Genomic DNA, 288,358 nt, shown 5'->3' on the forward strand with positions numbered 1-288,358 from the left:
TTTCTATTCTTTTTCTGTTTCTGTTTCTGTTTCAACATGATAGCTCTGCGATTAGCACGAGCGTTTTTGTGGGAATTTGAATTCCTATTATCCGATCTGTTATTTGCTCTGTTATCTACTCTGTTTAATTATAATCTATGTGAAAGTAGGAGAGTATGCTCTTGTCTATATAGACAATCAGAAATCCAAATCTTTCACTTTTCTATTCTGTTTAGCATGATTGTATGCTCTGACTGCAAGAAAGTGTGAAAATAGGAGTATGCTCTTGTCTATCTAGACAATCAGAAATCCGGACCTTTGACATTTTTCTATCTGTTTAGTGCTACTATCTACTTTGTTAATCTATCTGAAATTTTTAGGCGCTAACTATAGTCTGCATTTCTTTTTTTTTTCATTTCCTGTTATCTGCTCTGTTTAAAGATAATGTCTAACCGCAGGAAAGTGTGAAAGTAGGAGATTATGCTCTTGTCTATCTAGACAATCAGAAATCTGGACCTTTGACATTTTTTTTATTCTGTTAAATTTAGAGTTTCTGCTCTGTTAAATCTAGGGTTTCTGTCTGCTCTGTTAAATCTAAGGTTACACTTCACTCTATTTTTTTGCCATATCTTCTTTATCTTGACTCCATTTTCCTCCAAACTCCACCAGATTCTCCGCATTGCCATTTTCCACATTTTCTTCCTTGGGGGCCTTATCCCAAAAATCCACTTTTTGAAGCCTAAATCCCATATTTCTCTATTTTTAGGGTTTGCCATAACTTCTTCCCCTTTTATCCAATCACCTCCAAATTTTTCTCATATTATCCATCTCCAACTTTTGCTTCTTTGCCCCTCTTTGAAAAATTTTCTCATTCCTTCATCTCTCCTCCAAAATCCCCATTTTTCGCTTGTCTGTCCCTTGGAAAGTGGCAAAAACCTAGTCAACCCCATTTACCCATCAAAGCTTTCTTCAAATCCACATTTGTCATTAGTAAAAAAGTTTTTATTCATGTTTTTCTATTCATTCCCAAAAATTCAAAAAAATTAATATTTTTGTCATTTTGTTGTTTTTTGCAGGACGCTTGTTGAAGACTCTATTTTTCCAAACTAATCAAATTGTTTTGCAGGACGCTTGTTGAAGACTCCATTTTTTTCAAACTACTAATCAAGTTATTTTGTAGGATGTTTGTTGAAGACTCCATTTTTCAAAACTACTAATCAAGTTGTTTTGCAGGTTGCCTAGCTGATTCAAACAAATCTTGTGCATTTATTTAAACTAGGCACCTAGATATTAATTAAAATGGAATGAACCATTGCCTTATGTGTCTTTAAGAAAAGCTTAAAGGTAGGAAAGTATGCTCTCATCTTACTAGATGATTAGAAATCCAGACCCTACAACCTTTTCTTGTTTGATTGTGTGTTTACCTCTAGCGGGCCTACCCTCCCAACTTGCTCTTTGAGAAGGTAAGAGTGGAACGACCCAAGTGAGTACACCCGAACCTGGGGTTCCCAACTCACTATAATAAATAGGCCATTGACTACGAAAGGGTTAATGGTTGGGGCTATATGAGAGTTCACTCTCACATTGGGTGCTTAGTAGGATCCTAGAGATCTCAATCACGCTTGCGTGACTACTAAGTTCTTGGTACTTCATTGGGCTATAGGCCTCAATTGCGCTTGTGCAACTTCGAAGGGTAGCTCCTAACGGGAAGACTTACTAAACACCTTGTTCATAGTGGCCAAAAACCTTCTAGTCATTGGTGTAGGAGGTCGGACCTCTGAAGCAGCCCATATTCTTACGGCCCTTAGTAGAGACACAAAGTTCGCCATGAGGAGTTTTCATGGGAATTGATGCTTGGCTGCCCCGAGAAGTGAGTGTCATGGAGGGGAGCCAGTGGGGTCAAGCATCTAAGTGTCTGCTCTAGGTAAGCGTAGATGGCAAACCAATTGGGATTCAATGACTATTGTCCTTGCCAGCCTCAAGAATGTTGTATATGAGCGTGAGTGTCTTTGAGATAATATGCATTTGATCACTGTGTTTTCTTTGTTTGATACATACTTGCCAAGAGAAGACTAAAAACACATCACTATCTCCAAACACTTTGCAAAAACACTTGTCAAGACACAAATAATTGTCCAAGTCATTACCCACACCAAGTCCAAAATTGTGTCAAAGCTCTGTCCATCCCATATTTCATAAGCCTAAGAAAGAAGCTAAGAGTCCGTCCTCTCCATCAATATTCAAGTTTGTCATTTGAAACACCAACTATCATCCAAATCAGGGTGGTCGTATCCCTTCATACAACTTGTCATTCGAATTGATCCTTCATGTTCATACCAAAGACAACCTAGTCATCAAATTTCTTCTAAACCATCACTACTATACCTCCTCCATCAATCATCCTCAAATTTCTTAAGCCCTTTCATCACAAATATCGTGTATGGTCGCAACTCGATCCCAAAAGAAAAAGATGGTTGAACAACAATATGGCATGTCGGACATTGATGTCCTATATGAATATCCCACACAAGATCATACACAAAGTGGGCAACCTAGCGATCAAGATCAAAGTCAAAATCTTGACATGGTTAACCAAGATGAACTTTGTCTGGAAGTGCAAACTTTCCTAGCGAATTATTATAACCAAGAGATGATGGAAAAGTTCATTAAACACAATCCTACTGCACTTCTGAAAACTCTCCTTGAACATGGAGCTCAACTTCCACCTGAATTTAATAGATCCGCTCTCACCCAACAACCACAAGGAGACCTCGCTCCCACACAAAGTGTTGCACCTACTATTCAAACTCAATCAATTGCAGCCCCATCAATCATCTAGTCTCAATCAATGCCACCCGTGGTACCTCCCACCATGGTCTCCATCCCACCTTCTTCCTCCTTACCATCCATACCACTATCAAATCTGATCTCATCCATTCTCCAACAAACTTCTATACCACCTCCTATTCAACCACAAATTTCTATTCCACAAATTTTCCTTCCTCCCAACAATGTCGCAAATTTTATCCGAGTTGTATTCAATCCCCTCACAATAGTTGGTGGACTGCAACCAAATGTCCCTCAAACCCCAGTGACATTGGTCATCACATCCCACGTTCCCACCTCCTCATCATATCAATATATTGGTGGTGGTGCACCTTCTTTGGCTCATCCAATGCTTGGGGCAAATACAATTCATCAATATCAAAGCCCACAACAAGACCTCATCAAGGAAATTCAAGACATGAAAAATATCATCAAGGACATGAAGCAAAGGACTAATAAAAGGAAAACTTACTCATTCAAAGAGTTTTGCCCTTGTCCTTATGATCCATCTATATCAGTTGCACCATATCCCCCGGGATTTGAGATTTCTAAATTCACCAAGTATGAAGGCAAAGGAGACCCCCGCGATCATGTTCGAGAATTCCACATCTTATGCCAGGAAGTCTCCTATAGTGACCTTTATCTTCGTAGACTCTTTCCCAAAATTCTCACAGGAGATGCCCTGGCATGGTTCTCAAATTTACCATGAGGTTCCATTGTCTCTTTTCGAGACTTGGGTGAAAAATTTGTGGCCCACTATGCATACAACATGGGTAATGATGTTTCTATGATGGACCTATGTAATACAAAACAAATACCCGAAGAAACCTTCGCCAATTTCCTACAAAGATGGCGACATCTTATCAAGAAATTCTAGTGGGACATGCCAGAACAACATCAAATTGAACTATTCCAAAAGAACTTGGTGCCTGAACTTTCAAGACCCTTAATATCCCAATGCATCAAATCCTTTCAAAAATTGACCAATAAGGGCCTCGCCCTCGAACGTGTCTTGTTGGAAGAAGGAACCTTGAAACATTACCAGAAGTTGACACAAAGTTCTTCCTCTTATCATAACGACAAGCCAAAATTCTAGTCCAAGAACCAAAACATGGTCAATGATGGTGTAACTGATGCAAAGCAAGTCCAAACCGTGGTCGCTCCCCCAAAATCCACCACCAATAATCATCAATTCAATAATCAAAATAATCAAAATCAATCCCAAAAACCTCACAACAATGTCTCAATCTAGGGACGACCACCCCAATCGAATAACAGGACTCCAAGAGATTTCACTCCTTTGGCTGAGCCTATTGAAATGGTGTTTCAGAAACTTGTCCAAGCAAGTGCAGTGGTTTTTCCAATCACTCACCCGTTTGACCCCAATCAACCTAAACCAAGATGGTATAATGAAAATGAGTATTGTGAATACCATTGTATCAAGGGACATGATACACGCAAGTGTATGAAACTGAAGATCTACATACATGATCTCATTGATAGAGGTGAGATTGAAGTAGCAAATGCAAAACCTGGTAATAATAATGACAAACTCAAAATGTACCAAGAACCCTTCCCGAATCATAATAAAGGAAGAGGCTCATCATCTAACGCAATGGGTTATGACTACGCTAATCACATAACCAGTTTTGATTTTTTGGTAGGTCGCATTGAACCTGCAAACAATAATGTCAATGTCATAACTATCCAAGGAGTTAATCCTCCTTCTTCCCAAAGCAGACCAAATCCTACTCGGATAGTCATTCAAGGCGCCATGCCTTCCACCTCCCATTTCCAGAATGACTGCAATGCAACTACACGCCAAGGAAGAGTTACCATCCAAGGAGTTCCTCCCCCACCAAACACCCCACCCATGTCTTCCACCCGCCGATATGACCTCCTTGATCAACTTGGGAAGACACCTGTGCAGATCTCCATTTTGGAAATTCTCAAGACCTCCTCGGTCCATAAAGAAATTTTGGAACAAGCCCTTCTCCAATCACGCGTTCTAGATAACATCAACACCGCCCAATTATAAGCCCTCATTGGAAACCTTACTACCCAGCAACACATTGTATTTAACTCCAAAGATGCTCCTACAGATAAAGACCATAACAAACCTTTACACATCAAAGCTCTTATCCACAAGCACAAGGTCAAACGTATCCTAATAGATGGTGGGTTCGGGCTCAATCTGTGTACATACAAATTAATAAAACAATTGGGAATTTCTGAGGATCTGATAGACACATCAGGAAGGATCACAATAAAGGCATATGATGATGCAAAAAGAATTTCAAAGGGCGTGATCACCTTACCTCTTCAAGTGGGCCCCATTACAATTCAAACCCCTTGCCAAGTACTAGATCTTGACCTCCCCTACAACATTCTCCTCGGGAGGCCATGGATTCATTCCTTGCAGTTCGTACCCTCCACCTATCACCAATGCATCAAATTCCCCTATAATGGAAGAGAGATCACTATCAAAGGTGACCCCCAACCTTTTCAATATTGCAAACTATTAGAGGGGAAGCATCTGTATCATTGCCCACTAAATAGACCCTTGCCAACGCCTCCATCTGACACATCAAATGTTGCCTCCACATCATCCCAACCAGATAATCAAATCAAGATCTTGGACAATGGCTGTGGAGAATACAAATTGGAGGACGTCTTATTAATAGGAAACCTCCCTCTCTCTCCTAAGTCATTTGGCAAACCAAAAGAGATAAAAAAGGACCCAAAACCAATCATGCAATGCCAAAACACCACCTTCCAGCAATGGGGCCCACTTGATAATGAGAGCCTCAAAACAGATATCTCTTCATGCTGTACAAAGAAGAGGATGAAGATCTAGCAAGAATATCCAAAAAAATGTACCCAAAAGCATCTGCCATAGTTGAAAAAAATGGGTTACAAAGGACACGGCCTGGGACCAAAGGAGAAAGGAAGAAAAGTACCCATAAATCCTATCTCCTACAGATACAACAGAGGCTTGGGGTACACCCCGGTGCCTAAGATTACTATTGCTAGTGCCCCTTCTAGTCCTTCTTCGGATATCGAAATCGCTGACAAAGAGGAAGTCCATGAAATGCCTTATGAATATGAGAAAGATATCTTCTTGGATGCTTACATCAATACCATCACCCCCGTAACCCCTCCCACTTTACATGAGCTACATCTTGTCCATCCTGAACTCATTGATTGGGGCCAACGAGACAAACCCACTTTAGATATCTGCACCGATGATAATGCTCTCATTGCTCTCCTAACAGTGCAAAATATGGAAGATTGTAGCAGAATCGAGGGTATTCAACTACACAAAAAGGGATACTTTGGTAGTCAAGTCAATGCCCTTAGCCACAAAAAAGATAATAAAAAAAAAAGATATGATTCCCTAGGTGAAAACCTCCCTAAGGCACCTTTGGATGAACAAGAAATAAAAACAAAGGGCATATCTAAAAGTGAAAACCTGGAAAAGGCACTTGACGATGAGGGATTTGACCTCCCTACCATTGGTTACCTTCCATAAGACAAATCAAATTTGTTGATAGAAGAAATAGACAGCATCAACATGGGCACCGAGGTCATTCTAAAAAATGTGCTCATTGCTAAATCCCTCACAAAAATTGAGAAATGAGACTTCATCAACTTCCTTACAGAGGTAAAAATCAATTTTGCATGGTCCTATTCCGATATGCTAGGGTTGGACCATGAGTTGGTGGTTCACAATCTCATCGTCCACCTAGATGCAAAACCTGTAAAATAGAAATTGTGCAAAATGCACCCACATATTGCACTCTTGGTCAAGGCGGAACTCCAAAAGTTGTTAGATGTAGAATTTATCAAACCAATAGATTATGCTGAATGAGTCTCCAACATTGTACCTATCGGCAAACCTGCTGGGGGCATCCGCATCTGCACAGATTTTTGAGATCTAAATATAGCTTGTCCTAAAGATGATTTCCCGCTCCCCAATATAGACATGATTGTGGATCTTACAGCAGGACATGAAATGTTATCACTAATGGATAGGTTTTCTGGATACAACCAAATCAAGATAGCAGATGAGGATTAGCATAAAACTGCATTCACAACACCATGGGGTACCTTCTGTTACCGGGTCATGCCTTTTGGCCTTAAAAATGTTGGAGCTACATATCAACAGGCAATGACAACAATTTTTCATGACCTCTTGCACAAAATTATGGAGGACTACGTGGATGATTTGCTAGGAAAATCCAAGACAAGACAAGAACACATCCCCATTCTAAAACAGATCTTCGAAAGATTGAAAAAATACAAGCTGCGCCTAAATCCCAAAAAGTGTGTGTTTGGCGTCACATCGGGAAAACTACTAGGATTCATTGTTTCCCACAGAGCCATCCAGGTTGATCCCACAAAGGTAAAAGCTATTATGGAAATGCCTCCAGCAAAAAACTCTTAGACAACTGCACAGTCTCCAGGGAAAACTCCAGTCTATCAGGCGTTTCATTTCACAGCTAGCAGACAAGTGACATCCATTTGCACACCTGTTGCGTAAAGACACAAAATTTAAATGGGATTGCCTATGTCAAAAGACCTTTGAGAAATTAAAAGAATATCTAGCATCACCTTCCGTATTGATGCCTCTTGCTCCTGGAAAACCCCTTATTTTGTATATATGTGCTACTGCAGTGGCATTGGGGACATTATTAGTGCAAATAGATGATCAAGGGAAGGAACACGTCATTTACTACATCAGTCGGATGTTGGTAGGATATGAACTCAATTACACCCCCATTGAAAGAGCATGTTTGGCATTAGTGTTCAGAACACAGAAACTACGACACTATATGCTAAATAATAAGACAAAATTAATTGCTAAAATTGATCCACTTAAATATCTCTTGTCCAAAGCTGCTCTCACTGGCAGAACCGCCAAATGGGTCATGCTCTTAAGCGAGTTTAATATTGAATATGTGGACAGAAAGGCAATCAAGGGACAAGTCATTACAGATCAGTTGGCTGAAGCTCCACTTTCAGGTGACCATCCTCTTCTCACAGAATTACCAAATGAGTTCATTATGACTGTTACCACATCCTCCACATGGAAATTGTATTTTGATAGCTCCTACACTCAAAATGGATCGGGGGTAGGAATATTATTGGTCACACCTCAAGGAGATGGCATCCCCAAATCATACAAGATAGCCTTTGCATGTACCAATAACATAGCAGAATACGAGGCCCTCATCATAGGTTTACGCTTGGCTATCCACTAAAAAATAAAGGAATTACAAGTCTATGGTGATTCCCAACTCATCATAAAATAAGTCAATGATGAATACCAGACAAAAGATGATAAACTCCTTCCCTACCATAACATGGTTGAAGATCTTAAGCAACATTTCATGGCAATCAAGTTTGACCAAATCCCACGAACAAATAATAGGGTTGCAGATACAATGGCCACCATTGGCTCCCTCCTTCAAATGTCAGCACACAGTCAGAAGTGCGAGTTCTTGTTCGAGAAATTGTTTATACCGGCATACGACCTACCAGAGTCTGAAATGGTGTGTGTTCTCATTGGTCCTGAGTCCCCTTGGTACCAAGAAACCTTCACTTTCCTCAAAGACAACACCATTCCCCCACACCTCACCAAAAACCAATAGCAAACCTTCATCCACCGATGTGCCCGTTACACCATCCTTGCATACACCTTGTGTAGAAGGCATTTTGATGGTTCCCTCTTAAGGTGTTTAGATAAAGCATTACGCGAAGTACATGAGGGTATCTGTGGGGCACACTCAAGTGGACTCATATTGGCTAAAAAACTTTTGAGAACGGGATACTATTGGCCTAAAATGGAAGAAGATGCATACAATTATGTGAAGAAATGCATCCCTTGCCAACAATATGGCGACAAGATTCATGCACCGTCATAAGAATTGTAGCCATTCATTACACCATGGCCCTTCTCACAGTGGGGGCTCGATCTCATTGGGAAAATCCACCCTTCATCTTCCAACAGACATAATTCATTATCACCGCCACTGAATACTTCACCAAGTGGGTAGAGGCTATCCCTCTTACTTTCACCACCGGCAAGCAAATATCCAAATTCATCCTGAACTAACTAATCTGCCGATATGGCATCCCAAAAGTTATCATCACAGATAATGGTAAACAATTTAAGAACCAGGATGTCAAAGAACTCTGCCAAAAATTCAACATCTAACACTGCTTCTCCACTCCATATTACCCCCAAGGCAATGGCCAAGCTGAGGCTTCTAATAAAACCCTAATAAAAATCCTCAAAAAGACAGTCAATGAAGCGGGCCGTGATTGGCACCTCCAAATCCATCCTGTATTGTGGTTCTATTGCACCTCCATCCGCACTCCCACAGGCGCCACTCCTTATTCCCTATTATTTGGTTCCAAAGCCATCCTTCCCCTTGAGATCGAGATCCCCTCTCTAAGGGTATCGCTACAAAACATCCTACCAGAGGAAGAATACAGACTTGCCTGCTTACAAGAGCTATAATTGTTAGATGAAAGGCACCTCAAGGCCTTGAATCATCTTCGGGTATATCAAAACCAGTTGCGCATGAGTTATCATAAAAAAGTTAGAACCCGAGAATTCCAAGTTGGTGATCTTGTCCTCATGGAAAATCAGAAAAATCTACAAGAAAGAGAAAAGAAAGGCAAGTTCGAGCCTAATTGGCTTGGACCATATGTAATCATAGCGAAATATGGATTAGGAGCTTATCAGTTGGCTACTCCTGAAAGCGATCCTTTGGATGATCCAATGAATATCATGCACCTCAAAAGATTTTATGCTTAGTCCTTAGAAAGTCTTAAATTGTCAAAAAAAAAAAAATCAAGAAATTTTTTTTTAAAAATGAGAAAAAGATCCTGAAAAAATCATCACTTTGGTGAAAACCTAGCAAACAAGCACCTTATGACACAAAAAAATTAAAAAATTAAAAAAATAAAAAAATAAAAAAAATTTGTCCATTAGTGAAAACCACTTGGTGGCGCTATGGACAAGTACCTTGGTGAAAACCTCTGTGCAGACGCCAAGGTAAATAACCGAATCCACTGCCTATCATGTTGATACTACAAATCATCTACCATCTAGCCCACCCATGCGCAACATTCTTTATTTTCCACCTCCCAATAAAACATGCATATGATGATGAAGTCTTCGCCTGAGTCATGAATAAGGAATGTCCCATTGAAACTGAGTTTTTATGCCTCTGTGTAAGCTTCAAGAAGTCTTGAGAAACAATCCCAAGTCCCTCCTAGTTCTACTCTTGGCAAGAGGTATCATGTGGTCGCAAGGAAGAGACTTGTTAGATTTTATTAGATCTTTTCATATAAGCTTGCATCTTTTGCCCTACAACTGCCACTATTTATGACTGCTTGGGTTCTTCCATATCCAGGTATGTTATGATAGGTGCATACTGGGGCATATTTCATAGTATGGCATGTTTTGGATCCTTCTTGTATAAATAGGCGACCTGGTACTAGTGTTTATCAACACTTACCTTCTCATGTACAAGAGGTATCGGTGTGTTTGAGGGTTTCCTTGCACGAACCCACAACTCTGTATTAATGTTTCTTAACACTCGCATTGTTGTGTGCAAGAAATTCTCGTTATCTACAGAGTCAGTCCACACCCTGCATTTCTCATGGCATCCTAATTTCTATAATCAATGGTGCAAGTCACTCAGGGCAACATCAAACTAGGTTGGCTCTTCACATTTGTTGTGCACAAAATCTCACCATCATTCCATCAAATCCTAAACTCAATAATCCCATGGAGTTCTCAATTGCCCCCATTTTCCTCCACGGTCTCGCATCTTGTATTCTTCTTTCCAAATACCTCACGACTACTTCATATTTGTTCCTCATCTATCCCTTCCACCTTAATTTTTCTTCCTCTATTTTTTTTCCTCACATAATCAATTTTGATCCTGATTCATGTCTTATACAGAATGTATACTTCTTGAAACCAAACGCTCTGATCATGTCTTATATAGGATAAATCCTTCTTGAAACTAGACGTTGTGATCTGATCATGTCTTATACAGGTTGAATCCTTCCTGAAACCAGATGTTGTGATCTGATCATGTCTTATATAGGATGTATCCTTCCTGAAACCAGACACTCCGATCATGTCTTATACAAGATGAATCCTTCCTGAAACCAGACGTTGTGATCAATCATGTCTTATATAGGATAAATCCTTCCTAAAACCAGACGTTGTGATCTGATCATATCTTATATAGGATGAATCCTTCCTGAAACCAGACATTGTGATCAGTCATGTCTTATACAGGATGTATCCTTCCTGAAATCAGACACTCTGATCATGTCTTATACAAGATGAATCCTTCCTGAAACCAAACATTGTGATCAATCATGTCTTATATAGGATGAATCCTTCCTGAAACTAGACGTTGTGATCTGATCATGTCTTATACAGGATGAATCCTTCCTGAAACCAGACGTTGTGATCAGTCATGTCTTATACAGGATGTATCCTTCCTGAAATCAGACAGTCCGATCATGTCTTATACAGGATGAATCCTTCCTTAAATCAAACGTTGTATCCTTCCTGAAACCAGACACTTTGATCATCTTTGTCTTATACAGGATGAATTCTTCTTGAAACCAGACTAAATCTAGATCTTATCAATTGAATCAAATCAAATCTATCAGGATATCAATTTCGCAAAACTCCAAAGATCAAATACCTCAATTGATCTCCCGAGGGGGAATCACCATACCATAATCTATCAATCAAGAGCCAGGGCATCCTATCAAACCAATATCAGCATCAAAACAAGATTATTCTTTGAATCAATTTTTCATCACACCTCGCTTCAAAGAGGGGCAAAATTTAGACACTTCAAAATAATTATTTTAATTATTTCTTGCATAATTAATTAATTAATTATGTTAATTCAAATTCCTCTCAATATTAATTAAATATAATTAATATTGTCACTATAGCATATGATTGATTTATTTAATAAATCAATCCCTTTCTTTATTCTTCTAAAAAAATCAAATCCTCACAAATCTTTCTCTTAGCTAATTAATTTCAATTAATTAGTTAACCTACATGATTCCTACAAATCATCTTCTTAATTCATTTTTCTAGAAACTCCCTAAACTCACTTAACATTATTCTTCTAATTTTTTATTCCCTCCACTCATTCTCTCTCCTAGTCAAATTCTCCTACAAATATTAATCCCACCTAACATTTCCTCTAATCCCCCTCCTAATCAGTCGTTAATGGTTAATCATCATGATTAGCCACAAAGTCAACTCTTTGTCCTTTTCATCTAGCCACTAGCTTTAAATGCTCTTTTCCTAGGTGAATGTAAGATTTTTGAAATCACACATTCCTTTAGGCATCCCCTCTCCCAAGGAATTTTTAATTCCTTTTTATTCCTCCAATCCCCATGATATCTTTTTTGGAGAATTTTTAATTCCTCCAATGCATCTTGTGGAGTGTGGAGATACGAAATGCCTTTAAGGCATATTTCTTGGTCTCCACACCCTCTCTTGGACCTTGTGTGAGCTCACAAGTAAATCTTATCCCTTCATCTCGAATTCATCCTAGCCATTCATTTCCCTCTCCTCTTCCTATAAAATAGGGCTCCATCCCTTCATTCAAAACATCTCGAAATCTAGTAAGCTTATGCTGCCCTTTTGAGCCCAGGAAATCATCTTGGCAACTTGATCATCTCATCCTTATCATTTTTCAAATCCATTCCATTTGTGCACAACATTGGAGAGCCATCCACATCCAGCAATCAAAGGAGCACATCATGTGGAGCATTATCAAGGGGTGCCTTCACTTCATCAAGCTCAATCTGAAGGAGAAGGTAAAATAGCAAGGTGAAATTGTCTTTTAATGATATTTTAGCATTCTGCATGTTTATTTTATTATGTTTTGATCATTTGACCTTCAAATCTATTTTCCCCTCTTCAAATGTATTGGTGATTTTTATCCACCGCTTGAAAATTATTTAAATGTATTGGCGAATATTTTGTTATTTATAGAAAAATATATAATTTATTGGCGATTTCATGAATTCATTGCCATTAATAAACAAGGCACATCACATCACATCAATACATCATATCACATAAATTCATAATACAATGAGTCCGGACTCTGCATGATGTATCAATAAGTGCAACCTCTTTGACACGTGAAGGGTGACACATACCTAAAATCTATCAATGATTTTAAACCGTTCGATGATCGTAGATCAATGGCTGAAGTTTTATTTCGGCCCAATTTTCTGAAGAGAACATAGCTCACCAGAAAGTGCCCGGAATAGAATTGGATTCAATAGACATGTATCAAATGTCACGAATCACGATCAATAATTTCATTCATTTAATATATATCTATTCACTTACGGCAATCCACTCTGTCCCCACGACTTCCAATGTGATACTTGCCAATTTGGTATTGGTTCATAGCTATTTCCATTTTCGCACAATAGTACATTTATGGGAAAGATTTGCAGAGATACGAAAGATTTAAAAAATTTATAGCAGTTAATACGGTTAAAGAAGTAATTATTACAATCAAGAGCTTCAACAATTTATAAACGATCTCTGCTTCTTTCATCTTCAATTAGCCTTTGCCATTTGGTAGATAAATCGTCGAAGCTTCAGCTCATGGTATTTTAGGTTTATAGGCTCAGTTTGTTTAATTTGTTAATCTATTTTCTCAAGATGGACACTCTCATCCGCTTGAGAAGCATTTCTGTAGAGGACCAAAGGGCCTTTCTAGGCTCCGTTAGAGACCCAACCCTCGGATCAGTCTGCAATGAGGTTGGGTTGTTCACCAATGAGGTTGTGCAGATGGTATTGGGCAGAGAGTTTCTGCAAAATGAAAATAGGTACCGTGTTAACATGAACATTACATCCCACTTCTTAGCGTCTCTTTTGGACCCAGGAGGAGACAAGGTGGATATGCTGATGCTGTTGAGGAAGGTTTTTAAGGAAGACTTCCTTGGAGATGAAATTACTCTTGTAATCCTTGCAGAAGTAGCGGTGGGGATCCCTTGGGCGAGTGAATTATCCAAGCTTCTCCTCCCTAACCAAGCAGTGCCAGTGGCCAGGCAACCGTTTCTCCTAAACCTAAATGCGAAGCAGCTGACGCATCATAGAAAATGGGCACGGATTGGCAGGGACTTCCTCCAGAAATGGTTCCTCCTGGACCACTTTCCAAACTACATGTGGCTTGAAGAATTCTCTCAGCTTATGCTATCTAAAGAATTCTACATGGAAGGAGGGCCAAATTCTTAGGGCAAAATTGTAAACAATTCCACTACCTGTGCCCTAGCCTTGCCCCCCTGTAGTTTTTTTTTCCTATGTCCTCGAACCCTAACATGCTGAGTGACAGTGGCTCACTCATTTTGGCTTTTAAGTTTTGGGGGGACTCAAGTCTCAAATGAAAAAATTGTAAATTTCAAAAGCATAAATATTAATGATAATTTTTCAAATTCCAGTTTGTTTCAGTTTGCCTCTTACAGTCTTATGGATATAAAAATGCTTTCTATGATTCTATTTCATTTTTATTAATTAATTTCTTTCAAATTCTTTTTGTATATGAGCTACGTTATTTCAATTATTTGTTAAACAATGGAAATAAATTTAATACTGTGATCTTTTTTATGTAATTCTATAAAAAATTAATTCAATTCATTCCATTAGTTATTTGTACATTGAATATGGTTGATTATAATTTTATAAATATATAGTCATTCAAAATACAAAATTTCAAAAGTTTCAAGATACAAAAGTTTATCGGTAAAGGTTTTTTCATTCTATTAATTCAAAAGTTTCAAGATACAAAATTTGCAGTCATTCATGCATAAACGCAGACAGAGAGAAAACCATACTGCCCACAGCTTATAACAAGGAGACAAAAAAACCATTTCATTCCCGATAGGCCGCTCACTCAGTCTCACTATCCCCCTAGGTCGCCTCCTCCCAGTCCCTTCCCTCCTCGGAGGTCAATGCTTTGGCTTTCCCTTTTGCCGCTTCAGCTTTCATTTTTGGAATGCAGTTTAGGCACCCGAAGTCAGGGTCACCCTCCAAGCTTGCCAGTAGCTGTATGGCCCTTCCTTCTTGAGCCCTATCTCTCAATTCCCTACCAACCTCCATCCTTTCTGCCACATGCAAAACCTTCAGGATTTCATCCAACCTGGTTAATTTCACAAAGAGTTTCATCGCTTCCCACCCCACTCAGGCACATTCACGGCACTGGTATTTGGTTTCATCCTCTGGGCTACGAATAAAAGGAAGTAATTCATCCTAGCCATCCCCTTCCTTAATTTGAATACCAACTCCCGGCACCACCCACTCCAAGATTGAATCCAGGTTAATGAAAAAATCCCCATCAATCAATTTGACCAATGTGAGTTTTACCTTTTCCACCTCCGATTCAAATTCACAGGCCCACACCAGAATCAGAGAGTAAACCTTCATGTTAGTTCGATACTGGTGACTGATATGTGCCACCTCCTCCGCAAGCATCAGTCGAGTTGTCGCCCACAACTTCTCCTCCTTAAACTTGAACAATCCTTGCATTCGTTTATCAGATACTTTACCCAAAAAGGGCAACAACTTCTTGTTTGTTCGAAGTGTGAAATTGGCCTCCATGGTCACCTGCAATTTCAAAAGAACTTCCTGCAAAAAAATGTCTTACAGAAGCCACGATTCTACGAACTACAGATTTGTTCTGCTTCAAAGCAAAACCTGATACACAGATCATAAGGTAATAAATTCTGCCTCCGTCTTAACTCTTATAGGTCGGGTAATGAATGTGCATGATAAGGTAGTAATGTCATGAGATCAAGAAAAAGATTTCCTACCATCCTCCCCTTCCTCTGTTCATGCGACATGCCACAAACAACTCCTTCTGCAACAATTAATCGCCACCTTGGCATTTGTACTTTCCAAATTTGCTCGCCTTAACAGGTTGAGGACTGCACATTTTTTTAAATTAATACACTAAATTTGTGTTGAACTTTTATATATATTTTTAAACTATTTTTTGAAATTATATATCGTAAAAATATTTTCAAAGAATTTTGTTAAAATTTAAATTAATATTTTAGATTTATTATTGAATGTTTTCTTTTTTATATTAAACTTTTACCTTTCAAATTGTATATCAAAATTTATATTTTTATTTAGTTATTTGTTTTATTCTAGAATCTAAGTTTCATGTTTTATACTATTTTTGAATTTCAAATTTTTACAAATAATATTAACATTGTATTTAATAGTTATCTCAAACTATTGCAGTTTACACATCTTTAAAATTTAAATGTCTCTTATTATGGGACCGACGACATCTGACAACACTCAAGTTCTCAACAGGTATCATCGGTCGTCGGATGAGCAAAGATCAATGACTTAGGGTGGATTTTGGCCCAAATGTGGGCATTGAACACATTTGTGAGAACTTTGCCCAGAATTGAACATTATAAATTTAATTAAATATAATTAAGTCTATAGTCTATAGACTAAAATCTCTTTTTCGGGTTGAATTTTAAAATGATTAAATTGACTTTAAAAACAGAGCCGAAAAGTGACACGAGTATGGTGACGTGCCAGAAAAATGGCCAAATTCGTAGGACCCACTTCATCTAAAAACGGGTACCATCGACCCGACGACCGTTGGATGAACAAAGATCAATGGCTTAGGGTGGATTTTGGCCCAAATGTGGGAAGTGAACACCTTTCTGAGAACTTCACCCGAAATTGGACATTTTAAATTTAATTAAATATAATTAAGTCTATAAATCTTTTTTTCGGGTGGACATTTAAAATGATTAAATAGACTTAAAAATCAAACCCAAAAAGTGACACGTGTCCAAGTATGGTGACGTGCTAGAAAAATGGCAGAAGTCGTGGGACCCACTACATCTGAAAATAGGTACTGTAAAGCGGAAAATCGATCGAACCCTAGTTGCTCTCCCCTCTTCCAACTCCAAGGAGAGAGAAGGGAGGTTGCTAGGGTTGATGGTTTTCACTTAGGGAGACTTTACATTCAAAAGAGGGGTTGAAACCCACAAGATCCAATCCCACACAATGCAAGATTGGATGCTAAATGAGTTTCAAGGGTTAAGACAGCAAGGCTACCCTCTTTTGTAAAGAATGTTGATAAGAGAATTAAGCTAGGAATGCATAGAAAGTGAGAAAGATTTGCTTATAAACTGAGATAGGGATATAGGATGAAGCTGCGGACCTGGAATTAGTAGTAAAATGTCGATACGGCACTGTCTTGCAAATTTGAGCAAAAGTTGATGGGACGATGGCGCCTGGCATGCACACGGTCCTCCGAAAAATCCGCAAAATGAAGGGGGATCTGTTCGTCTCTGCACAAGGATTTCAGATCTTTAATTTCAGCCACGTACCTGCAACCTACACACAGAAAAGCGAAGACGATTGGGGGGTTAGGGATTAGGGGTTTGCCTTTAGGTCAAACCCCGGTTTTGGAATTAACCAAGAAATGAGAAATGTTGTAAATGTAAATGACTGTAATGTAAAACAAGTACTAATACCTTGTTGTAAGGATGTTTGTATCCTTATATGCGAAGGTATAGATGTTGTTGTTTGTTGTATGTTGTATGTTGTAGTAGTATGTAGTAAGTGATCTCCTCTTCAATGGTTGAATCCTTGTCTTGAATGCAACACTTAGCCTTGAATGGAGACTTAGAATGATCAATTGCTTGAAGGAATGCTTGAATGCTTGAATGCTTGAATGCTTGAGTATCGTTTCCACGCTTTTTCCCGTCTTTTCCTCTCTATCTCAATGAGAGAGGAAAATGTAGTTTATATACTTGTCAATTAGGGTTAATAGACCGATTTTCTCGACCTTAGGCCGACCAGGAAATGATAATTTCCATTTTGCAAACAAAAAGACCCGAAGTCCCATAGGAGACCGGGCCCAAAATAGGGCCAGGGACCAGGGCGCTGGGCGCCATGGTCCTGGGGGACCAGGGCGCTGGGCACCATGGTCCTGGGGGACCAGGGCGCTGGGCGCCATGGTCCTGAAGGACCAGGGCGTTGGGCGCTCTGGTCCCACCTCTCCGGACAGTAGGGTGCAAAGGAGGTTCAGGCCAGGGTGCAAGAAAATGCAGTTTTTGGTGTCATGGACAAGTTTCGGGGTCTCCATTCAGGTTCCGTGTTGCGTCGCCATCGTGAAGACCGAAATGCAGTCAAAATTGCAAGTGTCGCAATTTTAGGACGCTACAGGTACCATCGACCGTTGGATGAATAAAGATCAATGGCTTAGGGTGGATTTTAGGGCAAATGTGGGAAGTGAACAACTTTCTTAGAACTTTGCCCGGAAAAGTGACACGTGTATGGTGACGTGCCCGAAAACTTGCAGAAATCATGGGACCCATGACAACTAACAATAGGTACCATCGTACGTTGGATGAGCAAAGATCAATGGCTTAGGGTGGATTTCGGCCCGAATGTAGGAAGTGAACACATTTGGGAGAACTTCGCTTCGAATTGAAACGTTTTAAATTTAATTAAATATAATTAAGTCTATAAAGCACTTTTTCGGGCGGAAGTTTAAAATTATTAAATAGACTTAAAAAATAGACCCATAAAGTTACAACAGGTACCTTGGGGTCCCTCGTCCATTGGATGAGCAAAGATCAATGGCTTAGGGTGGATTTCGGCCCGAATGTGGGATGTGAACAAATTTGGGAGAACTTCACCCAGAATTGAATGTATTACATTTAATGTCCTCTGAATTTATACAACATGATTCATAATATCCTCAGAATTTATACTAAAGTAATGAATGTTTTGTCCTTTGGCATCGAATAGTTATTAATAGTAATTAATAAAAATACAACATGATTCTAGATATTTTGCCCCTTTAGGTTTTACTTTTCTACCTTTCAGATTTTTCAAAATAAGAAACTCGTAAATCATAACCGTCTTTCATTTCATGGACAAACCTATAAATTGAGGGAGATTCAGAAACAGCTACTAGATTGAGGAATGCAAGTTGCAACAGAGACTGTCTGTGCCAATCTAGTGAAATAGAAATTCCAATTTCTGGGTAAAATCTAGAACACCTACATCCCGCCTTTTTTGCTTTTGGTAATCTTGTGGTCCAATTTGAGGGTTAGCATTTTTAGGTTTTTATCTAGCATTATTTTGAATTATTAACAATAATAGTGATGGGGAAAATGGGAAGCAGTAGTTCAACAAGAAGCCAAGTGAAAAATAAAATGTACCTAACCGAACTGGTTAAAACACCAAGTTTCACTGATGAATACCATGATATTTATGACCCTGCTATCCATGGTGAAAAGCGTATCATAGATATTAGATATGCATTGTCTAGTAAGGCGGGAGATGCATCCAGGGCAAAATTTATTGTTTTCAACCCAATGTTACAACAAATAACAAATAAAATCGCATCATGGGATGTTGGATTGGGAAGCATGGTATTACCTGAAGTATTCCCTTGCCCTGATTTTGTCATGGTCTGTGCCAAAAATTATGATGAAGATAAAAAAGCAATTGTCAATAAAAATACAAAAGAGGAAATTCTATCCATAAACGAGGGAGAATTTGCTTGTTTGTTGAACCTAGGATTTGAAGCCCAAAACTCAAATGTCCAAATTGACCTTGAAAAGCTGGCAGGGAATTATGAGAGTCTCGATCCAAGTCATAGAGATTCATTTATCAAAGCTCTAATAAAGAGTGGTACTAGTATTGTGTTGGATCATAATCATAAGCCTCCTTATGATTCTAACATTTTTATTCCATGGGTTGGGGATACTATTTCTTTGCTAACGTTTTGCCTAGGATTGGAAAATGATAGGGAAGTGGGTGCAAGCCTTTTTGAAATGATTTATAATATCCATTGTGCATGTGAGCCAGTAAGATATAATTTTATTGAGCACATTGTAAAATCCATGCAAAAACAATTACTAATGATCAAAACAGGTTCCTGTAAGACATTTAGGTTCTCATCCTACTTGTGTTATCTCCTTCTATCCAAGTATCGTACAATATTCGAGACCAACAAGCTTCAAATTGTGAGCTATAAGATTGATGAGAATACTGGGAAGAGAACAGAGTGTCCAATATATGATTGGGCACCAAAGATAAGGATGCATGATAACAGAAAGAGCTACAACCATTTTGTAGACTTCTTTTTCGCACCAAAATTATAAGCACTCCAATGCCTAGGTTGCCTGTGTCTTGTAGAGATTGCATTCAACTCGGAAGTCAAATAGAATTGGTTGACTGGTTCTTCATGGAAGAATTCACTGTGTTAAGGTTTTACGGATCGGCAGTAAAACCATACAGACTTCCAATACATGTGACAGAGAGGGTATTTGCATTAGAGTATGTATGGCAATTGGAGAGCACAGATAGGCACTTCCATGGTCAGCAAAAGAAGAGCATATTTCCTTCCTTTCCTTTCTCATGTGGAGGGTTCAAATTTGAGAGAAAAGCATTCAATATGGCACATGATTTTTTGATAGTTTTTAACTTGGGTGATGAGGGTCTCTAGCAGTATGATCCAATCGGTGTAGTTCAAGCAAGGCTTAATAAAAATGGGAACCCTTCAACATTATGTCAACATGAAAGTAAACCATTGCTAGAAAATCTTAGAAACATGGACTCCTGGGATGAGGTTAAAAAAGAGATGGAGAAAATTGTAGCTGACAATAACATTTCAACAGAAGAAATTTCATCACAAATTATGGCATTGCAAATGCACACACAGAGGACAATAGAGGAGGGTCAGGGCATCCAAAATAGGAGGTCCTACAATTTCTACCTTAAATCTACTAATCCATCTAAGAAATCTATTCCCAAATCAATTTTGCATGAATGTAAAGAGAATTATTGGACTTAAACCAAAATAAATGATTTTTGGACTATGAGGAAGAATCTCGGTGAACCAAAGACAAGTGCAGAATTTGAGAGCATCGACGAGGATGCAGAGTTTAGCAAATTGTGGGATATGGAGCATGGCCAGACTGAAGATGTTGAGCATGAGTTTGTCGTTGATCCCCCTCCAAAACAACTATAGTCCCAAAAAATTAGGTGGAGTCAATGAGTCCATGAAAGGAAAATATAGCAAAGGGGCAGACCTTGTGGAAAAAATGGGTTTTGAAGGTGGTGGTCTAGGTCCCAGAGGAGAGGGCATTTGGTATCCACTTCTGGTACAACTTCCATCAGGGTCAAAATCAAAAGGTCCTTATAAACCAGTCATTGGACTTGATTCTTCAAATTCATCATGGATAGGTACTACTCATTACCCTCAGGGTCCACCTACATTTGTTTCAGGTTCAAATCCATAACCACCACCACATAATGGTATTCACATTGGTGGTGAATCAAGTGCCACTGCCACTGGTGGGGAATCTGGGGATAGTATTCCTATTATTGTTCAATCAAGTGTCATTGTGATTGGTGGGGTTGGCATGGTTACTACTACTGATACTAGTTGTCTTGGTGTTGGGCAAGGGCAACAACAAAATATCTCTCGCAAGAAGCCACTAGAGGTAGATACTCAATCTCATACTATTGAGAATCCTATATCAAGTGCCACTGACACTACAAATCTATCATTTGCAGCTTCAAATCACACACCTCAAAATACTATGAAAACTACTCATGAAAGTGTCAGTGGGAGTGGGACAACATCAGGAACTGTTGTTGGTAATCCTAGTCAAGCATTAGTTAAAACCATAGGAATAAGTGGAACTGGAGCCTATGGTATTCCTATGTCACCTTTCAAACATTCAATTGCTTCAGCAAGCCCAGATTTTCAATTTTGTGATTACTATGAAAAATATGAACACACAACAAAAGAAAATAAAGAAAAAAACAAAGCATTTCATAGGGTTTTTGTATCTAAAGTTTTAAACGAATAGCCTGCAAGGAACAAGGTATTTCCAACATATGACCCACAGAAAGATATGATGGAGTTCATGGTTGTTATGCTCTCGGCCCCATCTAAAGATAAAAATCCACCATATAGTCAGATAGATCCCAGTCAATTTCAAGTTAGCACCCTCCAAATGGATTTTTCCAAAGTACATAATGTGGACAAAATTAGTGTGTCAAAAAGGACTAACGAAGTGGTCTACACTTCACTGCTAAAGGTGGAGAGAGAAAAAAATAAACTGGAGAAACAAATAGAAAAGTTACAAGCGGACCTAGAAAACGAAAAATCAAAGAGGAAAGCAGCAGATAGTAAGTGCAATGATTTACAGAAAATGATAAAAAATTTGGGCTCTACAGTAGAAATTGCAGAGCAAGAGAAGAAGGATGCAGAATTGAAGGACCTAATAGAAAAACCGGCTAAAAGCAGGTAAAAAAATTGCTAAGGAAAAAGCCAGTTTTCAAAAATTATACAAAAGTTATGAGTCTGCTGCCACCGAAATGAAAAAATTACAGGACCTATTGGATCATGGGAAGGAAAAAGAAAAACATTTTCAAGAGGAAGTAGAGGAAGAAAGAAAAAAATGTGCACAAATGAAAGAAGACCTACACAATGCAAATGATAAAATAAAAACTTTGGAGGATAGATTGAAAGATAATATGAAAAATACAATGAAGTATATACAAGAAGACATTTGGCAGAAAATAATGCAGAGGAGTGAGAAGTTGTGTGAATGGTTTCAGTTGACTGAAAGTATGAGACTATTTTTTATAAAAATCAAAGGGCACTATGAGAAGAGCACACATTTTTATTCAAAAGAGGAAATGGCAAAAAAGATTCTGAAAGTAGTCTACAGTTCCAGTGACAGCTACTTGGCATCCAAGGGAATTAAGAGCCGCATTGATGCCACAGTTAAGACATCATGTATCATTGAAAAATTCTAGAAGCTAAGGGAAACAACAAAAGTTATGGAAAGTTGTGGAAAAAGGATATTGAAGCTGCAAGAAAAGAAAAATAATTTGATTAAACTTGGTTTGCCTAAGCTTGTTGACACATCAAATAAATTCATTGGAGAAGAAGCTTACAAAAAAAAGCATGGAGATAAAAATGAAGTCTGATTTAGACTTGCTTCCAAAGGACACAACTCCCAAAAGCTTTATGGAATTCATCCAACCATTTACAACTCTAAATTCGGTATTGGATGAAACAATGATGTCAAGTAAATCTTCTAAATATGGAATGTTGATGAATTTGGAGTTGACTTTCCATAGTTTACAGAATATTGACTTTCCATAAGATGAAGAGTGGAGCACCCTACAAAAACTGGCACAGAATTCTTAAGAATCATAGTATGTATTGCACAATTTTCTTCTTTTATTCTTAATTTCAAGGTTTTATGTTTTTTCTATTTGCTATTTTGCTAATCCAACCTATGAATCTATGATGCACTCGCTATTGCTATTTTGCTAATCCAGCCTATGAATCTATGATGCACAGTGCAAAACTTCAACCAGTAAATTTGTATTCTCAAATTCTCCATTGCTTTAACATTTATGCATTTCTCTATTTTTGATTAGTAGGTTTTAGGCATTACTATTATCTATGTTTAATTTGTCATGGCGTGAATTAATATTTAATTTTGAACTCTATTTTTTGAACAGGAGACATCAAACATGTAGCAGATGTTAAATTGCTAATATGGCCTGTGATGGCCATATAAATCTGTGTTGAGTTTGTGATTTTGATGTTTAGTCTTCACATGTTGCAAACTTGCAATTCAACCTAAAGTTGTTGTTGCTCCCTTGTTTCTATAAAAAGGAATGCAGAGTCATTTGCAAATGGTTCTGAAACTTTGTATTCACTTTTGCAATTGGCATGGAGAATCACACAGATTGGTGTATTACTATTGAATGAATTGTATCATATGGCTATATTTTGAAAGAATTAATGAAAATCTAAGTTCTCGACATGTGTATTACTATTGAATGAATTGTATCATATGGTTATGAAATATATCACATAGATTTGAGACTCAAACATGTATAAATAAACAATAAACATCTATGTATCAATAAACACATTATGGTTTTTTTTATTATTCTTTTTTAAATCTGGAAATAGAAGGGGGATGGACTATAGAGAAAGAAAGTTTTGTATGGTCCAAAGTATAAATTGATATGATCTCCCTATTCTTATAAAGATTGAAAGGAGGGTGAAGGAATTAGAAGGGATTTCAAATGATGGGGGACATGGATATAATGGATAAGTAGATGGGAGGAAGGAGATAGGTAGGATGACAATGGTTAAAGATAGGTAAGATGGAGTGGATAAAATTTGTCCCCAAGTTTAGGATTCCAAGGGCTAGAGGATTATAGAAGATGTAGATTGGTTATGTTTTCATTGTGGTACTTGACTAAGGTACAAGTTTTTGTTAGGGTTTCACCATTGAAAAAATATTGTTCATTACTAAAGACAATATATTTTATTTGAATAACACAACTATCCCCCTAGAATGAATGAAAATTATTAAAGAATAGTAAGGTCTCATTACTAAATGCATGATGTTTATTATGAAATGATCATATTGGGATGCTACTTAAATGCTCAAACTAGAGAATAATATGGATCGTGGCATGGAAATATAATTTTTTTGAGTATATTCATAGTGTGCGCATACTACCACTAACTCATTTGGGTGCATTTTCTAATGAACATTTATGAAGAACTATGGGATTTCTTTCATTTTGTCGGATCTTACAAGACAATTTGTGTCAAATTTGTTTTGTTTTTTAAATATTGCCCGACTTTCATCGGAATTCTGACGAACCCAGTTGTCGTCAGAATCTTGCCTGACGTTTGTCAGAATTCCAACAACAAACAAAAAAGTAAAAAAGTGAAAAAAAGTGCGCATGAACAATGTTTTTTGTACTTGCGACATCATTTTTCTTGGATTGTGAAGGTTATAGACCGAATTTTCCATAGCCCGATTTTTTTTCCTGTGAATAAAAATCATGTCAGATAATATCAACGAAGAACAAAATTTGGAGACAATTGCTAGATTGTGATCTAGCTTCAAAAGAAAAGGTGATGGGAAATGTTATTGTCCCTACAAAAATTGTAAGGGCTTAAAGACTAGAAAACTTTTAATCACAACAGCTGAGAAACATTGTAGGCAGCATGGTCACATTGAAGGGGGGCATGATTATCGTCCATTGATAAGTTGTTCATTATATGTGTTTATATTGATTGCATTGTAAATGTTTATATCGTTTTAACAATTTATATACATAAAAAATCACTTGTTAATGAGATCATGATCATGGTTTATTTATGTTGATCATTTTTATATAGTTGGGGCACCATAAGGCACATGATATGGACTACCATGACCCAGAGAATGTGGTTTTTCCAAGTGGAGGAACATGGAGGTGTGAATATCGAAGCTGAAGATAATGATCCTATGGAAGAAGATGATCATGCGCTAGAAAACACAGTTGAAGATGATGGTACAAATACATTGATCCATGACACATTTAGTACTGGAACAGTTGATCATGATGATCAAGATGACTTTGATGTTGTTCATGATTTACCTATACTTGAGAAGGCATACGAGCCCCTTTACGAAGGCTCCCAAACAACTCTTCTCTATGTTGTATTGATGTTGGTGAACTTGAAGGTTATGAATGGTTTATCCAACATAACAATCTCTTGTATGTTAAGGTATGTCATATATGTCATCTTCTTTCATCTATTTTTGTTATTTCATCACTAGTAAATAAAATGTGAAATATGTACCATTAATATTCTTTATATTAACAAAAAAAAATTATTCTAAATTCATAGGTGATTTTTTGTTACCACCATCAAATATTCTACCTCGCTCATATCAAGAATTATATGCCATTATGAAAGATATTGGAATGGAGTATCAAGCAATAGATGCATGTCCCAATGATCATATTATATATCATAAACAACATGAATTTGCAACAGAATGCCTTGAATGTCATATCAGTAGATATCGAATAGATCAACTAAGAAAAGAGGTGCCTCGCAAGGTTCTTCATTATATTCCCATTATTCCATGTTTCCAACAATTATTTAGGTGTGAAAGCTTGGCGTAGTTTATGGGTTACCATGCACGCAATAGAAGTTGAGAGGACATTCTTCAAATGCTTGTGGATGGTTTTGCATTTACGGATATAGAGGAAAAACAGCCACACTTTAAAGAAGAACCTCGTAATCTTAGGTTTTCATTGGCAACGGATGGTGTCAATCCATTTGGAGAGCTAAGATCTATTTACTCGGTGTGGCCTGTTTTTGTTATCAACAATAACATTCCTCCATGGATGTCAATAAAGAGGGAACACATGATGTTGGCAATGATTTTTCTAGGTATTTTTTTCATTTTATAAACATGTACATTAAATTATATATATTGCAGTAAAATATTTATAATGATTATGTAATGTTTTTGTTCATTCAACTAGGTAAGTACCAAGTTCAAGATATGAATGTATATATTGAGCCTCTTATCGACGAGTTGCTAGAGTTATGGAATGGTGTCACTATGTATGACATCTCTAGACCAATAGGACAAAGACAATTTCAATTTCATGCAATGCTTGTATGGACAATTCATGATGCCCCAAGGCTAACACATTTTTGTGGTATGTTATAATGTTCAACTTGCACACTTTAATAATGTTTACTTTTTTAAAGTATAAATCATGGATTTTTTTAAAAAATCCATTCAATATATATAATTATAAAAATTAACATATTAAATCTAATTATACATGATCTTGCAAGTCTTCAAACAAAGGGAAAATTTACATGTCCAGTTTGTGGTTCAAAGATGAAATCTCCTCATTCAACAAGTTTAGGAAAGCAGGTGTTTGATGAGTATAGGCACTTCCTCCACAAAAAACATAAGTATCGAACTACTAAAAAACATCTTTTCAATGGGAAAGCAGAGACTACATCAAAACCACGAAGAATGACACCTCGCCTATGGAAGTTGGAATATAATAGAATTAATCATCAAGGTAATGTCATTAAATCTAATTGTTTATCTATCATATATGATATGTTTGGAATTTATATTGTTATAATGTGTTTTGTTTACTCATGTTGTAATTGACGATGATTGTCGTTGTTAACTTTTTAAACTTATATGCTTCATGAAGGTCGTCAAGGCATTAATTACCACCTTCCAAAGGGACTAAAAAGTTATCCTAGACAATTTAGTAGGCTGCCCTACTATGAGCAGCTACAAATTGTGCATTTGTTTGATACCATGCATATTGGAAAGAATATAACAGAGATGTTATGGAAAATATTGGATGGAAGGTGTGACAAAGAAAAAATTGTCAAAATTTGTAGTGACATTCAAGAATCCAATCATGCAATGAAAAATTTCATTCAATTAAATAGCGATGGAGACCAAATTAATATAAGTGCCCTTCCTTGGTTATTAACGGAGTAGCAAAGCAATGCTATAAAAGAGGTCATACGAAAAAATCATTATCCCGCAAGATTTACTGTGAACATAAACAATCTCATAACAAAGAAAAGTGAATTTGGGCCAGGGATGAAAACGCATGATTGGAATACCTTCATTAAGGTAATTCATGTTCATGTATATTTTCTATATATTTGTATACTCCATGTACTTTTCTCCATGTACTTTTCAATGTATTATGTTTAATACTAGTTTTGGAAAAACAATGAAAGGATCATTTTATAATTGTTGTAGTACGTTCTACCTCTATCTCTCCCAGACCACTTCGACAATAATGTCAAGCAAGTTATATATGATCTTGGAAAATACATGAGGTAAGTAGTGTTATTTTTTCAATTTGTTGTATAGGTATTATATTTGCCATTTGTTTTACTTGTTATGTAATATATTGTATATTATTTTGTTAATTATCGTTAATATATTTGTGTCTTGAATCACTTGTAGATGGTTGTCATCTAAAGAAATCCATAAAGAAGATATAAAATATTGGAAGACAAAAATTCCTTATCTAATGTGTGAAATGCAAAAGTGTAATGCACAAGAACACTACCTCATACACCAAGTTGAGCAGATTGAATTGTGTGGACCTGTACACACAAGGTTAATGTGGATGGTTGAGAGGCACTTGAAATTTTAGAAGGCTTTGGTTGGAAAAAGAGAACATCTTGAGGGTTCTATGGTGGAGGGATATATGGTATACTAGAATATGGTGTACATTATTTAATATCTTCCTAAGTTTGCAGCAAAGATCCATGTAGATCGCATTTGTGATCCCAACTCCATTAACAAATTCGAAGGGGAGTACCTAATGGGGAAAGGTAGATTGAGGAAAGTGACAGGTAATTATTGGATGTTCATGGAAATTAATATGAATACATTTTACATTTTGGTTGTTATATATTGTAGTTAATTAATTCTTAATCTTCAATATACATCAGCTGTAAATTTCTAGTTATTTTTTTACAGTTGCTCGAGAGTGGGATGCACTATATTTGTATGTCGCAAACAATCTTGATTGGATGACGGTATGGATTGAACAATGTCAACAATCTGGTCATGCATTAACATGGGAAGGTGTGGCTTCATTGGTTAAAGAAGCTCATCGTAATGGAGATTCCAATGTTACACCAAGGGAAATTGATTTGGCATATGGTTTAAGAGATAAACAGGTATGTATAAATATATTAATCACCCATATTATTTAAATTTTTTTCAATTGCAATGATGTGTGTATATATATATGTGTGTGTGTGTGTGTTGTTTTTTGCATACATTTGACCAAGAATAAATATGTTTATCAACTAGCGATGCAATAATTTTTACATGTTTGACATATTGCAAGTGAAACACTACAAGGCTATGTGGTGCAATGGTCATAAATTTCACATCAAAAAGTTGGATGACACGAAGAAAACTTGTGATTCTAGGATAACTGTAGTATTTTAGGTGACTAATGTTTCATCTAGAAGCGGCATACATCCTCAAGTCTCAGAAAATTGATACTATGAGATTTTGGATGATATACTTGTGACTTTGGGTCCTTCAAATTAGTTCTTTTCATCGTCTAATGGTACAGGCTACGATTGAATGAAAATGATCCTGACAGAACTGTTATTGAACATGATAATGGATTTACAATGGTCAATACAAGGTCGTTTGAGCAAGCTAGAAATGATCCCTATGTTCTTCCAAGCCAATGTGAGCGGGTATTTTACTCAGAGGCTCCACATAAACCGGGTTGGTCATTTGTTGTTAGACATGATCCTAGAGGAAGGTCGGTAAAGTATAACGTCATGGAAGAAGAAGATACAAAAGAACTAGAAGATGATGTACATGATGATCAGGATCAATGATTAGTTGATGATGTGCTAGACCAAGATGTCAAAGAAGAGGAACAAGATCACGATGATGTAGGAGTTAATGTTCATGATGATGATGATGATGATGATATGACCAATAATCCTTACAATGTCGATTCTGGATCAGAAGATACAGACAAAGAGTTGGATGAAGAAGAAGATCAATGACATGATTTAAATGTATGATGTCTGTGATTAGTATATTATCTATTTGATATTGATTTCTTGATATTTTTTGGTGAAATCTAAATGTTGTGATTATGTGGGAGGACTTGTACTTTATGATTATATTTACATGTCAAGTCATTTATACTTTTACATTACAAATATTTGCATCATGTTGTATTCCCTGCTGAGATATTTATGGAAAATTTAGAGGATGAATCATTTTAATGGTTTGTTATGAAATAACACAATGATTCCTATTATGATGTATGATGCACCTGATACTATTTAGTTCATTTAGCTTGAAATGAAACCCATCCAAAAATACACATTCCCCCTTGAAGAAGACAAATTGCATATGTCATTAACACAACAATTCATACAACATAGCACAAAAGATATGAGCCAAAAATGAATGTTCTTTTTATTGATTTTCAATATAAAATTGATACATTCATGAAAATATTACAGTGAGTCACCAAAACTGCTAGAAGACTCTTTGTTGTTATATTAAGGTTTCTCTAATGCATACAAATCAAGAGTCTGGAATCCTTCTTCTTGGCCTTGAATTCCCTTTTATAACACAAGGGAGAGAAAAAAACCTTGGGACAAAGAAGACACGTGTCAAAATCTAATTGCATTACAAAAAAGACCTAAAGCCTAAGATCTTGACCTCTATGTGCAACCTGCATTGAATGATGGCAATTGATAAGGCATCATCCTGGAAGCTCAAGTTGTGGGTTTGCAAAAGATGTTCTCACGCCAGAAATGAATGTTCTCTTTATTGATTTTCAATATAAAATTGATACATTCATGAAAATATTATAGTGAGTCACCAAAATTGCTAGAAGACTCTTTGATGTTATATTAAGGTTTCTCTAATGCATACAAATCAAGAGTTTGGAATCCTTCTTCTTGGCCTTGAATTTCCTTTTATAACACAAGGGAGAGAAAAAATCCTTGGGTCGAAGAAGACACATGTCAAAATCTAATTGCATTACAAAAAACACCTAAATCCTAAGACCTTGACTTCTGTGTGCAACCTGCATTGAATGATCGCGACTAGAAAGGCATCATCCTGGAAGCTCAAGTTGTGGGTCTACAAAAGATGTTCTCACATCTGTACTTCATATCTGCTTCTGTCAAGATCAAAAAATGCAATCTAGCATGCAATGGTAGGTCTCTTGGAGACTAATCCTTTCCAGTTGCTCTCATCATTTTCCCAAAATGAACATCTTGTGCAGAACTTTTAGGAGTAGAAAAAATGGAAAGACTATGACTATTCCTCCTCTTCAGGTTTCTCTTCTTCCAAGGAGCAGTACTTTTTATCTAGCGCCTCAATCTCATCAACTGGCCAATAAAAACCCTTCAAGCTATGTAATTTATTCATAGCTTCCCTTGTTTTGTGGGTAGGCACAACTACAACTCCTAGGGCAAAGATATGATACATTTTCTCTACTTCCATAATTGTATCAACAATATTAAGAAATGTATCTCCTTGGTTTGGATCACCTTCCAAGGATGTCAAGACAACATTTATTGTTTCCTAGAAACCTTGTTTCCATTCTTCTAAGCTCTTAATTTGTCTGTCATCTATCAAAATTGTAGGGACATGCCACTTTTTGAGTCCCTAGAAAGAATCAATCATTCCCATCAATGCTTTTCTTTCCTCCTTTATGTTGGGTAACTCTTTATTCAATAAATTATGATTTTTCCAAGTTACCCCTATAATTTGAAGTGGTTGAGCCACATTTTTCACTGCTAACATAACCTCCTTCAAGGTTTGACCCTTTGGCAGCCACGTAGCTCTGATTGGTTGAAAGAATGCAATGAATTCGTCAAGCTGACTCGGGAGTTTGGATGTCAAAGAATATGAAGTGTGGAATTCATCCAATTTATCAATGATTTTATTTGAAATTCTCAAAATTGAATCTTTCCTAATTTTAAAATAATTGCTTACAGCTTCATTTTTGACCCTTTGCATTTCTTTGTTTATCTTCTCAAGCTCCTCAGATCTATTTCCTCCAGAAGAGTCATCTGCCATCTTCTTAATTTGCTCTTTCAATGCAATGTTCTCAACAAAAAATTCATTGTACTTGGTATTCAAAACAACATGCATATCCTTTAGCTTTATATGCTTTTGATCTAAATCCTCTACTGCCAACTAAGAAAATTGGACTGCATGCTTGGAAATTGCTACAGCTTCTAAAGCAGTAGTGTCATGTAAGGTCCTTACAACAACATCCCATGTTTTATGTTGCACCCCTTACAAAACCATGGCCTTTTTAGTGTTAGGGGCCTTTGACCATAAATCAAAAGCTTTTGAACTTATATTTACACCAAATCCATGATCTCCAAACACTCTAGCAAAATTGGGGTCCTTCTGCCGCATGATCTGATCTAACAATAAAATTCTCTCAAAATTCCACCCTAGGACAAGGAGCACTCTGCTTTTCAATACCATTTCTCTGGCCTCTTAAGGAGTGCAATCAAAATTGTTCCTGTCAAAATTGTTGATTTCTTCATCAGACATGTTCTTCAATTTCTCCCTTAGCCAAAATGATATAAACTCAAGGATATTAACAAAATTGTCATCCACCATAAATTTCTTTGAAGCAATAATCCTCTCATCATCTGCTTCTTCTATAGGGACTATTCTTTGGATGAGAGCCTTGTCTAGATCATTGAAAACTTTGGCATTTGCATCATCTTGGAATGTTTCCCTTGGAGGAGAAGGTGGCGGCACCGAAGTATCAAAATCCTCCAGGATATCTACAAAGTCTGATATTTTAGCCTTTCCTCTTTCAATCTTCCTAACCTGATCTATTGTTACCCCCTCATCCTTTGTACACCTCCTTTGGAGGACTGTGCAGGTGCTTCCTCAGTCTGAGCCTTGAGAGCTGGATCAATTGGTTTTCCTTTGTATTCCACTCCATTTTCCTTGGCCTCTCTTCTCTACAACTCCTCTTTTATTATATCGTTTGCCTTTCTTAACATGAAAGACATTCTAGCAAAATCATCCTTGAAGTGCTGGAAGGAACCTACAAAAAATTGGGATCCTCTTGTTTCCTTTCCCTTTCAAATTTATTCATGAGGTCCCACTTCTTCCTCCTTTTCTTTGCCTCACATGGAAGAGCATTCCTAATCAAATCTTCTCTTTCTACAAAAGAATGAAAATACCCCTTTTCCTTCAAATATTTACTCTAATGTCATTTATACAGCCTTCAAGGTCAAAATGTCTGGCTAGGGCAACCCTCAACCTGTAATTCTTCACCAAAAAATCTTGTACCTTCTCCAAGGTCTCACAACCTACACTGAATTCATTGAAAACTATTTTCTTTTGGAGAAATTTTCCATTTCTATCAGATTTGATTTTCTCCCTCTCCATCCACATCAATTGCCAGATGAATTAGAGGAATGCTAACCTTGGAGAGACAACAATAGGAAATACATGGGGTCCCTGATCACATCCATAAATTCTTATTATTGTACAATTGCCATAAAAGAAGAAATCCCCAAAATTGTGGGTGAATGCACCCTCGGGGTAGACAAGTCCATAAACCCCGCAACTCCTTATTCTCAATATTTTGATTATCTCTTTAGGCAGCCTCGACACTACTACCCCAAGTCTTGTCAAAATGTTCATCACAAAATGATCAAAGAATACACAATAATCACCAAACTTAGATCGCTTGTCCCAAACCTGGGCCCATCTTTGCACCAGCCAAGGGATACCTATGTAGGGATCATTTGTCTTTATTCTCAACTATGGGCCCCAATATGCTCTATTTTGATAAAGAATTAAGTGGCACACCAAAGAATATTGCAAGAATACCAATTTTCATCCTTATTTTTAGCTCTCACCAATTCCTCATGAATCTTCTCATGAATAGCACTTGCAAAATCATACAATTCATTTATTGAGGGGTGTTGAATGTTGATGGCCATCATTAAAAAATCAATGGGCAATCTGGTGATCCCGCAATCAACTCCAAGAACCTGCCCTAGTGCATAATAGGTTTTAACAAAATAGGGCTCAAAACAGTCAAGCTTGAAGGGCTCCCTTTCAAATGGAATGACATAATTTCGTGAATCTTTGTAAAGTTTCCTCATGAAATGAGGAACAAGATCCATCTTGTACCTGTCCTTTTTGTTCTCATAGTCCCTCTTCAAAGTATTCCTGTTTATAATTGTGAGGGCATACTTATCTAAATCAAAACATTGAATGATAGCCCCGAGAGAGATGTCTAGTGGGACATATCCTTCACTAGTCCTAACCATCCAGCTTGGAACTTCATATGCCTTTGCCAGCTCCCTTATGAGCATAGGCTCTACAAAAACATTGGGCACCACCAATTTGCCAAGGTTCAGTGTCCAGGGGTTGCACACTAGGATGGCCTTGTCTTTGTTGCCATAGAATGAATGAAAAATGTCTCTGCCCCTTTCCTTGGTGAAGGCATCCCTACACCTTGCCTCTTTGTCATTGAAGACAGTCCTCAAATGATCCTGCATTGTGGATCCCTCAAATAATTCCAGCAGGTCTTGGGATAGGCTCCTAGTCTATCTGGTTGCCCTCCTACGATTTCTTCTGATCTCTATTCAACCTCTTGTTGCAACTCTTCAAAGGTCATGGCAGGAGCAAGAGGAGTAGTAGGTTGCACTAGTGGCTTCTCCACTTGAGCTGATGACTCCTCTTTGGACAACTTCCTAAAGTGCTTTGCAGGCTTGGGGGTCTTTTATTTTGTTTGAGTAGCCTCTTTGGCTAGCTCCTGAGGGTTTTCTCCTTGTGGGATTGTCTTTTGAGGAATTGGGGCTTCCTCAGTAGATGGATTAACTAGAGTAGGAGCATCATGTGCAGGGGATGGGGTTTTAGTAGAGGCGGCTTTGGCTGAAGCCTTCATGGTGCCCTTCCTCTTCTTTGGAGTGGGCTTCCTTGTTTTAGGAGCGAGAGAGGGCTCATCTAAAGATTCACTATCAAAAATGATAGTGACGGTCTTTCGGACGGTTTTTCTTTTTCTCTTTGTGGCCTTCTCTTTCAAAGGGGATCTTGCTTTGGACTCCTCTGATACTTGCAGGGCAGTTCTAAGGCTTGGTTGCATAGAAGGGGCACCTTCAATTTCTTGCACATGGGGAACCATATCTAGAGGTGTAGCCTCAATGATGGTAATTGAGGAGCTTGCCTCAGTTATGTGGGCTTTCTTGGCAGCAAGGGTAGCAGATTGCTCAGCAGGGGATGCCATCTTAACAATTTGGACTAATTAAAAACTTGGAAAACAAATGCAAGAGTAAAAGCTACCACTTCTAGGACACACACACAGGCAACTCAAGATATTACTGTAACAATCTGCTAATGCACACACGTGGGAAAAAAAACACTTACTGGTTTTCTCTTCAACTGAAAATGCTTAGAAGCATGCTAGAATGCTGAAATTTGCCTTTTTCTCGCTCTATGTTGCTCTGAAATCTCTCTGGATGTAAGGTAAGAAATAATTCCATTGAATTTTCAATTTATTGGGATGCCATTAATTCATTCGTGTTGGACAGAGGTAATCGTTGGTGCCAATTTTAAATTTCATCCATTGATCTAGCAGTTGATGATCAGGATTGCTCGTTGGCCTTCCCTGAATAATGACGTGGTGTTCTCTTAAAGTTCCTCAAGTCAAATTAGAATTTTATACTCCATGGAGCCTCCTCAGCTATCTTAACTTTCTCTGTGGGATAAGCTTATGTTGTAATTTTCCTTTGTTTTACTTATCCCATGGTGTCACTAGCCATTCCTTCTATCTTCATGGGATAGGCTTCTATTTGCTTTCTTTGGAGATCTTATCCCATGTTGATCTTAACCCTTCTTTTCGCCTTTCACCTGCAAGCCCCTTTCTTTGTGTTTTTATCATCCGTAGGATAAGCTTTTGAACTAGCCTTTTCTTATCCAGGAGCATATTTCTTATCCCCGTGAGGACGTACGGGATAAGGCTTTCTCTTATTTCCCCTTCACAATTCTTCTCCCGCGACACACCTTTGAGTTTCACCGTTGTTCTAGATCTTTTTTGCCCTGCGGGATAATCCCTTTTACCTTTTGCTTAAGTATTTTGTTATCCCGGGACTCTTTTCTTATTCCCACAGCGACGCACGGGATAAGAAAAGAATTGCATCCTTCATTGTTGACTTATCCTGCATTGCCTTGTAATGTTATTATAGTGGCATGGAAGTCCTATGGGATAAGACTCCCTTTATATTTAAGTCAGCCCTTATCCTGCGGCCATTTTGCAATGTTCCCGGTTCATTACGGGATAAGCTTTTACCGCCTGTTTTCTTCGAACGCTCCTTATCCCGTGTTGCTCCTTGCTCGCTTTGTAGTTGTCGCAGGATAAGGACTCCTTTGTAATTATTTCTTTCTTCTTATCTCAAGGAGTTGAAATTCACATTGAACCCACTTGCGGGATAAGCAATAGGGGGCGCTTCCTTTTGAAATCTTATCCCGCACGACTAAGTTATTTGGGGTCAGCACTTAAGTGATCATTTAGAACACCTAGAAAACTTCATGGGTTAAGTGGTCGTGCAAGGGGCCTTCCTAGGAAATAAAGGACTTAAGACCCGAGGTTTTTTAGCAATACTTAAGTCCCCTTTGTCACTTTAGAAATTCATATTCTCTTAAGCTCTGTCAGCCATCTCAGCTATCTCTGCGAGATAATCCTCTATTGTATATTTCCCTTGTCTTATTTATCCCATGATGTCATTTACCCCTTCTTCTATCCTTGCCGGATAAACTTTTGTGTGTTTTACCTTGAAAGCCTTATCCCGCATTGCTCCTAGCCTTCCACCTGCAATCTATTTTCCTTAATGTTCTTATCATCTGTGGGATAAGCCTTTGAACTAGCTTTGTCTTATCCTGTAGTACTCCTTTATCCCTGCTGGAATGCGTGGGATAAACTTTTCCTTATTTCCAGCTTATAACTCTTATCCTGCAGCCATCTCCGAATGAGAGGAACACATCGCGAGATAAGACTTCCTCTTCTTTCCTTTAACACTCTTATCCTTCGGTGCACCTTTGAGTCTTACCCATTGATCTTTCATTCATCTTTGTTGTGGATCTCTACTCGCCGCAAGATAAGCCCTTTTACCCTTTTCTTAGTTATTTTCTTATCCTGTGACTCTTTTCTTATCCCTGGGGGAACGCGCAAGATAAGAAAAGCATATCATCCTTCTTTGTTGACTTGTCCTATGTTGCTGTGTAATGCTATTATGATAACTTGGAGACCCTACGAGATAAGATTTCCCCTTTGTGCCTAAGATAACCCTTATCCTGTGGGCCTCTCACAATGCTCCTGGATCATTGCGGAATAGGCCTCTACTGCTTGTTTCTTTTAGTTGCTCCTTATCCCACGTTGCTTCTTTGCTCACCTTGCAGTTGTCACGGGATAACCATTCCTTTGTAATTCTTTCATTCTTCTTATCTTGCGGTGCCAGATCATTGATACAAATGTCTAGTGGGATAAGATGCACTCTTTGGAAACTATCATTTCCTTATCCCGTGAGTTTGAAAATCACATTGAAACACCCATCAGGAAAATGGACAAGGGACGCTTTCTTTGTAAATATTATCCTGTGTGACCGAGTCACTTGGGGTCAGCACTTAGGTGATCAATTTGAATTTTTACATATAACTATAATATCCCGTAGGTCGATTTGAATTTGAAATTACTCTACAAAGCAAAAGACTTCAAAAAACTTCATTCCCGCAAGGCAAACCAAAAGACTTCAAAAAGCTCCATTCCTGCCAAGCAGGAGAGGATCGAATTCATAGACAGTGGTGAATGAAGAGTTCATTCGCACGTAGGAGAGGAGATTCGCAGGTAGAGGAAATTAGTTTACAGGTGAGCAATCACTTAGCTTCATCTTATGTGCATTTCAAACATAATCAGAATTACTTGTTTCCCTTTTCAATGATCTTCTAGGGTTTTTTAGGGACTTGTTCTTGGTATTGCAAGGGTTTGTATGCTTTATGAAGGCTTTGAAGGATGTTCTTTGAATGTTGGGATCATTTATATGCATGCTTCCTTGGAATCAAGGATGTCAGTCATTGGGTACATAATCGCCTCATAGACAAAACCATCACACCAGTGCCTATCCCCACCCAAAATAGCCCTGGCCAGATGCCACATCGCATCCCAAGTGAGCTCATCACAGTCAAAAAGTCTCTTGCATTGCTATTGAAATGTCTCCTCTGCACATAGGCAGATCAACCCAAAGTGATGGACCATTTTCCCTCAATTCTCCTCCTACATTAATTGCTTGATATGCCTTTCTATTTAACCTCAACCTTATGATTTCTTGTTCTTATCGAACATCAAGCTCTATCTAAAAGAGAAATAAATCTAATATCCCATGAGAACCAAATCCATCTTTGGATTTGAAGCGTCCTAATCTCTTGCCACCTTCTCCCAATGTCCCTTCATTCACGATAATCAAAGCCTTATTTTCGTCTATCATGATCACCTCTGTCACTTTATATCTAAATTTGTGGTTTGGAATCCAGATCAATACCCTCCCTTAGTCGTGCCTATCCAATGCCTTCTTTTTTCTGCCTCTATGAGGCTTCATAGTTGTCCACTAGAATCTATTACAAATCCTCACTTGGGATTTCCTCAAAAACCTGGTCATCCTTTGTCCTTAAATTTATTCCCACATTTGCCATGTAATTTGTAGCCATGTTCGCCTTCCTGAAAAACATGTTCGACCTTGTAGTCAGGAACTTTATTTAAAGCATCCATAATGTCCCTCAGAGTCCTATGTATTTTCCAATTTGGTGTGGCACCATTCTTAATAGCATTGATAAGTATCTATGCATCACCTTCTATCGGTATAGAGTTCAAACCCTTCTCTACACATTGTCTGAGTCCTCTAGCAATATAGTAGCTATAGATGTTGCTAGGCAAAGGTATATACGGGCCTATAAGATTCCTACAAAGCTAGGGTCAAGTGTTGAAACAAACAAAGCCAATATAGACTCGATTAGTTTCTATGATGGTGATGGAATGCAATGATGGTGATGGAATGCCATGACAATCAAATTACTATGGATTGTCATGGCATTCCATCACCATGAGAACACATTTCTTTGAGACATTTTTTTCAAACAGTTTGTTGCCTTGTCTATTCAAGGTAGTGAACCATTTGATTGACCTTCATATAAGATGTAAGCTAACATAAGATAAATGAATTACATATACAGGAACCTTAACCCCTTTGACTAGGATCCTGCACGGTCTACATAACAGCAAGGTGATGATTCTTCTCATGGATCGGCAGGTATAAGTCAATACACACTATAGAAACCATTTATTATTTGCTTTCTTTCTCTTTACACCCATCTTGGAGTGGTTTAATAATAAGCTAGGTTTTAGCCACTATATTTTGTCAAAACTTTGATTTTTTTTCTCACCTAAACCACCTTGACATCCAAATGATATAGCTCATTCCAAGTAATCTCATATGCGGGCTCAACAATAGGGAGAATTCTCAAGAATGGAAAATTATTCAGTGATCCTTGACCTTATCTGGAGCATTAGATAGTAGGACACCTCAAACATGCATAAAAACTTGGAAATATGTCTTGATTTTAATGATTTATGAAAAACCATAAGTGAAATAGACAAGAAATTGATAACCTAATGACATTTGCTAGCATATACCAGTGTCTTACTCCATTGGGCTCTGAGTTTCTGAAATATCACTGAAACTTGACAGAAATTTATCTAATAGCTAGTTAAATCCTAAGCAATACCGCCTTATAGTAGCATTTTATTTGCAATTTCTTACCCGAACTACTTATCAAATCTTAGTACAAGCTTTATCCCTCTATAATCTCATTCAAGCATTTTAACCCCTTGGGCTAAAGCATGAAATGAAAAATTATATACATCATAACAATGCAATAAGAAAATGAAACCCTTGATTCCATTAACTCAAAAGAAGATAAAATCATACATAGGAGAGTAAGGATTTTGAAATTATATTTGTATTAACTTCAAAAGCTATCTTCTATCAAATAACCAAATACATTTCATTTACAGAAGAACCCATTTGAAATTTAAAACTGATGATTATCTTCTATTTTGCTCTGCAAAATGACATTATAATTCTTTGCTATTTACTCATGACTTCTCAAAACTGGAACCAAATCCTACAAAACGGACCTACACAAGAGACCCTATTCAGAGATTTTGGAACCCTTTCTAATGGTCTTGATTTCCCTTTTATAGAAAATAAGGGAGCAAAAAGCTTGAGGCTAAGAGACACATGTCATCAAGAATAAACAAGCCAAGAAAGCCATATGCAATTCTGTTACAAAATATTCCTTAAAACTACCCATACACTGGCACCCGTGATAAAACAAAATCACAATTTGTAACTGAACATTGGTAGAAACAAAAGTGCTTGAGCCGTGCCATTATCATCCCGATGTCTTCAATCGGACTATGAGATGCTTTGTTCTGTCCTACATAGCATTTCCCTTCTTGGAAGGGAAACTGGATCCTGGCCAGAAGTTAAATAACCACCAAACTAGAGGAAGATCTCCAACCTTTATGCCCAGAATCAAAGAAAGTGGAAGGAGAAGCTTATAGGGAAACATAATATGTTGGGGAAGGGTTGCAGCTTCCATGTCATCACAGAGATAATTGGTTGTCTCCCCCCACTCAAACAAATTCTTCTTTCATTCCCCTGTGGGCTCCTTCCTCAAACCCCTTGCCAGCTAGTGGCAGAGTAGAAGCAGGGGATGTATCATGAGTGGCTTTTTCTAATAAGAAATGGCTTTCACACCCCCTCTGACAATCCTTCAAACTTTCACAACCCCTCTAACAATAAGAAAACTCACACAAGAGAAAGAACATCCATCCGGTATCAACAAGTACACAACAACTCCATGCACAATACTTCTCAAACATCATCTTCTTCAGTGATGAAAACCCGCTCTTCAGAAATAAAAGAGGCTTCTTGTCTCTTCTACCAACTGAACTACCACCTTATTATATTTATAATCAAAATCACTTCACTTGGCAGTGTCTGTTCATGCAAAAACAATCTTCCTAAATTCTTGCTTCTATCTATTCACCATGCCAGTTGTGAACTAGGGAAATCATGCATGTCAGACCCAGGACACCGACGAATTCCATCTTTTTCACAAGGAAAATCAATCCACTACTTTTCTGTCAAGATTCACCTTACATGGATGATTTTGTTTTGATCTTCTTGTCCTGGGACTGTGCAACTTTGCTTCAGAATTCTTTTAAAACACCAGATTATCCTCTTTTAGATCTTCTCAAAGTTTGAAGGATTGTCAGAGGGGGCGTGAAGGCTTTTTTGACTTTATCCCTCCGTGAGAATCCCTGACAACAAGAAACCTCTGATTTTACCGAGAAATTTGTGATCTTTCATTTCCAACTTAGAGGTTATCCAGATTCTCTTATGCCTCTGAAACTATTGTCTTTGCTTGTCAAGTCAATTTCAACTCAATACAAACCTTCAGAAAACTAGCCTTCTGAAATGAGTCGGCATCCAATTGTCCTACCTTGTCACTATTTTCTCCAAGTTGACAAGCTTGCACTCTGTCCATTCTACCTTTCCTGCACAAATAACATACCATACCTTTACAACGCCCTTATAAAAATTGTTTGAAACTCCATCATAGATCCTATCCATCTCGGCAAATCAAACTTTCATCATCGGTCAATCTGACACTGACCTTCCATGTGGCAAACGGGTCCAATCCAAAGTAGGACTTGGCATAGCTAACTCACCGCTTACTTCACCTTGGTCAACAACCCCACCATCGGCTTTTCCTCTCTCAATAATAATCGACCCTCTCCCAACTATCTCTCTCATTTGATGGAGTGCAAGTACCACCAAATAGGTATTTGTCAAATGTGTCTTCCTCGACCGAGGGAAATTCAGGAAGAGAAGAGGAAAGCGAGACATGTAGTAGGTCTAAAAGAGGGAGATCAACTAGAGGTCAAAAGATTATAAGAAAATTCCATAAACGCATGGAATTGTTTCTTGCTCAAGGGGGGTCATGTTCTTATGATGACAAGAGCATAGGCAACATCGAGGTGCCCTTGAGGTACAAACATTTATAGAAACAATGGATACCCAAGGAACTTCTTCCAATAAACACTGATTTTTGTGTTAACAGGAGGATATATCACATAGCACCATCATCATTACATGGTTTGGGCCTATTTTCCATGGATGGCATAAAGGTCTATTACAACAAAGTTGTTGAATTGATGGAGTATAGCGGACCCTATTACAATTACAAAATTTAGATGCAGCTGGTTCTATATACATGAAGTATGCGTAAGTATGCACTGTCAGCAAATTATATACAACTAAAATATAATGATCAAAGTAAAAGAGTGGCTATGTACATTGACAGAAGGCCAAAAGCAACAGGGAATATTGCAGGTTTTATAAACAGTACACGACCTATGTCAACTTATAGGCAATCCAATTGCATATTCAAGGCGCGCGAGGGAAACCGTGTATTCGTATGTGCAATAAAATCAATGTGCAGGGGAAGAGATACTAATCAATTACAATTTGAATCGCATAGATACAAACAAAGTTACTATCGTGGGGGTGGTGCATACTTATATATACCATTTAAACTAACCTCCAATTAATGACTCCAATATATCATTTTATTATTGAAGCAGTCACCGATGAGGAGGGACCTCAAGAAGATCAATCCAAACCGGTCAGCAAGAGTAAACACATCAAAAACACACAGACATGATGGAGGCAATGCAGAACAAATAATTTTCTTGCTTGAAATTTGATTACATCCTACCGGTAACAACTGGGTTACAACATACCGGCATGCAAGTCTAGTAGAATAGGTCACACTGGGACCTTGAATCGAAAGATCTATCTTCTAGGCATAGTCTATCTATCTAATACTTCTTCAATTTCCAATTGATTGCAATCTAAAGCATGATTACAAATATATATATCGATCCAAAGGATCTGGTCAACCCAAAAAGGATCAAAACCCGAAGAACAAGACCTAACGTGCAAAATGAACAAGGTCGGCTTCTACCAAGAGATTCCTCCAGAAAATCCAAAGGATGAAATGTAGAAGGTCGACCACATGCCAAGAAACATCGAGATCAACATCCAAGGCTCTGCAAGCTTCGGAATAGGTTTCGGTAGATCACCAGAATAGGTCTCAAGCAACCGGTAACAAGAAACTATCATGGAAACCAGTAGCGATATCTTGCTGGAAAGAGATCCAAATGAGATGCGGCTTGAAAGCAAAAAAACATGATCAATTCTTCAAGTAGAATCCAACTCCACAGGATCCGGTGAGTCGAAATCAGGACACAGAAAGGAAAACTAAAAATGCAAATAGGAAACAAAACAGAAAAGAAAATGTTTTGGGTTGATGCAAGATTGTTGTGAACCGGGGATGCTTCTGCATCAATTATTAAGTTTTTTTGGTAAGTCTATTGGTTTCATTTCGGTAATGTTTTTTTATATTTATTTTTTGTCATAGCACGACATTGATCCGACACATAGCACAGACTGGGATGTCGCTCTGGGCACTTCTACCGAGCAAGTAAACCTCATTGTAATTGTAAAAACTAGATACAAGCAAAATGTTATATTATTATGTTCTTTTCTTTAGGGTCTTGGATTAATTTTGATAATGTTACTAATATTCTTCTCACAAATGGATGTTCGAGGAAAGGCACTTGTAGTAGCTGAAAACATCGATACAGAGGTGGACTCACTATTATGCGACGATGACATTGCATATTCCACAAACCTTGCTGAAATGATAAGAAAGACGCAAAAAAAAAATTAATAAATAAATTCTTAAATTGTCATTCATAGTCCCTCAAACTTATGAGATATAAGAGAGGGTGAAACAGTTGACATAGAGAGCACAAAACTTGCAAGTAAGCAGTAATGAAATCTTTAATTATAATATAAGTCCATTCATGGTTTATATTTTATACTCTTTTATGTCATGAACTAAAATACGTACATGTTATTTTTACAGGAATTTTTGTGTCCTCATGACACTAGTGGCCATGATCAGGGTACTCCAGGTAGTTCAGGTGATGACCATGTTCTGTGCATACACCAGCTCATATTTTTACATGATCATGTCCTTCTATTAATGTGTTATTGCTCTTATATTTATTGTATTGTATATTTAATGTATTAATCTTTAGGTGTTGTCCATGTGCCTTTGCATTCACCACGTCATTCAACCTCATCCTCGGCACCTATATTGCCGACTGCAATGTCGGCAACATGCAACATGCAGTCATCAGGTATTGCACCAACCTGTGCAACAAGACATGCACCCGAGGATGTAGAGGCCACTAGTGGTGATATTTTAGTAACATTTCCTGTATCTTCTCATATTACTAGTACGGGAACGTTGTCAGTCACATTTGTGGTGACCGGTGATCTTGTTCCCATAAAGATAGAGAAGGTTTTAGGTACTTTAAATAATTATTATATATAGTCCAATTGTAATTTACTTATTGATCACTCATTTTGGACTAATGATCCCATGATTTTTTTGCAGGCGGTGATTTGTTTTTATAAACATCTAAATGATATTACATTGGACATCTTCGGGCCCACCATACATACATGGTGGAATGCCCAAAATCAATAGTTAAAAGATGAACTCATAAACCGTTTGGTTGTGTTGTTCGGAAATGACACATTTTGGACTAATGATCCCATGATTTTTTTGCAGGCGGTGATTTGTTTTTATAAACATCTAAATGATATTACATTGGACATCTTCGGGCCCACCATACATACATGGTGGAATGCCCAAAATCAATAGTTAAAAGATGAACTCATAAACCGTTTGGTTGTGTTGTTCGGAAATGACACATTCAACAAAAGCAATGTCCTTCAGAAAGTTGGCACATATCTAAAGTATGTGAGGGACCAATATAGGACACATTTAGAGAAGAATAGAAAGTACGAGCATCCCCCCATGATTCTAGAGAGGGAGTGGAAGGACCTGGTTTCAAATGGAAAGGAGAAAGATGAAAAGAGAAAAGGACATACACCACCCGGCAAAGGAAGGTATGTGATACTATTAACAATGTAATTATGTACTAATTACTCTTTATATTTATATAATCTAACATAATTCAAACTTTTCATAGGTTTCCCGACACATCGAAGGCAACTAAGGCTAGAATAGAAAGTCACAGGCAACACAAACTTGGCTCTGGTGGTTATATGAAAGTTGTCACACGAATTGTAAGTATCAATAAATGAAATATTGCATCAAAATAATAAATTGCAAACAATTATTTTTAATCAAACAATAGAAGCAAAATTCATGATATTAAGCAAAAATGCAGGGCTCTGAATTCAATAGAGCGCCCACAGAAGATGACATGAAAATTGCCTTCCAGCAAGGCTATGGAGCCATGGCTTAACGCCTAGGAGAATTGAGTGGGAAAACAAAAGACTCTAATGCATCTGTCACATAAGTAAATAGCCTAAATGAAAATTATTTAAAATTGTATACTTGAGCAATAATCTATTCGATGTTAATTTCCAACATAAAGTGACTATATTTATTTTAAATAAGCAAGCAATGATAACAATGCACATGGCATTGGAATGTAGCTTGCTAAGGGTGGAACACAACTTGCTCATGATGAAGGTTGTGGTGTGCATCCCGGTACTGGAGGTATTCATGTGCTATACAAAAAAATTTATGTAATTATTAATACAATTAAACATCTTTAATTTAAATTGGTGTAGTAATTAATGTAACCTTTTTTTTTTAAATTTTCGAGCATGTAGAGCGTGGTGAACAAGTGGAGCATGATCGGGGTAGACAACATCAGGAATGTGATGTGACCCCATCACATAGAGAGGACCATTGTTATTCCTTTAAACGAATTTAATTGCAATTGGTGTATTGATTAATGTAACCTTCAATATGTTTCAACTCCTGAGGATTTAGAGGGTGTTCAGCATGTTGAGGATGAGGCTAGACAAAATGACCACGAAGATGATGTGGCCCCATCAAGTAAAGAGCACCGCTGTAATGTTCTTTACATTAATGAAATACTTGTAACAATAATAAAAAAATATTATGAATTTAACCCATTTCTTTTTTATTGCAGCGGAGACCCCTTTGCCTAGGCATCCTCGTCATGAGTACAGGACTAAGCATACATTAAGATCACGAGCAGAGGGCACAACTGAAGAGGGGAAAAATGATGAAGAAAACGATGCTCCACTTAGTGTTTACTTAGCTTCAAAAAAAATGATTGTAATCGTATTATTTGTTAATGAATGAATTTTATGTGTTAATGCATGTAATTATTTGTCAATGAATGTTAATGAATGTTGATGAATGTTACGTGTTAATGAATGTTATGTGTTAATGAATGTTATGTGATAATGAATGAATGTTATATTTTATTAATGGATGAAACAATGAATGAATGTTATATGTTAACGGGGAATTTAGAGTAGGGGGAAGGGTCAAATGAGCTTCCACCTTCACATGGTTGGACCTATTAAGTAGAGAATATTAAACTATTCTTGAAACAAAGAGAAGCTCAATAAGGTAATGCACTTTTCATTATTTCATTATGCTCCACTATTAATCTTATTGAATAATATGTATTGAATCTTAATTGCAGGGTCCAATAGAGCCAACACGAACAACAACACAAGAAGTTACTTAGTGGAGACCATCAAAGGTAAGGTCCTTGATTAAGATTTTGTTGTTTATATTCATATTGTTGATTACAGAAAATAGATTTTGTTGTTTATATTCATATTGTTGATTACATAGGCAAATATTCATTTAACTTTTTAAAAGGGCAGTCACCAAATACACCAAATAGTTGTGTAAGTCTGAGATCAAAGATTAGCAATTAGGAGTCACCAAATACACCAAATAGTTGTCTAAACAAGGGCTAGAACCCACTATGAAATATAGTTTATACGTGTCCTTGAACTGGGAACTTCAACATTTTAATGGACTAAATAGGGCACTGCCTTAAAAAATGAGTCGCCTTCACATGAAATTGGTCTAAGGTAGAAATAATGGTAAAAGGAACATCTAAGCTTTTAAATTCAACTTTAACTTGAGGGTGATGGAACCAATGGTGGGACAAGTGAAACCATCATGCACCTTAATCAAGACTTCGGATTTATCGTAATTGTCTTGGTTCTATGTTGAGGCTTTGAACTATCAATGTAGCTTGATCTTTGACATTTTGTGACAATGGTGACCGATACTCTTGATAGTCTATATAACTGTGAATTGTCCTTTTGTTTAAATGATGTTACTATTTTGACTGTGTATTGTAGGTCTATCAAACTTTGGGACTATCAAATATTTATTCATATTGCTGCTACGACACTATCATGTTCTCATTCATCTAAACCTTGTACCCCTTTAACCCTTAATCATTGTAACTACCTTTGGCCCTTTTGGCATTGGATCAAATCCTTACTTGGGTAAAGTTGTTAACTGCTTCTACTCTTTGTCATTAACTTGCTACAATTTTTTCTTATCCAATCCTTGTATATGAACATCTTTGCTTATGGACTATGAGAGGTCACTTTGTGGTTTGAGATCTTTATAATCTTAGTGTGTTACTATGATTGTAATCTCTGCATCCTTTAACCCTTCATGACCTTGTACGTCATCTCTGACCTATAACTAGTCATTTTACTTTAGTAGAATGCATAATGGCTACCTATCTTCATCAGGGCTTTGCATGTTACTTCTGTCATTTTCCTCACTCTCATATCCATGCTTTATCAAGGTCTTTATTACCCAAATAGTCTCTCTTGGTTGTGTTTGTATATTGTTAGACTATATGGGATTGTTGATTTTGTATATTATTAGAATGTATAGTTTACCATAATTATTTAGTCATTGAGGTAAGGAGTTATATAGGGGTAGTTCAATATTTGAGAAAGCTTATCAAATCATATTCCATATTTTCAATGCTCTATATTCGTTGATGGCAACTTCTTCTTTTTTTTAAATATAGCTTGTTCATCAAAATTCCGACGGACATGCCCAACATAGGCTCCGACAAGAGTGTTGTATTTGCAATGAAATATTACATCGTAGACACAGCACTCTTGTCGGAGCTTCTTTGCATTTGTTGTCAAAATTTCAACAAAAAAGGACACTATATTTTGACAGGAATGTTGTATTTGCGACAAAAAATTTCGTTGCAGGTGCACCATTCCCGTCGAAGCTTCCTTGCATTTGTTGTTGGAATTCTGAGAAAAAAGGGCACTATGCTCTAGCAGGAATGTTGTACCTGCGACAAAAAAATTTGTTACAGGAGCACCATTCTTGTCAGAGCATAATGCCCTTTTTTGTCGGAATTCCGACGAAAAACCTAATGCATGGTTCATCGAAAGATTGGCTACTTCATCGGAATTCCAACAAATTAGACCACCACATTATGTATCAACTTTCGACAAAGAAGGCATTCGAATTCTGTCGAGCATTTATCCGTCGAATAACCCGACAAAATTTTAGTGACGAAAAAATTTTCGCCGTTTCGTCAGATCTACGACAATAATATGTCGGAATTACGATGATAGTTCGTCGGAAAATGACCTCAAATGTGTTAGTGTACCTCAAGAGTTTGGCCAAAGATCCCATAGACTTGTTATTTTATGGAAACATATATTTATTATTATTTGTTGTAGAAATGACACTTAATTGTATATATTTTGTTTTGTATGTATTTTGTCTTTGTGTAATTGTGACACTTGCTAGTTATAATTAAGTTTCATTATCTTGGTACCCTCTTTATGTCCTTTTTACAATATGCTTCTAGAGATCTAAATTCTCACTATGCCCAACTAAACCCATATTAGGATTCAATTTGATAATGTTAAAATTTTCTCGAGTCCCAACTCTTTTGTAACTTTAGGCCTCATTTTCACCATTATAGGTAATCAATCTGATAGATCTTCAAGTCATTCCCTGTTTATCACAATTACCTAAGTGTTGTTGTTCTTCACCCTCAATGTATCTAAGTCTAGGTGTTTTTAGTCATTTTTTGATCTTCTACAAAATTGTTGACTTTTAGTGGAATTTTTTACATTCCCTACCAGGTATATCAATTATATCTTTTTATTTCTCTTCCTATTTTTCATTAACAATATTTTGATATGTCCGGACATGTTTTTCCTCCCATACCCTCATCCACTTCTAGATCATTTCCCAATATGTTCCCTTATCCCTACTTCAAATGTTTGTATGACCTCAATGTTTATCTAGATAGAATTCCTTTCACTCCTCACCCTGACATCCCATCCTTCTTTTCTTTCATTTCCTAGATTCATTCTAATTATCCTTTTTCGAACTTCTTCACATTGTCAAACATTCAAACTTAATCCACTTCTCTTGTTAACTTTTCATTATTTTCCCTATTGTATTTTCTTTTTTTGTTTTGGATCTTAACCAAACTTCTATACCTTTTTCATCATATTCAATTCTCACCTCTAATTTCACATTAAAATTCCAAAAGCTTACATCATTTCACTTTTCCCAACATGTCTTAATTCTCTCCTTGTGGAATTTTATTGGACACTTAGTCTTCCACCAAATGTATAGTGTAAATGTGCACTTTTGTATCAAATCCTAATAAAATCTTCTAGTTCTTGTTGTTATCATTTATTCTTGTGCAACGTCCAACAAAAATTCTAGGCATCTAGTTCTCCCCCTAGACATCCCATCTTAATGTCCATTCCCACAAGTTTTTTCAACAATTCCCCATATTGGCTCCTTTCTTTATTTCACCTTCTATAGAGTTTTGATGGAATTTTGGAAATAAAATTTAAAATATATGTTTCCATTTCAACACCCACTTCCCATGTTCATCTTGCATTAAAATCTCATACCTCCTATTCCTCCAACCTAGTGTTCTTCAATTCCAATAGTGTCAAGATCACGTCTACCACTCCCCTACACTTGCAAAAATAATGACATGTAATCCTTGTCTTATCTATCACACTTTTGAAAGGTTTTGAAACTAGCTAATGTGCCAAAAAGTAAGGTAGAAAAGACATTTAAGATTTGTGAACCTCCAAAAATACTAACAAGCTTTGTGACGAGTCCAAAGTTTTGGCTAAGAGATCACCAAGTAAAAAAGTCGTGAGTTTATGAGTTCATAAAATCATTTAAGCCCTACCAAGTTTTAGGATGCTTAAAAGTAACATTTTAAATGGTTTTTAGACCTTTTAAAATGCTATTAGAGTTTGGTGTGGCTCTAAAGTACTAAATTCCCTCCTTTAACCTGTTTTGCCATATTTCAAGTGTCTAGTTCTAATGTCAAAATTTGAAACGAAATCCCAAATTTTCCTTTCTAACCTCCATTACCTTATTAGGAGTTTAGATGGTGCCCTAAACTTGCTAGATCTTTCTAGAAGTGACATTAATTTTTGGCATAGCTCCTATAACCACCAGATTGGTCATTCCTACATGTAAATACGTATGTATCCCAATGTTGTGGATTTGAGTTCAAAAACAATGGTGGGTGATGAAAAACGTCACAATTCCATGAACATGGTAGTTAAAGTTCCTAACCATTTTACTAGATTTAATGGGACGTAAAATTGGCTTATACACCATATTAATGACATCTAGTTATTAGTGAATTACCACAAGGATTCAATGAACAAACCAATCATTGTGAATAGTAGTTCATTTTCCTAATGATGATCATTTTTCCATTCACATTCAATTGCAAGCATCAAACAATTTGTAGGGTTGCAAATCTTGTACATCCAATAGCTTGTTGAGTTGGTCATTTTGTAAATCACAAAAGAGAGAGCTTATTTGTAGCATATATTTGTAACTCAATGCCTCATTAGTGGAAAAATTCCAAATGGTGAATTATGATAACATTTCAGCTTAGGAGTTTGCCTTACCATATTTTACTAGCATTAATGTAATGAGAATTTGGTGTCACGATATTTTAAAATTCATTGTAAATATTATTTGTAATAGTATTTTCCTTACTACAAGTTTGGACTCAATCATGCAATGTCATTTCTTTATTCCTTTCCCTTTTCTCTTAATCCTATTTGACCTATTATTAATAATTGATTTGAGAAATCTTTGTGTGGATCCTCAATTATGAAAATTTCCCAACTATTATCTTCTATTACTATTTGTGTCCCTATAATGTCTTTTAGTTGATAAAATACTAGATTAAGTCTAAGTCATTAGGTTGTGTGTTCAAATGTACAAGTGTGTGCAAATTGTTGGAGTTGTCAAAGTTACAATGCTTGCATACAAATCTTCCCACATCTACTTTCATTTCTTTATTATTAAACTGGTGGACTTCCTCTATGCATATTAGACTTTTGGACTTCCTTCTCCCATCATGTCATCCTTCTGAAGTCTAATTTTCTTTTATGCTTATCATCCCATTGAACTTTTCCCTTCATGAGTATATTCTTCTCGATCCCCTCGATTCCAACTCCCTAACCATTTATACTAAAATTTCCTTTTATTGAAGTTGGTCCTTTGAACTTCTCTTTCCTTGTATACCTATCATAGGGTATGCTTGATGCCTAACTCCTAACCCACAATTCCCAACAAGTCTTAAACTCCCACATTTTTTGTAGTTTCACCTCACCTACCTCCTCATACACCTACAAGACTAGTTGTTTACGAGGTTTGACATCATAATACTTCAAATTAGGTTTATCTCACCCAAAATTATTGTTCAACAAAAGGGCACATATTCGCATGCCACTCACAATAATAGATAAAAAGGTTACCAAAAATGCTAAAATAAACCTCATGGATCTTTACAATTGCTAGATCAAATCTAATAGCACCCAAAAATTATTTTTAATTCAAACACATGTAGATTTGAAGAAAATAAAATATATTAATTTCCTTGAATTACATTTAATACAGTTGTTAAGAGTTTTTTAGAGCACATCTTCTTCATGTCATCCCTTGGCTATGTATGTAGTACATTCATAGGATTTCCCACACTATTTATATATAGATCTTTAGGCACCATTAATGTCATAATAATATATCTTTGAATAAGTTCATCCATGATGCCCATGTGGATTTTCAACATGATTTCAAATGAAAATAGAAATGCATGAGCAATAGTGGGTAGGGGATGATAGGTTTTCACATGCCATACAAGTTATACTTGTGCTCTCTAACACACATTATGTATCCTATATAACACATCCTAGTGTGAAGAAGATGCATTTTGACCTTTGGAAATCGTATTATTGGGAAATTACGAGGTACAACATTATTGATTTTTTCTTGTTGCCTTGAGTTTCAAAGAGTGGAGGAAAATCCCTATTATATTGCAAGATTACTATATTTATATTATTTTTGAGTTAAGGTGGGACATTATATTAATGAATTTTATAATTTATTTCTCATATCTTCCATCATAGTAATGGTTAACATAATTACAAAATTCACCCATGGGAACATTGTGTATAATGCTAGATTAGTGGTCTACATGGAGGGTTTCTCCCATTTGCAAGGAGTTCCTCATAATGTTATTATAGATCATAATAACATGTTAATTTTTTTTTAGAGATGTCATTACAACATTTATTGGGCATTGAGCTCAAATTTAGATTCACCTACTAACAATAGTTAGACTAAGTGATTGAATAAAATATTAGAAGATGTGCTTTAAATGTATGTGATGGACCAACAATCAGGTGGGAGGACTATTTATATCTTGTTAACTTTGTATTTAATAATAAACACCATAGCTCCATAGGAAACACACCATCTTAAGTCCTATATAGTCAACCATGCATGAGTCCCTCAAGTTGAAATAGGATCAAGGATGTAGTTTACATTCAAGAATATTTGTTAGTTTCGTAGGGTCACTAAAAGTACATTTGACTCTTAAGAGATTGAATTTGCACTTATCTATTATTGATTTAAAAAATGAGTGGAACTTTATAAGAGCCTACTTTCTATAGAAAAGGTGCTAAGTTTGCACTTTGTTTATTGAATCATTTGATATTGTGAAGTAGATATGTTTAGTTGCTTATCAATTTGGTTTTCTCCCTAGCATATCATGTATCCATGATGTTTTCATATTTGTATTTTGAGATAGAACATCCTATATGTCAAACATGATTTATTGGGGTGAATTATAGACATAGTTAGGTAGACATTTATGCTTGGAACCCATGCATAATTTATAACATTAGAGCTCTAGCCTTTATGGTCGAGACTTTTTCAACTTATGGTATTGTAGGATAGACAAAATAAATGGCACCCGTTATTTATAATATCACATAATAGTATATAGTAGGATAAACTTTATGGTCAAGACTTGTTTCAAGTTAGGTTCAAGATATTATTTATCATTTATAATTAAAAAATAGGACTTTGAGATTGCTAGGAGAATGGCATCTATTATCCTAAAAAGTCATACAAGTTTTCCACCTCCTTAAGAAACTCCTTGTTGACGATAGTAAAATATTGCCCCTTGTGTGCGGATGATTCTTCTTCCTCCATGGAAAACATCTCAAGCTTCCTCTCATCCTTCCTAATGGTGAAGGTATTCTTATGCCCATCACACACTTCAACCTACACAACATGCACATCATTCTCTAGGTGGCATTGCTCTTGTGTGACATCTAGGGACTCAGACATGGTAACCTACTTTCACATATCTAAAGAGAATCCCAATGAAGCCTTTTCCATGGCCCTATCTTTTTCCTCCACCTCAATTAAATATTTTATCATGATTCACACTCTATGTGGCTCCATTGGCTACTTCACACAAAAGTATGCCTTCCTACAATCAATTTGATCCTTTCATCCTTTCTTGTATTATTCTTGTGTATGATCATTTATTTGTAAAACAACTTGTCATTTTTCTTGAGTGATAACTAGAAGGCTTCCTTAATTATCCAAAGAATAAGTAAGCACATCTTATCTTGGATTCAGATGCACATCTATTCACATACCTAGACACTTTATATTTTTTCCCACATGATCAACACATAGTCAACAAAAGCTTCCACTTGATTTTAGCCAAAATGTGATCCCACTACAAAAAATTGCACTTATCCTTCCAAAAATAACTCTTCTATATCAAGTCCCACCACCTATATGCATTTTCAAACTTGTACTAGAATTCTTGATTCTTTGCAAGCCATCAACTTCATCAAACTTTGAAAACCTCTTCAAATTGTTAATCAAATCAATCAACTCTTATCAATCTAAGTTATTTAAGCTTTTTGAGTGGCTTAGGAGATCAAACCTCAACTTGCTTCTAACCTTTCGGAAGATGAAAGTAAATATTTTCTTTGTTATGATGTTCTCAACATGGTCTCCATCCATGACACATCATGAGCTCTATTATTATCATTGATGTCCTTAGTCACCACAATACCTCTTATTTATGTAGTTTCAATGACCTCATGCTAAGCTTAAATAAATATACCAAATATATAGCATGAGCCACTTACTAGTCTCTTTAGCCTGCTCTTCTTACTTTATAAGCAATCTTCTATTCTCATACAATGTGAAAACTTCACACAAATGCTTAGCTTAATAAAACTCTTGCAAGCTCATCTCTAAGACTCAACAACTTACTTCAATACCAAACTAGTGCAATAGCATTCATGGGTTGAATGAATCATTGAATTGGCATGCAAAGAACAAATTAGAAGCAAAATAAGAAGAACAATGCAAATTAAACAAGAAAGCATTGAAAATTATATACTAGATGCCAAAATGTGAAACCCTAACACATTATACTAATCGATCCCTTTGAGAGATATGTTTGCAAATATAATCAACCATAAGCTCTATCCAAAACATAATTTTCTTGCCAAAAGAATCTTAACCCTGAAATGATCAAGGCATCTCCTAATATAGCAGCATAAACAACTCGATTTGCCATGTAGCATTGAATAAGGTCATAATCATAAGTGCTCAGTCAAGAGGAAATCCAATCAACAAGGTGTTGTCTACAATAAGAATTTTTCATTTCTTAATAAAATTGAATATATATCCATTCGACCTTCCACAACTAATAGGCCATCAAAAACTCTAATTGATGACATCTAACAAATGCATTATGACAAAATGACTACCTTTAAAAATCTAACAAGTGCCTTGGTACCTCATGAAGCACAAGGCTCTTTGTTGATATAGGTGTATAAAAAGGAACCCTATTCCAATGAGCATAGGTTATGTGAGACACCACAACTACTCAACATAAACAATATAAGAGTTTGATTTAAGCTTGTGCACAAACAAAGTACCACAACACAAAACATGTTTAAGATAAACTCACACTAAGAACTACAGACAGTTTTTTTGGGTGATGCAAGGTTATTCAAACCCAACAATTTACCTAAATCAAATTTCAAATTTTGAGATCTTTTAAAGTGTATATATGGTTGACCACTTTGATTTGTTCATTTGTCTATTATTAGAAAAATACTTAATACCAAAATTTGATGTACAATCTATTCCAAAACCATTCCCAAAAAAAATTTTAAAATAATGTTTTAATGACTTTCTATCTTGACATTGTCCTCCTAAAAAGAATTGACATCTCAAATCAATTGACACCTTAATTGTACCTTTTATGTTTGAAATAAATATAACTCAAATGTTGAGACTAAAGTATGGTACTCTTCTATGGTTTAAATCCTAATACTCACACCATGCACTTCTTTGTCCTTTGTGCACACCCTCCTTTTAAAAATAATAATTAAAAAAATGTACTACCTTTCTTTTACAAGAAAAAATGTTATTGTATTTCAAAAACTGATAGGTACTAATTACTTAATTTATTTTAATCATTAAAGATTTCAGTAAAATATTGACATTTGTTTACTGTTCTTTATTTAACAATAAATTTAATTGTTGTAAGATCAAAGAAATTCAATTATTGTAAGTGATAAGACAATCAATATTGGGGTTCTACATACTATAATTAATCATAATATATAAATTATGAAATCCCTTCTCAATAAATGTTGATATCATTTTCATACATCTGAAACTTGGTTTAATGGCAACGTTCATGTTGTAGTCATTCATTCAGATGATGCTGAGTTCAAATCTACAAAAAAAAAAAACCTTTTAATCACAAGTGAAATAATTCGACACTTACCAATTAAACATTACTCTAGATAATATATTTAAACCTTGAACCTTAGTTACAACTTAGGTAGTAATTCTTATTCGCTGTAATTACAACTAGAACCTCACTTACAACTTAGGTAGTAATTCTTATTCGCTTTAATTACAACTAGCTAAAGTTTACACCTAACATTATTGTTTGACATTAAGACATATTCTGAAGTCCAAGAGTAATAACTATGATTTGTGTAAATACAAACAAAACTAGAAAACTCTATTTATCACACTTGGTAAGATGCAAGTGTACATTAAAAAAATTAATAAATAAATAACCTATTAATTAGTGATGCCTTAGGCCACGGTACCATGCAGCTGCTAATATTGTTTTACCTCCACCGCTGAAATTTTTGAAGTGTCCTTTGTGGAGTTAGTTGTCACATAACTATTTTATTTTACTGTTTATTTTAAACTTATATTTTGAATATAAAAAATGAACCATATGAATAGCATTAATAACGAAAACTTTGAAGGTAAGAATTAGAAAGGAAAAATTGGAGGACATTTTCATAATGCAATTGCCACATAACTTTAGGCCTTGTCAATCCCCTGACCACGCCCCTCTCATTTCCCTCAAAAATTGGGGAGAAAAATAAAAGCAATAAGCTACCTCCAAAAAACTCAGGAAAGAACCTAAGACCCTATTAATTGAGTGTGACACGGAGGACAATGTGACCCCTCGAAGGTCCAACAAATTTGTTGGTAAACCTCGTATGAAACAAATTGTTGAGGAAGAACTATACCAATGAGGGTGAGGAAGATTCTGAGAAGGCAGAAAGTGATAAGGCTGAAGATGATATGGAGGTCACGAAGGGCTCGGAGTCTTCCAAGCTGGATACCAACGCCCCTGACTCAGAGATTGTTAAGGATGATAATAAGAACATCTCCCCTTCTTCTGCCACTCCCCACTCCCCACCCCCCCACCCCCCCACCCCCCGCATAATCAGATCTCTGAGGAGGACGGAAGGAAGTCTGAGGGCGGTCAGACTGTTGTTGAAGGTGGAGAGAAGGAGGAGGTGGTGCATTGTGCAGGATGTAATGTTATCTCCGAGGACCTAAACAGTGTGAAGAAGCTGGACTATCTGGATTCCCATGTTAGCAAAATTGCGAAATTTGCCATTAAAGTCATGCACTCCTCGGCCACTTCAATGTGCCTGTTGCACCAAGAAAAAGCGAAACAAGGTGGGCTCGAAGGTGACACTACAAATGAACTGTTTGAATTCCTGGCTGAAGATTGGACCAGACTTCTGCTCTCCCAACACATGGGAGTTGGAAAAAATGACTAATGGTTGATGCTTTCCTTTTTTGTTATAGTTTTAGTTGTTGGATCAACTGGATCCCTATTAAATTTAATTTATTTATCGGCCATATGAGGCTTATCAAGACTCTTTCTACTTTCTTTAGTTTTTATAGTCTGAACAATATGCTTAACTCTATGGATAGATGGTTTAAGGTTAGTTTTTTTTTAATTATCTGTTGTTTAAGTTGCTATATGGACGAGATTGTTATCAATCTTGGGTTATCCTATAGCTGCAGTTGGTTTTTGTTTTTGATGATTAAGTTAGGGATTAGCTGACTGCCGTTTGGCAGCTGTGTGTGTTGGTTATGCTCTCTCTGAGACTTACTGTGTATTCCAAGTCAGCCCCCTTGTTTCAGCTGCTTTATTATCAAAAACTTTAGGCCTGCCATTTTTCACGGCATAATTTCAATCTTGAAATGTAACTGCTCTATGATGATAGGAAATGATTCTCAATTATCCTTCACACTAATTTGCATGAAACCAACCATGCTGCTCAAATTCACACAACAAATCTACTTTGTGTAGTCGCATGAGATCATGGCATTAGTGAACGCCAAGGTACTCAATATCTCTGTAACATCAAATCAAAGTCTCTGCTTGTACTAAACCCATTGTCTTGTGGTTGAACACATGAAAATATTAACATGCGATTAGCTCGTTATACACACTCATTTTGTGCAAGAGCAATGGCACTGGAATCAAACCTAACAAAAGAAAACAAAAGTATGAATATGATGCGATTGAAAATAACCTTCAGAATAAAAACGATTTAAATGTTTTACCTGTAAGGAATTTTGACTCCCAAGGCTATTCTTGCATCGCTCACAATTAAAAGGATCTTAAATTGTGATGTTATTTGAGTTTATAAGCTCTATAGACAAAAGAACAGTGAAAGCAACTGGTATTTCATGTGTTTCAGCTTTAGGTCATTCAAATTAATGTGTTAGTTGCAAGCTCTGCTAATGATGCACCAGAATACATTTCCAAGTAGATTTGAAATTAATGTGGAAGCATCGGACACCTGATTTTAAAAAAGCTCTCAGAAAACTCTATTAACTGATATAACCCGGGGGTGAGGATGGATAAGCTGCCTCCCTCCCTCGTTAATAACGGTCAGTGGGGCTGTAGTTAAGGAACTATAAAGGGTGGGTAGTGCCTTCCTTCCGAACAATCCAATGAGGGGGTGTGGGTAGGAGAAGGAGATGGGAAGCTCTTCTCACTGGGGGAGATCTCGCTAATGAAGGAGATGGTAACAGCCGGGTAACTGGATAGAAACGAAGGATGGCTCCTCCCCAGGCCTTAGTTAGGACAGCCAATCAATCAATTGTGTGGGCCTTCCTTTCTCAACAATCAATCGAGGGTGAATGAAGGAAGGAGGTTCAACGAACAATCCAACCCTGGGGTGAAGCCTCTACCTCTGATAGAGTATTTTGAAAACATAAGACTGAAATTTCTAACGAGACCAGAATGACATTTAAAGGAATACTGCTGTTGAATCGTATCATTCATTTTAAAAGGAAACGTTTCTTTTTCATCCTTGTTCAGTAGAATAGAACTCAACCCGGGGGTGAAGCATCTACCTCTGATAGAGTATATTGAAATATAGTTTGAAAACATAAGACTGGAATTTCTAACGAGAACAGAATAACATTTAAAGGAATACTGCTGTCGAATCGTATAATTTCATTTTAAAAGGAAACGTTTCTTTTTAATCCTTGTTCAGTAGAATAGAATTCAATCATCGCTGTTAAAATAAAGGGCAAATACAATTTTCCCTAAACCAATGTATCTGTATGCTACAATGTTATTTAAATCAACCCTAAATGACAACAAACTATCGCATACTGCCAAGATCAGACTTTTAGCCTTTCACTAAATCAAAAGGTGCATTCCTCACATTAGGAGCATGGCAGATGACAAACAGAAACAATATTACAAATGTTCTAAGCAGAAATAATTTTCACACACTCCCCATCAAGAGGATGCACAAGAAACTGATATTCTTGTACAAAATGCCTTTTCACAAAGAATTTTGATAAAAGAAATTACTGCCAATGAGATTAAAAATTTATCCACATTGTTCTTTGTAGGGAGTCCAGATGAGCTTAGAAACATCAACTTCCAAACCAGCAACACCAGCAGCTTTCAAGTGACGATCTAAAACCTTGGGATCGGCACAAATAACATGTTGTCCTTTTCGATACTGAATAAGATCTAGAACCTGCAGCGTACTGATAACATCTTCTACCTTGATAGCTGTCATATCACTTAGTTCCTAGAATAAGATTATACGGATCAAGGATGAATCAATGCAGAGCTCCTGAAATGCATTTGCATTACTTAATAATAGTTAAAACATAAGAATATCACAATTCATACCTTGATTGATATATTACCCCTATGTTTCTTCAAAATATCAAGAAGAACCCTTGTCCAATATCCTCTGTAACTCAAAAACCCAAGATCAGACAAAGGTCGCTCAGGGGTTCCAACCTTCCCTTCCTTCTTAGATAATTCATAAGCTGTTCAATGTCAAAACGATAAGGCTGAATTAGGCACCCACATTAAACACAATAAGTATATATTTTTTTTAAAATTCAAAGATGATAGTATGACTGCAAATTATAGGAATAATGTTACTTGTAGAATCATATTGTAGTTGTCAGGAAAACCGTAAATACTGAGGTTCTAGCAGACACTTTAATGCTTTTAATTATTGTTAGGAATACAATTAAAACAAAGTACTCTATCGTATACACAATTAGTTAACAACTACAATCACTGCACTTATAAACGATTGTTAAAAGCTTGAATAAGAGCAACAGCATATGTAATTTTTGCCTCTCACAATCCAAAAAAAAAGAGATCTTATTTGCATATGCCAAACTTGACATCAATGGACCAACGATAGTATTTACTCGAAGGCAGATACCCTAAATATCCCTTACAAACAAAAAGCATTTTGAAGCACACAGCTCCACATTAGTTCCAAGGGCTATATATATATATAGAAAGATATAAAGAAATAATTATGAGCAGCTATAACTGTCTCAGCTTTGGAAAGTGATCTTGAAAGATCAGCTGTCTCTCATCTATCAGATCCTACTGTATCGTCCAAAAATAGCAAGAGAAAAACTAACAGGCTACCAATAGAACATATGGGACTGAAGATATGAAAGATACTAAGAAACTTACAAAAAGCCCTGTTGTCTTTTTGTGCAAAATCTGTGTAGTCGTAGAGATTTTACTTCGTAGAAACTCCTGAGCACGAATGTTATTCTTGTGTCCCACAGGGCCCTATTTCTTTGGATCAGATCCCTCACCAACCTCCATAGGATCCCATGTATTTGTGTGATATGTCAGTAGGTTGGAGCATTCCAATCAGTGGTCAGGCATTTGGTGGTGCTAAAACTGCCTGCTTGAGGGTGCCGATGCTTATGAGGCCTATTTTGTGCTACTTCCATTGTATGACCTCCTAAAACAAGTGTTCGATTGGATCTTACAACAAATGCATCAGTTGTTGAATACACTCCCTGTTTCTTGGCATAGGAATTCGACTGCACAATGCAGTCTCTCCTAAGAGAGGTATTTGGTTTTCATGATTCCCCAATTTCTTGACATCCAAATGCTGGAGGCTTTTCACATAACATTGGGGGCTGTATCTTCCTCCTGTAAAGCATCCCCCTGGGTTTCAACATCATTGGTGGATTGATCAAGCATACTGGAACTAGTCCCATATTAATGGCTCTTGTAAGGACAGGTTCATGCTTATGAATCTCCTGAGATCAAGCAATGCAATGAGAACCAAATATGGCCTGAGTATTGGAATTACACTCATTTCTGGTTGTGGCTAGGTGTAAAAAAGGGCATGAACATTTTATCTGTATGAAGGAAAGTCATGCTATTATCTCTTAAAGTATACCTCGGATACAAAGGTAAACACTGCCAGTAAGATAGGTAAGGCAAATATGTATTAATTAAAAGATGGGTTACCAAACTTCCACATGAGAGCCTCACTGGACACATAGAGTAGAGAATTTATTGAGCATAGAGGAAGAAAAACAGCAGCAGACAGATGTTACACACATGCTAGCTGTCTTAAGCAAGACAGAGAGAAAAAATTGTTATGTCGTAGATAATTAAAACAACACTAAACAAAATAAAGGCTGGTTTCTAAATCCAACTTTATGAGTAGGTTGAAAGATCCTCAGATTCGCTGCAGAATCCCAAAACGGTGAACCTGATAAATTTGCGATGCAGGATGCAGATGGTTGATGTGAGGTGGAGTGCCATCTGTAGATTGAGCTTGCAGAGGTGTACTATGTACTTTAATTGGGGAATGAGTAGTACCCAAATTCCTGGCTAGGCTGTGCATACCTCCTATTAGCAGGATCTCTGCAGATAATATCTTCTAGAATGTTAACACAGTGCTGTTGGAACTGGTTGCAACCCACAACAATCTGGTTACTCAAAGCCATGTTGAATGCCTTCATTCTTTTGTCACTAACTTCTGTGAAAAAACCAACAATGGAAGCTTTAAAGATTGGTGAGGATCTTGGGAGTGTGGGGAATTGTGCATAAGGTTATAAAAAAAATTAAATATGAAGGGAATCCAAGAACCCAATAAACTGTGGGGTACCATAATGAGTTTGTTGTTTAACAAAGTCAGGACTCCCTTCAAGGGTAATTAGGTGGAAGGTGCTATTGTAGCATGGAATTGAAGAGTAGACATAACTCCTCAAGGGTATAAACCCTTGTAATTTGGGATCTGTGAAGCATGGGGGTGAGGAGTAGGTTTTGTATTAAAATGTTGAGAGGAGTTGAATAGTTTTTTTTAGTATACCATTACATCTGGATGAGTGCTATATTTCTGTGTTCATCTGCCTTTATATCCTTGGCAAGGATCCTGAGGCTCATCATAAGACCAAATGCCATCATATCAGGAGGTGCTTGACGAGAATTCTAGGCAAGAAATTATGATCTTTGAGTCTTTATAGGGTCTTTGGTTTAATGATTATTACAGAGACTTCCAATATTATCGTCATAAGATGATGTGAGGTAGAAGATTGTTTGCTGATATGTCTGATATAAGAATCCTACAGCTTAGCTACATTTGAAAGGCACACCTTCAAGGGACAAATATTCATAAGCAAACAGCCATCATTCATCATCACTGTAGTAGTCAATATTGTCACTGTTTTCCATTCTCAGTCTCATTAATTTGGGCGTTAATGACTTTGCAAAGAGTTGTCATGGGAGTTCGCACAAAGAACAGAAGCACAATGAGCATTAGCCAGGGCTAACAAGGTGTTGGGCTGTGAGAGTTTTTAGTGTGAGCTTATATGAGTGTGATAATTCTCCATGTGTTGTTTTAATCATAGATGAAAAACTCGGCGAGCAATTCAAAAACTCGCGAGTAATCGCGATCCATAATCCCGCGCGAGTTAATCGCGGAAATACTCGGGGCGATTTTTTTATATACTCGCCGCGATTTTTTTGGCAAATAATCGCCGTTAATGGCCAAAACCCGCCCGAAACGTGGCACAAAATGCGAGAAAAACGCGACTTAAGTCGCAGGCAAAAAAAAAACCGAAGTCTTTATTCCATTTCGCGGCTCGCGCGACTCCGGAAGGCAAAAAACGCCACGCGATTTGCATAGGGTTTGCATTTGCACGCACGACCAGGTATCTTTTTGTATTGTTTCATTTCGAATACACAGTCATTTTGACTGTGTAATACACAGTCATTTGAAATGACTGTGTATTACACAGTCAAAATGACTGTATTGTTTGCATTTGCACGCACGACCAGGTATCTTTTTGTATTGTTTTATTTCGAATACACAGTCAAAATGACTGTATTGTTTGCATTTGCACGCACGACCAGGTATCTTTTTGTATTGTTTTATTTCGAATACACAGTCATTTTGACTGTGTAATACACAGTCATTTGAAATGACTGTGTATTACACAATCAAAATGACTGTATTGTTTGCATTTGCACGCACAACCAGGTATCTTTTTGTATTGTTTTATTTCGAATGACTAAGACTGTGTAATACACAGTCATTTGAAAATGACTGTGTATTACACAGTCTTAGTCATTTCAAATGACTGTGTATTACACAGTCACAGTCATTTCAAATGACTGTGTAATACACAATCATTAGTAATTAGTAATTACAATTTACAGTCATTTCAAATGACTGTGTATTACACAGTCATCAGTCATTTGAAATGACTGTGTAATACACAGTCATTTGAAAATGACTGTGTATTACACAGTCACAGTCATTTCAAATGACTGTAATACACAGTCATTTCAAATTTTCAAATGACTGTGTATTACACAGTCATCATTACACAATCACAGTCATTTCAATTTTCAAATGACTGTGTAATACACAGTCATTTCAAATTTTCAAATGACTGTGTATTACACAGTCATCATTACACAGTCACAGTCATTTCAAATGACTGTGTATTACACAGTCACAGTCATTTCAATTTTCAAATGACTGTGTAATACACAGTCATTTCAAATTTTCAAATGACTGTGTGTTACACAGTCATCATTACACAGTCACAGTCATTTCAAATGACTGTGTATTACACAGTCATCATTACACAGTCACAGTCATTTCAAATGACTGTGTAATACACATTCATTTTCAAATGACTGTGTATTACACAGTCATCAGTCATTTGAAATGACTGTGTAATACACAGTCATTTCCAAATGACTGTGTATTACACAGTCATTTTCAAATGACTGTGTAATACACAGTCATTACAGTCATTTCAAATGAGAAATGACTGTGTATTACACAGTCATTTTCAAATGACTGTGTAATACACAGTCATTACAGTCATTTCAAAATTTCAAATGACTGATGACTGTGTAATACACAGTCATTTTCAAATGACTGATGACTGTGTAATACACGGTCATTTGAAATTTTGAAATGACTGTGTAATACATAGTCATTTTCAAATGACTGATGACTGTGTAATACATTAATCATTAATGTACATTGTAATTAATGACTGTGTATTACACAGTCAATTGTGAAATACTCATAGTCATTTGAAATGACTGTCAACTGTGTAATGTCAATGTGTATTAAAGTATTTCATTTAAATTTAAATTTGAAGTTAAAAACTTAAAAAAATACACAACCAATTAAAAATTTTAATTTTAGAGAGTCATCTAATTTGACTGTAAATAAATACAGTTATACAGTCATTGTAATTTTTGGATGTTTGTGATTTTTTTTGGTAACAATGTTATTTATCTCTAAATGTTGCCTCTCTTTTGCTAGGTTCTTTTCCACATCTTTTTGAAAGAAAATGGATTCAACTTCTACAGTTAAAGTTGGTGGCAAAAAGAGAGACCCTTGTTGGAAACATGGGAGACCAGGTCCAAAACGAGGAGATGTTTTTTGCAACCATTGCAAAAAAATTGTAAAAGGTGGCATTAATAGGTTCAAATATCACCTTGCAAAAATTCAATGCCGAGATACCACAAGCTGTACGGAATGTACTGAAGAGGCTACGAGAGATGCAATAGCAACACTTGAAGCATATGATCAAAGGAAGGCAACAAAAAAGAGAACAGCAGAGGCAATGGCAGCCCCAAGGGCAGATTTGAGTTCCATGGGGTCACATACAGATGTGGGGACATCTGGTTCTTCCCTTGGGCCACGGATACGAGCAAAGGGAACTTTGGACAGCAACATGGAAAACTTCTTTATTCCACGTAACACTCCTAGTGCACAACCTGGATTGCTTGGCACTGCATGGAATAAAGAGGCTCACCAACAAGCCAAGGTGGCGTGTGCTAGATTTTTTATCTACAACGATGTTCCGTTCAATGCTATTTCTAGTCCATCTTGGGACCAATTGGTCACCGCGTTGACTGTGGCAGGTAAGGGGTTCAAATCCCCAAGCCGTTACGAGGTAAGTGGACCGTTATTGCAGGATGAGGTCCAAAACACTCATGCATTAGTGGAAGAGCAAAGGACTATTTGGGAAAAGAATGGCTGCACCATTCTTTCTAATGGATGGACAGATGGTAGGAACAGGACACTCATCAACTTTCTAGTTGCTTCAGGAGGACAGTTAGTATTTTTAAAATCAATTGATGCCTCCAATGAAGTGAAGAATGCGGAGACCTTGTGCAACATGTTGGATGAAGTGGTGATGGATGTGGGAGTGCAGAATGTCATCCAAGTTGTGACTGATAATGCAGCTGCATATGTGGCAGCCGGCAAACTTCTAATGGCTAGACATCCGACATTATTTTGGAGCCCTTGTGCTGCCCATTGTCTTGACTTGCTCCTTGAGGACATAGGGAAACTAAGTTGGGTAAAGAAAGTGGTTGAAGATGGAAGGAATATCACCAAATACATCTACAATCACACATGGGTCCTGAATCTTATGAGAGAACACACTGAAGGTAAGGATCTTGTGCGGTCGGGGGTCACACGCTTTGCTACCAATTTCCTCACCTTGCAGAGCATACTTGCTACATTGCCCAACCTGAAGCGGATGTTCGTGAGTGAAAGATGGTTGGGGAGTCCTTATGCTACAAAGCCTGAAGCAGAGAAGGTTGTGATTGCCATTTTTGATACTAATTTTGCCAAGATGGTGGAGGAGATCATCAATGTAAGTTTTGAAACTTTAATTGATGATTTATTATTTAATTTTCTAATATTTCAATCTGCTGATTTTGTTAGATTTTTTATATCTAGGTGTCGGAACCGTTGGTGAGGGTGCTACGAATGGTGGATGGGGATCATAACTCCATGGGGTATCTATATGAGGCCATGGATAAGGCCAAAGAGGCGATTCAACACTTGTATGGGTCAAACAAGACCAAGTATGAACCCATATGGCACATAATTGATCGGAGGTGGAACCATCAACTCCACCAACATATTCATGCTGCTGCCTACTTCTTGAATCCCAAGTTTTTTTACTCTCCGAGTTTCAAAGCAGATGCAGAGGTTAGAATTGGCCTTGACACATGCATTCGGAGATTAGTTGATGATGAGATCCTTCGAGACCTGATACTTGATGAGTTGCAGAGTTATAAGAAGGCCTTAGGGGAATTGTTTTCTTCACCTGATTGCAAACGTAGGAGAGCCACCTTACGACCAGGTAAAAAAAAACATATGTTTAATTTTTACCATTTATTTCTCTCTTTAAGATTATTGAAATCTTTACAAGTTATAAATCACATTTTGTATCCTTGCAGATTTGTGGTGGGAAGATTATGGTGCCACAACGCCTAATCTTCAAAAGCTTGCCATCCGCATATTATCACAGCCTTGTAGTGCTTCTGGTTGTGAGCGCAACTGGAGTGTTTTTGAGAACATCCACACAAAAAAGCGCAATAGGTTGACTCAACAACGCTTGAATGATCTTGTCTATGTGCGGTACAACATTCGATTACATGAGAAGAAGGTGCTAGGGCAAGATTCACATGAAGCACTTGACTTGGATGACATTGATCCATATGCAGCAGAATGGGTTGCTTCTCCTGATGATGTTGATAATGATTTGGATCCATTCCTTACTAATGAGCAGCTGAGTGAGTTGGAGAGGGCAGGAGAGGAATGGGATGCGGAAGTGGCAGCACGTGAGGAGGAGCAGGAGGTTGATCATGCAGAAGAGGCACCTGTTAGTGTTGAGGATGTTGCCACTACTTCAGCACCACCCACCCAGCGGCCACAATCTATTTTGAGCTTTAGTCGTAGACGCAATTTATGATTTCTTATTTTCATAATTTCATTGATACCAAACTTTGAACTTGATATGTAATCAGAATTTCAGAGGTTCTTGTTTTGTGGTCTATGACTCTATAACTCTATGAGACTGTCACTATGAAACGTTGATATGTATTGAACTCTTATACATATGTTGCACTTGGTTTTTGGTTTATGCTATGATACTTGCATTTGTTGCTATGTATTACCAAAAAAATTTGATTTATATATCATGGAAATCATATATGTTATACAAATTTGGTGTAAATGTGTGTTTTTGAATTATATATTAAAAAAAAATGTATTTTCAAATGTTCGATAAAGTTGCCGAGTTTTGCCGAGTTTTTTGCCGAGTTTTGGCGAGTCCCGAGTTTTTAAATTTTTTTGGCCTCGCCGAGTTATTGCAAAATCCGAGTTTTTCATCTATGGTTTTAATGATAAAGGTGGTACTATGGATTAATAAAAGATCATGATGGATCCCTTTTTGAGTTAAAATGTATGAATGGTGCATGATAACCATTTATATGAGTTAATTAACAAAAAATTTGATGGGTTCCTTGAATCCTTTACCTTGCTTGTACATTAACATGGAGTGCAAATTCCTTTAGAATTCCTTCAGAAACCCAATAGATCATTGTCAGTCACTGACTTAAATATCATTATGATTCTTCAGTTTTTGTATGAGAAAATAGGAGAAAAAAGTGCCCAAGATGATGTGGGAGCATTGGCATTGTGAGCAAGGGAGAAAGATCTGTTAAGATTCACTGACCAGAGAAAATCGCTGAATTGACTCATGCAAGAGCTTAAAGACCGTTTAAAAGAGTCAATTAGAGTAACATGGCCACATCTCATGGTTGAAGGTAAAAATGTGAAAGAAATGTGTCGGGTAAGAAGAAAGGAAAACAAATGCGAGGGAAGGGTGGATATGAAGTAAACAAGAGGATGAACATACAAAAGGGTGTGGATGCTAAGAGGCAGACAGGAAACAGAAGGTGAAACAGAGTTGTGTTGAATAAATAGTGTTTAGAAGAGGATAAGGGATGATGAGGGATGAGGGAGGTGTTGACTAGGAAAGGATCATGAAAGCTAAAGTAGAGACATGAGGCCATTTTAAAGAGATGTAGAGGTCAAAGGAGTGAAGTGGAAGGAGGAGAAGAAACCATAAGGAAAAACTTAAGTTATTAGTAGGTCTTGTTGGAACTATTAAAGAAAGCTTGACATATTATCTAAGTTGTCGGTTTCAGCTATATAGGGTCCTGGACACATATCCAAGCAAGCCAGAAGTGGGATCGGCAACAGGAGTTTGTCTGGAGTGACTGGACACTCCCTAGCTGCTCCAAAGTGCTCTTGCAGGCATGCCAATAGAAACGACCACCAAAACCAAATCAAAAAACATTTTTTAAACCAAAAAATATTGAAAAAAAAACTAAAAGCTATTTTACCTAAAACTCACCCCTCATTTTACAAAAACAACTCCATTTCACAAAATCTCATTCTTGTTAAAGTCATTTTTGCATTTTTAAAGGCAGGCTGGTTTCTTCTAAAGGAGAACAATCACAAAGTGCCAGGGGAGTGAATATAGCTTGCACAAAGGAGATCTATTCATTTAAGGTAAGTTTTTTTAACTAATTATTTTAGTTTTTTAATGAATTTTTCAAGTTAAAAATAAACAAGTTTTCTGGGAAAAATAAAATTTCAACAGCTTTTTACAATGTTTTTTGGTGTTTGTTTTGAACTTTAATCACTTTATACATATTGTAGGGTTGCATTTTTATTTTTATTTTATTTAAAATTTTATAATTTCTTATAACAGCAAATTGCAATTTATTTGGAAAAGCCACTAGTACAAGTTCAGTGAGCATTGTGACAAACAAACATTTTAAATATGATCAAGCATCTACTCTATGGCAACATGTTACGATATTCAATCATCTCCTAGGAGGTGGGGCTTTTACTTGGAGTTGTAACGAGTGCAGAGTCCAATTTAAGAGCTTATATAGTCAAGTGAAAGCTGAAAAATAATTGAATAAGCCGATTAACTAATTACGAACATACAACTGTATATAAAGGAATTACAAGACGGTGTTCTAAAAAGAACGAACCGTTAATATAAAGCTTCAACATGAAGCTAAAACGCTAAATAAAGCTAAAAAGCAAACTATGTGTTCTTATAAAAGAAGCAATAGTTTCACTTAAAAGACTAAATGAACTAAAAAGCTAAATAAGTCAACAACTAAGATGACGAACTAAAAAGCTAAATGACTAATTGTTGTGACCTTTTCACACATCGCCCCATTGCAAACAGGTACCCCCTCTTTTCCTGCTTTCCGCGTTGGTTAGTTTAGGGTTTTGGCAACATAGTGGGCAATTTTGAGTTCCCGTGCCTGAGTCTCGGATTTTTGATCATGCCTAATTGTCGTTTAGGGTTTTTGAAGTTATAGGATCAAGCACGTAAAGTTGAAATTTTAAATGATCCTAATTTTGTCTAAGTGTAGACCTTTTGAGCATTAATGTGTTTTTGAACGTCCCCGTCAGTGATTTTAAAGTGCTAAGGTGTTTTAGGACCTTTTGGAGTTGTTTTTTCGCTCCTAGGAAATTATTCAAGTTGATTTTGCACTTTATCCCGATAGGTTCCCTTGTGTTTTGACCAAATTTTGGTGAATTTGCCTATGTCCAGATGAGTTTTATTAAGTTTTGAAGTTTCCTAGTGGTTTTGAGTTAAAAAATCATCATATTCCGGATGAAAATCGATATTCTAAGGGTCAAAAGGTCAAAATTCCAGATTAGAGGTGCTTTTCCCCTCATATTCCTGACTACCCATGATTTTCCCCACTCAAAATTTAGACTGGACATGGATTTCCCTTGGAATCTAGACATGCCTTGTTTTTCCCCCACTCAAAATCCAGACTAGGGGCAATTTTCCACCAAGATGATTAAATTTTGTCCAAGTGTTGGGAATTTTCATGACTACCTTCGAATTTCCCCTAAGGCAGTGTGGATGAAGTTGCGGATGATTTCAATGAGAATTCTTGATGACTATTGATTTTCCAACAGAGCTTTTCATGACGACTTTTTGTGGATTTTAGTGCGGACAAGTGCAAATTGAAGATTTTTGAGTCCGAATTGTTATCCAAACCGGGGTCGATTTTCCCCCGAAGCTGTTTTTTTTTTCGCCAACTCCAGACATGAATCAATTTTCCCCTGGACCCATTTTGTGCAAAGTTGATGAATTTTTTATAGGGATTTTTATCCCTACATGATGCGATTTTCCCTTGAAGGGTATATTTTAATAATTTTTAATGATTTTTATTGGGATTTTTGTCCCAACTAAAATCGATTTTCCCTTTGTTGGCCATTTTGATTCGAATTTTGAAATATTTTAAATAAATCGCCCGCAAATTTAATTGTTTTTACAAAGTGTGACGATTATTTAAAATAATAATAAAAACAATTAATAAATGATTTGCAATAAACGTTAAATGAATTTTGCCTTCTAGAAGCAAATTGACTTTTGCCAGGCAAGTATAAATACAAATGTTTTATCCCAAATTGCCTATGTGGTGAAAGTTCAAGGTGAAAGCAAGTTTAAAAGAGAGAGTCCAGCATTATAATATTATTATATTTGCCAAGTGTGAGCTTACTTTGGCAATTTTTCCTCCAACTAGCGAATTTTTTATGTGTCAAGTTGACACATTGAAGGCTGAAGTTGTTTCCATTGATCATTTCCTTCATTTCCAGCCTTAGGCGATTTGTGTTGGCTGCCATTGGAGGGAAATTCTTGCATAATTTTTCAGACTTGGCGATTTTTGCTAGGGTGGCGCCATTTTTGGAGAAGGTGATTTTTTTGTTTAGAGAGGTTTTCACCTCCATTTTTGGCGATTTTCCTCCTTGGGTGGTGGCGCCATTGCTAGAAACTTGCTGATAATTGTTCTCAGACCTGAAACACATCATTTTTTTTCAGACTTGTGTGACCTCCGTTGTTGGCTGGAAAATCGATTTTCAGACATATATTTTATGTCTACCTCAATTCTACATAAGGCGATTTTGTCTGGAGGCTGATTGGGGATGCTTTTAGCACATTTTCAGGGCTATCCGTCATTGTTGCAGGTTTGAAACTTTGTTGTGGGGGGCTGTCCTCAAAAAACTATCATTTCCAGCCACCTACCTAACTTGGCGAATTCATTTAGGAAGCATTTTTGTTTCATTCCGGGGCCATTTTCTGAGTTTGCTATCATTCCTAGAGGTGCTGGTAAGTCTGAAAACTCGTCTTCAAACTAAGTTTTCATTTCCAATCCTACATACATACTCACATTTTCCCATGTTTGCCTTGGAAAATCGATTTGCATCGAGTTTGTGCACATTCGGGTAATTGCAACATGTATTTTAGAGATTAATTTGTGAAGTTGCAGGTTGTCTTCAGACTTGTTGGCAGCCATTGTTGACCTCGGAAGGGTGTCCTCAGACATTTTTTGTGTGAAAATACTCCTTTTCACACCTTTCCGTAGTCATTTCTTGATCCGGTATAGTCCTTTGCACTCTAATTTGGATAAAATTTCTAAGTATAAGGAGGTGTCTTCAGACTTTGGTCTAAAAATTATTGATTTTAATGAATTTCATGAGGGTTTTATACCCTAACCTTGTCACATTTTGCATTCTATTGTTGAAATCTATTGAGAATGTGGATTAGTTTTCTGATTTCCATACCCAAATTTGTCTAAATCATTAGGAAATTAGAATTTTTATGTTAGGATTGATTTTCCGAAGTTCTAACTTCTATCTTCGTACAGGTACGATGTTGAAGTCAGGAATTCGCATGCGGAGGGAACAACAGAAGATAGTTGAGACGGGATTCTATCCAGAATCAAAGATGTCGTCCAGATGAAAGGAGATTACAGACACAAACATGCATTTCCTGAACATTGGCCAGATGCGGCAGCGAATATTCGGAATTGGAAGCCAGATTCCTTCTCCAGCTTATGTGAACATTATGAAGAGTGGCATTTATCAGACCGTTGGATTTCCGCAGTCCATACAGTGCAGTGATGCATTTATCAGGCCGCTGGATTTTCTCAGTCCATACAGTGCAGTGATGCATTTATCAGGCCGTTGGATTTCCGCAGTCCATACAGTGCAGTGATCTTATCCTCGAGTGTGCACGATGTTATGATCCTCACTCCTGAATGATCAACACTCCTAAGGGTGCCATCATTGCCTACCTTGCTAAGAATGCGATTGCTGAGGTGTTTGGAATTCCACGTGGAGCGAACATGAAAAATATAACTAAGGATGAACATGAAGAAAGATATAAGAAGAAGAGGATGCGTGCAAGACCGTAGTGAACAAGGAGTGGATGATCGAGCCTAGGACTCATCATTCCAAGGCTCCCAAGACACTCATGTGCACAAACTTCAAAGATGAATATAGTGATTTAGTATTCTTGCTTAACCGAGTGATGGGGATGCCGCAGGATGCAATATACGATGGATGGATGTTCTATTTCATCCAGGATTGTCTAAAAGGAACGTTGATCAATTGGTCTAAAATCATAAGTGACAATCTAGATTTTCAATTGAGGAATGTGGAGCGGTCCAAGTCACTCGCCATGACTTCTTATTTGGTGTACCTGCTTGCACGATTTGTTACCTACAAGGGATTGATATGCAAAGATGAAGTCGGGAATGGACAAGGACAATTCAGGAGTTCTAAGTGCTATCCATAGCTGAACATGTATCGAATTGAAGATTATAAGAGAGTGAATGATACATTCACTATGTACATAACACGAATGTTGCAAGGCAGAATCCACAAAAGGTTGTCCAAGGAGGCAACGGAGCTAATAGAGAAATATGGATCATGTTACATACAGTTTCCCACTTTCACATACCTGAGGATTAATGGATTTCAATCTAAACCTTACAGGCTTCCTAGGTATCCTTCTGACAGGATGATCTTGTTGGAAGTGGTGAGACAGCTTCTGGAGTTTGATTCTATCCAAAAGGAGAAGCATAGAACGGGCATGTCATTTCCTATTTCAGTGGGGAAGACATTAGAGGTTTGTCGATCCGCCGCAACAGCTAGCACAGCAAGTGAGGAACTTACATTCTATCAATTTGCAACATATAAGAAAAGAGAAAGATTTGATCCGAATAGGAAAGTTGGAAGGATCAGGGGAGATAAGTTCATCCACAAGGTAGACATAGAAGATTATTGGGCCAACCTGATGGACGAGCAAGTAGTGAAAAGAAGAATGTGGTCCAGAATGTCAATGGATTTCATGAGGAAGTGTGGACTTTTCCTCATTCCTAATCAAGTATTAGATGATAAGGATCATACGCATCCACAATATGAGAATGAAATGAAGAGGGCAATTCTATTGCCTAATTGGTCAGAACAAGAAGTGTCAAATTTGAATGTGCTGATGAGAAAGTCTTGAATTTATCCCGAGGATGGGTAGACCATCAAATGAACAAGTTAGTTGACATGGGTGTTACCTTCACTTATGAAAAGATGAAACCGGAAGAATCCTCTTCCGAGGATGATCAGAGGACTATCAGTGATATTAGGATTCATGCAAATGAGGAGAGTCAAGCTCCCAAGAGAAGGAAGAACACACCAGGAGAAGTCAAGGCTAGAGGGAAGAGGATTGAGGAGGTTAAGAAGAAAAAACAAAAGACTATCATTCCTTCACTACCCCTCAGTGTCTCATCAATCAAGGAAGTTGAAGTGCTAGAACAGAACAAAGAGACCGAGCAATGTTCCAACAAAGTGATATTACCAGAGAATATTCAGGATTTACATGCCACGGCGACATTTGCTCCACCTAATGAGGATGATGATCAGTCGGGATCCCCTATTGTCCTTCTGGAGGTTAGTTTGGGAAAGAATGTATATGATTTGACCAGGGATAATCCTGATGATGATGATGATGTTATCTCGACATTGAGAGAGCTTGATCGAGAGATATGTCTCGATGATGGTATGGAGATGGCCACCATTCCTGATTGGCTAATGAGGAGTATGGAGAAAAGTAAGAAGATGATAGAGGCACGGCCTATTGATGACATTGATGACAACTTAGCTAGGAGTAATAAGGAGAAAGAACCTAAGAAAGCTGAGATTTTGTCACACATAGCTAGAGATGAGACAAGAATGCGGATTGCGCAGGTGGTTGTTCCTATTGGAAATGTGATGACGGACATTGCTACTCCTATGGATTTCCAGATTACTTCAGTTGCCCTTGGCCATACTACAAAAGAGCAGGAATTCCAGGAAGTTGATGACACCCTTAAGGCAATCAATGCGAGATTGGATAGAGAAATAGAGAAAAGAGAGAAGTACGAAGAAGAGAATATCAGACTTAGAGAGTATATTGCAGGGATAAGGCGTGAGAATCCCACCCTTATTTCCCCTATTGCAATTGATCGTGGACTACATTCACATTATGAGGGAGTGAGAGATACACTCTCGAAGGTGGAGAAATGGATTGAAAATACAAAGAGACAGGTGGACGATTTCCTTACTCAGTTTGTCCAAGCTTCTGACAGGACAACAGGGCTCATATTCAGGATACAGTATTTGGAGGGAGTTTGGAAATAATTCCAACCTATTCAGGAGAAGACTATTCCACGCCTCAGAGCTTTGAAGAAGATTCCTAAGTCCACATTGATCAAGAAGAATGTTGTGCACAATGGAGATAGATACAATTTCCATGGCTGGTATTGTTCATTAGCCATGAAGAAATCAACTTATGAGAACGCACAAATAAGTTGTGCAGAGATGGAAGGATCTATTCATGATATTCAGTTGAAGATCCTTGCCTCAATTGAGGAACTATTGAGAGTTGATGTCAGTGAAGCCAGTGGGTTACACTTTAGCAGAATTGAGAGACAAAATGAAATTCATGTATTTCAATCAGTTTGACTCTTTGAAGAAGAGTCAGATAGATGATTTGGTCTCTTTGTTGATTCATGTTCATAATTCGCAAAAGCTCATGCCAGATTGGGAGAACACTTTGGATGCTTGCTCGGATGCATTGGACGTGATTGATTTACATCAAGATACCTTAACCAGCAGTTCCATGGAGGAATTAGATTCTATATTGGCTAGATTTTTGTAGTATGCTAGAAGAGAAAGAGATGCAGGGAGGAATCTTCTAGAAGATTCCCTATTTGATGACTAGGTGTCTTTCTATTGAGCCATATGTTGGTGGCTCCATTTTTTATGTAAACCCTAATTAGGGCAACTCTAGGGTTTCGTTGGCATGATCTTGGCCCTTGATTTTGATATAATCTTGGCCATCCATTTTGTATGAGACTCTATATATACCTCATTGCCTCTCATTTGTAAGAGAGAGATTTTGTAGAATTATTGGTATATGATGCAGCTTTTGAATATAAATCATTGTTGGACTTGATGGTGATTTTGTTTTACAAGTGTTGTTTTGCATTCAAGCTTCTCAATTCCTCCAAGTTAGATTAGAATTTTCTTTCATGTTTGTTAGATTGAATGAAAGAATTGCTGAGTGTATTTGTGTGGAATCTATGAGTCCATACCACTAGCCTCTTGCTGATTATAAGTGTGCCTTGCGTGGTCAACTGGAAATTTATGCAGACTTAACTTTGATTATTATACATCAATTGTTATGCATCAACTTGGATGGTTTCAATGTTAGATGGTAGTAATTTGAATATCTATGAGATACCCCTTAGATGATTGCACTAAGCTCGCGTCAAAATCTATTCGATTTGATGGTGAGACCTTGCCTAGTTTGATTCCATTAAATTTGTTCATCATTTCCTACATTCCTAGGCTTAGAATAGATTTCTTGAACCCTATTCCCTTTTGCCATTTTTTAGAAAGTCTTGTTAGAATTGAGTCCAGAACTACATTGCCAAATCCTAAGTTATCAGCACACCCATTCCATATTCATGATAAATGAAGCTAATTCGAACAATTTTTAAGTCCCCAAGTGAAAATGGCAATTCACATTGACCATTGAGTTACCCACTCGTCAAGACCTGACTGTAGAAACCTTGGAATCGTTTTAGTTGATCTTATCCTTGGCATCTGAGGTAATTTTGTTCAAGAGAGGGTAAAGTACTTTGGTATTTTATTCTGAATGTTATGTGCATAAAACACACATCAACACTAACTAAATGACCATTAATAGAACAACTAAAAAGGTAGCTAACTAAAAGAATTAATTATTCTAATACCCTCCCTTAATGGTCATTGTATCAACTAAGTACCTGACAAAAAACACTGCAGGTCTTTTGATCACAAACGCAAGAACACTCTGCTGCTATGGAGACCCTCCCAGGATCTGCAAAGTGTTAATGACAAAGAATAGTTGATTTCGTCCGACTGATGTAACCCTCACGCGAATTATAGAACCATCACATGAATTACTAAGCCTGAAACCATGATTTTGAGGAAAAATCGACAAACCCTCCAAAGAGCAACAAACACGATTTTGACAAAAAAACTGCAAAAACGTTTGCAAGAAAAGTATTGAGCACTGTTTGCTCCAACGACTCCAAAATAGATTGCAAGATACCACAGTTGCAGATGTTTGCCCCAACAACTCTAGGTATGACCCAAACCTAACTACAACAAAACACGATTTTTGTGGAAAAAACCGTCGAACCCTGAAAACTGGATTTCACAAATCATCGTTTTTTCGGAAAAAAATGATAAAAACCCAAAGATAGGAACACCCATCATAACCAAAATAACCAAAATCTCACATGAACCTCACGAGTTACAAATGATTTTTGAAGACAAAATCAAAAAAAGCCAACAGACAATTTTTCAAGAAAAAATCGTGAAAACCCAAAAAGACAATTTTTCAAAAAAAAAAATCGTGAAAACCCTCGGACAATTTTTCAAGAAAAAATCGTGAAAACCTTGGAAGAGGCCTTGCCCAAAACAATGTGATCAAGGCAACAATATTCAAATATCGTCATCATGTGTTGTTTCCAGGTGTTGTAGTTGTGACCATTGAACTCCTAACTATGTTCCAACATGATGTTGGTCAAATATAACATCATGGAAACCGAGGTTGAACAACGTCAACCTTGTGAAGGCATGAAAAACTAGACACAAGAATCTGATTAAAAAATCAGAATAGAAATATCTACATACAGAACCTAAAACCTTGGAGCAGAATTCGAGGCACGAATCCCAATGCATGAATTTTGAGGTTTGCTAAAAAACCCAAAAATTAAAATTTCCTGCAAATTTAGAACCTGTAATTTTTTTGAAAAAAAACTAGAAAAATAATAATTTGCAAAAAATAATATTGATTTTTAAAAAAAAAAAGCGATTTTTTGTTAAAAGAAACATAAAAAAACAAGGCAATGCCCTAAGCCGCACAATACCACAACCTATAAAATCGTGAGATTCGTGAAAAGGAAAAAAAACACTAAAAATCGCAGGTATCATAAAACCTTCGCAAAAAAAACTTCACCAAAAAACACACAGGATTCGAACCTGCCACCGCCACGTAGAAAGACACCCAAAAAACGGAAAATGCGTTGTGAAAAATCCCATCGGAAGAAGAAAACCCAAGCGCCGAAAAATGCAAGAGGTGCAGATGTGGAGGAAAATCCGCTACACGAAAATGTAGCACGATCAGAATACAGGCCCAGAGAAACAAAGGAAACGTCACTATCTAAACTAGAAACCTTGCAGAAGTCAACGCAGCATTTGCAAAAAAAAATCACGTCCGGGAAAGATGAATGGTCCCGAAACACAACACGCCCAGCAAAAAAAACTCATAATTCTTCAGACCCACGAATGAAATAGAGGCAACCCACAAAAAATCCGCCCAATAAATTTTCAGAAGAAAACCCTATTCGATTTTTTTGAAAAGAAAATTTTGGAAAAACCCTTCAAAAATTCTGCAATTTTTTCATTAAAAAATTAATTTAAAAAAAAAATTCTGGAAAAAAAATTTCCAAGTTGAGGCCTCAAATTTTTATTAAAAAATTCGCCTAACTCTAAAATCGACCTGCTCTGATACCATGAAAAATAATTTGAATGATTATTGAATAATCCGATTAATTAATTATGAATATACAACCGTATATAAAGGAATTACAAGAAGGTGTTATAAAAAGAATGAACTGTTAATCTAAAGCTTGAACATGAAGCTAAAATGCTTAAAACACTAAATAAAGCTAAAAAGCTAAACACTAAAAAGCAAACTATGCGATCTTATAAAAGAAGCAATAGTTTCACTTAAACGACTAAACGAACTAAAAACCTAAATAAGTCGACAACTAAAATGACGAACTAAAAAATAGAACCCCATTAAAAAGGTAACTGACTAAAAGATTTAATTATTCTAATAAAAGCTCTATTGTACCATAAATGGGCATGGAATTAGATTATGTGGAGAGCAAAATAAGAAGGGGTTGACAAAAAAAATATGGCATTCATTAAAGAAAAAGAAAAAATTGATGCAATGAGAGAGAAAAACTAAAATCTCATCCTCTAGCAGCGAAAACATCAATGAAGGAACTGTTGTGATGTCTTCACACATCGCCCCATTGCAAATGGGGACCCCCACTTTTCGCTTTTTAGAGTAGAAGTTTTGCCTAATTTCCTAGTGTTTGCCTTTGCCGATGAGAAGGTTTTTGAATTTTGAATAGGATCATGTGTTTAAAATGTCAAAATGTGCTCCTGAGTTTTGCCTAAGTCTAGAGGTTGCCTTAGGGTTTTGATTTATTCTTGCTAAGTGTTGAGTTTTAATGTTGCCTTGACATTTGAGAGTAAATGCGTCTGTGTGGTAAGTCTGTGATATTTTTGTGCCTAAGCATCAAGAGGTCCTTCAGGGGTTATTTTCTCCCTCCTAGGAATCTATTCAAGTCGAATTTGCACTTTATCCCGATGGAATCCCTATTTTCTTGCTCAAATTTTGATAAATTTGGCTAAGTCCCAATGTGTAATGATGAAATTCTAAGTGTCTAGATGATTTTGAGTGGTTAAATCATTTAATTCCTAAAGAAAATCCATATTCTAAGGGTCAAAATGTCAAAATTCCAGATGGGAGGTGCTTTTCCCCCACATTTCCGATGACCCATGATTTTCCCCCACTCAAAATCCTGACTGGTGGTGAATTTCCATTGGATTCCTGATGGACCCAATTTTTCCCCCACTCATTATCTAGACATGGGGCGATTTTCCACCAGAAAGATGAAAATTTGGCAGTGTGGGGATTCCTCCCGATGACCCATGATTTTCCACCAAGACTACGGATGACTTTAATGATGACTAAAATCATGATTCCTAATGCCTGCTGATTTTCCACCAGGACTTTTATGACAAGATTTTGAGGATTTTAATGCGGATTGTGATTCCAGACATAAGGTGAATTTCCACCAATGATGAATTTAACAATTTTGAATCCAGATAACTGTCCAGACAAGGGTCGATTTTTCCCAAGACATTTTAATGATTTTTAATAAGTTTTCACTGGGATTTTTATCCCAACATGAGGCGATTTTCCCTCCAAGGGTCAATTTTGATCTAAATTTTAAAATATTTTAAATAAATTGACCCAAAATTAATTGTTTTTACTAGTGTTGACGATTATTTAAAAAATTAAAACAATTATTTAATGATTTGCAATGATCATTTAATAATTCGTATGGCTAAGTGGCTGATTGAAGGCAGATTGAAGGTCCCAGTTGGGCAATTTTTACCCAAGTGTCCATTGGACACCATTTTTGGAACCTAAGTTGCAGATTTGAAGAGTTTGTTTGCCCAATCAGACCTGGGCGCCATTTTTGGAGACCATTACAGCAAGCTTGGAGGGCGATTTTCATGCCTTGGGCGATTTTTATGAAGTGGCGCCATAGCTGAATTTGGGCGATTTTATTTGGGAGGCTGATTCCTCCATATCTTGATGAATTTTGGTGATATTTTTGAGTGTTAAGGGGCTGCCATTCCTTTCAGACCTTGGTGGGTGCCATTGCTAGTAGTGGTTTGACCTCCATTATTGGCTGGAAACTTCGTTTTCAGAATTATTTCTTCGCTCCCAGCCACTTCATACCTAGGCGATTTGTTGGAAAGTCATTTTCGAGGAACACCATTGCTGGTGCAAGTCTGAAACTCCATTTGCAGGTTGTCTTCAGAGTGATTTTCATTTCCAGCCACCTCTACATTTGGGAAATCTCACTTGCGGATCATCCTTATGAGTTTTTTTTGGGCATTTGGTGGAGCTTCCATTGCTGATCTAAGTCTGAAACTTCACTTCCAAATTTGTCTTCAGACTTAGATATTTTTTACCAGCCTTTTTGTTTGTGCCCAAATTTGACAAACTTCACTTTGAGAAGGTGAAATCCATCAAATACAGGTGTTTCCTATGACTACGACAAGTTTAAATGACTGATTTATTGAAGTTGCAGGTTGTCTTCAGACATTGGGCAGCCATTGTTGGACCTTGCAAGGGTGTCTTCAGACTTACCAGACTATTCCACACCCTTTTCCAAGCATTGTGGTATACTTCCGGGCACCAATTTTGACATTTTCTGAGTTATCTTCAGACTGAAACTTCATTTCCAGCCACCTAGTTGTGCCCAGATGTGACCATTTTTGAATTTTGAAGGGCAAAATAATTCAAATGCAAGCATGTGACATGGCTGTGACTACTTCCAGCCACTGATTTTCATCATTTTCAGTGTTTTCAGACTTTTGGAGCTATTTTCAAACTTTCGGAGGGTGTATTCAGACTTGAGAATCAGAAAATCAAACTTCAATACACGATTTTATGGGTATTTTCAGACATTGGAGGGCGTATTCAGACTCGGTCCTCAGAAAATCGAACTTTTATTACAATTTTGATATCAAAATCAGTCACTTTCTGAGTGTTTTCAGACCTCCAAGTGATATTTCCAGACCTGGACATTCATTTTTGGGCACCAAATCATACATTTTCTAAGTTTACAGAGGTGTCTTCAGACTTATTTATTGTGATCAAACTCATTCTAAGTCTGAAAGTCGGGTTTTCTTGAGGAGAATTTTCCAAATTTCAATCCGGACCTTCATATTTTCCAGAATTGGTGTTGCAATTTCCTAAGATTACCTATCACATGTTGGGACAAATGTCAGGAACAAAGTCCTAATGGTGTCCGGATGTCCACTCCATCAAATGATGATCCAATCGGACAAGGATTTTCAAGGACAATGAGTCTGGATGGGAGTCGAATTTCCACTTAAGGGCAGAATTACAAAGGAAGGGACGAATCAATAACAAAGTTATCCAAATTGGCATCAAATTTCCACCAAGTGAAAGAATGGACAAGGATAATGCGGATGTTTTGAGGACTGAACCGTCCCTATGTGGATGGATTTCCCACCAAGGTTGAAATCATGTTTATGACATGGGTGTTTGATTCAATGTTTGTTTGTTTTGTAGGATTGTTACAAGAAAGGGAAGCATGATGATCAAGGCCTGAAGTGAAGGAGGATGCACGCGATGCGGATGAGGAAGATCAACACTTCAAATATTGGAAGAGGATTTTTGGACAAGAGGTTCCAGAAGGTGAAGATGAGGACTAGATCAATCATGAAGAGGACTTCACCTTGATGATAAACAAATGAAGGAAAGCAAGTTCAAGATATGAGCACAAAGGGATTTCACATCAAGAAATCCGGAACTACATCAAGGAATTTCAATATCAAAGAAGCGCCAAGGAAGGAAATGTTTCAGGATTCCAAGATTGGGAAATTTTTCAAACATGAGGAAATAGTTCATGGGGAATTCCTGAACATAAGGATGAAATGCAAAGTATCATAAGGAATTCCAAACATTATGAAGAAGAGTGTACAAGGCAAATTGATAGAGTGTAGAAGGCAAGTTGAGGTGGCATCCTAGTCACCATTTGTTCAATCAAAGGGTACCAAGTCAACATTCATTCAAGGAGGGAATAAGTGACACATGGCACTCCATGAAATATTATTTATCTTATTTACCCTCGTTTCTCATTGGCCAATGTAATGGTGGTTGTAGCAAACCCTAATTAGGGTTTTATCTTGTAATCTTGGTCGTTGATCTTGAATCAATCTAAGCCATTCATTTCTTTTGAGGCTCTATATAAACCCCATTGCCTCTCATTTGTAAGCAAGAGATTTTTGAGAATTGTTGGTAGATACTGCAGATTTGAATATAAAATCATTGTTCGACTTGATGGTGATTTTTGTTTAAGTGTTGTCTTGCATTCAATATTCTTAATTCCTCCAAGTTAGATTAGAATTTGCTTTCAAGTTTGTTAGATTGAATGAAAGAATTTGTTGAATATATTTGTGTGGAATTTATTTATCCATACCACTAGCCTCTTAATGATTGTGTGTCATGTGTGGTCAACTAGAAGATTATGCAAGCTTAACTTCGATTATTATGCGTCCATTGTTATGCATCAACTTGGATAATATCAATGTTTGATGGTAGTAATTTGAAATCTATGAAGTACACCTTAGATGATTGCACTAAGCTTGTGTCAAAATCTATTCGACATGATGGTGAGACTTTGCCTAGTTCGATTCCACTGAATTTGTTCACTACTTCTTGCATTCTAGGCTTTAGAATAGAATTCCTAAACCCTATTCCTTTTGTCCTTTTTTTTAGAAATTCTTGTTAGAATTGAATCAAGAACTTCATTGTTAAATCCTAAGTTATCGACATACCCATCCTAATCCATGATAAGATTGAGCATTCATGTACAACATAAGTCCCCTTGTCATTCCAGCATTATCACATCAAACAACTGAACTTATCCACACGTCAAGACCTGACATTTCGTAACCTTGGAGTTGTCTCATTTGATCGCAAAGCATAGCATATGAGAGACTTTGTTCAAGAGAGGATAAGATACCTTGGTATTTTATTCTATGTTGGCATGTGCATAAAAACACATCAACAGGCACCTACCATTTCAATAATCGCCTCCCAACATCCTTTTTTGGAGACACCCTATATACAAGAAGAAGATCCCTCTCCTTCCCACAAAAAAGGCTTATTGGTTAAAACATTTCAAAATGAAACAAGAGCCATTGCAGAGTAAAAAAGTGCAGGTTGCATTTATGCCAAGGGTGACATCACCATTTTGGCTGGAAATGATGACAACAATCAATAATGCACCTTTTGCTTTCACAAGTCCTAGGTATGAAAAAGTGTGCACCACCTTATTGGCAAAAGAAAATAAAATTGTAGAGACGTCACTCAAGCCAATTAGGGGCTCTTGGATTGAACAAGTGTATCTATTATTTATGATGGATGAAACGATTGCAAAAACCAACCTTTAATAAAATTATTCAATGTTTTGAAAGGGGAAATGACTTTTTGAAGGGGTTTTAAAAAGGGAAATGTTTTTTAAGTGGGTTTATTGTAAAGGGCAAATCAAGGATGCAAAATATTGTCCATAGATATGATGGTTCCTAAATATATTGTCCATTTCATTATGAACAATGTGCGAAATTGCAAGGAAGCAAATGCTTTGGTTGAGGAAAGGTATGCACACATTTTTGGACACCATACACTCCCTTAACTTGATGATGCAAGCAATTGGCACTCAAATAAAGTGGGTGAAAGCTATATGACTGAGGGTGAGGAGATCCAAATGATTGTAACAAACCATCATATGTCACAAGTCATTTTCAAAACTCTTGAATTTGGAACTGTTAAGGTAAATTTAATTTTTACTTAACTTTTAAATTTAATTTGTGTATGTTTACATAAATTTAAATGTGTAAAAAACTTATTTTTTACACAACATTAGGTTGCTAAAGACCCGATTCACATCACACATGATCATTTTGAGACAACTTGTGAAGGTGCGAGAGGCATTGGCTGTCATTAGCCACCTATGGAATATTTGGAAGCAATCAATATCAAGGAGAGCCTAGAAGGCCAAGTCATTGATCCTAGATGACACAATTGATGGGCTCATGTGGACAATGTTTGGGGGAAATCTATGATGACACTGACTTCATAATAGAGACAATAAAGGTCATAATAGCACAAAAAAAGAATGATCGCAAAGAAACATTTTTCTACAGTGTGAAAAAAATCACTCATCACCATTGGAATAAGATGTGCACACCATCGTATCTCCTTGTATATACATTATTCCCCAAATACTATAGTACAAATATACTTTCTTTTCTACGAAGAGGTGCACCATATAGAGATGTTAAAGTTGTTGATGGGTACAAGTTGCAATTCTAAAGAATCTTCTCCAATTCAAAAGTGGTGGATAATTTTAGGAAAGAGTTTGGCAAGTTCATCTCAAGACAAGGTCATAGTATTTGTGCCCTTTGAGACCAATACAAGGAAGATGCTTGTATATGATGGCACCTCCACAGGCAAGATTATTTGTTCCTCCAACCTCTTGCAATCAAGATTCCTCATAGGTAAGCATTTTTGCATTTTTATTTTTATGTTGTGTTGGTTTTCTCTCCAATTCCAGTCGGTTGATAGTTCTTTAGCTGAATGGAATTGAAGAGCATACTCCTTTATTCACTTAGTGAAGCATAACCGGTTGGCTGCAAAAAAAGTAGAAGATTTGGTTTATATCCATTCCAACTTTCATCTCCTAACACAAAAGCAAGATGACTACAAGGAAGGGGTAACAAAGAATTGGCATATAGCCTTCGAGCATACCAGCTTGGATGAATCTATTCTAGAGCTTGCTAGAGTCAATATAGCTGATGATGAGGCTGTTAACATGATATAGCTAGTGGGAGTGGCACTCCATTTGCTTGTGGTTCAAATGATGTTGAACCAAATGATAACCTTGATCTAGATCATTTTCATAAAGATTGAAGACCAATATAAAAAATAACTATTTGTATTTATTTCAAATTTTGCAATTATAATGATTTTCATTTGAGTCACCCTAGACATATAAGATATATGACATAATATTGAAATTTCGAACTATCAATTGACATTTATCTTAGCACTACCATTGATCAATGATGAAGTATCATACTATCAAATGTATTTACAATTTTGTATATTTTTATTTAAAAAATTGCACATACACACACACAATACAACCGTACCCAAGAAAAAATTATCACCATGTCAGCATACCAAACCCATACATGTACCCAACCTGTACCAAAACCAGCAACTTAGGGTATTTCTTATACATTTTTCAATAATTAATTCTTCAAGTAGTATATCATATTTGCACCACTGTCCCCCTACTGTCTCCAAATTTAGATCCATTGTCCCCCCATCCCCAAAACCTATCCTCTCATTCCAAAACTCTGTGGAACTATGCTATATACACAACTTTCCATTTAGAGGAGGCGATGTTGAATCTTTCTATCTCATCTTTGGTGTGGCCTTCACCATACCCAAGCAGATGAAAGTAAAATACATCAATAATTCAATTTTGGAAATGGTCCATCATATTACTGGTGATCTTACAGATTATGTTAACAGTCAGTTAACAAATTTAGTATTGCATAATCATGGGTCACATAATTGGGAAGTTTTTCTAGTTCCAAAACAGCATGTGGGACGTGATTCCTTTCCATGCAGTTGTTATTCCCTGACTTCATGAGTGATGGTACACTGAAATTCTTTTTGATTGACAGTTTCTTTTTTAGTTGCCATTCTTCTTCTGGTGTGATCTTATCATATAGTTTATATGACTATGCATCTTTGTATTTGCAGAGTTGATCATTGGATGTGGGTCTTAGGATAGCCTCTATGTTTTAGTACTCTGCAGGCGCTTGCATGAAGTTGAATACTCCTACTCGATGAATTTAAGACAGGCACCAATTGACTTTTATTTATTTTTTAATCTCATTTCCTAGCCTTTAACCTGCTTTATCAAAAAAGGTAAAGCAATAGGGAGCTTACACAGTATAGTAAGGTTCAGATGTTTGTTATTCTGTGAGATTTTTTACTCCAAGCAAAAGAGCATTGTTCAGATATTTTTAATGAGTGAGCCTTTTCTTTTGACCTCTGTATAGCGTATAATGGGGAATAATCAAGGCAAGGGAACCCACAAAGCACAAAAGAACTCTAAGCTCTTGATAGTAATGAGAAGGAACAGTGGCTTTTACAAAAACCACCACTTTGGGCTCTTTTACAATTGGCAAATCTTTGGTGAATGTATGCTTTATGAGACTTCATTTTTCTTAAGAAAGAATTTCCACAAAATTTACCGTGTAGAAGCATACAAAGAAGAATCATAGTTCATATGGTACTATAGTTCCAAGAGAGAATAAGAAAAAGAAAATGACTTACAAAAGGCTATGAGAAATTTTCCATATCCTTTCCTCTGATATGGTGGAAGAGTAAGAATGCAGGCCAAATTATATGCTTCATCAGAATGTTTCTCCTGTCAGCAACAAATGTGACATGAAAACAGCAAACTGAGATGTATTTCATCAAACAGATGTCAGACAGGAAATCAAAATTCATGTAAATCAGAAAAAGTCTGCCAATATAGTTTAAATAAAAAACTGAAAATAAATAGATAAAATCATGCCTGACCAACTATTAAGAGACAAAATAAAATTTAGCAAAGCCAACTGGCATTACAAATAAAATTTAGTTGTGTAGATCTGAAATGCAACTAAATGAATGATTTTAAAATTCAAAAAGATTAAGAAATTTTCCAAACATATAAATTTTAGTTATATAATGACATTGATTAAATTGTATTTTTTCAATTGCATTACACTTCATGGGCAGCTACAACTAACGTCCTTGTGAAAACATTAGAAGCACACTTTTACCACTTGCAGCAACGCAATATGGCTCCCACTGCAGTGCAGACTAAAGGAAGATATACGGATCACCTTATTTGGTAATCCATTATTTATGATTCCAAGAAAAATATCTCCCCAAGCTAATCATTTTAATAAGAACAAGATATTTCTTCATGTCACAATTACAACAATATCGTGAGCATTTGGACCAAATCACAAATAACATACTTTTATGAAAACATTCTTTTATAGCCTCATTTTTTTAAAGACAAGCTTGGCTTCCTTGTAGTTCTTTTTGGTGGTCAAAGCTTCTCAAAAAACTATCTTTGTGTTTATCTAACTAGTTGGCCCAAAATAAACTTATTTCCGGTTGCAAACATGCACACACCAAAACAGTGAAGACAAGGTTTGTGTTAATCAAGTTGGGACCAAGAGCCCTGCTATTCCCTCATGTTTTCAAACGATGTGCAAGGGTGCTATCCCTCCTTCTCAATAAGTGCATTAGTATCCCTTTCTTGTTTTGATGAATATTATAGGCTGGAATGCAAGGGAACGTGAAGCCCTTGATAAAAAACATTTGGTGAAGGCCTTGTGTAAGTCTAGACCAAGGTTGACGTGTCTTCTATTGCAATAAGTGAAGTCTACAAGCTTCAATCTATATTCTGCCTATAAAGCAATATGGCCTAAAGACTGCCCCCAGGGTCTAGATCAATTGCTAAGTCATTGAAAGATGCAAATATAGGTTATGTTCAAACCCCAGGAATAGCACTCAGAGTGGGATTAGCCTCCACCTCGAGAGTTATAGTGGTTGAATAGCTCATGTGATAGTAAGTCTATGAGACTGATTCTCTTGGTAACCAAAAACAAATATCAACTCTTCAAATTAGATTAAGGAATTAGAGTCGTAAAGCAAGAGTACCACTCCCAAAAGACTCAATCAAGAAAGCCTGCAACATTTAAACCCCAGGAATTACAAAGTCTTGGCACTTTATCCCAATGTAAGTACAATGCATCTAAGCAAAAGAGACATTAAAATACAAATTACAGTATATTGGATCAAATAAATCATATCAAATTTTGAGGCTTCCAAAAAGTTTCTGATGCCTATAAGAAGTCAAAATCCCAATAATCTGAGCAAAAGTTGTGCCAATAAAAGTTGCTAAAAGAGGAATTAAACCAACACAACCATATTCTTCTAACCTGACAGATTTGGCAAAATTTGCCAAGTTCAGTACCTATCAGATTTTGAGGAACTACCAAAATAGCAGCTAAATTTACAACTAGAAGCTAAACATTGTTGGAAATTGACAGATATGGTGGAGCCACCAAATTAGGAGGAACAACAGTGAATATGCAATGCAGAGATGGTTTAACAGAATGACGATATGGTCATATTGATTTGTAATTTTGAATAGTGCCAAACTCCAAAACAAAACTGTCTCCAATTACCCAACTCCAAATTCAATGAATTTACAATTAATTTATAAATTTCGACACCTTCCAAATGCAATGGTGAGGTCCATTTTGCACCAATGGTAGGCCCTAATTTGACCCACGAAGCAGTAAAATCTGATCTCTCCACCAAAGATTTAATTTGAAGCCCATGCTCCTCAAAAGACATGAACAAACACCTACCTTCCTCTGATACCATGAAGAATTCACTGAGGATCTGAAAAGAAGCCTACATCTAGACGACTGTACAAGATTACAAAGTTGCAAGCAAATATACAGACGGTTCAAAATGCAAATAACAACAAAATCCAACATTGGGAATGTGAAAAGATTAAAATGAAATTAATTAATTAACAAAGGAAATTAAATACAATATATAGACTTTGGGAGAACAAGTTGGAAAGGTAAGTTTCCCAAATGAGTTAAGTTAAGACCACAAGTGAACAAGTGGTGGACTCAACATAAATAGCAATTGACTGAACCCAGCTTGAAGATCACGTGAGTTCAACTTGATAAAAAGTGCTCATTATTGTTAAATCTACCTGAATAAATAAAACTAATTACTAAGTTACCGGTTCGGGTTCGGGTACCGGTTCGGGTTCAAAGAACCCGGTTCGCCGGTACGGCAAAATTTTGAAAAGGGGTTTGGGTTCGTTTGGGTTCGTTAGTACAAAAACATGTAAATTATATATGTATGCAACCTATAAGCATGAATTAAGATTAGCATGTCACATAGCATCATATAAACAACAAAACCAACATAAACTTGTAATCGTAGCATCATGATCATACCATAACAGCATCATATACATCAAGTCTAATATCAAAATGATAAAATATTCAAGTATCATTGTTTCAACTTTCAACAATTTAAAGTTTGATCATTAAATGGATTCAAACTAAGAACATCCAAGTTTAATTTTTCAAACTGAGGACCTGGATTTTGCCGGCAACACCCCCAACGGGGTCAAGGGGCAGCACCCCTTGCGGGGGTCTGGGGGCAGCGCCCCCAACGGGGTCAAGGGGCAGCGCCCCTTGCGGGGGTCTGGGGGCAGCGCCCCCAGCGGGGTCAAGGGGCAGCGCCCCTTGCGGGGTCGAGGGGCAGCGCCCCTCGCAGGGTCCCAGGGCAGCGCCAAATCACAACCTTCAAACCCACACGGAACTCCATGGCGTGCATCAGTTTTCTGTTTTTTTAAGACGTCTAATTTTCTGCTTTTAAGGTTATAACTTTCACTTTTTACAAGGCGGAATTGAAAAAAAAATTAAATTTGCATTGTTTTTTAACTTTACAGGCCGCCCAGCCGCCCAGGTTCGACTGGGTCCGCCCAGGTTTGACTGGGTTCGACCCCGGGTTCGACTGGGTTCGACTAGGGTCGAACCCACTCTAGGTTTTTCGAACCCAGGTCGAACCGGACCCGTACCACGGACCCGGTCGAACCCAGACCCGTACCAAGGGGGCCCAGAGGCGAACCCGGTAACTTAGACTAATTACCTAGTAAATTTAATATAAAAGGTGCACTTTAATAATTACACCAACTCTATGGCCTCCTTTGCAAGCCACCAAATTTGTATGATTACTGATCAATGATCAACTATATCATATCAAACAACCATTGTGAGATAACAACATGCTTCTACAATGCCCTTTACACTTCGTCTGCAATGAATTCAGCATTCTGACTGAAATTTACACTACCTGCAACCTGGTGCGCCCTAGTGACTACTGAAGTGAAAGTAATGGGGAGTAGTAGTGAAAATGTTTTCAGTCATTTGTAAAGCACTGATCTTGAATGGAAAGAGAGCATCTCATTAGTAACTGACATCTAATATCCCCCATAGGTATTCTGAGAGATTATGTGATATATTTTTCTATTAACTTCTACCTACAAGCATTATTTTGATATTTAACCACCATTAAGTTTGAAACAGAGTAGCTAACTTCGTCGTTTATCATACTAGCAAAACCATTGGCTGACTCAGGGCAGACCCAAGTTGGAGATAAATAACCAATGTCAGTACAGGTAAGTCCAGCATGATCATTACCCAAGTGAAGTATAAAACTCACATTGAAACAGTGCCCCCAAATTTTAAATGGAAATTGCAGCATGCACAAAATGGATAAGGGAAAAAACTAAAGAATAACACACAATTTATGATCATATGCTTAACTTATTTAAAATTTAAAACCAATGCATGACCCTAACAAAATTGATCATCAAATTGTTTTACTATTAATAATGGGCTTGGTATTACATTATAACAGGCTAAACATATTATACATGCTAAATTCAGGTAAGATAATCCCATTATTGGTACACAGAATATACTAGACAGAGAATATGTGCTGAATCTCGTATTGTCACCCAGGGCCTAGTTGTAAATAAGTGAAACTACACAAAAGAGGAGACATGGAGTTAAATGAAGTTACTATTTGATACATTTACCAGACTCTGAAGTAGCATAACATAAAATGGACTGTGAAGATGCCACAATAATTATTAATATTTCAAAAAAGCATTTCAAGAAAATCCCTAACAAGCAGGCCCCACTCTCGTAGTATAGCAGTACAAAAGAGTGCAATTTAATGAGACTGGCGATACATATTTGATCATTGTTAAAACAAAGATTCAAAAAATTAGGCTCCCCATTCAAACCAAACAAAATATTTCAATTGAATGGATCCACTTACCACATATTTGATAAAAAAAGGATTTATGCATCTTTAGGCTCGTTCATTCAAACCAAACAAATAGTTTGATAATGTCCAATAGCAGACTCCCATAGAATTTTAAATGGCACAATGATTAGCTTGAAAAACATATGATTCGTGTGCTTACCTTTGAAAAATACCCAACCATATGGCAACCTCGATCATCACATTCACAAAGAATATAGAATAGAAACAAGTCAACATCATAATAAAGTGTCTTGTGATCTAGGAACAACTTTGCCAGATAGCAAAGGTTCTGCCCATATATCTTGTTCTTCTTCCCATCAACCTGAAAAGAAAGCAAGAGTTTTTCAAACTCACTAAAGGAAAAGGCCAAAATAATTCTGACCAGAAGTTTGTTTCTATCACTAACACAAGAAATGTGTCCACATCTTTCAAATTGCCTGGTTGACTAATGTTTAACACTCAAACATACAACATATACAGGAATAAACTTGACCTTAACCCAATTAGTAGTTTGCAACTTTGCATAGATCATGACCCCAGCGTAGAAGTTGATTAGCTTAAATTTAATACTGAATAAAGGGAAAATGCATACCTCAAACATGGAGAGAGTCCCACTGCGATAAATTTCATCTCCAGGTGGATGTTTCAGGTCGCATTTTCTCTACACAATAATAAGGTCCAAAAGGTGTGAGATTAATAAAGCTACGAAATTAAAACTATGAAATGTTGTAAACAACACATGGTATTTTGGATGTCAAATAATCTTAAGCGGAATGAAAACATAAATATCTACAACAATACGACGAGCAAAGATATCAGACTTCTCCACTGGAACTTTAAAAACAGATATTTCATACTGTAATCTTTAAATTAGACAACCATACGGATTTGGGTGAGTGTTTCTAGCCTTTTTGCATTTAAATTTAGCATTGTGGAGAGTCATACTCCAACCCCTGAAACTCATTTCCCATATCAGAAATGCATCCATGTTTTGAAGACACATCTGGGAATATCTCCAAATGTCAAGAGACCTTAGATTAAATTTATCCATGTCTCTAGAGTCTATATGCCTCATGGAAATTTCCCTTTAGATTTAAGAGACTTCCAATAGATGTTTCTTAACGTATAACATATCACTCAAGTGCTGATAATTGGCTGATAACAGCTAAACGAAATAAAGAAATACACTATGAACTGTTATATATTTTCTTACAAGAAACTGAAAAAAAATCCTTGCACAGAATTTTCTTATCAACCTCCAAAGAGGTAATAATTATTAGAATATTTAATTATATTTTAGTCACCTATATTTAGTTCCTTGTTTAATGGTCATTTAGCTTTTTAGTTAATTAGCTTTTAAGCTTTATTTAGCATTTAGCTTTTTCTTTTTAATTAATTAGCTTTTAAGCTTAATTTAGCTTTTAGCTCTTTAATCTTTTACTTTAACGTTATGTTCTAATTATAGAACATCATCTTGTAACCTCTATATATACGTGTGTATATCATTCAATGTAATCATCCGATTATTGAATCATTCATTCAATTTATTTTTCATGGTATCGGAGCATGGAAATTAAAAATTTCAAAAATTTTTGTTATTAAAATTTTTCGAAGTTTTCATTGAAGAGATTTTTTTTTAAAAAGTAGATTTTTTTCTCTTCCTAGGCAGTTTTTTTTTTTGCAGGTTGAAAATTTTCCTAATTTTCCTAGGGTTTCTGCAATTTTCGACTAGGGTTTTGACCCTTCTGTTCAAATCGACATTTTATTTTGGTTGCAGATTCTTGGTGGGTTTTTCGAGAGCTCAACTGGGTCGTTGTCAGTTTTTTCTGGTTGCATCGTTTTCCGTGCCTCAATTTTTGAGCCGTCGGTTCTGCATTCTGTTTTTCAGATTCTTGGTGGGTTTTTCGAGAGCTTTTTTGGGTTGGTCTCAGATCTTTCTCCGTGCCTCGTTTTCCGTGCCTCGTTTTCATGCCAACAAATTTGCCTTGGAATTTAAATAGTTCACAATTTCTGCTATTTCTGTGGACGTTGGGATTTTTGCTGTTTTTTTGGCACCATTTATGCTGTTTTAAGTGTGCAGAAAATTTTAATTTTTGGGTTTCTTCCAAACCTCGAAATTCATGCCTTGGAATTCATGCCAAAATTCTCCTATAGGGTTTCAGTTTTTTTCAGCAGCTGTTTCTATTCTAATTTTTTTTTTAAATCAGATTCTTCTGTCTCTTTCTTTCACTTAGTTGACCTCGATCAACCTCGATTTCCGTGATGGCATCGTTAACCAACATCATGTTGGAACATAGTCAGAAGTTCCACGACCGCAACTACAACACCTAGAAACAGCGTATGCTTACCATCTTTGAGTATCATTGCCTTGATCAACTTGTTTTGGGCAAGGAATCTCGTCCTACAACAGCAGGTGATGATCAAGACAAACATGATGTGAAGAATCGAGAGGCTGTCATGCTTATCAAACTCTCCGTCACAGATGATCAACTCCCACAGGTGCCTTCAGATAAAACAGCAAAAGAGATATGGGATCTTTTGAAGGATCTTCATGAAACGTCCGACAAGAGCCGAGCTTTCTTTCTGAAGAATATGTTGTTTTCTATCATGATGGATGAGAAGTCATCTATCCAGGCACATCTTACGAAGATCAAGGACATCTGTGATCAATTAGAAGCTATAGGCCGAACCATGGTGGAAGAGAATATGGTAGTGATCACGCTGAAAAGCCTTCCTAGATCCTACGAGCATTTCATTGATACGCCCAATATCTCCTCTACTAGTGTTGATTTGAAGTTTCCTGATCTTTGCAACAAGCTGCTACAACAGGATCGATGGAAGCAGCAGTTTGGAAGCAGCACTAGTTCATCCACTGAACAAGCTTTCACAGCCTCAGCTTCGCATAAGTACAAGGGTAAAGCTCCGTCCTTCAAGCAGAAAGGACAAGGACAAGGTCAAGGTCAACCTCAGCAGTCTTCCAAAAAGAAGAGCTTACAGTGTTCCTACTGTCATATATATGGCCATTTGGTGAAAGATTGTCGGAAATTGATAGCATCCCAGCAATCCAAACAGGGAGGGTCCAAGCAAAAAGCCAATTCTACCATGCATCCTGATCAGAAGGAATCTGCCTTCTATGCGTTCATGGCCCAAACCTCCTCTGATGATGTTCAATCATCAGCCTGGTACATTGACTCTGGAGCCTCTCAACATTTCACACATCATCGGGATTGGTTTACTGAGTACATGCCTTTCACTGATTCAGTGATCTTTGGTGGAGGTGAAGAGTATCCTGTTCTCGGCAAGGGCAACGTTCAGATTTCATCTAGTGGGAGGGATTTAATATTCCTCAATGTATACTTTGTACCTAGTATGAAGCTCAATCTACTGTCAGTTAGTCAGATTATGCAGCATTCACCACAGCTGGATGTCGTCTTCGGGTTGCACAAGTGCAACATTGTTGACAGGGAGACTCGCACTACAGTTGCAGTTGGTATTGAGGATCATGGTCTTTATAGACTTGTTGATTCTACTAGTTCTCAGGAGCTCGCCATGGCAGCTAGGAGTACTTCCATCAGCACTCTTTGGCATCAACGATATGGGCATCTCAATGTCCACTATCTCTCTCAGTTGGTTCAAGAGGATCTAGTCGTAGGATTACCTGAGATTCAAACTCAGAATCATGGAGTTTGCGGAGCGTGTCAAGCTGGAAAGCAGCATAGGACTCCGTTTTCAGATGGAGACGCTTGGAGAGCATCCAAGGTCTTGCAACTCGTTCATGCAGACATCTGTGGTCCCATGAACACTCCATCAGTCACTGGATGCAGGTATTTTCTATTATTTGTTGATGATTTCAGTAGATGCATGTGGGTTTATTTTCTTAAGCAAAAATCAGAGGTGTTCACCATGTTTCAAACGTTTAAGACCTTAGTGGAAAAAGAGTCTAGCTGTCAGATAGTCACTCTTCGGTCCGACAATAGAGGGGAATTTTGTTCTACAGAGTTCACCAACTTTTGTGCATCACATGGCATTAAGCATCAGCTTACCACACCTTACACCCCACAGCAGAACGGTGTTGTTGAGCGCAGGAACCGTACAGTCACTGAGATGGCTCGGTCTATGTTGGAGCATAGAAATGTTCCAAAACACTTTTGGGCGGAAGCGGTCTTCACTGCAGTCTACCTTCTGAACCGATCTCCCACAAAGGTCGTTAAGAAGATGACTCCAGAGGAAGCTTGGTCTGGCAGGAAGCCCAAAATCAGTCATTTGAAAGTTTTTGGCTCTACAGCTTATGTTTGGATTCCAGATGCCATGCGCACCAAACTGGATCCAAAGAGTCAGAAATTGATGTTCATCGGCTACAGTGACAACCACAAGGCATATCGGCTAGTTGATATAGACACTAATCACCTCATATTCAATCGAGATGTAGTATTTGATGAAGAAAGAGGGCCTTTTCAGCCTTCCTCTCCTGATTTGAGCACTGAGGATCACCCTCCAAAGGCTGTAAGTATGGGTGTTCGTCTTCCCTTAGCTACACTTGATGGGAGGGATTTAGTTGAATCTGAAGTTGTGGGGTCTTCCAGGCATGACATTGCACCCCCTGACTTTCCTCAAGATCTTCTCGATCCACATCCAGAGGAGCTTGCTCCAGATATTCCAGGCACTCTTCATCCTGCAACAGATGTTGGTACTTCTACTCTCCGGCCTAAGTGATGGGCCAAGACCATTGGTGATCTTCATGATGATGAGCTCATTGAGGGTAGATCCGTTAGAGGTAGGAGACAACAACACACAGTTAATTTTGCTCTTATGGCCAACATTCACAGTATTTGTGAGCCTCAAACATATACAGAGGCTAAAGGTGTACCTGAATGGGAAAAGGCTATGGCAGCAGAGCAACATAGTCTTCTGAAAAACAACACTTGGGTATTGTCTGATCTTCCTCCAGGAAAGAAGCCCAATGGCTGCAAATGGGTGTTTAAAGTCAAGTATAACGCTGATGGAAGTCTTGATAAGTACAAGGCTCGGTTGGTGGCAAAAGAGTTTTCACAGAAGGAGGGCATCGACTATGAAGAGACATTTGCTCCCACAGCCAAGATGAGTACCATTAGGCTTGTCCTCGCTCTCTCAGCTCAATTTGGATGGAAAGTCCATCAAATGGATGTCAAGAGTGCCTTTCTCAATGATGATTTGCAGGAAGAAGTCTACATGACGCAGCCTCCAGGTTTTAAGGTTGCTGGTAAGGAACACCAGGTATGTAGACTAGTCAAAGCACTCTATGGCATCAAACAGGCTCCTCGTGCATGGTACATCAAAATTGATAAGTACTTGATTGATCAAGGCTTTCAGAGGAGTCCTTCAGATCCCAATTTGTATGTCAAACATACAAGTGATGATATTCTATTTCTAGTAGTCTATGTTGATGATCTCGTCATTACTGGTAATGCAGCACATCTGATCATGTAGGTCAAACAAAATTTGTGTCAGCATTTTAATATGACAGATTTGGGACTTCTCCACTATTGTCTCGGTGTAGAGGTTTGGCAGATTGATAGCCACATATTCATTTCTTAGTCAAAGTATGCCAAGAGCCTACTAGATAAGTTTCGAATGCAAGATTGTAAACTTGCATCTACACCTATGGAGATAGGGCTCAAATTATCAGCCAAATCAGATTCACCTGTAGTGGATGAATCTTCATTTAGGCAACTAGTGGGCAGCCTCATCTATCTCACCACCACTAGACCTGACATCAGTTATGCTGTGAGCTATATTTCTCGCTTCATGTCAGCCCCAAAAGTTGAACATTGGGTTGCAGCGAAGCGTGTGCTTAGGTATGTGAAGGGCACTCCTGATTTTGGCATTCTGTACAGTAGAAGCAAAGATCCTAGGCTGGTTGGTTTTACAGACTCAGATTGGGCAGGTTGTGTTGATGACAGAAAGTCAACTTCTGGGTATGTTTTCAGCTTGGGTACAGGTGCAGTCACATGGACCAGCAAGAAGCAACAGGCAATAGCTCTTTCCTCGACCGAAGCAAAGTATCGGGGAACTGTTAAGGCAGCATGTGAGGCAATTTGGCTACGTAGGATGCTTGCAAACATGCAAATGTCTCAACCAGGACCTACTCCCTTGTTTTGTGATAATCAAGGGGTTCTAAAATTAGCCAAAAATCCAGTCTTCCATGAGCGGACAAAGCATGTGGAGCTTCATTGTCATTTCATCCGCCAGCATGTTGAAGATGGATAAGTGATACTGCAGTACATTCCTACAGAAGATCAGACTACAGATATCCTCACCAAGTCCTTGAGCCCGGCAAAGTTTCTCAAATTTAGAGGGCAGCTTGGTGTGATAGATAGCATGACCATTAAGGGAGGGTATTAGAATATTTAATTATATTTTAGTCACCTATATTTAGTTCCTTAATGGTCATTTAGCTTTTTAGTTAATTAGCTTTTAAGCTTTATTTAGCATTTAGCTTTTTCTTTTTAATTAATTAGCTTTTAAGCTTAATTTAGCTTTTAGCTCTTTAATCTTTTACTTTAACATCATGTTCTAATTATAGAACATCGTCTTGTAACCTCTATATATACGTGTGTATATCGTTCAATGTAATCATCCGATTATTGAATCATTCATTCAATTTATTTTTCAATAATAAGAAATAAACAATAAAAAGGATTAAGATGTCTATGTGCACTTAAGTGCACTTAAGCTATATCAGCAGATAAAAACTATTGTATCTCCAAGTTCACCTTGTACAATGTTTTTTAATAATGGCATTCCCATCCAGATTCCCATCCACTGTCTCTAGGTGATTATGGTTTAAATTTAACCATTTATGTCATGATGATGATTATCAAATATCAATATAATTAATCATTGCTTTCAATAACATATTTCTGTACTTTAAAATGTTAGTAGTTTAATTTCAGGCATTTTACATTTATAAAGTTGTTCAACAAGTTTTCTTATTTTATGTCTCCAAGTGTGCATCTTCCATTTTTTTCAATGGCACGGTAATATCCATCAGATCTCTCGTAACAGTACCAGTCCCTGTCTGCTAGTATCTACGGAATTTGTTGTGTCTTTGCGCCCTCACGTCAGTTTTTTGTTGGGCACACATTTTATATTTTTTATATTATGTCTGCATGTATATCTTTCTTACTTTCTTCTTTTGTTAGAACTTAGAGGTGTCAGTTTTTTGAGTTGTCCAATTGGTTAAACTTGTTATCCATGTTAATGTACTGCAGATGGATCAACCTACACTGCTTGTGTTTAGGCATTCATTATAGTATCAAGTCCTATTTGTAAATTTGTTACCCATGACAATGTATTCTGGTTGCACTAATTTGCTTTGGTCATATTTAATGCTAAGTTCAATTTTGATTTTGATTTGTATAAAGATGGAACGGGTTCTCCACAAAACATTGTGAATCATTCACAACGCTCAAAAAATTAGAAAATCAGCTAACATAATGGAACAAGCTCCAATCTTCAAATTAGCAACACAAAAAAAGCATTTGTGATACTTGATAATATACTTCCAAGTTGATCATTCCATAAGAAATTTAGCTGTAAAGGAAGTGGAAGTAGACAGACATGATCCACTAAGGATGATCAAAAATAGAAGCAGAATAATGCAGAACTAAAGATATAAATAGTACCTCATTGAATCAAGAAACTAACTAATTGAAGCCATTCCAGGATACGCAAAGAAGTAGAAGCAGCAAAACATGATCTCCTAAGGGAACTCAAAAATAGAAGCAGAAAATGGAGAATTAAATAAATGAAGAGTATCTTTTTGAATAGACAAACAAAATAATTGAAGCCATTCCACAATAAAAGACCTTTGCAAGACAAATGAAACTCATGGAGGCAATGATTCTGCCCAATGACAAGAGATATAGAACCAAGCAATAAAAATACGTGCTGACCAAATACTCACTTGTATCTTCCAAATCACACAAGAAAGTCTCAGCTCATCATTAAAGAAGAGAAATACCATAACATATAGGCAAAGAACCACCTTAAATCCTAAAAGCATAGTTCTGACCACTAAGACCATAAGATTAACCACCAAGCTGGCCACCATAAAGAAGAATACACACCAACCAAAAGACATGAAAGCCACCAAGATTATCTAGACCAGTTCTTATGAGGAAAATGACATCATTTTCAACACCAAAGATGAATCCTTTTAAGCTACCCTAGAAAGAAAAAATTGCTCCTTCCATGTATGATTTTAAAACAGCCCCATATGTGATCTCACTTTACATCCACTGACTCTGACTTTTCTCATTGATCCCACAATAATGAAGAATTTAGCGACCGATGTCAACTTTTTCTGTTTCCATTTGTCATACATTTACATTTCACTCTTCTTTTATCGCATAGGTACAACCATAGTTTGCAAACTCTACAATAACTCTCCGAGTCGCTGAGTACCGTACAACATTCTCCACTACAACTCTCCTTTACCATTCATGCAATTTACATACATTATTTATCTGAATTTTGGTAAGGGACAACACAGTTTTAGGATGGAAACAGTTTTCCTCAATTTTTGGGACAGTAAAGAGAAGGCTAATAAAACAATAAATATTAAATTTGAATTTTGAATTTGTTAAAATATAAAATAGAGAAAAAATTAAATATAACTATAACAAACTCAATTTCAAATAATCAAATAATAAATGCCCTATTTTTCAGTCACAGTCAATGAATAACTTCTCTTCACACCAGAGTGTTAATATGAGACTCTATATACTCTAGCTTCAGAAGAGTGAACTAAAAAACAGTCATATTCAATCACCATATCACCATCAACAGAAAAACTGAAGGCAAACCTGTCAGTTACAACGAAATGGTTCACAAGTTATTTGGTGGCAAGTTAATAAAAACTCATCAATAACTTGCAAAAATCAGTCCATTAAAAACTCACCCGCACCTGCATCAATCCATTCCACTCGGGAAAGAGTTCATTTTGCACATTGTAGAGTCTGTTTTTTCGCAGGGGTATTGAAGAAATTGACAATTGTATGCAGGCATTTGGAAACACGATTAGACTGTTATTAGTGAACTTATTCTGCTGCATTTCAAAGATAAGTGACATTTAACAATAACACCTTTCCAATTCTCTTTCAATAGATTTTGTGCCTTCAGTCCAAATGTCCAAATGTCTTGAGCTGGGGTTTAGTAACTAGTTATTTAGGGTTTTCTTCAAATTTTCTGTTTTTTTTCATTTTGCTAGAATTTATGTCCACTTATCTGAAAATAAAACGGCATCAACAAGTAGGAGAGGTGGCAGCATGCCTAGGGACCTTGCTTGGAAACATGGGACCTCCTAGCATCCTAAAGCCAACTGATAAACATCAGGCTGCCAAGTCATTTCTATGGCATATTGGTGGGACACCCCCCCAAACTAAGGAGATTTCCTCACTTTTAACATATTGGAGGGGCAAATAGAGAATGTTTAGTGCCGAAGTATGATGCCACCTTTGCTGATACCTTTGTTGTACACATCGTATCAAGACATTGTAGTATGATCTTATATTAATTCATTTTGATGATACTTTATATGTGAGACCGTATAATATTTTACATTATAAATTTTATATGTTTCAGGTTCATTACTTCCGTATTATATATATTATGTTAGATGTTAGCCATAGATATATTATGTTATATCCTAATTGACAATTTGAGCTAATGTCATATTAACGTTGTAGATAGTATATGAGCTTACTTGGGATGTGTATGCATCGCATGTATTGTTTATTGTAAAAAATTTGAGAATCTATTTCTATGATGTGATTTATGAGATGGATGGTATTGAGATAGATTCATTGCATATTTAAAACCCTAAAGATTTGGTGTGTATGGCACATATGATTATTGCTATTTAGTTTTGATTATTGCTGCTTCAACTATTATTATCCAATATGGCCTGATATGTGCAATAAGTGTACAAGAAACAGGTATAAGCCAAGAAGAATTAATCTGAAAAGAGTAATATGGATGTGGATAAACCACCTTAATCCACTCATAGGATAATTAAGATATGTCTATGTGCATATTAGTATATGTCTAATCTTGCGAGACCCTGATACCCCAATTAGCACCCCATAAATGTTATGCATGATGTCTAAGCTTTTAATTAGGATGTCTTGAGATGTTCCAAGTATTTAGAAATGCTTTATATTCTTATATGCATTTGTTTGAATGTTTAAAATTAATTTGAAAAGTGCTTGGATGGATTTGTATGAAAATGACATCTTTCAGTCATCTTTATAGGTAAGTTCCTGTCATATAGGTGTTATTTGGTCTTTGGTTTGGCATATATGAAAATGGCATTTTCTAGAAGTCTCCAGAAGGCCATAAGTGGAAGTTTGCATATGATTAGTTACGTATTTTATTATAAAAAAAGTGTTTTGTGGACTCCTTGGCATGCCTTGAAAAACAATGGACACATGTCAACAATCCATTGGATGGGGCCTTGCAAACTAGAATCAAGTTATTTAACCAAAATGAAGGGTAAGGGGAGAGGTTGCCTCTTTTGGAATTCATTATTTTAATTTTAAAGAACGATTTAGGAGCTTGAGAAAAGAGAAGTGAAATTGAAATATCCCAAACCAAGGATACTAGATATATATAACCAATTTTCCCTTAAATAGTAATATCAATGATGATTGGAAACCCAAAATCAATTAATTCTCAAAACTTAGAGTCACAACTTCAGACATACAACTTCAATATCAGAAATATAAACTGTTGGTGTCTGTTTTATCATCTACCAAACATTAGAATAAGATACCCGAAGGTATTCTATTATCTCCTAAAAAACCACTATTGATTCCAAGGTCTATATGTGCGAACAAGCGACTTTAGTGAAATAGCTACTTGGGTAGTGTATGCTGAAAATCTCAAGGGGGAATTACGTTAACAAGTGTCTTTCAAGCTTCTGGACTTAGATAGATTTATCAATTTCAGGCTCTCTCTGTTTTTTTTTCCAGGATTTAGACTTTAAAAAAGGGAAGAAGGGATAGGGTTTAAGAAAGCTGATCTAACCCTACGAATTCTAGAGACAGTATTAACTAGGTGTTCTCGGGAAACCACACTTTGCTTCGCCACACTAAGGACAACTACACAAAGCGGGTGCAATCTTCAACGAGTTGTGCTTATGATCGAAATGTTGGCATGCATAGGGGATAGGCTCAGACTAACTTTGCACAATGAAATGGAAATCATCCATTCACCAAAAGTATGAGCGGAGATACACCGTTAATTAATACTTATCAGATCCTTCATTCAGCTTCAACAACATGAAAGCAAATCTAAATTATCTTTAACTAATGTGTTGAGGAAATTGAAACCATGCTAATCACTCAAACAACAGAGATTACAAAGCCTTAAGAGAAAGCGCACATGCAATATATTATTTGAAAATATGACCTTCACGCAACAATATATCAAAAATCTCACTCTCCAAATGAGAGGAGGTAGCCTTATATAGTTTTCAAAAAATAAATGAACGGCCGAGATCAAACAGTGATCAAGGGCCCAGATTGAAAGTTACAAACCCTAATTAGGGTTTCCCAGAACTCTATCAGTTTGAATGAATGAGAACATTACATGTGGCACAGATGCCATTCTCACTAAAGTATGTGTCTAGTTTCCTTTTTGGATAAATCGGGTTCATTGAATCTGGGCATGTTGACTTGGAGCAATCTGAATGGTCGAAAGATGACGAGGCGCCACCGCAACGTGAGTCACTCCTAATCTTGCTAAAGCGGTGCAGGAGCAGGTACGGGAGCTGGCTCTTGTTCTCTTCTTATCTCAGCATTGATGCGTGCGGCAATTTCTAGTTCCTCGTCAAGGATAAAACACATGCGATGCCAATCAAGAGTGTTTCTTTTCACTTCCCACGCCAAGTTGTACAATTTTGTGATAACGTGCTCTTGTTCGTCGCTAAAAGCCAAGTCTCGTTGAAGTACTGGACGAGATTCTCTGCCTGGTTCAGGAGGCATGATTGGCAGGCCCATGAAGCTCGGAAGGAAAATTGTTGAATTTCTTAGAATAATTTCTTGTTGACGACTCTATGCTTGCTTCTTTGTGGCTCCAATTTATGTTGCGTGACAGGAGGGTGAAAGCTCTAGATAACCCCTTGCAAATGTGAAATGATAGGATCAAGTTGTTCAAACATTCGCTGTGATCATGCCCTCCTTCTTGATACCCTGAAATTTGGAGAATAATTTCTCCATGCCTTCATCATAATTGAGGAAATTGGAATTTTCTTTGTGAAACATTTCCCATTCTTAGCCAAATTTTGGCTATCTTCACGCTCGGATGAACCTTGCTCGTGAACTTGTCCTCAATCCTTCATTTGGCTTGAAACTCCAGCTGCGATCTCTACGATGATCCCGCTTCTACTACCATCTGCGACTTGCAAAACCAAAGGAAATTAAGTTAGAAATCTATCTTTTAGTGCAAAGTTTCGAAGGTTAGATGGCAGAATGCTTTGATCTTCCGACTTCTCAATACTTTTAGCTTTGAAACAAGCTGCGAATACTTAGAAGGTCACGCTTGAAAGAAAGAACGTTCAATCCAAAATGATCCTCTTATCAAAATTTTGAAAAACCCGATAAAGACACCTCCAATACACTCAGAAAATTTGAGAAAATTGATAAGTCTACCCACCAATCAACTTCACCTTTGACAGAAATGAGAATATAGAAGAAACAAAACTCTGAAAACTTGAAAGTTCTGCCTTCTACTAGTTGATTGGACTCCAAAATCTGCAGATACTTGATAAGAATGAGGTTGAAAAATTAAAACTCCTTCAAAAGTTCACTCAATCTGCAAGAGATCACCCTGCAACACCTCCAATCTGCAAAATCTTCTTTGAAATAACTCTCAACCTGCAAAATAACTCTCGATATTACTCTTAACTTGCTCAGAAAGTTTGAACCTTATGTGTGAGAATGAAGAAGTGAAGAAGGTATTTGTAATGAAGTTTGAATTTGCAATTAGAAACACGCAGATCTTTTCCAATTCATGTTTCTAATTTGATTTCAACCTTGAGAAAGTTTCCAATTTGATTTTGAGTTGCAATGTCATCTTCCTTAAGTTCGAATCCTTCATTTTACAACTTTCTAATTTGATTTTCCACTTCATATTTGATCTTCAAATATCTCTTTTTAAAACTTTCTAATTTGGAACTTAGTTCGAATCTTATGAAGATTTGGATGACATCACCAAGGAATATTCTCCTTTCATCAATACTTAGCAAGTATTTTTGGCTTCACCTTTGACTTAGGCGAACTTCATGAAGTTTGTTTCTCATTGTGTTGCAAGGCAAAGTCGGACTTTTCTAGAGTGGGAACTTTCCTTATGTTTATGTGCACTTCATGTCTTAACTTTTTCACATTTCCCTCAAGGCGGACTTTGTTGGTCATGTTTCTAACTTGCTGCAATGTTGGGCGAACTTCCATCAATATGAAGGATAAGAGCCATGTAGCATAAGGCGGACTTCATACATCATACTTTTCAAGGCGGACTTCATACATCATACTTTTCAAGGCGGACTTTTGAAGTATCACCAAGGGCGGAGTTTAAGTGTTGCTTTGAAACCATCTTCTAGGCGGAGTTTGGAGAGATAGGGATCTTCCTTCATCGCCTTAGGCGGACTTTTGAGAGATAGGCATCTTCCTTCATCACCTCAGGCGGGCTTTTGAGAGGCTTGCACACCACTCGACCATCATCTTGTAGGGCAGACTTTTCTTGTTTGCAAGCATTACCAAGGTGAACTTTGTAGGCTTGGCATCATGGGCGGACTTTTCTTCACTTTGAAATCATCTTCTAAGGCGTACTTTGGAGAGACCAAGAAGGCAGGGTTTTGGAAGCTCAAGACCATCACCAAGGCAAACTTTGATGAGTGCTCCTTTAGGGCGGAATTTTTAGGCATCTCCATGGGGCGGAGTTTTGAAGCTACTTCACTTGCTATCATCCCACAACGCGGACTTTGAGAAACATGCTTCAAGGGCGGACTTTCATAGACATCCATTCATCATCACCTTGGGCCGAGTTTGGAGAGATCATTCGAGGCGGACTTTGAAGACTACCTCCAAGGCGGACTTTGAAGTGTAAACTCTGAGGATGGAACAACTCTCGACACCAAGTCTATTTTGTCTGTATATGAAATATAACATTTAAGTATAAGTGGCATTTCAATATGTCTTTTCTCTTTCTTATACTTTAAAATATATTTCATATATATTGTCAGGATGTTTGAGAGTGGTTTCAAATCTCTAGGACTTATAATGCAAATTCTAGTTTCTAGGAGATCTTTCAAAATTTCAAACTTAGTCAAATTTTAGGCCAAATCAGGATGACATATGCGAATTTACAGACATGATTTTTCGAGCTAATTATCCTTTGAATGTGTCATGACCCCCTAAAATATAGGAACTTAGCTTTTTGGGTCAAAACTTGAAAAATTTCGATCACGATCAAAGCAGGTCAGTTGTACCAACGCAAACCCTAGGTCCCCACTCCGAGAAAGCAAAAAGCAGGCATCCCTAAAAAATAGGGAAAACTTTCTAAAAATAGCCATTCCATGGATTGGGCTAAAAATGCCAAAAACAAAACTTCCTAAAAAATAGGAAAAAGCAAAAAAACAAACTTTCTAAAAATAGAAAGTTGTTCAAATTCGTTCAAATCAATTGCGTTCTTCATCCTTTGGCCATTATGGGCACTTTGACGATATCCGGACTACGTTATCACTTGGCTTGCACAAACTGACTTTCAATCTTTAGGACTCAAACTGTTCAAAACTTGACAGAACCGAGCAGAACTGAAGCGGAATGCCGGCCATCAGGCACTAACAAAAAACCCTAGAAAGCAGGAAAAGGGAGGGTCCCCATTTGCAATGGGGCGATGTGTGAAAAAGGTCACGACATAAACTTCAATGCTTCTGTCATAAATTCTGCTTCAAAAGAACTCAGGCAATAAAACAATATTCTGTAGGAATAATAATTTGTATCAGATTTCGGGAATAACTTCAGAACCTGTCCTTAATATACAGGGATAGAGCGCACCAGTGGCCCGGGATTACAAACGATTTGCTACACCTCAGCACCCAATGTTGCAAGTCGCTAACTTCATTTTAATTTAGTCTCCGCACTCTTAAGGAACTCCTCAACCAAGCCAATGACCTGGACTTTGGTGCACTTCATGCACAAAAACCTCCAAACAAATATTTGAATCTATGTTTCTTCACAACAGGGAGCCACTTCAAGGAATACGATCTGCCTCACAATAGATGGCGCGCCAAGAATCACGATTCTGGAAATTACATCAGAATATCATGCGCCAATTATTACAGAGCTCTGCAGAAATAATCCTTTGGCTACAATGTTTGAAGACCACAAATATTTACTTCCCCGACTATAGTCAGGCCTCCATATATTGCGATATTATTATTATTCCCTACTATAGTTGATGCGCTTCAACGGATAAGTCCCACTCCCGATAATTTAATCTTCGGCTTTGCTGGGCAAATAGAATAAAATATTCAGCTAATATTTTAATATCGCTTTAGCTCAAATCATTATTCACGGCCATACCAAGCTTATGAAAACAAATATAACTCGGTCCATACAAAGTATTAAAGAGGACTTCAATAAATGCAATGATTTATATCAATAGGGCACGATGACAATATCAATCGCTGGAGATAATGTTATCCTTTTCCCTCGAACAACAGACTGGCAATGTATCTAACTTTATTTCGGGACCAACCATAAACCTCTGTAAATTTGTCTTCGTCGTCTTCGAATGAAGACTTCACAAATTTGGTTCAGTTGTGAACTCCGTTGCGAATCCATCCCTCAAAAGAACTAGGTTTTCGTCTAGCCCTTCTTCAAACTCCTGAAGGTTTCCGTCTCCAGAAATCATAAACATTTATCAATTCCAAAAGCATGCATTACAACTCCCAGCAAGCCTCCTTATAAAGACCTCCATGAACTTTCTAGAAGATAAGGCCGGCTTGAAAAATGGAAACTTTATTTAATAAAGTGACAATATAATATTTTACTATTTAATTAAATTAATTAATATTAAGTCATCAATGAATATTTTATTTATATTTTGATAACTTAATAAGAATCAATTTAACTAAATTTCACCTTAATAAAAATTGGGGACATTACAGAAACAGATACCAAGAGGGTTTGGCTTCAGAATTATTTGCGAAGGAAATTTTGAGAGTGCTCTTGAATTTGAAAGGAGTGGAGCTTGGTACAGCTTGTGAGAGCTTAGAAAGAGTGTGGGCATCACTATGTTTCAACTCCATGGATTTTAAAGCCTACAAGAGGTACGATTCTTGTGCTATTTTATTTCTTCTTAGTAAAAAAAATGTAATGTCCCCTTTTTGAGCAATCAAAATAATTTAACATTCAGTTGCTTGAAAAAGCTTTATTTTAGAAATAAAGTGCAACTAACATTTTATAATTAAACTAAAAAGCTTCTCAAAGTGATATTTAATATCATGTTCAAAGAGGCAACTAAAGTGCAAAAAGAAATATTGAAATAAAGAAAAAGGGAAATTATTTTAGTTTTCCTATAAGTGTCATTGAAAGAAAAAATTTTGGTCAAGGGAAAGCCTTCTTAATATTTTCATTTTACAAAACCCTTGTGTGGACTGGTGAGCAACAATTCATCTTTTTCACTAGGACAAAACCCTACAGTAAAATTGTTTTTGGGGATGAAAAGCCCCCTAGCCAATCCTTGGTGAATTCATACAAAATTCACAAGTGCACTTAATTCGATGATTTCAGAGTTTTAGCAGCAGGATCTATAGGGTAAAAGCTATTTTGATATTGAAAACTTTTCCATTTCCAGTAAAAAAATTCTGAAATATACAGATAAAAAATTATAAGATTACCCAGAAAAAGGCCATAGCATTATAAGATTACCTCAGTCACTATTGTTAAAAATGTCGTACAAATGGGAATAAGGTGTGGAATGGTTCAAGTTATCGCTGGTCTCTTTTGAGGGAGTACTGATGTATCTAGGACTGTAATAAACTTACCATACAGCAGTAGGTGATGTTTGAAGGCTCATAAAGGTAATTGTTTAATTTTTGGAAGAGTCCTACAGCAGATAGGATTTTATTTAAAATTCAGCTGCCGGGATATCTTATTGGTGTATAAACCTTTAAAAGGCATTGCAGACTTTGGAGGATTGAGAGGGGAGTCATTAGTGTTGATGATATAGCGTCGGTAGAAATCCTACAGGCCGACTCAGCAAGATCAAATGTGTGAATGGCCTATTGGCCTTACACATTTGATGAATCTATCAACTTATATTAATCCTTTAATATCTTTATTAAGTCACATATGCATTATCAGGTTTAATGATTAAACATACATTATCGAGTTTGACTTATCGGATTTATTTCAAAGGGGCCGACTTTTGGTTAAAGTCTGCCACCCATCATTTGAAGGCATGTGATGCTTCATGAAGGTCGTACCTCCTTGATGAGAGCCGACTCTTGGATATCTCCTTTCGACGGATATATATGGACGTGGTCTTCCCTCTTTGGAACAGAGATCAGACAACAAGTTCGATCATAATCAGGCAGATCGAATTCATGTACAAGCAGATCAATTGATGGTGAGAAATTTATGTAGCGTGCTCGGGGGTGACGATAAGAGCTTATCGTCTATGGTTGGGAAGGCAACGGATCTAATGTTTGCCTGTGGTTAATGAGCACTACCTTAAAATCAACATAGTATCAAAGCAGGTTCCTTCTATAAACCTAATCGCTTGAAGGTAGATCTTGTGCTCTCAAGGGAAATTCAATCAGAAACAATTGCAGATTTAAGAGCTCTTCCAAATCGAAAGTCAACTATAGAGGATAATGCAGCAATTACACTCGCCGACCTCCGCCCTTCACAGTGGTGTCGATCAGGCGTCTAAACAAATCAGGTGGCAATTAGGGGATCGAGTCTCCCCTGGCCTCGAGAACAAGTATGATGGCCCAAAATCCTTTGCGTCTAAAGTTCTGTGGGGAAACGCAGACAACAACCTGTGCAAAAAGTTGCATGCTGCCCAGTCACAGGATTTCGCCCAAGATTTCAAAGCTCGTCATAGTCAGCATTGAAAGATGTCGGCTTGTGACTCGAAGTTGGGTTGTTGTTGCTGGAGAGGTTTCTGTGCTCAATACAAATTCTTTGAAGAAAAAGAAAGGGCTAGAGACGGAGCCCGCAGCCCTATGGAATCGGTACTTGGATTGGCTTTATCCACACAAGGAGCTCGGATTGTATATTGATGTCAGCCGAATTGGGTTTACGGATGAATTCGTGGAGGCGATGGAACCCAAGTTTGAAAGCGCTTTTAAGGCCTTGGAAGAGCTTGAGGCTGGTTTGAATGCCAATCGGACGAGGGCTGCATGGTCGGGCATTATTGGCTTAGTAAGTCTAGTATTGCTCCCAATCCTAAATTGCGGCAGCAGATTGATAGAACGCTTGATGCTATCTACAAGTTTGTTGACAATGTAATCAACGTCAAGGACGGCCTCTCTGCTTAGAGCATCGCCCGATTCTTGTTGGCACCTTCCCAGTGTGAATTCACTTTGAATTTGGTTTTGGAAGAGTTGCAGAAGGATTCGTGGGCGGCGCAGACGAAGGCAAGAGTTGCACGTTGCACTAGCTTTTCTCTCAACGTGGCCGCGAGGCTGGTTGGGGCTTGTGTGCCTAGCATTGCTGCCATAATTATGCTTTTCATTGGTGGTCCCTCTACCCAAGGTTCAGGCACCAACAAATCTCTATTCAAGGAAGGAAGATTGCTTGCATTTCTTCACAGAGAAAGAATCAGCATTCAGAGGGAGTTTGACATATCATCAAAAGTAACCTTGAACGAAGAGGTCAGAAGGTTGATATTTGCTTCAGAGGGAGCTTGTTTTTCAGCTTCAAAGGGAGCCTAACATTTCAGCTTCAAAGGGAGCCACACCATCATGAAGATTTGTTAATGAGTTCTTCTCCGTGAGGGAGAAGTTCAAGGTTCAATCCCTTGTTTAATGCATTCTTCTCTATGAGAGAAGTTTGAGGTGCAAGCCCTTGTTATGCATTCTTCTCTGTCAGAGAAGTTTGAGGTATCAACCCTTGTTATGCATTCTTCTTTGTGAGAGAAGTTTGAGGTTTCAGCCCTTGTTATGCATTCTTCTCTATGAAAGAAGTTTGAGGTATCAACCCTTGTTATGCATTCTTCCCTGTGAGAGAAGTTTGAGGTTTCAGCCCTTGTTATGCATTCTTCTCTGTGAGAGAAGTTTGAGGTATCAGCCCTTGTTGTGCATTCTTCTCTGTGAGAGAAGTTTGAGGTGCAAGCCCTTGTTTAATGCATTCTTCTCTGAGAGAGAAGTTTGAGGTGCAAGCACTTGTTATGCATTCTTCTCTGTGAGAGAAGTTTGAGGTATCAGCCCTTGTTATGCATTCTTCTCTATGAGAGAAGTTTGAGGTATTAGCCCTTGTTATGCATTCTTCTCTGTGAGAGAAGCTTGAGGTATCGGCCCTTGTTATGCACAGAGAAGCTTGAGGTATCAGCCCTTGTTATGCATTCTTCTCTATGAGAGAAGCTTGAGGTATCAACCCTTGTTATGCATTCTTCTCTGTGAGAGAAGTTTGAGGTACCAGCCCTTGCTTTGCATTCTTCTCTGTGAGAGAAGTTTGAGGTTCTAGCCCTTGTTCCACCCTCTGCGAGTAGGTATGGTGGATGTCATGTGAGAGACTCCATGACTTAGCATTTGTGTGTATTCACCCTCTAGGAGTAGCCATTGTGGTCAAACATCACGATGAGGTGATAAGCTTCTTTCATTCACATGAGTGTAGTCATTATGTTAGTCATCACGATGAGGTGATGTGACTTGTAGAGATTAAGAAGGATTCCTCCCTAGCTAAGAGGGAGTGTTGATGATATAGCGTCGGTAGAAATCCTATAGGCCGACTCAGCAAGATCAAATGTATGAATGGCCTATTGGCCTTACACATTTGATGAAATTATCAACTTATATTAATCCTTTAATATCTTTATTAAGTCACATATGCATTATCAGGTTTAATGATTAAACATACATTATCGAGTACAAGCAGATCAATTGATGGTGAGAAATTTATGTAGCTTGCTTGGGGATGACGATAAGAGCTTATCATCTATGGTTGGGAAGGCAACGGATCTGATGTTTGCCTATTGTTAACGAGCACTACCTTAAAATCAACAATTAGATGCTAGGAGAGTGGTGTATGGGTTTTGAGGTGTTGATTAGAGAATGAAATCCTCACAATGAGTATCACAGCTATAAAAGGAGCAGAGTTTGATTTTTGTGGGGCTCTATTTTAATTGCTATCCAAACTACACATTACAAAAATAACAAAATAGAAAGTTTCTAACAAGAAACTTATGATACAATATATTACATGATTGAGCATTAATAATTAACTTAGAAAAATATTATTCTAATACCCTTCCTTAATGCTCAATCTATCAATTACACCAAGCTGCCCCCTGAATTTAGCAAACTTATTTGGGCCGAGAGACTTGGTGAGGATGTTTGCAGTCTGATCCGCAGCTGGAACATACTGCAACTGAACTAAACCGTCTTCAACAAGCTTTCTGATGAAGAGACGGTGAGTTTCCATGTGCTTGGTTCTTTCATGGAAAATGGGATTCTTGGCAAGTTTGAGCACTCCCTGATTATCACAGAACAAGGGAGTAGGACCTACTTGAGATATTTGCATATCCGCAAGCTTCCGACGAAGCCAAACTGCCTGACATGCTGCCTTAACTACTCCTCGATACTTTGCTTTTGTCGAGGAGAGGGCCACTGCCTACTACTTTTTACTAGTCCATGTGACTGCACCAGATCCCAAACTAAACACATATCCAAATGTTGATTTCCTGTCATCAACCGAACCTGCCCAATTTGAATCTAGGTAACCACTAAGTCTAGGATCGTAACTCTGAGTGTAAAGAAGTCCATAATCAGAAGTGCCCTTCACAACACACACTTCGCTGCTACCCAATGATCAGCCTTGCAAGCTGTCATGAAGCGTGAAATGTAGCTCACTGCAAAACTAAGATCAGGTTTAGTAGCAATAAGATAGATCAGACTGCCCACTAGTTGCTTGAATTGTGTTTCATCTACAAGAGGAGAATTAGACTTGGCTGACAACTTCAGTCCTGTCTCCATAGGCGTGGAAGCAGGTTTGCAATCCTACATTCGAAACTTGTCAAGCAAGTTCTTGGTATACTTAGACTGAGAAATAAAAATGCTACCATCAATCTGCCAAACCTCAAAACCTAAACAATAATGGAGAAGCCCCAAATCTGTCATATCAAATGCCTTGCACAGGTCCTGTTTGATTTCTGCAATCAAATGTGTTGAACTATCAGTAATGATCAAGTCATCCACATAGACAACAAGAAAAGTGATATCATCACCAGAGTGTTTGATATACAGATTACTGTCAGAAGGGCAACGCTGAAAACCATGAGCAACCAAGTATTGATCAATCTTGATGTACCATGCTCGAGGAGCTTGTTTGAGTCCATAGAGTGCTTTAACGAGTCTACATACTTGATGTTCTTTGCCAACAACCTTGAAACCAAGAGGTTGCGTCATGTAGACTTCTTCCTGCAACTCACCGTTGAGGAAGGCAATCTTAACATCCATCTGGTGGATTTTCCATCCAAACTGAGCTGCAATAGCAAGAAGAAGACGAATTGTACTCATCTTGGCAGTAGGAGCAAAAGTCTCCTCATAGTAAATGCCCTCCCGCTGTGTGAATCCTCGAGAAACTAATCTGGCCTTTTATTTATCTAAGGTTCCATCTACATGATACTTGACCTTATTTACCCATTTGCAGCTAATGGGCTTCTTCCCTGGAGGAAGAACAAAGAGAACCCAAGTATTATTCTTCAGAAGGCTCTGGTATTCTACATCCATTGCCTGTTCCCACTCTGGAATTCCCTTTTGCCTCTGTATAGGTATGAGGCTCATAAATACTATAAATGTTGGCCATGAGAGCAAAGCTATCTGTATTTTGCTGCTTGCCCTTATTTCTGGAAGATCTACCCTCCATGAGCTCATCAAGACGAAGATCACTGATGGTCTTAGCCCACCATTTAGACCAGAGAGTAGAAGTGCCATCATCTAATGCAAGAGGAATAACGGGAACTGGAGGTGGAACAAGTACAAGTGGAAGATTAGCATCATCCGAAGGAAATTCAAGTAGTGCATCAGCAAATTCAAAATCTGCATCATCCCTCCTATCAAATGAACCAAATGGAAGACGGACACCCAAATCAAAAGCCTTCAAAGGCTGATTCTCAAAATTTTGCTCAGATGAGGAAAGCTGAAATGGTCCTCGTTCTTCATCAAAGACAATATCACGACTGAAGATAAGACAATCCGTGTCTACATCAATCAACCGGTAAGCCTTATGGTTGTCACTATACCTTGTAAACATAAGCTTCTGACTCTTGGAATCCAACTTGGAGTGCTTGGCATTTGGAATCCATAAATATGCAAGAGAGCCAAAAACTTTCAGATGACTGATCCTGGGTTTGCGACCAGTCCAGGCTTCCTCAAGAGTCTTCCCCTTATCAGCATGAGTGGGAGACCTATTGAGGAGATAGACTGCAGTAAACACTGCATCTGCCCAATATTTCTTAGGAACATTTCTATGTTCCAACATAGACCTAGCCATTTCTGTAATGGTGTGGTTGCGATGTTCTACAACATCGTTTCACTGAGGGGTGTATGGTGTGGTTAACTGACGTTTTATGCCATGTGTATCACAAAAAGTGGAGAAAGCAGTAGAACAGAACTCCCCCCCCATTATCAGACCTAAGAGTAATAATAGAACAACCAGACTTTACAACTGAAATCATCAACAAAAAGCAAGAAAGACCTGCACCCAATAACAGGAGTATTCATTGGACCACAGACATCAGCATGGACCAACTGTAGTACCTTAGAGGCTCGCCATGAGTCACCATCCTTAAACGGTGTCCTATGCTGCTTCCCAACCTAACAAGCTTCACAAACCCGCTGATGCTAAGTTTGAATTTCATGTAGGCCTTGTACTAAATCTTCCTGAACAAGCTAAGCAAGGTAATGAATGTTCAGGTGATCATATTGTTGATGCCATAGACTGGTGATAGAGGAGGATTTAGCCGTGAAAGCATGCTCAAGAGAATCACCCATATCCACAAGTCTGTATAGACCATGATCCTCAACGCCAATAGCTACAGTAGTGCGTGTCGCACGATCAACAATCGAGCACTTGCGAGCACTAAATATCACATCAAGCTAAGGAGAATGCCGCATAATCTGACTCACAGAGAGAAGGTTCATTTCCATGCTAGGAACGTAGTATACATTGAGGAATATGAGATTCCTCCCACCAGACTATATCTGAACGTTGCCCTTGCCGACAACAGTATACTCTTCACCTCCTCCAAAAATAACTGAATCAGTATAGGGAGAGAATTTTGTAGCCTGTGAGTGAAATGTCGAGAAGCACCAGGATCTATATACCAGGCAGAAGATTTCACGTGGTATGCAGGTCTTTTAGCCATGAAGGCGTAAAAGGCGGACTCTTTCTCCTCTGTGTGCTTAGCAACATTGGCATTAGGTTGAGACCCTCCTTGCTTCCACTGTTTGGAAGCTATCCGATTGTGACAATCCTTGATCATTTGACCATATTTGTGACAATAATTGCATTGAGCCTCCTTCTTCGAACCTTCCTAAGACTAGTCGGAGCCCTTTTGCTGAGATGACTGAGACGACTAAGCTTTGCCTTTATCCTTGTGAAAGGATTTGGCTGCAAAGGCTTGTTCTAAGGAGGATAAAGTGGCACCGCTACCAAACTGTTGTTTCCAAAAGTCTTGCTGCAGAAGTTTGGTGCACAACTCTGGAAATTTCAAATCAACATTCGTAGACGTAATGTTGAGAGTCTCTACGAAGTGCTCGTAGGATTTTGGTAGACTCTTTAGGTTATTACTACCATGTCCTCTTCCTCCATTTTCCGACCAATAGCTTCGAGCTGATCTCGAATGTCCTTAATCTTCGTGAGATGCTCTTGTAAGGACATGCGTTCATCCATCATGATGGAGAACAACTGGTTCTTCAAGAAGAACGCTCGGCTTGTGTCGGATGCCTCATGCAACTCCTTCAAATGCTTCCAAATTCCTGAGGCTAACTTGCTAGAAGGAATCTACAGTAACTGGTCATTTGCGACAAACATCTTAAGAAGCATGACAGCTTCTCAATTGCGGTCATCAAACTTGTCCTGATCTGCTCCAACTGCGGAAGGACGAGATTCTTTTCCCAAAACAAGGTCATCAAGGCGGCAATATTCGAAGATTGTCAGCATGCGCTACTTCCAAGAGTTACAATTCTTGCCATTAAATCGTTGACTGCCTTCCAACATTAAGTTGGTCAATGACACCATCTTGCATGTTTCCCAATGCATGGAAAAAACGAGAAATCTGAAAAAGCGTGAATCTAAACAGAGGCAAATGCAAGTACAGACTTCAAAAAAGATGAAGGGTTGGCACAAATTTCGAGAAAAATTCCGGCTGACCCAAAAAAATCCAACAAATACCCAAAAGAGCTCTCAAAAAAACTACAAGAAATTTGCGATCAAAAAAACAATTTCGGCAAAAAACTGAGGATTTTGTGCAAAACCCTAGCCAAAATTCTCACAGGTCGAAAGAGGCAAAAAAGACCACAAATCAGGTGCCACAAAAAAGAGGGTTTAAAACCCTAGTCGTCGCCCAAATAAGTTGTTTCAGAAAAATATCCTGCACAAACAGAAAACAAACTGCGGGTCAGAGCCAAACTGAATGCAGAAGACAGGTCACGCACAGGTGCACGAAATCTACAAAACAAAATGTCATCGCAAAGAAATCACGGGTGCAGAAGAAAATCCAGGTCGTGGAAGAAATTCGCGAGCAAAAAATCGCAGAAAAAACCCGTCGCGAGTTGCAAAAAATCACGAAAATGAAGATTGCGTCGCACGCAGGCAAAATGAGGGCAAAAATAAAAAACACAATTTAATGAAAAAATTGCAGGAAAAACTGCCCAGAAATCCGACAAGTCATAGAAGGCAAGTCACGATAGATAGAAGTCGTGCGAGCAGAGACGCGGGCTGCAGAAAATCGCAAGCAAGAAAACACAAAACCCTCGTCGCACCACAATATGACGAAAAAAAATCATGTGTCCAAAAATCGCGTGGGAGGTCATGATAGGCACAGAACTAATGGCAGAAGTTGCAGAGAATTTCGTCGCACAAAAGGAGCCGCAATTTTCAAAAAAAAAAATTAAACAAAGATTGTTTTTCAAATTTGTTAAAAAATTCTTTTCAAATTTTTCGAAAAACAAAACTATTAACGAGCCCGCTCTGATACCCTATTACGCTAAGTAATTGGTAAAATTAGATTGTATTTACAATCAGCAAGAACACTCAATAAATAACATACAAGGAATTTAAAAATTAGAAAGTTTCTAACAAGAAACTTATGATACAATATATTACTTGATTGAGCATTAATAATTAGCTTAGGAAAATATTATTCTAATATAGAATTCTTGGCAATTGTTTCATGAAATGATGAGTCATGAAATGTTGAGGTGTCTAAATTAAATGACCATCATTTGTGAGTATTTTTGTATTATTCAAAGAAATTTTGAAGCAATTCTTAACTATCGAATGGTTCAATGATTAATCAACTGAACGACAAAATGCCCGAGTTTAAGTTGGAATAGAAGCCAATTATTAGAAAAAATTAATTTGGTAGGGACATTACAAAGAAATGGTATTAATGTTTACTTAAGCATGTAAAACGGTTAAAAGTGCTTCTACCCTAATGTTATTTGTTTTGGTTGGAATACAATGTGCTTGGCATCCATTAATGGATTCTTAAGCTTTATGGTAGTTTCCCCCTTTGTGCATATTTGATGAAAAGAATGGATGATTCTTCTAGTATGTTCAAATGGTGTTCTCTGCCTTGCTAAGGGTTTTGACATTTGGATTTAGATTTGTCTTATCATGTATGCGAGGGGCAAAGGTTCTATTGATTCTACCCATGACAAGCATGAACTTGCCTAAGAGTTTTGATGTTGCCTACATGTTTGCTATAATTTTCATCTTTGAGGGAGTAAGGTTTAATAGGATACATCTGAGCTTTTAATTCATTCTCATGGGGGATATACTGTTTGAGGAGGAATTCCAATAAGGAACTCGCTAAGGTGTACTATGTGGAATCGATGTCCCTAATGCTAGACACACTCTTGACTTGACTAATAATGACTCTTCCTTTTTATGGTTTAAGAGTTTCATATTGTTCTCGAGATAAGGCTCATGCATTTGATGTGTTCTTCAATGTTGCCATAAGCCTTTCCTAAAAATGTATGAATGTCAATCTATCGATCAATGTAGTCTCTCTTAGCAAGGAGAAGTGATGCTTGAGAGCATCACATTGATTGGAAGGTAGCCATACTCCCATTGGCTTTGGAGCTTGGAAGCTCTAGAAACTTCAAGGCCCTTTTCCTACCTCTTTTTGAGAAAAACGTGATGTCCCCTTTTTGGAATAGTATTTAATAATAAATAATAATAATAATAATTTAATATATAAAAGAAAAATATTATATAATATAATTAAAATTTAATTAAGTTTAATGAATGCTGAAAAGTCACGAATGAAGAATTGTGATTCCCTCAAATATGAGATATAAAAGGGAAAAGGGTTCACTTGAAAGGGGATATAGAGGAAGGAAGAATTAATGAAAGAAGAAAGGAATGGGAAGGAAAAGAGGAAGTAACTCTTTCAAAGGGCAGAAATTATGAAGGTTTGCACTCTTTCAAAGGGTGGTAATTGTAAAAGGTTGCGACTCTTTCAAAGGGCAGAAATTATGAAGGGTTGTACTCTTTCAAAGGGTGATAATTGTGAAAGGTTGTGACTCTTGCAAAGGGTAGACGTGATGAAGAGGTATGACTTCTCTCTCACATTGCAAAATATAAAGGGGAGAAGGTTTTGCTAGAGGAAGACATCCAAGGGAGTTCAATTTGGAAAATAATTTATTATTCTCTTAAGGCAGCATAGGAGGGTGGTCACTTATCAATCATCACTCACCAATACATTAGATCCGCACTCACTCAATCATCACTCATCACTCATCACTCTATGAATTCAACAATCGTCCAATCATCAATCAAGAATTAAGGATTCAAGCACACAAACCAACAATCAATTCTTCCATCAATTCAATTACTCTAATATCAAACATTCAAACATCCAACATGCGAACATCCATCATTCACACATCAACAACTCAAGCATCAACCATTCTGTCATCAAATCATTCAAATATCAATCATTCAAGCATCAATTCATTATGTATCATTTAAGCATCCACTCATCAATCATTCAAGCAGCAATTCATTAACTCGTTTAGGCATCCACTCATCAATCCTTCAAGAAATGATGATAAAGAGAAATCAAGCAATTAAGGATACTCTAGAAAAATCCTTGGGCAATCCATTTTGAATTTAAGGAAGTGTCTTGCAACTAGGAAGGACGGCCAGCCTTCCAAGTTCACAAGAGTTGAAGTACAAACCATTCTTCATCAAGTATGCCACGCCGAGATGGATGGATTGGAGGTCCTACTCCTAATGCTTGTGGGCTAGGAGGCGAATGAGTGTTCCTAGATTTGTTGAAGAAGGTAGACTTCATACGTCTTATCAAGCACGCCACCCCGAGATGGATGGATTGGAGGTACTACAATGCTTGTGGGTTGGGAGGCAAATGAGTGCTCCTTGGCATGATCGATGAGGATGGACAGCCTCCAAGGTGGACTGAGGGATGGAACAGATATAAAATCCTTCCTTCCTTCCATGCTCCTTAATACAAGGACGACCATCCTTGAGATTGCGGTTTGCAAATATTTCCAACTAATTCCTAATATGGTTGACTATAAGGATTACGCTATGATGTATTGATCCTAATATTAACGATGCTATGATTTATTGATCTGAGTTTTTTTTTTTGGGTCGGTAATAATATTTGTTATTTCATTATAGAATATAGTTATTACATTTTCAAAAGTCAGGCTTTCATAGCTTTCATACATCCAGTTAGCTCGATCATAGAACTTACAAACCTCCAATTGCCTCACACTCCAGGCATTTGCATCCAAACCACCAACACAATTACAAATAAACCACCCAACTTTCTAGCTCCCTCGATACCCACAGGATGATATATATTCCTATTACTGTTAAAACTTTCCTATACTATTCAAACCCATATCGGGCTTACATAGATAATTAAATTCATAAAACACCTATTTGAATTTCCCAAAAAGGGCTGACATTACTATCAAAACACACCCGCCAATCCCCACACCTGCATCTACACCAACTTCCAAGCGGAAATCCGAAGGGTTTTTACTGCTGCTGCCGATTGACTTTGGAATTTCCTTCGCTTCCTCATCCCTCTGCGCTTGCCTTTGGGATGTTCCTTCGGCCACGCTTTTACCAGGTCATTCACTTCCCTCTCGTGCTGTTGAATCAACCTCTTCAGATTCTCCCATGCTCCTGCCCTTTCCAACACATAAGCTTCCTTGTCTACTTTCCCTATCCAACGAACAAAGGAGACCAAGCCAAATTCGTCTGCATCCTTAGCATCTGCAAATCCTTCTGAGTAGTCGAAACCAACTCTTGGCACTGCCCATTCCAGAATGGAATCGAGCCCTTCCAGCATTGCTTCATCAAAGATTGACGTTGCTGCCCACTTCACCGTGTCAATATCTTCGCCAATTTCTAAACCCCAGGCTATCACCATTGAGATGATGTCTAAATTGACCTTCCAACGAGCCACATTCTCCATAAAAAATGGACCAACCACCTTCAAAACAGTGTTGATCATTTCCTCCTCCTTGAATCTGAGAAGCCCTGACATTCTGCCTCTGCTCACGGCCCCCTTGAAGCCTTTTTGTTGTTTTTTGGTTGTGACTGTAAAATTCGCCTCTATGTTAGCAGCTCCTTAACTTTCTTCCCTCTCGGTTGTCTCTTCTCGTTTCTCTCTGGAACTTGTTTACGTCTCCACACTCACTGAAAAACACTGCAGCCCTTGGATTTATAACACCCTGCACATACCCTATTTATGAGCGTTGCACGCCTTCCCTCTGGTTATGCCTTTGCACATTTGCCACCTAAAAAATCCTTACAACTGCATTTAATATCCACTTGATCTATCAATCTAATGATGTCTTTTCGTGCATGTCGAGGAGTCGAGAATCATTGCTAGTTACTCTCCCATTTAGCCACCTTTATGAACCTTACTTGCACTGTTTTTATAAAACTGCAAAACTTCCCCCGTGCGAGCTTTCACTTCGTCCTTTCTGCACAAGGAGTCACACTTGAAAATGGCACCATCCAACTAGCGTCACTCCTCCCAAACCTTCTCACCAATCATTATCCTGTCACCTCGCCCACATGTGATAATCCCTGATTGTCATCCACTTTTAAAACACCTTTAGAATCAAAAGACAGGGCCCATTTGGATAAACTATCCACAGTTTGATTACCTACCCTTCTAATTTGGCTAATTTTAAAGTTTTCAAAAAAATTTAGTTCTTCTATGATTACTGCTAAGAGGCCTTGAAGATGCCATGCACTTATCTCTCCATTCAAAATTGCTTGAATTATAATTAAGGAATCCCCTTCTAGATGGAGGCTTCTAACCCCTTCTTTTTTTGCTAATCCTATCCCCAATAGCGCTGCTTGGGCTTCAGCCTCATTGTTGGTGCTCTTCCGAAGCCTTTTAGCTCCATATTTTATAAGATCCCCATTGTCGTCCCATATTGCAAATCCAACCCCTGCTAGCTGACCAGATTGTTGCGCTGCTCCATCAAAATTTACTTTAAACCATCCCTTCTCTGGCGGTTTCCATTGGACCTTCTCTGTTTTATTCCTTTTACCCTTACTCATTGATGCGGACCCATGTCTAATTTTGATTCCTGGCCAAGCTTTTTGTATATTTCTATCCATTGAAGTAAAGGAGATGGATAATGAGGAAGATTGTGACGCTGCTGAGCCGACCACCTCTTCAATAGCTTTGTTGATTCTTGATAACAATCTCCTCTCATCCTCCATCTTGTATTGAAATATTCTTTTGTTTCGTTCCTTCCATATCTCCCATACAACTATGGAAGGGCTGATTTTCCAAACACAAGAGAGGGTTGACCTCCTTGGTTGTCTTGGCCATCTCTCAAAAACCTCTTTTAGGGAGCATGGTAACGGTCCCTGCCAATTTAGGTTCCTCTGGAGTTCAGACCAGCACTTATGTGTCACTTCACATGTTAAGAGCAAATGGTCCGCAGATTCTTACGACTGATTGCACATTACACACTTTGAAGGGCCCACAAAGCCGAGCCTCTTCCTTCTTTCTCCTATTAGAATTCTGCCTTTCACAGCTAACCAAGCAAAAGCACCAGCTTTTGGGAGACATTCTTTACTCCAGAAGAGGGCCCATGTTTTTGATCGAGTCTCCTCCCTACCTTCCATTAGCTGGTAACCCAGTTTGACTGAATACTTACCATCCTTGGCCCCACACCAGATCACCTTATCTTCTTTTACCTGTGAGGAAAATCTTTCTCTGTTCCAACACATTTCTAAGTCTCTGCTGCTCCCGAACAGACATTCCTGTTGTTGACAAATCTTTCCAGTGCCATTCTTTTCCTAAGTCTCCCTCTGAGTTGTGCATGTAATCCTTAACTTTTTCTCCCCATAACTGCACTAACAATTCCTTTGCCTCTGTTCCATCTCTCTCAGAGCTGGTAGGCCTGCCCAAGAGTCCTCCCAGAACTTGGCCTTTGCCCCATTCCCAATCTGCCATGTTAGATGGTCTGTTACTACCTTGCGACATTCCAAGATGAAGTTCCATATTGCTAACACTTTGGGAGGGTTGCAAATCGTGAAGATTCTGTGATCCTCTGCTGAATCTAGATACTTTGCTCTTAACACTTTTACCCACATCTGATTTAAGTTAGAGTAGATATTCCAGACCAATTTGGCTCCTAGAGCGCTGTTAATTTTTTGCCAATCCCTCAAACCAGCACCTCCTCTTACCTTGGCTTGACAAATTTTGTCCCATGCCAAAAGTGGGATTTTTTCTTGATCATTTGCCCCATTCCAAAAAAGATTCCTCATCTTTTGTTGGATTGAATTGATGACCTTTTTGGGGATTTTAAGGCACATCATTGAATAAATTGGGATGGCCGACACTACTGTTTTCAGCATTAAAATTCTGCCAGCTGAAGTTAGCCATCTACTTTTCCAACCCTCCATTTTATTAATGCAACTATCGATTAGCTATCGATTAGCTATCTCAGACTTATGCCAATTAACTTTTTGTCCTGAGGTTGTTTCGTAGATATCAAGGGTTTCTTTCATTACCCTTCCTTCCCTTGCAGAAGCATCTCTTGCTAGGAAGGTGTCATCTGCAAATTGTAAATGTGTTATGGGGTTTACACCTACTGCTATTTCGACGCCCTTCCAAACGCCTAACTCCCATTTTTTGGATATAAGACGCTCGAGCACTTCTGCCATGATAATGAATAAAAACGGTGAGAGAGGGTCACCTTGCCTAATACCTTTTGTAGATTCAAAAAAACCCTAGGGGCTACCGTTAACAAGGACTGCGAATCTAGGGGAGCTAATGCAACTTCTGATCCAAGCGATCCATTCTTCGCTGAAACCAAACCTCTGAAGGACTTTTATAAGGAAGTCCCGATTTACCTCATCATATGCTTCCCTAATGTCAACCTTAATCATCATCTTCTTTGACCTTGTTGTCCGAATGGAATGAACAGCTTCATGGGCTAGAATAATACCTTCAAAGATAGACCTGACTGGAGCGAAACCACTTTGTTTGCTTGAAATAACTTTAGCAATGATTTTATAAATGGAATTGCAAAGCGATATTGGGCGAAAGTCATTGAAAGAGTTGATTTCCGCCTTCTTTGGGATCAAAGCTATGAAAGCGTTGTTGAAATCTTTTAAAATGAAGCCTCCCTCCCTAAATTCCTCTACAACTTCATGGATGTCTTCTGCCATTATGTCCCAAAACTTTTGAAAGAAAAGAGCTAGGAAGCCATCCGGTCCAGGTGATTTTTCTGCACCTAAACTAAAGACAGCCTTTTTAACCTCTTCCATAGAAACCTGCTCCATTAACCTTCTGTTGTGGTCTTCCATTATACATGGAGGGATGACCTCTAAAATGTGAGGCATGTTTGCTTCCTAATTTTCCATCCTGTTAAAGATTTCTGAGAAATGCTCGATTGCTGCCCGGTTAATTTGTTTTAGGTCTGTGATTGTGATTCCTTCTTTGTTTTTGATTGAGAAGATCTTGTTGTGTGCTCTTTTAACTTTGACGAAGGTGTCGAAAAATTGTGTTCCTGTCACCATCCTTTAACCAGGTTTCTCTGGATTTTTGTCTCCAGTAAATTTCCTCTCTAGCTAATACCTCCGAGTATTTAGTGCTAAGAATTTTCTCCTTTTTAAATAGATCTTCATCCATCCCATTGCTGATAATTTGCTCATGTAAAAATTTAAGGCCTTTTTCTAAATCAATCTTATCTTTAAAGATATTTCTAAAAGATTCTCTATTCCACTGCTTTAATTGTTCCTTTACAAATTGGAGTTTTTTGAAAAAAGTGAAAGCTTTATTACCTGGATTAACCGGCTTGTGTTTCCACCATTGGTCAATAAGGTTTCTGATGCTACCATCCCGAAGCCACATTGCCTCAAATTTGAAGGGACGTCTCTCTAGAGCACTGTCATCTTAAATCCTTAGGCATATGGGATAATGGTCTGATCCCGTGATAGGTAGAATCTTTGCTTCGCTGGTCCAATGGCTCTCTATCCAATCTCCAGCTATAAAAAACCTATCTAACTTTTCAGCGATATTTAGGAAGCCACTCCTCCTGTTGGTCCATGTGAAGTCCCCCGTTTTGAAAGGGATTTCAATCAAACCTGAGCTTATAACAAAGGAGCTAAAATCTCTTTGGCTCTGCTTGTTCCAGCCCCCCCCCCACATTTTGTCCGAAGGCCGAAGTAGGGCGTTGAAATCACCTCCCAGGATGAATACATTCTCCTTGTCATTACTCAAAATTTCAGATATCTCACTCCACACTTGATTTTTCAAATTTGTGTTGGTAGGCCCATATATGTTTAAGAGGAAGAAACTTGTCTGAAGTTGCAATGATTTAATCTTCAGCCATTGCCACCAACGAGTGGCCCTAACAACAACCACTTCTACAACTGATTCCTTCCAAAGAGCTGCTAGGCCTTCTGAAGCGCCTTGTGCTCCCACCAAGCTACATTTCCATGATTGAAATTTCCTTGTAAACAAACTAACATCCTCTTCTTTGATCTTTGTTTCTTGTATGAGAAAGATGTCCGGTCTCACTTGATCAATGCATCGCTTGATCAAGCGAATCTTGTCAGGGGCTGTTCCACGAGAGGGTCCTCATTGCCCTCGGAAAAAGGCATAGCCTTTTCCCGATCTCAATTTGCTTTGGCCTGCTGTGTTGCCCGCCAATTCCAATTTGAACTTATTTGACTTTGCACCTCTTTTCTTTTTCTCCCCAACTTTGGCTTTGGTTTGGAGGGATAGAGTAGTTTCTAAAGATCGCCTCTCTTGCACTCCTTCTGCTGCTGCCAATCCCATTTCATCCTCTTCGTCCTGGAATCCTGAAGATTCATAGTCATAATTAGACCCAAAAAAGTTCCCTCTGTTGTCTTCTACCCCTGCAAAGGAGCTATTTAGATTTCTGATTGGGGTGATTTGGATATCCTTGTATATTGGGTCCTCCCCTGGTGTGACTGTGTTTTTTCTCGATTTCTTTGAGTTGCACGGAGAGTGCATTTGTTCCAAATTTATCTCAGTCTCCTGATTGGATCGGACGATGTTGTCCTCCATAAAAATCATTGCATTGGGAGAGGGAGTAGTCATCTTGTTCCCCTGCTGTAGTGCCTTATCATTTAACTTACATATTTGGGAGGCTGAGGTATTTTCCTCTTGTGGAGGGAACCTGTTTTCCAGGGGAAAAGATTTGCTACCCTCCTCTCCTAAAGCCTTCTCCCTCCTGTCACCTTCCAGAATTCCATTCCCTAACAAACTCCCTGCATTCCCAGTGGTAATGAGGAAGCGACCTACGCTGCTTTCCTCTGGTCCCATTTTCTTATTGATATGAACGAGAGATTGAGCCTCTACCATAAAAGTCTCATCAATGATTGTCTTCTGATAGTCAACTATGACCATCTGGGTTCCCTCTGAACAGCTTCCACTATATTTTGAAATTGAGTTAATCTCCCAATCTTTTTCATTCCACTGACATTCTCCATGATAACCTTCAGTCAATCTAATAATCTCCTTCTCCAGATGTTGTTGCATTATTTCTTTGCCTTTTGTTTCTTTTTTGCAGAAACCTAGTGGATGAATTTTGTTGGAGCATTTAGCACATGATTCCATGTCTTCCTCTAGCATAATTTTTTGTTTCCAAATCTCCATCCCTGTTTTAATTTCTAATGTATCTAGCAGGTTGTGAACTGTCTGCCAGTTTACACATAGTCTTGAAATCATGGTGAAGTCAGATGGGTCTACAAGCTCTTCCGACATTACAAACTCCCCCAAGTGGTTACCTATTTGTTTCAAAGTTTCTGCATCCTTATACTCCTGGGGCATGCTCGGTAATTTAATCCAAATGAGGGTTTTTTCTATTGAGGCTTCAAACGGATTAAAATTTGGGGTCCAAGCTGATATGTTTAATCCTTTTCCTTCAATAAAAAAAGGGCCATTTTCTAAAATCCAATCTCTATCCTGAGTTGTTGGGCAGATTACTAAATAATAACCATTGCCCAATGTTTTTAGGTCCATGCCTTCCCCCCAGTTTTTATCACACCAGTTCCTAAATTTGGTGAAGGTTGGCCATATTCCTCCCCATTTAACGAAAAGGCCTTTGTCTGTCAGAAAGCTGAGAGAGTCTTTCCATGCATCATTTGAAAGCTCAACTATCATAACTCTACTTATTTCAGCATTAGGGTTTACCTCTAGGACCTTCGCTGCTTCTGAAGATATCTTTGGCCACCAGAACTTCTCCTGCACCATCCTAAAGTCCACTTTAGGGCCGGTTCCGAAATCACGATATCCCCAAAAGAAACCTACCTTTTGTTTCCAAGGTGATTTGGGACCCTCTTCTCTCCTTCTGTTCCAGGGCTTAACATTCCCCGGAGCCTTCCATGACCAAGAGCCTTGTCGCGATGTTTGCCGGCCACTCGCCTTCCATCCGTGGCTGTGTTTTCTCCTTAAGGGCCATCTCCTCTCAGCGTCGTCTCTGTAATTAAAACCCTCGTGTCTCCTGAAGCCAGCGAACCTGCTCCACTCCGCCATCACCAACAAAATAACTTGATTGTTGTTGTTTTATTGATCTGAGTTTATTGATCTTCAACAAGATAGTCTAAAGGAGAGTTATTGCAGAAAATCAAGAAAATTTCTATCTTCTGAATTATTCTGAGAAATTTAAGTTCAATATTATAATGAAATGTCTTTAGTTTTGATAAAATTATATCTATAAATATATTGCAATTCTCATCTTAAGTTGGAATTGTTGTTTTAGGGCAAAAAGCAGGAATATCCCAAGAAGGGACACTACAAAAAATCTACTTCCTTTTTGTAATGAATATTTCTCCATTCGCTTATGAAACTTGTGTCAAATGATGGTTTATTAAATCCAATGAGGGGAATGTATATTGATCTTATTGTATTCACTTTCAATTCAAGAAATTAATTATAAGGACTTTTATGAACTTGTAGCATGAAGTGAGCAAAAAACTTGAAAAATCGAAATTGTATATTTTGGAATTTTGAAATATTTGTGCCATGTCATTATCAACCTATGTTGGGCCCTAGCTCTACAAACTATCAAGTTAATGGAATTTCATTGTAGGTAAGCAAGTTGTGGTCAGTGAGACAAGGGGTTACGTATAGGAAAGCATCACCACCCCCTAGAGGTAAGCTTGTTCCTTTTAATAGAGTGGATGAAGCTATAAGTGACCAGTTCCTCTTGTTGAGTAAATTTGTGAATCAACGGACTATAGTGCAGGTTCGTCTGTATTCTAAATCAAAACATATGCTTAATTGTAGGTTTTCTAAGTTTCCTTACCTATTTGCATTGGTGGTTGTTGGAAATGGATATGTGCTTGTATTTCTTTGCACTATTCATGAGATGGTTTAGTAACGTAAAGTATTTATAATGATCATTTTTCAATATGGAATGATATCCATATCATAGGACTTATATGTGAATTCCATTTATTCTGAGTTATTTCACTTTTGCAATCACATCTGACTATCACAGTCAAGTCTCTATATGAGAATTTTATATCTTTTGTATATGGTTTTATGTAATTTGTTGTGTTGTCAAAGTCGTGATCTGTTCTTCCCAGAGCTTTTTGATGCAATTCCCACTTGAAAAAGTATGTTGGACTTCCTTCAATACATGATTCAATAGGGTTTTATATGCTCTTACACTGTGTTTTCAAGCATATAGACAATTTGATTAGTTTTGATATTGATTTGGGATCAATACGTGTAAGTTGGTCATTCTTACTTTTGGGCTATTACAATGCTTACTAACTAACAACTATTTTGGTAGTCAATAAATGAACAGTAGATTAGACATTGTTTATGATGTTAGGAATGCAGTGTATATTCTCTAACCTTATCTAATATCAATTATTCGTCTGATTAAAGAGAAAAGGACAATTGATGTTTTTTGTCACTATTTGATATTCATACAGTTCATTATGCTTAAATGAAGGAGAATACTTATCGTAATGAATCTAATTCATTTAATAAATGAATAAAGGGAAGTATATGGGTTTAATTGTAACTCTTTTATTAGCTTACTTGTGTGTGGTAGAAGTGCATTGAGCTGTGTGTCACCCTTTGCAGATTGAAAAAATGTCATCTCTCTACCTCTGAGTTACCTGCGAATGTTGAAAGTTTGTGTTTGGTGTTGTTATGGGCAAGGGCAACATTAGCGTGCTAGAGTGCATTGCAAACTGTATTACAAATGTTTGATGCAGAAAATTTCTTAGCCTTGTTTTGCAGGTTTAATTCTTAGTAAAGTTTGGGCATTACACAAACCCCACTTCGAAGGATGTGTCCCAAACTGAGTTACTGGGTTTGACCCCCTAGACCCCTGGTATTGGTCCGGTCCTGTCCTGGTTCGGGGTTCTGGTCTGGTTCGCCTGTGGTCGGGACAGGGTTCGTGATTCACAGGCCTGGTTCGGACCAGATCGAACCCAAGGGTCTGACAGCCCAAAAATGGTTTTTTTTTTTTGCAAAATTTAATTTTTTTTTAATTCCACCGCATAAAAAATTAAAATATAACCCTAAAAGCGAGTTTTAAAACATTAGCTTGGCTCATTTCACACAAGAAACATGACTACAAGCAAGAGGAAACGAAGATGTTGGATATAGAGCCAGAACATACTGATTTGGATGCTTTCACTTCTCAGCTTGTTGCATTTGATAACTCAGATAGCAAGCAAACTTAGGTGCAAATGCAAGTGCAAGTGTAAGTGGCATTGGCATAGGCATTGATTCTTCTAATGTCAATGTCAATGATGAGGAGGAGGAGAATGAGGAAGATGAATTAGAGAATCCATTTGATGATCAAACTTTAAATTGTTGAAAGTTGAAACAATGATACTATGATACTTGAATATTTTATGATTTTGCTATTAAACTTGACGTATATGATGCTGTTATGGTATGATCATGATGCTATGATTACAAGTTTATGTTGGTTTTGTTGTTTGTATGATGCTATGTGACATGCTAATCTTAATTCGTGCTTATAGGCTGCACACACACACACACACACACACACACATATATAATTTACATGTTATTGTACTAAAGAACCCAAACGAACCCAAACCCCTTCTCAAAATTTTGCCGTACCGGTTCTTCGAACCCAAACGAACCCAAACCCCTTCTCAAAATTTTGCCGTACCGGTTCTTCGAACCCAAACCGGCACACTAGGTCCCCAAATGTATGCTGCTTACATTCTAACTGAATTTTGATATGTTTAATGCAATTTTCCTATTATATTATAAACAAGTTATACTTTTATGATTTATCATAGAAATAATCACATGTGAGCTAGAAATTCATAATGCATACTTGATTAAATTAGAGAAAAAACTGGTAACTAGGCCATTGTCTTGCAATCCAAAAATTTGTCAGCCCACTTGTCCTCAAGAACTGAACAATGGTGCCTGGCAGTTCAGGGCACCTCAAGGCCCATCCAAATCTCTTGGACAAGGATGTTGTGCAGCCCCTCTCTAAAAAGAAAGAACAAAAAATGTTTCTCACCAGTCCCCATCAAATAGGAAGGATGGAACAAAGATTTTTATGGACCAACAAATAACCCAATTCCCACAATAGCATCAGCATAAGCATTAAATGGTGGCTACCAAGGACTGCTAGAATGGGTTTTGGTGGTGACCATCCTCCAGTCCTCAACTTGAACATTCAGAAGAAATGCTTGTATCAATAGTGTTTTACCCTTTCCTAGAGCTTGAGTTGTCAGATTTTGTGTCAAACCATCTATTCCTCCAATTTTTTTTCCCCATGATTACAAGGACAAGGAGACCAATCTGTAATCACTTAATACTTTTCAAAATATATAGTTTTGTTTTCGTAACCCTTATTTATCGTACTAAGCATCAGGCACATTTACAGTATTATGTTCTTGAGGGTTTCTTACATATCCAAGGGTTACATGCCTGTGTAGAAAGCGTAATCTACAAACGATCAAAAAGAATTTCTTACACATTTGAGGATATAACAGCTCGCTCATACATTTGCTAATAATTAAATGATGGTCATAGTGTTCATTCAATGATTTCAAAAAAACAGCTGGAAGAGGGGAAAACTTTCATTTTCTCACATATTTAGAATTCATTAAATAAAATTAGATATAGCATGTAACAAATTTAACTAAGAGCTATAGCCAACACTTTGAAAAGGGCTTGCACACTAGAAAAAGATGAAAATCATTTCTTTCCTTGAGTTTCATATTTCGTAGTATCGTACATACCCTTATCTTAGTAAATTCCATCTAATTTACCAACTCCTCCAAGACTACTATCATGCACAATTCCACTGGGTTACACTTGTTCAACATACATGAAAATTATTCATGAAATAGTAACAGAGTTTAGGACATGAGGTGCATGTCTTGATTTAGGTAATTCTAAAAATGAAAGAGGTTAGTACACTAGAAATAGATGAAAACTATTGCTTTCCTTGAATTTCATTATATTGAGGCAAAAAGTGCCTACTTTGCAAATTCTCTTCTATGCTGTGCACTCAATTTAGCATCCACCCACATAGTGATTTCTATTACTCATTTACCCTGTGCCTTGGACTTTTTACCCTTAACAAATTGCCAAAATGCATGTTTTATTTGCCTTAAACATCTACCCTATCTCATATTCAGTCCCTCCTACTTACACACTAATGCAACTGAGTTAGAGTACTAGATTACACTATGATTGCACTAGTGTCTCCAACATTCAAATATGTGTTGTACAACAGACAAATCACAATTTTTGTACCTTCCAATGTGAAAAATTCAATCTCCATTGATTTTTTTGTGAGTTCCTCACGACTCATTCATATCTCTTATAAAAATACCACCCTTCAAGGATTTTTTTGTGCTTTCCTAATGACTCATTCAAATATTTTATGAAAACATCACCCTTAGTTGTTAACAATAAAAGACAACTGTCACACATGAAGAGCACATTCTAATACTGAGAGGGGGGGCGGGCCAGGGTGGGGGAGGGGGTGAATCAGTATTAGGACAAATTTTCACACTTATCTCAAATCTGCAAATATAACTTCAAAACCATCAAGCAAACAACACATGCAAGAACACAGAAATTATGTGGAAAACCCCTAAGGGAAAAAAACCACGGCAAAATATTGCTTTTCTTAACTTCTTACAAACTGTAAACAGCAACCCTCATAAGACACTGATCTTACAAACGTAAGCTCCAACTCACTAGAAGCACCAACTCCCTCTGAACACCGCCTCAGTATGAAGCACCGACTCAGTATGAGGCACCGACCTCCAATAAACTTTGTTTGAAAAACATCTTTGTACTTCATCCTCTGCTCATCACACAATCTCTGATTTTCAATCACAAAAACAACACACTCCTCAAAACTGCATTTCCCTTTTTTTATAATCTCACAAATAAAAAAAAGAAAAAAAAAATCAATCATATCCTTAAAACTCTTCAAGAATAAAACCTACTAAAAATGACACTGCTGTTTGAATTCTCAAAATGAAAGATTTCAAAATATCTTGGATTCCCAATCTGACCATTAAACCTTATCAAATCTGCATTAAATCTTTCTTTTTATGTCACGTTAGATCTTTCTTTTTATGACATATTAAATCTTTCTTTTTATGACAAAATCTTTCTTTTTATGTCACATTAAATCTTTCTTTTAATGTCACATCGAATCTTTCTTTTCTTTTTCTTTTTTTGACATAAATCAGATTTGGTTTTAATCTATCATAACCTCAAACATTCTTTTCTTGTTTCCTTCTAAAAGAGGCAGCCATCTTTATGTGATTTGCTTTCGTTTCTTGGCAGCTCATATCTTGCTTTTTGACAACTCATGCCCAGATCACCTTATCTTCTTTACTTGCTATTTAAAACTGTTTTTCTTATCTTAAACAATCTTAAGGTAGCCTCCACTTCCTCAACTCTCTTCTGTTTTTCCTTTAAAACTGCTTTATGACTGCTGTCCTCTTCCTTATCTGGGCACTAATATATCTTATAAAACTGCAGTTTGTTCTTCAAATAGGCATGCATTACATGCAGATTTCTTTCTTTCTAACTCTTATATACAGAAGCAAACAATTTCATAGGCACCACTTTCTTTTACATGTCTTGCAGATTTCAATCATAGTCTCATGTTCTGCAGGTTTGCAGGTTTTAACACTCAACATCAATGACAATAATCTAACAACACATTCCATTTTTCTTCTACTAACTTATTCCCATAGACATCTTCCATGACAACTTTTTCTGATTTCTCTATGCAAGCTCTGTCCCTATAACCTTTCTTAGCTCATTTTTTAGAGTCTTGAAACCTCTCTTGCTTCCTATATCCCTTTGGCAACCTGATGACTTCTCACTTAAATTCTCTACGCACAACATAGAACACAGTTTAGAAATCCTTGTAGGTTTTACAGCTTTTGAAATATATTCCTTATTTTCAAAGCAAAAAGCTCCCTAGGCTATGCTCAGACACATTCAAGCTTCTATTGACTACGGTAAAATTGAAACAAACAATGTAGAGGCCTAATTGAGGCAAACTCTCATGAAAACCCAACAATTTTCTCTGTCCCATCTACAAGTTTGAGTTGATATTATCATCACAAAAGCATCAAATTTTAGATCTACGACCACCATGGGCATCTACAGAGCACTATGCAACAACTCCTGAAATCTGATGGTCATACAGTGAAACGACGCGATGGCATTGTTAATACCACCACCACAATCCACATGCCACCATAATTGTTCCAAAATCAAGTCATTCTATCTTGCTCTGCGTTTTGAGCACTTTGTATTTTCTGAACTTGGACAATGCAGAAACTCTAAATTTTCAGTGGTAGAACCAAACCATAGACACCTACAGCTTTCTATGCCAAAGTCTGCATCCAGCTCTGCAGTTTCATTAACGTTTGAAATCATGGACAATTTATTTTCTTTTTGTTTTTCATTTCATATACAAAACTAGTCTATGTCGAAAACTCAGATCTTTAGTAAGTTGCCTAGGGAATGAACATAGCATTTTCTAAGGTCAATGTACACGTAGTTAAGATAAGAAATCATTCTTTTCTATGCATTACTAGACTAGTTAGAATACTGCTTTTATTGTATTCCTTGTAAACTTAGAAGTAAGCAATCCTCTTTTCCTACCTACAAATACATATCCTTATCTTACTAATTCCAGTAACCAACCCCCTCTTCCAGTCCTACCATCATGCAAAACTACAAATGAGATATACATCTTCTGTAGGTATACCTTTAAAAGAAAACTATATTTTCCTTGTCCCACTATAGAAATGTTTTTCTCCAGATATTGTTCCAAAGTGTCTAATTTAAACTAGCTAAATTGGCCAAGTTTATGCATACCTCCATAAGATTTTCTTAAATCTGAACCCAATTCTTCAAACCAAGCATAAGTTATTAAGCACATTCATAAAATCAAAGGAAACACTACAAGATGAAATACAATAAAAAGTTTAGCGTGCTTGAAAGCAGAATAAGTATATAGGAGGCTATTTTATTATATAAGTCAGTCAGGTGATTTATTTTAAGAAAAGATTCAAATATTATTTCATAAAAGGAATATAAATTGGAGTGACTAGAATCACAACTCATAATAACACAAACAGAAAAATTTATTCAAAATATATGAATAGTTATAGAAAAGTATTGCATAAATATGACTTTCAGATTCCAAAACCAAACTCAGCCTAGAAAGATTCTGAAATTCCAAATGTTACTAATGAATGCAAGACCAGCTAAAGAATGTCCTCAGAAATAAAAAGTAACTACTTACCATATGTCTTTGAAGTTGTTCTTTCCGCTTCATAAAGTTGAGACAAAATTCGCAGAAGAACAATTTATCACAGTGATTGTATTCAGGAGGGAAGGGTGAAAAGTACCACGTCTCAATCTCGTACCTCCCAAGCTCAATCTTTGCTATGTTCTTCACTTTTGTAAACTCTTCATGCTCTCGAAGGCTAGCAGGATCAAAATCCTCATGACCCTGACCCTGGGAATCGAGATAGAAAAAACCTGTTCCATATTACGTTTCTGTTACAAAGAAATCATCCAACACCACATATTTCTATAAGTTAAATATCTATTCAATAATAATGTGATACCCTTAAAGCTTTTCATTTGTAATTATTTGTCTTTACAGTTTTAATTTACCAGAAAAGGCAATTGTTAGACATGGAGGAGCCCATTACTTCAAATATGAAACAATGGACATGACATATATAGGCCAGTCAATTATAGCAATCAACCCTCCAAGAAAGATTTCAACATCCTAATCAAAGTTTTTTTTTCGGGGTAAAAGGCCATAGGCCTCAATATATATATTAATATTAAGTATGTACATGATAAAGGGGAAAAGTATGGAGAAAAAATGCATAGCCTACACCAAGATTCACAGCAATATTCTGGGTTTAAACAAAAAGAATAGCTTGTGCAGTCAAAAACCCCAACCAGAGATCTACAGGAATAAACTAGGCATATACAAAAGTATAACTATGTAGTCAAAAATGCCCTAACAGAAATTTACAAGAATAACCTGGGAAACCAAAAAAGACCATTTATTTTTCACATGCTGGGCTTAAACAAAAAGAATAGCTTATGCAGTCAAAAACCCCAACCAGAGATTTACAGGAATAAACTAGGCATATACAAAAGTATAACTATGTAGTCAAAAATGCCCTAACAGAAATTTACAGGAATAACCTGGGCAACCAAAAAAGACCATTTATTTTTCACATGCTGGGGTTATTCTCCCCCATTTGTCCAATCTCCATAATTACATTATCTTCTTTCACATCCTAATCCAAGTTGTCAGTAGCAAAGTGTAGCCTTTTCAAGGAAGATGCTAATCAAACTTGTGAACACCAAAGTCTAACCTTTTTGTTTCTGAAGATATATTGGACAGAGACTATATAAATATACATACCATACATACATACATAATAAAACTGTAATGAGCAACAGAATTGGACAGAGACTACAAATGCCAATTCCCACAAAGATATGAAAAAAAAGGAAAGATTAGCTTCTGTTTTGGACACTTTGGTTTTCATTTTGTTCTTATCTTGGTGGGTGTGGATCCTGTCAAAACAGCCTATAATTTTCTAATGTACCAGGCAAACTTGACATTTGTTAGATGCCCTTAACACTTCCAACAACTATTATGGGGCCCATAATATTAATTCACCCTTAGAGCTTTATACTCTATTTCTAACTTTAATGTACAGTTCTCAATTCATTAAGTGTATGCATGTCCATAGATGCTAAGTTGAACAAACTATTAGAGTGGTCTAATTATCTATATAAAACTAAACTATAACATCCTTCATGATCCAATTCTACACTAGTCCTTGTCTATTATAACTGGAAGTAATTTTGAATTCCAGTGACTACTTTGGTAATTCATCGACATTAATATATGTGAAAGTCCTTATATGAGATCTTCTCTGACAAAGGGCCTCATTCTCCAATTGTTATAAACTTATATGTAATATTACAAATACATAGTATTATCTAAACTGACATATTTGTGGTTTACCCTTTTTTTAGTTCCTAACCATACTAAATATTTTTAAAAATTGTCGTACTCTTTGTTTGCATGTTGTATTCTTCTGTCTCCATTTCAATGTGAGATTGTTTTGTCTTAGAAATGCAATTGTTATTGGTTGTAATTTTAACGAGTCCTATGACATTCATATGAATTTCTAACCCGCTGCCTCAGAAACGGATCATTATAACTTATAGGGGAAGAAAAATTCCATCTTTGCTTTAATGATTAGTATTTAGTATGATAAGACTCGAGAGAAAAGACAAACATTAGAATATAAAGAGGCAGCATTATAAATAACACAATATCCATTAACACCTTCTACAGTGATGACAGCATTATTATACAGAAAAAAAAGGAAGACATAAATAAATTAAAAAAAAAAATCCTTACCAAACACTGAAAAAACATTGTTACCACGGTAAAAATTATTCCATCTACTAGCATGTATGTTTGTTCATTTTATGGATTACTTTAATCATTTCATTACATTATGATTATTAAAAAGATTATTATAATTCCCAAATTAATATTAAAGAGTTATCCACAATTCATTTACAAAGTTATCCACAATCAATATTAAAAGAGTTATCTACAATTCATTTACAAAGTTATCCACAATCCATATTAAAAGAGTTATCTACAATTTACAATTAACTACATATTGTGTTACTTACAATTGATAAAATTATTGTCCATTTTATTATTATTATTAATATCCTTATTATGTGCATTACATAAACCAAAAGAAATCTTTTATTATGCTGACCGATTCATAAATAAACAAGCACAATTTGTATAAAATAACAAATGTTATGAATAATAGAAGTGTGCGATTAAGAAAGAATAATGATGTGTCCATTTACTAAGAGATGCAACTAATCAGCCTAAAGGCCTATTAAAGAGGCAGCAGTAATCACTTCCAAGGGGAACACGGGAAAGTAAGAAGAGGAGAATACGGACAGAAAAGTAAGAAGGAAATAAGGCAAGACCAAAAATAGAAACATCAGCAGTCACAAGCGAAATCCTTACGGGTATGGACATAAGGATATAGGATTGCTAACATCGTATGGTGCTGCTAATACAATTTACTATTGTTAATACAATTTAATATTGTTAATATAATTTAATATGGTTAATATAATTCAGTATTGTTAATACAAATTAATGCTACTAATACAACTTAATAATGTTAATACAATTTAATATTGTTAACACAACTCAATTCTGTTAGTACATAATAATACTATTAATATAGCATAACATTAAGGTGACAAAATAACATAATAATGTTACTGTAATCTGAAGTTAATGTTATCAATAAAATCTGGTATAATATTGCTAATATAGTATGACACTGTCAATGTAATACTATACTCATAATGTAATATAATATAAAGTGGGTAACATAAATATTTATGATAACATTTCTCAACATGATGAAGGGAAGTGTGAGAATACTGTGAGAGGGGTATAGCGTATGAGCATCCTTCTCGATATGCCACCTCAAAGTGGGACAAGATAACCCATAGAGGCCAAAGGAGTACAAAGGGTACGGTCTTTGGGTCTAGGAAGAGATGGTTTCTAGGACACTCTCCACAATCTTTCCCCTCTTCTCCACCATGGCTCACAAATACAAGAAGTTAAATCGTTAAGGTATTAGGATGATGACTAGATGAGGGTCAATGGCACCTTATTGCTAAAGTGAATCAATCATAAGAGGTGAGAGGTTGATATGATGGAGGGAAACGGTGTAAAGCCTTCACTAGGTACGCTACCACATGATGATGGTTGAGGACCATCGGTTAAGGACCACATGAGGCCACAGAGGATAAGGTCTTGCTGTTGGACCTAAGGTAGAGGATACTTGGGGCACCCCATCATGTCTTCCAATTCAACCCTCTTTATGATTGAGTTTCCATATAGTTGTTGATATGGGTTGTATAGATCAATATATACATATCCTCACCCTAGGAATTTGAAAAATAATTGAATGATAATTAGATAATCCGATGAATTATTTATGAATATACAACGTATATAAAGGAATTACAAGATGGTGTTCTAAAAAGAACGAACAGTTAAACTAAAGCTTCAACATGAAGCTAAAAAGCTTAAAATGCTAAATAAAGCTAAAAACTAAAAAGCTAACTATGCGTTCTTATAAAAGAAGCAATAGTTGAAATTAAAACACTAAACAAACTAAAGAGCTAACTAAGTCGACAACTAAGATGACGAATTAAAAAGCTAAATGCTAAATGGCTTACTAAATGACCATTAATAGAACAACTAAAAAAGGTAACTAACTAAAAGAATTAATTATTCTAATAGAATTGGATGTATTTCATGAGTTATATCTACCAAGGATGAAAAACTCTTACTCGGCAATAAATATTTTGGCCCAAAATTTTTTAAAACTTGGAACTTGGCAAAAATTCAGGACTCAGCAAAAAATCGAGAAAAAATCGGCAATAAATCGGCAAAATAATCAAACCATTGAAAATATATAAGCTCTTAAAATATTCTTAAAAAAACACACATATACACTAAATTGATAGAACATAATAACAAGTAGTATTTGTTTTGAATTATAGAACTCAGATATCAAATTCCGCATTATAAATATTATAATAAATATATAAAAAACATGAAATAATACATATTATAGAACTCAAAACGAATAATATCTTTATTGTGAATTATAGAACTTTGATATAAAAACATATAAAAACATGAAATAATAAAAATATTATATATTAATATAATATATTTTCTGCATTATGTCTTCGGACATGTAGTGTCGTGGTTTAAACACTTCGTTGGTGAAGCGGCCACCAAGGTTCAAATCTCTACTGGGCCATTGTGCTCGTAAGGCCTTGTGCCTTCGCTAGGCCATTGTGCTCGCGGATTTGAACAAGTGAAGTGTGGGGATGAGGTCCCCCGTTTGTGGCCTCACCGGTTCATAGCTCCAGGTCAAAAGCGTTCACATGGAGCCGAAGGGCGTGCCGTGCCAGCGTCACCGGTCACGTTAAAAAGTTTACCAGGCATAGTTTTAAAAAATATATATATTTTCTGCATTATAACTATGTAATTTTATTTATATATATTTATATTGATAAAATAATAACTAATAAATATAAATAAAATTAATATATTACTTAAATCACAATATTAACAAAATATAAAAACATGATATAAATTAATAATATAAAAACATAATAATAAAGAAACGATATTAAGCACGTAATAAAAACAAAACATCGAGGACGAGAAGGGTTATCGAAGGCCCTGAAGCGTCAATCAAAGACTTGCAAACAAAACGACATTGGCAAGTGGCAAACACTTCAAGGAGCCCTACAAACAGACGAAAAAACAACACTTGTGCAGAATGAAGCCTTAGAAAAAAGTTTTAAACTTACAAGTTAAAAAGTTGAAAAATGCGGAAAATGCTTCAATTGATTTTGCCCGCCATCGCCGTCTCTCCCACACGAAAATGTCCAAGTCATTTCCACGAGTCGAAAGTATTAACCATTTAGGGTTTTTTTTGCACTTTTCACTTAAACATTTTTCGTATTTTTTAATGCCGACGAGTTAATGCCGTTTTAATCACGATTTTCAACAATTTTTTCAGTTAAATCGTGTGATTTTTTTCAAAAAATTGTGTTCAATTTTTTCTGCGATAAAATCTTTTACGGTTTTGAATCGTGAGAAATCACGATTTAAATGATTTTTTCCCATTTTTTTCATCTATGATATCTACATTGTTGTCTAATCTCATTGCGGGTTTCAAAAAATAGGCTTATCTCATCTTATTCTTAAAAGAAAACTATTTTCCTAATTATGCTTGCCCTTGTTTCATTTTGGATTTGTGAATTTAGGGTAAAGTAGAAGGTGATCCCAAAAAGGGGACATTATAGATGGTATCAGAGCATGATCATGCCATCCTACAGGGTAAACATGAATCAATGAATCGTTCTAGTCAATAGGAAGGAATCTAACAATATGAGTATTTGAGTGTATGCTCTGTGTCTTTATACATTCATGTGTATACTTCGTGTTTTCAAGTGTATGCTCCGTGTTTGGCTCTATGTTTCTAAGTTAATCTAGAATATGTGAATAACAAGAAGAAAGATATGAATTTATCTAGAGAACATTGCATTCGAGGTCATAGATGTGTGACATGTTTCTAATCCTCGTGCATAAGTTCTTGCCTTAATGTAAGAGATATCTACAATGAGAGGAAACTTGTCTTAAAATAAACTTCGCCAAGTTTCTATTATCAAATCATAATTCACATTCAAAATAAGGGAGAATAGATACTTGCCCATTCTAATATGGAGTTGCTTGAGGACAAGCAATCTTGAGTGTGTGTGTGTGTGTGTGTGTGTCTATATATATATATATATATTCATTTTATGGATTACTTTAAACATTTCATTTTTATGGATTACTTTAAACATTTCATTACATTATTATTATTAAAAAGTTTATCATAATTCCCAAATTAATATTAAAGAGTTATCTACAATTTATTATTAACTAAATATATATTATTCATTTATAAAGTTATCCACAATTAATATTACTAGCAATTGCACTTTGGTGTGCAATGGGTACGCCGAAGAAGTTTGGAAGGTCTACTAGAAAAAAAAAATGGTCTAATTTTGTTATACAATTGTGTAATTAATGAGATCAATTGGTATATTATTTAGAAAATAATGTTATTTGTGCAACAAATGTGTCAATGGATGAATGATAGATTCAAATCAAATGTGTCCACTTATAGGGATCCAAACATGATTGAAACAAAAACTTTTGAATCTTTCAATGTTGGTAGAGTATCCATAGTTTCCCTTTCAAAAACATGTCAAGGTCGTGGCTTGCATATATTATCACTCTATGTACCTATGTAAGGGTTTAGTGTTGAAATATATTGTTTGAGTTGAAGTTTATCATTTTAGATGTTGTTGTTTGAGGTAGAGAGATACGGGGAGAACGAGAGTAGGAGAGATTGGATGAATAAGAGAGAGGGAGGGCGGGGGGCGGAGGGGTTGTAGGAGAGATGGAGTAAATAAGAGAGACGTGGAGATAATGAGATGTCTCTCACACTCTATAGCTTTAAATTTAGATTTAAGTTTGAAATTTATTTTATTATATATATTGAAATAAAAATTCAAATAAATTTTTATTATTTGTAATAAACAAATAATTAATACATTACAAACAATATTAACATTAATTGAAAGATAAACTCAATATCAACTAATTAAATAAATTATCATAAAATTGAGCATAAATATAATTAAATTTATTCATAAATTAAATTTTAAAAATTAAATGAAACTTATAAGAAATGCAAAAAGTCAAATCATAATAAATTAAAAGTAACAAAATAAAATAAGATCCATTAAAAAGATAAAAGTCAATTTGTACTCTCACATTTAAGACGTTAATAGACACCTAGGAAAAAATATCTCCATATACTTTATATCAATTATTTGTAAGATATATATATTACCTTATATAGATTTTATTTAAAATATTTATGCTAGTCTCTCCCTTCACATCCACTTAAAATTTCATTATTAGGAATTAAGAATATTATATAAAAATTATGCATGTGTATTCTTCAAATAAAAGTGAAAATGTGAAGGTACACGCAGCATGGTTTTGTTGCTTTAACAGGCAACTAAGAGTAATTAAAAATTATTTGAAATTCAATAAATAAATGTTTTGGAACTTTATTATTTAACCATCTTTGGTATGTGAATAAACAACTAAAATCAAGTGAAGACAACCCTGGTGGAATTATTAGATCTATAAAATTTGCATTATTGGGATTATTAAATTTGTTTGGAAAAACAGGCATCGTCAAATTCAATAACTAATTGAACTACCTAATATATAGATGCAAATGTTTTTGAGCTTAAGCCCATAGGAAAGTATTAATCACTCTTAAATAAAATAAATAAATATAACCAATGAGATTCGGTTAGCTAATATTTTTTCTTGTTGATTTGATATATAGTGCTTAAATTAGCAATGAGAAGGCCATTCTAATAATAAACTAATAATATATTTTTGAAAGCCACACAAAAAGACTAAAATAAGAAAGCTACTTATTTTAAATATTTTATATATAAAATAATTATAACTAAATAATAAATATATATATTTTATATTCTACTTTGTAAGGGAATCATTTTAGCATTGAAAAAGGAAACAAGTTTTACGTTGAATATAAATATTTTTAATATTATTATTATAAAGTGCAAGTAAATGAATTCCGAGCACTTGGTTTATAAGGTGGTAATAGATTCTTTTCCTATAATGTAATAGGACAAAATCAAGAGTATTTTGTGAAACCATGTGGAATGAAAGTTTATTATTTCTATCAAAAATCTCTACCACTGTGGTTGCCTTACATAACATTAATTCTTTCAGGTCACAATGTTTAAAAGCTAGCTAAACAGTAACTAATGTCAAATCAAAAAATAAGGACTGATAATCATTTATTGGTAATGTACTGCGTGCAAGCCATGAAATATGTAATTAAGTTCGTTGTGATATTCATTTAAGTTCGCCATTTACATAAACAACAGTGGTGAGAAGCAAGACATGGCAAGTACTCTCAAATTAAATTCTTGAACAGTGGACGACGAAAGGACCAAACGAATGAACAAGATGATTTTGATCACCTTGCATGATTTAAGGAACATTTTGAATCATTGATTGTTTAAAATAGGTAGTCCCTCTCAAATAAGGAAATGCCTTCAACGAAAAAAGAGTTATCTACAATTTATTATTAACTAAATATTGTGGGACTTAAAATTGATAAAATTATTATCCATTTTATTATTATTATTAATATCCTTATTACATGCATTACAAAAACCAAAAGAAATAGTTTATTATGCTTACCAATTCATAAATAAACAAGCACAATTTGTATAAAGTAACAAATGTTATGAAAAATAAAGTGTGCGATTAAGAAAGAATAATGATGTGTCCATTTACTAAGAGATGTAAATTTTCAGCCTTAAGGCCTATTAAAGAGGCAGCAGTAATCACTTCCAAGGGGAACACAGGAAAGTAAGAAGAGGAGAAAACAGACAGAAAGGTAAGAAGGAAAGAAGGCAATGTTGGTGTATGTATAGGTGCGGGAGAATCCTTGAGGAGCCAACTTCACCAAATGTGAAATTAGCCTTCGGCTTTGCACATTTGGGGGTTGGCCAACTAATAAAGAAGGGTGATTGTATTTGATTAAAATAAAATATAAAATCATATTAGATAGCTTTGAGGGCCAACCCTTTGTGAAAGGGTGCCTCTCCCTCATATACATATGAGGAGCAATCTCATTCCTTGGACAATCAATTAGTTAGTAGAAACATATGTAGTGTGCTCGGGGGTGACTGTTGAACACAAGATGCCACTAAGAGGGGGGGTGAATCAGTGGTTTCTAGATCTTTTCCCTTTTCTATCCTATGTGTATATACCGATTAACAGATCTAACATAAAGCAGACATACCGGTTAGATGGGAGAATAACACAAATGCAACCACAGATAAAAGGGACATCACATAACATCAAATGTACGAGGAAAACCCAAGATGGGAAAAACCTCGGTGAGAAATTTTGTTGGAGACTACTGCTCCAATCCAGCCTCACAATGAAAACCTCGGTTACAACATTTAGGGCACCAACCCAAGGAGTACCACTCCTGCTTTAGGGCACCAACCCAAGGAGCACCAACCCCTGCACCGAGCTCCAACTCAATGATTACAAAATCATATATCAAATACAAAAGTAATCTCCTTGTTACAAAAGAACTTTGTCTCTCTCATGCAAATCTCTCCACCGGTTCTCCTCTCTCCAATTCTCTGTCGGTTCTCTACTCACCTTCTCACTGCTGCAACCTTATCTACTGCTGCAACTCACTCTCTGCTGCAACATACCGGTTCAGCCTCTGCTTCTTCTTTGTCGGTGCACTACTCTCTGTCGGTTCACTTTTCTCTCTCACACTGCTGCTAGCCACCACCGGTCTTCTTCACTCTGCCAGTTGTCTCCTATTTGATTACAATCGGTTCTCATCTTACCGGTTCTTCATTGACTCTCACTATGCTCTTCTCTTTTCTGCAATCTTCTCTAGCTCTTTTTGGCCGGTTCAATCACCACCACTGCACTCCTCTGTCAAACTTAATGGCAGACTCCCAGTTACTTCACTCTTGCCGGTTGAACTCGTCTAACCGGTTCTCTCTTTCTGTAATGTCCCCTACTTGGTTCAAGACAGTTTTAACCGTAATTAATCGATTTCCAATATATTTATAACTTAACTAAATCGATTAAGAGACAAAACTATCTTAACATGAATCCAACCTAGGATGTTCTACCTTTTCTTTAGTCTATCAAGTACTAGCTATCTTACCATACTAAATAATTAATCCTATTTTTTATTTATAAATCATTTACGCATTTATTAATTTAATTAATAAATACTTATTATTATCAATTAATTAATAAATACTTTGTTTTGGTGATTTAATAAATATTTATTAATTTACTAATTAATAATTACTTTTATTGTATTAATATTAACTATAATTATTATATTAATATTTATTATTATCCATCTTTATGTTATCCCTCATTGATCATTCTAATTATATAGATACATAAATAAGTAAATATAGTAATGTGGCAAACAGATCTGACACATTACAGATCTAGTCTGCCATTCTTATGTTCTTATATATTGGCTTTACTTATATTTCACTCTTATGCTAATATTATGTAATTTGCCTATCTAGGAATTTCCTTTATAAGTCTGCTGAAGATCAATCTAAAAGAATAATTTCTGAGTTATATTCCCACATAATATCATTAACACTATATAATAATTATAATTACAGCTTTTATTATTATTATTATTATTAAGTTTATTAAATCCTACATAAGGATGATATCAGGCTCCATATATTATGCATATATATATTAAGCACATTCCCGTGCATACCACAAAGAACAAAGATGCTACTGCCTGTAACTAAATAACAGTTCTGTTCTGATCCAATCCATTATTAATATCTCCTTGCAAATCTGTTAACAATCCTCTTAATACTTACTCTTTATTTACTGGCGTATATGATATTTTTAATCTCTTTAACTCCGTCGCACACCTTTTCATCCCCTAACCCCCATATGAATAAGAAAAAGGAAGAAATAATCCCATAACTAGACTTGTCAATAACTAAATGTTCGATCCTCAGAAGAACTAATATCCGACACAGATAAGAGACCCTTCTTTCCCCCGACCCTTCTTCCCATTGAAGTGATTTCAAATGTCTTCTTATATGTTGCAATTGGAATAACGAGTCGTGTCCATTCATCATCATGTCCCTTCCTCATACTAATCGCACCTCTTGAAGATGATTATGGTTATATGTAATAGACTATCTTATGCATCTTTGTTCTTTGTGGGATTATGTAATAGACTATCTGATTGTTATTGTTGTATGTAATCGAGTGTCACTGTATATCTCATAATTAATTTTCTTAATAGTCGGTGCTTGCTAATAGTTTTGGTAATCACGGATTGGTCAGTACCATGTTTCTTCATATGATATCAATCGCTAGGTATAGATGATAATCAATTTTTAATACTATTTAATTATCCAGCTTTGCATGGGTTTTGGGATATCGATTAGCTCTGAGATGCCGTGCTGACTGTAATATGTAATAGACTATCTTTATGAAGTCAATTATCATATTTTGTGTGAGGAATCGTTCCTTGATTATTGTCCACTTCCACCTTGTTGTATTATCACACTGCTTCTAATACCCTAATCCGTTATTCATTTAATAATCTTGGACAATCTTGGGTATGATATTGTATTAAAATAATATTTGGTATTATTATAATATTAATATTATTTTTATATTAATGAATGATGAATATTACTATTAACATCAATAATTAATTACATAATAAATGATAATTTATTATTATGATGAAGAATCACAAAATCTATTACTAATTACATCACCAGGATGTTGGGTTATGACAACCCTCTCACTTTAGAGGAAAATCGTGAAGACTTATAAATGAGACAATTTTCCAATATCATTAAATGTTAATTAATTATCGTATTTATTTAATCACAATAATCCAATGTCCAAAGAGGGGTTATGACACTTTCCCACTCAGTCTCTTATGTGATTATCGTTTAACACTAGACTGGTTAACTCTCTGAATTTTTCTCCCTTCACTGTCTTTTCTCTCTCATTCAGCAGCCCTCTTTACATCTCTGGTTCGCACTCTTATATCCAATCTTTCCCGCCTAAACGTGAGTTTGAACATTGGCACGCTAGGGTTTCCACCATACCCTAAATCTACATCCAATCTGATCTCTGATCATCGTGGAACATCATATCCGATCAGATCTCATGTCCTTGATTGATGACTTACAGCTCATCAATCAGCATCGCCATACACTTTACCTTTGAACGCACGTCTTCTATCTTCAGCCATCTGTAGCATGATTTTCGGCCTTGTGTGTAGTCAATCACGTGCATGATGCAGTTTCCTTCACCCACTTCGATTTGCTAGATCAGTCTGTCCTAGATCTCTATTGTTTCCTTGATCTTGAGCCGCAATCTTCTGCCATCCTTCCTCGAGCATGATGCGGTTTCCTTCACCCACTTCGATCTGCTAGATCAGTCTGTCCTAGATCTCTATTGTTTCCTTGATCTCGAGCCGCAATCTTCTACCATCCTTCCTCGAGCTTCGCAATCACCATTAAATGTTGGACCAACCGCCAACGACCTCACCGACACACCACAGCGACTTGTGCATGCATGCCACTTCAACCCCACATGGCCCCTTTGTCGGCATCCACCTTGGCTCACTATGTCAATCCGACTTGGTCACCAACCAGTAGCACACAACCGGGTTCATCTACTGGTTATACCCTAACCGGTCTGTCTTCAACCTTGCACTTTGCTTCTCTTCGGGTGGAGCACCCAGACTGGTCAACACACTTGCCAACCTACCTCATGCACATCTTCAACAGATGGGAGCCTTTTGCCTCTACACTTTGTCAGCTTTACCGGTGGACATACTTACCGGCAACCACCTTGATGACACCATGTCATCATCCTTCAACAAACTCCATCTTCAATCCGGTTGCACTCTCTATCTGCAACTGCTCAACCTTGCCTTATTCATCATTTGACCGGGTCTGCTATCAACTAGTTTGTCAAAGTGACAAACATATCCTTCCTTCTCTATACCGGCAACTCATCATGTCTACCCGGCTGATCCGGTGCATATCTTTGATCTCATGCACCTAAGGCAACTTAGTGTTTCACCGGTTGATCCGGTGTGAGCCTTCAATCACCTGCCATCTACTCTTTTGTCTTATCTCGGAGAACTATGATGCATTCCATGCATAATAGGAGAAAAGCTCCCCTTACCGGTAGGAGTGGATCCTTGTCATCTACATCTTGCAATGCACCAATATGGCTTCCCTGTTTGAGCAAGCATATCGTCAAACAGGCACATGTGATACGGTTGAGCACACTCACTGTCAGTCATCTCTTCATTTGGTGACTGAATCTTTATCCGGTGGGAGTCCTACTGTTTCACATCCAACCATCATACCGGTTGGCACTTCTGCATTAGCTCACCTTGTAGATCCACTTGTCGGTTGGCAATAATGCACTGCCAACAAACCACTTACCAATTGTTATACCATACCGGTCTCCAGCCCATGTCTTCAACACAAGTCAACACTAACTTGTGTACCAGTGACTCCAATGATCATCATGCTAGATGACATTAATGACACCATTTCTGATAGGCATCAATGACAACATTGCTCATCAATCTCCCATATTGGTTGCCACCTTATACCGGTTGACCTCAATGACAACACAAGTTTATCGACTATGGTTGGGAAGACAATAGATCTGATGGTTTGCATGTGGTTAATCGAGCACTACCATTCAACATGGTATCAGAATACAATTCTTTTTTTTAATGCAGCGATCAAATAAATGAGCTTTGTTGGGGTCCATGTGACCAACGCCATGAGCAAATGGAGCCAAATCTGTGCCCGAATCCACATCTTTCAGAGTTTTTTTCCCATGTTGTCAACACTGTAAACCATGGTCATGATATGTGAACTTGACTCTGCGCATATCCATCTCTAGACTCAACAGTCCCAAGGTAGGCTAGTGGCAGGATACATAGGTTCTTGTTATTTATTCAATGTTCCAAAGGAAGAAGGATGATACGATCGGTGCATGATATGTTGTTCTTATACATGCGATACCTGTGAATGATCTGTTGTGAATTCAGGTGTGGTTGTTCGTGGAATATATATACTGTACATATACTCCCAGCAAACTTAAACTCAGGTTTGGAACCTTAGCAAAATGAAGCTTAGCAGAATCTTTTATTTAATAATCAGAGAATCTCTGTGTTGAAAATTGAACGACCACAAAAGAGAAAGGGAGATCTTAAGAGGAACCATGGACAAAGGGGAAGTGATAGTAATTACGCAATTACAATGTCAACTCTCATTCGCCATAGTTGAGGACTTGGCTCATACTGTATCAAGCATTTCAATTCATCTCTGGTGAAGGTTCGCTGGGTCTGGTGAAGACCAAAGCGCTTAAATGCAGCACTTGAAGAGATTCTGATTTAAATGAGATAACTATTTCATGCTATAACTTTGATAATGAATCATTCAATGAACTATTATTAATCTCTTTGAAATGCTTTCAAGACGGACCAAGAAGCATACGAGATTGCATTCAAGGAAGCATGCTAAATCAGAACATGGTGGAGCATGCTACAAATAGAAATGACAAATCAAGTACAAGTTAAGGTATGACTCAACCCAACACAATCGTTCTACAAGGAGCCCACATGTTTACTTCTGAGAGAAGAAACATTAATTGGAGGCAGAAGCTTGCATGTATTTAGAACCCAAAATGTCATTGGATCTGCTATAATATCATCAAGAGGACAATAGAATATATTTAAACTTTAAACACAGGTAGAAAGGACAAGCACACCATTCAGATCAAATATAAACAGATGAAAGCATGCTTTCAAAATGCAATGGAAAAAAACATTGTAATATCGTCCATCATAGCCTGTTCCAAAGCCTTTCTAAACTCGCAATGAAAGAATGCCAATTCTGGAACATTGCCATCAAGCAAACAAATTTATGCTGACAATAGAGAATTGCCAACCCTTTATTACCAGGCCAATCGAAAAAATTTAGAGTAAAGAAAACAGATGAAGTACAACCAGCAAAAATGTTACTATAGGTCTTCTTCCTAATACCAATTAATTTCATTACTTCAGCACAGCACTATACACACTCATTGATGAGCAACAACACAGACTTAAAGCATGAGACTCTTGTTCTATCAGTAGAGAATTCTGCCCTTCACAAAAATTGAATATTATGCAATGCAATCTTTTCAATCCAAGAATTTGAAAGAATTTCTTAAATAAATCCCCAAATCAATTTTAAGTGGCTATTTAAATTGCAAATATGTATATCCCTCCTTCCTACCTCTTCAACATGTGTTTCATCAATTTTGCGTTTTTGGTGACGAGTCATTTTCAAGCTTCCACCCTGTTAAAAAGAAGCAAGATTCAATGTATTATGAAAACGAATTAGAATTACAGCATGAGCCTGTAAATTGAAAAGGAAACTCATGATGACAAATAAATAATATAGAATCTTATGCTGGATGCTTGAGAAATTAGTCCATATCAACTAAACTTCAGATGAATCTAGCAACTGACATACTTTGTCCTCGATTTTTTCATCTGCATCAGTCTCTACAGACTCAAGTTCAAGTTGCTCAATCTTCACCCACTCATCAAGCCTTCTATTGACTGCAGCCACAGTATTTTTAGGTCAAATACTTTACGCACTATATTACCTGCAATATTATTTTATTATACATTGAAATATAAGAGAGAAGTATTTATATCACATTCAACTGTCAAACTCTTGTTGACGGGATGACTAATTCATTATCAAAATAGTGAAATACCATAAAAAATTTATGACCATCAATTCTTATGCCTGACCACTATATTCACATTAAATATGCTTAAAACAATGCACGAATACTGATGCTATTGCTTCATGTGCAAATACAAGCGGTAAAAATAGAGCCAACCTAAAAGTTTTAGCTAGCTTATTTTTGCGTAGCAGACCTCCTCTAGCTGAATCTGTGCCATGAACGGAAAGCAAACTGTTTTAGAATTCCTCAACTATTTGTGTTTACATTGAGTGTGATGATAAGACAGATTATGCACAAAAGGTTCTAACTTCTAATATTGTGTAATAACTGCAACCAGATCTGGAGGTCTATCTAAAAATGTTTAGATGCAATTTTTTTTAAGATGTGGCTGTGCCTACCTTAGACATGATTATAAAATGTGGTAGGATGCAGAATGCTAGTGAATTGTATGACAATATACTTGCTCATGTTGGAGTACTAAACGCAGTTGTTTCTGGTTATGCCAAAATGTTGTTGCCTTATACTTTTCTAGAAATAGAAACTAACGGCCAACTTCAGACTCTTCATCCTTTTCCAGCTTGTGCCAAAATTATACTTTTACAACAGGGTATGAAGATCCATCATATTAATTGAAAAGCATAACTCGGTTGGATATGATTTTAACTGCCTTAATAGGTATGTACAAAACTAAAAAACATAGCTCATGAATTAGTTGAAAAAAGTGAATCTTTTGGGCAAGGCCTGATGGGATGTATATGACTGAAAGATGTGCTGCATGCTGTTTTTGCCATGTCATTACACTTTGTTTGATTTGCAAAGGCCAAAAGGAAATAAAGAAAAATCCCATTCTTCAAACTTTCAAACAACGTATTTATGGGCTTATGTGTTGCTGGGATAAGTGTTCTTCATTCTCAGCTTTATTGAGCTTCTTTTTAGTTATCTATAGTTAGAAGGGTACGGTACCCACAATTAACCCCCACTGAGTCTAACCAATCAAAAGAATAATAAATATTTAAATGGGTAAAATTGAAATTTGCAGAGTAGTTGGTCACTCGATATCCTTGTAAGTTATGAATGCAAACACTAATGGAGGGGCCACAAAATGATGTTCTCAAAAGGCAATTCAAAGAGTAGAACAAAATTACAGACACTGAAGACCACCAACAAAATCTTGAACCTAGCTTTTAAAGACAGAAATGAATAAAATCTTCTGGTATGATCTTCCAAGTCTTAAGATACAAGAGCAAATAAAATTATGGGGAAATAATACTGTAGCTTACATATTCCCTCTATAGCTACATTATGGTAAGTGAAACAGCTGCCATGCCAGTGAACTTAACTTAAGACTCTTTCATATCCAATTCCATAATTACACACTAAAGGCAGTTGGAAATAAAAGTAACTGTGTGATAAGATGAAACTCTGGTAAACTAGTATTCCTGTTGCAGTACAATATTAAAAACCATTTGGTATCTTTTAATTCATACTATAAGCTTTCTGATAAGATAATCCTTTAATCGGTTTAAAGAGAAATAACATGGTCATATTTATATCATTTTAACTTTTGAACATGATCCAGGTGCCGGTTCGGGCACCTCTCCTAAAGTAGATCACCCAGCCTAGGGTCACAGTTTCTTTACTGTTGCTCAGAATCTGAAAACATAAGAAATGTTGAAAATACAAGAATCTTCTATACGTCATTCCACTTTATGTTGGGACCTCAAATTTTTCAAAATATGATCCAAGGACCCCAAAAATCAAAATACAAAACAAAAAAAATATCAAAACAGTGTTTAAAGAGCTTCATGTTGCAACAAATCCTATCAAGTTCTTGAGAGAATGTGTGTTGCATGGCTTTTCAGATTCAAAGACAAATTACTTCATATTCGATTTTTAGAATTTTCACGAAGGATCCAGGGTAAATGAATACAAACTCTTGATTGCCAATGTTGAAATTCAAAATGATAGAAAAATGTTGCCAACTGTTGTATCTAACTTCTCATAAAATCTTGACATCGATGGCATTCAACTGTTGGATACTTTTAACACTAACAAACCAGTCTGTACGCTCTTGCAGTCTGAATAGAAGTATGGATGTCACCTGTGAAAGATTTGATTGAATGATGGCACTGATGTTATCAGGTGGTCTGATATTTAGGCTATGATTTGATAAGTTATTTCTGTATATCAATAATCTTGACACTCGGCCATTGAAGCAGTATCAACTTGGTGTATTTGGGTCTTTTGATTAGTTGTTGTAACCTTTACAAATTGTTTGACATGACTGAACTTATTTGATTATATGTGATGGACTTCACTACTGAGCACTATATAAAGCTGCCTTGCAGAATTGTTTGACCATTGAGATCCAAAATGTTAGGGACATACAACTTGGGATATGAAATTTAGGATGAAGCAAGCCCGAACAGTGAAAGGAACCTACATGATAATCTGATCTTGATTTTGAAATGTCAAATACTTTCAGTGAGCTTGCTCGTCTGAGTTGATCATCATCCAAATCTTGGAATATTAAGAATGGTACTAGTACTAATACTATAAAATTTATCCTCCAGCAAAAGTCGGCAAGTGACATATATGTTAATATATTATAATTATTTGTTCCGTAGCCCTTTTTCCTTAACTAAACTTAAAAATGTGAAATCTATGTTGTTGCATGAGTGCAGTCTGTGTTGTGATATGTATATGTGTCCATGTATCCATTGTGTATAAATGGTTTAGGTCATGTTATTTCTTCATGGTTAAGACATTCAGGTAATTGGATAGAATAGTGGGGCATATGGGAGTTTCATCTGATTTATTTGGTCTGTAATTCTTCGATGCAGGCAGTGCTTATTTCCAGAGAAGTATTTTCTTTTGATATTCTATGGGGAATTGCATGCTGCAATCTGATCAGAATTATAGACCTTGTCATGCATGCCAATTTTCATATCATAGTCATCAACATTGGCATTGTTCCAAGTTATCGGTTATTATATCACTGGTAAGTTGTTATTTTTCATCATCCTGAAGTTTATATTTTTTTTTCCCGCAGGCTGGCAGGGTCAGTGCTTCATACCAATTGTAATGTCCCTTTTTGGGATATTCCTGATTTTTGCTTTAAAAAAATAATTCTCTCTCAAAATGGCTTTTTCAAAAATTATGAATTTACAATAGTATTTCAATCAATAAATCATGACATAATTCTGAAAATCAATCATATCTTGAATTCTTTGGAAATGCTTTCAAAACTGCTGAATCAGAAGCTATTGTCCCTAACTCAACAATAACAATATCAAGGGTTTTCGTCCTCAAATTGCCAAGAGTATTTAAGGGTTTTCGTCCTTAAAACTCTTAGCTCACCTTGGAAGGTTTTCGTCCTCCTTGATCAAGATTTAGGTTTTCCTCCAAACTTGATAAGAGAAATAAGGTTTTGTCCTTAATCTCTAGTGAACCTGGAAGGGTTTTTGTCATCCCTATTTGCAAGTCATTTCCTCAAATTCAAGAGTGACTTCTTGAATGCTTGATTGATTTAATGCCGATTGCTTGGTTGATATTTGCTGATTGATTTTCCTAATGGATTGGTGAGTGAATGCTTGAATGATTTGATGGATTGCTTCCTTCCTTGATTGCTTGACGGCTTGTCAATGAACTGATTTGCCCTTTAAATACGTTCCTTGAAGAGTCACCAACCTTTATTGCTGCCCTTTGTAGAATAATAATTTGTTTCCAAATTGATTACTAGAATTTATTCCTTTATTCCTGATTAATTATTCCCCCCTTCTTCTCAAGGACATGATCTCCCTTTTATATCTTATTATTGAGGGAGTCACAACCTTTCACAACTACTGCCCTTTGAAGGAGTCACAAACTTTTATAGCTTTAGTTTAATTTTAATTAATTATTTGTTAGCCCCTCATGACTAGCGCTGCCTTTTTTTAATATTTTACCAATTGCCTGGCAATAAATTGGCTGCAATCTGGCCCTTTTTGGCAAGGACATGACAATATCTTTGCAAAAGATTCCATGGCTGCCCTAGGGTTTGTTCATGGGGTGCTGGGGGAGCTAGACTTAAATTTGGAAACAAGCCAAATGCTGCAAGAAGGTGAATTTGTTGCCAATCTAGGTACGGTAGTGTTGGATGCTAACCTCTATCTATGGCTAATATAGCTATTTTTGCCTAAAGATATCATGCACATGGAAGAGGCCAAGGACATGAATGAGGTGTGGAATAGTGGGCAAAGTGATGGAAGGTGGGTCCTCATCATCTCCCATCAGGCAGCCAAAACATCGCAAGGAGATGAAGCAACGAAACGAGAAATAGGTTTACTAAAGGCTTACTACAGTGATGTCAACAAAGTTCTAGCAAGGCTGCATGTTTCTCATGATCAAGGGAAGCTAGAGGTGGCAAGCAATCACACAATTCTTGTGCTTTGTCATTGTTTGATACACCACTCAAGGCATTCTCAGGGGCTTCATCAAAGCATTCGATTTCCTTCACTAGCAAGACTTGTTGAATTTTGGAATGGACAGGTGGCACCAAACAACGCTAGGGGTGCTAGGGGTGCAGTGGAAGAGGTGGTGGAAATGTAGCAGAGGTGTCAATAAGTAGGGAGATGTGGTTTGTGGTTTAACCCCATCGGTTCTTTTTTGCTGGTTTCCTTTTGCGAACTTGATTTTTTCGATTGGAGTTGTAACTCTGACTATATCATTTGCTGGTGGTTACAATTTTTACAAGCCTCAACACTAATATGCTATAGAAGAACTTTGTTCTATTTGTTTAGTCTTATGTTAGTTTACTTTTCTATTAGTTTTGTGATCTAGACTGTCAACATTGTTGTTACATGGGTGAGGACCCTAATGAGACCCCTAGTAATAATCTAAAAAAAATTGTGACCTTTGCTTTTTAATCTTCTGATTCTTCAACAGAAAGAAGTTGGAGAACATAGAGCTTCATCAAATTTGTGAAATGTAATATGTTGATTGCAAGTAGAGAGGAAGACCTTGTTACTCCAAACTTAATATCTTGTCACATTCCTTCCTAAATATAAGAAGGTACCTAATAGGCTTTGGAATGTGCAACCTGAAATAAGTTACATCAATGTGTCTGTAAATAAATTTACACATCTCAATCACGTTGTTGAGGATTCTGACACAACAAGAGGTTTCCTCTAGCACATCTTCATCTAGTTTTTGTAGTGTGGTTGTTCGAGATGACATTCTTGATGATGTGCAACTCCAATTTCAAAAGAATAGTGATTAAAGTTCGATATTATGTGATTCTATCAATGTAGTTGTTTTGATGCTATAATTATGTCTATATACATTTTGGAATGAAGTAGCAATGAGTATATCTTTCTTCTCATTTAATAAAAATCTCCTCTTCGAGCATATATTTTGTTTAAAATCTATATGAGAAGTAAAAAGAATTATAGTAAATTGGAATGGAATGGGGAAAGTGACAAGTGGAAGCCTCCTCAAGAGAGGTTCTCCAAGTTAAAACTTTGACGGTACCTCTAGAGGCAATCTTGGTCTAGCACAGGAAGGTATGGTACTTCAACATGCCAAAGTAAAATTAAGAGATCTTTAAATAGTCATTAATGCACCCAAAGCTCAAAGGAATCAAAATATAAAGATATATACATAAACATATATATGCAAAAGAGGTGGAAGGGTTAATATCTTATTTTAAAGAGATCAATTTCATCCATTGCATAAGAAATTTAAATGCAGTAACAGATCCACTAGCTAATGGGGGAGTAAATCAAGGGCCTAAAACAAGAATTGACAAGCAAAATCTAATAAATCATGTAAGATGCCATCAAAGTTACCTTGGTGCTAAAAGTGGCATTGTTGTAGAGAGGAATAAGTACTAGTGGTGTAACTGATAGGCATGCAAGTCTGCTTAAATTCAAAGTACATGGTTGTAAATGGCAAAGGTAGCATTGTCATATGCAGGCGCCTAAAAATGGCATGGAGGATTTTGGCAACAGTTTAAGCCTAGGAGGTATAATTATCCACGCATGTATATGCCTTTTTAACTAGCATTTAGGCATTTGCTAGGATGTGCAATGTGGTATACTGTGGCTGCATTACAGTGTGCTCTTTTTGCTAAGGTGGGTCACATGGAGGAGAGAAGCATTTATGGCTAGCACCAGCAAGGTAGGCAAAAGAAGGGAGAAGAAGGGCAACTCTATGGCTGCACTAGGGTCTGTTTATGAGGTGTTCGGGGAGCATGGACTTGAATTCAGAAACAAGCCAAATGAGGCAATATTATGACTTTTTCCCTAAAGGAAGATAAAGTTCTAAATAACCCTTTATAATTAAAAAGGGAGATAAAAAAATAAGAAAGGATAATGTGACCCTTTGATTAGAAGAATGATTAATAAAAAACTCTTTTAAAAAAGAGAGAGAATTATATTTATTAAAGGATAATTAATGGTGACATTTTTGGAAGGGTGTGATGGTTTGGAGATCACTCGTAGAAGAAGAAGAAGGTGGTGGCTTGGTGGGGGGCTATGAGGCATTTGGAGAAGGGGCAAATAGCATGTCTCCAATTCAAGGTACAGTGTACACCCGAGAGTGTCCTGGCCAAAGCTGTGTTATTTAAGCTGTGAAGGCAGTTTGGGTTCTGTGGAAGAACCGGTTTCTTCTGAAGGTGCTATAGCCATAAAGGACCCAAGGCCACTGGAATCCTCTTAAAGTGAGAATGACCATTCTAAGTGCTCAAGATTAAAGTAAGTATTCAAAACCTTGATGCTTTAAGATATTGAGAAAGTTTTATATATGATTTGATGATAATATGGTTGAATTATGTGGCTATGTTATTCAATTTATTGTGCTAACAATTGACACTATAGTTCTTGTCAAATTATTACATGTCATAGTTACTTTGGCTATTTACATCTAATTTAATCTTATCACATCTTATCATTTATCTTAATATTAATATTTAATCTATTAATTCCGCTGCAATTACTTAATTAAGTCTTGGGGAATAGTGCCATTACATTCGGTATTAGAACCAAAATTAAGCCTTACAAACTATATTTACAAATTATATTAGAAAATGTGTAAAACGTGATAGAAAACCTCTTTATGTTCAATCTATACATATGCAATGCTTTATTATTAAAGCTAAACTTTATTATAATTTTAATCATCTCATCTTGTGTGAGAATAAACTTTCACCATGTCAAACTGTGTTGTGCCTCTATCTAGTTGGTATTATTGCTACCTCACCTATGATGGATGCCATTTTTTTCAATTGAATATACCACACCAGCAATAGATTGAAATAATTCCATTAAATAATTTGTACTAAATTTGATCCGTAATAGGATCTTTTCAGAATGTAGATTCATTTGGATCTCCACACATCTCATAGTTTCTGATCCAATAACCATGTGGGACATTAATGCATACTCAAAGGGCCACATTGTGATATAAACATAGCAACAATTAATCATGTGACATGGTGATTCTTGTCAAATCACCTTAAGACCTCTAGAATCCTTTTTGGAGATCAAAGGGAAAATACACTGTATAGCCACTTACCTCATAAGTATGTGAATATTCATTGGCCTATAATCAATCATATATGATAAAATTGAAAAGATATTCCTACATAATGCTCAATGACAAGAAAATCCTCATAGGGATAGAATCCAAGGACATGTAGCTATGATGCAAATAGATGGTAGTATCTTAAAAAATAACTTGGAAAACTTAATAATTTGTGTGTCTTTCCAATTTAGATATTAATACCTAAGCTGCATATTTTTTAAGCTTCATATTTGGATTTGTTACTCAAGTCTACCATTGGTTATATTGTGGGCCCATAACCCACAGGTCCTAGGGTCATTTTTTTGTCTTAAAATTGATAAAATATAAGCTATTAGAATACATTGGTTAACATTATACAACATAAGGAACTAATATATATCTCTTAGCCTTAGACATGGGGAAATGTAGAACTTTACAAGGGGAGAGACATCCTTTAATTTTTCTTATTATGTTTGAATAGAGAAAAATCATTGAATTCGAATTCAATTATCTTGGTTACCCAAAAAAAAGAAAGGCTATTTAACTATCTTCTATGAGTGCTTTGTGAGTGTGTTCATAACATTACTGGACTTGATCAACCCAATAATTCTATACATGTGCTTTACCATATAGGACTAAAATCCTTAAAATGTTATATAATTGTTGATAACCAATAGGAAAAGAGATGCTCATGTAGTCTGGAATGCATGATTATCGTTTTTGACTATATTTTGAAGATATTGTCATTCTATGATGAGTGACTACATAGTACGGGATGTGCATGCCATTCACTAGATAAATATTATGTTAACACATATTAATGTTGAAGTTACATGTAAATGATTGAAACATATATATTAAAGAAAAGGTGTTACATGAGAGGAAGTTGACAGAGTTGAAATATTGGGAATAAAAAAACACATGTATATGTAGTTATCATAATTTTGATTCGCAAAGTGTTTTTCATTGAAATTAATTGTGAATTCAAATTCAATGGAGATCTATGAATTAAATGCAGATAAGAATATAGATAAAGTGAAATAAAATAGAAACATTATTAAGTATGAAAATACCTTATGTTGGCATATCCAATTATCGATTATGTACATATTTGAGTTGTGATGTAGATGCATCTCATGCTGACAACAGCAGCTAAATTATAGGGATATAAATGTTATGTGACTTTTTCCCTAAGAGAAGATAAAATTCTAAATAACACCTTTATAATTAAGGGGAGATCAAAAAGAAGAAAGGATAATGTGATCCTTTGGTTAAAAGAATGATTAATGAATAACTCTCTTAAAAGATAAAGATAATTGTATTTATTAAAAGATAATTAATGGTGACCCTTTAGAAAGAGTGTGATGATTTGGAAACCACCCCTTGAAACGATATATGTCATTTATGTGAGACTTGGAAGGGAGCATGAAGATCACTTATGGAAGAAGAAGAAGGTGGTGGCTTGGTGAGCTATGAGGCATTTGGGAAGGGTCAAATAGAGTGTGTCCAACTCAAGGTACAGTGTACACCTAAGAGTGTCCTGGCCAAGGCTGTGTTATTTATGTTGTGAAGGCATGTTGGGTTTTGTGTAAGAACCAGTTTCCTTCAAAGGTGCTATAGCCATAAAGGACCCAAGGCCACTAGAATCTTCTTAGAGTGAGAATGACCATTCTAAGTGCTCAAGATTAAGATAAGTATTTGAAACCTTAATGTTTTAAGATATTGAGAAGGTTCTATATATGATTTGATGATAATATGGTTGAATTATGTGGCTTTGTTATTCACTTTATTGTGCTAACAATTGACTTTATAATTCTTGTCAATTTTTTTACATGTCATAGTTACTTTGGCTATTTACATCTAATTAAATATTATCACATTTTATAATTTATCTTAACATTAATATTTAATCTATTAATTCCGCTGCAATTACTTAATTAAGTCTTGGAGAATAGTGCCATTACATGCAATAAAGGTGAATTTGTTGCCAATCAGGTATGGTGGTGTCGAATGCTAACCTCTATGGCTACTATAGCTAGTTTTCCCTAAAGATTTGATGGACATTGAAGAGGCCAAAGACATGAATGACGTGTGGACTGGTGGGCAAGGTGATGAAAGGTAGGGCCTCTTCATCTCCCATTAGTCAGCCAAAACATGGCAGGGAGAATGAAGCGACGAAACTGGAAATAGGTTTACTGAAGGTTTACAGTAGTGATGTCAACAAAATGCTAGTAAGTCTACAAGTTTCTCACAATCAAGGGATGCTAGAGGTGTCAAGTGATTCTTGTTTTTTGTCATGGTTTGATACATGACTCAAGGAATCCTTGGGAGCTTCATAAGGCGTTCAATTTCCCTCAGTCATAAGTGGAAGATGTTGAAGAAAATAGCTGCGATAGAGATCTATTATTACCATCTCCGTTTCTATTTGCACTTCGTGTTTCCTTGTTTGCTGCTGGGTAATTGTGCTCGAAGTATACTGCACTTCTATGTCCGTGTTGGTGTATCTCACCTTGGTTATACGATTGTGATGACTGGGATTATGTGACCTGGCATCTTCTTGTCGCTACCGTTACTATTATTCATCTTGTTCCACCTTGGTGACTACCGTTTTCTTTTGTATTTCCTCCGTCATATTTTCTAATGCTATGTTGGCTGTTCGTCTATGCTTATGTGACTGTCGGTGATGTAACAGTGCCTATGTGGCTGTCGGTGACTTCTCATCTCTCATCGTGGAGACTATTTCGTATGCCATTTGATATATTATTTATATCGCACTCCTATCTTGGCAGTTCTTCTTCTTTTGGCAGATTGATTATTATATGCAGGTCTTCGAGCAAGTTAATAATCTGAGGGGTTCGATAATCACATTGATGTTCTGAGTATTCATTTGTGCTTTTCATAACTTCTGGGAGATTATCTGTTCTACATCTGTAGTATTGTTCTGAGATTATATCTCTCTGAGTTATATAATATTTGTAAGCAATCTTCTTAAAATGTTGTGAAGTCTGAGTATCAATTTATATTCTGAGAAGTCTAAATACTCAGTATTGTATAAGGATTAAAGGCATATTGTTGAAGTGTGTTGTAGAAGTGAAATGTATTCATTTTGATGTATCTCAGACTGTTTGATAACAAGCAGTAGCTATCAGTATTTGTACTGGTGATGAAATCTAAATAAAGGTTTTTATTTTGTGGGCTGGGTTTTTCACCCTCAGGTGGAGGGTTTTCCCAGGATAAAGGCTTCTGTTTTTGTGTTTCATTTTTAGTTTCAGTTCTAAGTTTATTTTTATATTCTGGTTCAAATTTTAACAGAAGAGGTGGTGGAAGTTGTAGCAGGGATGTCACTATGTAAGGAGGTGCGGAGTGTGGTTTAACTCATGGGTTCGTTTGTTTTTTGCTGGTTGTCTTTTTGTCTATTTGGTATTTTTATTAAATTTGTAATTCTGACTATATCTATAGATGGTGGTTATAATTTTTACAAGTCTGCACACCAATATGCTCTAGTAGTATTTAGTTCTATTTCTTTAGTTTTAAGTTAGAGCCTTATTTTACTTTTCTATTGTTTTTGTCATCCAGATTGTAAACATTTTTTTGCATGGGTGAGAGCCCTAATGGAACCTCTACTAATAAAATTTAACAAAATTGTGACCTTTGCTTTTTAATCAACTTCTAGTTCTTCAACTGAAAAAAGTTGAACAACTAACAGTTTCATCAATTTTGTAAAATGTAATAGAGGTTGACAGTAAGTAAATAGGAGGACCTTGATACTCAAATCTTCATATCTCGTCACATTCCTTTCCAAACTATTAAAAGGTACCTAGTAGAATTTGGAATCTGCAACCTAAAATAAGTTGTGTCATTGTGTTTATAAATGAATTTATACATCTCAATTGCATTGTTGAGCATTCTCACACAACAAGAGGTTTTCTCTAGTGCATCTTCATCCAGTTCTTGTAGTGTGATTGTTGGTGATGACATTCTTGATGGTTATATCAATATATTTGCTTTAATGGTAAAGTTATATCTATATAAATTTTGGAATGAAGTAGCAATTAGTATATCTTTCTTCTCAACTAACGAAAATATCCTCTTACAGCATATATTTGGTATAAAATCTATATATGGAAGGGCATGGGCCTCCACTGGGATTTGCAAAAACATCACTCTTTTTCTTCTTCCTATGGTCCTATACATATAAACAAAGGCCTGTACAGGCCATGTTGTGATTACAGTTTATAATTCTAATAGGAAAGCTGGAGCATGATTTTAATTGCAGCAGGTTGTTATCTGTTAATATTTTCAGCAAAATTATTAAAAACTTAAGCTTACTGGAGAATTCAGATTTGCTTCAATTTGTGTCTGCGTATTTTGAATTGGCTGCAGGGTTCATTGTTTTCAATTTGACCCGCAACCATGTAATTACAATTATGGTTCGTCCATCCTTATATGCAACTTTTCTCATAAGCATCTATTTCTAAATATTATGAATGTATCCATGATATAGCTCGTAAAGTCAAGGTGCAAGTTTATTTGTTTTCCTAACTTTTGAAAAGGGTAAGTTTGGAGATCCCCGTCCAAAGAGACATCAATTGAGTATAAGTAGTTCGAAGTCTGCATCCATCCATATATATGTACAAAAAGCTCAGACTTCACATAAACCACGCATTCGCCCTTTTCTGAGACTCTAATTGTTATGGATTGGCTAAGTATGAATTATGGTTAAAAACGGAATTAAAACCCTGAAAATTGAAAAACCGAAACGTAACAGATCTGGACCATATAAAAATGTAAATATGTAGGATATTAAAGAACTTACACTCAGTGTAATGAACATAATATTCATAATCATTAGGTCCGCCAAATGGAATCCTGCGACGTTCAATAACTTTGACAGGGTGGAGCTTGGAATCCCTCCATCTGCATTGGGCACGAGTGCCAACTTCAAGAGGCAGAGGGCACACTCTTCTCCTCTTTGAATTGTCATTGCCTCCGTTATTTAGAGTATTTTCAGTTTTAATCTTGTATCTCATTAAATCCTTGCCATTATCATGCCTTACATCGGCGTTACCGATAGAATCATTCAGGGATCCCATGTCCAACTAAAACCCGGCAAGCGTGAAAACCAGATATTTATTAGGGTTTAGTTGCTATGAGGTACCTGAAATTGATTTTCTTCGGAAGGAGGGTCCACCTTCGGTAGAACGCTTTCTTATTTGAATATATGTACAGACAAACAGTTGACGAAAGAATTACAGGCAAAACAAAAATACCCAGAATAGGAATGTCTTCAACAGCGTTTTAAAACCCTAAATTATACAGGAGCCTAGGGAAAATGAGCCCTCCGTTAAAACTTCCCGACGTTTGGGCGAAAGCGGAACAAACTTCTAGATGTGTATATTCTAATGAGGCGGAACAGACTTCTAAACGTGTGTATATTCTAATGAGTATTAAGGGATATTATTAGTAGCGCTTGCATTAAATGAAGGTGAAATGGTTTAGTCGATAGTAATATATATTGAATTTTTAAAATTATATAAGTATATTTGTAAAAGTTTTATAATATTTTTTTTTACAAATCTATTTTTATTAATTAGTATATTTATATATGTATTATATTAAATTGATATAAATTATAATTTAATAAATAGATTTATTTTATAATACATTATGAATAAACCATGTATAAATTATAATTTAGTAAACAGATTTATTTTTTAATACATTATGAATAAACCAAGTAGATGTTAAAATAAAACAAAAAATGATTTAAATTATAACAACAAAAGAATGACAACAATATCTTAGCCGTCCAAGACAATTACCTTATAATTTAGTAAACAGATTTATTTTTTAATACATTATGAATAAACCAGGTAGATGTTAAAATAAAATAAAAAATGATTTAAATTATAACAACAAAAGAATGACAACAATATCTTAGCCGTCCAAGACAATTACCTTCACTATTAAAATCTTCGGAGTTTAAACTAAAATACCTTAGGTTCTATGAAAAAACACCCCCACTTAAAAAAAAATCTACACCTTTCATTATTGGAAAGCAGCACAACTTGTAAAGGTAAGGAGCTTAATGTTTAACTATTTTGTCAAAGGTGCATATGTATTTATTAGTAAGTCAGACCATCCTATTGCCTAAAATTTGAACATTCTTTGTAGTGTGTTTAAGTTGATATGTCAAGGGGCGAATTATCATCTGAATTTAGTGTGGTAGGATCTGCTTAAAAATGGATTTTATAAATTATTAATAAATCTTAACCAAAAACATACAAATAAACATGTAGAAAGACACGTGACCAAAGGTTCTATATAAGTCTTAATTTTTAGTTCACTTTTAACACAAATTTTTAACTATATTTTATCATTAAAATTTGCTTACATATTCTGATTGAACTTCATTTTTTATTGAATGTGCCCTCGATTTTGTTAATAGATTGCAGCTGCTTTAGTAGGGTTTCTTAATTTTTTCTGCAAATTTTGTCCATCAATTTGTGCAAAATCATGAAGTAAGTCAATAAAAATTTAAAAATCATGTTGAAAGCACCCCATTTTAAATTTTAAAAGCACAAAATTCAGTTCAACGGCTTGGGTGTAATTGAAAATTAAAATAGATGGTACTGGCAAGACCGTGATCGGAGCTCAAATGCCCCTCACTGCAGTGAGACTACCCACTAATGTAGTGGACATGAGGCATTCGATATTATCTTTTGCATATGGAAATTTTGGTTGGAAGAGTTTTTTTTAATATTCAATTGAAGAAGAATACAAGAATTTATTTGCAATAACTTAACAAGACTTGAGGGATATAATGGAAATCAATTCCAAATTTTAGGATGTCATCTGCTTAAGCTAGTCCAATAGAAAAGAGGCTGAAACATTCAGACAACATAGAGGAACAAATAGGTTTTTCCATGAGACACAGTAATAATGATAAATGATTTCAGTGCATTGAAATGAATTTTCCACCTCCAACAAATATATTAATAGCAAATATTGAAAAAATCTATTATTTATATGCATCAGTGCTTCATGCATTTAATTTGAATAAATTATGTTGTGCGTACTAAAAAAGGCCAGACATAGGGCCATTGAAGGGGCAAAAATGTATTTAGCATTTTCTCCAAAGAAAACTATCTCTTCAAAGAACAATAGTACACAAAATATTTATGTACTTCCTTCTAAAAAACCAGTAAAACATTTTAGACTTCATGTCAAATTATAAGTATAATGTAAATGCACGATACCTTTTTCAAAAAGAGGCGATTATTGGCTGCAAGTTTGGGTGTGGGAAGTAGTTGGGAACATACTAGCTTGAGGCGCCCAGATTGGCTTCATAGAGACACACAAGTAAGATAATAAATATTGCACATTAAAACAATATCATTTCATGGTATATCACTGGTTAAAAACATTAGAAAAGAGGGCACAAATGCTTTAAAATTCACACAAAGAAACAGGAGTTGAATTTAATCAAATAGTTAAATAAATTAATAGCAAAAGAATAATGAATGAACTCACAACAAAATTTGGTATGAAAGGAAATTTGCAGTATGAATTTAGATAAGTCTGCCTCCTTTCCCTCCCTATACTTGTTAAATAGGCCTCGGGATTGGAAAGAAAGAATTTCTCCCAAAAGATCCGCCCTCCAGGTGCACTTTCTCTCCTTTGTTTTATATCCCCAATTCTATTCTCACGTCTAGTTTTGTATATTATGTCACTGCTTCAATGGTGCTGATGAGATCAAAATAGGGGGGTTCCCATCCTTTTCTTCATATATCCCTTTGCCTATCACTTGGCTCTCTTCATTGTCATTTTTTATTCATGCTCCCACTATTTTATGTTGGCATTATAACAGACAATAAGAGATTGTTGGCATTTCAATTAGGATATTGAGAAGGTTGTTATGGATATAACTGATTAAGGATGTTTACTGTCTTCACAATATTATTTTGTCATTGATGTCAAGAAATTGATTTTCTGATTTAGTATGTTCTTTCCATATCTTAAGAAGTATGTTTTGAAGAGAATTAAGATGTCGGTAAAAGACACAGAAAGAATGTGATGAATAAGGGGAGGAATAAGTTATTCAATGGGCAACTATTACCGAGTTAGACAATGATGAGATCATGTTGTTTAGATTGTTCTGATATCCTACATATGCTATTGTTTGTAAGGTTAATACTATATTATGTTACCGAGCAAGGAACCTAGTCGGTAAACCCTAAGGTTATCGCTATCGGTTAATGAAGGCAGAATGTCTACCGAGTGAAGTTTAGTATTTACCGAGTAATAATAGAATGCATTAGATGAATACATGCATTATTTAATGATGGAAGCTGATGAGCTGGTTATGATTAAATGATTGATACAATGTGCATGAAGTTTGTTAAGGATCTATGGCAATGAAAGATCAACAGGAAGATCTACAGCTCAGATTGAACCGCAATACCCTAGCACAAGTTCCAAGAAATGTATGCAAGTTCCAAGGTGAGGTAAAACGTTTTCAGATCGAAGGATACATTGAACCTGGTCGAGATTGAAGATCTAATGGCTATGATTGATCATGGGAAATGTGATCAAAGAGATTAAGTGGTTAGCAAATTGTTTATAAATAAGGAACTGTTGATAAACAATGTATGTGGGCAAGTGTAAGCATAGGGATGCTACATAGTGATTACCGAGCATAGAAGCTTGAAGACCTATTTGAATAACAGAGTAAGGAGCCCAGTAGAGGGACAAGATAAGTCCTATGACTAGATTGTATTGAGCAAATAAGAATCTACTTTAGCATTTTAGATGCAAAGTTGCAGACATACTCATTACTGTTATTTATTTGTAAGTGACAGAAAATCTCTTAACTGAGTGGACTTAACAGTCTTATTTGTAAATCCTCTAGCAAGGTGACATTCTGATTGAGTGTTTGAAACCCTTTAACAAGGTCACCTTTGACAAGGTGAAGATCCTAACAGATCTGAGGGAAATCCCTTAACCAGGTCACATCTAGCAATGTGTTTGTAATCTTTAATAGGATTTGCTTTTAACCGAGCATACTCTAGAAGAGTATATTTCTTAGTGGGTCCGAAATCCCATAGTGGTTTTTCCCTATTTGGGTTTCCACGTTAAATCTAGTGTTATGAGTGTTGTTATGATTATATGTTCTTAAGTTTGCATGTTTTACAGTTTTGGTTACATACATCTGTTAAAGCTACCGAGGTTGAATCTATTGAATATGTTGAAGATTAAGTTTGTATGATTCACCACCACCCACCCTTCCCTCATCTTATTAACAATTGGCAACAGAGCTAACAATTGGTATCAGAGCTTTGGACTCCAGAAGAAAAGTTTAAAGGTACTTGAGGAAAAGATCCAAAGATGTATAAGAGGGATGCACCGAAGCTGAACAAGTCAAGTTTCTCTACATGGCAGAAAAGGATGAAGTTGCACCTATCAGGAATTGGAGAATATGTTGTATATTAACTGGAGAATGATTTCATTACACCTAGCACCTATCCGTTGACAATGGAAGAGATAAAGGCAAAGCAAGAACATATTCAAGCAATGATTGAAATAACATCTGCATTGACTAACTCAGAGTTTAATGATCTAGAAGGCTGCAATGATGCCAAGGCAATGTGAGACAAGCTCATATCTATGTATGGTGGTGATGAACATGTTCAAAGAGCAAAAGTGGACAGTCTAAGAGGACAACTTGAATCTATGAGAATGAATGAAGGTGAGAACATGACCCAGTACAGTACAAGGTTAAAGGAGATTGTCAATCAAATCAAAGGAGCAAGAGGAACCATTGAAGAGAAGGATGTCACAAGTAAGTTATTAAGAACCCTTCTACCTACTTATGCAATCTGAGTCCTGCAATCAATGAATTGAGGTCTGTACTCAATATGTCAGTTTCTTTAGATGCTACTATTGGTAAGCTACATGCATTTGAGTTAAGTAACTTTGATAACAGTGGGTCTTCGGTAAATAAAGTTGAGTCTGCATTTAGTTCTTTTCATCTTGATGAATCTGATGATTACAATGATAGAAAGTATAAGTACTCTAAAGGGAATCACAGTGGAGCAAGTGAAAGATTTCGCAAAAACATGGAGGAGGTACACAAACTTTATGAAGAAATCAAAAAGTAAGAAGAGTTTGAAGCACTATTAGCCAGAAGGCTACCGAGAGGAAAAGGTAAGTACAAAGGAAAGTTGCCTTTGAAATATTTTAACTATGATAGAATAGGACATATGGCTTCTAATTGTCCTGACAAAGAATCCAGTGAAAAGAGAGATTACCGAGATGACAGACAAAAAGATAATCATTACAGAGGACACCGAGACTTCAGAAGAAGAGATAAAAAGACATGTCCAATAGCTGATGAGGAATCTAATGATGGTAAATCAGATGAAACTGATACAGAGGAAGTTGTTTATGTGGCTATCAAAGATGGATCAGATGAAGAAAGGTACAAAGAAAAAGCTTTAATATCTCACATAAATACTAATGATTCTTGGATCATAGATAGTGGATGCTCACATCACATGATAGGTGATAAACACAAGTTTGTTATATTAGAAGATTATTATGGAGGTTATGTAAGATTTGGTAATGATGCACCATGTCCAGTGAGAGGTAAAGGATCTATAACACTTCTTGACAATGCTAAATATAATGATGTTTATTGGGTTGAAGGTTTGAAATACAATTTGTTGAGTGTAGCACAGCTAAACAATACAGGATACCGAATAGAGTTTCAGAAAGGAATTGTCAAAGTTCATGACAAGCATGGAAAGTTAGCAGCTACCGGGACACAAACAAAAGGTAACACATTTCACCTTGACTCAACTCGGAATAAGTGTCTATATGCAAAGATAGATGATACCTGGTTATGGCATAAAAGGTTTTGTCATGTAAATTTTGATAATCTGATCAAAATAAGCAAGAAGCACCGAGTAAGAGGTCTATCAAGTCTTGAGAAACCTGAGAATGCTATGTGCCGAGGATGCCAGATGGGTAAGATGACAAGATCAAGCTTTACAAGTAAGTCCTACACTTCTAAGGGAATTTTAGATCTTGTGCATACTGATCTTTGTGGTCCTATGAAAGTTCAGAGTTATTATGGTGATAAGTATTTCATATTATTTGTGGATGATTACTCAAGGATGATGTCAATAATGTTTTTAAAAGAAAAAACATAAGCTTTTCAAATGTTTAAATGGTACAAGGCAAGAGTTTAAAATGAAACAGGAAGACAACTGACATGTCTTAGATCTTATAGAGGAGGAGAGCTCACTTCTGATGAATTTAACTTATACTGCAATGATCATGGTATAAAGAGGCAAGTATCTGCACCGAGAACACCCCAGCAAAATGGGATAGCCGAGAGAAGAAACAAATCAATTGTGGATTGTGCAAAAACCTTGATGATAGAAAAGAAGGTACCTCAAACATTTTGGAGAGAAGCAATCAGCACTGCAGTTTACACCCTGAACCGAGTACAACTGAAGAAAGGAACTTTGAAGACACCATATGAAATCTAGTATGACAAGAAACCTAATGTAAGTTATTTTAAAATCTTTGGAAGTAGATGCTATGTTCACAAAGATGACAGAAACGGTAAGTTTGATCAGAAAAGTGAAGAAGGAACATTTCTTGGTTATTCTTCTAGAAGCAAAGCATTTAAATGTCTGATCAAATCATCTAACAAAATAGTAGAAAGTGCAAATGTGAAAATTGATGAATTTGCTAAAAGAAATGATGAAGGAAACTCCAAAGAACTAGAATATTATGAAGGATTTATATATGTTCAACCGAGAAGTCCTACCGAGAAAACTGCTGAAGGAAATGAAGAGAATATCCAGTTACCAAGTGATGAAGAAGATCATACAGAATCTACCGAGCCTATATTAGCCAAGTATGTCAGAAGGAATCATGCATCAAGTCAAATTATAGGAGATAAGAATGATCCAGTGATGACAAGGAATAAACTGAGACAGAACACATGTCTGATATCTGAATTTGAACCAAGGATAGTGAAAGAGGCATTTAATAGTGAAGATTGGATAAATGCTTTGACAGAAGAGATTGATCAAATCAAGAAGAATGACACATGGACACTGGTCCCAAGACCGAAGGACAAAAATGTAATCGGTACAAAGTGGATTTTCAGAAACAAGCTGAATGAAAAAGGTGAGGTCATTTGAAATAAAGCAAGACTAGTTTGCAAAGGTTATGCTCAAGAAGAAGGAATTGATTATGGTGAGACTTTTGCACCTGTGGCAAGACTTGAAGGAGTAAGAACATTGTTGGCATACGCTGCTTACAAGAATTTCAAAGTATATCAAATGGATGTCAAATCTGCATTTCTGAATGGTATATTAGAAGAAGAAGTTTTTATTGAACAACCTGAAGGATTTGTTGAAGGAGAGAATAAAGATCAGGTATGTAAACTGAACAAAGCTTTATATGGTCTGAAACAAGTACCTAGAGCATGGTATGAAAGATTGCACTCTTATTTAATCAAGATTGGTTTTATAAGGACAAGTGAAAACAACAATAAGTACATGAAGAATGATGAAGACAATGGAATACTGATCTTAGCCATATTTGTTGATGATATTATCTTTTGTGGAAATGATTCTTTATGCAAGAACTTTGGAAATGAAATGAGCAAAGAATTTGAGATGTCATTAATCGGTGAGATAAAGTATTTTATAGGTCTACAGATACTGCAAATGAAAGATGAGATTTTCATTATTCAATCCAAGTACATAAAGGAAATCTTGAAGAAATTTGGAATGGAGGATTCAAAACCAGTAAGTACTCCTATGACTACCAATTGTAAACTATCAAAGAATGATGAATCTACATATGTTGATGAGACACTTTACCGATCTATGATTGGAAAGTTGCAATATGTTGTTCACAACCGGCCAGATATAGCACATGCAGTAGGTATAGTTGCAAGATTTTCTACAGATCCCAAGGAAACACATATGACAGCAATCAAGAGAATCTTCAGATACTTGAAAGGCACTGAGGATTATGGCTTAGCATATTAGAAAGGAAATGACTTTGATTTAAAAGTTTATACTGATGCTGATTGGGCAGGCAACATAGATGACAGGAAAAGCACAAGTGGTGGAGCTTTCTTTTTAGGAGAAAGACTAGTGAGTTGGCTTAGCAAGAAACAAGGATGTATTTCACAGTCAACAGTAGAAGCTAAATATGTTGTTGTAGCATTGAATTGTACCAATATAGCATGGATCAAACAACTGTTGGAAGGCATAAATGAGAAAGTTACTAAGCCAGTAACTATATTCTGTGATAATACTAGTGCCATTAACATTTCAAAGAATCTTGTTATGCACTCTAAGACAAAGCACATCTCTATCAAATATCATTATCTTAGAGAAGAAGCTCAAGAGAAGAAAGTGGTGTTGGAGTATGTTAGCTCAAAGGAACAAATAGCAGATATTTTCACCAAGCCACTACCAAGGGACACTTTTGAGTATCTCAGAAGTAAGTTAGGGGTCCTACCCCTATCTTCTACTCACTGATCGAGTTCGGTGAAAGCATCAATTCGATGACTCTAAAGAATACCTTTTAGGAGTTGATGCTAATTTACACACTTTAGGATGTTTTCTAAAGGTGTGCAGGAAACAAAAAAAAAATAGGGAACAGGAATTGAAGACAAAATGCTCTAACCGAGACTAAGTTGATACTGAATAGCAAAGGAATTACTTCACACAGGAAGAAATTATGTATTAGTTTTTTCTTTTGGCATTGTTGTCAAAGGGGGAGAAGACTAATGTATGGGGGAGAAGACTAATGATAGGTGGAGAGCATTTCAGCAATCTGAGCAATCACAATCACATCAATCTGAATTCGAATCTTTTAGGTCAAATCAATTGGTTTTGCCATCAATGCCAAAGGGGGAGATTGTTGGCATTATAACATACAATAAGAGATTGTTGGCATTTCAATTAGGATATTGAGAAGGTTGTTATGGATATAATTGATTAAGGATGTTTACTGTCTTCACAATATTATTCTATCATTGATGTCAAGAAATTGATTTTCTGATTTAGTATGATGTTGCCATATCTTAAGAAGTGTGTTTTGAAGAGAATTAAGATGTCGGTAAAAGACACAGAAAGAATGTGATGAATAAGGGGAGGAATAAGTTGTTGAATGGGCAACTATTACCAAGTTAGACAATGATGAGATCATGTTGTTTAGATTGTTCTGATATCCTACATATGCTATTGTTTGTAAGGTTAATACTATACTATGTTACCGAGCAAGGAACCTAGTCGGTAAACCCTAAGGTTATCGCTATCGGTTAATGAAGGCGGAATGTCTACCAAGTGAAGTTTAGTATTTATCAAGTTGCAATCAAGTAATAACAGAATGCATTGGATGAATACATGCATTATTTAATGATGGAAGTTGATGAGCTGGTTATGATTAAATGATTGATACAACGTGCATGAAGTTTGTTAAGGATCTATGGCAATGGAAGATCGGTAGGAAGATATACAGCTCAGATTGAACCGCAATACCCTAGCACAAGTTCCAAGAAATGTATGCAAGTTCCAAGGTGAGGTAAAACGTTTTCAGATCGAATGATACATTGAACTTGGTCAAGATTGAAGATCTGATGGCTATGATTGATCATGGGAAATGTGATCAAAGAGATTAAGTGGTTAGCAAATTGTTTATAAATAAGGAACTGTTGATAAACAATGTATGTAGGTAAGTGTAAGCATAGGGATGCTACATAGTGATTATCGAGCACAGAAGCTTGAAGACCTGTTTGAATAACAAAGTAAGGAACCCAGCAGAGGGACAAGATAAGTCCTATGACTAGATTGTATTGAGCAAATAAGAATCTACTTTAGCATTTTAGATGCAAAGTTGCAGACATACTCATTACTGTTATTTATTTGTAAGTGACAGAAAATCTCTTAACTGAGTGGACTTAACAGTCTTATTTGTAAATCCTCTAGCAAGGTGACATTCTAATTGAGTGTTTGAAACCCTTTAACAAGGTCACCTCTGACAAGGTGAAGATCCTAACAGATCTGAGGGAAATCCCTTAACTAGGTCACATCCAGCAATGTGTTTGTAATCTTTAACAGGATTTGCTTTTAACCGAGCATACTCCAGAAGAGTATATTTCTTAGTGGGTCCGAAATCCCATAGTGGTTTTTCCCTATTTGGGTTTCCACGTTAAATCTGGTGTTATGAGTGTTGTTATGATTATGTGTTCTTAAGTTTGCATGTTTTACAATTTTAGTTACATGTATCTGTTAAAGCTACCGAGGTTGAATTTGTTGAATATGTTGAAGATTAAGTTTGTATGATTCACCCCCCCCCTCTCATCTTATTAACAATTGGCATCAAAGCTAACATTTTAGTTCCCCAAAGCTAATGGCAACAACGAGAAGTGGCGGTGAAGGAATGGGAGGTATGACGGTAGAGTTCCTAGCAAAGACACGTAGAATTCAAATCTGATATGCTTAACAATAATATAGCCACCTCAAGACCAAACATGATCTCATTGAAACAAATATGGCCACATACAGTAATACGGTGGCCTTGTTTGAGATTATAATCTTTAGTCACGAAAATTTACTTCCTGTCAGAAATTTAAGGAAACAGACTCAGTGTGAAACTTTTGCCGGGTGCGTGAGACACTTCTGGTGGGCTATGCCCACGTTAAATAGCCTATCGTCTTATTATTATTATTATTATTATTATTATTATTATTATTATTATTATTATTATTATTACTTGTTGTAGGAATGAAGTGCACCAATCAAAAGTGATCATTATTTTTGTTTTAAAAAGAAATTTGGATTTTGTAAAGTTGAAATTTATATTTTTAAATTTAAAATATTATAAAAATTATTTATCTTGAGTGTGATTAGTTTAAAAAATTTGGTGTTATAGGAGCAAAGTTTTAGGAATAATAGATTTTTTTGGTTTTTTTTGGATTTATTTTAATTTTAAAAATCGAAATGTTGAATAATAAAATGACTCACTTTGAATTTGGTATGAAAAAGATGAGGAGCTCTGCACATCGACACCCACACCTCGGTGACCATCATCCACACCAGGGCAGCAACTGCAACATGGTTGGCAGGGCTCCATCCAACAGGGAAGCATCTTCACAAAACCACTAGTGGCAATTGGTAAAGGGCAAAAGAGTTGCTAGGGAAGAGAAGAGGGAGGCTAGGGTTTCTCTTGAACAATCAAGTATGTGGGTGATCCCCATCACCTCTTGAATCCATGGCTGCGCCACCAATGCAAATAGCATACCATTAGGTTTTCGAGCAAATACTTCAGGCACCAGACATCCCCTTCAAAAGCCACAACATTCTTCTCGCCCACATACCTATAGAGCGGAGGGTTACAGAAGACCTGTCGTGGATGGAGGAAGGGAAATGCCATATCATGGCCCCAAATTAGCCAATTCAATGTCAGTTTTGAAGCTGGGGAACTCTCTCCATCATGAAAGCAAAAATGTTACAAGGAGCGAGGGTGCCCTAGCAGTGATAAACCCCGACTCGGATTTCATCAAAATTTTGAACCCCATGGAAGCCATGGATTTAAGTAAATATTGCAGAGGGCACAGGCTCTTTGCAAAATAGGGAGGGAATAATCAACCACTCACCGGAATAGTGGAATGGTGGAAAACAACATTCCACGACTAGGTAAGTATCACTGCCCTAGCAAATAATTTTTTGTACATTGAATGCTACAAAAAATCTTTGAAAGCCAAGCTATTGCATGAAGAATATGTTTTTTGCAAAGGTGCAAATTTCAATTCCATTGATTGGCAACCTAAATTTGATGCTAATGGATATGAATTAAAAATGGGTAAAAATCCACAATGTTCTTGTTGAATTAATGCATGCTAAAATTCTTATAGAAATTGGGGATAAATTGGGCAAATTCATAGCTGTAAAGAAAATTTGGTCAAATAAATCTGACATAAAACTGCTAATAGAAGTAAACAAGGGCATGGAAGACCTAAAAAACATAATTCTAGAAACAATAGACGGTATCTACATCCTAAAACCAGTATGGTATATTGGCCTGGTAGCAGAAGATTTAGCTTTCTTCAAAAGGTCGAACCCTAATCTGCAGAAGCCTCAGGAAATAGCAAGAGACAACCATAGAGCTCCAAAAGACAAAATAAACATCCAATTTAATAATGACAGGGGCAACTTCATTATAAACACTGGTAAGCAAGAGAATGATAATATCCCAACCCCGCCTCCTTCCCCGGTCTTAAGTAACAGTCCAGATAGAGCCGATAACAACAAAGAAACTTAGGTTTATGATAATGAGGACCGAATCCAAGCAGAACTAAACAATGTTATAGAAAACTTAATGGGGAAACTAGCTGGAGAATTTGTCGAGGAGGTACTCATTGACACTCCGACAAATAGGGCAAATAAGGTCAACATCTCCAATACAAAACAGGTTCAGACCCCCCTCAAAACCCCCTCACTAAACACCAACCCAACTGAGGTGGCTCAAGAGGATAACACCACATCCTCTCCCACTTTGGAGGAATCCCCTGTTGTGGAAGGATTGAATGTGAATGAGGAAAGAGAATTCATTATCAATAAACTGATCAATATGCAGGAAAAGGAAAATAACATAGTATTAGACAATAGCTCAATCAACCCACAAAACAGAGGTATCCTCCAGATGGGAGGTCAAAAATTAACTACTGACTGTGGCAAATCCATGAGAAACAAAAGACATCGGAAGTATTTTTTAGACAAAAGAAAGATGGACGGGGATGCGGAGGGGTAGGCCAAAATCACAACACTGTTGGGGCAAGGAAAATATCCCCTTCCCCTCGTAGAGGTATAAACATACTTACATGGAATGTTAGGGGTTTGGGGGCCCCTAACAAACAAAGACTGATTAAGCGAAGCATACTGAAATCTACTATGGACCTAGTTATGATACAAGAAATTAAACTAGGCAAGACTAATATGAACAATTTTAGTAGAAAATTCACCCAATGGCAGATGGAAGCGATGGAGTCTACAAGGGCATCAGGTGGACTGGGTATAATGTGGAGAAAAATTGCAGTTGCATTCACATGTCAAACCAAGATGCAAAATTGGATGGCTGGCAAAGTAAGAGCCCTTAGTCTAAATCTTGAGTTTATTATCATTAATGTATATGGCCCAATTCCAATAGATAAAAAGAGATTAGTTTGGCAGGAAATTGAACACTACTTAAATACTCAGGATGAAAAACACATCATCATAGGTGGTGACTTCAACACCATCTTGTACTCATCTAATAAAAGTGGTGGTATAAAAACCATTAGAAAACCACAAAGAGACTTCGCAAATTGGATAAATAACAATTATTTACTGGAAATCGGGACTGAGACGGGTTTTCACACATGGAATAACAAAAGAAAAGATTTATCCAACATTGCAAAAACACTTGATCGATTCTTCTTCAAAGGAGATCTAACCGACCTCAAAATAGAATTAAAAACTACAGTATTACCATGGTCAGGCTTTGATCATTACCCAGTGCTTTTAGAACTTATAGGGGAAACAAAGCAAACTGGGTGTCCCTTCAAGTTCGAAAGGATGTGGTTTACACATGAAGACTTCCTCCCCAACATTCAGAAATGGTGGAAGGATAGTGTCTTTGTAGGATCTAAAATTTATTGTTTTGTCTCTAAGCTAAAAGAGATTAAGCATAAATTGCTAGATTGTAACAAAAAGAAATTCAAAAACATCTTCGGGAAGAAGTCAAGAATTGAGAAAGAGCTGGAGACAATAAATACTGTTGTGATGCAAAACGGGATGACCTCTGAAACATACGAGGTTGAAAAAATGCTTTTATTTGAATATGAAGGAATTTTGGCCAGAGAAGAGATATACTGGAAATAGAAATCTCGAGAGACATGGTTAGAAGATGGAGATAGAAACACTAAATTTTTTCACAATAGTGTCAAAATGAAAAGGGCAGAAAATAAGATTACTCAAATCACCAATGACAGTGATCAGATCATTATGGATCAAGATCTAATTGCAAAAGGTGCAGCCAAGTACTTTGAAAATACTCTCAACAACTGGGAACACTCGGACCTCCCTAACAATAGAATCTTATTAAATAACATGTCCAAACCGACAACAGAGGGTGATAATAAAATGTTAAACTCCAAAATCACCCATGAAGAAGTCAAAATGACTTTGGCACAATTTCAAGGAGACAAAGCCCCTGGACTGGATGGCTTCCCTGCTAGTTTTTTTCAGAAATGCTGGCACATCTTAGGGGAGGAGGTTACTAATGCCTTGGAATCCACCCACAATGCAGGGAAGTTCCTAAAAGAGATCAATAACACCTTTTTGGCCTTAATTCCAAAGAAGGAGAAACCCTCAAAGTGGGAAGAATTCAAACCCATTTCTCTATGCAACATGACTTATAAACTACTAGCTAAAGTCATGGCCAATAGACTAAAAAAATTAATGCCTGCCATAATATCAGAAGAACAAACAGGCTTTGTACCCAATAGATCAATTTTGGATGGAATTATCATCGTATAGGAAGCCATCCACTCCTATCAGTTCCAAGCGCAACCTAATATGCTGATAAAATTAGATATCAAAAAGGCTTATGACAAAGTGGATTGGTATTTCCTTTGTAGCTGCATGAAGGCCTTTGGCTTTAACAAACAATGGGTCAATCGGGTTTACTTTTGCATATCAAACCCCAGGTTCTCTATCTTACTAAATGGGAAACTGGAAGGCTTCTTTGAAGTATCTAGGGGACTCAGATAGGGTGACCCCTTATCCCCATTCTTATTTATAATTATGTGTGAAGCCTTAGGCAGAAGCCTGGATACATCATGGAGGATTGGCAGACTGACGAGGATTCAGATCACCGGAGGGGTAGATCCATGTACTCATCAACAGTTTGCTGACGACACAATGATTCTGGGGAAAGGGCAGCTGAAGGAAGCTAAGGAAATCAAGAAAATATTACAATCTTATGGGTTGGCTTCCAAAGAGATGTAAACAAGGGGAAATCGAAAATATTCTTCTTTAATATGGAGGCACGGGAGGAATACAGGATAGCTTTGTGTCTAGGGTACCAAATAGGTCATCTACCATTCTCGTATTTAGGGATGCCTCTGGACAAAGGTATCAAAACCAACAAACTCTAGGATCCCCTAATTGAAAGCATGAGGAAGAAGCTATCATCTTGGAAAGCCTTATGGCTGACAGGGGTAGGAAGATTAACCCTCATAAAAATAGTATTAGCAGCAATGCCTATTTATCTTATATCATGTAAACCACTTCCAAAAGGGGCCTATAAAAAACTAACTCAAATAATTGGATATTTCTATTAGAATGGTGCAGAGGATAATAACAAAATGAAACTGATATCATGGGAAAAGATATGTCGAGAAAAGAGTGATGGAGGCATGGGAATAAGAAAATTACTATGGCAAAATAAGGCTTTAGTGGAAAATTTGGCATGGAGAATGTACACATCCTCAGAAGCCAAATGGGCCAGAATCCTTAGGAGCAAATACATATCACAAAACCAGAGAGAGGCAGTATATAGGGAAACAAACCCACCCAAGGGATCTAGAATCTGGAACTTTATGAAAGAAAGTTGATCACTCATAGCGAACCACCTATCCTAGGATATTCACGATAGTAAATCCGCCTTGTTCAGGGAAGATTCCTGGGGGGGTTACCCCTCGATAGACAATCTGATGAATATGACCGGTATAAAGGACCAAATGAAATCTTTATGGGGTAATCATGTAAGGGATTATACAACATTGGCACCAGAATCAACAATGGGATGGAAACGGAAGAACATGCTCCCATTCTTGGTGGACAACAAAGACCAAGAATTGTTGCAAATTCTTGAGGGTAGAATAATAACACTCAAACCTGGGCCAGATGACCTTATATGGTCAAGATCAAAGGATGGACAATACAACTGCAAAGATGGTTTTAGAACCATATATGACAAGGAAAACAATGTCAAGGACTATATCCCTAATACAATATGTTGGGACAAATTCTCTCCCAAAAACTAGCTTCTTTGCCTGGGCGGCGTTTCAAAGGAAGGTCCTAAACTGCGAAGCAATTTAAACTCAGAGGCTACGAAGGACCCTCAATTTGTTTCTTATGCAAAAAAGATGAGGAAACAAATGATCACATATTCACAATCTGCAACTACACACATAAATGTTGGTATTGGTTGATGGCACAACTAGGTTGGTCAGGTGCCCTTATCCCTTACCTAAAGGATTGGCTCAGAAGTTGGCCAATTATCAAAAGGAATAACATCTTCCATAATTTATGGATATGCAGCCCAATAATAGTAATCTGGGAGGTTTGGAAGGAGAGGAACATGAGAATTTTCCAAGAAACAGAAATGAAGGTAGATAATATGATAGCAAAAATAGAAGTCTCCATCACAGAAACCTCCAATAGTAGGAATGTGACCATTCCCCAACATGATAAGACATTTACAGACCGAGATAACTGCATCAGAAGGCAGTGGAAGGGGAATAGAGACAAGACTGAAGTTAGGAAAGCATGCAAATGGGTGCTCCCAGAGGCTGGATGGTGCAAACTCAATTTTGATGGAGCATCTAGAGGCAATCCAGGCGAGGTAGAGGCGGGATGTATAATCCACTCATATGAAGGGATTTGTATTGGATCGAGATCCTGATATCTAGGTCACTGCACTAATAATAAGGCAGAATTGTTGAGCCTAATAGAGGGTTTAAACCTATGCAAACAATTAAAAATATCCAAATTGGAAATAGAAGTGGACTCGAACATCATAGTTAATGCAATGAGGACCATGACAATGCCAAACTGTGAACTCAAAAGTTTATTGGATAGAGCCCTTTCTCTAATGGAAAGCTTCTCTGATTACACGCTCAATCACATATATAGGGAGGCTAATACATTGGCAGATAATCTAGCCAATTTAGGGGCATATGGAACAAATAGAACCACATCATTAACATATAGGCAATTAGACTAGGATACTCATAGGCAGGCAGGGGTTTAGACATAATCCTAAACAACACATTCACACACATATTGGAAGGTATACATATGTATATGCACAGATAGTAGTATACATGTATGTATATATTTGTACTTATATACTTATATGTGTACACATGCATATATATGGTAGCAGATACATGTATAGAAGTGCGTATACATATATAATTATATATATAGATACATACTCATACATATACAAATATATGTGTATATAATCATATATATATACCTATCAATAGTATTCTTAGAGCATAGCTCACTCCTTTGGTTCTGAATAGACTTTTATAGATGCATACGATCATTTGTATACATAAAGTATGTTGGTTTACATATATGGTTATATACATACAAATATATGCATATATATACAAACACACACACACACACACACACACACACACACACACATATATATATATATATATATATACAGTTATATATGTATACACACACACACATATACACATTTAAAATTTATATATTTACATAGATATATAGAGAGAGAGACCGAAATATGTATATATACATATAGATATATATGCATAGGTATCATCATATGTCAAGACAATATCATTTAGGCACGGTTCGAACCCTTAGCAAGCTGGAGATGCTAGGGTGTAAGACAAACAAAGAATAAAGGAAAAAACAATCAACAACCCTATAGTCGATATGACAAGACAAAATAGGGATGGAACTCTCTCGGATGTGACAGAGTTACACATGCTCATCTGTACACACATAACGAGATTATATACTCAAATCTATATATACATACATAGATATACATATGCACGCACGCACGCACACACACACACACATATATACACACACAAAATATATATATATCACACACACACACACGCACACACACACACACACACATATATATGTATGTATGTATGTATGTATGTATACATGTATATACATATATATATGTATATGTATATATATATATATATATATATACATACACGTACATGGGCAGAAATATAATTAAGCATATATACTTACACAAAGATATAGATATATATGTCCACACACACACACACACACACACACACATATATATGATTAAACATCATATGCTAGAAATCATCATAAAGACATTGCTCGACTGCTTGAGCAATCATGTATTGGAAAGGCTACGGAGTAAGGTTAACCGACAATTATGAAAAAGTAATCAACACTCCCATAGTCGTTACAATGGGGCAATATGGGGATGGGAATATGTCAAAGTTATCAAAAAATAATCATAATATATACCGAGAGGCAGATAGGAAACCATCATGAGATTAACTTGGCATAATCGGGGTTACAACTCGTATTACTGATAATACTGGTTAACATAACCAGTATATCTAAGTAGAAGCACCCACCTTTTATCTTTGTTAAAAAATGGACTCGGGTATTTGTCCTTGTCCTGAGAAGCGTGAAATGTCCTTCCTCGAAGAGATCTCTAACAAACATTGGTCAGTTATTTTGAGATCAGAAGATGATTCGGTCATACATGCGACCAAAAGGATTCCGGGTGATGAGATTATACACTCGGAACACAGAAAACGAGTTAATAGTAGCATCCCAGCAGGGTTTGCAACAATACTACTCACAATGGGAGAAGAAAAAGCAGTCATAGTCACACTATGCAAGCTAATATTCAAAGAAGAGTACTTGGTTAACCTAGAAATGGCTATTAAATGTGTGGATGATAAGCTACATATACCTTGCCCGGAAGATTACACCAAAGTTGTGGAAGCCATAGATAAGGAAGAGGTGCTCAATATAGAGTTCACAAGGCCTATTCTCAGTAGCAAGGATCAGAAACTATGCCACCAAAGGCAAACAAAGATAACAAGGAGCATTGCATTCCTCAAACAATGGCTTGGTGTGGTAAAAGAGCGAAAAGGTGAATGGTGGGTAAGTTATATGGTAGAGGAGGGTTGGACCCCGTTCCAGGTTGATGATCTCAGTGATATGGAGCCCGAAGAAACACGGGCCTCTGGCATGGAAGTCGTAGATGATAAGGAGGAATAATAAGTTTTCATAACATAGTTTTGTTTGGAGTTACTAATATAACTAATCTTATACATAGGGATGTAGGATCTATAGTTAGTACAAGGCACATATTGAACTGTTTACAAAAACACTTTGATATAGCATAGATAGAAAAGGGTAAGATACTCACTTGATGACATTTTCAAAACATATAGATATACGAAATAAGTGAAGTTTAGAATGCAAATGTTTCTTGAATCAGGCATATACTAAAATACAGTAATAGGGAGTACTCCAGTAACTCTTGCATATTGGTTTACTTCAGCATTTACATTTAAACATCTATAAGACTATAATATCATGGTAAGATCATGAATTATAGATAGGTTGTGTTATTATCAGTCCTTTGCTAACCAGTGTTTATACCCCTGATATTATTATAGACTGGGTAATCTTTCATAGTATAGCCAACAATTTCTGATGTTGACTTAATATGAAAGAAACCTAGGCTATAATAACAACAGGGGAAAGTATACAGAGATAATACTAGCTCTTCTTCTTCTCTTTTGCACTACACTTAATAAAGTGGTTTGCAGAATGATTGTTTTGAGAATCTATTTTACAAGAAAATCAGAAGGCAAAAATATGTCAAAAATGGCAACAGTGAACTACGAAGTCAGGCAGAAGCATGTTATCTCATGGAAATTATAGATGCTACTTATGAAGGGCTTTTTGATCAGTCAAAATGAAGAATTTGTAAATGATTATATGTAACTCAATAAATGATATTAGATACTGATTGGACCTATGGTCTTGGGCAAGGCCAGAGGTTTTCTCCTCTTTGTTCTTTCCTACTGGCACCTGCATTGAGCAGAGATTGTAATACTATTTATTAATAAAATATGGCTTAGGCCTTTTACCGAGCAAAAAAAAAAACTGAAATATCTATTTTAAATTATTTTTTAAATTTTTTATTATTTATAATATTGTAAATAAAATATTTTTTTCTAAATAGACATAAATTTTAATAATTATTTTTTATTAACCCGTTAATGGGTCTTTGGGGGCTAATCCTTCATTAGATAAAGGGGAGGTCATATGGGAGCCACCTAGCAAGGAATGGATAAAAATAAAATTCGACGGTGCTTCTAGAGGAAATCCGGGAATCTCAGGTGTTGGGGTAGTGGCGAGAAATGATAAAGGATATATCCTTTTCAAAGGAGCACGACATCTGTAGGATGGTACGAATAACGAAGTTGAGGCTCAGGCAACACTTCTGGCAACCGAATTGGCCTTAAATATGAAAGTCCAATGGTTGCATTTGGAAGGAGGCTCTCAGGTGGTCATTAATGCAATTACTAAAGGCAACACTCCATCCTAGAAATTATCTCATTGGGTGTCTATCATCCGAGATAAACTCAAATCTTTTGAGGAATTCCATGTCTCCCACGTCAGGCGAGGTGCAAATATAGTGGCAGATCTACTCTCCAATATTGGCTGCAACATGAATAGTTATATGGCCAAGTGGTGGAATGGAGACAAAAGATTGTGCAAGTGGTCTTAAATGCAGTCCTAGAAATATGCAGCCAAAAACATGCATGTAAGGAAGCCCATTATGGCAAGTGCATCTGAGCTGGTGTTTGCTATTAAAAGTGGCAGTTGTCCATGGCAGACAATACATTTTAGAGAAGGTGGTGGAGTGCAGCAAATCTGCTATGAAATCTCATGGCCTTTACGCCACAACGCCTGCATTTATTACCCATCTCAAACGATGACGGAGGAATTTAATTCCTTTGGTTTGTGAGCTAGTGGCTACGTTTGTATTTAGTGTAATCTTTAATGGTTTTTATGTCATTTGTATTGTAGAAGCTGGAGTGAATACTTTGTGCAGGTTCCATGGAAGAAAATTTTACTCTGCGAACCGAGAAGAAGTTGGTGTCGTTCTTGGGTATAGTATCAGAGAAGAGGATGCATGGGCAAGGAGGAGAAATTATGGAGTGTCGTGCACCTTATGCTTGGAGAAGAGGTGTCGCACATCCATTTCTGCTACCTGACGAACATGGAGGTGTATTCCCTGATTTTGGCATGGGCATGTGCGATATTGAGCCAGAGGCGGAGAAAATCAGACTCACTCTGACAAAATTGATTGACGGGGAGTATCTAATCAACCTCGACTCCATTCTGGAGTGGGTAGTGCCCCGAACAGGTATTCGCATTAAGGAGGGTGATGACCAAGAGGAGCTACTTCCGTTTGTTCATGGACCGAAGGATGACATAAAGGACCAATGTCGCGAACGAGCCAACATTGGTTGGGAATCCATGAAACTCTGTGTAAAACTCATTAGGACGAATGAAGTCTTGAAGGCTTTAAAGGTGGTGGCGTGGATGGAGGTTGGGAGGGAGCTGCAATATAGGTTTGAGGAAGGACGGGTTGTTCAATTACTGGCGAGTTTGGAAGGAGACCCTGACTTTGGATGCTTGGAATGCATTCCAAAGATGAAAAGGAAACCGGCAAGGAGTAAAGTGCTAACTGATAAGGTGGATGGGGAGAAGGTGAACCAGAGCGAGAGCGAGTGAGTGGTCATTTGGCCATTGTTTTTTCCATGCTCTTTTAATATATTATTATTAGTTGTTTTTAGTCATATGTCTGTAATATTTGGTGCGGGAGATGCACAAGACTGGTTCCTCTTTTGGTTTCGCATTTGAATGGCTGTAGAATAGGTTATGACTATGGATATTTTGAGCCACTATTTACATCATTTAAATGGCCTATGGATGCTGGTGGTTGTATATCTTTAATTTCTGTATTAATATACTACAAAAATTACCGATAAAAAAAATAAATTATTTTTTATCTGAAAATATAGATAATAAAACCAATTATAAGGACTTGATTTAGTTTAAATTAAATTAAATACAAATATTTCTGATGCTCTGCAAAAAGGGTTAGAAAATCTGTTCGATGACAACACACACACAAGAGCAAAATGTTAGTGTTAGCTGTGTAGGGGAAAAAGCGAGACTAGGTTAACATGCCCTAATCCTACCTTTTGACACACATTATGGAATATGAAAGAGCCTAGAGGTATCACACAATTGGCTACTTCTTTTTGTGGAAGAGAGTGTCACGGGCTACCTATTAGGATTTCTATTCCTTTGTTGTAATTGAAAGATAAAATGATGCAAGTTCAATCCCTAACCCCAAAGTGCAAGTATGAACTAATAGCAAGATTGCAGAATCGAGATTAAACAATGAAAAGCTGTAAACACAAGGACAAAACAAGAATACAGATGCATACCTGGAGTCAAAATCTGAGAGAAAATGTTCAGGATGGGGGCGCGGGCGCCACTGTCCTGATACTGCCCCGGAAACTGCTCCTCAAACTGCTGTTTTGCAACCTGGGAAGCTGTCGGAACTAATGAAAGTTGTTGTCTGTCAGAAGGACTAGGGCGCCCAGCGCCTCTGTCCCAGGGACCAGGGCGCCCAGTGCCCCTGTCCTGGCAGGACCAGGGTGACCCATGCCCCTGTCCTGGCAGGACCAGGGTGCCCCATGCCCCTGTCCTGGCAGGACCAGGGTGCCCCATGCCCCTGTCCTGATCTTCTGCTTTGAAACTTGGTGTAGAGTGCTGTCTCGGCCTGCTTCTCCCGGATCTGCAACCTGCGGCGTCGTCCGAATCCTAAAACCTGCACTTATATCTGAAAAGGTATGGTGGGCGGCTATATAGGGTTTTGCCTTAGTTAAACCCCCACTCCGATGATTTCCACCTCCACGAATAGCCAAGTTGTATTGTAAAAGTAATGTGTGTGCAGACCTTGTGTGTGTGCAAGATCCTAAAATGCAAGTAAGCAAACTAGAGCAACCTAGAAAGTAAACCCTAATAGCTTGTAAATGATAATGTAAATGCTCCAAATCAAGATGCAAAGTGATCTAAAGCATGAATACAAATGATATAATGAGGCTTATGCAAAAGACATGAAAACAACATGAAATCATACCCAACCCCAAGGGAGAGGTACAAGCCAATCTTCAGTCGGTAATCTCCTATTGCTCTTCAATGTCTTCAAAGCCCTAAATGGATGAATGAAATTGATGAATGCTTGATGGATAGATGTTGAATGTTGTTGAAGTCTTCAAAGATCTGCTCTTTCGCTGCATATAAGGTCCTGAAATAAAAAATCTGGATCCTTTCAAATGAAGAAAGAGAGCTCTTATATATGAAACCCTAGGTCGTAATTTCAACTTTTGGCCGACCTAGAGATTGAATCTCCTGCCAATTTCTTGGGGTTAAGCTTTATTTTATGATTGGATCGCGCTCCTAAAATTTTGGGAAAAATGTCCAGGACCATGTGCACTTCGAGTGCCACGGTCCCGACAACTTTTCACCAAATTTTCAGGGCTGTCGGATATGATGATTTTAGAGAGAATCCTGAAGTTACAGGTGATTTCGAGATGTTTTGACCCCTGAAATCAAGCCCCCAAGTTCAAAATAGGACTTAATTAGGGTTTTTGATTAAATGATGTATTGGAGGAATAAAATGAAAAGGGCACACTTTAATGAAAGGGCCCAACTTTATGATGTGGAAGATGATGAAATAGCACCTTAGACCTAATTAATTTCATTAATTAAGTGCTAAAGGGGAAATGCAATGCAAAATGTAAAATGCGCCAAGGCGGGTGCTAAACTAGGTGTGAAATTGTGCCACCCTAGCAAGTGCGTACAATTTATGACGCTACATTTAGCCCCCACTTTAGCGGTCATATGAGTACTACGTGCATATGCAAGCTAAATTACAAGAAAGTAAACATTATTTGAAAAAGGATATATCCATAAGTCTGTCGAACGAAGCCCCTAGCGGTATCTGCAGTACACAGTTAGGAACCGCACCCTACAAAACACACGTTAGATCACAAAATCACCTAATGCTTACTAAGGAAAGTGATGAAATTTGTGAGTAGCTATATGCCCCCCCTGTTTCAGCTTGCTTATTAGGGAGGTGAAACAGGATAGCATGTTTACTTACGACAAATTGTGTGAGAGGTTATTGATGAGAGATGTTCACTAAAAAGGCTTCATCAGAGCACATTTTGGAACATCCCAGGAGTAAGAGAATGAAAATACGATTCCTACGCAACAAACGGTTCGAAAATCGCATCTCCCAAACTCAAGTTATGATGAAATGAGTGATAGAGGAAAATTAGGGTTTTGAAAATAAAGGAATGAACATATATACCTTGAAAGTGACATTTGCATTTGTCACTTTGTTGATTTCTGAGCACTGTTCATTGCAGCGGAGCCCTCATAGCCATCATCATGCCTTCACGATGATCGGAGCATCCCACGAGGATTGAGATCATGCGAGAGGCCGTGATCGATGACGAGCCACTAGACGAGGTGAGTTGACTGAACTTTGACTTTCTGCATTTCTGTTGACTTTGAGTTTTTGTGATCGATCGCAGGCCCTGGAATCTGACCCTGGGTCTCACCCAGGGCACCATGGTCCTATCAGGGCGCCATGGTCCTTTCAGGGCGCCATGGTCCCTGTGGGGCACCATGGTCCGTGTGGGGCGCCATGGTCCTCTCAGGGCGCCATGGTCCCAATCAGGACTTGGCGAGGGATGTCAGGGTTTAGCATTTGATATTCGATAGTTTGCGTAGATGATTTTGATGATTGAGTACTAATTACACTTATGTTTTTGCATTGCAGGGTCTCCCATACATGAGAGAGCACACCGCGGGGCAGATTCTTCGCAGTCTGCGAGATCAGATTCCCCGGCTGACTCAGGCAGAGAGGGATACACTATCGATCGTGGGGTTATGGTATGCGATCCTCATGCCGGCCATTCAATTCCATCCTGTGATGCTGATGGCACTTATGGAGCAATGGGATCCTGACACATGTACATTCCATCTCCCAGTAGGAGAGATGACGGTGACACTGGAGGATGTGTACCGCATACTTTGCCTACCTATCAGAGGAGCCACTGTGACATATGCGACTGATCGGTCAGTGGAGGACCATCAAAGGGAGCAGGTATACTGCATAGGGAGAGTCATGCCGAGTGAGACGAGAGGTCACATCATGGTCAGTTGGCTCTTACATCCTACAGGAGAGGTGCCCCTTGTGAGACGTCTTATGATTGTCATCATTGCACTAGCTGTTTGCCCTAATGGGCGAGGTACCCACATGCATGGGGGTCTCACATGGTGCATCAGAGCTATGGAGAGACATAGGAGAGTATATGTCTGGGGTCAGAGTATGCTTGCACATCTTTATCACGACCTCGAGGAGTATGTGTTTGGACAGTGTTGTAGTTTGATGACATGCACACTTCTGCAGGTGTGGATATTTGAGCACTTCACATGCACCAGGCCTGTCAGCTATCCGATGAGTACGGCTAGCGAGCGACCTAGGGTGTTTGCTTATCCACTTACCAGCGAGTGGAGATTTGGGGATCTATTATATTGCAGAGTGACATTTGATAGACTGACAACTGAGGTGACAGTATGGAGACCATATCTGCGGATGCACAGATGGGATGGGATGGAGAGGCAGCTAGCATGCATACAGAGGAACCGCCTACTGAGAGGATGATACCCACATATCATAGTTCCATTCTACTTTGACCGAGTACAGAGGCAGTTTGGGCTAGAGCAGTGTGTTCCAGCCGATGTACCCATCTATACTCGACACTCGCGAGTCCTTCCCAGACCCCGAGCAATAGCGAGACCTACGATAGACGATATCGAGATTACAGATATAGAGGGATCCGATCAGGATGTGGTCACTGATTACTCTGCAGATCCCGGAGCACAGCGCAGGTATCTCTCATGGTTTGTGAGGTCCTACCCAGGGCCTATCTTTCCACCAGATTACCCGACAGGCCAGCCAAGTCCATGGAGACATGGAGACTGAGATGAGGATTAGGGATCCAGATCGGAGGAGGCAGGAGATCCTGATCCACCCATAGGAGATCAACCTAGTGTTGAGGAGGAGGAGGAGGGAGAGGAGAATGACACAGATGGAGGTGATGATGAGGAGAATGAGGATGCGGGTGAGGATGGAGACGAGGATGTAGATGAGGATGATGAGGAGGAGGAGGATAGAGATGATGATGAGGAGGAGGATAGAGATGATGAGGAGGAGTCAGATGCAGCTCCCCACCATTCAGGCGATGATACCATAGCCTTGGATCCTCCTCTTGTTCCCCAAAAGGGGGAACCCGAGACGATATGGAGACCTACTTCTAGTATGGGCCAACCTACACCCATCGTGCACAGATTATTTGAGCGCGGGGAGCCTAGTAGTTCCCAGTCACAGATGCTACCATATCACGATCCCTACTGACGCGAGGGAGATCGAGGTATAGTAGGTTTCATATTGATTAATGTTTTGATGATATAGGATGGTACTAATACAAAAATCTATTCTACTGCTACAGCTAATGTGCAGGAGTGGCGTTCCTTGATTCAGCAAGTAGTGACAGATATTTCCACGATGGCACAGATCCCTAGTTCCTCACAAATTGCTTATAGGCCTTAGGGGAACGCGGGTCGGCATGAGGACTTCTTTTCCCCATTTCGAGTACAGATGGACATATGGAGGGAGAGAGAGAGAGTTTTATCAGAGAACCTTCAACGGGCACAACATGATCTAGCAGCGGCTTAGGTCGAGGCTACCTCGTATCACGTGATCCTTATGGATAGGGATCGTAGGAGTTCCTCTCGGAGTCATTCACGGTCTATATCATGCTATACACCTATGGGTCCACCTTCACGGCCAGATCAGGAGGGAGCGTCTAGTCGTCACTCTCCAGCCACCAGCCCTAGGGATAGGAGATGATCTCATGATGTAGGATAGGCCACATTTTGGATGTATAGTGACCTTCTTTTGTATATGAAAACATGATCCACACACACACACACACACACACACACACACACACACACACACACATATATATATATATACATGCTTTTCATTGTCTCAAATGTGTTATCTTTAATGCCTAAAACCATGTATATTTTGCTTTGATTAAAGTTAATACATTTGGTAGGTGTACATGTATGTTCTGAATTTAATTTCCATGTGATTGATTTCTCAATGCTCCATGATTAAATTGATTCATGTGTGACTTAATTAAAACATTTAATCAAGTACTACATTGATGATAGAGAAGAAATATGCGTTAAGCCTAAGAATCATATAACTAATGTGATTTAATTTCAAACTTAAACACAACATGATACGATTCTACTTTAACACATAAAGACATTGTATAATATGCTAGCATAATGGAAATGTAAATCTTTTACAATTTACATAAATGAATTCAAGACAAACTATAGATTAAAGAACACATTTGTCAAGAACAAAGCAATATAAATTAAACACAATATCATTTAATTCTATTTGCTCTAACCAAGATATGCTAACATATTACCCAATTTTGAAAAGAAGATAGATGAAATGAAAGATAAGGAATGAGGAATTAAGCATAGTATCTACGCAAGTGCATAGCATTTATAGGTTCTTTAAGAGGCGTACCGTCTACATCCGCTATTTTGTAAGCACCTGATCCATAATCTTTAATAACGATATACGGTCCAAGCCAATTAGGACTAAATTTTCCCTTTTTTGTAGGTAAGGCATTCACATTGCGCTGATTCTCATAGAGAACTAAGTCACCTACTGAGAGGGAACGTTGAATAACCTTATCATTATAGCTTCGTTGTAGAGTTTTGTGATACGCTTGAATATGCTCAAGAGCATTTATACGCTATTCATCAAGCATCTCAAGCTGTTGAAGTCGTTGTTCTCTATAAGAGTCATCATCTATTATACCTTTGAGAGAAACCCTAAGTGATGGAATCTCTAGCTCTAAAGGCATAATAGCGTCAACACCGTAAACAAGATTATAAGGGGTAGTTCCTGTAGCAATTCATACACTCGTTTGGTAGGCCCAAAGAGCATAGATTAGCTGAGTACTCCAATCCTTACCATGCTTGTTCATAGTTTTGCGAAGAATTTGTTCAATTATCTTATTGGATGATTTGGCTTGACCATTTGATTGAGGATAGTATGGTGTAGAAAATCGATGTTTGATATGATATTTCTCGAGGAATTTCTTCACGTCCTTGTGACAAATCACTTCAGCAGTAGTAGAGCGAAGGGGAACAACTTCTACCCATTTTGTAAAGTAATATGTTGCGGTTATAATGAAAGTGTGTCCCTGAGATGAGGGAGGGGAGATTTTACCGATGAGATCAAGCCCCCATGCAGAGAAAGGCCAAGAAGCTACGTGAGAACGATGTTCTTGGGCAGGAGAATGAATCAGATTATTGTGTTGTTGACATTGATGACATTTCTTAACAAATGAAAAAGAATCCTTCTGCATAGTTTGCCAATAGTATCCCATACGAAGCAATCTTTGAACCAAGGATTTGCCTCCAAAATGCCCCCCACAGGCACCTGAATGTGCCTCTTCAAGAGCAATAGGGATTTCCGATTTGTTAAGGCAGCGAAGGAGAAGACCATTATAACCCCTTCGGTAAAGAACATTAGAAAGAATGATATATCTAGCAGACAACTTGTGGATTCTAGCCCTAGTGTTCCTATTGACGGAATCAGGAAAGGTACCATCGGTCAAGTATCTTACGATATGCGAATACCATTCATCTGAGTCTATAAAGTCACAACATGTCACTAAGCTAGAATCATCTACAATAGCTGGAGAAATGAGGTTATGAATAACAAATTTAAGATCAACCACAGGGTCCTCTAAAGATACAAGAGAAGCCACACATGCCATTGCATCCGCATGTTGATTATCTTTTCGAGGAACAGGTTCCATGGTATAAGAATCGAATTTTTGCAACAAAGAGATAGCAAGGTCTTTATATTATGATAATTTGTCTTGTTTTGCTTGATACAGTCCTGTTACTTGTCTTATAATTAATTGAGAATCTCCATAAATATGTATGTGCTTTATATTCAAGGCCAAGGCCGCTTTTATTCCTGCTATAAGGGCCTCATACTCAGCAATGTTATTGGTACATAGGAAATTGAGATGATAAGATAAGGGAATGGATTTCTTTGTAGGAGAAATTAGAACAACACCTGCCCCTGATCCCGTACGACACTTAGAGCCATCAAAGTATAACTCCCAAGCTCCATCTTTCTCTGTACAAAGAATGAAGTCATCAGGAAAAGACTCAGGGTTAGGGAAAGAGAAAGGTGAAGGGGCCTCAACTAAGTGATTGGTCAATGCTTGCCCTTTAATTGCTCTTTGTGAAACAAATTTAAGGTCAAATTCAGTTAACATCATAACCCACTTAGCTAGGCATCCTGACAAATCAGTTTTAGAGAAAAGATGCTTCAAAGGATCAAAATTTACCATGACGTGGACTTCTGAATTTAAAAGATAATGTCTCAATTTCTGAGTCGCAAACACCAAGGCCAAGCATTGTCTTTCTATCGTAGAATATCGAGTTTCATAATCGAGTAAGGTACGACTTATGTAATAAACCGGACATTCCTTACCATCTTTATCATGTTGTGCCAATAATGCTGCGAGAGCATGAGAGGAAGCAACTGTATAAAGAAGAAAGGGTTTAGAAGGTTCGGCAAGTTGAAGGATAGGTGGACTAGCCAAATATACTTTTAAATCTTCGAATGCTTGCTGACAATCTTCGTTCCATTAAAAAGTGATATTCTTTTTGAGCAGTTGAGTAAAAGGAAAGGTATGATCCGCAAGTTGAGATACGAACCTACGAATAGCTTGAATCTTTCTTTGTAAGCTTTTAAGTTGAGACACATTTCTAGGAGGTGGCATGTTGACAATAGCATCTATTTTCTTAGTGTCCACCTCAATCCTACGATGTGAAACTATGAATCCTAATAGTTTTCCACTATCCACACCAAAAACACATTTTCGGGGATTCAAGCGCATGTGATATTTACGATTTCTTTCAAAGATTTGACAAAGTATTTTAATATGATCTATGCAAAGAATGGATTTGGCTAAAATATCATCAACATAATCTTCTAAAATCTTATGCATATAATCATGAAAGATAAGGGTCATCGCTCGTTGATAAGTTGCACCGGCGTTTTTAAGTCCAAAAGGCATCATCACCCAACAAAACGTACCCCAAGGAGTGGTGAAAGCAGTTTTGAATTGATCTTGAGGATTAATGAAAATTTGATTGTATCCTGAAAAACCATCCATAAAGGATAGCAAAGCATGTCCTGCTGTAGAATCAACTATCATGTCAATGTTTGGGAGAGGGAAATCATCTTTTAAAGAAGCCTTATTTAAATCTCAAAAGTTGGTACACATTCTTATTTTATTATCCAGTTTAGCCACAGCGACAATATTTGAAATCCATGGGGAATAATCAATAGGGCGGATAAATCCAGCCTCCAATAATTTTTCAATCTCAGCATTAACAAGCAGAGCCACCTTAGGATTCATTTTCTGAATCTTTTGTTTCACGGGCTTAGCATTGGGAACTAAGACAATATTATGAGTAACAATCTTAGGATCTATACCAGGCATGTTAGAGTATGTCCAAGCAAAGATCTCAGGGAATTCGTGCAATAAATCTACATATTGTTTTTGTTCTTCTTCATCCAAGCACTTTCCAATTTTAATAACTTTTTCTTCATTGCAAGGATCCACCTTAACATCAGTGGTGTCACTTATGAGAAGATTACTTTGTTGAGGAGTATCCTTTAACTGAGGGAATTCTTCCACAATCTTATCATTATCAATCTCTTTTCCAAAATAAGCTTCAGTGTTCAAACAATAAGGAAATCCCCTATTGTGATGATAATGAGGAACAATGTCATATGCTCCCAAGAATTTAGCCAAAGCATCATCGGTAGGGAAGACATCCAAAGCATAGGCACACGAAGGATCCCCATCAATATACTCAAGGTGTCTCATTGGTAGAGATGTAGAAATAACATTTACACTAATACAGGGTCTTTTAGAAGCTTTAGTGCACTTGTAGGGTTTATAACCAAGTCCAAAGGTCTCATCACAAAGATTATTCCCTAGAGGAACTTTTATCCCTTGTTCGCGAGCACCACAACCATTTCCATTATACCCATGCTTAGCTAAAATATGAAAACCACGACCATAACGATCAACCATTTCAGAAAGAGAAGGTGGTTTTTCATAAGACAAAGAATCAAACTCTTCAAAATTAAAGGTGTGAGGAAAAGAAGTTTGAGAAGTGGCCACAAAATTGTTGTTCATAGGTCCAGGTAAGGTTGACTGATCTTTAGTTTCTTCCTTCTTCTTAACTTTAAGCTCTCTTGGAGGAACCCTATACTCACCTACAAAGGTGAGATTAAAGTCAAGAGATCCTCAATCGTCTTCTACGAGAACCTTCTCAGGATCGAAAGCCTTTTCATGTGTAGATTCAAGTTGAGGAGAATCTTCTTCAAGAACTTTAGACCCATCTAAAGAATTTTGATCATCGGAGGGGGATGACTCATCCATAGGTAAAGAGTCATCACTAGAAGAGGAAGGTTCAGAAGAACTCCCTTTGGAAGTAGATGTTTGCATACAAGCTCGAAAATTAGTATCCCCTATCAAGGTATATGTCTTATTGTTATAAATGAATTTAACTTGTCTATGCAATGTAGAGGGGACAGCTTGCATACTGTGAATCCAAGGTATCCCTAATAACAAGTTATATGTTAGATTTCCCGACATAACATGGATAAGAGTAGGCAAAGTAACAGGTCCCACTATGATGGGTAAGATGATAGTACCTAATGAAGACTTAGCCACATTGTCAAAGCCTCGAATGGGATGAGAATCAGGCTCAATAAGAGATGTATCTACATTCATCTTATGCAATAGATTAATGCTACACACATTAAGGCCAGAGCCATTATCTACCAGTGTTGTCTTATAGCAGTGTCTTTTATGATAACCACAATCATCAAGGGATCATATTGATGTTGAATTTCACTAGTAGGCAATTCATCTTGAGTAAACACAATTTGAGCTTTAGGATTCATTGCAGAGTTAACCAAAGACACTATATTACTAGATGTATTAGGTGGAGGAACATTCAAATCTTTCAAGGCATCTTGTAACATTCCATGATGAGAGGAAGAAGTTTGGATTAAATCCCAAAGGGATATCTTAGCAGGGGTAACTTTAAGTTGTTATATGAGATCATATTCCTTACCCATAACTTGTGAAATACGTGGAGCTTGCGGAAGAATTGGTTGAGGATTAGGAAGAGAAACTGGAATAACAGGAGGAGGATTGGGCTGCCTATTTGTAAAGCGGAAAATCGATCGAACCCTAGTTGCTCTCCCCTCTTCCAACTCCAAGGAGAGAGAAGGGAGGTTGCTAGGGTTGATGGTTTTCACTTAGGGGAGACTTTACATTCAAAAGAGGGGTTGAAACCCACAAGATCCAATCCCACACAATGCAAGATTGGATGCTAAATGAGTTTCAAGGGTTAAGACAGCAAGGCTACCCTCTTTTGTAAAGAATATCGATAGAAGAATTAAGCTAGGAATGCATAGAAAGTGAGAAAGATTCGCTTCTAAACTGAGATAGGGATATAGGATGAAGCTGCGGACCTGGAATTAGCAGTAAAATGTCGATACGGCGCTGTCCTACAAATTTGAGCAAAAGTTGACGGGACGATGGCGCCCGACGTGCACACGGTCCTCCGAAAAATCCGTGAAACGAAGGGGGATCTGTTCGTCTCTGCACAAGGATTCCAGATCTTCAATTTCAGCCGCGTACCTGCAACCTACACACAGAAAAGCGAAGACGATTGGGGGGTTAGGGATTAGGGGTTTGCCTTAGGTCAAACCCCGGTTTTGGAATTAACCAAGAAATGAGAAATTGCTGTAAATGTAAATGATTGTAATGTAAAACAAGTACTAATACCTTGTTGTAAGGATGTTTGTATCCTTATGTGAGAAGGTATAGATGTTGTTGTTTGTTGTATGTTGTATGTTGTAGTATGTGATCTCCTCTTCAATGGTTGAATCCTTGTCTTGAATGCAACACTTAGCCTTGAATGGAGACTTAGAATGATCAATTGCTTGAAGGAATGTTTGAATGCTTGAATGCTTGAATGCTTGAATGTCCGGGACCGTGGCGCTCGGAGTGCACACAGTCCTTGCAACTTTTTTCGAAATTTGCAGGGATGAAAGTTATGATGATTTTAGAGCTAATCTGAAAAAATTGAGTGATTTTACGATCTGTAGATAGGCCAAATTAAAGTTGCAATCTCAAAATTGAACCCTACCAAGATTGTCGAAAAATGCAAAATTTGAATTTTGAAAAAGAGAGGGAAACTGAAATTTTGAATTTTATGATTTTAGAGGGAATGTTAAGAGCAATGCAAGTTTTGAAATTTAAAAATTGACTCAATTTCACGCAAAATTCAATTTTGAAAGCGGAAATCAAAGTTGTTGTAATTAAGCACTTAATTTCAAAAGTCACAAATTGCAAGAATTTGAATAAAGCACTGAAATTTCGAATGGATGCAAACACACTTTTCAGATTTAGGACAGTAAGAAACACAATTTTGACATGAATTTCAGTTTCAATGATTTTTGAATGATTAGAAGCCTTAAACCAAGCAATCACAAGACCAACTTTGACTGTAATTTTGAAAGTGTTATAATTGATAAAAGCAGCCAAAATTTTGGATTTTAGCAGGAAAATACAGTAAGATCTAGCTCCCGAAATTTCAGAAAAAATGTCGGGGACGATGGCGCTCGGAGTGCACACGGTCCTCGCAACTTTTTTCCAAATTTTCAGGGATGAAAGATATTATGATTTTGTTGCGGAATCCAAAGTTACAGCTGATTTGGAGATGTTTTGATCAGTGAAATTGTCGGACAAAGGTTGAATCAAGAGGGTTTCAAAAATTAGGGTTTTGACACTTAACCACTTAATTTTCAAAATTAAAGCACAAATATGAATTGATAATTTGTAGTAGAAGGGTAGATCTGAAACAAACATTAACAATTAAACATTTCACAAGTTCAATTTTCAAAAAGAAAATTTAGGGTTTTTATGCAATCAACCTCTAAAATTTGCAAAAGATCAAACATGGAAATCTAATCAAGGAAGCCAATTTTCAGATCTAAGCATGAAAAATCAGAAAGGATGTTCACGTCGGGTTCACCAAAATGTAAAGCAGAAAATCGATCGAACCCTAGTTGCTCTCCCCTCTTCCAACTCCAAGGAGAGAGAAGGGAGGTTGCTAGGGTTGATGGTTTTCACTTAGGGGAGACTTTACATTCAAAAGAGGGGTTGAAACCCACAAGATCCAATCCCACACAATGCAAGATTGGATGCTAAATGAGTTTCAAGGGTTAAGACAGCAAGGCTACCCTCTTTTGTAAAGAATATCGATAGAAGAATTAAGCTAGGAATGCATAGAAAGTGAGAAAGATTTACTTCTAAACTGAGATAGGGATATAGGATGAAGCTGCGGACCTGGAATTAGCAGTAAAATGTCGATACGGCGCTGTCCTGCAAATTTGAACAAAAGTTGACGGGACGATGGCGCCTGGCGTGCACACGGTCCTCCGAAAAATCTGCGAAACGAAGGGGGATCTGTTCGTCTCTGCACAAGGATTCCAAATCTTCAATTTCAGCCGCGTACCTGCAACCTACACACAGAAAAGTGAAGACGATTGGGGGGTTAGGGATTAGGGGTTTGCCTTTAGGTCAAACCCCGGTTTTGGAATTAACCAAGAAATGAGAAATTGCTGTAAATGTAAATGATTGTAATGTAAAACAAGTACTAATACCTTGTTGTAAGGATGTTTGTATCCTTATGTGCGAAGGTATAGATGTTGTTGTTTGTTGTATGTTGTATGTTGTAGTATGTGATCTCCTCTTCAATGGTTGAATCCTTGTCTTGAATGCAACACTTAGCCTTGAATGGAGACTTGGAATGATCAATTGCTTGAAGGAATGTTTGAATGTTTGAATGCTTGAATGCTTGAATGCTTGAGTATCGTTTCCACGCTTGTACACATATGTCCTTCTCCTTTTCATCTATCCAAATGGGAGAGGAAAATGTAGTTTATATACTTGTCAATTAGGGCTGATAGACTGATTTTCCCGACCTTAGGCCGACCAGGAAATGTTATTTTCCAAATTGCAAACAAAAAGACCCAAAGTCCCATAGGAGACCGGGCCCAAAATAGGGCCAGGGACCAGGGCATTGGGCGCCATGGTCCTGGGGGACCAGGGCGCTGGGCGCCCTGGTCCTGAAGGACCAGAGCGCTAGGCGCTCTGGTCCCACCTCCCGGGACAGCAGGGTGCAAAGGAGGTTTAGGCCAGGGTGCAAGAAAATGCAGTTTTTAGTGTTGTAATTAGGTTTCGGGGTCTCCATTCAGGTTCCGTGTTGCGTCGCCATCGTGAAGATCGAAATGCAGTCAAAATTGCAAGTGTCGCAATTTTAGGACGCTACACTATTATTTCTAGTATGATAAGTATGGGCAACCGCATGATAACTCTCTCTAGTTAATTGCTTGGCATAACTATAAGGACTTATAGGTTTTCTTCCTTGCACTGTGATGATTGGTTTATTCGGAGTACGAAAGGAATCATGACCATACCCTCCTTGGATAGTAAGAAGAGGTGATTTAGGAACTTGAAAGGTGGGAGAAGGATAAGCACCTTGGACTTCAAAGAGAGGCTTATTATGCTCATTCAGGTTTATCATGTTAACTAATTTAGAAGTCTTGTTCTTGTTTAAAGATTTCGATAAAGCCACAAAGTCATCAAGAGCATCATCCAACAAAGCATGATCATAGTTGTTAAAAGGTTTATCTTTTGATTCAAAAGGAGACATCTCTTCATAGAGGGGATTACTGAAAATAACCATGTTACCAGATTTAGTGGAAGAGTTGATAGGAATGTACCCTTGAGAAGAATCATTCGACTTATCTTTCTCATCACACCTAAATGGCGTAGTAACAAGGTTTATGAGTTTTTGGTAAAATGAAGGTTTGGTATCTTTAGGGTTCAAAAACTCATCTAAAGCTTCATCTAATTCATCTTGGCTATACTCATAATTGACATAATTGCATACATCATCATAAACATGAACATCTTGCAAATAGAGATCTGACATTTTGAAATACAAATTGCATAAAACTTGAACACACAATGCAAAGAAACAAAGAACACACTCTTTTTTTTTTTTTCTTTTTTTCTTTTTCTCTTTTTTTTTTTTTTAATGAAAAAATGAAACTAAAATGAAACACACTAAATCTAGATCTAGATCTAACAAATGCAATGCAAGAGGAAGCAATGATAGGTTCACGTCGGGTTCACCAAAATGTGTAGGGGAAAAAGCGAGACTAGGTTAACATGCCCTAATCCTATCTTTTGACACACATTATGGAATACGAAAGAGCCTAGAGGTATCACACAATTGGCTACTTCTTTTTGTGGAAGAGAGAGCCACGGGCTACCTATTAAGATTTCTATTCCTTTGTTGTAATTGAAAGATAAAATGATGCAAGTTCAATCCCTAACCCCAAAGTGCAAGTATGAACTAATAGCAAGATTGCAGAATTGAGATTAAACAATGAAAAGCTGTAAACATAAGGACAAAACAAGAATACAGATGCGTACCCGGAGTCAAAATCTGAGTGAAAATGTTCGGGACGGGGGCGCGGGCACCACTGTCCTGTACTGCCCCGGAAACTGCTCCTGAAACTGCTGTTTTGCAACCTGGGAAGCTGTCGAAACTGATGAAAGTTGTTGTCTGTCAGAAGGGCCAGGGTGCCCAGCGCCTCTGTCCCAGTGACCAGGGCACCCAGCGCCCCTGTCCTGGCAGGACCAGGGCGCCCCACGCCCCTGTCCTGATCTCCTGCTCTGAAACTTGGTGTAGAGTGCTATCTCGACCTGCTTCTCCCGGATCTGTAACCTGCGGCGTCATCCGAACCCCAAAACCTGCACTTATATCTGAAAAGGTATGGTGGGTGGCTATATAGGGTTTTGCCTTAGTCAAACCCCCGCTTCGATGATTTCCACCTCCACGAATAGCCAAGTTGTATTATAAAAGTAATGTGTGTGCAGACCTTGTGTGTGTGCAAGATCCTAAAATGCAAGTAAGCAAACTAGAGCAACCTAGAAAGTAAACCCTAATTGCTTGTAAATGATAATGTAAATGCTCCAAATCAAGATGCAAAGTGATCTAAAGCATGAATATAAATGATATTATGAGGCTTATGCAAAAGACATGAAAACAACATGAAATCTTATCCAACCCCAAGGGAGAGGTACAAGCCAATCTTCAGTCGGTAATCTCCTATTGCTCTTCAATGTCTTCAAAGCCCTAAATGGATGAATGAAATTGATGAATGCTTGATGGATAGATGTTGAATGTTGTTGAAGTCTTCAAAGATATGCTTTTTCGCTGCATATAAGGTCCTGAAATCAAAAATTCGGATCCTTTCAAATGAAGAAAGAGAGCTCTTATATATGAAACCCTAGGTCGTAATTTCAACTTTTGGCCGACCTAGAGATTGAATTTCCTGCCAATTTCTTGGGGTTAAGCTTTATTTTATGATTGGATCGCGCTCCTAAAATTTCGGGAAAAATGTCCGGGACCATGTGCACTCCAGGCGCCACGGTCCCGACAACTTTTCACCAAATTTTCAGGGCCGTCGGATGTGATGATTTTAGAGAGAATCCCGAAGTTACAGGTGATTTCGAGATGTTTTGACCCCCGAAATCAAGCCCCCAAGTTCAAAATAGGACTTAATTAGGGTTTTTGATTAAATGATGTATTGGAGGAATAAAATGAAAAGGGCACACTTTACTGAAAGGGCCCAACTTTATGATGTGGAAGATGATGAAATAGCACCTTAGACCTAATTAATTTCATTAATTAAGTGCTAAAGGGGAAATGCAATGCAAAATGTAAAATGCGCCAAGGCAGGTGCTAAACTAGGTGTGAAATTGTGCCACCCTAGCAAGTGCGTACAATTTACGACGCTACATTAGCAACAAAAGATTATCCTAAACAGACATATCAAAAAAGATACCAAAAGCATGAGAGAATATTTAACTAGGAAAGTAAATATGATGAGACATCTCCCAATGCCTCCTAACATGCTCTTGGCTCCTTCTCCTTTGTTCCTCTCCTCTCCAAGTTCCAAACTAGTGTAGCTCTCAACAACTTTTTGCACTATGGATGCTTTTGGAGGTTTGAGATTGAAGTATTTACTCTAAATGTGAATAAAAAGCTAATACTAGATGCTATGATGCTAAAATGATTTATTTTAAACCAAAATGACAAGATATTAGTGATTTATGCTAAATGCTCTCTAAAGTTATATATAACTTAGATGCATACAAGTTTTTCAGGATCTGGATTATGAAGAAATGGGCTCTATTTATAGGAAAAATGGAGCAATGGATGGTTGAGATTGAGTAATCTCAACAAAGGTCAGGATTGAATGATATTCAATCTATGTGAGGGCTTTCAACCTAATCCCAGGATGACAAGTGTCAATATGAGATAGGTTGAGAGGAGAGGGAATAAGCATTAAATGATTCACATGACTTGAGAGTTAACTTGGGAGTTCAGGTCAAGGTTAGGTTGAATGAATAAATTCTTTATTCAAATAATAAAAACTTTTATCCAATGGATAAACTCTTGTGCATAGGTAAAAAGGATAACCATGGTCAAAGCAATAAATGCTTGAGGAGACACATGAGTGCAAGTTGAATTAACCATAAATGGTTATGTAAGAGCCATTAATGGTCATGTAAGAGCCATTAGTGGTTTTGGAAGACTTTAGAGGTTAAATTGTTGAACACACAAAGCATTAAATGCTTTTCAAAGACTTTGAAGTCTTTAAGAAGTGACTCCAAGTTGCTTAGGAATGTGACAATAATTAGGGGATGGATTAGGTTAATTAGGAAGGGTTTGGAAGAATCTAGAAGAGGGTTTAGGAATACAAGTGGATTTGGTGGGTGAGGGAAAATAGGATTTTTATTTAAAATAAAATAAATTTATTTCAATAAATGTGTGCAAGTTGCATTTGTAGGAAAATGCAAGTGGGGGGGGATAAATGATTTAAATAAATGTTTTATTTAATTTATTTAAAAGAAGAAAAGGGGATTAAATGAAATAAATATGATTTATCCATTTAATTGATTGTGAATTTGATTTAATGAATTAATTAAAATAAATTGAATAATTTATTTAATTAATAGAAGAATGTTTGAAGATGAATTAATTAAATATTAATTTAATTAACTGATGGCTTAGTGGGTTTTTAATCAAATAAATAGGGAATATTCATTTAATTAAATTGGACAGATTTATGTGACTACATTTTCCCCTCTTTGAGACGGTGCGGTTTATCGTGTCGTTTCAAAGAAAGAAAAACAAGTGTGAAGAAATGCCCCATTAAATGTTAATTTAATGGGTGGTATGCCCCCTCGAGAGATGGGCCGAAAAATCGGGCGATCTCTCGAAAAAGAATGAGAAGTGGAGGGGAGGTAGAATAGAAGAAATTAGCTATAACGGGGAAAGAATGGGAGAAAACAAAGTGAAACGGAGAAACAACAAGCCAGTGAGTACCTTTAGGTCATGCAAGAGATACATAGTAGATGTAGTGTGTGGTTAGGATTAATGTTGTACAATTGATCAAAATTGGTTGGACAATCTGGTGCAATTAGTTTAATTGCCCCGATCGAGTCAAAGCATGACAATTGATGTCAGTTGGTCACTTGGACAGGATAAAGTCTGAGTAAGTGAATCAAAGTGACCTGATGTGACTTAGACAATTGATGTGAATGCCCGATGAAGTCAAGGTATATGAAGCAAAATACTCATTGAGACGTAGACAATTGATGTAATTGTCTGTTAGATTATGTTTGGATTGGTTGATCGATTGATAGTGTGGGCATGGGATGGATGGTTTTGGAGAATCATGGCAGCCTCGTTGAGACCAGGTCATTATGATAAAGGCCTGATGTAGTCTAGGATTACCATGATCGATTACCTGTTGAGACCCGAAGATACTTGATCAGAGTATCTGTTGAGAGTCTAGGTGTGTGTGAGTTGATGTACCCATGTAGACAAAGTAACTTGCTTGGCTTATAGGATGGCTTAGGATAGGAAACATAATCCCTCCTATTTAGAGATGGATGGTGAGGAATGTGGCTTGATTGATTTGATGGGGCACGATGTAGGGTATGTGATGTTGATTATCGAGATGGGAAGGGTGGGGCGGGGGGTTCGATGTTAGATAGAAGAAATGGAGGACCTATGACTCATTCCTATGGAAGAAGATGAGTAAAATAGAGTATGCATTGTCATTACTATGTATGCATGATATGCAACTATTTATGAATGTATGGATGGATGGAATGCAACGGAATGCAATATATACAGATGAGGTGAAATGACAATCCATAGTGCTTTATTTTTCATCATTGAGCTTTAAAATGTTGTAAGAAAATACAAGAAACTTGACATAATGATTCAAGATGACCCGAGTATTCCTTACATGAATTTTGATATAGCAAGTTAATACAAACAACTTGATATAATGGATCAAGTTGACCTAAGTATTGCTTGCAGAACAGACAAGGATCATCTCCTTTCATGCATGAATTGGATCGTCCTCCTTGATCTTGGGCTGATCATATCCTGAGACAAGTTCATACCGTAATAAGAGACAAAAACCTTTATCCAATTTTGGATGAGGTAGGAGGAACCAAAGAAATAGCATTGTACCTGTAAGTAGACAACATACATAAAGAATAAAGAATATGGATTCTTGGTAATGGTTAATGCTCATATGGTCGAGGTATACACTGTAGTCAGCAAGCCATAGTGATCTATGACTGTATTTGGCCTATGATCATGTAGCTGAGTGAACTTCCCATGTAGACACCATTAGTACATGCCCCAGAACTTCATCAGAATAATGCGTCGAAGATACACAAACAATGCTGTAGGAACCTGATATGAATAAATAACCCACAAATCAACCAAGTATTTGATAGCTTAAATAGAATTTTCTTGTCAAAGAAAATGTTATCTTGTCTTTGACTTGGTAAGGAAGGATGTATCCTTGTTTAGATAGTTTGCGTGTTTGATGTTGATTGTTTGGTCGATGTGATAAGTGGTCATCGTTGGAGTATTTTACAATGTTTTGTTTGGTATATTCTCGGATGAGTATGTACAATTGCCACGTTTTTGGTATTTTCGATGTTTTCTGATGTTTTTGGATTTTGTGAGATAGTTTTTCCAATGTTTTTGGATTTTATGAGACGATTTTCCAATGTTTTTGGTTTTTTTAATGATTGTTTCGAATGTTTTGGATTTTGTGGGATATTTTTGAATGTTTTTGGTATTTTGTGAGATAGTTTTGAATGTTTTTCGTATTTTGTGAGATAGTTTTGGAATGAAGAACACAGTGAATCACAAAACAATGTAGAATCCACTTCCATCAATAGGTTAAGGGCATTGCCCCTAGTTTAGACATGACTATGAAAAAGCGGGATGCAAGATGCATGAAGTACTTTTCTTGATTGCAGATCAATAACAAGCCATGGTTTGGGCAGATGGATGTGTGAAGGAAATAAATGTGATTGCAACAAGCTTGAAAGACAATGGAGCCATGGCCTTTATGAGTGGCACCTGTTTGCCAGGTTTTCACCATCGTACTTACCCAAGGTGCCACCGGAGTGTTTGTTCACCGTTTGGATGCATGATTTTTCTTTACTATTTTGATGTTTTTGTATTTTCTTCAGGTCATTTATCTGAATGTTTTTGGTGTTTTTGCCGGTATGTATGGGAGCCTGATGCTCTGTGCAGCTTATGTATAAAACCGTTTGAGGTGCATGTTGTTGATTGGATCTGCTAGTGGTTCTCCTTCTGATGTAGCCAACTGATATGCCCCAGACCCAAATACAGTAGTGATAACATATGGACCCAGCCAGTTTGATTCAAACTTTCCCTGATGTTCACGGTTGGGTTGGTTATGAGGATTTTCTTGAAGAACAAGATCACCTACCTCGAATGTATGAGGTCTAACTTGATGATTATAGCTTCTGCTCATGCGCTGCTGATAGGCCTTGAGGTGATTGTATGCAGCTTGTCATTTCTCATCAAGTAGCTCTAAGTCTTGGAGATGAGATATTCTGTATGCTTCATCATCTATAAGATTGTGTAAGGAAACTCGTAGAGATGGTATCTCAACCTCGATAGGTAGGATAGCTTCTGCACCATAGACCAATGAGTAGGGAGTTGCGCCTGTAGGGGTTCGAATGCTAGTTCGATACGCCCATAGTGCTGGATTCAATTCAACATGTCAGTCACGACTGACATTATTGACTGTCTTCTTTAGGATTCTCAATATGTTCTTGTTTGATGCTTCAGCCTGACCATTGCCATGTGGGTAATAGAGAGTGGAAAATCGGTGTTGGATGTGAAATTTCTGACAAAGTTCACGTACATCCTGATTTTTGAAAGGAAGACTGGTATTTGTGATGATGGACATGGGTACACCATACTGGCAGATGATGTAATTAAGGATGAATGAGGCGATCTGCTTGCCGGTGACTTGGGTAAGTGGAACAACTTCGATCCACTTTGTGAAGTATTCAGTGGCGGTAATAATGAATTTGTGGCCGTTGGATGAGGATGGATGGATTTTACCCACAAGATCAAGACCCCATTGACAAAAAGGCCATGGTGTTGTGATGGGTTGCAATTCCTGTACTGGTGCATGTATCAGGTCTCCATGAAATTGGCATTTCTTGCATTTTCGGACAAAGTAGTAGGAGTCTTTTTCCATAGATGACCAATAGTATCCAGTGCGCAAGAGTTTCTTGGTGAGTGACGGACCGCTTGCATGAGTTCCACAAATTCCTTCATGTACCTCTTCCAAGGCCTTTGTTATCTCATCCTGTTCTAGACATCGAAGGAGAGTACCATCAAGACTGCGTCAGTATAGGGTTTCAACAATAATGGTATATCGAGCGGTTTGGCGAATGAAGGTTTTACATTGGTTATTCGATTGGTTAGGAGGAAGTGTGTGATCGCGGAGATAGGTGTAGAATTAACTGTACCACAAGGATTTAGAACCGATAAGATGACATATCATCTCGGATTTAGGGATATCATAAGCGGGGATCCAAAGCTGTTCTACCAAGAACTAGTAGCGTGTTGAATTCTGTGGAAGATCTAGGAGAGATGCAATGGTAGCCATAGCATTAGTAGCTCGATTCTGATCTCTGGGTATCTGTTCAAAGGTGATAGTAGTGAATGATGCCTTTAATTTGTCCACCATTTGTTTGTATGGCATGAGTTTGTCATCTTTAGTCTGATATTCATCAGTTGCTTGTCGAATGACCAGTTGGGAGTCGCCATATACTTGTAGTTCTTGTAACTTCCATTGTATGGCTAGCCTGAGTCCTATGATCAAGGCCTCATACTTTGCTATGTTGTTGGTGCAAATGTGAGTTTGTAAGATTTCAGGATGCTATCACCTTGAGGTGTGATAAACAGAATGCCTGCCCCCAAGCCATGTCTAGTGTATGAACCATCAAAGTACAGTTTCCATGGGTGTGCTGTTGTGATCATGAATATCTCTTCATCTGGAAAATTGGAATTGAGAGGATGATCGCCTATGAGTGGAGCATCGGCCAACTGATCTGCAATGGCTTGTCCTTTGATAGCTTTACGATCCACATACTTGATGTCAAATTCACTTAGAATCATCACCCATTTGGCCAAGCGACCTGTTAATGCTACTTTGCTGAGTAAATATTTGAGTGGATCGATCTTTGCAATTAATTGTACTTTATGTGTCAATAGATAGTGTCTCAGCTTAGTGGTTACCAAGATTACTACTAAGTAAGCTCGCTCAATAGGTGTGTAATTGAGTTCATAGCCAACTAGTGTGCAAGAAATGTAGTAAACAATGCATTCTTTCCCTTCTGCATTGTGTTGTGCCAATAGTACACCCAATGTTGTACTTGTTGCTGATATATAGAGTAACAGAGGCCTGCTCCGATCTAGTGGGATTAGCAATGGTGTATTCATGAGATAGTCTTTAAGCATCTGGAATGCTTGTTGGAATCTGGTATCCCATCGAAAGCAGATGTTTTTGTGTAGCTGGTGTATAAAGGGGTGACACTTATCTACCAGTTGTGCAATGAATCTTCGGATAGATTGAAGTCGCCCTTGTAGTGTCCTTAGTTGAATGATGTTCTTTGGAGGTGGCATGTCCATGATTGTTTTGACCTTTGCTGGATCGACCTCAATGCCTTTACTTGAGACAATGTATCCTGAAAGCTTCCCTGAGGTTACTCTGAAGACACATTTCTTTGGGTTGAGCTGAACATGATATTGTTCTAGTCTGTGAAAGATTTTCGCCAATGTGTAGATGACCTTCTCTTGTGAGTGATTTTGCCAATAAGTCATCAACATAATCTTCCATTATGGTATGCATCATGTCATGGAAGATGGTGGTCATTGTTCATTGATAGGTTGCTCCTGCATTCTTGAGACCAAAAGGCATTATATTCCAGCAGAATGTGCCCCATGGACATGTGAAGGCTATCTTATGTTGATCTTCTGGTGCGATCTTTATCTGATTATATCCTGAAAAGCCATCCACGAGTGAAAGCATGGCATGTCCTGTTGTTAGGTCTACTATGATGTCGATATTTGGTAGGGGGAAGTCATCCTTAGGACATGCTTTGTTCAGATCTCCGAAGTCAGTACAGATACGGATGCCCCCATTTGGTTTGCCAATAGGCACAATATTAGATATCCAATCTACATAATCATTTGGTCTAATAAAACCCACATCTAGGAGTTTCTTGAGTTCTGCTTTGACTAGTACTGCAATCTGAGGATGCATCTTGTGAAGCTTTTGCTTAACAGGTTTGGCTCCTTCTACTATGGTGAGGTGATGCATGACCAAATCAGGATCAATCCCAGGCATGTTTGCATATGACCATGCGAAGTTGATTTGACGCTTCTGGAAGAACTCTATAAACTTAGGTTGTTCCTTTGGAGTTAAAAGAGATGCCAGAAGTAGGTGGTGAGGTGTTTCAGGAGTCCCCACATTGTATTCTTTTGTTTCTTTGATGAGAATTGTTGATCATTCCTGTTGTGTACTAGTAGGGAGAATGTCAAACCTTTCATCCTCCAGCACCTCAGAGAGGTTTTCACCATTGGATACGCTCTTTCTTTTTACTTTTGTTGGATCAAACAGTGCCACGGTGTGGTTTTCACTGGAAGATCCATGTTTTATTGTTATATTTTTACAGCTGAAAGTTTTGGCATCCACCTCGAAGTATGTTGCACTATTAAGTTCAATGGCGAATATGGCTTTGTGATCCCCACTTGGTATGTTATCTCGTAGTTCCAAAAAGTCAATGATTGCATCATCATTTTGGAAATGGTCAAGACATGGGGGATTAGGTTGGTTCCATTCAATGAGTTCAGGATGGATAATGGGCATTACTTCATCGATTAGATTAAGTTTGTTAGATGTGTTAGTGAGGGTTAAGACATTATGGTGAAGGTCGTTGATGGTACTCTCCTTGTCAGAATCAGGCGTAGGATGTGACGTAGGGTCTATGGAAGTTGTTTCCAGTATAGGAACTCAAGAGGTCTTTATCTGTGCTTCTCCGCAAATAGGGATGTCTTTGTGAGGTGGAGGTGGTGATGTGTCTTCCTCATCTGAAGTATTAAGCTGTATGGAATCAAATTCCCACTCATGTGAGTCAATTTCTGAGTCGCTTTCCAGTAACCAGTTACTGCACCATACTAGGATATCCTTTAAGTTAAACACCGCAGGTGTGATTGGTTGATGTAGCTTTGTAGATGAAATGATCGGTGTTGCAGGAAGGATGATGGGGATCAATGAATTTGATACAGGGAGTATCGGTAGTGTTGACTCTGTTGCTTCTGCTGGAACTGCTGATGTTGTAGATATTGCCATGGGTTCTGATATAGTTGCTGCTGCTAATGGTGTTATTGCTAGTTTGTTTGGTGGGATGATTGGCGTTGCTGGGATTTTTAGCCTCAATGGGGCAGTTGCTATGGTGTTTGATGTTGCTTTTATAATCAAAGGTGATTGCTTTGTATTAGGCTGATATAGAGGTTGGCTGGGTTTTCCTTTGAATCTCAGCTTGGGAAGGATCTCCTTTTGAAAGCCTAAGCTTGTGTTATCCTTGGGCTTTAATTTCGGCTGCAGTGGTTCATGTCATCCTTGCTTGCAAGGTCCCAAAGCACTTTGACCATCATAACCCATTCTTTGCATAATGAGAAGGCCTTTTCCATACTGATCTGTGGGAAGCTTAGCTTGCAGAATATTGGTGGTGATGGGATCTTTATAGATCCATTTTGCTAAGTCCTCATCTCTGGCCTCTTCTTCGTGACTCTTTCTTAGGAAAAAAGGCATCAAAGTACATGCTGGCTTGATTAGCAGTGTTTGAAGTAACCGTTGAGGTTTACCATGTGTTCTAGGAGAAGTGGGCATTTGTCCAACACAAAAGAGTTGGCTCAAATTGTATTCCCCAAGACATTCCTCTGCTATTTTCATCTTAAGCTTTTCTTGCTTGGGTATAGTGGTGTTTGAACTGGCAAGAGAGGTTGGACTTATGTATGATGTGGAGGAGATGGCTTCTCTATTGTTGGGAACGGTAATCTCTGGTTGATGACTTATGTTATGACAATATGCAAAGGGGTTTGCATTGCCCAGGATCATGATTTCTACACCATTATGTGGGAACTTGATACACTGATGGTAGGTGGATGGAATGACTTGCATGGTGTGTATCCAAGGTCTTCCTAACAATAGATTGTATGGCAAAGGAAGGTCCAGGAGTTGACAGATAATGTGTTTCACCACAGGGCCCACTCAGATTGGTAGTACCATAGCTCCTTTGGATGAACGCTCTGCATCATCATAGGCTTTGATTTTTATCTTCTTGCGGGGATCCACTGATTCTATTGCATATCCCAAGGCTGTGACTAATTATAGAGTACAAATATTTAGGTCCACTCCATTATCGATCAAGACTCGCTTGATCCTATGCTGGTTGATAAACCCTTCAATGTGGAGTGAGGCATTATGAGGTTGCTAGAAGGATGTGTTGTAACTTTCAGAGAAAGTGAGACAAGGTGATGACCTTAGATTTCCAACCATGGCTTGGAACTAATCTGTATTTAGGTTTGCAGGGACTGACGCCTCTTGGAGAGCTTGATCCAAGATTGTTTTATGGGATGGAGATAGGTGCAATAACTCTAAGATAGATATCAGTGTGAGCATTTTGTCTAGCTATTCCATAAGGTTATACTGCTTTGGGATAGGTGGGGTGCCTTGTGGAGCTGCCTTTATGATAATCTTGTTGCAACGTGTAACAACATTGCAAGTGGAACTGGGATTTTTGATGGTTATAGTTGCAATTTGTTCATTGGCATCATATAGGTGATTCACAGTATAATTATACACGGCTTGCGTATAATTGGTGGTATCTGTGTTTCTCCTTGAAGTGGAAGGACCCCTTTGATCTTGTGATGGAAGTGGATTTTTAAACATAAGATGATCATTGTTTGTTGTCTTTGGATCACGTCCTTCGATTTCGATTTCACCTCAGTCAATAAGATCCTGAATAAGATCTTTCAATCTATGATAATTCCTTGTCTTATGTCCTTTCCCTTGATGGAAATCACAATGTTCAGTATCCCTCCACCATGAAGGTTTGACTTGAGGTTCATAATTTGATGTTTTTGGTAAGGTTACCATATTTTGAGAAACCAGTTGTCGTAATACTGTTTTGATGGGTTCCCCTAAGGGAGTGTATGTTTTCTTTGGTTTTTGTTGACGCGGTCTGGGTTCATCTTGAGATGTGATGCAGCCTTGATTTGGAGGAGCAACTGTGTTAGTTTGAGGTGGGGGATTCTGTCCTACAAATTGAACTATAGGTTGTGCACTTTTGATAGTTCTTGCATCCACAACCCTGTCATTGACGATATTTTTGTTTTTGTTCCAGAAGCTTGGTTTGTCACTATTGAAGCGTGGGCGAGGGTCGTCCTTTGGTTCATTGTAGATTTTGATAAGTCCTTTCTTGATGAGAGCCCGCTCACATTTTAAGCCTTTGGTGATCATGTCATTGAAAGAGTCTGTGTCTTTTACGTCCAGGTGAAATTCAATTTCTTCGTTTAAGTTGGAAATAAATATTTCCACTAGTTCTTGTTCAGGTAACTGAAGAGAACGTCTGCTAGACATTTGACGCCATCATTGCAGAAAGACTGAAAATAGTTCACCTGGTTTTTGTTTAGTGTTACATAGATCAGCCATGGTGATATCACGTTCCATGTTATGTGAGTAATGTGCCAAGAACTTCTGGATGAGTTCTTCAAATGTCCTAATGCCACCTGGTAATCGGGAAAGCCATGATGTGGTTGTTCCTCCCAAGCTTTGGGGAAAAAGGTGCATTAGGTATGTATCCTTGTATGCCACTTCGAGGCAAGCTGAATGGAATTCTCTAACATAATCACGAGGATCTCCTTTTCCTCTATACTTTTCGAACTTGGGTGTTTCGAACCCTCGCGGAAAAGGTGGCATATGAAGATTCCTATCAAAGGGAGAGGGACAAATGTCATTGAGTGAAAATTGATTAGTTTTCACACCACTATGAAGTTGTTGGGCAAGATTTTTGACTTGTTGCCGCAACATGTCTATTTCACTTGGAGGAGGAGGAGGAGGATGATTACCTTGATGAAAGTTGTATCTAATGTGCTCTCGACTTCTTTCATCCTCATTACAACTTTGACGTTCTGATGCTTGTCTTAGTTGTGCAAGATCAAAGTCAGAGGGTAGTTTGGCTCCTTCTTGAGCAAGTTTTAAAAAGTGAGCATCAACATTACTCTTGAGTATCTCATCAAAAATCCTATTGAAGAGAGGGTTGTGTTGCACCCTTTCTATCGCCGCAGGAGTAGGAGTGTCGAGATTGTCATCATTTACATTTCCTCCAAGGGCTTCTTGGAACTCATTGATATTTTCCTCCTCTTCCTCTTCAATTTCTTGTTGTCTAGATTGTGACTTGGTATGAGCCATTTTGTTTATAAGTTTTTGTTGAAGTTGGGTGAAAATGATGATGAGTTGTTGATGAAATGAGAGATTTATGGTTGGTGAAATGTTTTGCATACGGATCTCGAGCACTTTAGAGGTAAATGTGACCAAAGTTTTCTTCTTGATTTACTTGTTGTGTTTGATTGACAAAGTTTGATGTGATAAGGTTTAGAGAAATCTGAGATGTTTTACAGACTCAACTACCTAGTAATGAGAGGATTCACTCATAAAATAGTTTTAACTTGCTTACAAATATCTCTTAGGATGAGTTTATCCTAGATGTAGAGATATTCTAAAAAGTGATGTGTTTGTATTTGATTCAAGCAATTTGGAAAATAGAACTTAGGACAAAAACCTCTTGATGCTTTGAGAGTTGAAATGGATTTGATGATATGGGAATGTGATAATGGATGAAATGTTTTAACTTCAATAAAAGCTTTGTGTTACATAAGGAACAAACTCTTCTTCTTCCCTTTCGGGCATTGGTGGCACTTCTCGAGCTACGTTGTATGTGATGCAAATGTCTGAAAAAAATTCAGGATTGATCTTGCCTCCTTTGTTTTTGTGATAACTCGAAGCTCTATATTGCATAAAAGCTCTGCGGTTTAATGACTCTTGATCAAATTTGTTTGATTTCCCTTGAAAATAAAAACGCATGTGACGTAAGAAGGCTCTATGAGAGACAAAGATTTGTCTATTAAGATAGAAGAATTTCCTCCTTTTGATAAGAGCCTTTGAGCTCAATGGTCTTTTCTTCAAGTTGATGTGTTGATAAAGATTATTCTTTCTCAAGATGTGAAGAATGGTCATAAAGTTTGATACTTTTTGTTATTGCTCCTTGTTTTTGATCTTTTGAAAATGTTTGTGTTGGATGAATACTTGTTTTGAATTTTGGATTTTTATGATGTTTCTTTGACAAGAAAACAAAGCAAGCACACAAACACAAGAATGTTGCCTCAAAAGGCACCAAAATACGTATGGGTCTAGATCAACCCAATCCTTGGACTTTTTATGACCCTTTCCTTTAAATGTTTTTTTAGGTGTTTTCCAAAGCCCGAAGTCGGCTCAATTTGCACTGGTCTTGATTCAAAACAAAAACACTTCAAACACTTTTTATCCCTAAGGTCAAATGGCCAGTTGCGATAAATTCAGCCCACATCTTGATATTTCTTTGACTTTGGTACTACATACCTTATGAATCCCACAGTGGCAGGTAAGGATGTGATATAATAAGTCTTGCACGAGCATAACAAATGAATGATCCCTATGATGGGGGAGTCATCACTTTCATCAAGTCACAAGTGACTTTTCAAAAAGCTATGTTTCTACTCAAGGAAATATGTATGGTGAGTATCTTGAGAGCAAAACCATCTATGCTCTTGCACTGAATTATATCACAAATATCCTCAATCAATAGAATGGGTGGGCTAATACCTAAAGGTGTTTAGTAATTTTTGATGTCTTTGGACATAAGTTCATTCTGCAGTGACTCACTTAAGAGCTTTGTAACTTGTGGTGGGGCCCATTTGTCCTTTTGGCAAGTTACACTATAGGAACAACTATACCCAAGGCTACAACTTTCGCTCTCACCTGATTTCTATAGTGGCTCGAAGGATTTACCACGCGAGGTCGTTCCCAAGAGTGATGTGTCTCTTGGCAGGCCTCTCTTAAAAAGATAAAACTTGAGTGTTACTAACACTTTTCTCTTGCACCTAGGACCACGAAAGTCAAGGGAGAGGATAGTGTGTGTTATAAGTAGGACCACTTGACAAACTCTTTTGCACAAGTGTGCCAAACACAAAATACACTTTTTCCTTTTAACTTGTCATTACAATAATTTTTTATCTATTCGGAGATGTTGCTCCAACAATCATGAGGTTATTTTTAACTTCAAAAGCAATGTGTTTGAGTAAACTAGAATTTGAAATCATGGTCAACTTAATTTGAAACACATATGCATGAAGTAAATTGCTTGCAAAATGAGACAAATGGATTGTTCCTTTTATTTGCACCAAAATTTGAAGTGTGAATTGTGAGTTTTACTTAAGTTTGATGCAATAAAAGGAAATTTGTTTTTGTCTTGTTTTAAGCACCAAAAGGAGAGTGTATCCTAACTTGCAAGAAATGAATTTGTTCAATTTTATAGCACCAAAATAGATTCTGTCCTAACTTGCAAGAAATGAAAATTTGTTTGTTTAATTTTATAACACCAAATGTAAAATTTTCATTTTTAAACAAGTAAATGAAGTTAGTTTAGACCTGCACAAGGAACAAGTGGTTAGTAAAATCCAAAATAGGGAGGGCTTCCACAAGCCTAAGAAAAATTACTTTTCGGTTACATGGTCTTTTTTTTACAATGTTCTGTTACAATAGCGCCATTCTGTGTGCAAACAGAAGCACTATTTAACACAAACGCGTTAATATGAAGACAACAGTGCTAAAAGAAAAACTCTGACAGCAAAAACAAAAGCGCTGAAACAATCACAAATGCGTTATTTAAGCCACAAAAGCACTAAAAGATGGTTAATAGCACTAGAATATCAAATTACAATAGCGCTACTACGTGATCAAAAGCGCTAAAGCATGACCTATGTGTCAAGCTCAACATGCAAACAAGTTAGTTGTGTTTTTAAAAATGTTTTTGGTGTTTGGATTCACGTTGGGTTCACCAAATGATGCTCTATAAAAGGGTTAGAAAATCTGTTCGATGACAACACACACACAAGAGCAAAATGTTAGTGTTAGCAACAAAAGATTATCCTAAACAGGCATATCAAAAGAGATACCAAAAGCATGAGAGAATATTTAACTAGGAAAGTAAATATGATGAGACATCTCCAAATGCCTCCTAACAATGTATACTACTCCTTAACAGAAATAACATGAAAGTATATATCAAAACATTCAAAATTTATACTTCTCCCCCTTTGCCAACAATGACAAAAACATTGCAGACTAACTCCTGTTTCATTAGTATAAAATAATAAGTGTTTATGATAGTAATGAGTAAAACTTGTCAAAAACTGATTTAAAGTCCTGCAAAAATTGCTTCATGGATAAGGACCATGAGTCAAGTAGGGAGGTAGCCACCTCTTTCTTTGTCTGCATCTGGGAGACCTGTTCTTCCATGGCATCTATCGTGCTCATCTCTTGAGTGACCATTAGGGCATCAAGATTTAGATAGCATTTCTAGAGAATTTGTAGTCTTGGCAGTAGGACTAGTTGAAGTTCTTGCAAATTTCGTGTTCGGTTGCTTATCTCTGCCTCTAGTCTTGTAGACTATAATTGAAACCGGTGAGCAGTTTGGCCATATGTGGAGAAGGAGTCATAGGGCATCTTTAAGGTGCTAATAAATGACTGCATATCAGATTGCAGTTTGTCCTTCTAAGTGAGCACATCATCACAGAATAACTGAGGTTGGCAAATCTTGCTAAGTAGTAGATTGCCCTCATCCATTGCATGTCTAATGTCCTTCTGTGCCTTCTAAAGATTAGACTGGAGCTCTGTTAATTTTCTCACCAAGGCAGTGTCTAGAGCCTTTTGATGTTCCTTCTTTGCATTTGTTTCTGCAACCTCTTCTAGGCTTTGCACCTGGTCTTCTACAACTATGCATAGGAGCTTCAATTGTGCAAGTGAGGAATCGATACTGGGAAGGTTCATACTAGGTATCAAACCAGTAAGAGTGTCCACCGCAGCTTGGATCACATCTTGCTCCTTTTTCCTCCTTATCACTTCCAGGCGTTCTTGAGCAAGCTTTATGCTCTACAACAACTTTGACTCGTTTGTGGACTGAAGGTCAATGGGACTAGTAATGTCCACCAGTTTAGCCTGACTACCTGTTGCCATTGGAGTCTCCACCTGTGTGCTCTTTTCCGCTGCTTCCTTGTCCTTGGATTTTGTCTTATCTTCTTGAGCCTTCCTCCACTCCTCTTCTTCTTTCTTTCTTTTCTCTTCTTCTTGTCTCTTCTCTTCATCTTTTCACTTATTCTCTTCTTCATCCTTCTTCTTCTCCTCTTCCTTCTTCCTCTTCTCCTCTTCCTGTTTCTTCTCTTCCTCTTTCCGCTTCTCCTCTTTTTTCTTTTCCTCTTCCTTCTTCCTCTTCTCCTCTTCCTGTTTCTTCTCTTCCCCTTGTTTCTTATTTTCTTCTTCTTTTCTCTTGTCCTCTTCCTCTTTCTTCTTTTCCTCTTCTTTTCTCTTGTCCTCTTCCTCTTTCTTCTTTTCCTCTTCTTTTCTCTTATCCTCTTCATTTTCCTGTTTCTTCTTTTCTGCTTCTTGTTGCTTCTTTTCTTCTTCTGCCTGCTTCTCCTATCCTATTCCTTCTGATGGTGTGCCCTGAGTAACATTTTCACCATCTAAGGCGTCAACATCAATGGGGTCCATTTGGTCTGTGACCGGTTCTTCTTCACTGTTATACACCTCATCCGGTTTGCTAGTTTCCAATTCTTGCTCAACTTTCCTATTGGCTTCAGCCAATTGATGCATCTTAAGAGCTTCTTGAGCATGAGTATGTGTATCTTTGATCACTTCATGAACCTTTCCTTCCAGTAACAGGAGTCTTCTTCTTCTCATGAAGAAGAGGCCTTTGTATTTATTCATAACTTCGAAAAGTTCTGAATTTGATACATCAGGAAAATGTTGAGCAAATATTTCCTCCCTCATTTCCTGTTCCTTTTCTATGGCAAAGCACCATTTATTGTCTAGAGAATTACACAAAGAATCTGGTGTCTCAGATCTAATTTCTGAAGGCAACCAGTCATTAACACACAAATACTTAATGATTTCTTGTTCAACTTCTTCCTTTTCTTCATCATTGAAGTCATCAAAACAATCAATTAAATCATTCAACACTTTTCTCCTAATATTCTTTATAGTTCTTTGACAATGTGTCAAAGCTTTGTATGAAGAAATATCAATATTTACTGGTGCAGATGATGCCGGTTCATTCTTTGTCTTTTTCTTCATTTGCCTAGTCTTCTTAGGCGGTTCTTCTGACATAGTTTCTTTTGAGTCAGGTGTATTTCTTTTTGTCTTCCACTTCCTCTCAAAGAATTTTGCAGGTGTCGCTTTTGGTTTCTTCTTAGCTGGTGACTGCTTGGTCACTTTGGGACTGGCTGCAGTAATCAGTGCCGATGCTGAAGGCACTGCCTTTCCTTTCTTTTCTGAGGGTTCTACAACCGGTGTAACCCTTTCCAAATAGGTGTCAGTTCTCTTTGCCTTAGGATCAAGGGGTGAGGTGATTAGGGTAGAAGCATACCCATCCAACATATCATTCATTACCTCATAGCCCATAGGCTCTACTTCTTCCTTCCTAGGCTCAATGGCTTCCATTATGCATTCATCCACTTTGATGGTGAAGCAGATGTCTTCCTCATACTTTTTGACTAAATCATCGAATATTCTTATCCTTTGGCTCATCTTGATTCTGAACTCATCAAAGTATTTGTTCAGTGCTTTCGGATAGCCGATTCCGACTGCTTGTAGGCTCTCCTTGATTTGTTTTGTCACCGGTTGGTTGACAGACCACTGAATGTCACCTACTCCTAGAAAGTAGCCTTGGAAGTAAAAGAACAACCCAACCAGTAGTTGTCTGAACTTGAATCTCAGTGCATTGTCCTATTTGATCGACTTAATATTCAACATAAGTTGTCTTTACATACAAGTGCACAGATCAAACGATGCATCTTCCTTGATCATCCTGTAAGCGACATTTACCACTACAACAGAGACATAATTAATTCTGCTAGTAGAGAAAATCTGGTAACCTATCACCATGTAGGCATACTTGACCAGATCGTCCTTGATTGAGTTGACGTTCATTCCACGTGAGTCGCTCACTGAACCGATGAGCTTGGACATTTCAGTCTTGTTGACCTTCCTTAGGGCTGGCACTTCCCCTGTGTTACAGAAACCGGTGATGGCATGAATCGCTTAGGTGTGATATCATGCGTCCGCTCTAGCTACATCTTATCACTGTGTACCCTGCTTAGAATAATGCGAATGTGATCATCCTAAAATTCTTCAAGAAAGTAAACTGCATTTTGAAGTTTCTTCTTTTCCAGAATGTTGAATTCCAGTTTAATCTTCTTATCCTTTCCACAGAATAAGCTTAGCTGGGAATGGATTACAAGAGACCCTGGGTCTTTGATTTTGCAGTCTATGTAATCAGAAATGCCTTCTTCTACTATAACACCAGCCGATACTTGAGACAGGGCATTATATTTCGACTTTCGTTTAATGAAGTCCATAGAATCAACGGGTGTACTAGAGCTATCATGTGATGCGAAAGCCATGATAAACATAGAATTTTGAAAAGTACCTTCGTAGATCAAAATTTAGGGCTTCGCAATTTGAACTATACTTCACACTCCTTCGGGTACTGAAATACCGCTTTGCGTTTTGCACTCCTTCAACAGATGATAGCTTCAAATTCTCCTCCAGGTTTTTGATAAACTCTTTGAATTGCAGTGTAAATCGCTTTTCTTCGCTCTGCACTTGAAAAACTTCTTTGCTCAAAAAATGATAAGTGAGAAATGATTTGAAAATTCCTTTTAATCAGGTTCTCCACCTACCATAATAAATGCTCCACTATTAGGGCATAAACCCTAATTTGCCTTTTACCGTTTTCGGTCTTCTGCCGAATGACAGGTATCTCATACCGCTTAAGGTCTTTTTACCGGTGTAAATAGGAGGTTCGAAGTATTTTACCATTTGCTCCCCCTAAGCTTTTCTGATGCTTAGTTTGTTGGTTTTGTGATTTCCACACTTGGTGCAGAAACCGGTTCTTCATGCAACACCACTGATTTCTTTTTCCAAGTTTTGTTCATATTTGCTTGAACAGTTTCAATATCAATCTTTCCTTCTGGAGTGACCGGTATGTCATCCGATATGTTCTTTCTTGTTCTACAGAATCTGGCAACGTGACCCAGTTTGTTGCAATGATAGCAGACCATTCCAGGTGCTCTCCATGGACCATTATTCATGTTACCATTCTTCCTTCTGCATGTTACAGCAGTGTGACCGTGACCATGACAAATCAAACAGTTTGCTCTCCATCCGGTTGCCGCTTGATAGCCACCGCTTCCTGACTGATGATTAAAGGTATTAAACTGGTTGTGATTCCGGTTCACAAAAGGTTCCAGACCAACTCCTTGAGTGCTCTGAGGATATCTTCCAGTGTTGTTCATAACAGACCTGCATTCAAATGCTCTATGCCCAAACTTGTTGCATGCATAGCAATTACCATTGAACTTATTGGTTCTTGGTACATCGTTTATAAAATAAGGAAAATTATTGTAGGCTTTGCTCCTACACACATTAGCAGTATGTCCTTCTTTAAGACAGTTAAAGCAAACAGGTTTGAAATTTTGCTTACCTTTACCTTTGAATGTCGGTTGCTTCTTCAATGCTTCAGCATTTGCACCAGAGGTCTCACCTTGCTCATGACTAGAGTAACCAAGTCCATCAGTATTCTTGACAAGTTTGGCCGATTCAAGCTTTTGCTCTAGCTTAACAATACTCTTGTTGAACTTAGCAAGTATTTCCTTTGACTCAGAGAGTTCTTTGGAAATAGCAGCATTTGTTTCCATCAAGTTTGCATTCTCGGAGATGGCTATGTTTAGTTCTCCTTGCATGTCTTCCTTTTCCACTTTGCTTGCATGGATTTGAGCGGTTAGGGCACTGATTTCTTGCTTCAGCTTGGAGATTTCATGATCTTTGTCTTTTACCAGATCTTTAGCTTTCCTCCGGTTCTCAAGCTCTTGGCACATTCGAATAGTCAGTCCTTCCAACTCCTTTCTTAGGTTGGAATTGGATTCATTCAGCTTTTCTACTTCTTGAATCAGGGCTTCCATGTCTGCTTCATCATAAGAACTATTTTCTGATAGCTCCATCAGTTTTTCAACATGTTCTCTCCTTTTTGCCTGAGAGGCCTTATATTTGACCATAAGATCATCACAGGCTTGCTCAAACTGAGTGAGCCAATGAGTAAGTTCCCTCACAGTGTATTCCCCCATATCTCTTTCCAAGTGGTTAGACTTATAGAAAGGTTGGCTCTGATACCAATTGATGAATACTAAGAGGGGGGGGGGGGGGGGTTAATTAGTATGCCAAAAATTTCTGTACTTAAACACTTTACTAGACTAGCAGTAAACCGGTAAAATAGTTTAGCAAACAAACCGGTTGGCACACATGCAAACCAAATAGAAAATAATGCATTCACCCACAAAAGCATAAACATCATAACACAAGAGGTTTTGACGTGGAAACCCAAATGGGAAAAACCACGGTGAGATGAAACTCACAAGTAACTATCTGCAGAATAGGAACCAGACCGGTTAAGGTTAGATTGGTTAAGGTCATACAATGTTCTTTACCAAAATAGATCCTATTAAGAATCTCAATCTCTGTTAGGAGACAAGTCCGATTAAAGACTACCTTGCTAGAGGATTTTAGATTCACAGATGTGAACCACCTTGTTAGAGGATTTACAAAAGGCTTTTTGGGCCTACCCGGTTAAGGGCTTCAGACTTGTCGAAGATGTGAGTAATCAACAAGTGAGTGATTTAGCAAATAGCACAGATTGCTTGGTTAGATCCTTGATAGCTCCTTCCTAATGCATTCCAACATTACTTCAATCTTCAACACATGCACACTCTACTTTCTCTCATAGACCTGAACTTCTCTTCTATGTTCGCACTTACAAAAACTCTTCAACCACCTTAAACCCTAGCAACAACATAAAACCCTAGACATGATGTCCTTATAAAGGAATTTGATTTCATGTCGGTCCAATAGGATTATAATACAATTTCCTAGGTTTAATGCATCTAGAAATATTCTGTAACATGACACAAAAAGCACCGTCAAAGTGTTGGTATCGCAAAACAATCGGTGGATGGTAACTCATCACAAAATGCCAGTTGGTAACTCATCATAGAGTATTACCAGTTCAAACAAAATACCGGTTTAAGCAAAATACCGGTTGTCGGTTTGACAAAATGAAGACTGGGAAATATGACTTGTGCCGCTTCGTTCCTTCGTACTGCTTAAGATCCTCGAACCGCTTGGGGTCTTCATACCGCTTCAGATTGGTAAACACTTTCTGCAAAACACTAATACAAATCAAGTGTGTGTCCATCAATGACAATCACAACATCAATCATCAAAAGTGCCAACAACTTACACATTCTCAGAGATTTGCTACAACTACAATTATCATCTCAATGAAGCCTCGAGAAAGAAAGGGATGAAATAAATGCCATCTCATAGCACGTAAGAAACATCATTAATAAGGCACCTCGCTAAACTCAAACGTCGCCTTTCTCTCCCATTCTTCTAACACTGTACACTTTGTCCGCTATGACATTAAATATAGCCACCCACTCCCTCCTCAAAGCAGACATTTCAAAAATCTTCCCATCTAAACTCACCCACTTCAATAAATGTGAGATCCCACTTGGATAGAATATCTGCCTCAACATTGCTAGTACGTTTGACATGGTTTAATTGGAAATCCTCAAAATACTTCAACTCTTCGAGGATGTTGTGGATCCAACCTTGTAAATTCCATGCATCAATTCCTTTCTTCATTAATGTCAGAATGATAATTAGAGAATCTCCCTCTAAGTGCACATTTATAGTGCTTGACATCTTACACATTCTAACAACTAGCAGAGTTGTTGTCACTTCAGCCAAATTATTTGAATCGTCCATCAGTCTCTGAACACCTATAGCCAAAGTTTTACCCTTCCAATTCCTCACAATAACCCTTGCCCCTGAAGGTCTCGAGTTGCCTTTAGAGGCCCCATAAAAATTCACTTTCCACCATCTCTCCAACTGTCTCTCCCATTTAACAGTTGAATCATCTTGGTTGGATTGAAAGCTACTAAGCCCCTTAACGGACCATCTTTTATATTTTTTTTGGAATCATTCTATTTTTTAATAATTTTTGAAAATCATAAATTGTTTAAGCATTTTAATATATACAAAATAATTTAATAACTTTTAATCATAAATTTAAATATTTTTCGTTAAGTTATACAAAAAATATTTATTTTCACTTTTATAATTATTAATAGTTATTTTATTAAAACCAATTATAATTAATATTACGTAAATATAAAATAAATATAATATTACACTACAAATTAATAATTAGATTTGAAATTAATTTTATTATTATAATTATAATAATATAAATTTTTAAAATTAAATTAGGATTATACTTTTAAGAAAATATATATTTTTATTATAAAATGTGTATTATATTATAATCATTATGCCAAAGTCATTTCCTATATGAATTGAACCACCTACTTATTGAAATAAATGGTTCAAAATTGAGGAGATAGTCTTGCATTCTTCTCCTCAATTTTGAACCATTGATTTCAATAAGTAGGTGGTTCAATTCATATAGGAATGCCTTCGGCATAAAAATATACAGTTTAATATTATCTATTAGAAAAAGAATATGCATAAAATAAAATCTATATTTATTATTATTTACTTTTAGTCAAAATATCACTTAATATTATTTCTTTTATTAGAATATTCTCTTTTTTAAGTTTCTAAAAAAATAAAAGAAAAATTATTGAAAAATAAAGAATTAGCTTTATTTAATTCTAATTTTTCTTCTTCTTTTCTTTCTCCTTTTTTGTTAAGTTTAAAATTATTTTAATTATCTATGTCTTTTTATAATAATTAAAAAATTTATAATTAATTTAATCTATAATTATTTATCTTATTAAAATTTTAATTATGATAGAATAATTTTATTTTAAATTAAAATCTATTTTATTACTATTTTCTTTTAATAAGAATATCTTTTAATATTATCTTCTTTTATTAGATATTCTATTTTTTATTATTTATTCTAGTTTTTCCACTTCTTCTTTTAAGGATTAATTATTTTATTAAGTTAAAATTGTATTTTAATTATTTGTGGTTTTTATAGAATTACAAATAATAATTAAAAGATATTAGAATTTCTACATTTTGTCTTATTGGAAATTTATTATTATAGAATAATAATAATTGAATTTTATTTTAATTCATAAAATAAAATAATTTCAACTTAGCACCTAAATTAAATGTTTAGAGCAAGAGAGCAAAAAAGGAGCAACTAGATTTTATTACTCATTTCATACCAATAAGTTAAGAATAACATATGTCCTTGGGGAGTTATGTTGATGTTAGCATGTCATTTTATTATTATCTCCATCTCCATCTATCTCCCTTATCTATATCTCTTTACCTCTCCCTATATATCTCTCTCTTTTCCCCTTCTATCCTTCCCACTCTATCTATCTCTCCCTCTCTCTCCCCCTCTCGTTCTCTCTTTTTATATCTCTCTTCTATATCATCTCTCTCCCTCTCCCCACTCTCTATCTATTTGTATATCTTTCTCCTTCTTTATATCTATCTCTATATCTCTTTTGCTCACACACACATTCCCTCTTTCTCCCTCCTTGTCTTTATATCTATATCTCTCTCACTCACACAAACACACACTCTACCATATTTCTCCTTCCTTATCTCTATTCTATCTCACTATATCTATATCTCGTGAACTCCTTTTCCTTCATCTCTGTCACTCTCTCTATATCCCTCTCTACCTCTCCATATATCACTTCCTATATCTTTATCTTTCATACCCCCTTTATATTTTACAAATTATATTTACTCTCACTCTCTCTCTCTCTCTCTCTCTCTCTCTCTCTCTCTCTCTCTAAAGTCTAAAGTTTTCTCTCTATTACTTGTCTTTGTTAGCTCCTCTCTCTCACTCTTACCTCCCTCCCTCTCTCTCTCATTTACTCCATATCTCTTGTATAATATGTTTTTTTCTATATTTCATCTCCATCTCTCTCTAGTTAGTCTATCTATCTCTTTTTATAAATATATATCTATCTATCTCCTTGTCCCTCTCTATCTATCTATATTTTCCTCTACCTCTTTCTATATCAATACCCCCCCCCACTCTCTCTCTTGGGGCCAATCCCTCTCTTTATCTTACCCTCCTATGTATTTCTCCCCATCTCTCACTCTCGCACTCCCTCCCTATCCCCCTATCTATCTCTTTATCTCTACCTCTCTACCCCTTTTTCTTCCTGTATTTCTCTACATATCTCTCTTTATCTTCCAATATATATATATATATATATATATATATATCCCCTATTTCTCTCACCCTCTCTCCATCTCTATTTGTCCATTTATTTATCTCTCTCCCTCTCCCCCTCTCTCTATATCTCCAACTCTCAAGCTCTATTTCATCTCTCCCTCTTCCTTTATATATCTCTCTATATCTTCCTCCTTGTCTCTCCCTCTCTATCTCCTCTCTTGAACTATCTTTGGCTCCCCCTAACCTTGCTCTATCTGTTTTCCCTCCTCTTTTTCTCTATCTTCGTCTCTCTCTCTCTAATCTCTAAACATGCATCCTCCTATCCATCCATCTCTCTCTCATTCTCCCTCTTTTTGGACCTCTATATCTTTATCTTATTTCCTCTCTATATCTATCTCTCCCTATCACTTATTTCATCTATCCCTCTATTTCTATCTCCATGTACCACTATATCTCTCCCTTTATCTATTTATCACTTCCTATCTCTATCTTTATCTTTCTATATCTTAATCTCTCTCCAACTATTTATTGTTCTCTTCCATATCTATGTATTCCTCTCCCCTCTCTCTACTTCTCTTTCATATCTCTCACCTTCTCTCCATTTTCCTCTCCCCATTCTCCATCTCTATCTTCGACTCCATCTATATCTCCATCTTCTTCTCTATCTATATATCTATCTGTATATCTATCTCTTTACCCATCTCTCGCTCACTCTTACTTCTATATATATAACTCTTTCTAGGTCTAGCTAAACCTCTCTCGCATGCTCACCCTATTGCAAACATAACATGAGTCTATTTCTAATAAAACTTAATTATCTTCTCAATTCAAAGGTTTCATTTCGGTTTTGATTGAGTCCTTGTAAGTGGATGCATGGTTGATTTTAAGCTACCACCTCTCAATTAAGTCTTTTGTTGCACAAACAACATCATGGCCATAAATTGACCTCATGAACTATACAAATATATCCAAAAAATAGATGAAATTTTCCCTAATTGACGTTCCACACCTTTTCAGCATACCCATGGCACACCAAAGTGTCATTGCTAGTTTATATTATTTTATTAAAATAAGAGTTGTAGTTAATATTACATAAATATAATTATTCTAATATAATTTTAAATTAACAATGGTTCAAAATTATAATGATTAACAATTAAAACAAATATTTTTATTACAATTTAAAATTATACAAAATTAAAAATTAGGACAATTCTTTTTTTATTACAATACTATGACGACAAGTACTCACCACTACGTGGCACTTGTTTTGTTTTTTTATTGGTAACAGGTTTAATATTTGTATTGCTTGAAAGGAGAGATACATGCCTTCAGCTGCTCTGCAACATTCCACTATATTAAGACTATATGGGGTCTCGCCCCTACAAAATTAAAATGAAACTTGAGACAAAAACCACACCAGATATGCCTACCACTAAGGTTACCTTCCTTAAAACAGTGAAAAACCACCCAAAAACTGACTTCTTACTCAGGAAACCAACCTACTAGAACCAGCCAAGGGCCTCCTCCCTGGAGAAGTCAGGGATGGCATGAATGGGTCCTACATTGGCCTACGCCATCCCAACACATGTCGTTGATCCCGACCGTCCTCCTCGTAACTCACTGCATTCCATGATCTTCGCACTCTTCCATGGGATTTGGTGATGCACCAACGGTCGCCCATCTTCACCAATCGGAGCCTAGGACTTCACCGGGGTTTGCTTGCTGCCCAGTTTCGCCCGCTCCATTGGTCCCATCTTCCACACAACGTCCAGCAGATCCCACCACCCTTTCCTTGCATCGTCCAACTGGGTTTCAACCGGGTGAGAGGTCGACCACACCACCAGAGGTTGCACTACATCATTCCGCTCGCCTAAGCGCCTCCATGACCCTTGCTCCATTCATAAACCCACACCAATCTCTGCACGTTCCACCACCTCCACTAGGCCACCCAACCATTTTGGTCTCAACACTAGAGATGCCACTCGTGACACCTCCTCCCTTGAACTTCCCACCATCAACGCCAGTGCCACAAATAGAGATGATATGTCCAAGTTAGCTCACGGGCGACAGTCAGTGTCTAGGAATTCATCCCCAAACATCATGCAAACAAACATCTAAAATTCTTCCTCATCCACCCTAAAAACATTCTTCAGACGATGGCTTGAAATAGGGCCTCGAAAGGAAGGCATTTGGCCCAGAGTGAGCAACAATAAATTTGCTTCCATCGTTCCCCTGCCACACAGCCAAAACACAACGCTCGGAAGGGAAATTGCAAACCTCTGCACCGTGCCAAAAAGAAAATGAGGACCATAATGACACAACCCACTGCCATCGCATCCATTTATTACACCGCACACACCACCTCACCCCACACATCGCCAGCAATCCAAAGTTCCATTCACTGTCATCATTGCACCTACGCTGCCAATTCTCAACTTGCTGCCATTGCGGTGTACTCACTCCACGTGAGCCATCCCCACCCCTCAACATGCATATCTAAAATGGTTCACGCATAGCTCATCACAACTTCTCGGGTTCCCCTTTCATACTCAAAGCACCTTCATACAAATTCTAAGGGATCCAAATCCCTTAAATCTTCAAAGAAATTAAAATGTTTAGCCAAGGAAACATTTGCACCTACGTTTGAGAGCACATCAACTTCTGCATTCACTTCCCTTAGAACATGCGATACATTAAAATCCTTGAACCCATTCAGGAGGTCATGTATTCTTCTGATACATTTATCCAGGTGCCAAGCATCCATCCTACCCCTAGCGATGCCATTCACCACTATCTGGGAATCCCCTTCAAGGTGTAGTTTTTTCACCTCCAATTTTTTCGCCATAAGAATTGCTACAATTACCGCCTGACACTCAGCTTCATTGCTAGTGCCATCCACCAGTCTCTTTGCTCCAAGTGCTGAAATACTACCTTTCTCATCTCGAGCAATGACCCCTGCACCAGAGATCCCGTGATTCCCCCTAAATGCCCCGTCACAGTTGATCTTGATCCATCCCCTGTCTGACGACATCCACACATGACTTTTATCTCCATCCCTAGGAGGATAAGCCCTCAAAAGCCCATTAGCAGGCCACTACATGGCACTTGTTATTATTATTATTATTACGTTCTTTAATCTTTCGATGAATTTTTTATTTTTTATTTTTTAATTAATGGTAATTGTAAGTGGAAATTTAATTATAATTATAATTTTAATAAATTTATTATATTTTTTATTTTTAACTAAATATATTCTATTTAATTATATAATTCTATAATTTTAATTTTATTTTATTTTATATAATTATAGTAATAAATAAATTTAATTATTTTAAATTTATAAATGAATTAGATAACTATGATGGCATGAATTTTTGAAGACCAAAAAGAAGTAGTAGCAAATAAAGTTTTAAAAACTTAGATTCCTCCTTTTGCGTCCCAAGCCAATCTCATTTCCCTAGGACAAAACATGGGCATGCACAAAGTCATGACTAGCTCAATAGTTTCAAGGGCTTAAGGTAAGAAGATCAAAATATTGTAGAAGGAAAATTCAATTTACCTTTGAAAGAACAACTCAACCCCATTCCAATCACCACTTAGGACATAGATGTATCTATCCTCGTAGACAAAGAAGTTGAAACTCCCTTGCAAACTATGTTAATAGGGAGAATAACTGGCAAAAATATTAACAAAATAAAGATTAAAAAATGGATTGTGAGCAATTGGGAAAAGGCAATCAATATTATATTCTGCCCAAGCATTTCTTTGTTGTAGAACTGACTCCAGAGAAAGAGCAAGACAAAATTGTGGAAACCCTACCAGGGTGGTGTGAAGGCAACCTTGTGTTCATCCAGAAATGGGAGAAAAACATCAATCCCAAAACAAAATCCCCCTCCAATTTTGTTTTCTAGATTAGGCTATACAATTTACCCTTGGAATTTTGGAGAGGTGATTGTCTTGGATTGGTAGGGTCACAATTAGGAATTGTGTTGGATTTGGATATGGGTAAGGATTCAATACAACAATTTTTGTAAGGATACAATTGATATCCATTAACCTGATTCCTCAGATGATTCATCTCCATTCCTTGACTGGAGTGTGGGACCAATCAATTGAACTCGAGGATAGGAGATTTTATTATTTAAGATACGAGAGTCAAAATCACTTCAAAGTAAGTTTCTCTAAACTTGCATCGTGAAAATGGATCTCAAAGACTAGGAAAGTTGGAGGTAAACAAATAAAGAGGAGATTTGAAGAAGAGGTATTTGCTCATGAAAGAAGGGCCACTAGGCCGAAGAGATCTCTATCTTGGGAAGTTTATCAAACTAATTTAAAGCTAGATGCGGATCTTGGCCAAACTAGTGGATCTATCATATCAAACATAGAAGAAGAAGAAAAAATAGATATGGGAGTTGTAAACTAGCAATAGCTCAATGCTAATTCCCCCAATGGGTTTGGAGGGGTCAAGGAAGAATCAACAGATTGTCATCTCAATAAGTTTGGCATTAGCAAAATTCATGAAGCACCATAAGGGGCATCTCCTCTGTCTGACACTAAGCAAGAGTTGCATGATCACGTTGCAAGGTGTGTGCTTTTGGTCTCCTTATGTTGTGCAACACAATGCTTGGGTTTGTGACATGGCTTAACCGCCTCCTATTGATTCTATAAGTCTAGTGGTTGTATCGTGCATTAAAATGCCAATCTTTTGGTGCAATGATAATCACACTTGTAACAAAGTGGTATCAAAGCTTGGTCACAAGTTAAAACCACACGCTTGCGTTGGGTGGGATTGTTGCAAGGTGTGCACCCTTGGTCTCCTTGTGCTATGCACCACAATGCTCAGGTTTGTGACATGGTTTAAATGCCTCTTGTGGATTCTATAAGTCTAGTGGTTGTATTGGTCATTAATAGGGTGAACTTTGGGTGCAACGACAACCACACTTGTAACAGATCAACCAAGTGAGGGGCCAGATTGCAAAGATTTAGAGAATGCATAGGAGTTTCTACCAAATGAAATTGTATGCAAAACATTGTGCTAAATAAAATGGTTGAAATAACAATAAACAACCTAAGAAAGGACAAAATTAAACCACACTCAAGATTGGGATGTTAAAAAGGAAGATCATGAAAGCTAATTAATGAGCAATAAAATAGCAAACTCTCCCATTTTTCTTGATTTAGTTGTTATTCAATTTGATTGTGTGCTCAATCTATGCTTCCAAGGGTGCTATATGTGTTCCATGATGATGAATTATGCAAATTTAGCTCAAAATATGAGTGAAAAATGATTGGATGTGAGTATGTAAATTGACATGGCAATGGTATGATTGCAAAACAATGGATGATTTGTGAAGAAAAGTGAGAGGATTAAATAGGCAAATATGGAGAGGAGAAGAAGCTTGGAGAAGAGTCAGTTGTCCTCAAAGAGGACAATTGGAAATTCTCAAGATGTCAAGTGGAATGAGATTCCACACTCATCCTCAAAATGGGATAATTGGTTGAGACAAAGAGGACACATGGAAGGTAAGCCACATGTCAATCTAGGAGAGAAACACCCAAATATGAAGACTCTTTTTCATAACTAGGAAAAAATATAAATGTGCACACATTTGAGGAGTGGGGGAGGGGGTGGTTAGAATAGATAAGGTTGGTTAAAAAACCAAGGTTAGTTGGTGCATTAGGTTTGGAGGAAGTGGTTAGATAGAGGTTAAAGTTAGGAGGCACATGGGGAATGAAATTAATTTAATTAATTAATCCCATAATGGAAAAAGGAAGAAAAGGACAAGAAATGAATTAAATAACCAAATCATGAATTTGATTTATTTAATAGAAGAAGGGAGCAAATTTAATCAGTTAAATGATTTGTGGTTGTCAAATAATTAATTAAAAGGGGACCATAGCATAATGAATGAAATTAATTAGCTAGAAGGAGGGAGCACTAATTAATTAAATAATTTAAAAGTGTTTAGGATAGATAAATTCAATTAATTAGATTAATCAAATTTAGGTAATCTACATTTTGCCCCTCTTTATGGTGACACTAGAATAGCATTGGTACATAGAAAACAAGACATGATGATTGGAAGAAAAATGGCATGAAAGGATGCAAAAATATGTCCTGGACTGAACTGACAATGGATGAAGGATGAGTTAGTGATTCCCGCTTGAGAGAGTGCATGGGAAACAGAGGCTCGAGCGATGTCTCGAAAGAAAGGTTGCCCCAACAGATGAGAAGAAAGGCGACAAGAAAGGGAACTGATAGGCAAAGACGACACTCAAAACGAATAGCGCAAGGAGAAATGGGGATAAAAATGGTCTCGAAGGGACTAGGATGGTGAAAAATAGGGCTTTAGAGGTCCCTATATTAGCAAATTTGAAAATTTACTATTCACCTTGACCAAGCGCGACAGAGAAATTAGAGAGAATTGAGAGCCCTTAGATTTCCTATGAGCATTTGAGGGCGTTGAGAGCAACAAATGAGATGGCGGATAGGAAGACATTAATGCATTGGAAAAACATCATAGCGAGCATTAGGCATTGCTAACGAATGGATCACCAGGTGAGTCCAAAAAAACTTGGACCTCGCATTTGATTTTTTGCATTTATTAGCCCTTCAAATTGCAAAACTAGCATTCTCGTGGGTTCGTGTCCTATGGGAACGTCCGTCGAAGTGGTGCAAATGTGCTCTCACCACTCACGTAAGGGAGTGGGGATGGGTATATTAGTATAGGATAGTAAGGGAATTAGGAATGTAGTCCTGCAACAACAAGGATGTATAGGATAAGAGCAAGAGCACGCTCCTGCGGTCTGGCAATCAATGGGATCACCTTCTCGTAGTCTAGGGTAGAGGCAAAAAGAGCACAGATCAGGTTTGCATTCTCACCTTGGTGAGAGCATTAGGGATTATGGTGGGAATGCGTTCCCGGGGCTAGAGACCAATAGGATCACATTCCCGCAGGCTAGGAAAAGGAAATGGCAGGAACGCAAGAAATAGAGGAAAAGAAAGGGGAAAAAGGGCCAAAAGGAAAATAATATATAGGTTAGAAGGTCTAACATGTTGATTTCTGTGGGTACAGTTGAGCTTGGACATCCTGGTGAGTCAGGATAGGTGATCAATGATTTTGCAAGGGTCTGATTAGTTTGGACCCACAAAGTGGGTTAGGATAGATGTCATTTAGACTAGGACATCTAGCACAGATGCCCCACATCAGATCCCATATGATGATGCTAACAACACTTATAGAGAGGTGGAGGAGCAACAGTGCCACCTTCCATCTACCTATAGTGAAGATCATAGTGACAAGCAAGGATGTGTACCAGATCCTTAGACTATCGATCAGTGGAGTGCAAGTTATCACAAAGAGGGCACCACTAGATGATGATATCTAGAGATTGGTCGGCACTAGGATAGAGCTGTAGCATCGGAAGCTATCACTGGAGCAATCATTGAGGCAGACACCTCTTGATAGGCACATTTACTTTTTTGTATGTGCACTAGTCAATAGCTTCATTTTGTTAGACAGAGGTGGTCAATCCATTGTATTAAGCATGATACAAGTTGTCATACATGTAGTTGATGGAGGCTGACCCATGTCTTGGGGGACCTTGGTTTTGACTGAGTTGTACAAATAGTTGCATGACATATGCTATCATGAAGATCGCAGTTTTGGATACATCACATTGTTATAGATGTGGGCGTGGGGGAATATAGCAGTGACCTAATCAATTGGGAGGTCAGATAGGACAATGTATATTCTTGTTGTATATAGCTATCATGATGGGCTCCCACTATAAGGATACTGAGGATGTAGACCACTGGAGGGTCATTTTTGATAGATTAGATGCAGGACAAATTACATGGCAGCCATATATGGGCATAGCAGGTTGGCCTAAGGATCCACAACATATATTGTATGTTATTACACCTATGTATATTATCGGTAGGTGGGAGTACATAGTAGAGATATATAGACCCGATAGGGTCTGATGGAAATTTGGTTTTGTTCAAGATGTACCAGAGGCACCTCATTGATTCAATTGGGTCACCAAAGAGAGGTTTGTAGAGTTTCATCCCTTGTTGGATATGATAGGTCTCATAGATGAGTGGGCTTGATTAGCACTCATGACATCAGATCCTTGAGCATGAGTAGTAGATCTAGGTGTCATGAAAGCATATACAACATGGTGTGCCAGGATGAGGCTCACAATAGTTGATAGGGAAGGTTTGGCGCCATTGTGGGTGTGAAGGAGGGTAGCACAGGTGAGGGGAATGAGACTAGATACATATCATCCAACAAGAGGGAGCATAGTGGCAACAACAACCATTATGGTCCAGAAAGCGAGGGGGATCTCAACATCACCATCAATGTCCATCAAGAGAGGACAAAGGAGGGAAAGGTCAAGGACAAGTGAAAGGACATGAGGATGGAGAGGGAGCCCAGGTCATGGACATAGATGACAAGGCATAGGCATAATCACAAGCCACTGGGACAAGAGGATAGAGTATTGAGACACAAGGGAGGCCTCTGAGGGAGATGAGGAAAAAGAGGGGGGAGGGTTTAGGGGTGCCACCCAATCTGGAAATTTGTATACAAACACTACACGAGTAACTAGCTAGGGTAGAGAGGATACGGTTGGTCACTACAGAGAGGGAAAACTTGAGACAAGAGAGGGATTGATTGATGATGGAGAAAGATAAACTTTAGGTTGATAGGGATGGGCTGCAGTAGGATAGGGACACAACCCTAGTTGTGAGGGATGTTGTGGAGCATGCACAACAACAGACAGAGGAGAGGGTATCCCGATACCGACGGGAGAGGGATGAGGCATGACAGTCAATCGACGAAGGAGGAGGAGGAGAGGGAGCCTTGAGAGTAGTCATCAAGAGAAAACTTGAGGATATCCAAGAGTTATCACACCAGGAAAGGTGGTATCGCGCATGGTATGAGGCTGCAGTCCCTCCTTCTCAAAGAGTGGTGTATATAGCCCCCCCTCGAGCTAGACGAGCCAATTCCTTCCATAATGAGGGATCCAGTAGGGAGATAAGTAGATCCACCATAGCACCAGTGGATCTAGCAGGAGGACCCACTTGTAGCATAGTGATCACAACACAAGGTCAAGATCAAGATCCACACAGGGATCCCAAGGACAAGACCAATGACAGGGGCCTACAAGATAGGGGCTAGCCTAGTTTCCCCAGAGCATTTTGTACAAAGAATGTAGATGCAAATGATTATTTTTTATGTACCATACACAAGACACTAGTCATTGATTGCATTGATTCTTTGCATTCCATGCAATGATTTATAGTATGTATGGATGAATATGATATGATGTGCTAACATGAGTATGGTACAGGATGCGACGTGTGTGCATGATGTTTATGTTATATGATGTTATTATGATATAAGATGATATAATATGCACTAATGGATTTATGATGCAATATGTGATGCATTGATGTAGTTATCTATGTGATTTTTGATTATGTGTATGACATGGATAGATGCAAAATGATTACCGATGGACATGTATGACCTAGTGATTAGATGAATGTATATATATGATATGGATGATATATTAATGTGATTATGCAAGATGAGTTGTATATATGCATATAGATGACCATGTGACAAATGGATATGGATTATGTACTAACCTATCTATGAGGTAGGATGCAATGCACATGGTAGCTACGAAGATGCAAATGTAGTGAATGCGGGACTAACATAAGGATGAATGAAAAATGCTCCAAGGATATTTGGTGAGGACATCATGATGGATAGAAGAGCCAGGGATATGTGCACATTCCCAATCATGACCAACAATAAAAAATAAATAGGTGAATGCAATGCAACAAAAAATGCAAATGAAAAGATCATGGAGCATGAGCACCCTTGGAATGGGCTACCAATGTAGCGAGCAATAATTTTTATTTAGCATTGTATATGATGCTTTAGGGTACAAAGAACCAAGGTGATTTCATAGTAAATACATGGACTGAATCAACAAACAAACACAAAAGGTTAGTCTAGCATCACACAAAGTTACAGAGAATGCTACGAGAAATGATGCTAGGAAAAACCACAAGAAGAAGATATGCCCTAGCATTACATGAGATATCTGATACCTCATGAGGATACAACAACAAACACATCAAGAAAATACACACCAAACAAAAGAAAAACAACAAGATCACATCTACAGTTTTGTTATTCCTAGCACACCATGATATGAAGGATCATGGTGACCAAGAGGAAACAAAACAAAGGAGCTCAAAAAGATAAACAAAGATAAAAAAGAATCAAAGCCAACATGTGTGCCTCAAATATCTTTTTCCAAAAGGATAACTGATGGTTGGGGATTTGATGTTGTCTAACTAGAGGAAGGGTACATCTTGCACAAACTTATGAATGGATGAGGAATCAACAATATCAGACAAAAAAAGCTACTTGATATGATTGCGATGACAAAGATGCTCAAGGATAATTGTTGAAGAACCAACTAATGGGATATGATGTCGAAGACATGACCAACGTGAATGTACAACCAACCCGACAATCATGATGCAAAATAGTGACTATACAAGACAAGATAGACACTATGGATTGAGCATTGACGTAGAAACTATGTACAAACAACTACGGACAAGAGATGATCGCATAAAAAATCGAGATGAGAAGCACAAGGCAAAGTGGATGGATGCAAATCATGGAAGGAGGGATGCGAGTAGCAAAAGATGTTAGGAATGGTGGATATGAGGGGATGGAAACAGGGGCAAGCAAAGAAACATACTACACTGGGAAGAGATGACAAGAGGAGCTAAAGTATAATGGAAAAGTCCTTTACGCATGGTGCCTGTTTCAGGGTTTTCACTATAAATACTTGCCCAATGTGCCATAGGAAGTGGTTTTCACCATAGGAAGAAATTATTCTCTTTTCTCTTTTTTATATTTTTCTAATTTGTTTATATTTTTTGCTTTTTTCAACAAAAAAAAATTGTATTTTTGACATTTTTCATTTTTTTATTTTATTTTTTGCTTTTAAATTTATTTATTTTTAATTTTTTGTTTCTTTTTTTTGTATTTTTTTCTTTTAAAAGTGGGCCATCCTGCCATAGACTATGCATAGAATATTTTCATGTGCATGATGTTTAGGGGATCATGGAGAGGTTCCCCTTCTGGAATGGACAATCGATAAGCCCCCAAACCATACATAGTAGTAACTACATAAGGACCAATCCATCTAGGCTCCAACTTTCCTTTTGTTTCTCTATCCTAATGATTTTTTAGGATTCTCCCATAGGACAAGGTCACCAACTTCAAACTCGCGAGGGTGAACTTTGTTTTGATACTACTTCTTGAGTTTGGTCTAATGTATGTACAACTGATCATAGGCCCATTGACACTTTTCATCAAGGGAATTTAATTGTGCGAGCCTAGCCACTCGATAGTCTTCATAAAAAAATAAATATTTCAGTGATATGCATAGACATGGGATCTCAACCTCAATTGGTAGACAACTTTTGCACCATATACAAGGGAATATGGGGTGGCTCCAATTGGGGTTCAAATGCTTGTGTGATAGGTCCAAAGGGCAGGGTTGAGGTGGAGGTGCCAATCACAACCGATTTCATTGACAACCTTTTTGAGGATATGTAGAAAAGTTTTATTGGTTGCCTCAACCTATCCATCTCCTTGGGGATAATAGGAGGTGGACCAACAATGTTGAATATGGAAAGTAGAACAAAGATCACGCATGTGTTGGTTTTTAAAAGGGGTTCCATTGTTAGTGATAATAGTGGAGGGAACACCATAGCGGTAGAGAATATTATAGAGGATAAACTTGGAAATTTGCACCCAAGTAATGAAAGCGAGGGAGATAGCTTCAACCCATCTAGTGAAGTATTTAGTATCTGCAATGATAAACTGATGGCCATCAGATGAAGGGGGATGAATCTTACCAACGAGGTAAAGACCCAATGTAGAAAAAGGTCATGGCACTACAATAGGCTATAAATCTTGTGCGGGGACATGAATCAAATCTCTGTGTCATTAACATGGCACACACCTTTTGACGATTTCACAACAATCATGTTCCATAGTGGGCCAATAATATCCCACTCTCAATAATAGGATGTCGATGTTGGGAAGTGGAAAATATCTTTGGGACAAGCTTTATTGAGATCTCTAAAGTTTGTACAGACTCTAATGGCTCCATCGAGTTTAGAAATAGGCACCATGTTGGTAATCGATTCTTAATAATCAATAGGCAGGATGAATTTAGCCTCCATTAACTTTTCCATCTCTGCTTTGACTAACATTGCCACTCAAGGATGCATCTTTCTCATTTTTTGTTCAACCGACTTTACATCAGGTTTGATAGCAAGATGGTGTACTACCAGATCTGGATCTAAGCCAGACATATCAGCATAAGACCAGTCAAAGTTAATAGGCCATTGTTGAGTAGTATGTGTGAACAGTTAAAGCTCTTCGATGGATAATGAGGCAGCAACATGTGCGATGCAAGCATTTTCTGTGGTGCCTAGGTTGACAGGTTAAGTTTCATCAATAAGGATGGGATATCTATCTAGCTGTTGTATATCCATGAGGGGAAGGGGAGAATCCTCACATTCTAGCACCTCAGAGAGGTTTTGACTAGAAGATATACCCTTTCTTTTCACTATTTTATGGTCCAGAGGTGCTTCAAAGAGGTTTTCACCAAGAGACTCTTGCTTTTTTATTTATTTTTCACTTGTGTGGCTAAGGATCTCCTCTTCCCTGAAATAGCCTTAAGGATCTAACTTGTAGACTATGTTTGGAGCTAGATCTTGATTTGGTGCACATTCAGTTACACCTAAGAATTATAGGAGTGCTGCATCATTTTGGAAAGTGTCGAGGTGTGCAATAATTTGGCCCCAATCGATAAGTTCAGGATGATGAAGGGAAAGATAAATCAAAAGGATGGATGTGCCGAAAAGGTTGGAGGTGCCAAAGGTTGAGGAGTTTTCTATATCGTCATATGCATGTTTGACAACCTCTTTAAGTATGTCTTCAATGCCAATGAAACTGCTCTCATAATTTCAAGAAGTACTAGTCAAAGTCGAGACTTCATTAGAATGTCATCCAAAACCAAGCCCCTGATGATTCACATTAGGAGTTGGGTCCACAAGTCTTTGAATACCTTGTTCTTAATATCTTGGTCCTCCACCTTGATAATCCTATTGTCTAGTAGCTAGCTTGTGGGATGTTGGGTACTTATCTTTAAAGTAATCAAGGCAGGCATCCTTATCTTTAGGGGGATCTTTATAGAGTCATTGATTGATATCTCCCTCTATCATTTCCCTATTTAGCTCTCCATGGGATTTAAGTGTGGTGTTCCCAAATGTCAAAACTCCAGGTTCTTTCTTTGTCCTTGTTGGGTTTTCCATGAGAATTGGGATATAATGGGAGAGCCCCAACTATAAAGGTTGCTTGCAAATTATATTCTCCATAATCAATATTTTTTAATAGGATAAACAGGTTTTGAAGGGACCTCAAAACCCTTACAATCAGAGAGTTGTCATCGAAAAATGAACAAGACTACTTGGCAGCGACCCACAAATTTTTGAAAGGATCTAAAACCTTCTGGACTTACGGGTATCCACAACCCAAGAACCAACAACTGCCATAAAATTAACTAGCAATCAACACAATCACAACCAACTACCAGCCCATCATCAAAAGAACATTACTAAACAAGCTAGAACAAGGAGCAAATCTGGGTCAACAGATAGAAGACCATAGAAAAATACAGAACAAGGGATTTACAGGCACCCTCAACCAACAAGAAGGGTTTTTCTAGGCTCCCATAACCTGTAATAGAATCCCCAAGTCACAAAACATCTCAAGACCCAAACCTAACCAAAAACAAACATTGGCCAAACTGGGCCCTTGAAAACTACTAACATTTAGCTAGCTCCTGAGCGAAAGAAAAACAATAGAGTTTTTTCAGGCTCCCTCAACCTAAAAAATGGATTTTACATGGCTTCCACAACTAGACAAAACCTAAACCACAACAATACAATCTGGGATACATGGTTTTGAAAAGGCACCCTAAACCTTTTACAGGAAAGACCAAGAGGGTTTTTACAGGCTCCCTCAACCCGCAAAGCAACCTAGGAAAATGGATAAAGAAAGGGAACCCAGACCTTAACTGTGACGGACACCATGAAAGGATTGACAGGTACCCACAACCAGCAACACAAGCATCAACATCTGAAAAGTTCCCTCACCCCTTCTCCCCACTTAAATAAGAGAAAGAGCCACATCTATAGGCAAAAGAGGAAAGTAAGCCAACGGTCTAGAAAATCCATTTGCGGCTAGTAGAAGCCGAACCACTCCCTCACATCTAGTCTCCACCTCAAAAGGAGAAAGGCCCACCTCAATAGGACACTAAGGAGAGCATACCAACTACCCATGCAATCCTTTCACAACCCAACACACAAGAAACCACTTTACCTCTATAGGAGGGCAACCCACCACCAATAGAGAACCACAAAAATAGGGCAGAGCAGAAGAAACCCACACCAAGGATGAGACAAGGAAAGAAACAAGGGTCTACTCACACCCAAAAATAAAAACTCCCACCAAAATAACTGCACAAAGCCAAGATCTAGCAAAGCCCTGCACTGAGCACCCAACAATGACAGAGGGCTCCCAAAGCATGCCAAGGGTAGAAAGGGTCAACAAGAATAGGGAGGGAGAAGAGAAACAACCACCAACACTATCCAAATCAATAGCAACAACATTCCATCCAAGCTCAACATGGACCAAACCCACACCCACCACCACACATGGCAGAGAAGCAAACACGTGAGCATAAACAACAAACAAAACAAAGTCAACAGCTCCCACAACCTCCTCCTGACACCACCCAAAGACCGCTACCACTCCAAAACCGAGGAAAAGACTAGCAACGGTCACCAAAGGGCACAAAGAAGGCGACAAAACCAACAGACCCTTGAGAGGATGAGAGGGATGTATTTTCTTTAGGGACAACAAGTATTGTGTTAGGATCAACATAAGAAGAGGATGAAGCAACATAGGAAGTGTCGATGTTGATCCTAAGACAATGGTATGCATAGGGTGATGAGGCTTCGAGCGCATGACAATAATCAAATGGTTGGGAGTCTCCTTGGATGGTAATTTTGCAGCCTTGATATGGAAATTTAAGCATTGATGGAAGGTAGATGGGATGGCTTGCATGGCTTGATTCCAGGGACAACCAAGAAGGATATTAAATGGAAGGTCAAGATTGACAATGTGGCACAATGCGTTCTATGTCACTAGACCCACCTGAATAGAGAGATTGGTCATACCCACTGAGCTTCTTTTAGCATTATCATAAGACTTTATAGTGATGCATTGATTGTACATGTTAGTGACTGTATACCCCACTTGGTAACAAACTTAAATGTTATTGATTTTGAGTTGGTAAAATGAGGATGAGAGGGATGCCTTTTCTTTAGGAACAATGAGTATTGTGTTAGGATCAACATAAGAAGAGGATGAAGCAACATGGGAAGTGTTGATGTTGATCCTAGGACAATGGTATGCATAGGGTGATGAGGCTCCGAGCACAAGACAATACTCAAATGGCTGGGATTCTCCTTGGATGGTAATTTTGTAGCCTTGATATGAAAATTTTAAGCATTGATGGAAGGTAGATGGGATGGTTTGCATGACATGAATCTAGGGACAACCAAGAAGGATATTAAATGGAAGGTCAATATTGACATTGTGGTACAATTTTTTCTATGTCACTGGACCCACCTGAATAGGGAGATTGATCATACCCACTAAGCTTCTTTTAGCATTATCATACGCCTTTATAGTGATGCATTGATTGTGCATGTTAGCGACTGTATACCCCACTTGGTAACAGACTTCAATGTACACAAATTTAGGGATGAGCCATTATCAATTAGGGGCCATTTCACTTTGAATTTCTTGACAATAGCTTCAATATTTAGCAGGTGAATGTGATTAGGATCGGGAACCATAGCATCAGATTGAGTGAAACTCAGGTGATACATGGAAGACAAGTGCACTACCATGGTTTGAAATTGGGTAGGATCAATATTATTGGGAACATGGACTTCTTACAAAGTGCGCGTAAGGATCTCTTGATGATTAGGTGATGAATCAAGCAAATTCAAGATGGAGATCGTTATGGGAGTCTTACCTAAATGCTCTAGGATATTGTACTACATGGATACTAGAGCTTGGGGTAGGGTAGCAACTACAGGAAAAAGGAAATTCATGCAAGCCTTTCTAGTAGTGACAACACATTGGTTGTTTGCCCCTTTAACATGAATCATATTGACATGACCTCAAAATAGCTAATACAACTAATGGTGTTGTTGTAGTCAAATGGGATTGCATTATAGTTGATGTTATTGGTTGCATTATATTGACTAGGGTTGAAAGAGCTAGCTTCACCTTGATGCTTCAGAAAAGCATTCTTGTACATTCCAAGGTGGGCATTTGGAGAATTTCTAGTAATAGGATCAATGGAAAATTTTACTTCATCAATGAAATCTTGGACCAAATGCTTAAGCTTCGTACACTTGTTTGTAGAATGGCCTTTGATTGCGATGATAGGTGCAATACTCATATTCTTTATATCAATCAGGCTTAGGATTTGATTCATCAAATGGTTGCGTATGGGGATATACAACCAAATTATGTTTCCCCATCCTTTTAAAGATAGCCTTGAGAGGTTCCTCCAATGGGGTGAAGTGATGCTTTAGATTATTATGAGGCATTGGTTTTTGTCGAGCTTGAGGAATACTAATAGAATTTGTCTAATTTGTTTGAGGATGTTTCACTTGTGGTTGAGGATTGACAAGGATCGATGGATAGGGGTTAACATACAATTATTGTGAGGGAGTGACGTAAGTTGGTTGAGGTGTTGGATTAGTGGCCATGATCATTTGAACAGTCTTAGAATTCATCATTCTGTCTCCGACCACATTTTTATTTTTATTCCAATACTTTGATTTATCACTGGTCAACTTACATGAATGATCCTCGTAAAGTTTGATGACGCCCTCATCAATTAAGGAATTTTCAACTATTGGTTCCTTGGACATAATATCATAGAATGTGCTTGCACAATTGAGTCAAATGAGATAATCAAACTTTGAATGAAGGTTACCAATGAACACTGGGACCAATTGGGAATCAGGGACCTTAGATGGGAGGCGTCCAACAAGAGCTCTCCACCACTGAATGTAATCTAAGAGACTCTCACCTCCCTTTCGTTTAGCTTGAAAAAGGTCGAGCATAGAGATATCACTTTCCACATTATAATAGTAATGAGCTACAAAATTCTTTGACAACTATGCAAATAAAGTGATTGTGTTGAATGGTAATTTAGAGAACCATCATAAGGCAGGTCCAGTGAGACTCTTGGGAAAAAAATTCAATAGATAATTATGTAATGAGCCACCTCTTGACAAGACATGTAAAATTCTTTGATATGATGCATAGGATCGCCTTTCCCTTTGTATTTATCAATTTTTTGCATTTCAAAATGTTTAGGAAATGGCATGGCAGTAATTGACTTCTCAAACGAATAGGGGTAGAGCTCTTCAAATTTAAAAACTCACTCAAAGTTAGTTTCTTGTAAAGCTTTAAGAGCCTTTTTTCATTTCCTCCCATTTAGTATTGACAAGAAGTGGATTAGGTGATGGTGAATGGGATTGATATTGTGGCATTTGAGATGCAACTAGGTGTGACTGTCATGATAGGGTTGTTATTAATAGCTTGACACATTTTGATAAATAGGTGGTTGTTGATACAAAAGGCCATGTGATTGAACTAGTGGAGGTTGTTGGTAAGCAACGACATTTGGTTGTTGTATTATAAACTACTGTTGTTGTAAAGGATTTTGAGATGCGTTGATTTGAGGTGTACAACCCTAAAGATAATTTCCCCCAACATAAGTATGAGCATGGATTCGCTTGTTGATTATGAGATGGGGGATTGAAATTAGCACTACCTGGTGATTGGTAAGTGTTAAATGATATGCAAGAAGAGGAGGGTACTTGCAGATAGTTGACTCGGTGTTGCGATGTTGTTGGTTGCATAGATACAGATGGTTGGTATTGCGATGGATTAATGACTTTTTGGAAAGGATTGTGTAGTTGGAAGCACATTAGAAAATTGGGGCATGGATTGCATAGGGGAAAGTGTGCAAGATGTGGGTGCAATAGAACTCATGCCCCTAGTCATAGCTTGCGTTAGAGGTAGAGGAGGATAGCTAGGCATTCCAATGGTGAAGGCATGAATTTGTGCTAAAGATACATTCAATGGACGTGTGACAAGATTTATGAAGGGAGTAACATGAATCATGTTGGAGGTCATAGGCATTCGAGTCATCATAGGTTAGGACGTGATAAGCTACATTGATGGTGCAATTGACTGGGCAATGATTCCTGAGGATACAAGAGGTGTGAATCTTGCCGAATTGGCATAAAAGGGTTGATAATATCGGCCAAGCATGCCCATCGACGACAATCCCATTGATATGATGGGGTTAATCTACTGCAGTTGTATAACTAATTATGGGATTTGTGATTGAGGTGGTACTGCAAATATCACAACTTGCTGATGGGTGGGTGGAAAAAATGTTGATTGTTGGGGTCGTTGTGATGACACTTCAAGGGCAAGCTATAATTGAGGTAACTCTTGGGGATTAATAATCATTGGCATAATTGATGAGGCATATTCATCCCTTGAGGAACCTACAGTGTCATAAATTGTCATAGGGCCAATTTACACCTCATGTTTGTGCCCCTACCTTAGCGTGTCCCCTCCTCATCTCCTATTTAGGTCGGATTTGTGCTAATTCTCTAGTTTTGATATCATGTACACCCACTAATTAATTTCCTGGAGGGGTTTCCTTCTCCCTAGGGCTAAATTGAGATCCCTAAATGAGAAGGAATGGGTCCCTATCACCTTGGTCCTATGACTAGAGTGCCCAACACCCTGGTCCCTCTTAGTGGGGCCCTATTTTGAAATGAGAAAACGGCCCTATCTCTCTGATGAGAATTCATTTTTGTGGCTCCGTATGATCGTTGGAGGTCAACCTAATTGGTAAATGACCTAGATACCCCTATATAGAGACATTTGATCAACCTAATTTCTTCCAAGCATTATAAGTTTCCATCTCCAAGCAATCCAACATTCTTGCATCCGTGAAGAATTTATCATCAAGCATTTTCAGAGATCTTCAAGGCTACATATTCTTCATTCAATTATTTTGGAGAAAAATTAAATCATTCATATATAAGAATGTGTGTGTGATTAGGGTTCTGTCATGTTCATTCCATTTCATACAACATATGTGGTTGCATTCACGAAGCAAAGCATCATCATCAACAATTGCAGATTTGAGGTATATCTTTCTAGCGTTTATTTTAGTATTTGCATTATTTCATTCAAGGTTAATTCATAAACTGGGGTTTGACTTAGGCAAACCCCCATTCCCAACAATTTCTTGTTCTATTTGTGTGTAGGAAATAGGTATAAAGCTGTAATTTTTAGGATCGATACAATTCACAAAGATGAACAGGTTCCCCTTTGGACGAAGAAAATTTTGAAGGACTAGAGTGACCGACACTCTATTCCCGACAATTTAGGTCAACCTTTTGGGAACATATCCAAACATTCACATATTGCTCAGATCCAAGTTTGTGACTTTGTTTGACAACTGTAGCTCATTATTTATGCATAATCTCTTCAATATCGACACATTTACCCTAGTTTCAACATCTTCAATAAATTCAAATCAATTCAACTCAAGGGAAAGAAGAGGCACATCTAAAACCCCTGGAATTAGATCAAAATCTAGATCTATTAGTTTTAGATATATCTAATTCCTATCTTTCCCTAATGCAATTGGTCCCTAAGAAAAATTAGTGGTTTTATTACCCTAGTGGTGGAAACCCTAATTTTCATCACCTTACATTTTTGTGAACCTGACTTCTTACACCCTTATTTCTAATTTATGTCCTCAAATCTAAGTGTTTATGCATTTTCAAATTCAAATTTGCATTTACAAGTTTAATTTTCAATTGAATGACATAAATTTAGAGGTTAAATTCAACAAACCCTTATTTACAATTCTAAAATTGAACTTGTGGTTTTCCTAATTTGGATTCATTATTTCAATTTTGATTGTTTATGCATTTTAAAATTCATTTTTTCCCTCATAGATCTAATTTTCAATTGAATTCATAAATTTATGGATTGATTTCACAAAAACCCTAATTTATAAAATTTATTTGTGGGTTGCATAATTTTTCAAATCCATTTTCAGATTTGATCCTTACGATATGTTATACTATGATTTAGAGGTATTTATCTTTCAAATTCACAAATTACATTGCTTAATTAATTGGTTAATCATCCACTTTAAAAAAAAATTGCATTGTTTAATCACAATCTTCAATTTGTGCATTCAAATTTCCCTCCTTTCTTCAAATGTGTTTTAGATTTGATTTTTGATAATTTAAATGCATAATTTTGGTTACATGACATATGAGTTTCTTGTTTGATCATAAGTGCGTATGGAGTTCTTATCTTATTTTGCTAGTTAAATTTCAAGTTACATTAAAGATGTTCATGATATTCCCTTTCATACATATGATGATAACCTAGTTCTCCCTTTCATTCATAGTTATGATTTAACCTCTCCCAAAATTGAACCTATGAATGAGGTCACATTGGTACAAGAATTGAATATGAACACTTCTTTCACAGATCTCCCTCCTAAAGATGGAGCTTTGGAGAATGATGTTCATCCTTCTCCTAAGATGTACCTCTCCCATAAGGATTATTTGGTGCAAAATGATGATATTGTGGCTACTTTTACTAGCGATACCATACCTTATTTTCATGATCTCCCCAATAGGTATGAAGCATTAATGACATATGATGGTCCCTTTCCTAAAGTTTTTTTAAATCAGAAAGATACCTTAGAGCAAGAGGATGATACCATTTCCTGCCATTATAATGTTTCTAATGCTCTCTCTCTCTCAAAAAAGAAGAACCTAACAAAGATCAAATCAATGACATTCATGCTGCTAAGAACCCTAAGGTTGTTGTCCACCTCGATCAAGATGTCTCTCAACATCGAGAAAAACCAAAAATTGTTTTGATTATCATTTATTTCCTTACACATATAATAATGAAGTGTTTACTTTGGAAACCGACAAGAACATGCAAATTGAAGCACAATATACTTTGTTAGATCCTACAATCCTCTCTCCAATTCAGAAAAATACACCATCTCCTACTAAAGAAGTTCCTAAAGAAAAACTCTTGGAGGATGATTAGGGGTCATTAGATTTCACACCTTCTTTTTGTAGAAAATCTCAGATGTCAGATACTCAAAATTTGTATCCCAACATATGTCTAGAAATTTATTGGGCCTCTTTAAACTTCAATCCAATTCCACCTAAGAATGGACCCTCTTGATCCTACACATGGATACAATGGACAATTTTTAGGATGTGTGCAACAAAGTGTTGAAAGTCATGAGAAATCACAGTTTTCTAATGAAAAGCTAGGTTTCCAACCTCTTCCTTAGTCAACATCCCCTCCTTCATTGTCTAGTGAATCCATATTTTTTTTATCCCAATATGGTATTACAACAAGATAATGTTTTGTCCAATCTTCTTCATTCCAATTTAATCTCTCTTCTTTGGCCTAAAAGAAGAAGGAAACGTAGACAACACCTTCAAAATTCTTCTTTTTGTAAGTATCATCAAACTCATGGCTATTCTACTAATGAGTGTAAAGCTTTGAAAATTAAAATACAACATTATATTGATTTAGGTATCATAAAAGTAACATGTGATAATGAATGATATATTTCTTGTAATCATTTCAAATAACATTCAACTTCCTATTATGTTGCTTCTCACTATGTGACATTGTTAGCCTACCTATTGGAAGCTTATTGTCATTCATGGTGGTACAATTTTAGGTGCAATCATAATTAGTGAGCAACACAATAGTCTATTTATTTTTGTCTCTATGTTTGGGGGGCAAGAATATTATCTATTCTCTTGCAAGAATATTTATTTTTGTCGCACTTGAGGCCAACTGAGTAAGTTTAGTCGAACTTACTTCGACCGAAATAGGTTATGCTGAACCGATTTGGCGGCACCATGGCTCCTGATGGTGCATGTGTGGTGCCTAAATGGCACAACAAGTTTAGCCAAAAAGAGTTAGGCCGAACCTATTTCAATTGAAGTAAGTTTGGTCGAACTGTTTTATTATGTATGTCAAATTTTTCTTAGCCCCCACCATTTAGTAGCTGGGTTCTTTGGAAGTTCAGTTGAAACGCAGGGAGAGCTTAGTGTCAAGTCTCCTTTTTCCAGGTATGTACAAATTTTGTCACTTTTTTTATTTTTATTTTTTTAAACTAGTTTAAAAAATATATATATTTCTTGTTATGTATTTTTTTTTGCTTTTCTAGTTTATCAATATCTTGAAAACCTTTACTATTCAACCATAAAAAATACATTAAACTAAACAAATTTTGAAAACCCTTACTATTAAATCATAAGAAAATTCTAATAAATACTATTAAATCATGACAAAAAAATATGCATTTTCTCATTACTCTTACTATTAAACCATAAAAAAAAATAATCAATACACATACACATATGTACACACACACACACACACATACCACACACACATACGCGTGTGTGTGTTTATTTTATGTATGTGTATGTACATGTGTATGTGTATGTGTATGTGTGTGTGTGTGCATGTGTGTATGTGTGTGTGTATGTACATGTGTGTATGTGTATGTATGTACATGTGTATGTGTGTGTATGAACATCTGTATGCGTATGTGTATGCGTATGCATATGCGTATGTGTATGTATGTGTGTGTGTGTGTGTGTGTGTGTGTGTGTGTGTGTGTGTGTGTGTGTGTGTGTGTGTGTGTGTGTGTGTGTGTGTGTGTGTGTGTGTACATTATGTATGTGTGTGTACATGTATATATATGTATGTGTATATATATGTGTGTACATGTGTATGCATGTCTATGTGTGTGTATGTGTGTGCATGTGTGTATGCATGCATGTGTGTGTGTATGTGTGTGTGTATGCATGCGCGTGTGTGTGTAGATGTGTGCGTATATACGTGTGTGTATATGTATGTGCATGTGTTCGTATATATGTGTGTGTATGTACATGTGTATGTGCGTGTGTATGTGTGTGCGTATGTACATGTGTATGTGTATGTGTATGTGTATGTGTATGTGTATGTGTATGTGTATGTGTATGTGTATGTGTATATGTGTGTGTATGTGTGTATGTGTATGTATGTGTGTGTATATACATGTATGTGTATGCATCTATGTATATGTGTGTGTATGTACATGTGTATGTGTGTATGTGTATGTGTGTGTATATACATGTACGTGTATGCATCTGTGTATATATGTGTGTATGTACATGTGTATGTGTGTATATGTATGTGTGTGTATATGTTTGTGTATATGTGTGTATGTATGTGTGTGTATCTGTATATATGTGTATGTATATGGGTATGCACACACATATGTGTATGTGTGTGTGTATGTCTGTATGTATGTATGTATGTATATGTGTATGTACATGCACCTATGTGTATGTGTATGTGTATGTGTATGTGTATGTACATGTGTATGTGTATGTATGTGTGTATGTGTATGTATGGTATTTGTATGTATGTGTGTGTGTGTGTGTGTGTGTGTGTGTGTGTGTGTGTGTGTGTGTGTGTGTGTGTGTGTGTGTGTGTGTGTGTGTGTGTGTATTTATATATGTGTATGTATCTCTGTGTATGTATGTATGTATGTATGTATGTATATGTATACGTATATGTATATGTATATACATGTGTGTATCTGTATTTGTATGTATGTATGCATATGTATGTGTGTGTGTATGTGTATGTGTATGTGTGTGTGATACATATGTGTGTGTGTGTGTGTGTGTGTGTGTGTGTGTGTGTGTGTGTGTGTGTGTGTGTAGCATTTAGTTTTAATGTTTCTTTTAAGTAATTTGTATCATTTTATATTCAACTAGTATTGCATGATCTTTCTATTAGTTTAAATTAAAATTAGTTTAAATTAGAAGTATATCATTTTAAAATTAGTTTGAATTAGTTTGAATATTTTTTTGCTTTATAACTAAATGCAGATATTTTCCACATGTCTGATCATTCTAAGGGTATTGTTCACTATGAGGGTGGCTAGACTTCTAGTCAGTCTGGTCAAATACCCTCTGATAGTAGTGATGCCAGGGCTCAACTTTATGTTGAAATTATTGAGACTCTATAGTGTGCCCTGCATCAGCTTGAGAATACATTACAAAACACCCTTGTCCTACCAAATAGGGATAGGGAACTTAGCATTAGAGATGAGATATTGAACATGATTGACACTGCTTGATCATATAATCCATATGATGATATTAGCATTGATTCTTTCTATAGTTCTCTCTCACGTAACATGGTTGGTGGGGTGAGATGGAAAACCATCTCTTAGAATGTTTCTATGACACATGTGCATACCATGCTCCCCCATTGCGTGGGAAAAGTTAGAGTCAAGGGTTATTTGATCACTAGATGCACTAATCCACTTATGGCCCCATTCATCTATCCTAGATGGTTGGCAGCTCATCATAGATGGCTGCAAAAGGATGAGTTGCCACTTTATTTCTGCAAACAATTGTTTGTAGAGTTTCATTTGCGTTACGATGTAGATCACATAGATTTTACATCACACACTAGGTGAGGAAGAGGGAGGCTTTGCGACAGGTATAGATCACCTAATGCACCACTGCCCATTAATAAATGGCCATTAGTTGGTCCAAACCTTTTGGTTCTTCCAAAATGTTTAGAGCTAGCACATGTAGTAGATGCAGTAGTCGATGATTCTAGGTTAGACATATTCACCATCATTGTGCATATTGCCACTCAGGTCAATCAAATGTCATCTAATTTGGTTGGGAGATATTTGTTGTGGTCGCAGGCTACCATTCCTCAAACTACTACTGCTACGTCTAGCAGTTATTATCATTACATTTGTGTAGACATACCATCTCCTATTGATATTGCACAGTTATTAGAGGTTGATCCTTTGTATCACACGAGTGCATGTCTCTCCATTTAATTACTGGATGCTTATCTATTTATTTATTCTGAGTATGGGATCCCACTTGACTATGTATTGACACATGTGAGACGACATCTTGATAGAGGTGGTTCTAGCAGCCATAGTGGCAGAGCATCTTAGGGTGACATGAGGAGAGAGGAGGGTATTTCAGTACACCCTATAGCCCCTTTGTCATACACATCAGTTGACCCCACACCTCCTCCTCAACCTACACTAGTTGATCCTACACCTGAGCCCCCTCAACATACGTCGTCATCGCATGTTCTCGCAAACCCCCCACGTGATATGCAACATGATTATACACCTCTTATTCGAGGTCAACAAGATTAGGAGAGCCTTCGAGTCACATGAGGTACATAAATTTTTATGATATTTTAAAAATGATTTTAAAGAGTAGATTTCAACTTCAAAATTGTTAACACAATTTGAATTTTGAATTATATACAACCTCATATTATGTTGGCAACATTGGGAGATTTGTAGCCACCTTCTACTCCTATTCATCCTAAGAGTCAGGTATTTTAAGATTTAAATATCTATGTATCTAAAGAGCTCATTTCAATTCAAATACATACATGTTAGTTTTTTTTTATCATATACATACATCCAGGTTCATGGATCACATTTGAGCTCTTCAACTCAGATTTCGATGCTGCGGGTACGACCTAATGATGTAGATTTTAGCTCAGGCTAGGTAAAACTTGTAGATCTGTGCATACTTACGTTGAAGTAATATTTATTTCTACCATGTGCTTATGTGTGTGTGTGTGTGTGTGTGTGTGTGTGTGTGTGTGTGTGTGTGTGTGTGTGTGTGTGTGTGTGAACATGTACTTGGATTGGTGCAGGGCCCACCGACCTAGTTTTACACGTGTTTTATGAGCTTATTTAGTACACATACTTTTGTCTTGACATTTCAGCATCTTTGTTTATTTGAGAACTTAATTTTTTTACATATAGATGTTGCAAATGTACATGATATTTTATTTGACACTTTGTTTATTTGAGAACTTATTTATTTGACACATTGTATATTGTTTTATACATGTTTGATGATCTCATTTAGTACACATGTATGTCTACACATTTAATTAGCATTTCGTTTTATACATGTTTTATGAGCCCATGTTAGATTTTTATAATTAGCTTGTGTTGTAGAATAGTTGATTTAAAAAAAAATAGTAATTATTTTAGATGATAAATCTTTATATTTAATTATATTAGATAGAATTTAAGATTAAAATTGAAATTCAAAGTTATTAAAGTTCATGTATGTTTTACATTAAATTTATGTTAAATTAAAGTACAAGTTTGAAAGTTAGTGTGTTCATGTGTATGTTTTCATTAAATTTTAGTTAGTGTGTTCATGTACATTTAAGTAAATTAATGTATTCAATTAAATTAAAGTTTTCATTTAAGTAAATTAAAGTATTCAATTAAATTAAATTTTTCTTTAAAGTAAATTAAATTTTAGTTTATGTGTTCACGTACATTCAAATTAGTCCTTCCATTTAAATATTAAATTTATGTTAATGTGTTCATTTAAGTAAATTAAAGTAATCAAGCGTCCATTCAAGTATAAAAGCAATTAAATTAAAAAACATTCATTTAAGTACTATAACTTAACATATACTAAAATAAATAAAACACATGAAAATATATAAGGATATTTAAATAGAATGCAAGATATTTCAAAATACATTCATTTAAGTATTAAAGTAATTTTCTTTGAAAGCAATCATAGAATAATCATCCACATCTACAAGGATTACTTAAAAAAAAAATTCAAACAATATGCATAAGTCAATTTAATCATCCAAACAATATGCATATTTATGAAAGGGTTGTTTCAAACTACCATACATTCAAAGCATCAATGTAATGTTTCCAATGAGCTAATAAAGAGCACATTAATCATATGAAAAATTATGTACATCTAATGTCATTATGAATCCACAACATATAATATTGAAAAGAACATTATTGAACAAAACATATATATGCATCATGGTCCAAAAAATAACTCGTATGTACATGTGTATATGTATAGTTCTATGATGGTCCAAAAAAATAACTCGTATGTACATGTGTATATGTATAGTTCTATGATGGTCCAAAAAAATAACTCGTATGTACATATGTATATGTATAGTTCTATGATGGTCCAAAACAAACTCGTATGTACATGTATGTGTATATATACATGTATCATGGTCCAAAAAAATATGAGTCAACTTGTACTAATAACTCAAGTGTGCTCATGGTACAATTATCTAGATCCTCTCTATCTTTTATTATCTCTAAAATCCTTTCACGATCTTCTATTGACAACCTCCACTTTTGGGGGCCATGCCTTCTTTTTGGTAAAGTGTCAAAATATAATCTTGTTGCTATAACTAAGTGATTGTAATGCAAAACTTATTGGCTTGGCATGTAATCAGTAAATGTAACACCATTATTATCTATCTTGGTTTGTTGATAAGAGGTACCTTCAACAACGATTGATCTAGTGGGATATTGTTGTCCATCATCATCTTCCACTAATTCTGACAATTTGCATTTTGGTTTTGTGCATCTTAGTAGATAATAGTCAACACCTTCTATATTGTCAGGATCTGCAACCACGACAAAAATATCACCAGTAGACCATAAATTACAAACAATTTTATAAATTTAATGTTACAATGTATAAATAATTCAAATTTAATTTAAATAAAGTTGATGAAAATGAATAAGGATATTTAAATAGAATGTAAGGGTACCTGTAACAACTAAATAAGAAACACATTCATAATCAACTAAATATAGAGGATCATGAATATCTACAATGCCGCTATCTTCATAGGAGACATTGCGACTAATTGTTTTATTTCCCATTATGAAACATATCCATCTCTAATGTTCTGACATTGTTGAATATTTGCATTATTTTCAATGCAATCAACACAAAACATGATTTTCTCTTACTTGAATCACAAGAGGTTTGCTAAGTCCTATAGTCATGTCTTGATGCAAACTTCTAATACCATTAATTGTTTGACAATTATAAGGATTGGATTGATCAATATCTTTAACTTCTAAAAAATAATGTTTGTTGTATGTTGTGTCACGAGCACCAAAATGACTTTTGCACCATTCTACTATTTCATTTGAATTTTGCATGTTGTTACCTGAAAGAATTCATTTTAGTAATTTAGTGGACCCATAAGATACTTTTAAATAGAGATTTCTAGAATGAATTACATGTTATATATGTTGAACATGTACATATGAGTTCATGTTGGCGAATTGCACGCTTGACATATGCTCCTACTCCATCATGCTCTCCTTTTTCATGTCCACTCTTAAAAAAGTTCCCTAAAAAATTTATGTTACGTTTAGCATGTTGTTGTGACAACCAATTGAACGCTTTTGCAGACTTAAATTCTCTTGTGAAGTTATAAACAAATCCAAAATATTAGTTTAAAAAACTTAATTATACTAGTTAATTAAAAGACAAGAGGAAATTGATATCAATTTGTACGCTTACCAACACATCCATTAGACCAAATCCAATGTTGTAAAGCATTTAAACCACACTGCATCATTTTTTTTTTGAAATCTCAAAACAATGGGCTACATAACTCCTATCATGACCAATATCATCACTGATATACAAATGAACCTCTTTGATGATAATGCATTCATCTTCGCCACTTTCTACACCATCCACATGAAACTCAGCATGTCTATACAAAACTTGTACATGTTGGCATTATAACAGACAATAGGAGATTGTTGGCATTTCAATAAGGATATTGAGAAGGTTGTTGATGATTATGGATATAACTAATTAAGGATGTTTATTGTCTTAATATTATTATTTTGTCATTGATGTCAAGAAATTGATTTTCTAATTCAGTATGATGTTGCCATATCTTGAGAAGTATGATTTGATGAGTATAAAGATGTTGGTAAAAGACACAGAAAGAATATGATGAATAAGGGGAGAAATAAGGTATTCAATGGGCAACTATTACTGAGTTAGACAATGATGAGATCATGATGTTTAGATTGTTTTGATATCCTACATATGTTGTTGATTGTAAGGTTAATACTATACTATTTTACCGAGCAAAGAACCTAGTCGGTAAACCCTAAGGAACCTAGTCGTTAAACCCTAAGGTTATTGCTATCGGTTAATGAAGGCGGAATGTCTACCGAGTGAAGTTTAGTATTTACTGAGTTGCAACCGAGTAATAACAAAATGCATTAAATGATTACATGCGTTATTTAATGAAGGAAGTTGATGAGCTGGTTATGATTAAATGATTGGTATGCCATGAATGAAGTTTGTTAAAGAATCTATGGCAAAGGAAAATCGGCAGGAAGATCTACAGCTTAGATTGAACCGCATTACCCTAGCACAAGTTCCAAGGCAGGGTAAAACATTTTCAGATCGAAGGATACATTGAACCTGGTCAAAGTTTGAAGATTTGATGGCTATGATTGATCATGGGAAATGTGATCAAGGAGATTAAGCGGTTGGCAAATTGTTTATAAATAAGGAACTATTGATAAACAATGCATGTGGGCAAATGTATGCACAGGGATGCTACATAGTGATTACCGAGCACATAAGCTTGAAGACCTGTTTTGAATAACAGAGTATAGAAGCCCAATAGATGGACAAGATTAGTTCTATGTCTAGATTGTATTGAGCAAATAAGAATCTGCTTTAGCATTTTAGATGTGAAGTTGCAGATAGATTTTTATTACTGTTATTTTGTCAAGTGACAGAAAATCTCTTAACCAAGTGGACTTAACAGTCTTATTTGTAAAACCCTCTAGCAAGGTGACATTCTGATTGAGTGTTTGAAATCCTTTAACAAGGTCACTTCTAACAAGGTGAAGATCCTAACAGATCTTAGGGAAATCCCTTAACCGGGTCACATCTAGCAATGTGTTTGTAATCTTTAACAGGATTTTCTTTTAACTGAGCATACTCTAGAAGAGTATATTTCTTAGTGGGTCTGAAATCCCACAGTGGTTTTTCCCTATTTGGGTTTCCACATTAAATCTGGTGTTATGAGTGTTATGATGTTTATATGCTTTTGAGTTTGCATGTTTAGCAGTTTTGGTTATATTACTGAAGTATATGTTACCGAGGTTGAATCTAATGTTTTTATGGAAGATCAAGTTTGTATGATTCACCCCCCCCTCTCATCTTATTAGCTTGGCATCTGTACTTAACATCAAGTATCATAACTATCGGTACAAAGATTGCAACTTGATCATAATGATAATATTGACTTTGAATCTTTGTGTGAGAATTGAATGCATAGTTCTCAAAGAAGTCTACAATTGAGATAATACAACCTCGAGGAAAGCAATTTTTTGAGTCACGAAACTATTTAGTTTCCCATTTTGCACCATGACAATGTTGGATATGTGGATACATCATATTCTGAAATCTAGGCATAAACTCATTGTAAGGCAATTCACTCTCTTTTTTACATTTTTTTTTTCGATTCAACTTTGGACCTTGTTTGGCATTCATCATATTCAAATCTCTTCCAAATAACTTGCATTGAAAGATCAACATTCTCAATTTGTAATTTTTTTTCAAATCTCCAAAATCAGTACATGTATTTTTTATACATTGTATATTGAACTCATCTGAATCTTCCAATATTTCACAAAAAATAGACTTCAAAAATTATTTTGTACTTGCAGGGATGACTACATTTGGATTAGTTACTGCCACTTCCTTTTTATATGACTATAGGTGTAGATGAAATTCAATATGATTTTAACAACAACAAGTTTCATGTACCTTATTTATACATACAAAACATGGTCATAATCCCTCAAACATCCTTTGACAAATCTTGACATCTGGAAATTCTTGCTTGAATGCTTCAAACAATTAACTTTGTGTTATGTCTATAAAATGTTTTGGACGTGAAATTTGTGTACCATCTTCATACCTCATCTATATAGTGTCTCTTCTATTGGAAGAAACATGAGAGTGACTGGTCCAATATTTAATAACCTATCTTTTTACATCTTCAAAATTTTTATCTTTTCGAGGAACCCTACAAATATTTACCCAATTCTTTTTAATATTTTCATCCAACCTATTTCTTTTCCTAATATATCTCTAGATAGTTCTTCTAGAGATTCAATAATTGGGAAATTGCTCGAGTTTGTATTTTATGTGATAATTTCTTACTAGAAATCATAGTCATTAATGCTCTACGAGCAACACTTAAATCAACATCTCGACTCGTGCTCTTAATACATTTCAATGCTTCTTGCAAATTTTCAATCACTATTTGATTTACTAATCTGTTTGATTATTTTTTTTGTTATCAACACCCAACTACTCTAAAACAGGACTCATTTCTTTTCTCCTAAATAACTTTGCACATAATTGTGCTCTTCCGATTAGAGATTTATCTTGAAAAATATTCATCCCATTTTATTTTTTTAGTGTAATTTTAATGTGCTTTCTAGTACCATATCCTTAGTTGAAATCTCATTGAAAATAGAATCTTCATCGATCTCCATCAAATTTTTCATACCATAGATTTTTTTTTTGATTAACTAGGACCAATTTCTTGTCGTTCTTGAATTGCAACCACTTCATCATCAATGGGCTGTTCTTGAGCAGGTGTTGTATCCCTTTTTTTTGTCTCTTTTATTTGATCATACTTTCCTAATCTAGTCCTTTTACTCCCCATTGGACAAATTGCTAAATTGAGTTTTAATTCAGATCTATAGACCCCTATACGCATGCACACATGCACATATATGTCAAATGACTTGGACCCAACTTCAAATATGCATGTTTAAGCTATTCTAAGTCAAGTCCATGTAAAAAATGATAATGAAATGTCCACTTAATTGATAATGAGTGGTCCAAATGAATACTTAGCTGATAATGACTATTTATTAATTGATAATGAATGGTCCACGTAACTGATAATGAGTGATCATCCATGTACATGTACATGAATTTATGTATACATAATTCATTTCCTTATGGAATTTCCTCACACCTTATTTCAAATGGATATGAATCATGTATAAGTATTTACTTAACATAGATATTTAGACAATTATTTAGTACGAGTGACAAAATTTATCTAACATATCTATATCTAGATGATTTTTTATACTTACATGTGAGTACTTATACATGATTCATATTTCCATTTAAATAAAGTGTGTGAGGAGAGTTCATAAGTTGCATGAGAACAATGATTTTTTGGTAATACATAATAATATTGTACTAGTAAATTTAGCTTATGTAATCAATTCAAATTTTGCATAAACATTTCAGCCGTTTGGTTTTGTTGGTCACATTATCATGTTACACAAAAGCAGATGGTTGAAATGTTTACACAAAATTTGAACTGGTTACAAAAGCTAGTGGATATTTACTCACACCTTATTTCAAATGGATATGAATCATGTATAGGTATTCACATGTACTAAATAATCATGTAGATATCCATGTTAGATAAATTATGAACATAATTTACATAACATAGATATATCTAGTTGATTATTTAGTACGTGTGACATAATTTACCTAACATATATATCTAGATGATTATTTATATTTACATATAAATACTTATACATGATTCATATATCCAAAATAAGGTGTGAGGAGAGTTCATATGTTTCCTGAGAACCATGGTTTGTTGGTAATGTATTATGGGCTTACACTTGTACAAACAACTAGCTTTTGTAATTGATTCAAATTTTGTGTAAACATTTTAACTGTTTGCTTTTGTTGGTCATGTTATGTTACATAAAAGAAAATGGTTGAAATATTTACACAAAATTTATATCGATTACAAAAGTTAGCTGTGCATGTACATGCTCATTACACTATGAACAAACCATGTACATATCGAGCAGACAACTTATGGACTCTCCTTAGACCTTATTTTGGATATGAATTTCATTTATTTAAGCAAATTCACATGTACTATAAATAATCATATATCTATATCTATGTTAGGTAAATTATGTTGCATGTACTAAACAATCATCTAGATATCTATGTTAGGTAAATTATGTCACATGCACTAAATAATCATTTAGATATTTGTGTTAGGTAAATTATGTCACACGTACTAAATAATCATCTAAATATCTATGTTAGGTAAATTATGATAAATAAGAAGTGTTGTGCTTAAATTTAGTCTAGCCAATTCTCAAACATCGGAAACAAGAAGACACAATGGTTGTTACATTGTGATTGTCCAAAATTTTACATCAATGTGTAAGTCCGTATGCCAAATTCAGCCCAATTTCCATTGGTCTCAATAGAATCAAAAACACTTCAAACACTTTTTATCCTAAGGTCAAGGCCTCATGGTGACATTAACAACCTGGACATATTGGAATCTCCGTTGACTCAAGTGTCATCACACCTAGATGGGCATGCACACTTTTTTGTCTTTTCAAGAGAGGATAGGTAGGGGCCTCTAAGACTAGAAGGATGACCCAATCACCCTCTCCCCGAAAATCTACAAGTAATTTATGCTAAGCTAGGGATTTCTATCTCATCTTAAGGGAGCCATATGGTGAGTATCTTGGGGAAAAAACCAACTATGCCCTTGCATTGAGTTTGATGCCAACAACTCAATCAATAGGGTGGGCCACTAAATAAGGGTTCTAGTCACTGTTTGGGGGACTTATCTTATGGGATTCTAGCCTGAGATGCTTAAGTTTCTAGTCCATTACGTGAGGATCCTTAGTCACGTTTGCCAGACCTTAATTGTTATCGACACCTGTAGCCCGAGAAAGACAAGTTAAGAACCAAGCTTTAGCCGCAACCTTTTTATATTGTGACCTAAAGGAAAAGCTGGTTTGAGGTCATCTCCAAAGGCAGGCCTCTCTACAACAAAAAAAAACACAATGAAAGGGTTCTACAACAAAAAAAAGCACAATGCAAGGGTTCTACGACACAAAGTGTGCAAGGCACTAAACATTTCAAACAAGGGTTCTTTTTAATGCACCAAATCAAAATGTTATCTAATCTAATTTCGATATATAATAAGCAATTTTTCTTATTTTATGACATTATTTACAAGAAAACATGTCAAGTTACACATGTAATATAAATATTAAACTATTTTCTACATTAATAAATTGAAATCAATGTAAAAAAAATAAAAAAATAGATTAAAAAAGCCTTTCAAAGTTACCCTAAAAAATACGTTCAAAATGACTTTCACATTTACCTTCAGTTGACTTTGTAAGTAAGACAAAAAAAAACTAAAAAGACATGAAATAGTCAGTTGGTCAGTTGGGGGACCAAGTTCGACCGAACATGTCTATGTGTCATGTGACGTGGCAGCCAAATCACCATTTTCTTTACATTTCTAAAACTTTCCACTTCTGCTATATTTTCCTTTAGGTAGAATACTTTTTTACAAAAATTGAAAAATACCCTTTTGTAGAGCTCGAAGTCAAAAATTTGGACATATAATTTTTTTAATGTTTTGATTAATTTAAATATGTTTTATTTTTTAAACATTGCAAGCAGGTTTTTTAAGTTCAAGAAGAGACTGATTTGAAATTAAAAAATATATATTAAATGATATTAAATTTTTTTACAAAATATATTTTTCACTAGATCAGAGAATCTTCTCCAAAAGGGTATAATTTATTTTTTGATAATGTTAAATTTAATACACAAAAGATGACGTTGAATGAAAACTACCAAATTCAGCTATGTTGGACTTTAAAATGTAATTACGAGAAAAATATAAATCAAAATTTAATTTTACTTTTTTTTTGAATTGCATATATATGTCATCTATTTGGAAGATTAAAATTTGGAAAAAATAAGTTTGTTTTCTTTTTCTGGTGACGTCGATTAGAACCCCTGATTTTCAACATTTTCAACAATAAAAAATCTATCTTTGAATATATAAAAAAATATCAATTTTTTTTTTTTTAATTTTAAAAAATAACATATATAAATTTCATTAATATTTCTACATGTCATCAGTTTACATCATTTCAAAATTTAAATTAGAAATGCCACTTTTATGTGGTTGAAGTTAAACAATTTTAGTTGTGTTGGCCACTTCCTTTATAAAAGTGTGACATAGGTTTCCGCTTTTACCCTCTAGGGTTTCACTATTTCCTTTATGGATTTCATTCTTAATAACTTGATGTCCTTTCTTGCATTGAATTACCCTTCATGCGAATAAATGTGTGTTCCTTGTTTAGGACCTATTCCTTGTTTGAAACGATATGTCTCTTATGAATAATCTCTCCTTAGGAAATGTGTGATCCTTCATCCTAATTTTTCCTTGTCCTCTTGCTTGGGAGGCAAGGATGGTATTTTCCTTTTCTCTCCTCTTTTTAGAGATTACCTTTTCTTTTGTGTGTCATTTTTCATAACTTGATGTCCTTTCTTGTATGGAATTATCCTTCATACGAGTACATGTGTGTTCCTTGGTTAGGACCTATTCTTTGTTTGAAACAGTACAACTCTTATGAATAATATCTCTTTAGAAGTTGTGTAATCCTTCTCATTGTCCCTAAACTTGGTGAGCAATGATTTCTCGCTCCTATCCTTTTTACGGATCCAATTTACCTTTGTTGAGTGGTGTTTGCTTATGATTTGATATTATTCCTTGTGTGAAGTTGTTGTTTACTCAAGGATTCTCTCTTATGCAAGAGTTGTGTATCCTTGACTACAACCTCTTTTACACTTGGCAATGTATATCTATTATAAACAATCCCTTTTCACTTTGGGTCAAAAGTGTGAGATCCTTCATCAAGATTCCCTTTAACCTAGCAATAGGAGGAAGGTATCCATTCTTGTTCTCCTTCCCTTCTTTTGGTGGAAGATGTTATGTTTGTTCAAAAAACTCCTCTAGGAGGTAGATGTATTTTGAGAAAAGATCTCTTCTCCTCCAAGGATCTCTTTACACTTGTTGTAAGATATCTCTTTTTCAACTATCTTATCCTTGCTTGTAAGAGTATTGAATCTTTAGCTTGAATTTATGAACATTATTGCCTAAAATGATATCTCCTTGGTGTCGAAGGTGCATATCCTTGTTTCTATCTTCCTTAAGACATCAACATAGGGCTATGTTGACATCTTAAGGGGGGGGGGGAATGCATATCATGCTCTTTTTACTATATTGTACCATATTTTTGCAACGTCTTAAATGGGATATTACTTTAAACTAGATAAAACAAAGTCTTATACGAGATGCTTCATTCCCGAAACCAGATGTAGCATTTATATTTGTCTTAAATGGGGTTAAAAATTCTTGAAACTAGAGAAAACAAACTCTTATATGAGATTTTACCGATACCAGACACACCTTTGCATTCTCATTTCATGTCTTACATAGGTAGTTGCATGCTAAAAACTGGAGAAAATAAACTCTTATACGAGATGCTTAATACCTGAAACCAAACATCACTTGCACACACACATAAGGATGAGTGGAACTAGAAAAACATAACTAGACTATTCCCACTCTCCTCCCCAATATGGATCACCTATAAAAACACATCTAGAATGTGTATACATGTCCTCTCATTCTTCTCATGGATCACCTAGAAAAACACATCTAGAATGTGTATCGATGCTTTCTCTTTTTTCTTCACATGAGCTCATGGCTTTTCTATTTGTAGTTCATGGATAATGTGTGCTCTTTCTCTTTTATGTGATCACTTGTGATCTTGAGATGGCATTTTTTTCAAGAATGATATTAGTGGTGGGGACATTTTGATATCAAGGTCTCTTTGGCTAGTTGATTTGAGGTCTTGATTTTATTTTTAGCTTTTGTGTGTTGTGTGTTGTGTGCCTTTTGTCCTTTTGTCTTTGTTTGTCTTTGTTTGCCTTTTTGCTTTTGTCTTGTTTTGTGTTCCCTTGCATGCATTTGAGTGAGTTAAGATCATAATATTGGGGGCTTAGTTCCTCAAAATTAGTGATGTCTTAGACCCCTTGTGATTATGCTCCCAATTGCTTCTCTCTCTTATCTCTTTCATCTACTTTACCGCGAGTATTTGCATAGGCTCATACTCCCGTTAAAGTGGGGGCTAAATGTAGCATCATAAATTACCACCAGACCAATTTAAACCTCATGTTTGTGGCCCTACCTTAGCGTGTCCCATCCTCATCTCCTATTTAGGTCCAATTTGTGCTAATTCTCTAGTTTTGATGTCATGTACACCCACTAATTGATTTTCTATAGGGGTGTCCTTCTCCCTAGGGCTAAATTGAGGTCCCTAACTAAGAAGGACTAGAGCGCCTAGGGCCTTGGACCCTCTTAGTGGGGCCCTATTTTGAAATGGGAAAAGGGCCCTATCTCTTTGGTGGTAATTCAATTTTGAAGCTCTGCGTGACCGTTGGAGGTCGGCCTAATCGGTAAATGACCTAGATACCCCTATATAGAGACATTTGATCAACCTAATTTCATCCAAGCATTCTAAGTTTCCATCGCCAAGCAAACCAACATTCTTGAGTCCATGAAGCATTCATAATCAAGCATTTTCAGAGATCTTCAAGGCTACATATTCTTTATTCAATCATTGTGGAGCAAAATTACATCATTCTGTAGCGTCCTAAAATTGTGACACTTGCAATTTCGACTGCATTTCGGTCTTCACGATGGCGACGCAACATGCAACCTGAATGGAGACCCCGAAACCTGATAATGACACTAAAAACTGCATTTTTCAAGCACCCTGGCCTGAACCTCCTTGCACCCTGCTGTCCCGGGAGGTGGGACCAGAGCGCCCAGCGCCCTGGTCCTTCAAGACCAGGGCGCTCAGCGCCCTGGTCCCCCAGGACCATGGCGCCCAGCGCCCTGGTCCCTGGGCCTATTTTGGGCCCGGTTTCCTATGAGGACTTCGGGTCTTTTTGTTTGCAAATTGGGAAATTAACTTTCCTGGTCGGCCTAAGGTCGGGAAAATCAGTCTTTTAACCCTAATGGAAAGTATATAAACTACATTTTCTCTCTCATTTGGCATATGAGGAGGATATGTGTACAAGCGTGGAAACTATACTCAAGCATTCAAGCATTCAAGCATTCAAGCATTCCTTCTAAGTCTCCATTCAAGGCTAAGTGTTGCATTCAAGACAAGGATTCAACCATTGAAGAGGAGATCACTTACTACATGCTACACACAACATACAACATACAACAAACAACAACATCTAAACCTTCGCACATAAGGATACAAACATCCTTAGAACAAGGTATTAGTACTTGTTTTACATTAGAGTCATTTACATTTACAACATTTCTCATTTCTTGGTTAATTCCAAAACTGGGGTTTGACCTAAAGGCAAACCCCTAATCCCTAACCCCCCAATCGTCTTCGCTTTTCTGTGTGTAGGTTGCAGGTACGCGGCTGAAATTGAAGATCTGGAATCCTTGTGCAGAGACGAACAGATCCCCCTTCGTTTCGCGGATTTTTCGGAGGACCGTGGCGCCGGGCGCCATCGTCCTGACAACTTTTGCTCAAATTTGCAGGACAGCGCCGTATCGACATTTTACTGCTAATTCCAGGTCCGCAGCTTCATCCTATATCCCTATCTCAGTTTATAAGCGAATCTTTGTCACTTTCTATGCATTCCTAGCTTAATTCTTCTATGCACATTCTTTACAAAAGAGGGTAGCCTTGTTGTCTTAACCCTTGAAACGCATTTAGCATCCAATCTTGCATTGTGTGGGATTGGATCTTGTGGGTTTCAACCCCTCTTTTGAATGTAAAGTCTCTCCCCTAAGTGAAAACCATCAACCCTAGTGAACCTCCCTTCTCTCTCCTCGGAGTTGGAAGAGGGGAGAGCAACTAGGGTTCGATCGCGATTTTCCGCTTTACATTTTGGTGAACCCGACGTGAACATCCTTTCTGATTATTCATGCTTAGATCTGAAAATTGATTCCTTGATTACATTTCCATGTTTGATCTTTTGCAAAATTTTAGAGGTGATTGCATAAAAACCCTAAAATTTCTTTTTAGTAATTGAACTTGTGAAATGCTTAATTGTTAATGTTTGTTTCAGATCTGCCCTTCTATTACAAATTATCAATTCATGTTTGTGCTTTAATTTTGAAAATTAAGTGGTTAAGTGTCAAAACCCTAATTTTTGAAACCTTCTTGATTCAACCTTTGTCCGACAATTTGACCGATCAAAACATCTCCAAATCAGCTGTAACTTTGGATTCCGCAATAAAATCACAATATCTTTCATCCCTGAAAATTTGGGAAAAAGTTGCGAGGATCGTGTGCACTCCGAGCGCCATCGTCCCCGACATTTTTTCTGAAATTTCGGGAGCTAGATTTTACTGTATTTTCCTACTAAAATCCAGAATTTTGGCTGATTTTATCAATTATAACACTTTCAAAATTACAGTCAAAGTTGGTCTTGTGATTGCTTGGTTTAAGGCTTCTAAACATTCAAAAATCATTGAAACTGAAATTCATGTCAAAATTGTGTTTCTTACTGTCCTAAATCTGAAAAGTGTGTTTGCACTCATTTGAAATTTCAGTGCTTTATTCAAATTCTTGCAATTTGTGACTTTTGAAATTAAGTGCTTAATTACAACAACTTTGATTTCCGCTTTCAAAATTGAATTTTGCGTGAAATTGAGTCAATTTTTGAATTTCAAAACTTGCATTGCTTTTGACATTCCCTCTAAAATCATAAAATTCAAAATTTTAGTTTCCCTCTCTTTTTCAAAATTCAAATTTTGCATTTTTCGACAATCTTGATAGGGTTCAATTTTAATTTGGCCTATCTACAGATCGTAAAATCACTCAATTTTTTCAGATTAGCTTTAAAATCATCATACCTTTCATCCCTGCAAATTTCGAAAAAAGTTGCAAGGACCGTGTTGCACTCCGAGCGCCACGGTCCCGGACATTTTTTTCGAAATTTTGGGAGACTGTCGTGATTGCATTTAACAGCTTAAATCTAGAAGATTGGCTGATTTTACTAAAAATTGCTACCTCTAAATTCAAAATCTTCTCTCTCTTTCTAGTGCATGAGTTTTACAACAATAAGCCCTACTTCCACTATTCCCGTTAGACGAAGCCGTAGAATTAAGTCTTTCCGAGGTTTAATTACCGAGGAGATGGAACCTAATTTAAATAGCCTTTTTAACGAGGACATGGGTAATTCCTATAATCCTCCTAATGATGAAGAAGCTCTCCATGAGGTTTCTGTAGAACAACTTTCGAAATTGGATAATCAATTTGACGATTTTCACCAATGGATGTCTCATGAGTATCCTGATAGTCAAGCTCTTCCTTTAATTGAGGGTCTAAAACATATGCTTCAAAGTGATAAGAATGGAATTGATATTTTGCGTGGTATTTCACACATTGTGAATTCGAACGTGATGCCTATGAAGAGTTGTGCCGAATCTTTAGGTTATACACAACCTCCTACACAAGTCAATCATTCTATTCCTTTGACAACTCCTATTGCTACCATACCTACCTTTACATCAAACATAATGACTACTTCTATACAAGACATTCCTCCTGTGGTTACCAGTCATGGGGGCAATCCTTCCTCTTCAATTAATCCTCTTCCTTCATTCAATCCAACTTCTTCATTCATTCCTTCAATGAGTGTTCCTATTACATCTTCACAAATGAACATGACGCAAGGGGGCAATTCATTTAACCATTCCATTCCTCCTTGTAGTGTTCCTCTTGTCCAAACATCCCCTATGATTGACTATCATAGAGTCCCACCACCTTATTCTCTACCTTCTTTCAATAACATCACACCTCCATCTCAATCTAACACACCTAATATGAACTCTTCGACTGAAGCGACCATTAACAATCTTGCACAAACTGTCTCTTCTTTACAGCAACAAATTGCCTCTATGAATCAATCTAAGTTTAGTGTGCCCACATTTGATGTTTCAAGCCCACTTTCTCTTGACATTGTTCGAGCTATCCCTCCTAAACATGTTGAAATCCCGCATTTGGAACTTTATAACGGTAAAGGAGATCCTCTAACACATGTTAAGACTTTTCAAACAATTTGTACTGATTTTGCTTATGACCCAAGGTTGCTTGCAAAATTGTTTGCTAGAACATTAAGAGACAAAGCCCTACAATGGTATTGCTCGTTGCCTTCTTATTCTATTACTTCTTTTGAACAACTTGCAAATGCTTTCATTCAACAATTTCAAAACAATATAAGTCCTAAAGTTACTTTGATTGATTTAATGCATTGTAAACAAGGTGTTAAAGAAAAAGTGACTGATTTCATTGGTAGATATAAGCATTTGTATGCTCAAATTTCTTTTCCAGTGCCTGACAATGATATTCAAAGAATCTTTATTTCTAATTTACAAAAAGATATTCAAGACAAACTTCTGTTTTCTGAGTTTACTTCTTTCCAACAGTTGTGTGCAACTCTTCACAATTATCAACTGATTGTGAGTCAAATGGAACAATCACATCCTATGGCTCCGAGTGATAAGGGTGATAGTAGTCAACAACCATTTGGAAAGTTTAAACCGAACAGAGATTCCATCAAATTCAATGAAAACATCATCAATAACAATGTGAATGCAGCATCAGGTGTGCCTCCTATTTCTAAGTTTTTCAAGAAAGAAAGAAAGTATACTCCTTTGAATGAATCATTGCATAGTATTATGAATAAGTTATTGGAACAAAATGTGCTTACTCTTCCTCCTATAAGACAAATTGATCCTGTAAAGATTACTTCACCTTATTTTGATAACAAAGCTTTTTGTCACTTTCATCGTCAGCCTGGGCATGATACTGAAAAATGTTTTTCTTTAAAGGGTAAAATTCAAGATTTGATTGATAATAATACTATTTCTGTTTCTGGAGTGAATGATAAAGGCAACACATCTGTAGCTCCTCCTAATCAAAATCTTCAGATTTTTACTGATCCATTACCTTCTCATACTTCTCATACCTCTAATGCGATTGAGGCTAATGATTCCTCTCTCTCATCTGATGGTCTTGTGTCTATGACTCCGAATGTGATTAACTTTGTAGAGCAGCAAGAAAACCTTAAAGAACCTTCCATCACATTTGATTCTAGTGAAACCATTAGGGCACCTGATGGTCCTTTATACATAGTTGCAAAAGTCAAGAATACACCTTGCCGTGGAGTGCTTATTGATCCTTCGTGCATGGTTAATGTTATTACTGAAGAATTTCTTTTTACTTTGCAATTGAATCAAGTGATCTATGACAAAATAGATGTGATTGTGAAATTATTTGATGCCTTTTCTTCTCCTGCAATTGGTTCTATTACATTACCTATTGAGGTCCATAACAAATCTCTTGATGTGAACTTTGCTATTATTCCTTCATCCGAACAATTTCGTGTGAAGCTTGGCTATCCTTGGCTATCTTCCATGAAGGCTATTGCTTCTCCTATTCATAAGTGTTTGAAATTTCCCCATAATGGTGAAGTTGTTACTGTCAATCATAGTCTCTTTAAACCAGCTGAAAGAACTTCTAGTGTTCCTATTGATTACTTTTGGCCTAAACAATTCCAATCTCTTCCTCCGCGAAGTGATCATCTTTTCAAATCTTATCAAAAGTGGAAAACAGATATGATCCTATCTTTAAGTGAACCTAGAACACCCAAACTTGACATTCCTATCATTCTTGAGAAGGAAGTTCTTCCTTTGAAAGATAAAACTAATGTCTTTCCTCAAGAAGATTCCCAACCCATTCCTATGGATGTGACTATGTCTATGCCTAATAAACCTTCTAAAAGTAGACCTATACCTCCTCATCATGATGGATTTGTTCTCCTTCCTAAACCAAAAATTCCTCCTTTATATGGAGCAGTTCCTCCTCCTTCTTTTTATAGAGAGAAGAGACCTTCTTCTTCTCCTATTATCCAGCCTAAGAGACCACAACCTAAACACCCAAGTGATAAGGATGAGAACATTCCTCCTCCTCAATCTTCTCCACTTCCTACTAAGACTAAATGAAATCGTTCTGCACGCGAACGTCGGCGAAAGCGTCGTCTTAGGGCTCAAGCAGCTGCTTTTCAAACTTTGCAATCTCCAAAAACACCTTCAACAAGCATTATTCCATTTTCTCCAAAATCTCCTAAACATAAGATGCATGATGGTTTTGATCCTGTGCGAGTTAAAGATCCTATTTTTATAAATCTTGATGATGATATAGATGAAAATGTTATTCATGATGAACATGTTACTCCTCTTGCTTCTGATAGTGAATACGAACTTGTTGATGTTGATAACCATTTATCTAATGAATTTTCTAAAGCACTTATCCTAGCTCCTAGACAAGAACAACGTGGCTCGGAACATGAACATAGCCCTTGTTTGGATCTTGTGATAGCTCCATCTGCTGTGTTGGATGTTCCTCCTCTAGCGTGTTCCCTGCCTTCCCGAAACATTGATCAGCAAGATCGGGGGGTAGATGACGTGCTAGACTAGTTACATTAGCATAGCAGATTCTCTCCTCCTCTCTTTTGTTACTTCTTCTATATGTTATTCTCATTCTTCTATTTGTTGTCCTTAGTGTTGTCTACTTGAGGACGATGCAAAGTATTGAGATCTCTTTTGGTCTCTCTCATGTTGACTCAAAAGACACATGTGTTCCCTTCTTCTAGGTGACCTTCCTTGATTGGGGAATGAAGAACAATTATGCATACATACATATGATATATATACATGACTTATCATATAGCATACTGACCCCGAGGAAAGCGAAGTCACCTCGTGCTTTGTGTTTTGTATCTATTATCCTTGGGTTTATCTCACACTTGGGTGCTAAATCTTTGTGATAACGTGCTCCTTTCCTTTCTCATCTCTTATGTGTATCACTACGTTAAAACCATCACCCCCGTTGAGGCGTGTGTGATCTCTTTAACGTAGGGGGGCATACACCCTGTCTATCCCTTCACGATACTTGAAAATTTCTTAGCAAACTTAGCTTTGCCTTGAAAATTTTTGGTATTTTTCTTGCATGACTCATAGTGAGGGAACCTTACTAATGACAGTCATGGTTCTCCCTCGTGATCTTCCCTTTTACTTTGTCAATCGAAGTCGTAAGATCCTTAGTCCACTGGGGGCTTGGTGTATCTTGCCTCCTTGACGTGGTGAAAGTCTTTCAATGCTGTTTCCTTGTACTTTACCGGAAGTATGAGCATACATACTCCCGCTAAAGTGGGGGCTAAATGTAGCGTCCTAAAATTGTGACACTTGCAATTTCGACTGCATTTCGGTCTTCACGATGGCGACGCAACACGCAACCTGAATGGAGACCCCAAAACCTGATAATGACACTAAAAACTGCATTTTTCAAGCACCCTGGCCTGAACCTCCTTGCACCCTGCTGTCCCGGGAGGTGGGACCAGAGCGCCCAGCGCCCTGGTCCCCCAGGACCATGGCTCCCAGCGCCCTGGTCCCCCAGGACCATGGCGCCCAACGCCCTGGTCCCTGGGCCTATTTTGGGCCCGGTTTCCTATGAGGACTTCGGGTCTTTTTGTTTGCAAATTGGGAAATTAACTTTCCTGGTCGGCCTAAGGTCGGGAAAATCAGTCTTTTAACCCTAATGGCAAGTATATAAACTACATTTTCTCTCTCATTTGGCATATGAGGAGGATATGTGTACAAGCGTGGAAACTATACTCAAGCATTCAAGCATTCAAGCATTCCTTCTAAGTCTCCATTCAAGGCTAAGTGTTGCATTCAAGACAAGGATTCAACCATTGAAGAGGAGATCACTTACTACATGCTACATACAACATACAACATACAACAAACAACAACATCTAAACCTTCGCACATAAGGATACAAACATCCTTAGAACAAGGTATTAGTACTTGTTTTACATTAGAGTCATTTACATTTACAGCATTTCTCATTTCTTGGTTAATTCCAAAACCGGGGTTTGACCTAAAGGCAAACCCCTAATCCCTAACCCCCCAATCGTCTTCGCTTTTCTGTTTGTAGGTTGCAGGTATGCGGCTGAAATTGAAGATTTGGAATCCTTGTGCAGAGACGAACAGATCCCCCTTCGTTTCGCGGATTTTTCGGAGGACCGTGGCGCCGGGCGCCATCGTCCTGACAACTTTTGCTCAAATTTGCAGGACAGCGCCGTATCGACATTTTACTGCTAATTCCAGGTCCGCAGCTTCATCCTATATCCCTATCTCAGTTTATAAGCGAATCTTTGTCACTTTCTATGCATTCCTAGCTTAATTCTTCTATGCACATTCTTTACAAAAGAGGGTAGCCTTGTTGTCTTAACCCTTGAAACGCATTTAGCATCCAATCTTGCATTGTGTGGGATTGGATCTTGTGGGTTTCAACCCCTCTTTTGAATGTAAAGTCTCTCCCCTAAGTGAAAACCATCAACCCTAGCGAACCTCCCTTCTCTCTCCTCGGAGTTGGAAGAGGGGAGAGCAACTAGGGTTCGATCGCGATTTTTCGCTTTACACATTCATATGCAAGCATGTGTGTTTGATTAGAATTTTATCATGTTCATGTCATTCCATACATATGTGATTACGTTCGAGAAGCAAAGTATCATCATCAATAATTGCAGATTTGAGGTATATCTTTCTAACATTTATTTCAATATTTGCATTATTTCATTCAAGGGTAATTCCTCAACTAGGGTTTGACTTAGGAAAACACCTATTCCCAACATTTTTTTTTTCTGTGTAGGAAATAGGTATAGAGTTGTAATTTTTAGGATCAACACAATTCACAAAGATGAACAAGTTACCTTTGGATGGAAAAAAGTTCGGAGGATGAGAGTGGTTGATGCTCCGGTCCTGATAATTCAGGTTGATCTTTTGGGAACAGATTGAAACATTCACATATTGCTCAGATCCAAGTTTGTGGCTCTATTTGATGAGTGTAGCTCACTATTTATGCATAATATCTTCAATATCAACACATTTACCCTAATTTCAGCATCTTCAACTGTATATGGTGAAAATGGATAACAACAATATTGAAAGACTAAATGAATTCAACCACAAAACCCTAGCCTAACAACAACAAAGATCCACCATAACATATAAAGATTACCTAAGACAATGCAAATCAAATGAAATCACAAAGATTATACCATCACATGTCCAATAGGGTTTGAATCTTCATTCTTCCTATCTCCATTGATCTTGCTTGATCTATTTGCTCTCAGATTTTATGTGTGCACAAGAGCTCAACAAAGAACGGAAATGTGGTTACAAGTAGGCTTGATCGCATATGAAAGTTCGAAAGCGTAGTCGGGTAATCAACTGATCAGGGTTGATAATGAAGGAAGCATCTCCTTATATAGAAGACACTATAAGAAATGGAGGGATAAGAGTGAGAGGTGTAAAAAATAAATGGTTGGCTATGATTAAAGGGTAGGTAGAGGAAATAAGAAAATAATGAGAGGGTAGGTATTGTATGAATTAAGAGATGAATGACATGTGTCATAGGTAGAAAAGGTTAATGAATTAATTAAATAAATAAAGATTCATTTAATTAATAGAAGAAGTGGGATAATTAAATAAATAAAAGTATTTATTTAAATGAGAAATAAGGCTAGAAGAGGATAAATGAATTAATTAAATAGATAAAGATTTATTCAATTAATAGAAGAATTAGGCTTAAAATAAAAAATAAATAAAGATATTTATTTAATTAGATTGGACAATTTTAGGTGTCTACATCAACAAATTCAAATCAATTCAACTCAAGGGAAAGAAGAGGCACATCTAAAACCCCTAGAATTAGATCAGAATCTAGATCTATTAGGTTTAGATCTATCTAATTCCTATCTTTCCCTAATGTAAATGGTCCCTAAGCAAAATTATTTGTTTTATTACCCTAGCGATGGAAACCCTAATTTTCACCAACTTACACAACCATATTTGCAAAGATAATATACTTACAATTTTCAATGATGTCCTCCACTATTTAAGCATTATCAGGATTTAGGAGGAATTGATCAAAGGGATTGACTGGAAAATTCATCTCATCGGGTTGATTAACCATAGTCTCATCTAAAATAGTAGGATTAAATGGATCAAAACTAGGAACATTTCTTGACATGATGGGAGTGGCGCCCACATCAGTAATATATTTTGTGTCAGAAAATCCTACTCCAAATTGAGGAGGTTGTTGTTTCATTGCTTGTCTAGATTTAGATCGAGTGGTGATGGGCATGAACTGTGAAGTGAAAGAAGATGATGATGAAATGCATTGCCCAAGTGAAGAATTGGAATTGATTTTGATCAACTTGATGAAATATTGACTAGATGAGAGCAATGACTAAATAAAAAAGAGACTGGTTGGGAAATTGTTACTTAAAATGCGGTTTGACAAGTCTAGTTGAATGATTGCGACACAAAAGTTACTAAAGAGGATGCACTCAAGCAATAAGATGAGTTAAAGTGAACCAAACCTCTAGCTGAAGGTGATAAAGCCACAAAGAATAAAAGACTAAACTCAAGACACGATATAGTCAAAGAGCTCAGTGATAAAGGTTGCTAAAGATGTAGACTATATTGCAATTTTTGGTTACAATACCAAAACATGGAAGAGGGATTGATTTGTGACTCAGTTGACTAATGAACTGGATGGTGAGATGGATGAAGGATTGAATGATTGACTGATCTATTTGATGAAAATGATAACTGATTTAATTAGATAACCAACTAGGATAACTGACTTAATGAAAAGAAGGAATTATTGACTCGGTTCAGTTATATGGGATGACTGATTTAAGACTCAATTGATGTTGGATAGATTGATCGACGACATAGTCGATTGAATTAAAAGATTGATTTGATATAAAGATTAATCCCTGACTTAAGAAAAATGCAATGATGATTGTATTTTGGAGACGCGAGATAATGATGGGTGAAAATTGATGAGAATGATGACACAATTGAAATTGTGACCAAGATAACAACTCAATAGCTAGGATGATAAAAATGATGATGCAAATCGAGACCTTGGTAGACAATAACAATGATGTAATGGACTAAAACCTTGTTTGGGTAAGTAACAAACCTGCTGAAATAGATAAGCAGACCTAAAATTGGGAAAATTCAGGTAGATTAACAAGACAAAAGGCGTTCCCGCTACTTATGGGTGCAAAATTGATGTTACAGACAACATTCTTGCGACTATTGGTAGTGAACCCCTAGTTATGACAAAATTGGTAAAACTAATGCCTGAGAACAATGTTCCCATTGTTTATGGATGCAAACCTGTTATTTCTGGATTGGATACATAGACTATGGAAAAACAAAGCATTCCAACTATTTGAAGACTTGGCTAAACTGACTTTGCAAATTTGGATGTGAACCCTCATTGAAAGAACAACGTTTCTGCCATTTTAGAGAACTTGGTAAACTAAGTTAGGTGAATTGTGCTTTTACAATTACAAAGTGCATACCTTCTATTTGTGGTTTGGGTAAACTTACTCAAGTAAAACGACATTCTCACCATTTCAGGATGTAATCTCGCGATTTTGAGACAACAAACTCACAATTTTTGACTGAGTGAAATGGTAAAAATGAAGATTTGTATTACAAACTCACTATTTCAAGATAAATTTGGACTTGTCTCTTGGAAAAAGATTTAAGTGTCACAAAAGTACATCAAGCATATAAGTAAAGTGTCTAACTCAACTGAGACAATGATGCCCCAAATTAGCCCAAGCATTTACAATTACTGGTTGAAACATGAAGACAATTTAGACATGTAGCATCATAAATTGTACGCACTTGCTAGAGTGGTCCAATTTCACACCTAGTTTAGCACCTGCCTTGGCGCATTTTGCATTTTGCATTGCATTTCCCCTTTAGCACTTAATTAATCAAATTAATTAGGTCTAAGGTTCTATTTTATCACCTCCCACATCATAAAGTTGGGCCCTTTCATTAAAGTGTGCCCTTTTCATTTTATTCCTCCTATACATCATTTAATCAAAAACCCTAATTAGGTCCTATTTTGAACTTGGGGGCTTGATTTCGGGGGTCAAAACATCTCGAAATCACCTGTAACTTCGGGATTCTCTCTAAAATCATCATATCCGATGGCCCTGAAAATTTGGTGAAAAGTTGTCGGGACCATGGCGCCCGGAGAGGACCATGGCGCCCGGAGTGCACATGGTCCCAGACATTTTTCCCGAAATTTTAGGAGCGCGATCCAATCATAAAATAAAGCCTAACCCCAAGAAATTGGCGGGATATTCAATCTCTAGGTCAGCCAAAAGTCAAAATTAAGACCTAGGGTTTCATATATAAGAGCTCTCTTTCTTCATTTGAAAGGATCCGATTTTGGTTTTGAGGAACCTCATATGCAGCGAAAGAGCAGATCTTTGAAGACTTCAACAACATTCAACATCCTTCTATCAAGCATTTATCAATTTCATTCATCCATTTAGGGCTTGGAAGTCATTGAAGAACAATAGGAGATTACCGACTGAAGATTGGCTTGTACTCCTCCCTTGAGGGTTGGGTATGATTTCATATTGTTTTCATGTCTTTGCATAAGCTTCAATATATCCTTTATTCATGCTTTAGATCACTTTGCATCTTGATTTAGAGCATTTACATTATCATTTACAAGCAATTAGGGTTTACTTTCTAGGTTTCTCTAGTTTGCTTTCTTGCATTTAAGGACCTTGCACACACACTAGGTCTGCACACACAATACATTTTACAATACAACTTGGCTATTCGTGGAGGTGGAAATCACAGAAGCGGGGGTTTGACTAAGGCAAAACCCTATATAGCCGCCCACCACACCTTTTCAGATATAAGTGCAGGTTTCGGAATTCGGACGATGCCGCAAGTTACAGATTTGGAAGAATCAGACGGAGACCGAACTTCACACCAAATCTCAGAGCAAAAGACCAGGATAGGGGCGTGGGGTGCCCTGGTCCCTGGGACAGGGGCGCTGGGTGCCCTGGTCCTTCTGACAGCAGTTTTCAGCATTTTTGACAGCTTTGCAAAACAACAGTTTTCGGAGCAGTTTCAGGGGCAGAATCAGGACAGTGGCGCCCGCGCCCCCGTCCTGAACATTTTCAGTCAGATTTTAACTCCGGTTACGCATTTGCATTCTTGTCTTGTCCTTGTGTTTACAACTTTCCATTGTTTAAGTTCAATTCTGCAATCTTGTTATTAGTTCATACTTGCACTTTGGGGTTAGGGATTGAACTTGCATCATTTCATCTTTCAATTACAACAAAGGAATAGAAATCCTAATAGGTAGCCCGTGGCTCTCTCTTCCACAAGAAGAAGTAGCCAATTGTGTGATACCTCTAGGCTCTTTCGTATTCTGTAATGTGTGTCAAAAGGTAGGATTAGGGCATGTTAACCTAGTCTCACTTTTTCCCCTACACAAGACAAAACAACTTGAGGCTTGGAATACGGATCTTGCTTGTTGAGTCCCCCACAGGGATAAATTCAGATATTGAAACAAAGAAAACAACTAGAGATATTGGTGGCATTGGCTCCCCCACCATGGCATGAGCACAACAAATATCTTAGCTTGAAGATCCAACAATCTTATAAATTGAGGAATTTTCTGGCTCTACAATGAATAGTATGAATCGGGGCAAGTTCAAAGGTCCGATTTCTTGCACCAACAAACATCAAGGATTTTGGCTACTAAAACATATTATGCTCTACATACCCAACCCCCATTAGTTTCCTTGTGTTGAAAATATGGGGTCCCTCTTTTTCTTTCTATTGCTTGGTTTTAAGTTTTGCTCCTTTTACCTTGGAACCCCGGAGTCCCGAGGTTGGTCTTTTTGCTTGTTAGTGCACCTACCCCAGAATCCCGGAGTCTTGAGGTGGTTCCTTGTCTTGTCTATTTTCTTTTGTCTACCTTAGAACCCCAAAGTCCCAAGGTGTGTTTTGTTTGTCTACCTTGGAACTTTTAAGTCCCAGAGTCCTGAGGTATGTTTTGTTCATCAACCCCGGAACTCCAGAACCCCAGACTCCCGAGGTTGATCGTTTGCTTGCTTTTCCTTATGCGCCTCGGATCCCTGGAGTTCCAAGGTGATTTTTTTTGTGTCGACCCTGGAACCCCGGAGTCTCGATGTCCTATTTTAGGCATTGTATAGATGAGGTTCGGGGGGGGGGGGGTATAAATAGGAAGAATGAACTTTTCAAAGCTCATTTGTGCATTCAACTTTTCAGAGCTTTTGTCTTTGACCTCCATACTTCGTGCCTCCATCCTTCTAAGCTCCTTTTGCGTTCTTGGGTGATTTTCCTCACCAGGTTGGTGATTTTTCTTGCCCTCCTTATTGTTTTTTTAGTTTAGATCTATTTGTCTTGCATTTTTTCTTGTTTTTCTTCCTGTTTTTTGTTTTTTCCTTGTTTTTTTTTAGTTCCCCATGTGCCCTAGTCTTTCCCCGGAGTTCAGGGTTAAGTTGATTTTCCATAGACCTTGGAACCCCGAAGTTCTGAGGTTAGTCTTGTTCCTAATGCACAATGACCCCAGAACCCCAGAATCTCAGAGTTCTGGATTGCCCCTTTTTAAAGAAGTAGTACCACAGACCCCGGAACCCCAGAGTTCTGAGGTCCATCCCTTTAGAGCTCATTATGTTTTAAGTCTTTTTGGGTGTCCTTTATTTCTAACTCGGGACTCCGGAACCCTGGAGTCCCGAAGTGAGCCTAATCCATCAAGCTCAGAACCCTAGAGTTCCAGACCAATTTGTAATCCATCAAGCTCGGAACCCCAGAGTTTCAAACTTCGTTCACTGCACCCAACCTGGAACCCCAGAGTTCCAGATCGTTTGGTTTCAAAGCTTATCTACCCCGAAACCATGAAGTTTCGAGATCAGTTTTCTAAAAGAGAACCCTGGAACCCCAGAGTCTTGAGGTGAATGAAGTCTTTCATGCTTTGTACAAGGGATTAACACTTGTTCCTTCTTGCAGATTCAAGCGATTAGATGGACCCAACTTCCAGCAAGAGAGGCAAAGACATTGACCTTTTTCCTGCAACCATGAAATACCATTATCAGGGGCAAGTTTATGTTTGAAAAGTGGATGACCAAATCAAATGGGTTATAGATACCAAGATCAGACACATTGAGATTGAAGACATTAAGACTCAGTTGAATAAATCAAGGTTGGAAGCCCCACTAAGAAGGATAAAGAGATCAGGCCTAGTGGAGGCTACCATCTTCCCGTAGTTGGTACAGGCTTCAGAGTTCATTATGAAAATCACCCAATTGTATGACCCTGATACCAAGAAATGCACAGACGCACAACGTAAAACAGTAATAGATTTGTCTTCGGACATGCTGGGATTTATGTTTGGCATCCCTACCAGAGATGAGATATTCCTCTCAACTGAAGAGGAACCCCAGACTGTATGAAACAACAATGTAACCTCAAACAAGAGGCACATGAATGAAAATTGGTTAGAAGAGGAGAGGAAAATGGGCTTAAAGACCACAAAAATACTAAGGGCAGACTTCAAAGAGCCTCAGTGAGACCTAATCATCACGTTGAGCAGGGCCTTTGGCAAACCTTACTACAAATACTTTCGCCCCTGGATGTTTCAATTCATGACCACCATCCTCATAGGGAAACAATACTTCGATTGGGCCCAAATCCTTTCTGAAAATATATGCATACAGATGAAGGAGGTCCTCCAGACCAAGAAATTATTTTTCACCTCCTATGTCATCTAGGTGGTTTCAAGAGCGGGTAAATTTCCAGGCCTACAGGTGGAAGGTCATCTTGGAGAGGAAGAAGGCCAAAAGAAGGTCTGGGAATATTATACCCAACTCTCATTTAGTAAAGCAAAGGCACACTTCAAAAGGATTAATGATGCCTTCCTCTTCCCTGTAACCATTAAGTTAACTGGAGACACTAGATACAGGATTAGCCCAAAGGCCATGGCCATCATCAAAGAATGGGCATGTTGGTTTATTCAAAACCAACGCTCCACTTACATAAGGGTCAGTGGGTTTACAGGGAACCCAATGCTACTTCCAAGGTACTACAATGATCAAATCTTCTTGTTAGATTATGTTAGGCAACTGCTAGGCCTTCAATCCCTCCTGTCATCCAAGCATAAAATAGGGATTGATTTTTTAGTGTCCATTGGGTATTTCTCTTGTTCAAAGATACAAGTAGCAAAGATGGCGGAGCAAGAGCTCCAAGATTTGAACTTAAAGGAGTTCGATTATGCTAGGGAATTTTATGATCCCTACGGGAAACTCAAGCAAACTATAGCTAAAGCATATGAGGGACATAAGCCCAAATTGGAGGATTTTTGGGCAAACCTCCAGAACAATTTTGGAGGGAGAATAATTTTAATAGATTATCTATACCCCAAATAAGGGATTTTTAAATTGAAACTAATCTCCCTAAAGACCTGAGGGATGATGGAGAATTGCTTGATGCTGCATACAAAGAGTATGAAATTGATAAAAAAGGCTCTCTCCCCTGTAAGGTGGTTCGCACATGAAGACCTTAGTATAGACAAAGTCTCCCAAGCGGTCATTAATAGGACCAAACAGTGGCTCAGTTTAAGGGTTAGGTTGAGTGCTTCAAAGGGGAAGCATAAAGAGTCCACCTCAGGGGTGCCCCAATCAAGGGGTTATAAGGAGTATGCTCAAAAAACAAGATCGAGCTCGAGGAAAAATGCATCAACTGACCTGGATGAAGCAGTTGGGCCTGAAGATAGCACTGATGACTTACTGGAAAAGCTTCATGTGCAGATGAGAAGATCTGAATTATTGAAGAAGGCTGTAGACCTGGGAGTAACAGATGGACTAGGAGCTGTGCCACTCGCTAAAGTTCTTCCACCAAGGACAGCTATAGGACAGACAATAGGAGAAGGTGCTCAAGAGCAAGAAGAAGGAACAAAAATAGATGAGGATGTGCTTGCTCGACCTCCTCCAACAACTGTAACATGGGTCCCAGTTACCAACGCCCCTATACCACCACTAGTTGATATAGCCGTAGTGCCACCTAGGCCATAGGCATTGAGGCCTACCACCAATAATATAATTATTAGAAATATTGAATCAGACTCTGACCAGGAAGAGGAATAGCCTAGGGAACAACAGTCACTTGGAGGGGAGAAAGAACGAACTGAGGTGGAATATTTATTGAATGAAAGATTAGTCTTAACCCCTCAAGACCAAGAAGACCCCCTTAAGGATATAGCTTTTGGGCAAGGTATGACAGAAGTAGGTAAGGATGTGAGCACATTTGGAGAAGAGGTCAGTGATAAGTTGGGAGAAATGCACAAGCAACAACAACTGAATGTTATCATTGCTCTCCAAACTAATCTGGCCCACCAAGTTGCTTCACCTCAAGATCCTAAACATACAGAAGAATAAGAGAGGGATGAAGTAGAAGAATAGGCAGACACCCATATTGTAATTGCTGACATAGTGTCACATCAAAGTGACAAGGATAAATATATAACACAATGGCTCGAATTCACTTTTGAGAAGAAGAAAAGGAAAGTGAAGCTACCTAAAGTTATACTACAACAAGCAATCATGGAGGAACCAAGAAAGGTCAAGAAACCTAAGGTTGTACATCATTTGTCGAGAGAAGGTTCCGGTGAAGTGGTTGTGGATGTGGTAGTTCCACTTCACACAGAGGGTCAAACCTCCCCGAAATACCAAGTATCTCAAGTAAAATTGGGCAAGTGAACAAAGTGGGGAGAGTTAGATACTTTGGAACTTGGGGATGAATAGAGAAAGAACATACCTTCCACATAGAGCTTAAAACATAGCTAGAGCAGTACAAACAACTACTAATAGAGATGGGAAAGCCATTAGATACTTGCAGGAATGATAATCTACCATCAACCTCATCACTCCCAGAGGTAGAGGTAAAAGCATTAATGGAGGTAAGACATGTAGATGCTACAACAAAGTTGTGGGCCCAAATAAATGCCTCAAAAATTAGATTGTTTTTGTAGAATACTATGAAGGAGTATAAGGAGGTAGTACAGGTGGGAGGAGCATTAGATTCTTCTTCTCAGCAATGGGAGCGAAAGCTCAAAATGTTTAGTAAACAATTCTAGATTTTGAATAAAGTTGTATTTAGGAGAAGAGGCAATAACGGAGGAGGACCTTTTGGGTGGTGATAGTTGTAAGAACTTGCAGTCTTACACATACATTTTGGAACTAAAGATCAAGATGCTTCAACAGTATGTGAAGGATGTAGCAGACATTCAGGTTCCTCTCCTGAAGGTAATTTTTAAATATGAGGATTTTGTAAAGCATCTACTCGTAATTTTTGGATTAGGGATAACCGATACAGGGGTCATCGAGGAAGAGAAAGTATTGAACTAGTGGGATGCATATGAGGCCCAACATTTGCAACCTCCAGCTCAATTCGATGTCACACTGATGGACAGATACACGTACCTGATCACCCAATGTCAAGAGGTAGAAGAAACAATAGGGGAATTGGAAAAGAAAAGAGAGAAGGCATAGGAAATATTGAAAAAGTATAAATTTAGAATCAAGCATGTTGTTGATCCTCCTGCTGAAGAAGTTGCATGTATTAGTAATAATTATAAATCTTATAAAAGGAAGTAGAAGATGAACCTACAGCTGCTAAAGATAGAAGGATTTATGAGAAGATATTTTGCATGACTTCTCCACTGGCACTCCGATGACAGTTCCAACTCCTGTTCCAGTTTTGAACAAAATTTTGCATGACTATGAAAGCTTGGCTCATACAGCATGCTCTTCATAGTGCTCACTGAACCTCTATTTCATAGTAGTTAACTAGAGTCTAGAGGCAGAAACTTGCAAGTTAACTGCGACTCCTAGTTTTGAGTTCTTAATTTAGATTAGATTTATTTCCTAGAAAGTAGGGTAGAAAAATCTATAAATTGAGAAGTTTGATTCATTTGTAAGGGTCCACAAATTGATGATTTGAGGCCCACTTAGAAATTTTAGACTATTTTGCAGATTGTTATGAACTTGAGTATTTTTGTTACACAATCTTTGAAATTAATACAAGAAGCAACTTGTAGATTTCCTGATCTACACATATATTCTACGAAGTTATTCTTTGTGATCCAGTAATGTCTATTATTTGGAATTAGCAACGTGGTTTAATCTTTTGTTTATTACTTCATGAATCATATTGCGTACGTAAGTGGTGTATGAGAATTATTGTGGTAGATGATATTATTGGTGATTTTTTTTGCACAAGTCTGTGAAGTTGATGATTTTGCAAGTTTACTGGAGGTCCGTTGTTGAATGATAATTTGAATAATATCTGATAATTTTTGGATTGCAGGGAATTGATTGAGTAGCTTGTTAAGTTGTTACTGAATTGGTTTCATTGTTTGTTTCTTGTTTCCTTATCTTTCGCAATTTTATTTTCCAGAGAATCTTGAATCATAAAATACAAAAAAAGAGAGGGAGTTAAGCCATTAACGATCAACGTGATTTAGTTTCCACCAGCAGGCCCCCTTAATAGGTACGCCCACATCAACCATTGGGCTGCCCATCACTATCGTGACCCGACTATAGATACCTTGGAGTAGTTAGTTTTCCTAAACTTATTGCTTTTCGGGAGGGGTGGTAAGTGTTCACATTGGCTACCTGATTGTTGGCGGGTGTGTCAAAATAGTCGTCAACAGAATATTGGTTCATAGTGGGGGAACTTTTGGGGTAAATTTGATGGCTATACATGTGATAGATAGCTCATTTAAGAGATATCATATCCTATAGAACATATGTTTTTACTCATCTTCGACACAAGCACTAGGAGATTTTGACTTTTGTCAAGACTGCGAAGGTATTTGCATGTAGATACCGAGGGAAACCATTGTTATATAACACAACTACACCAGTTGATTATGGATTTCACCAAAATCATAATTTTTTATACAGTAGACCAAAAGAAAGTATCACTTGGGTCATTCCCTCTCATCAATTTATAGCACCAGGAGGCAAACCCTTTTCTACAAATAAAAAGTTGGGTGTTGTTAATCACCTTTTGCTTACACTCAGGATCCCAGAGGAAAGGGGAAAGGATAATTAGTGTAATGGGGGGTCTACTCTAAATAATACAAGTGCATGAAACATGGAATACACTTTTTCTTTTTAAGCACCAAACAAAATGTGATCTAACCTAAAAGATAAAACAATCTTGTTTTGAAATCACAATTCTTTAACATGCATCCTGCATCAAAGATCATTAGTAGTTTTCAAATCATGATCTTTGACAAACGATGATAACCCGCACAAACTTTAGTCAAAAACCAATTAAACAACAAATATTAGCAAGCTAGAAATAATCTAATTAAATTAAGATTCATGAAAAAGTACAAAAAATTAAACATAGAGCATTCCAACCATTTCATAGAACAAACCCGTTGTCTCCACTAACTACTCGTGAACCCATTGTTACTAAGATCAAACCCGCTAATTTACTAGTAAAAACAAATTTTAGTGAATCCATAACTTTTATATTCAAACCTACTACTTCTACCTTGAAACCTGCTACTTCTACTAGCAAACCCATCATTTCATTGTTAAAATATGATAGAAATAGAAAAACCCAACAGTAAAAACATAAAATTATACTTGTCATACGACAACAAAAATTTGTTCCCACTGTCTATGGTGTCAATCCCATTGTTTCGGGGTTCAAATATGTCATTCCTCAAAATTGACCTGTAGCTAAAATAGACTTCTTTTGAGGTGGAATTTCACCTGTATTCTGACGTTCTTGCTTGCAAGTGTCCAAAAGTTTGCAAGGTAACACACTAAACAACAAAAAATGTGAGATTGACCCATGAAGTGGGTCCCACCGGGCGTTCCATAAATGTATGTAAAAAATTATGCTAAATAAAATGATTGAAATAACAATAAACACCCTAAGGAAGCACAAAATTCAACCACACTCAAGATTAGGACGCCAAAAGGGAAATTCAAGAAAGCTAATTAACGAGCAATAAAATAGCAAACTCTCATATTTTCCTTGATTTGGTTGCCCTTTGATTTGATTGTGTGCTCAATAGATGCTTCCAAGGGTGGTAGATGTGCCCCATGATGATGAATTATGCAAATTTAGCTCAAAATGTGAATGCAAAATGATTGGATGTGAGTATGTAAACCGACATGGCAACGATATGAATGCAAAGAGTGGATGATTTCTAAAGAAAATTGGGAAGATTAAATAGGAAAAGATGGAGAGGAGAAGAAGCTTAGAGAACTAATCCTCAAAATGGGACAAGTGGTTGAGCCAAAAAGGACATGTGGATGGTAAGCCACATGTCTATTTGGCAGAGAAACACCCAAATATGAAGACTTTTTTCCATAATTAGGAAAGAATAGAAATGTGCACACATGTGAGGGGGGAGGTTAGAACATATAAGGTTGGTTGAAAAACCAAGGTTAGTTGGTGGGTTAGGTTTGGAGGAAGGGGTTAGATAGAGGTTAAAGTTAGGAGGCACATGAGGAAATGAAATTAATTTAATTAATTAATCCCATAATGGAAAGAGGAAGAAACTGACAAGAAATGAATTAAATAACCAAATTATGTATTTGATTTATTTAATAGAAGGGATTAAATTTAATCAATTAAATAATTTATAGTTCTCAAATAATTAATTAAAAGGGGACCATATCATAGGGTGTGTGCACCAAGATGGTGTGCAAAAAAGTGGACACACACCAAAAAAAAGTTGGTAAAAAATAGCAACCGCGTTCGCGGTTTTAAAATTTCAAATATCCCGTATGCGGTTAGGTTCATTGTGACCAAGCCTAAAGGGACAAAACCGCGTACACGGTCCTTTAGGAAATAAGACCGCGTACGCGGTCCTCTAGGAAATAGGACCCCGTACGTGGTCTTAGTTCCCAAAGGACCGCGTACGTGGTCCCTATTAATAAATTGTTTTTTTCACTGTCGACTGTATCATTTTATCCTACAACTGAGAGCAAGTTTGAGCATTTTTTTCCTTCCAAACCGCGCATGGGCTCCTTTTTTTCACACCCAGACGCCATGGAAAGAGGTCGGTTATGCATTTTTTTTGTTATTCTTGCACATTTGATAAATTTTATTTACGTTTTCAATTTAAATTCGTTGATTTTGATTAGCTTTTTTTTTTGTTACCAATATCAGATTCTGAAAATCCAGAACCACAACAAGATGCATCTCAAAACCCACAACAAAACCCATAACAAAATCCGCAACAAAACCCTAAGGATAGACCTCCAACTCCTCCTTTAGACCGTACAACAACTACACAAGAGGATTTGCTTAATCAGTTAGGGCAAAACATTGCTAAAATAACTAGACTGATTAATAGATTGAAAACATCTAACCTTGAGCATCATTTATCCCTTGCCACTAGCCTAGAAATGTTGGTTAGTGGTGCCACTGTAGTTTCGAGTCAGATTACAAAATGGGGAAACTATAGGGATAGGTGTCGCACTTATTATGCTGATGGGTTATCATATGATGTAGTAAAAAATAAAAACATAAGTAAAGCACAAATATGTGCTCTTTTTGTTGATCCTAGAACTGGTGAGTCCTTACCTATTAATGCAAAGAGGTTTCCCATACTTTGGTGTACCAATGTGCAGATGAAGAATATTTTTTGGAATAGGTGGTGGATGGTCTTTGACGAACCACCTTGTAATAATTTTGAGATTCCATTATATTTTTTGAGGAAAATATATTGTGAGTTTGTCCTCAATGAGCGGCCTAATTATTTTGATATGAGAGAGTTCCATGGTAGAGGTGGTGGCTCTGCCCAAGATAGACCTGGAGCTCGTAGGGTAATAGACCCACAAAGTCATCGCCCCCTAGCACCCAAACCCAAGGTGCATGTGACGGTCCCAGTAGCCCCAAAAGAGTCGATGGAGCTACAAACTCTATAGGAGTTGAGAAATACAACCCCACAGTAGCCTAAAGATCTTCTACAAGCTGAATAACCTGTTACAAGGAGAAGCAATGAAGCAATAATCTGAAGAACACAAAAAACACAGGAAAACTATTCTTAAAAGATGAGAGCTCCAATTCACCAAAAAGTATTGTGAAAAGATAATACAATGAAAAGAAAAATTAACCTCTAATATGTCAATAAACCCTAAAAAGGGAAAACCCTAGGCTTGCACATAATAATTAATAAAATAATTAATTAATATGCACCTAATGTTAGCTTAAGTGTAAAAAGATAATTGGGAACTTAAAGAGTTAAATAAATATTGTTTAATTAATCAAGTAAAGACCCAATTACTCTAACACCCCCCCTTAAGCTAGACCTAGGGAGAAGCTAAAACCTAGAATAACAACTAAAAGAATGAAAGCTGGGTCCCAGCAACAAGGCCTGATCAGGTACCCAAATACAATGAAATCTTTATGAAATGGAGACAAAGGAGAAAACCTAGTGGGAAAAAAAAAATCCTCTCCAAAAAGAGATAAAAGAAAATGCTGAAAGAAGAAGAAGGAAGGAAGGCCTCATAAAGACCCCCCAAGGACAACTTCCTTCACCCCAAGCATAGAGTGCAACTGAAGATAGCGCGGCAATGTGAAAGGTTTCATGAAGATGTCTGCAACCTACGCGAAAGTGGGAATGTACTCCAAAATGAGAACACCATCCTGAATCAACTGACGGATGAAATGCATGTGAAGCTCAATATGCTTTGTTCTTTGATGCTCTACGAAGTTGCAGGAAATATGAATAGCACTCTGATTGTCACACCAAAGAACAGTGGGACTATCAGGAGGAAAACCAAACTCAGCCATCAACTGTCGAAGCCATAAGATCTCCTGACTAGCGAGCAAAATAGCTTGGTACTCAGCTTTTGTAGATGATAATGCATGAGCAGTCTGCTTCTTGCAAGACCATGTGATAGGACCAGAGCCAAGACAGAAAATAAAGCCAGAAGTAGAGTTTCAATCAGTGACATCACCAGCCCAATCCGAGTCAGTGTAGCCAACAATGTGAGGTTCCCCTGATGTGTAGTGAATGCCATGAGAACTAGTGCCCTGAATGTACCTCAAAATACGTTTGGTAGCTTGCCAATGACTCTCATGAGGATCATGGGAGAATCAAGAGACAAGACCAACCGCAAAGAAAATATCATGATGGGTGTGAGTTAGGTACAACAAACTGCCAACCAACTACCTGTAAAGTGTAGAATCTACCAAAGGAGTGGGGCAAGCGGTGGTCAAAACAACCCTTGACTGAAATGGAGTGGGAGCAGGCTTGCAATCAAGCATGCCGAAGCGCTGAAGCATGTCAAGAACATACTTCTACTGGTAGAGAGAGATCTCATCAGAAGACTAAATCACCTCAAGACCAGGGAAATAGTGCAAAGGATCGAGATCTATCATCTCAAACTGATCCATCAAGGCACGCTGAATATGCTGTATCATAGAGGATGAGCTACCCGTGATGAGGAGATCATCAATATATAGCACAAGAATCAGTATGGCACCCTCAAGAAGCTGAATGTACACTTTATGATTAGAGTGACTGTAGGAGAACCCATTGGAGAGAAAGAAAGAATCCATCTTCTCATACCAAGCCCGAGGGGCCTATTTGAGACCATACAATGAACGACGAAGTCTGCAAACCAAAGAACTATCCTGCACAAATCCCTAAGGCTGTTCCATGTAGATTTCCTCCTGTAGATCCCCATGCAAGAAGGCACTCTTGACATCCATCTGAAAAGCAGGCCAACACCAAGAAGCTGCAAGAGATAGTACAAAGCGAATGGAATTCATCTTGGCAACAGGGGAAAATATCTTGAAGTAATCAATACCCTCAACTTGTGAAAACCCCTTCGCAACAAGACGTGCTTTGTACTTATCAATGGAACCATCAATGACATACTTACTACAATACAACCAGCGACACCTAACCATCTTTCTGCCCTTAGGAAGAGGATAGAGATCCCAAGTATGATTCTTCATCAAAGAAGAATACTCCTCCTCCATAGCACAATCCCACTCAAGGTGACCTATCACCTCTGAAAACTTTTCAGGATCATCTGAAATAGTATGACTCAAAAGACTAGAACCCATAGTATGAGAATGAGTGCGATGAGTATCTGAAGGATCACCAACCATAGGACCAACCGCCTCAATAGTAAGGCAAGCCCACTTGGGCATATGAGGTGGAGTGGTGGATCATCATCACCATCATCAGAATCATCCGCAAAAAGATCCTAAAGGGGTGCAGGGGTTGGAGGAGGCAGACGAGGAGACACTGGAGTCAGGGTATCCACTGTGGGAAGGCGCTCATCAAACTAAACATCCCATTGAAACAAGACCTCTCTGGAATTAGGATCAAACAACCACCTTAACATCCTCACAGTAGCCAACAAAAATGAGTGGTCGGCTCTTTCGCTCCATGGCTTTCCTCTGAGCATCAGGAATAAAGGCCCATGCCTCATTGCCAAACACTCGTAAAAAGGAAACATCAAGCTTGTTATGAGATCAAGCCTCCTCAGGAGTCATATGTCGAATAGCCTTGTGAGGCATCCGATTCTGAATATAGTTGGCACAATTGACAGCCTCAGCCCAAAAAGATGAATCCATGGACCTAGATTGAATCATACAATTTGCCATCTCTCGTAAAGTTATGTTCTTATGTTCAACGACACTATTCTATTGAGGGGTGTAGGGAGTAGTAAACTGATGCTGCAAACCATGCTCAGTGCAAAAATCTCTGAAAGCCTGATTCACATACTTCCCCCCATTATTTGTACGTATCCGTCGAATAGAACAGCCAGACTGCTTCTCTACAAATGTCTTGAAGACTCGAAAGGGATCAAAGACATCAGACTTGTACTTAAGAAAGTACACCCATGTGCGTTTGGAGAAGTCATCAATGAAAGTGAGTACATACTTGGCCCTTGAAAAAGAAGGAGTGGGAAATGACATGAGGTCTTTGTGAATCAACTCCAAGGGTGCCAAAGCACGAGAGGCTCTTCCCTTCGGAAATGGATCTCTATGATGCTTGCCAAGAACACAACCATGACAAACACAATTAGTGTAGGAAATCTGTGGGAGCCCAAGAACAAGTGCCTATGTACTCATCTATTGAAGATATCTGTAATTGACATGGCCCAATCACTCATGCCAAATCTTACTCACTGAATCTGCATGTGCTATGAGAGATGAACTTGTACCCAAAGAGGGCTCAAATTCATCAAATCTGTAGAGATGAGATGCAGAATCCACACTACCAGTAGCCACAACCAAATCAGGATCATGGAGGTCATGAATAACCACATCATGTGGTGAGAACTCAGCTGTTTTACCAAAGCCAGAGTGACAAATTTGATAAATGGACATGAGGTTCATCGAGATGTCAGGGACAACCAGAACATCCTATAGAGTACCCCCATCCAAAGAGATAGAACCTGAACCCAAGACAAAAAGCTGAACTGAGTCACCCACTGCAATCTATGAAATACCACAAGAGGCAAGAGAAGTAACCAACTGCTGAGTGTGTGTCATATGGTGAGAAGCACCAGAATCTAGAATCCATGTGGACCGATAGGTCGAAGCTCGAGCAGTGAGAGCATGACCTTTCCCTTTGGAAGGAGAAGACGCCTAAGGTGAGGAAATGTGATGTTGTTGCATGCCTTCCTCTAAAGCCTCTAAGCATTTCCAACACTTGGAAACTAGATGGCCATCCTTGCCACAAAAACTGCAAGTGTCTCCTGATTTCTTCTTAGTCTTGGAGGAAGACTCACCAGACTGTGAAGATTTTCCTTGTTTTGGAGGAAATGCTTTTGAATCAGACTTAGGAGTAGGCTTGGAGGAATTCTCACTACTTGCAGAAGACTTCTTCAACTTTGGTTTCTGCTTCTGTTTCTCCTTCTCCTTAGAGGATTGAGCAACCAATGCTTTGTTCTTGGAGCCTGAGAGTGTATCTAGTTGAGAAAGATGGGACTGCTCAGGAGATAATCGCTCACAAAAGACATCAAAGGTGGGCATGTTGAAACAAGCACCCAAGCCATCCATGGTGGAGTAGAAAGCAGAGGCAAAAAACTGAAAGTGACCCCGAAGCTTCGAAAGAATCAAATGAATGCACTCTGTATCGGTCTTGTTCTTTCCACATCCCTGAAGAAAAGATCTAGTAGTCTTGAATTTGTTCAAAAAATCCTCAATAGTGGGAAATGAATCATGTGAAAAAGAAACTAACTCTGCCTCAATCTATAATGCCCGAATCTCATTGACCCTCCCGAAGAGAGAATCAAACTTCAACCACATATCCTGAAGAGTAAGCAACTCATCAAGGTGAAACAGAAGACTGTTGGAGACATGCAAAGAGAGCAAACCCATAGCCTCATCCAGCTTGTTCCTATGCATAAGAATCTCATAAGGATGCTGCAATACTGGCTGAACCTCATCCAAAGAATCCCACAACCCTCATGCCCTGAGAAGACTTGTGATGTGGGGCTTCCAGGTGTGATAGTTGTGTGAAGTCAACAACTCAACTGAAGGATCTGCCATGTGAACAAAAAAAAACTCTGCACTTGCACCTGCTTGTTGGTTTTTTTAATTATGTGATCTTTCAAAATAGACAGAAGATGCAGAAGGGTTTTTTGGTTTTGAGAGTTTAGGTTTTCTTGGTTTCTGATATAAATGATAGAAAACGAGAAAAAAACACCCCCCCACAATAGAGAAACCCAAACCCTAGTACATAGTTATGAGAAGGAAGTAGTGCATAAGAAAAAAAATTCAAACTGATATCTCATGTACCTGATGAATATTCTGAGAAAAAATATCACAAATCTAAATAGAGCATGTTGAGAGCTTTCCAACGCCTATTCATTTTTAAAAAATGGAGTCCGTTTGCCCATTCTATGGCCGCAAAAGTGCAAAAAAGAAGCCCAACTTTGACTAGTAAAAAATATAGTCAAATAGCACATGCAGAAAAAAAATGCACCACCATGAGGTCCGGCTCAGAATCACCTTTCCGATGCCTATTCGTTCACCAAAAACCGACTCCGGATGTACAATCTAGGCCCAAAAAACCAACCCCCTCTCAAAAAGACTAGAGAGGAGGAGCTGGTGGTGGTTTGGGCGGAGGTGGGGCTCGGACTCGGGTTGAGCGGAGCACTGGCTAGGGGGAGGTGGCAGCACGGGCTG

At 37.1% G+C, this 288,358-nt stretch overlaps 1 protein-coding gene across 2 annotated transcripts; it reads right to left on the bottom strand.

The window, feature by feature from the left end:
- Positions 1-58,508: 58,508 nt before the first annotated feature.
- LOC131048541 (histone acetyltransferase of the MYST family 1) lies at positions 58,509-162,057 on the bottom strand. Of its 2 annotated transcripts, XM_057982528.2 has the most exons (9): positions 161,454-162,057; positions 148,873-148,961; positions 148,633-148,695; positions 133,274-133,489; positions 91,073-91,141; positions 90,641-90,802; positions 85,885-85,978; positions 59,225-59,367; positions 58,509-59,120 (listed from the first exon to the last, which is right to left on the bottom strand). In XM_057982528.2, exons 1-9 carry the CDS (start codon positions 161,728-161,730, stop codon positions 58,914-58,916), a joined length of 1,320 nt encoding a protein of 439 aa, XP_057838511.2. In that variant the 5' UTR covers positions 161,731-162,057; the 3' UTR covers positions 58,509-58,913. The 2 variants fall into 2 exon arrangements, with proteins under 2 accessions (XP_057838511.2, XP_057838519.2); XM_057982536.2 differs by lacking the exon at positions 133,274-133,489.
- Between the last annotated feature and the right edge of the window lie 126,301 nt (positions 162,058-288,358).

This window comes from Cryptomeria japonica, chromosome 7, assembly GCF_030272615.1.
Source record: "Cryptomeria japonica chromosome 7, Sugi_1.0, whole genome shotgun sequence".
In the NCBI taxonomy this organism is placed as follows: domain Eukaryota; kingdom Viridiplantae; phylum Streptophyta; class Pinopsida; order Cupressales; family Cupressaceae; genus Cryptomeria; species Cryptomeria japonica.

What these genes read in the sequence shown, in the direction of transcription:
- LOC131048541 (XM_057982528.2), bottom strand. Translation starts at nt 161,730, where the DNA reads ATGGGATCCCTGAATGATTCTATCGGTAACGCCGATGTAAGGCATGAT. An exon ending in TGGTTGGGTATTTTTCAAAG is followed by an intron (nt 85,979 to 90,640) that starts GTAAGCACACGA and finishes TGTTGCTGACAG; the next exon opens with GAGAAACATTCTGATGAAGC. An exon ending in GGGGTAATATATCAATCAAG is followed by an intron (nt 59,121 to 59,224) that starts GTATGAATTGTG and finishes ATCTTATTCTAG; the next exon opens with GAACTAAGTGATATGACAGC.